At 35.9% G+C, this 223,981-nt stretch overlaps 16 protein-coding genes and 1 long non-coding RNA gene across 25 annotated transcripts; 9 read left to right on the forward strand and 8 right to left on the reverse strand.

Moving 5' to 3' along the window:
- Window positions 1–1,523: 1,523 nt before the first annotated feature.
- Window positions 1,524–6,917, reverse strand: LOC131541717 (diamine acetyltransferase 1-like). The gene is made up of 6 exons (XM_058777652.1): window positions 6,669–6,917; window positions 6,026–6,077; window positions 5,855–5,938; window positions 3,593–3,694; window positions 3,461–3,501; window positions 1,524–2,124 (listed from the first exon to the last, which is right to left on the reverse strand). The coding sequence occupies exons 1-6, from the start codon at window positions 6,732–6,734 to the stop codon at window positions 1,954–1,956; spliced, it is 516 nt and encodes a 171-aa protein (XP_058633635.1). The 5' UTR covers window positions 6,735–6,917; the 3' UTR covers window positions 1,524–1,953.
- A 3,954-nt stretch (window positions 6,918–10,871) lies between these two features.
- prdx4 (peroxiredoxin 4) lies at window positions 10,872–15,105 on the reverse strand. Its single transcript, XM_058775262.1, has 7 exons — window positions 14,846–15,105; window positions 14,111–14,228; window positions 13,117–13,233; window positions 12,887–13,009; window positions 12,540–12,670; window positions 11,084–11,118; window positions 10,872–10,995 (listed from the first exon to the last, which is right to left on the reverse strand). Exons 1-7 carry the CDS (start codon window positions 15,051–15,053, stop codon window positions 10,945–10,947), a joined length of 783 nt encoding a protein of 260 aa, XP_058631245.1. The 5' UTR covers window positions 15,054–15,105; the 3' UTR covers window positions 10,872–10,944.
- A 399-nt stretch (window positions 15,106–15,504) lies between these two features.
- srrt (serrate RNA effector molecule homolog (Arabidopsis)) lies at window positions 15,505–30,822 on the forward strand. Of its 4 annotated transcripts, XM_058775259.1 has the most exons (22): window positions 15,505–15,660; window positions 16,179–16,332; window positions 17,164–17,308; window positions 18,490–18,636; window positions 18,722–18,910; window positions 21,207–21,376; window positions 21,543–21,721; window positions 21,807–21,920; window positions 22,058–22,238; window positions 22,312–22,475; window positions 22,563–22,624; window positions 23,270–23,348; window positions 23,431–23,622; window positions 23,726–23,896; window positions 24,394–24,547; window positions 26,045–26,238; window positions 26,521–26,677; window positions 26,775–26,870; window positions 27,263–27,365; window positions 29,711–29,766; window positions 29,855–29,894; window positions 30,232–30,268. In XM_058775259.1, the coding sequence occupies exons 2-22, from the start codon at window positions 16,215–16,217 to the stop codon at window positions 30,251–30,253; spliced, it is 2,733 nt and encodes a 910-aa protein (XP_058631242.1). In that variant the 5' UTR covers window positions 15,505–15,660; window positions 16,179–16,214; the 3' UTR covers window positions 30,254–30,268. The 4 variants fall into 4 exon arrangements, with proteins under 4 accessions (XP_058631242.1, XP_058631243.1, XP_058631241.1 ...); XM_058775260.1 differs by lacking the exons at window positions 29,711–29,766; window positions 29,855–29,894; window positions 30,232–30,268 and adding an exon at window positions 30,514–30,822; XM_058775258.1 differs by lacking the exon at window positions 30,232–30,268 and having other exon boundaries at window positions 29,711–30,078.
- On the reverse strand, window positions 26,175–40,903 carry LOC131540450 (uncharacterized). Of its 2 annotated transcripts, XR_009271274.1 has the most exons (6): window positions 40,650–40,903; window positions 40,051–40,182; window positions 39,070–39,160; window positions 38,799–38,983; window positions 37,334–37,462; window positions 26,175–26,284 (listed from the first exon to the last, which is right to left on the reverse strand). It is a non-coding gene; the product is annotated as an uncharacterized LOC131540450 (long non-coding RNA). The 2 variants fall into 2 exon arrangements; XR_009271273.1 differs by lacking the exon at window positions 26,175–26,284 and having other exon boundaries at window positions 36,545–37,462.
- Window positions 40,904–41,847: 944 nt separating this feature from the next.
- LOC131540958 (asialoglycoprotein receptor 1-like) lies at window positions 41,848–50,514 on the forward strand. Its single transcript, XM_058776391.1, has 10 exons — window positions 41,848–42,035; window positions 43,098–43,184; window positions 43,300–43,395; window positions 43,470–43,556; window positions 46,651–46,746; window positions 46,859–47,002; window positions 47,162–47,254; window positions 49,043–49,203; window positions 49,299–49,408; window positions 49,882–50,514. The coding sequence occupies exons 1-10, from the start codon at window positions 41,963–41,965 to the stop codon at window positions 50,027–50,029; spliced, it is 1,095 nt and encodes a 364-aa protein (XP_058632374.1). The 5' UTR covers window positions 41,848–41,962; the 3' UTR covers window positions 50,030–50,514.
- A 3,590-nt stretch (window positions 50,515–54,104) lies between these two features.
- On the forward strand, window positions 54,105–64,963 carry LOC131541275 (asialoglycoprotein receptor 1-like). Its single transcript, XM_058776926.1, has 9 exons — window positions 54,105–54,231; window positions 54,656–54,742; window positions 59,906–60,004; window positions 60,291–60,371; window positions 60,480–60,629; window positions 60,771–60,863; window positions 61,376–61,536; window positions 61,648–61,757; window positions 64,531–64,963. Exons 1-9 carry the CDS (start codon window positions 54,159–54,161, stop codon window positions 64,685–64,687), a joined length of 1,011 nt encoding a protein of 336 aa, XP_058632909.1. The 5' UTR covers window positions 54,105–54,158; the 3' UTR covers window positions 64,688–64,963.
- Window positions 64,964–68,434: 3,471 nt separating this feature from the next.
- Window positions 68,435–74,229, forward strand: LOC131541288 (asialoglycoprotein receptor 1-like). 2 transcript variants are annotated; one of them, XM_058776945.1, is made up of 10 exons: window positions 68,435–68,540; window positions 68,823–68,909; window positions 69,874–69,969; window positions 70,041–70,139; window positions 70,374–70,478; window positions 70,599–70,751; window positions 71,995–72,087; window positions 72,429–72,589; window positions 72,680–72,789; window positions 73,621–74,229. In XM_058776945.1, exons 1-10 carry the CDS (start codon window positions 68,468–68,470, stop codon window positions 73,766–73,768), a joined length of 1,125 nt encoding a protein of 374 aa, XP_058632928.1. In that variant the 5' UTR covers window positions 68,435–68,467; the 3' UTR covers window positions 73,769–74,229. The 2 variants fall into 2 exon arrangements, with proteins under 2 accessions (XP_058632928.1, XP_058632929.1); XM_058776946.1 differs by lacking the exons at window positions 68,435–68,540; window positions 68,823–68,909 and adding an exon at window positions 69,429–69,736.
- A 1,856-nt stretch (window positions 74,230–76,085) lies between these two features.
- On the forward strand, window positions 76,086–84,221 carry LOC131540998 (C-type lectin domain family 4 member F-like). Of its 2 annotated transcripts, XM_058776461.1 has the most exons (17): window positions 76,086–76,219; window positions 76,479–76,556; window positions 76,770–76,865; window positions 77,503–77,601; window positions 77,681–77,773; window positions 77,864–77,971; window positions 78,761–78,853; window positions 78,936–79,025; window positions 79,102–79,200; window positions 79,376–79,465; window positions 81,002–81,082; window positions 81,172–81,270; window positions 81,644–81,736; window positions 82,027–82,086; window positions 82,394–82,548; window positions 82,626–82,735; window positions 83,845–84,221. In XM_058776461.1, the coding sequence occupies exons 1-17, from the start codon at window positions 76,135–76,137 to the stop codon at window positions 83,990–83,992; spliced, it is 1,677 nt and encodes a 558-aa protein (XP_058632444.1). In that variant the 5' UTR covers window positions 76,086–76,134; the 3' UTR covers window positions 83,993–84,221. The 2 variants fall into 2 exon arrangements, with proteins under 2 accessions (XP_058632444.1, XP_058632445.1); XM_058776462.1 differs by lacking the exon at window positions 83,845–84,221 and having other exon boundaries at window positions 82,394–82,544; window positions 82,626–82,655.
- Window positions 84,222–85,865: 1,644 nt separating this feature from the next.
- Window positions 85,866–99,355, forward strand: si:ch211-283g2.1 (sodium- and chloride-dependent GABA transporter ine). Its single transcript, XM_058776460.1, has 13 exons — window positions 85,866–86,003; window positions 89,907–90,041; window positions 90,227–90,431; window positions 91,265–91,397; window positions 91,884–92,018; window positions 92,371–92,474; window positions 92,784–92,908; window positions 93,009–93,121; window positions 93,891–94,031; window positions 95,348–95,447; window positions 95,559–95,659; window positions 95,757–95,924; window positions 98,925–99,355. The coding sequence occupies exons 1-13, from the start codon at window positions 85,877–85,879 to the stop codon at window positions 99,078–99,080; spliced, it is 1,743 nt and encodes a 580-aa protein (XP_058632443.1). The 5' UTR covers window positions 85,866–85,876; the 3' UTR covers window positions 99,081–99,355.
- Window positions 99,356–100,731: 1,376 nt separating this feature from the next.
- Window positions 100,732–127,242, reverse strand: dhrs11a (dehydrogenase/reductase 11a). The gene is made up of 7 exons (XM_058776463.1): window positions 126,831–127,242; window positions 106,554–106,763; window positions 104,698–104,792; window positions 104,478–104,607; window positions 103,199–103,291; window positions 103,054–103,119; window positions 100,732–101,584 (listed from the first exon to the last, which is right to left on the reverse strand). The coding sequence occupies exons 1-7, from the start codon at window positions 126,963–126,965 to the stop codon at window positions 101,543–101,545; spliced, it is 771 nt and encodes a 256-aa protein (XP_058632446.1). The 5' UTR covers window positions 126,966–127,242; the 3' UTR covers window positions 100,732–101,542.
- An 877-nt stretch (window positions 127,243–128,119) lies between these two features.
- On the reverse strand, window positions 128,120–145,451 carry ggnbp2 (gametogenetin binding protein 2). Its single transcript, XM_058776942.1, has 14 exons — window positions 145,293–145,451; window positions 143,683–143,793; window positions 143,306–143,386; window positions 142,288–142,541; window positions 141,642–141,740; window positions 140,109–140,222; window positions 139,786–139,995; window positions 139,466–139,640; window positions 137,633–137,815; window positions 136,860–137,007; window positions 136,635–136,760; window positions 133,196–133,350; window positions 132,621–132,863; window positions 128,120–128,922 (listed from the first exon to the last, which is right to left on the reverse strand). The coding sequence occupies exons 2-14, from the start codon at window positions 143,773–143,775 to the stop codon at window positions 128,746–128,748; spliced, it is 2,058 nt and encodes a 685-aa protein (XP_058632925.1). The 5' UTR covers window positions 143,776–143,793; window positions 145,293–145,451; the 3' UTR covers window positions 128,120–128,745.
- Window positions 145,452–147,041: 1,590 nt separating this feature from the next.
- On the reverse strand, window positions 147,042–150,245 carry pigw (phosphatidylinositol glycan anchor biosynthesis, class W). Its single transcript, XM_058776641.1, has 3 exons — window positions 150,142–150,245; window positions 149,924–150,004; window positions 147,042–148,897 (listed from the first exon to the last, which is right to left on the reverse strand). The coding sequence occupies exon 3, from the start codon at window positions 148,892–148,894 to the stop codon at window positions 147,410–147,412; it is 1,485 nt and encodes a 494-aa protein (XP_058632624.1). The 5' UTR covers window positions 148,895–148,897; window positions 149,924–150,004; window positions 150,142–150,245; the 3' UTR covers window positions 147,042–147,409.
- Window positions 150,246–150,274: 29 nt separating this feature from the next.
- Window positions 150,275–175,998, forward strand: LOC131541102 (unconventional myosin-XIX). Its single transcript, XM_058776640.1, has 23 exons — window positions 150,275–150,548; window positions 155,833–155,980; window positions 156,422–156,570; window positions 157,549–157,662; window positions 163,079–163,205; window positions 163,320–163,389; window positions 163,479–163,581; window positions 165,288–165,384; window positions 165,502–165,578; window positions 166,467–166,557; window positions 167,345–167,510; window positions 167,728–167,801; window positions 167,948–168,183; window positions 168,405–168,581; window positions 168,695–168,835; window positions 169,132–169,239; window positions 169,340–169,410; window positions 169,605–169,684; window positions 170,872–171,029; window positions 171,194–171,323; window positions 172,470–172,555; window positions 173,291–173,626; window positions 174,945–175,998. The coding sequence occupies exons 1-23, from the start codon at window positions 150,429–150,431 to the stop codon at window positions 175,056–175,058; spliced, it is 2,973 nt and encodes a 990-aa protein (XP_058632623.1). The 5' UTR covers window positions 150,275–150,428; the 3' UTR covers window positions 175,059–175,998.
- A 168-nt stretch (window positions 175,999–176,166) lies between these two features.
- Window positions 176,167–178,529, reverse strand: znhit3 (zinc finger, HIT-type containing 3). 2 transcript variants are annotated; one of them, XM_058777111.1, is made up of 5 exons: window positions 178,315–178,529; window positions 178,162–178,199; window positions 177,698–177,760; window positions 177,512–177,595; window positions 176,167–177,428 (listed from the first exon to the last, which is right to left on the reverse strand). In XM_058777111.1, the coding sequence occupies exons 1-5, from the start codon at window positions 178,380–178,382 to the stop codon at window positions 177,229–177,231; spliced, it is 453 nt and encodes a 150-aa protein (XP_058633094.1). In that variant the 5' UTR covers window positions 178,383–178,529; the 3' UTR covers window positions 176,167–177,228. The 2 variants fall into 2 exon arrangements, with proteins under 2 accessions (XP_058633094.1, XP_058633093.1); XM_058777110.1 differs by having other exon boundaries at window positions 177,512–177,601.
- Window positions 178,530–178,618: 89 nt separating this feature from the next.
- On the forward strand, window positions 178,619–184,115 carry c1qbp (complement component 1, q subcomponent binding protein). Of its 2 annotated transcripts, none has more exons than XM_058777106.1 (6): window positions 178,619–178,847; window positions 179,640–179,790; window positions 180,675–180,765; window positions 182,590–182,685; window positions 182,810–182,953; window positions 183,761–184,115. In XM_058777106.1, the coding sequence occupies exons 1-6, from the start codon at window positions 178,622–178,624 to the stop codon at window positions 183,908–183,910; spliced, it is 858 nt and encodes a 285-aa protein (XP_058633089.1). In that variant the 5' UTR covers window positions 178,619–178,621; the 3' UTR covers window positions 183,911–184,115. The 2 variants fall into 2 exon arrangements, with proteins under 2 accessions (XP_058633089.1, XP_058633090.1); XM_058777107.1 differs by having other exon boundaries at window positions 182,828–182,953.
- A 181-nt stretch (window positions 184,116–184,296) lies between these two features.
- On the reverse strand, window positions 184,297–189,078 carry rpain (RPA interacting protein). The gene is made up of 7 exons (XM_058777109.1): window positions 188,920–189,078; window positions 187,333–187,518; window positions 186,613–186,685; window positions 186,310–186,424; window positions 186,168–186,231; window positions 185,083–185,223; window positions 184,297–184,975 (listed from the first exon to the last, which is right to left on the reverse strand). Exons 1-7 carry the CDS (start codon window positions 188,989–188,991, stop codon window positions 184,946–184,948), a joined length of 681 nt encoding a protein of 226 aa, XP_058633092.1. The 5' UTR covers window positions 188,992–189,078; the 3' UTR covers window positions 184,297–184,945.
- A 712-nt stretch (window positions 189,079–189,790) lies between these two features.
- Window positions 189,791–222,368, forward strand: LOC131541519 (carbohydrate-responsive element-binding protein). Its single transcript, XM_058777296.1, has 17 exons — window positions 189,791–190,400; window positions 198,961–199,067; window positions 200,796–200,878; window positions 201,026–201,115; window positions 202,956–202,994; window positions 207,572–207,746; window positions 208,909–208,989; window positions 212,755–212,906; window positions 216,495–217,143; window positions 218,448–218,521; window positions 218,805–219,045; window positions 219,807–219,904; window positions 219,984–220,103; window positions 221,090–221,217; window positions 221,300–221,423; window positions 221,857–221,986; window positions 222,152–222,368. Exons 1-17 carry the CDS (start codon window positions 190,054–190,056, stop codon window positions 222,193–222,195), a joined length of 2,682 nt encoding a protein of 893 aa, XP_058633279.1. The 5' UTR covers window positions 189,791–190,053; the 3' UTR covers window positions 222,196–222,368.
- The last annotated feature ends 1,613 nt before the right edge of the window (window positions 222,369–223,981 follow it).

The following is a 223,981-nucleotide window of genomic DNA, read 5'->3' on the forward strand; positions in this document are numbered from 1 at the left end:
GGAAAATAATGTGTTTTTTGAACTTTAAACCGCATAAACACATTGCATTACACCAAATACACAAAATAATGTTCTTTTTAGCAACGTCATATGACCCCTTTAAAACTGCAGTTTACCAAAGAAGTTTACCTCAAATGTGACCCTGGACCACAAAACCAGTCTTAAGTGTCAATTTTTTAAAATTGAGATTTACACAACAGCTGAATAAATAAGCTTTCCATTGATGTATGGTTTGTTAGGATCGGACAATATTTGGCTGAGATACAACTATTTGAACATCTGGAATCTGAGGGTGCAAAAAAAATCGAAATATTGAGAAAATCGCCTTTAAAGTTGTCCAAATGAAGTTCTTAGCAATGCATTTTACTAATCAAAAATGAAGTTTTGATATATTTACGGTAAGAAATTTACAAAATATCTTTATGGAACATGATCTTTACTTTATATCGTAATGATTTTTGGCATAAAATAAAAATTTATAATTTTGACCCATACAATGTATTTTTGGCTATTGCTACAAATATACCCCAGCGACTTAAGACTGTTTTTTGTGGTCCAGGGTCACAAATATGCTTTTTGAAACTGCCCCTGTTTCCTATCATCCACTGGTAATAGGTTTCTATTTACAACGCTTTTTCAGCATTAAGAAATGTAACCAATCACAGACATATCTGTTGAACGCAATGTTCTTGAATGCAATGGCCAATCAGAGGTGTTTACGCTACAATCCACTCACCTCACAAAAGTTCAATGCTGAGTTCTGTTTGCTTGCAAATCCTCCCATTAACAAAACAAGGCTAGACACGATGTAAATAAGAGATTAATTGTGCAGTTTAGAGCTTCAACTTCATGAGATTGCGATGAGCTAAAATGAGTGACAGCTTTTTAGTGATCATAAGGAGCACTCTTTGTGTGCTTTTTAGGCTATAATCCATTCAGAATGTGAATAAATGTGTTACTTAGTTACTTTTTACGGAAAGTAATGCATTACGTTACTTTTGCGTTACATTTTCTCATCTGGACTGATTTTGCTGGTTGGTTTTTAAATGTAGAAGCCCTTTCACACCAAAAGAGAATTGAAGTTATTTTTTCTCATTAAATTGGATCATCGAATGGGATTAAATACAAATATTAAAATGGGATATTTGTGTTCTTTAACATATTTAATTTTTGCAGGTTTGCAGGTCTTTTATTTTCTTTTTTTTGGTCATTTGAGTTTGCTTTTTACTGTTTTTATTCATTTTGAGGAATACTGAATCTGTGTTTGTGCAGGTGAGATGAGTAAATGCATGTTGACATTTATTCTAGAACTACAGTAACATCATATTTGCACTTACTCCTGATTTCAGATATTTTCTTGTAAATTAAAAAGTAATGCATTACTATACTTGTTACTTGAAAAAAGTAATCTGCTTACGTAACGTGCATTACTTGTAATGCTTTTAACGGGTCCAAGTAAAAAATGGGGAAACATTAGATCTCATGTCAAAAATGAAAAAGATGAGGGAACAAAGAGTAAAAAATATGTTCAATTTAAACATTTTATTTGAATAGTATAATTTTAAGTATACAGAGAAGTAAATATGCCACGTCTATATAAAGATCAGTACATTGCGTTATAAGCAGAAAGTCTCTGATGCATGAATTATTAAACCACAAAGGATATCTTAATGTATATTTGTACTTCAAAACAAGAATATAATCTTTCAAAACTACATATTTTAAGGAAATTACACATCTGAAGATAGTAGTGGACTATCAATGACATATAAAGGGGGCTGTCGAATTATGGGTAAGAATTAAAGGTTTTGGATGTAACATCACACCTTGAAGGATTCAAAATGACTTTTTTTGTTGTTGTTGAAGATCTGTCCACTTCAGTGGACACCAGCACTAGAGGGTCGATCATAGATTGAATGATTTTCTGCAGTGGGTTTCCTCCTGACGTCCGGTTCACTCCTCATCGGTCATCTTGAGCAGGTTCTGCTTGTCGATCTTGAAGAGCCTCCACCCTTCCTCCAGCGAGAGATCAGACGCTCCGCGCCGCTTGTAGAAGTCGATGGAGGGTTTGTTCCACTCCGCCACGATGAAGTGCATGCTGCTGCACCGAGTCCTGACCGCCGTCTGCAGAAAACCAGTCAATGATTGGAGAAAACTGATTGAGTACAAGATATACTGCCAGGAGAAGATTAGAGGTGCTGTATAATGCTGGATCATTAACCTGGGATTAATTATTAACTAGTACAGTAAATGTTGAGCTTTGGTACACTACCCTCATGAAAAAGAAGTAGACTTCTACTTAGCATAAAAATAAACGTTGATGTAGAAACACTTTTAGCAAGTAAGTTATACAGATAATTGCAAAGAAACAGCAAGTAACGTTAAATTAGATGTGGAAATCTTTTAAGGAGAAAGACTGAAATAGTATTTTCTTGTCAAATGTACAACAAATCATACTTTTTTTTTTTTACAACTTTGAACTATATACTTAAAAATACATATTTAAGTGCAAATTAAATGTAATATTTTCGGACACTTAATTGCATGTTATTTGCAATTACATTCAAATGTATTTTAGTTATATTTATATCACATTAAATCCAAACTTAAGGGTTTTTGACCCACTTAAGTAGGACTTAAGTGCATCTTTACATTTACAGTTATATAAAATACACTTTAATGTGATTTCAATTGAAGCTTGTATGACATGTTTTTAAATATATTTCGCATAGTAGTGATGATGTTGAAATTTAGTAAATATAAAATATATTAACTTGCTATTAGTACATTAATAAATGTTATATTGAAAAACGCACTACAGTTAAAATTATAATAAAGTACTTTACATGTGCTTTTATGGAAGCCCGTTTCCGCGACTGAATAAAAAATAAAAAAGGTAATTGCGACTTTTTATTTTATTTAATTTTTTTTTTTCTCATAATTGTGTGATACAATCTTGCAATTCTGAGAAATAAAGTCAGAATTGTGAGATAATAACCTTTTTTAAATGTATTATTCAGTGGCGGAAACGGGCTTCCATAGCTTTAGTATGTTAATCAACACATTAAAACAAATTAATGTACTTCTTTAAAGCATGGAAAAAACTATTTAAATTTAACATTTTAAAGTGTACTTTAAAGTAAAACTTTTAATATGACATTATTTCAAAGTGCACTTTTTAAAAAAAAGTGTACCTAAGTGAAACACATGAAAGTGTCTCTCTTTAAGTAGGTAGCGGCTTTTATTTTTTTACTATTATATTATCTGCAAGTAGTTTTTTTTTTTTAAGTATACTTATAAGATGTGAAGTACACTACAAGTGCGCAATCAATACAATTAAGCACATTTCTTTTTCACAAGGGTAACTATGTGATCTGAGCAACATTAGGAACAGTTTCCTCATGAGCCAGATAGATGTTATTGATCTTTTTGATGTTGCCTGAAGAAAGTTTAAACGTACCTGACTCAGTTTCTTCAGGATTTCAGACCCAATTCCAAAACCTAATTTTAATAGGAGGAAAAGTGTGTTACATGACGGTGTCTCATAAATCTGACAATTTGATAACACAAATATATAAGGTCATATTCATACCCCGAAACTCCTTCATGACGTAGAAGTCCTCCAAGTAGAGCAGTTTCCCAATCCAGGGGTCATAGGTGAAATAATACATGGCAAAGCCAACGATCACATGACCTGCAAACACACTTCAGTCACTCTACTGTTTCCAGCAAGTCAAAGGCATTTTTAGCAACAAAATCGCTGTCGTTTTGCAATTTGCTTTGGTTCGCTGAAATTAATTTCATGTCGGATTACTGGCATCACAACCCTCGCATACACCACAGTCACGTCACTCCAGGAGCCACATTTGCAATTAATCCATCATTTCACTTTTATTATGTTGATTTGAACGTTTATACCACACTGCAAAAGTATTTTCTTACTTAGCAATCTTGTCTTGTTTTCCACTGCAAATATCCAATCAAGATACAATTACTTGAGAAAGTATATTACATAAAAGTTATTACAATATGTAATTACATATAAAATGATTTTATTTTTCTGGCAGATTTCCCCCTTGTTTTATGCAAAAACTCACTTGATTTTGATGCATTTTGCTTCTCAAGTAAACATATCTTGATTTAAGAATGTTTAGATATTTGTACTGGAAAACAAGACAAGAATCAAATGTAGTGCAGCAGAGTAGGGTTGGGAATCAAAACATACTAGGAAGACTTTGACAGAATGTGGCTATAAAATAAACGTTGCCGTTGTCATGGCAATTAGAACTGTTTTCCAAACAAAGTCCTCAAAATTCTAAAAGCTTGATTCATGGAATGTTCGTTCCCTGTGATTCCCATCCCTAGCTGTATGGTGCGTCTGGCAGACAGCTGTTAGTTTGGGGCGTATGGAAGTGTGGTGTAAGGTTGGGGCGTGCCAGCTGTTGTGGCCTTACCTCTGGTTTATTGTACATGTTACGCTATTGTAAGCGATCTTTCAGTTACCTCCCCGCCCATCCATGTACACGCCACGGGCAATGTACATGGCGAAGCAAGAGACTGTAGCCTGAAGACAATAAATTACAGAGCGGGATTGGATTGGCAAATGTCAAATGTTCAGACTCACAAAAAAAGACACTTCAGATTCCAGTGTTCATGTTACAGTGTTACTTCAATAAATAGTTCACCCAAACATGAATATCTGCCATTGTTTCCCAAAATTTGAATTCCCCAATAGTCATAACTTCTCTAAAGCTTCAAAGAGGAACTTAATCCAACGTTTTTGAAGTTGTACAGTAGGAATAGACCCAAATTTAAGTTATTGCACTGCTCAATAAAATGATCTTCTAACAGTTTTAATTCAAGACACATTTACTTGAGAAGCAAAATGATTTAAGACAACAAGACTTGTGTTCTGAAAAATGACTTTACTTTTAAAATAAGAAAAATGTCTGCTAATGAGGTCAGAAAAATAAACTAGTTGTTCCTCTAAATTAGGTTTAAATTAGGTAGGATTGAATTCTTCTGACCCCATTGGCAGATATTATTGAATTATATTATTTGTCATTTTTATTACTTTTATTGACTGATATTTGACAATTGTTCATGGAAAAAGTGTTTAAAAAAATACAAATATGCATTGACTTTCTAGGTTTTGACTGTCTTTTTATTACCTTTATTATTATTTACTTATAATTTGTATATGCTATTATTTTATATTTATATTATTTTATTATTTTTTTAATTATGTATTCATGTTATACTTTTATATTTACGTTATTTTATATGAATTATGTTATTTATAATTTAGTATACTATCATTGTTTTATTTTATGCAATTTTTATTTATTTATAATATTTATATTACTTTTATTGCTATTATTACTTATATTATTTAATCATTTTCTTATTTTATTTATCATTTTATTTCTTTTAGTGACTGTTATTTGACTATTTGTGATCAGATCATCCACTTGTTGATTAGCAAAAATGTCAGAAAACAAGCTTCTCAAGTAAAAGTATCTTGATTTAAGAAAAAAAAAAAGAAGAAAAAATCATACATGTATGCATAAATTTATATATAAATTTGTAAAACTATTCATTAAATCTCATTTTTGGGTGAACTAGCAGTAATGAACTACATGCACTTCATGTTTACAGATTGTGTAACATGCACGCTGCAATGCAAAGTGTTTCCAAACATCATTATGCACACAAAGACTCTTGGTAAATCAAGTGCGGGTGGGAATTTACACTCTCCTGATGCGCTCGCTTCAACCTGATACAGAAACAAAAGCAGAACAGCACGCCATACTGTGCACTGAATCACAGAGCTGCAGCACAGGTTTGGTCTTACCGTCGGCGCTCTGGTGCTGTTTGGACACTTCAGCCACGATACAGTGATAGAACGGATGATCTCCAAACCCGTCCTCCAGCAGATCTGCAGGAGCAAACGAGCCGTTAGAAGAGCGAAACACAAGCTACAAACTGTGAAAACGTCAATGCATTCCCCTCTAAATGTGCTTACCTTTCTCAGTAAGAATAACTTGATCTTCCATTTCCTCAAATTTTGCCAGTTCCTATGAAACATGCATATTCAGGTTTGAAAGTGATAAAACTGGGATTACTAACTAGTACTGTAACTGTTCAGATCTCAACATTTGAGGTAAAAAAAAATAATAATAAAACAATTCACTCAGAAATGGTAAATTTCACAATTATAAAGAAAAGGCAAGTAACACATTGAATTAAACATGACATTTTGAAGTAGAAAGACTGAGATTTTCTTGCAAAACATAATCAAACAATCTTTATTTACTTTATTCATTTGAAAAATATGTTTTACAGTGTAGCTACACAGCTTTAAACTGCCTGAACTCTTTTCCTTTATTACTTATTATAAATAATAATAGCAATAAAATTCATAATGTAAATATTATAAATAAATAATAGTATAAATTAAATAAATACATTATACTAAATTATAAATAACAGTGAAATAATATGCATATAAAATTAATAAATAATAATAATTCTAAAAATAAATACATTTGGAAAAAATATATATATATAAATAAAACTGCAAAGAAACTGCAAGTTACACATTTAATTAAAGTAGAAAACGGAAATACTCCTGCCTTAAATAGCATCAGTCAAACTGAATTTCATACCTTTATGAGTCGCAGTATGTCAGACACGTCCTTGGGCTCGGCTTTCCGTAATATAAAATTGGCCATTTTCTTCTTTTGCTCTTTTTTCCTTTGCTGACTAGTCCTCTGTATGTGAAACGTAGTAAGATTTGTTTCTTCATCCGCTTCTCAGAGGTTCACCCTCAGCTACAGGCCGGAGATCAGCTTTCTCCTGCTTGGAAAGGCATCCAGTGGCTGGTGTGATGAAGCATCTGCTGCGCTCAAAGCTGCGCCGTTTCCTCCTTTTATTGATGCTCAGGAGGGGCAGAAACCTTCAGGCCACTCCCAGGAAACCTGCTGTGCATCGGGTCCTTCCTGAAAAAAAGTGGCCTGTTTGTTCACTCAGAGCAGCATGGGTTAATGTTCATCATTCTGGAAGGATCGTCACGGTTTATGTACCTTTCACACTGCAGATCATGCAAAGGTCATGTCCTGTATACATAAGGATCCTGATGTACCAAATAAAGCAGACCTTTGAATTTGCTTATGCAAGCTAACAAATTGTGGGCAATGCAATTACAATTGCACAAACAGATTTAATATTTGACAATTATATTATTATGTAATGCATAGAAGCCTATATGCATATCTAGAAAGCAGATTGGCTGTTGGCTGACATGCCGATATATACATAATACACTTTAATGACAGAAAAATAAAAATGTGCACGAAAATAAACATCATTTTTACATATTTACTCAAAATTCACAAATAAATTGGAAAAAGAAATTCAGCAATAAATAACTGACAAGGCTGTCAGCAGATTTTACTAATGACACTCAACAAGTGGATTATTAAATCACAAAAACGTCAAACATCATTCAATTAATATCATAAATATTATATAATAAAATTAATAAATAATATAAATACAGAAATATAAGATGAATAATGAATTACAAATAAATATAGATAAATTCTGAATATTAGTAGTAAGTAATAAGTAATAGTAGGAAGGCCAAAACCTATTAAGTCAATGCATATTTGTATTTATTAAACAAGTGAATCTAATAAAAAATAAAAAATAAACACAAAATAGTCAAATGTCAGTCAATAAAAGAAACACAAATATTAAATACTATAAGTAATACAAATAAAAGTAACAATATAAACAATATAAATATTACAAAAAATAATAGTATAAATACAATAATGATAAATAATATTAATTTAAACTAATACAAATATAAAATGAATAAATCAAATAATAAAAAATACTAATATAAATGGACAGTATAAATAAATTATACATAATAGTAATAAAAGTCAATGCGTCACATTCCCAAAAATACTGAAACAAAGGTTTAAAAGTCATCATGCATCATGAATATGAATACATGTTTGATGATTGAGGGAAACCTGCCTGTGATTTTATACATAATCTTCCATGAATCAGGGCAAAAATGCATGAGGACGTTGACTATGGACTGTTTTGCCACGAGTTTGCCTCGTTGTATTTTGCCATGACATGCTTTTGTGTATCGTCAACACAACTCGACTTACAGTTTGTTTGATGAAAACTACAGTTATGGCAAAAGTCTAAATAAAGCACAGCATCCAGATATTTCTCTGAAATTTTCATTTGTGACATCAACTGGAAGTGTTTTTTTCTAATATGCTTCACACAAAAACATCTTAAAAATAACTATTAAACGGGTGCAGATGATGGAAAACTACACATGCACATGCAACTGTATGACATATTAACGTATTAGCTAATATTACAACAGAACATCCTGCCCTGAGTGACTTTAAATGCTGATTTGTCCACTTTTTCTTTTTTGACACATGACGAGTTTCCAGAGTTTTTGCACCACACCTTTGACCCGAACATGTGACTGACCTTTGCTGCACACACAAAAATACAGACTTTTACAGTAAAATCTGCTCTCTGGGGAGCAAACGTTTCCACTGCCTATGCAATACTAAAAAAACAGGTCCCTTTGTTCTGGCTATTTTGAGATTAATAACAGAACATTATAATCTATATTCATTTTCAGCAGTGCTGCAAAAACAAAAGACAAAAAAAATGACGAACTGCTGCAAACTCAGCAGTTTGTTTACATCTATTCCCAACTGGCCTTGTCCTAGAATGCAAAAGTATCTGAAATACCATTTAAACACTTCAAGAAATTGGATTTAGTCTTTTTTTCTACATTGTAAAAAGATTTGAAGTATTACAAGGTTCCTGTACCTCATGATCGATTAATTTTCCACTAAGTATGTGATTACTGGAGTGAGGATTTTAGCATTTTAAATATGCAATTTATAAAAGATTTTATGTAGAAAAATACAACTCCTACTCGATGAAAACAGAAAAATGTATATTCATTACAGAAACATCCAAAACTTTGTGTGATTTTGTTCATTTTAATAATTTTCAGATGTTATGACTGTGACCCTGATATGTGACCCTGGGCGACAAAACCAGTCTTAAGCATCAATTTTTCGAAATTGAGATTTATACATCGTCTGAAAGCTGAATAAATAAGCTTTCCATTGATGCATGGTTTGTTAGGATCTGACAATATTTGGCTGAGATACAATTATTTGAAAATCTGGAATCTGAGGGAGCAAAAAAATCAAAATATTCAGAAAATTGCCTTTAAAGTTGTCCAAATGAAGTTCTTAGCAATGCATATTACTGATCAAAAATTAAGTTTTGATACATTTACGGTAAGAAATTTGCAAAATATCTTCATGGAACATGATCTTTACTTAATATCCTAATGATTTTTGGCATAAAAGAAAAATCGACAATTTTGACCCATACAATGTATTTTTGGCTATTGCTACAAATATACCCCAGCGACTTAAGACTGGTTTTGTGCTCCAGGGTCACATATTACATAATTATATCTTGGAGTACATTTAGAAAAAGATAATTTGGAGCACTAGTTCAGTTCAACTCAAAGAGTTCATAATACTGAAATTGCAATAGTTAAAGAATCAATAGTTGCATATTCCCACATGCATAGCTTTATTGTCTGGCAGTTCATACGTTTGCACTTTGGCCTTAACATCTGTCTGGGACGGGGTAAAGAAACAGCCTTATCCAGTCTTTAGCAGCGTGACACTGTTATTGCAGCTGCGCATGTTTGCAGTAATACCGGCCTTTCCTTAAAAACAGTGCTGTGTTTCCTGCTCAGAGTCATTTCATGCTTGTAATTTAGTCTCAGTTTCAATGTACTGCAATCACAGCAGCTGCAAAGCATCACAATGTTGATTTTCCACACATTTCATTTTAGAAAAACACCTTTGTTTTGCTGGGGTTGTGCTACAAAAGCTGATTCTACATCGCCCTCTAGTGTCAGACTAATCGGTTCATATATGCATGTTTGTAGATTCAGGATTCTCACAGCTTTGACCAATGAATTTCCATTGCTAATGATTTAAAACTATAGACACAATTGGGATAGATTTCCATTTGTATTTCAGATGGCGATGTTACTGCAGAGTTAATAGATTTAAAACCATTTTACACATCAGATGTCTTAGTATAATTATGGAACTATTATAGTTTTTGTTAATAGTTTGAATTATTTAAAATTTTTGATTTTCCATTACTAATTTTGTTGTTTTGTCATTATTTAATATTTCTATGCTGTCTTTATTAGTTTTAATTCACTTTTAGTTTTTGTTATTTAAACTTAACTTAATTGTGTACATGAAAATGTGGCATTTCCTCAGCAAATAGCTAAAAAAAAAAAGTTATATATATATATTGAGAAAAAAAATTATTTCAGTTAACAAATATATTTTTTATGGTTTTAGCTTACTATAATAACCCTGATACTATCTCCAATAACACAAAATTGAAGGTCCCCCCTTTTCTTAAAATGTTTTTAATTTCCTTCCTTGGAAATTTCGTCTCATTTTCCAGTACAAATATCTAAACATCCTTAATGAAGATAACAGGAGATGCAAAATAATATCTTGTGTTTTGAAAAATGTATCACAATGATGCGAGTTCATGCTTAAAACAAACAAACAAAAAAAAAAACAGCCATGTGGTCAAGACTATATACATATATGTTTTTTAAATATTTGTACTGGAAAACAAGTCAAAAAAAATACTCAACAGAAATTTCTACTGCTTTTAACATTTCATTAATTTCTATGACATTTTATTTTACAGGCACAAACAATCAGACACACATTGCAGGGACGAAACAGGACTAAATGTTTATCAAAACTCTCCTTTTATTCTGCGCTTCAGAAACAGTCATCAGAACAAACATGTAGTGAAACATTACGCTCAGTTGAGTTTATCAAAGTACTTGAGTTTGCCTGAAGGGTCTGGGATAATCTGTGTGGAAACAGGAGAAATACAGAGAGATACTGTAACCTGTGATCATACACACACACACACACACACACACACACACAAATCTTACCGTATCACTGCCAGGCTTCCATCCAGCTGGACACACTGTCGTCAGAGAGACAACAGAGACAGTCAGTGACACTAAAAACGAACCCTTACATTTACATCATGCACATTTATAAACTTAAGTATGCGTGATATATGCTATTTATATTACACTGTTCTGGTGGGTAATGCATAATACAATTAGAGATTGACTGATATTGACTAACATATCACTGTCCAAACACTTCATTCCACATTTCAAGATTATAATTTTTTCCCTTTATTTAAACTGTCATGTATATTCAAAAAAAAAAAAAAAAAAGAGATCAAAAACATAAAACTTTTTCTGCTCTAGATGAATGAAAAAGATTTCTCTTGTTGTTAGTTGAACGCAAGCATTCGCTTTCATTCATTCTTAATCAAATCCCTCCATTTGCTGCCCATTTCAACATTGTTGCTACATTTCAAATTTTGGACTTTGATGATAAATGATATTTAATCATTTCTAAAATAATTCACTTAATCTGATTATGCTATGTTATTTTAGTATTACTTACAGACTGTAGTATTTATTAATATTTTTAGCTTTTATTTTTATATTTTCAGTTTTCATTTTCATGTTATTTTAAAATGTTAGTAATTTTATTATGTGCTTTTGTCCTTTTTTATGTTTTATATATATATATATATATATATATATATATATATATATATATATATAGCTTTAATAAATTTTTATTTCAGTTTTATCTTAAATTTACTTTGGTTAGTTGCCAAAGCAACATTTCTAATTTCCCTTTGAAGTTTTTCATCTAATATTAGTATTGTTTGTATGTATTCTATTTGTATTTATTTTATTTCCACTTTTTTCAGCAACCACGATCTATTTTTAATAGCCCTAGTTAACAATAACAACTCTGTTATTATAGCGATACGAAAACCCTGTCTTTAGTTAAAATGATTAATCTCAAACTCTGTATTTGCATCCAAATATTTCAAGTATTAAAATAGATTAAACATATAATTTCATAAATCAGTGTGTTAAAATCGGCAGCCCTAGAAAACACCATTATCTATTATTATTAAGTCTAAAAAAAAAAAGAGTCGAAAGTGTGTCATCAATGTAAGATGTGCAAAAAGGATGGCTAACCGCACACTGATCCACTCAAGACTGGAAAAGTCTACAAAAACATTTTTTTTTATTTTATAAATTGCATTTGAAGATAGCAATGTGCTGAAACGTTTGCTTGCTGGTGTCTAGCTGTTTTTAACTCACATGCACTTTGCACTTTTTGCACGATGCAATTTATAAAATAAAAAAATGTTTTTGTAGACTTTTTCCTTTTTGCTCATTCTCAAGTATACCATTGGTTCCACGCACCTGCAGTACAAGGACCTGCAGTACCAGGACTTTTTTCCTGTTTGGAGCGCTACAATTCTAGTATCAATGTAAGATGTGAAATGATTAATAGCTGCTGTACCTTCTCCGTGTTTATCGGTGTACTGGAAGGCCTGCACCAGCCTGAGGGTCTCGTCAACAGAGCGTCCCACCGGCAGGTCATTCATGGTGATCTGTCTGAGGACACCTTTATCATCGATGATGAAGAGACCTCTAAAAGACAGCAGAGGATAAAACCGCATAACTCCGCAGGCAAGTCAGTAATGTAACATTGAAACACAAGCTTTAAAATCAGGGTTCTGATTTTTCACTGAATGCCTGTCTTGTTTTTGATCACTGGAAATTAATTTTCAAACATACATTTGTAAAATCCATTTACAATATTAAGGTCCAACAGGGTCAGAAAATGAAAAGGCCTGGTTTCAGTACCGGAGCGTGTGTCCCTGATCCTCAAGAAAGACGCCGTAGTCTTTGGATATCTGATGAGTGAGGTCAGAAAGAAGAGGGATTTTCATTGGTCCGAGACCTCCTTGTTTCCTGGGTGTGTTGATCCTGATAAAAAGAAGCCAGCGGTGAGTCCATTCACAGTCCTCACTTATATAAGATATCACAGTTAATCATCTCAAAGTCCATGTTTAAATGTAGTAGCGTGTCCTCACCAGGCCAGGTGAGTAAACTGAGAGTCCACTGAGCAGGCGACCACCTCTGCGTTGATGGCCTGAAACTCATGCACACGATCGCTGAAGGCGATGATCTCAGTAGGACACACAAACGTGCTGTGGATCAACAACCAGTCAAACGTTCAGAATAATTAACTGTTTCTAGTGTCTCTTCTGCTCACCAAGGCTGCATTTATTTGATCAAAAATACAGTAAAAACAGTAACATTGTGAAATATAACTACAATTTTAAATAGCTGTTTTCTATGTAAATATGTATTGTAAAATGTAATTTATTCCTGTGATCAAAGCTGTATTTTCAGCATCATTACTCCACTCTTCAGCGTCACATGATCTTCAGAAATCATTCTAATATGCAGATTTGCTGCTCAAGAAACATTTCTGATTATGCTGAAAACAGTTCATGCTTCATATTTTATTTTTGTGGAAACCGTGATACACTATCATTCAAACAAGAAAAAGGAAAAGCATACTTTTATTCAAGGATGCATTAAATTGATTGAAAATGACAGCAAAGACATTTATAATGTCACAAAAGATTTCTACTTCAAATAAATGCTGTTCTTTTGAACAAAGAAACCTGAAAAATAAAATGTACCACAGTTTCCACAAAAATATAAAGCAGCGCCACTGTTTTCAATATTGATAATAATTAGAAGCATTATTAATAATTGAACAACTATAACTGACACTGAAGACTTGAGTAATGATGCTGAAAATTCAGCTTTGATCACAGAAATAAATTACACTGTAAAATATATACACATAGAAAACAGGTATTTTAAATTGTAATATTTCACAACATTTCTGCATTTATTGTATTGTTGATCAACTATGTGCAACCTCAGTGAACATAAGAGTTATTTTAAATGCATTAAAAATCTTAATGATTTTAAACGTCTGATAAGTGTTTTGTGCATTCAGTCATTTAATTTTAAGAGTAACTGAAGTTAATGTAGTCAAAGCATGCTCACAAGTCCAGAGGGTAGAAGAAGAAAACCAGGTATTTTCCTTTGTAATCTGACAGTTTCAGCTCCTTAAACTCGCCATTGATCACAGCTGTTCCTTCCCAGTGTGGTGCTGGTTTTGAGACTGAAAAGAAACATAACAGAGCATTTATTTATTTTAAAGAATCATATCCCAACGTCCATTATTAATATTTTAGTGCATATGCACGTATGTAATCTACTGTCTCTTTAAGAGATTCAATAGCATGCTGGAAAAAAAAACTGTCTTGGATCCAAGTCTTAAATCATGACGTGTCTTTAAAAGCAGTGCACTTTTATACACAACATAGACTAATAGCTATTAAAATGACCTGATTTGCACAAATAAACAGCACATATTAATATCTCAAACACTAATGTGAATTAATTATTCTGATAACGCATCAGATTACCTATCATGCTGACAAAATATTGCTGACAATCCTTCTGGAACAATTTATGCAGCATTCATTATCTCAAAAATAACTTTTAAAGCAATTACACAGACGTTAAATTCAATTCCATCCACACATTTTTCAAATAAGAGTCAATGCTAACAGGCTAATAGTAGTACGTGTTAACAGCCGTTAGAAACATATGCAAAATCACATTCCATTACAATGAATGGATATTTAAAAATATATATTTAAGACCAAATTTTCATTTTTATTAATGCATTGAACATTCATATGATTTGCATATGCATAAATGCGCGAAACGCACTTTTGGCTTTGCTCAGGTGTAAGGAATGATCAGAGACGGGGACGCGGAAAGCCTCTCCGGGATAAACGTGTCCACCGGCGTAATTATAACACTCCTGCTCCTTCTTCCAGTCTGCACCGTCACACAAAACCGACTCGGTGAGTAAAAGAAATGTGCAAACTACGCCGAGCCATTCTCTGGGCGTTTTAATGCAGCGACTGATATCCATTGCTGAGTCTTGCAGGAAGCACGTCTCTCTCTTAGTTTGATTATTATTCCTCCTTCTCCTGCCGCGCACAGACGTTATCGATCTTTATGGTGATCGGATCGGCTGCAACTGCATTCTATTGAGCGGGTCTGACGGCGATGTACATGATGTAGAGATCTTGGGTTTCCGCTCCAGCGCGCCATTACGAATCACTTATGTATTTATTTATTTATTTATTTTCCTCATTTAGAATTCATCAGTCACGCACGAATAATTCGTGAATTTTAATTTTAATTAATTAATTTTTTTTTTCACATTCCTTGATCAACAATGTAATAATATCTGTTGTTATTGTGCATATAGTGCATAATCTTCAACTTCAAGATTACTTGCCTGGCCAAAATATCGGTATGAAAACGCGGGTAAATTTACCATTTAAAAAGAGCAGAAAAGAAAAGAAAGCAGTTGTCTGTCTGTCAGTGCTCTATTTCGGTCATCCGGTCACACAGTGGCGCAGCAGTTCTGAACTTCTGTATATCATCGTCACTTCCGCCGCTGTTGATCAGGACGGTCGGTCGCGCGCGCTGGCGGGAGTTCGCCGGATTAAAGCTTTTAAACATAGTAATTGGTTAGTATTGGCCATAAGGTTATTATTTTATGGGTTACTACAATTTTTTAACATGTACTGAAAGTTATACGTCATAATAATCCAAGACCGTCTGAGCGCGTGGCTCTTTGTTGCGGTTAGCGACTTTTCTTAACGGAGCCCGCATGAGTACACGCCTTGTGTTCTTCATTGTTTTATGAATTTGAATTGCATTACACGTCCTTTTGAGATATAGAATGCTTGATTGTTTACATTAGACTGGTTTTGCTGGTCAATTTGTTGGTTTATCAGGAGATACGCATAGCATCTCGATGGCCTCTTCTGTTGTCTTCGATGTACTGCGTATTACTTCATTATAGTTTAGGCATGCGTATTAATGATTGTATCATTACATTTCTTCAACACAATACTCTCAATACTATTAACAAAAATAGGAGTCTAGTCAGTGTTACCGGCGAAATTTGTTTGTGCGTTGTTAAAGCGGGATGCAGTCTGCAATTAATAATAAACACATTTATGGCCACTCTCTTGTTTCACAGCAAAGCTTTTCTGATACGCGTCCTAATTAAAACACCATGGCCGACAGCGATGATGAGTACGACCGCAGGCGAAGAGACAAGTTCCGCAGGGAGAGGAGCGACTATGACCGATCCCGGGAGAGAGAGGACCGCCGCAGAGATGACTGGAATGACAGGTGAGAGAGAGGGAATTAAATTAATCAAGGAAGGAACCACATTTCAAACAAAGTATCATGTCTGCAGATAGTGGGAAAGTAAGTCTGAGAAATGGAGCAGAGGTTTCTTGTCCATTCGGGGTGTGAGATTTTTCAAGAGCAAGGTCGTAAATATGCAAATTAAATATTTGCATATTTTGAAACATGCACACATTCACTATCAAGTGCATGCTTATTAGGCTGAAAACATCACATTTGATTATGAATTACCTGAATGACATATCCAAAATAAAAAGGTGAGTGGTTTGCATGACCAGCTTTGTTTCCATCCACCTATTTTTATGCAAATTTTGGGATACAACCTAAAAAAAAAAACACTGATTGGAAGCAACCAAGATGTGCAAAATAATTCTAAAAATGTGTAAAAGTTTTGCATATGGATGACACTATTGTGGAAAGAACTAGAAATACTGTATTATGCATGTCTGGCCAGTAGTTGGCGATGGCGCACAGCAAAGAAACACTACACAAAAATTCTAAAGATTGAATATGTAATGCACATGTGGCACAGTTTTCAGGCCCCCAAAACACCATTGTTGCATTAATGAACGGCCAAAACACACAAAGTTTTAAATTTTTATTTGAAAAAGGTGTCATGTAAACACCCCTTAAGAAGACATGCATAAACTATGATGGAAACACTTTTACTGAATAAATTGCAGCTGTTTTTAATTTTATTAATGGTACTTTGGCGATATCTGATTATTATCCTCCTCATTGTTTATGATGCAGGTCAATAGACTTGTATATTTGCATATTTTTATATGTATTTCTTGTGGTTGTCGTTTACTGGCGGCCCTCGGCTAGAGAGTGGGACAGAGGCCGCGAGCGACGCAGCCGAGGGGAGTATCGTGACTACGAGAGGGGCAGACGAGAGAGATTTTCCCCTCCACGTCATGACATGAGCCCTCAGCAGAAGCGCATGAGGAGAGACTGGTAAGAACAACTGAGATTTTAGGGGAAGAGAACACTTTTAAAGGGGTTTTAGCGCTGCCACACACGCAGAGAGAGAGGCGGGATTCAGACTGCGCCATTCATGCAGATTGATTCCTCTTTCACTTCTCTTTGAACGGAAACATTCACACAAACTTATGTTTAAATACCCATTTTGGCTAGTATTTTGGTAAACACACAGTCTTAAGTGAACCGAAACAGCTGAGAAAGAAACCGGATGCGTGTCAGTATTTGGTAGGCTACGATCATTTGGTCTTTGAGACAGCAGCTTATAAATACCTGCAGTGAAGAGCACTATTGTGTTATTTTACAATTAATTATTACATTTCTGCACCTGAATACTAGTGTTACTTTGTTGCATTCATCCATGCTTGTAATATGTGTAATTGTTCTTGTTTTATTACTGACTTTATAAGTAATAAATGAAAAGCAAACTTTTTTAGTTTTTTGCTGATCTGAAAAATGATCCAATCCGTCACTCAAAATCCATAAAATGATCCGAACCGTGAGTTTTGTGATCTGTTGCACCACTACTCACAAGCGACCAAAATAAAATTAATTGCTACGTTTATTTGATTATATTTTAAAAGATCAATGAAATGGTTAATGCTTTGCCTTCAATTGATTACCACAATTTTTTTTATTAATTGAAAAATTTAAAGCAGATAAGACAGAATTTCTGAAAAAATAAAAGGGCCATAGGGCCAGGTTATTTCAAATATTATTATTAATTAAATTATTAATGTTTTGTGAATTAAATTAGACACGTTTTTTTGGATTACTGTTTCAAATCTTGAGAACAAAATCCTAAAATATGAAAATGGAAAACATGAAAAATTAAACAGAATTTGGGAAAATAAAAAGGGATTTCATAGGGCCCTAAAAAGTCTTGCTGAACTTAATAAATTCATTAGACATGCTTTATTAATTACACATGCTTTTTGGTGTCAACTTTATTTTGATCATTAAAATGGAATCTAGAAAAATTTAAAAAGTGAATTTGGGTTAAAATAAAATGGTTTACTGTATGCACAAAAATACAAAGCAAGCACAAACAGTAAGGAGTGTGTCTATGATGCCTTAAAATACTTCCTATGTAGGCAGTTCACTAGGTTTTGAAATGAAGCCAAAGAGATCGAACGCTTATATAAAACTCTTCTCAGGGATGACCACGGAGGTGACCCTTACCATGGTGGCTATGACCTGGGTTATGGAGGAGGTGGAGGACCCAGCTACGCCCCTCCTCAGCCGTGGGGTCACCCTGACATGCACCTGATGCAGCCTCATCATGGAATCCCCATCCAGGCCAGGTGAGCCAGAAGGAAACGAGCAGCTCTACAGTCCACCATTCCCTTGTATTTAACCTGTTAACACCACCTCTCTGGTCTTCCTCAGGCTGGGAAACATCCATGACATGGATCTCGGTCCTCCCCCTCCTGTGATGAAGACCTTTAAGGAGTTCCTGCTGTCCCTGGACGACTCTGTGGATGAGACTGAGTCGGTCAAACGCTACAATGAGTACAAGGTCGATTTTAGGCGTCAGCAGATGCAGGACTTCTTCCTGGCCCATAAAGATGAAGAGTGGTACGATAACAGTTACTTTTTTTGCTTTAGTGTTTTGTTTTGGTAGTGTTTGTGCATTAAGCTAATGATCGAGGAAAAGCAAGTCCCACATCTAAGCACAGAAATGGCCAAATTCTGCACCTATCAGCCTCTGAACATGCGACTGTATTCTGTTAATTAGTCATTTGGCCTGGAGTTAAGATGAATAATGTGGATTTGGCTGCACAATTTTATTTTGTACCTCTGAGTATGACTTTGAATATCCTTTAATGAGTAGTTTACTACAGTCAGTTTTGAGGGTGAAGTTACATAAAGTAGCCTTTTAAAGTTTAGTTCATCCAAAATTGGAAATTTTTATAATTTTCTTTTTTGCATGAACTATTCCTTTAAATCTTGAGTGCTTTATTTGCTCCTGATAGCATTATTTCTAAATAATGTCTAGTGTCTCATCAGTTTGTCTCCACAGCGACTGAATTGGTCTCGTCATTGACTTGTTTCCTGTGTTTTTAACATTCATTTCATTTCAGGTTTTTGCATATTGTTTATTGGTTTACAAATTAACACAAATCCTTCTTCCCTCCATCACCACAAGGTATTGGAAGATGAGAAAAGCTCTTGGACCCGTCGCAGGAGTCGCTGTTAGTTAGTCAGGGTTTGCACTGCGCACAATGCAGCTGCCATTAGAATCCAAGTACCAGGGCTTTTAGCTAGACAGTCGAAAACTCGCAATCCAAACCTACCGTCGCGTTCACGGAAAGAATTTTTTTTATTTTCTGTAGTGTGTGATGCCTTTCTTCCCCTTTTTCTTTTTCATTTTTGATATTTGGATCAATCAAACCCCCCCAAAAACGCAGAAATGGTGTGTATGTACACACTCCTCTGAGAAGACCGCTCTCAGTGTAAATGTGTTGTAATGCGGGGAGTACATCAGGTAAATTTAGTGCACACAATGGAAAATGTTTCACCCAACTGTTTTGACTCTCGTTTCTTGATAATGCATTAGTTTCTATTGTTGTTTTACTTCTTATTTTTTGTCTACTTCTTTGGTGGTGAGTCTACCTTACTGTATTAAACACACTTAAACACAAGTTTTGTTTATAGCATGTGTAGCAAGACTGACAGAAGTGCACTTAAAATAATTTAGCCTACAAATTAGTGTCATAAGCTCTTCAAAACCTAGTGTGCTGCCTTGCTAAATACTGCCTAAACATGTAGCTGCCTTCTAAGACAGCGTATTAACTGGAATGAAACGTCAGAAGTGAATGATTCGGAATGCTCTACATATGCAGCAGTTTTGTACTCACTTCACTCAGTTCATTTCATTGGAGTTTGACATTAACAATGTTGTTAATCTATTTCACACACACACACACACACACACACACACACACACACACACACATATGTGACCCTGGACCACAAAACCAGTCTTAAGTCGCTGGGGTATATTTGTAGCAATAGCCAAAAATACATTGTATGGGTCAAAATTGTCGATTTTTCTTTTATGCCAAAAATCATTAGGATATTAAGTAAAGATCATGTTCCATGAAGATATTTTGTAAATTTCTTACCGTAAATGTATCAAAACTTAATTTGATTAGTAATATGCATTGCTAGGAACTTCATTTGGACAACTTTAAAGGCGATTTTTCTCAATATTTAGATTTTTTTGCACCCTCAGATTCCAGATTTTCAAATGGTTATATCTCTGTCAAATACTGTCAGATCCTAACAAACCATACATCAATGGAAAGCTATTTATTCATCTTTCAGATGATTTATAAATCTCAATTTCGAAAAATTGACATTTAAGACTGGTTTTGTCGTCCAGGGTCACATATATGGATTTGTTGTCATTTCTGTTCGCCACTATAGAAGTTTACCAAACTATGGCGACTTCTGCTTCTAATAACTCTGAATATGTAAAAAGGGTATCATCTTGGAAGGATATATGCGATGCTGTCTTAGAATCTAGCTAAAAAAGGCATCTTGGAAGGCAACAAAATTGTTTTTCATTTTGGAACGTCCTTCACATTGGGAGCATGTTTATGCTGCCTGTCTAAGCAGCTCACTAGTTTTAGAATAGAGCCACAAAGTCATATGACAGAAAGTGGGTCAATTATGTGGGATAATGGAATTGCTGGTTTACATTAGATTTATCAAAGCACTTTTAGATATGTAGAAGACAGGATATAACTAGCAGGTCTTTTGGTGACTAGTTTGTGAGGTTGACCTCAAAAAATAGTTGCTAACATGCTGTTTTTTCTTCCCCAAACACCCCATTTGTCCCTCTTTCTCCTTTCTGTCTACCTGTCAGGTTTCGTTCGAAGTACCACCCGGATGAGGCTGGGAGGCGTAAAGCAGAAGCCCACAGTGCTCTACAGAACCGATTGAATGTCTACATGTTCCTGATGGACAATAACTGGTTTGAAACGATCTCTTTGGACATAGAGCATGCTCCACAAATCACCAAGATTTTAGATGCAGGTAAAGAGAAATGCTTTTCGTTTGCTAGCTTTAAATGTCTAAAAAATGTAAATTGTCATTTGCTGAACCTCATGTCATTCCAAACTGTCCATTGGCAATGAAGAACTATGGCGGTCAGTTGCACGTGCACTTTTCTCAAAGCATGTGCTTCATTTGTCTCTGTTAGCCGTAATAAAGATGGAAGGAGGAATGGAAAATGACCTGCGCATTCTGGAACAGCCCACCGAGGAAGAGGAGGAGCGAGAGAGACTGTCATCTGGTGGACCTGGTTCTGAAGCGCCCAAACGGGATGAGCCCAGGCCCGCAGATGTTGAGCGCAAACCCTCAACTGAAAAGGACAAGATGGTAAGTGAATGTTGCATAACGGAGCAAAATATCATGCAGTTCTTGGAGGCTCTTTGTAACATGATGGATAATATTGTGTCTATAGGCTGAGGGTGATGAGGGCACTGAGAAGGATGCAGCCGCTTCTGCAGGAGGAGGTGAAGGAGGGGAGAAGACTGAGAAAGAAGCACCTGCTGAACCAATCCCAGAACCTAAGAAGGTGAGTTAGCCAAGTTCTAACGCCTTGGGAAGTTGATGTACCGTCTGTTGTGTCAAACCGTTTTGTAACTTTAATAGATGTTAGTACATCTATTTGCATTGCAATCTGGTGTTTTGACATTCTCTTTCTCTCTTTAGTTAAGCAAGAAGAGAAAGAGGAAGCACAGTGGAGACAGTGAAGATGAAGCCAGTGCATCTGACAGTGAATCTGAATCTGACTCGGACTCAAACTCTCACTGCTCGGAGAAACCGTCAGAAAGAGAGAGAGAACCAGACGAGGGAGAGGATAAGGAGGAAGAGGAAGAAGAGGAGGGGGAAGGTCAGTGTCAAGGCTTGTGACAATGAATCATCCGTGTCATGGTTGTGACAACAGTGTTTCTGGTCTTTTAAAGCTGCTGATGTGAAGGAGCGAACGGAGGAGCAGAAGGAAAGGGAGAAGGAAAAGGAGAAGAAACCAAAGGACGATCAGCCTCCACGACCTCGACCTCTTCACAGGACATGCTCTCTCTTCATGAGGAGCATCGCTCCAACCATATCTAAAGCGGAGATCGTCGCTGTAAGCGTGCAACCAAAGCAATGCCTTTGCTGTTATTGTCCATGAAGTGTTATCTAAATGCTGCTACTTAATTTTTATTTTTTGCAGCTGTGTCGACGTTATCCAGGATTTATGCGTGTTTGTTTGTCAGAACCGCAGCCGGAGCGTAGGTAAGTTGAAGTTAGATTCACTTCAGTTTCAGCACTTTAGAGCGGGTGGTATAGCTGAAATTCTTCTTTTTAGCTTATTGAGAATAGGGCTGGGCGATATATCGAACACGATATTCATGCGCATCTCGTCAGTAAAGCTGGTTCCGTGATTAGCGCTAAATCTCCATCACCTGTTTTCAAATAGAGCGCCATTTAAAACACAGAGCCGTAGTTCACTGACAAGCTACGCAATATCGCATTCATTATCGCAGATGAATCGCCTTCGATAATGAACGCGATATTGCGTAGCTTGTCAGTCCCCTACAAAATATTAAATAAAAAAATTTAAAAACGTTGAACCCAAATATAGTATATTCATTTCATTGCAATAAAAAAAAAAATGCGGCCATTTTTGACTGCCACCTTAGGAGCACCAGACGGATGTCATAAATCCAGTTTTCTGTATTATGTGCAGGTCTTAAAAAAGGTCTAAACGTTTGAAAATTTGGTAATACAAATAAACATGAAAATTATATTTAAATCTTAGGTTAGTTAATGTTATCTGTATTTGCACCAATATAAAATATTTCGCTAAATCATTTCAATATATTAAAGGAGACATTGGGGACTCTATAAAAAGCTAAATTTTCCATTTCTGTGAGTCAGGTTTTTCAGGCGTTGTTGGGTGACCTTCGACAGAGGTGTGAACATCAAAGAGATCTGCTGGAACCTGCAGAACATCCGGGTGAGTTCATTAATCACTGGCTTGAGGAACCACAGTGTGTTGCAAACGTCTCGCTCAATGTCTCCTGTTCCTCTCTGAGCAGCTGCGGGACTGTGAGCTGGCTCCTGGGGTCAACCGAGATCTGGCACGTCGTGTGCGGAACGTAAACGGAATCACTCAGCACAAGCAGGTTCTGCGTAATGACATCAAGCTGGCTGCTAAACTGATCCATGCACTGGATGACAGGGAGAGGCTGTGGAACCACAAACTCAGAGAAGAGACACACACTCTGGAGGTATTCTCACCGCACAGCCTCAGACTGATACAATTTTAAATGGTTTTGACCGAGAGATTTTATCTATTATTGAGCTTTTTCAATTTTCTCTTATTTCCTGAAGCTCCCAGCTCAGAACCCCATTTTGAAGAACATCACTGATTACCTGATTGAGGAAGTGAGTGCAGAGGAGGAAGAGCTTCTGGGAAGTGCAGGTGGAGCCGACTCTGAGGAGGGATCCAAAGAGGGAAACCCCACTGAGATAACTGTGGAGAGAGATGAAAAACTTGTCAAGGTCAGGAAAATTGTCATTATTTGACCCCAAAATCAGGAGATGTAATACACAACACACCGCTCTACAACAACATATCTGTGGAATGAAATCCAGTCCTTCTTTCTGATTAATTTTGTGGTGCTGATTCCAACAATGGCACACTGTTTTCTTTGAGCACGTCTCACACTTACAAAATACATTTTGTAGCGTTTGTCCAATCACTGGACATGATTTATTTGATTTCTTTTGTTCACTCGGATTCATGATATTAGGTAATGTTAGGTCTTTTTTGCAAATGTGCTATTGTCGTCATATTGGGAATTATTGTGCCTAACTGTCATTACAATGCAACACAGTTTAAAAGGAAAAAAGATATACGCTAATTCAGAATCTGATGTAGTTTGTGTTCTTAGTGCTCTCAGTGAAATGGTTTGAGATCAATAAGTGTAAATGAGAATTTCAGTCTTATTTCAGTTTGGCGTTTAATTCTGGAGTGTAATGTGTTTGTCTCCTCCCAGGTGTTGGATCGTCTCCTGTTCTATCTGCGTATCGTACACTCTATTGATTATTATAACACCTGCGAGTACCCGAGTGAGGACGAGATGCCAAACCGCTGCGGCATTATCCATGTGCGAGGGCCCATTCCCCCCAACCGCATTACTCACAGAGAGGGTAAGCGCTGCCATTACTGCTAGCATCTGGTTGTGCTTCGTTTCTTGAAGTGAGATTTAATTTGTTGTTCTTTTTTGTATCCCAGTTTAATGTGTAGTTGGTTATATAAGAAAGTAGGGCTGGGTGATATGGCGTTTTCAGAACGTTTGACCAATTCTTTTTACGATTTTTAACTAGTCAACTTGAAAATGTGACTATAACATGATTCAAATAACTTATTCTTTATTAACCCTCTAGTTAAAGAAAATTCTATTCCAAGTGCAGCACACGAAGTTGTCAACATGATGTAAATTTTAAACAAATCACTTGTTAAATATCTTTGCAGAAAAGTTGCATGAACTAGCCTACAACTACGTCTTGTACAAACTTGTCTTATACATATATGTTCAGAAATAGGCTAATACGAGGAAAATGCCTTAAATCTCAAAAGTCGAGGTAATTCAAGTTCAGAATGACTGAAGGTATAACACCAGTAGAGTAGACTACTATAAATCTTCTGTAAAAACAACAGCATCACCATGATGCAAACATGAAATATCAGACATACAGTAGTAGGTACAGGTTTTTTATTTATTGTTTTTTTTTTCTATGTAAACATATATGCGTTTGACTGTTGCGCTCGTGTCTCTTGCAGCATCCCATGCATGAAACGGCAGTCTAAAAACGTGGCTCAAGTTAAGAGTTTCACTCCCATCATCTTGCATGTTTTTCCTATTCCACTGCCGCATCTTTGTCAACGCAAAAGCGCATTCTGTGTGATATGAGCATGTCACACGTGAGCGTTTAATCACGTGCGCCGACATGTGGTTGGATCGTTCTCTTCTCTTTAACGTCATCATTGGCATAGTGTCTAATTCTAACGTTTGCTAACATTTCTATTCAAAATCGCGATTCCTCGATTTCTAAAAAATGAAGTCAAGTCGAGCTTTATTGTCATTCTGCTACATGTGTGGACATATAGTGGAACGAAATGTCGTGTCCCGCTGGACCACGATGCTACATACTAGTTAAACATAAATATAAACATACAATAATAGTAGTATAAAAAACTATTTTAGACCTATACAACAGTTAACCATCTGACTATACATATACTATAAATAGTTGACAAACACAAACTGAGACTATACAAAAACTTTACGTAAATACTGTACATGAAATTGTGCAGAAGAGAGATTTTGGGGGAAGCAGCACATGGTGCAAAATGATTTGTTGTGCAAAACAATCGATAAAAATCGGAAAAATTGCCCAACCCTATAAGAAAGCCATTAGGTGGTTGACATCCTAAAGAGTGTAAATGTTGTCTCTATCTGAATATTTCTGTTTATTTGAGCGATCTAACAGGTCAGCTTCTGGCTCAACCGAGGGCCAAAATTTTAGGATGAGATTAGATGTTAGTTTGCTGCAACAAACTGCAAAGCAATTACACTTCACCATTAAACAATCCCATTTAACAGAGAAATGAGCTGAGCTTGTTGACTTTTGATCCTCTTGTAGTGGCTGACTGGCAGAAGATATTTGAAGAGAAGCTGGGAGCCTTGTTCAGTGTGAAGGAATCCCTGTCTGAAGATGAGGCAGGAAAGATGGGCCGCAAAGATCCAGAACAGGAAGTGGAAAAGTTTGTGCTGGCCAACACACAGGAACTGGGCAAAGACAAGTGGCTTTGTCCTCTAAGTGGCAAAAAGTTTAAGGTGTGTGATATAACATGCTGCTTGGTTCATCTGGTGTCCTTAGGCCCTGCAGGTCGAGTTAATAAAACAAAGATTATTGGAGTACAGTTTACAAGAATTCACTATTTCAGTCTTTTTGCTTCTAAATTTTGTTACTTGACATTTCTTTTTAACTATTTGTGAAATTTACTAGCCATATTTGAGTGAGAATTTTAATCAGTTAAATTTTAAACCAGTTTTTTCCTGTATAGGGAGGTTGTTAATTTTTGACGATCAATAAAAATATGAATCTCTCTCTACTAGGGCCCAGAGTTTGTTAGGAAGCACATTCTAAACAAACATGGCGACAAGATTGAGGAAGTAAAGAAAGAGGTCGTCTTTTTCAACAACTTCCTGATGGATGCAAAAAGACCCTCCATCCCAGAGATGAAACCTCCACCTCCTCCAGGCCCAGGACAGGGTAAAAAGCACACATCAATCTTGTTGACTTCTATATCGGAAGGAAAAAATCACATTATCATCTGACAAACATTTCTAATTTTTCTTTCTCTCATTAGGAGTGCTTTCCCCGGGAGGTCTTCCATTCCCGCCTCAGGGTCCTCAAGGTCTCATGGGTTTTGGCCAGCCCAGACCTCCAGTGATGGGTTATGGAGGTGTGTGTTTGTTGAAGTAATAGTCAGAGTGAATATTTTTGTTAACATGGGACAGCTTTGGCATTTTCTGGAAGTCACGATGTGATTGCAAGACCATTTTTAATGCATCTCAGTTTTTCAACATTGGTGCAACCATAAAACACTGATATATCTAGCCTTTTCCTTTTAAAAAAAAATTGTCTAAGCTTTGAAACTTGCTCAAGTTCTCTACAGAATTGGGCTCTCACAGTCAAATTTCAGGTATTTATATATTCTAGTTTTCAGCCCAAGTAAAGTAATTGAAAGGATTTTTTTTAAGTGCATTGATTGAATTTATGCAATGATAAACAATCAAATCATTGTGGTGCTTCAGTGAGACATATTTTTGAGGTGTTTCTTTGACACTTTAACAGGTGGTCCTCCTTACCCACCCAACCAGTATGGTGGAGGCGGCAGAGGCAACTACGACAACTTCCGTGGACAAGGCGGTTACCCTGGAAAACCTAGAAACAACCGGTGAGTCTGTCGTATTTCAGTTCTGTTTTAAATGTAGTTAGGGAACAGACGTGATATTTAGGGATGCACGATATTGGATTTTTGCTGATATTTTTCAACTAATTTTGGCTGATACCGATATATTTCCTCTTGTTTGGAAACGACACCAAGTCTCTCCTGTGCAGAAATTATAAGCAAAATATTTTTTAATTTTGGTTAGTTTTTAACAAGAACTTATTTATTAGAATTAAAAATAATGAAGGTTTTTTGACAGTACATTGAAGGTTTGAAAATAACTATAAATAAACTATATCAATCGCTGCATTTTCCCCCCAGAAAGATGCAGTGTTAACCATAACATTTTATTTTAAGATTTAACATTTTGTATATGGTCTAAAACAAAAGTTGTAAAAATTCTGAGAATCTTTTAGAGCTCATTTGTTTAAAAAATAAAACGCGTAACACATTAAAGTGCCCCTATTATGCCTTTTCGAGTATTACCTGTCATGCAGTGTGTCATGCAGCTGTATGTGAACACAAACTATCTGCAAAGTTGTGTAGCCGACAGTGCACGATACATTAAGTTATTGTCTATCAAAAAAAAAAAAAAAGTTGGCTCGCAATTGCCTAAACGAGTCGTCAGTAAAATTTCTATGTGGCTAACATCATGTCAAGAAGACGCTCTGAGAGTAAATTTGTTTTATCTCATCTTATAATTACCACAAACTTGACCCTTACCACTGAGAAACATCCTGCTCTTGTTTATCAGCCACAGACTCCGGCTCGAATTGGTAAATTACAATAGATACCATCTTTTCTAGGTATTGACAAGTCTCCAGTCATTCAGTTATGGCAATGGGTGTTTCATTCCAACACATGCTGTACGTGGTAGACCAATCACACAGGACTGTGCCATCTGACCAATCACAGCAGTGAGGGCTCACGGAAAGGACAAGCAAGCAATTTGCGAATGCAGTTTTGATTGTACAGAGTTATTCAAGGCTTTAATAAACATATAGTTGAATCCTGTCATTTATGGACAAGATTGTGTGGGTGATTGAATCTGTTCGCGATCTGGCTATTTAAATATCCAACAGTAGGCTAAACGACAGTAAACATACGACGCGACAATATATGGTTTATCTGTGTTCAAGCAATCTGAGGTATTTTCATCATAATAAAGTATATTTATAATCCAATGCTAATCGACATAGCCTTTATTACCGTATAGAATATATTATCTGCCTTGTTCTATGACAAAAACCGCACATCAGCTTACAAAATGAAGTTATTTCAAACACACGACTTGTGGAGTAAAATCATTATTAAATGTCCTCTTTTGTTGGACAACGCTTCTCTAAGTTGTTTGGGGTGTGTTGCTTTTTGATTGCACGTTAGTTACAGCGCTTGCAGAGATCGAGCAGCTTTTACTACTGCGATTTGTATACATTCAATGAAAAAAAAAAAAACTGCTTAATATTTTGAGCGCAAATTGTAATAAAAACACATTAATCTTCAGCTTGACGCGGGCCACAAAATTAATGCAGATGGGCCTGTTGAGTACCCCTGGTGTAGGCTATTTTACTTATTAATTACAGTTGTTCCTATACTAGTATCGGAAATTCCTCCAATACCACAAATTCTGGCATCGGTATCGGCGAGTACTTGAACCCATTTACCGATCCGATACCATTTTCTTAAACAAGACTTATTATGCCCTCTAACTTTACTTAACGCTGAAAATCGGAAATCAATTCTTCTTCGCTGCTCAGAATGCAAACACAGGAAGTTGTGCTGTGTTGCCACAAGCAACCACTATTTAGAGCAGCGAAGAAGAAATACAAACGTGCTAGCACATTGCCAGTAAGTTAAATCACTCGCATATGCGACTAAATCTTCACCCTGAGCGACTAAATGATGTCTAATATTAGCCTCTGGGTAATAAGTGCTCAGATTTTACTCGCCAGTGTGTGAGTTGGAGGCTATGTATAAGTTTAGCACAGATATATTGTCACTCTCCGAACACTCTGAATGAGTGCTTCAGAGTTTCACTCTCCGTCAAGCGATCTGTGCTATTTTTCACATCATCTGAATGGATGCGCGGCGCACCTGTATTTGACGTACCGTAAGCTCTAGTGTGAAGCGCACAACGCTTTGCTTTGTCTTGCATGTAGCTTGTCAATTCTGCATGGTATGTAAACTATATTCTTTGTTGTATTTTCCTGTCAAAATAATGGAGTTCCTTTTGGAATTCTTCAGCTTTTAAGAACTGCCAGTAGGCTCTCCAGTAGTGGGCGGAGCTAATGCGCAAATGACAATCTCATTGGCTGGTGCTTGCCTATTATCGTCCTTTGTTTTGATTTCAGCAAATCAGTTCGAGCCAATGCAGACGACGCGATTAATATTCATGAATCCAGCAGTAGTACGTTTTATATTGTTCTTAGTAGAATTCATAGTATGATTATTTTATCAGTGTTATTGATAGTTTTTTTCCCCCCCATTTTTTACAGAAACACTGAATGACCAAAAAAGCACCACCACCAGTCCTAAGTTCAGTTAAAATTACTAATATGCATTCGTACATAGTTACCAAGTTTTAATTCTAATTACTGAAGTTCTATCATTAAATAATATTTGATTATCATAATATATTTATAATGCTTGACTGACTGATGTTAAGAGTGTACTTTTAGATATTTAAAAAGATGTGCCATCTTCCAAACATATTTTTTTTTTTTTTTTTGTTTACTCTCCAAATTCTATCTATGATTTTTTTTTTTTTTTTTTTTTAAGTTTGGTGAGTAAACAGTTACTGTTTGCTATTACTGTTTACTCTATCGCACACTGAACACATCATTCTGTACGTGCTTTCACACATTAAATGCAGCAATCCAAAACGGTCAATCTAATCATCATTCAGACAAAACTTTGCTTCAAGAATGAGCCACACTGCTGACGTGATCTAATCACTAGTACACCCTGAGCACGTGAGTTAACCCATTCCTCTTATCGGCAAGACACATCGGCATAATTTTTCATACCGATATTTACATTTAAAGCCATTATCGGCCAATTCTGATAATATCGTGCATCCCTAGTGATAATGTTTTAGAAGCTCTTAGGATGATAATGGGCAAAATCTAATAAAATGTTGCTATGTCTTTTCCAGAATGATGCGTGGGGATCCTCGCAATATCATTGAATACCGTGACTTAGACGCTCCAGATGATGTGGACTTCTTTTAGAGCTCCAGTTTTATTCTCTCCATTTTAACATTTTTTTTCGTTTTTACCGTTGTCTCAGCATTTTCTTCTTTGCATTCATTCCAGAAGCTGCTCCTTACTGTCTTCTCCTGTTCGCTCATATGTATTGTAGTGAACGCATGTCCTTTATGTTGAACGTCAATGCATACTCAGTGTTATAGATATTGAGCTTGTGGCCTTTTTTTCTTCCAATAAAATTTTGATTTGGATCCTTTTTGTGTGCTGTATTGGTTTTTAAATATAATTAAATTAGATTTGCATTTCTTTTTTTCTTTTTTTTTAAATTCAGTTATAAATAAGTGATTTTCTCGTTTAAAAAAAAAAAAAAAAAAATCATGTTTACAGTAAAGCACTTGCAGTGGAAGTAAACTGTAAGCATTGCAGAGGGGCTAAAAAAAAAACGGGTGTCTTGTATTTTTGAACTTGGGTGAATTTAAAAAGCCAGTTTTATTTGATCCATATCTTTAAAGGTGCCATAGAATGGAAAACTGTATTTACCTTGGCATAGTTGAATAATAAGAGTTCTGTACATGGAAATGACATACCGTGAGCCTCAAACACCATTGTTTCCTCCTTATGTAAATCTCGTGAATAAAAAAGACCACTGAAAAATAGGCGAATCAGAACATAACACCGACTGTGACATAACAGTCGGGATCACTAATAGTTACGCCCCCAGTATTTGCATATACCCACCCATGTTCTAGGCCAGATGTCAGCCGAACCATCAGAAGTTCTGCAGGTATTGTGAAGAAACAAGTGGAGACAACAGCGAAAATGGCAGATCATGGAAATAAATGTTATGTTCTAGGCTGTGCAGGGGATGTGAAGTGCAGGGATGGGTTGGTGTCTGTATTCAGAAAGGCACGGAAAGCACACGTTCTATTAAAATAACGCGAGCCACTAAAGGGACATGGTTAGCTTACCACATAAACAAAGTGGAGAGATGACTGAGGATGATGGTGAATGATTTACAGATCCTGAGCACCACTGACAAGCATCTGATCTTGTAAAATGTGTGGAAAGTACTGCCGCTCCATAGTATAAACAGAGTTCGTGCAATCGCCAATCTCCAAAGTGAAACTAAAAGGCGATCGTGCATTTGAAAGCAGTTTCAATGCCCACCATATTAATAGCGGCTCCCTGATGCCCGCATTTTATTTACAGTATAATTACCCAACGATATAACTGCGAGAGAAAGTATGGAAATGTATATGTTCCCTGTGTTTCCTTCCTGTTAGCTACTGAAATGAGCTGCACTGTGAAACAGCCAATCAGAGCAGAGCTCAACATTGAGCTGCACTATGAAATAGCCAATCAGAGCAGAGCTCAACATTATTATTCATGACCCTTCCAAATAAGCCAATAACAGACCGTTTCATTCTAGGGAGAAATCCTAGGGTTGTAAATGGACATATAAAACTGTTTCTGGATCATTTTTGCCCTTACCTAAGCCACATACCTTCTATATAGATATATATGAGAACAATTTAAAATATTGTTTCGATGCATTCTATGGCACCTTTAAGCTAATTTGTCCTTCACTAGGTGGATGAGTTCCTGCGAATGGAGTTGTTCTGTGTAAATGGTTTCTTTCTGGTACACACATTAGTTATGTGCATTATGAATGTTTCTCCAGTGTTTTATGGTTGAGACAAAGTTGAAGGACTGGATATAAGTGGTTGGTAAATAAATTAAACTAGTCTTACGTTTTGAGTGTGTGTATATGAGTGTTTCTTGAATTGCCCTTTGTTATACTTCCATTTTAAGGACTTGACCCTTGTGCATCCTTGAGGAATTGTTTTTTTTTTGTATTTTAAATTTTTGTTTGATAATTCTTTCTGAGTTAATGAAAACGGCATATATTTGACCTTTTTTCATATTTCACCCGTATTTCCTTTCATCTATTTTACATTAGGTACAAAAAATAGACACTAATAAGGATAAAAATGTCCACATTGAAACCCAATATTTAATCCCAGGGCCATTTTAACATACATTCATTCTTTGTTAATAGGCTTTTATTCTGTTGGCAAGGTTTCATTATCTTAATGCGGTTTAAAAAAAATCATTTTTGTCCTCTAAGGACCTTTGTGTAACCTTTTTAATTTGATACACTAGGGTTAAGTTTTCTTTTACTTTTGGGAGTGAGGACAAATACTTTTCAGTAGTAATTGTCCATCATCCTACAAATGTGCTCAATAGAGTTAAACTTGTGTTTAACTTAGAATATTCTTTAAGCTTTGAATGTAATCATATATACTGTGTATATATAGCTCCAAATGTTAGATGCAATAGGTTGACAGCCATGTTTAAAAAGAGGTCTGATGGTTAATGTTTTAAGGGTAAGTATTAAAAAGCAAGATTCTGAATCATTCAGGGCAGACGTAATCAAATTTATAGATCAAGTTTAAGGCATGAATTGCTCTCACTTCCCGAGTTCAGTTTATTTTTACAAAGTGCAAGCTCAGCACAGCCGCAGTGGTTTGATTTCTCAGCTTAAGTCATGCAAGTAAAAAGGCCAAATAGCACGTCAATGCATAAGAAATAGGATATTTAAAGCAAACAAAATTACATGGAATCAAGCACATTTTGGAAACCTTCCTGTAACACTGGTAATCTTTAGATAAATCATAGCTAGTTTTACATGTTGACAAATCATCAAAATGCATGACACTGTAAAAAAAAAAAATGTATGGGTAATTTTCTGCCAGGTCATGATCCAGTAATTTCATGGACATTTCTGCAAACCCTAACAACGCAATGAAGTGCAAAATTCAAAATGATCAACATGTCAAACACCTGTGTGTGTGTACATACATATACAGGTGCTGGTCATATAATTAGAATATCATCAAAAAGTTGATTTATTTCACTAATTCCATTCAAAAAGTGAAACTTGTATATTATATTCATTCATTACACACAGACTGATATATTTCAAATGTTTATTTCTTTTAATTTTGATGATTAGAGCTTACAGCTCATGAAAGTCAAAAATCAGTATATCAAAATATTAGAATATTACTTAAGACCAATACAAAGAAAGGATTTTTAGAAATCTTGGCCAACTGAAAAGTATGAAAATGAAAAGTATGAGCATGTACAGCACTTAATACTTAGTTGGGGCTTCTTTTGCCTGAATTACTGCAGCAATGCGGCGTGGCATGGAGTCGATCAGTCTGTGGCACTGCTCAGGTGTTATGAGAGCCCAGGTTGCTCTGATAGTGGCCTTCAGCTCATCTGCATTGTTGGGTCTGGTGTCTCTCATCTTCCTCTTGGTTCAGGTCAGGTGAGTTTGCTGGCCAATCAAGCACAGTAACACTATGGTCATTGAACCAGCTTTTGGTACCTTTGGCAGTGTGGGCAGGTGCCAAGTCCTGCTGGAAAATGAAATCAGCATCTCCATAAAGCTTGTCAACAGAAGGAAGCATGAAGTGCTCTAAAATTTCCTGGTAGATGGCTGCGTTGACTGTGGACATCAGAAAACACAGTGGACCAACACCAGCAGATGACATGGCAGCCCAAATCATCACTGACTGTGGAAACTTCACACTGGACTTCAAGCAACATGGATTCTGTGCCTCTCCACTCTTCCTTCAGACTCTGGGACCTTGATTTCCAAATGAAATGTAAAATTTACTTTCATCTGAAAAGAGGACTTTGGACCACTGAGCAACAGTCCAGTTCTTTTCTCCACAGCCCAGTTAAGATGCTTCTGGCGTTGTCTCTGGTTCAGAAGTGGCTTGGTAGCCCTTTTCCTGAAGACGTCTGAGCGTGGTGACTCTTGATGCACTGACTCCAGCTTCAGTTCTCTCCTTGTGAAGCTCTCACAAGTGTTTGAATCGGCTTTGCTTGACTGTATTCTCAAGCTTGCGGTCATCCCTGTTGCTTGTGCACCTTTTCCTACCCAAATTCTTCCTTCCAGTCAACTTTGCATTTAATATGCTTTGATACAGCACTCTGTAAACAGCCACACCTTTCAGTAATGACCTTCTGTGACTTACCCTCTTTGTGGAGGGTGTCAATGTTCGTCTTCTGGATCATTGCCAAGTCAGCAGTCTTCCCCATTATTGTGGTTTCAAAGAACAAAAGATACCCAGAATTTATACTGTAGGGATGGTCATTTATTCAAACTCAAATGTAAATATTCAAATATTTTGAGATACTGATTTTTGACTTTCATGAGCTGTAAGCTCTAATCATCAAAATTAAAATAAATAAACATTTGAAATATATCAGTCTGTGTGTAATGAATGAATATAATATACAAGTTTCACTTTTTGAATGGAATTAGTGAAATAAATCAACTATTTGATGATATTCTAATTATATGACCAGCACCTGTACACACATGGTCAGAATTGTTGGTACCCTTGGTAAATCTGATCATAGAAGGCTGTGAAAATAAATCTGTATTTTGAATCCTTTTGATCTTCTATTTAAAAAATTCACAAAAATCTAACCTTTCATTGGATAATAAGAATTTAAAATGGGGGGAAATATCATTATGAAACAAATGTTTTTTCTCTTATACACGTTGGACACAATTAACGGCACCCTTTTATTCATTTTGAAACCTCCATTTGCCACTTTAACAGCTCTAAATGTTCTCCTATAATGCCTGATGAGGTCAGAGAACACCTGACAAGAGATCAGAGACCATTCCTTCATCCAGAATCACTCCAGACCCTTTAGATTCACAGCTCCATGTTGCTGCTGCTTCTCTTCAGGTCACTCATGTTCTACAGGGTTCAGGTCAGAGGACTGGAATGGCCAGCAGAAGCTTGGTTTTGTGCTCAGTGACCCATTTTTGTGTTGTTTTTGAGGTTTGTGTTTGGATTATTGTACGGTTGGAAGATCCAAACATGGCCCATTATAAGATTTCTAACAGAGTCAGTCACTTATTGATTTTTTATCTGTTGGTATTTGATAGAATCCACGATGCCATGTGTCTAAACAAGATGTCCAGGACCTCTGGCAGAAATATAGGCCCACAACATCAAAAATGCAGCAGTATATTTCATTGTACACATGGGGTACTTTTTATCCCTGTGTTCACCAAACCCATCTTGAGTGTTTGCTGCTAAAAAGCTCATTTTTTAGTTTCATCTGACCATAGAAGCCAGTCCCATTTGAAGTTCCAGTCGTGTCTGATAACTGAATCTGCTGGAGTTTGTTTTTGGATGAGAGCATTTTCTTTTCTTTTTTCATGAAAGCCTCGCAAACAACATATGATGTAGGTGCTGTTTGATTTTTTTCTTTTTTTTTTTTTTAAGGTTTTCTGACCCCGAGACTCAACTATTTTCTGCAATTCTCCAGCTGTGGTCCTTGGAGAGTCTTTAGCCACTCAAACTCTCCTTCTCACCGTGCATTAGGACGATATAGACACATCCTCTTCCAGGCAGATTCATAACATTTTCTGTTGATTGGAATTTCTTAATTATTGCCCTGATGGTGGAAATGGGAATTTTCACTGCTCTAGCTCTTTTCTTAAAGCCACTTCACTAATTTGTGAAGCTCAATTATCTTTTGCTACACATCAGAAATATATTATTTGGTTTTTCTCATTGTGATGGATGATTAAGGAAATTTGGCCTTTGTTTTCCTTCCTATTTATATTTCTGTGAAACAGGAAGCCATGGCTGGATAATTTCATGTTCATAATCACCCTGGTGTGCTCAAAATTGTGAATATGAATGGGAATATACTTCAAAGATATTTTACTCATAAGAATTTCTAGGGGTGCCAATAATTGTGTCCAATGTGTATTTGAGAAAAACATTTATTTCATAATGATATTTTCCCATATTTTCAATTGTTTTTGTTCAATGAAATGTTAAGATTTTTGTGATTTTTTAAATAAAAGATCAAAAGGATTTATAATGCAGTTTTATTTTCACAGCCTTCTTTGATCATATTTACCAAGGGTACCAACAATTCTGACCACGTGTGTATATATCATTTACAATTATACTGTTGTGGAAACAAACAATGGTCTTCTCAAATTTGTCAATAAAGCTCAAGAAGCAGAGTTCCAGATGTCAAAATAAGACTTTATTGACCACAGCAACAAAGCCGAGATGACAGCCGCCACATCTAATTCTCTGTCTGTCCGCGCATCCATTTTATATCTTTCTTTCTTACCATAATTGGTAGTTTTGGTTTTTAATTGGCTATGCCTATCTGGTTTGCCACAATTTCTTATCATCCCACCTGGCCACTTTTATTCCGCTGCCAATAATGTGGTCAACTTGTTTACCTGTCATACTCTGGAAATCACTCAAAGTTCATGAGGTTATTTAAGTTCACTGATACAATCCAATGGAAACCACCAGTACTGCCCAATGGATAGGCCCTCACACTTACATTCTACATTAGGACATCCAGTATTGGAATAACTCAACATATTAATCAGTATATTGATTACTTTCATGCAGGGGCGGACCTAGAAAATAATTTTTAGGGTGGCAAAGAGGTGGCATGGGGTCTATGAGGGGTGGCAACACCAAAGCAAGCATAGTTTTTGGGGATTTATTGTCTGACGTGCACAGTTGTATTCACAAATATTGCATTACCATTAAGTAATCATCTATACTGTTTAAAATGAAAAATAAATAACATTTCAATATCCATCATGGCACCAAGTCAATACACAATATAAAAAAGTTAAAAGTTAAAAGGTTGGTTCACCCAAAAATGAAAATTCTGTCATCAATAACTCACCCTCATGACGTTCCAAACCCGCAAGTCTTTTGTTCATCTTCAGAACAAGAATGAAGATCTTTATAATGAAATCTCAGAGCTTTCTGTTCCTAGTCCATGCAACTACCCCTTGCACAATAACATGCATTTCTGGGAAAAAGCATAGACACAATCATGTTTAAATACTGTACAGAGTCCTCCAAAATTATTTGCCCTCTTTATCATTTTGGTTTTTCGTTCAAAATTCTAACCTTAAATAAATTTTTAAAAATAAATAAATAAATAATAAAAAATTTACAAATATACAAGTATATAATTTAAATATATTATTAGAATACAGTATATAGAATGTGTGTTCCACAGTTATTGTGCCCCCTTCATTTAATACTGTGTGTAACCTATAACCCTCTACACACATACGGGCTAATCCATGGCTAGGTGTGCATTACATGATTTTAATGCATGAGGTGGAGGCAAAGAACTACCCGACATGAAACAGGTTGCCTCCACTTTAGTTGATTAAAATTGTGTAATACACACCTGTTACAGCTAGTTTAAAAAGTTAAGTTAAAGCTGCCTTTAAAGAGATAGCTAACCCAAAAATGAAAATTCTGTCATTAATTAGTCACCCTTGTGTGGTTTCACACCCGAAAGACCTTCATTCCTCTTTGGAACACAAACATATTTATTTTTAAAGAAATCAGAGAGCTTTCTGACCCTGCATAGACAGCAATGCAACTTACACATTCAAGTTCCAGAATGGTAGGAAAGACATCATAAAAGTAATTCATCAACTCCAGTTGTTTTAACTCAATTTTATGAAGCGACACGAGTGTTTGCGTCCAAAAAAAAAAAAAAACTACTTTACCACTTATTTACAAAAATATTGATCTGTAATGTGCATTCATGAGAGCATCACAACGCATGAGTGTTGTGTTCATGCGACAGAAGACAAAATTGAGGTTAAACCACTGGAGTCACATGGATTACTTTCACAATGTCTTTCCTATTGTTCTGGAACTTAAATGAGTAAGTTGCATTGCTGCCTATAGACAGGGGTCAGAAAGTTCTTGGATTTTATCAAAAATATCTTAATTTGTGTTTTGAAGATGAACAAAGGTATTACGGGTTTGGAACGACATGAGGGTGAGTAATTAATGACAGAATTTTCATTTTTGGGTGAACTAACCCTTTAATGTTTGTGGAGTACAATTTGACTGGAAGAGTAAAACTAAGTATATTTTCATGAGTTTGTTTGGTTACAGGTCATTAGATCTAGCGTTCTGACTGTATGTGTGTGCTACAGTACAAGCAGCGCATTGATTTAAAATAGTGATGGAACTGATTGTAATTATCTGCATTCATTGTTTTAATGCACACCTTCCAGTCAATCAGAGAGAATCAAAGAGTCCACAAAAAAAAAAAAAGTGTTGAGAGCTGATGTTAAGCATTGAGAATAATTGCTGTTATAACTAGATTGCATTACCTTTCCATTCCCTCAGCTCTCTCTCTGTTTTCATGCTGAATTGGCACTAATATTGTAAATCTTCTTTTAGCTCTTTGATTTCATTTAACTCCTCAATCTCTTCATGTCTGAAGATCTCTTCCATGGCTGAGGAGACAGAGGACGTATATACTTGATTTCTCCAGCACTCCCACTGGTCTTAGTTTCTGAAATACAATAGCAGTTATGTATTCTAAACTATAAAGATAATAGTTAATAAAAGATAAATTAAATAAAGTAGATTACTGCTCACCATTATTTGAGTGCTTGTTTCACCACAGCCATCATCCTCTGTTGAATTATATTTTTGGTCGTCTTTTTTTAGTCGTTACCAGTGCATTTTCCTGAAAATAGCAATCACACACTGATAAAATGTCCATTTACACACATTAATGTCACACTACTGCACAGAAATGCTTGTGTACAGTGCTGTGAAAAAAAATCCTGATTTATTCTATTTTTGAGTATATCCAGCACTAAATATTGTCAGATATTCCTAAAAAAAAATAACATAAAACAAAGGCAAATACAGTTATCATTAATAAACTGTATTTTGTGTTTATTCAGGTTGCCTGTTTCATGCACTTTTTTTTTGAAGATTTGAACCAATTTAAGTCAAGTCACCATTATTTATATAGCGCTTTATACAATACAGATTGTTTCAAAGCTGCTTTACAGTGATAAAGAAAAATAATGATGCAAACAGAATTCACATCTGCTGTGAAGCAGCTCTAAACAGTAAAACGTGTCATTGTTCAGTTGAAATCAGTGTTGACTCAGTTAATTTTGATTAACTGTATAAAAATCATCAAATATAAAATAATTGCAATGCATCTAGATAGCAGTGGTGTCATCATCTAGCTCAGTTCAGTCCTCATCCAATAGTGTCAGTGGAGTCAGATCAATAATATTGCTGAATATTATTAGTCCCCAAATAAGCACGCCAAAAGTCGACCGTGGCAAGGAACCCAAACTCTTTCTCATGGAGAAAAAAAACCCGTGGGAGACAGTATGTTTAGTTTAGGGATCGGTTTCCCTCTGGCCAACAAATGAACATGGTGTGATTATGATTCAGGCTGCATCACAATTTATTGTGAAATATACAGGACTGTAGGCCTACAAGTAGCTGGAGTTATTAATCTCATTTAAAGACTAAAATCTAAAATCAGGTTTACATTTGTGGCTGACTAGAATGTGAGTGACCTTTAAAGCATCTCCAGAAATAAAGTCTCACCAACATCTGTTGAGTGCCTTTTCACTTTCTCTCTTCTCCTCTTTCCTAATGCTTCCTCTGATGCAAAGAGGGGTACACACTGAACACTTTTTAATTATTTTTTCCTCATGTCAATTAGGGGTTGATGCTCTCCTAGAAACAAACAAATACACTGTATTCAGTACAATTTTGTTTATTCAATTATAAATGATGTACTGATGCTATTGAGAACTGAACTGGACAATGACATGACTCATTTCTACAGAACTGCTTATAACAAATTGCTGAGCCATAGCATAATTAAATACATACACAGGGTTGTCACTGGTTGGATTGAGATGTTGGTGTTTTATTAGATTAGATTTTATAATCTAATTATAATGTGTTTTATTATAGTAAAAGTGTAGTAAAAACAGCATTAAACCAGTTGTTTTGTCTTTCTATCATAAACTCCTCGCGCACAGACCCGCGTGCGCTACAGATCAGCACAGAAGCGCTGTTTCCTCTCATTTTCTTCTAATCTCAGCGTCAGCGGGTTGAATAAGATATCCGTCAAGTCATTTTACATCTTTCTAAAATTATAACTAAAGATATATGAGGATATTAGACATTATACTCACCGCTAAACTGGATGACTCGACTAGTCTCCAACTCGCCTGATGAACTTCTCTTCCGGAAAGCGTTTCTCTTTTGTAGCACTTGTGAAAGGTCTCGGGGTGTCTTTGTGCTTTAATTGTGATAGTTCACATATGAACGATGTTGTCAAACCAAAACGTGTTTTATACTTTTATATCCATCCTACAGTAGACACCGCGGACGCTGATTTACTGTCTGTTACAAGTAATCAGCTGCTCGCGAGACTCGTTGTCAGGACAACGACCTTTGGCGCGAAGGAAGATGTCACGTGCGGGTTATTAATCTATGCGGGTGAAATATTCCATAGGCAAATATTTTTTGTACAAAAATATTTTTGTACGAATATTTTATAGGAAGTCTACATTACAAAAAATAAAAATAAAAAAACACTTGCCAAGTCTACTGTAACCACAGCACTTGCTACTGCAGTACAGGGCCAATACAAGACGACTTTATTGGCAATGAAAAGAACCTCATTGCCATTAAAGTGCAATTACTGAACCTAATCATAGGAGCTTTATTTTTTTTTTAAATGCTCATAAAAAATAAATACAATTAAATAAATTTAATCAGACTTAGAAGTTTTTGCATCTGAAATCTTCACCTGCATTTCAGCGTATCACTGAACTGCAGTTATATTGTATCTGTACTTCATTATACAGCAAATCTACAGTTGCACTTCATTGCACTTCAGTTTTACTGCTCTTGAACTTTAATGAGTTATATACTTCATTATACTGCAATTGTCCAGATGTACTTCATTGTACTGCAGTTATACTACTTTGTACTGCAGTTGTACTTCAATGTACTGCAGTTATTTTTTGTAAGGGAATAGCATAATATAAAGTAAAATTACACAATAATACTTGTCATGAAGAGAATTCACATGGCAGAAAGTGTCTCAATAACAGAATACACAGAATCTTCCAAGAAAAGATTCTGTAGATGTCAGTTCCTCAGAATGTGAGATGGTCCTCACTGCAGAACACAAGATCCAGGGGGTGTGGTTGGGTCTAGATCCAACTCCTCCCACCTTACATTTACCTAAACCTACCCATCTCCACCCCCTGATCCCTAAACCCACCCATCCCCACCCCTAAACCTACCCGTCTCCACCCCCTGATCCCTAAACCCACCCATCCCCACCCCCTGGATCTTTTGTTCTGCAGTGAGGGGCTACTGCAGAATGTGAAAGTGAATGTATTTACAGAACACAACAACTATATAAAGGAGGTGTGTAGTCAATTTTTAAATACAAGCGACAGCTAATTTTGCTCCCTTTTTACTGCCTCAGATAATGGAAATGAATTGCACTGAAGAATACAGTAAAATGGAGATGGAATGGGAACCAAAGAAATCATTTCAAAGAGGTTTGTAATATTTATGTATTTGTTTTATGTATTTATATATATATATATATATAACATCGCAGATTTTTAACCAGTGAGCTTCAACTATTAATCACATTCACGTGCTAATTAAGGTTCAACATTTTCTGTGCTGATGCATGCATTATTGCTTACATGCTGCTTCATTAAATGGATTAAATCTAAATTAAATTAAAGCAACATTGCAAAATTAAATCTAAAATGATGTTTCTGTAGGTTTTATGAAGGTAAATGTAAAACCTTTTAAGCCCTTTTTAAGACCAAATAATGAAATGTAAGACAATACAATACATCTGTTGTTCTTCCTCATTACTTCGGTCTTGTTTCCCAGTGCGAATGAGAAGCAAAATGACATACAAGAAGTCTAGTTTTCTGAGAAACATGCAAATTAAGTGAATTTATAATTAAAACGAGAAAAAAATGACTGCAAATTGCCTTCATCAGAACAGATTTGGAGAAATGTAGCATTGCATCAGTGTCTCAGCAATGAATGCTCTGCAGTGAATGGGTGCCGTCAGAATGAGAGTCCAAACAGCTGATAAAAACAGCACAATAATCCACACCACTCCAGTCCATTGTCTTGAGAAGCCAATAGCTGTGTTTGTAAGAACAAATCCATCATTAAGATGTTTTAACTTTAAGCTTTTCAGTGGAGGAAGTGTTATTATTGATTATGGATTTGTATTTTAGCTGGAATTAATGGTTTGGAGTTAAAATTATCCTAATTATGGATTTGTTTCTTACTAACATGCAGCTTTTGTCTTCACAAGATGTTAACTGATGGACTGGAGTGGTGTGGATTATTGTCATGTTTTTATCAGCTGTTTGGAGTCATTCTGACGGCACCCATTCACTGAGCAAGTGATGGAATGCTACATCATAAATTCATCTACATCTTGGATGTGTCTAAATTGTCAGCTAGTTTTCATTTTTGGGTGAAGTATTGCTAAGGCCTTAATTTGTGTAAAGGTGTAACATTGTGTTGCATGCATGATAAAAGATAGGAGTATAAATGAATCAAGCGTATGTATTTGTTTTCTGCAGGTCGTCCCTGCAGCAGAAAAACTGGCATTCTTGTGCTTCTAGAAACAGCCTGCATGATTATTTTCATGGTTATGACTTTTGTCATCTGTGAGTAAATTAAACATTTTAACATAACATTTCATGTTATAAAATAGTCTAAACACTGCTCAATTAACTATCCAGTACTAACCAATAATTATAATATGTTTATTTTGGTTCAAAGATTCACATCAAGAACGAAAGTTCTCAATGCTGGAGAGCTGGATGAACAGCCATACTTCTGATCTAACCTCACTCAAATCTGATTTTCAGTTCACAGGTGAGAACTTCATCATCACAGATCAGTTTTACTATTGTACTTTTAGTTAACTATTATTTTTGTTTTTTACCTAGAAAAGAAGGTTGCTGAGCTGCAGAACTTAATGTCCAACTTGAGTTCATATTTGAACACGTCTGGAGCAAGTAACCCAATGACCAGGGGTTAGTGTCTTCTCTTTGCCTTAACCACGATGTTTTATTTTGTGAGAGACTGCAAGACCATTTAAATGAATTAATAAATTCTTTGCACTGAAGTATCAAGATGATTTATATGCAGTGGTGGCCAAAATGATGAGAAAACTAGTCTTTTAACCAGCTAAAAAATAGTTTTAAATCTGTTATTTCTATCTTTTGCTGTAGTGTGTCAGTAGGAAATATCAGTTTACATTTCCAAACATTCATTTTGGCATTAATTGCAATAATCCAGTGAGATTTTTGTTTGATAAAACACTCGGATCTTAGTTTGATTTATATATTTTTTTATATTCTGATTCAACAGGACGTGTCAAACCGGACTTGTAAATAAGATCTTCACTGATTGCGAAAACATGAAAACGCGTCATGCTAATTTTCTGCTCCAGTTTTTTTCCAATTTTGCAGAAGACACAATTGAAGGGTATATTGGACTACAACGAGCTACTTCCTGGGCGGAGCTGGGTATTAACTGATGACATGTAATCTGGATTACGTAATCAGATTCCAAAAATCAAGTACTTGTAATTAGAGTAAATTACATTTTAAAATACTCGTAATCAGACTACAGTTACTTTTTTATTAATTACATGATATTGATTCACACAATAGCAATAAATTATTCAGCATTTATTGATTCTCTCTAATTCCTCTTTTTTATTTTTAAAATTTTCCTTTCTAAAATAGTCTACCGCTTATATACACTCAGAAAGTCCAGTTTTGTAGACATTCACACATAGACTAGTCATTAGTCAGGTGGAGACACAGCATTTGACCACTGGATTTACAAAAATCATTTCAGGTTTAAGAAGTGTTGCATCAACTACTGATGAACACATTAATTTTTCTTTGAATTATCACTCAGTAGGTTATTTAACCATGTATTATTGAAAGTCTTTTGTCTTTCAAACTCATTAAAATGCACAAATTCTCATTATTTCTTATTTGCAGACATTCTCAAACTTTTTGTCATCTGAACCGCTTTCACCTAATATTTACTTTAAAGGGGTGTTTAATCAGCGATTCTGTAAAAGACAATATCTCCCTTTGCATTGAACTTTGAGCATTGTAACTTTGCAGATGTTGTTTATGCTCAAACAGCAACATTACACACTAACTATAGTTAAAAAAGTGAAATCATAATCAATGACCCCTTTAAGTACCCCTGAGATTTTAAAATAAATATTTTAATAATTAAGTATCACATTTGCATGTTCACGGCTCTCTGACATTGGTTAATGGTCATATGGCGTGCAGGTAAACATTAAATATTTCTTCTTTTTTAGTAAGTGAATTATTTTGATTGTTATTTTAAAATGATTTATTTCAACTTTCAATTAATTATGTTTATTGCCTTTCATTAAACTCACAAACCCCCTGCAGTTCCTTTACGAGTCCCAGTTTGGGAAACCTTGATGTAATATTATGTTTAATGCACTTCATATTGTTAATTACAATGAAAGGAATATATTTTCTCATTATGGTACAAGATTATCCTGTTTAAATCTATGTGATCAACAAGTTAGGTCAAAAGTAATCTGATTATATTACCTAAAATGTGTAATGTAATGGATTATGTTATGACTACAATTTTTGTGATGTAATTTGGAATCAGTAACGGATTACAATTTGTAAGTAATCTACCGAGCTCTGTTCCCGCATGGGTTAATGACATCACAAACCCTGAAATTTACATAAACCCTGCCTTCGGGAACACGCAACACAGGGGGTGAGGCCATGTTGGGCTTCTTTAGAGAAGAGTATAAAGTATAGCTTTCATGCTCGTTTAGCTACAGGCACGCTAAATGTGGTTCTGTGTTTGATTTGGCCACTGTAGTAAAGCAAAGGTTAGTCTTCTTAATGGGCAAGTAGTTCTGACGACAGATATTTGGCTACTCTCGTTCTTCAAAGACAAAACTAACAATGCTCTACAGTCAGTATTATCAATCACTGTGGACCCGTAGTCTGTCATCAAATAATCCCTTCGAGGACAGTAGTAAACTTTAGTACGGCTAAAACTGTATATCAAAAGACAACTTAAACAGCAGTCTCATTTACAAATACCAGTGTATCTTAAAAATATGAGACAACTACAAAAACAAAAAAAAGTCGTACTTGCACAGGTTCTGCTCAGTCCTCTTCAATAATATTATCTGGGTCTGACTCGGGCTCAAGTTGATAAGGCAATATTGATGCCATTATTTACAATACACCGGGAGCACTATGGTATGAGGCGTAACATTTCTGGACAGCGTGCACTAGGTGGTTAGCGAATCACAACACAATGGGCAAGCTAACCAATCGGAGCCCATTGTGAATTTCTCAGGGAGGAATCAGGAAGTCAACAGACCGTTTTTACGAGAATGGAAAATCGGTGTAGAATAAAGGTAAAATGTGAGAAAAATAATGCGGCTTAAAAAATAAATAAATAAATGAAGCATTAACACGTTACATGAACAAACATAATGAATAAACATTATCAAGAATTCATAAAAAGCTGGTAGAGCACCCCTTTAAATTAGCTTTAGGTGTGCATACAGTGGAAAAGCAGCTAAAGTTTCAAAACGAACACTTTTCGAATGTTCTCCATGAAAAATGCTACATCTAAAAAAATCTGTCTTGGTGTTTTTAAAAGGATAGTTCACCCATAAATGAAAATTAGCTGTTAATTTACTCACCCTCAGGACATCAAAGATGTAGGTGACTTTTTTTCCTCAGTAGAACAGTAAAGAAGATTCTTAAGTGAAACTGTTGTACTTGGTGACTCGTACACTGCACGTCTGTGGTTTGCCGTTTTTTTTCGAGTAAAAAAAAACCCGCATATGCAAGCAAGACCAAATTAATACCCATGGCTCCGAATGACATGAGGTCTTATGAAGTGAAATGATCGGTCCGTGCAAAAAAAAAAAAAAAAAAAAGAACCTTTACAAAATTATTACCTTTAATCCACAGCATGGACAAACTGTTCTCATTTGAATGCTTCAGGTTTTTGATTCTGGCAGCAGTCTCAACAGGACTATTTACTTATTACTATTATTTTTCTCTCTCAATCTCTATGCATAAGAAATGCAAGAAAAGAGGTTGTCTAATCTTGAGACCCTGATGAACTCCTCACTGAGTTCACTCGCATCCAAACAAGAAGAAAACCTACAAAAGCTGGGTGAGCACTGGACATATTTTTCAGCATTGAATCTTTAAATATAAAACAATGCAAGGATTGTTGCTGTTTCTTGTCTCAAACGATGAAACTTACACTCTTTTTTCTCCTGCAGAGCACCAGCAGGATGTGTCACACACGGAAGTCAAGAGTTTGATGGGCAGTTTGAGTTCTACAGTATCGGGTCTTAGGGATAAACTGGCAGAGGACAGTTCAAGGTCATCTATTTTGTCTATTCCACGCTCACAACGGATCTTGGGTAAGACGGCAACCTAAATTATAAACGCTAATCAATATTTCATTTTGAAAAAATCTTTAAAATATTTTTGAATCATTCTGTTCATAGAATCGTGCTTTCCTATACAGTATTAGAGGTAATAATGCAATTTTTTTTTTTTTTTTTTGTCTCCGACTAAAGTGGATATGTCAAGATCACTGACGGAACTGAAGCATTTAATGTGGGAAGTGAAATCATCAATTCAGTCTCTTACTTCCAAACTATCATTTACCAGTGAGTAAACTATAAATTCAGTTGTGCTCAAATATATGCAGCATTTTTACTTTTGTGTGGAAAAACTAGAGAAAATCAGCAGAGCTGGGGAACTGATTGCATGTAATCTGGATTACGTAATCAGACTCCAAAAATTAAGTACTTCTAATTATATTAAACTACATTTTAAAATACTTTGAATCAGACTACAGTTACATTTTTATTGATAAAATGATTACATATTATTCACACAGTAATTCATATTATTAATTCAATTATTCATAATTTATTGATTCTCCATAATTCTTCTTTTTCCTTTCTAAAATTGCCTAACCCTTAGCTATATACAATCAGAAAGTCTACCAGTTTTGTGGACATTCACACAAAGTCCAGTCACCAGTCAGGTGGCTATAATCACATAAATTTAGAGGCCACACAGCTTTTGACCACTGGATTTATAAAAAAAAATCACTTCAGTTTTTCAACGTTGCATCAACTACTGATGAAAACACACGTTTTTATTTGAATTATCACTCAGTGGGTTGTTTAACCATGTGTCACTTTGTCTTTGGAAGGCTTTTGTCTTTCAAACACATCAAAATGCACAATTTCCACATTGTTTCTTATTTACATGTAATGTATGGATTCCCAGACTTTTTCAGCCAAACCCCTTTTGCATAATATATTTACTTCAAGTACACCTGAGATTTTAAAATAAATATTTGAATAGTTAAGTATCGCATATGCATGTTCACAGTTGTCTGACATTGGCTAATGGCCAAATGACAGTATTAGCCGGGTTTCCATCCAAAGATGCGAGTTTAACTTATGTGCAAAATTGGAAAATCGCATAAAACATTTGCGAACAAGCAACGTTTCCCTCCAACGAGTCAAAGAGAACAAAATCGTCACTTCCTGGTAAACTGGCGCTAAATAGCCTATAGAAAACTAGGATAAGCTACTGAATATAATAATTTTCATACATGTGCTTCAAAATGTGCATTAAAACAGGGTGATGCAAACTGTTTAATGCACTTTATGTTGTCAATAACAACGAATGGAATATAATTTTTCTTTGCATTTTTATGTCAGTATGGTACAAGATTTTCCTATTTAAATCAATGTGATAAAATGTAAAAGGAATCTAAAAGTAATCAAAAAGTATCATTATTTTATCTAAAATATGTAATGTATGGATTACTTTACTAACTACAATTTGTGTCATGTAATTTGAAATCAGTAACAGACTACAATTTGTAAGTAATTTACCCAGCTCTGAAAATCAGTACACTCTTAAAAATAAAGGTTCTTTATTGGCACCAATGGTTCTATGAAGAATCTTGAATATCCATGCTTTCAAATGCAGAAAAGGTTCTTTATACTCAAAAAGGTTCTTTAGATTTTTAAAATGTTCTTCAAAATGGTTCTTCTAGGAACTTTAATTTTCTGTAAAGCTGCTTTGCATGGATTTGCATTGTGAAAAGCACTATACAAATAAACTAGAATTGAACTGAATAGGAACTGTTCACTGAAAGGTTCTTTTGGCAACCAAAAATAGTTCTTCTATGGCATCACTGCAAAAGCACCCTTTTGGAGTCTAGAGTGAAATAAGAATTTACAAAACCTTCTCGCAGAGAAAACTAATCCTGTCCAAATAAGGGAGGTTCACCAAAATGAAAAATTCGGTTGATTTCAATTAATTGTTCAGTTAGTCGTGTCTCCTTTTTATACACTGATGCTTTGATTAAATGTGTTGCAATAATGTATGTCTTTTGTGCTACACCATAATGCATTCGCTCTCTCTTACAGACTTACTTTCACCAGGCTGTACTGAATCTGGTTGGATCCTGTTCAGCAACAGCTGTTACCTGTTCTCTAGTGATACAATGAATTGGACCAAAGCAAAGGATTACTGCGAAGAGAAGGGTGCATTACTCCTAAAAATAGAAGATGCATCTGAGAGGGAGTGGGTGCGTAACACCCACCCACCCACACACACACACACTCACATTTCCTTAAAACCTTCAATTCAGACTTTCAGTGATTCTTTTATCTCCCTTCCTAGCAATTTGTCACCAATACAGCCAAACCGCAAGAACACTGGATTGGCCTCACGGACCAGAACACAGGGCAGTGGAGATGGGCGGATGACACTCCTTACACCATGAATAAAGCGTAAGTTGAATATAGAGAACTGGATATTTGGTTCCCTTTTTAAGTACAGTCTGATTAATGAGAACTCACATTCATGACCAAACAACTTATTAAGAAAAAGTCATGTTTTGTCCAGTAATTTATCTTTCCTAAAATTTCTTTAGGACTGGGTGATCATAGAGTGTCTGTCACACGAGAACAATTATGATTAACAGTTAGTGTAGGTGGAATATGTCATTAATGTTAATCAAACAACAAAAGATGTTAAATAAAATTATACATGTTAAATAAAACTATTGTATCTTAAAAACGAGTTAATTTAATTGTATCATTCTCTATCGTATTTCCAATTTGTACATATAAATTTCTCACCCGTCCCATATTCCACCATGAGAAATCTGGTCACCCTACCCAAGTCGAATTGGGTTGCATATACTAACATAATACATGAACTAAATGAACAGTGTAACAGATTTTCAATTTCAATTTTGCAGACAATGGAGCACTGGGCAGCCGGATGACTGGAGAGAACATGGTCTGGGAGAGGAAGGAGAGGACTGTGGGCACATTACAATATATGGGCTGTTAAATGACGCCCACTGCTCTTCCAAAATGAAGTACATATGTGAAATGAAAAAATAGGACTGAAAATATGTGCCATCAAGTGTGGTCAGCACTGAATGAATGAAATTCTAAAATCTAAGTAAGTTTTGGAATAGGAGTTTATTACATTTTTTGTGTGTGGTGGGGGAGAATTATGTCGAAATTGTGTAATCTTTGGGTGCAATTATTATTATTTTTTAAATCAGACTTTAAGAGTTTTTAAGAAATTAATACAGCATGCCGTTACAGAACAAACCCATACAATCACAAACCCATACAATCTTTTACTTAATTAATCAGGCTGTGGCTCATTGTACTGCAAACCGGGAACTGCACGCTTAAATACTCAAGACTGTTTTGTTCAATATTTGTTTACATATTATTATAATTGGTTTATACTCTCATATATTAATACATGCAAAGCAAAGCTGTTGATATTGGATTGTGCTGATACAATAATGTGTTTTTGAAGAAAAGCAATAAAAATGATTAAGTGCCGATACTAATAAAATCTATAAATTGAATGTTAAATCATGTTCTTAGTCTTTCTTTCCAGTGACCCAGAGAGAAGCCACACGAGTTTATGCTGATTTAAATGCCAGAGACTGTTTACTGTGTAACCCAAATACCAATGGCTAGGTGAAGAAAGCATTTTATGCACATTTTCATCATAAACGAGCATGAAATACACTGGGACTCTTATTTTGAAATGTCCGTGCTTTACTATTTCCAGCTGCTCTTTCAAAAATGTGAGACATAAAATATGCCCTCTTACAACATATTATTATATAAACCTTCTGTCACATGTCTGTTGTTTTCCCCAGTCTCTTTAATTAGTCATTCTGTTCACCTGGTGTCTTGTTAATTATCCCATTAGTTCCCTTTGTTTGGTCCCTGCTTATAAGCCCTTAGTTCTCCCTTTATCTTCGTCAATTCTACGTCTGTGTTCAGTTGGTTTACTTGCCTGTCTGCTGGATTTTCTAATTAAAATAACTCTTTGTTGATCTCCTTCGTCCTCGTGCGTTTGTACCTCACCAACCTGTGAAGTTTCATAGTCACATTTCTGTATTGCAATGACTGTTTTCTGTCTCATAATTTAAGATTTTCTGGTGTAGCTACTATAAGATATTTTATGGCCTTAAATTTGACAACCCAAATTTAAGACTTAAGGACCCACAGAAATCCTGTAATATGACAATTCGTATCTCACCCTACCAAATTAACCCTTCTCGCTCTGTTTTAAAAATTCAACACTCAACAAGAATAAACTACGGTAATAAAGTAACATACTGTCTTCCTATGAATAATTTAATCATGTGAAAACTTATAGGTTAGTCTTTTGGCTAAAGTGTGTATTTGAATGTTTATCGCATGTCTAAATTAGTTTTCAACTCAGGATGAGGTAAATTACTTTTGTTGTAATTGTCGTCATTTCAAAAATACTGTCAATAGAGCTCTACTTTTATTTATCTTGCAACATTCTTATAACTTTTAATGGCATCTCATATGCAGCTGCAAATATTATGCATTTGGTTGACATCAGCTTATCAGCATGTTTAAGCTATAAAAGACGTCTGGCCACTGGTCTTTTCATGCCGAAGTACTAAAAGAAAGATACAGGATTTTTCAGGGCAGACATCATATTTAAGTATAGCCAAAACGGTTAGATCATATGATCAAAACTCTCACTTCCTTTGTTCAATATATTTTGAAATGTTCAAAAAAAGTCCAAGATCAGCACAACTGCGGTATTTTGTTAATTCAGCAATTAGACTTTCACTAGAAGTGATATTTCAAATGGTAAAAAGGAAAGCACCCTACAATCGTCACAAATGTAAAAAAAAAGGAAGTGAACACACAGGACAGATATTTAAAAAATCTACGTTACATGACAAACTAGATCCATGGAATAGAGCACATTTTTGGGAGGTGAAATGTTTTTTGTAAGTAAGGAATAAAGTACATCCAGCTGGTTGTTACTGCAGAATAAACCCTCGATCAGCCTGTCAGAGTTTATTCTACGCTTATTACATGGCTACTTGCCACATTAGTAAATAATTAGATGTGAAATATTGATTTGCATTGAAATGTTTTTTTAATTTATTTTCAACCAGTTCTCACTCCCAACTCGTCACATATTGAAGCTTGGTCAGGACCAAGCTTCAATATGGGTACCTTGAGCATCGCTTTTTGACGCTCAAGGTACCCTTTAGCGTCATTTTTCGACTTGCAGGGTCCTCCATTGTTTTAAATAGGAAACCCTTAGCGTCAAATGCCGACGCCATACTGGGAATTTTATCGTCATAATTAAATTATATATTGGGTAATAATATTGCCATTATTGCATATATGTTGGGGTGTGATTTTTCAATGTAAACAGCCACAACAGTTTTATTTATATTACATTATTTACACATTTATGAGAACATAACCCAACCCCTGCCCCTAAACCTACCATTTGTCAATAAAACACAAGATATAACAGGCAGATACAACTACCGTCATAATTTACTTAAAAATATTAATATTCCAAGTCTTCCGAGGCAAAACGATTGATTTGTGAGAGTAATAGACGCGATCGCCGTCTCTATCCGCCATTAAACTCACCCAGCATGCTGCAGTCTGTGCGCGAATTCAAAAAATGCCGCCAGAAGAAGCTTTACGTCAGCCTTGGTTGTGAAATGCTATTGGCTCTTGTCTATCTCGTGACCGAGTGCGTTATGCTGTTCTGACAGGCTATTGGCTCTTGTGTGTCTCGTGAGCAATTGCGTCATGCTGCGGGACGGGACTATGCTTTTGAATGAGATGCGAGCACGTTAACAGAGCGGGATCATTTTCAGCGATTAAAACCTTATGTTTTGCTCTCTTCTTCTCATAAAGACTTCGTATGGCTTCAGAAGACTTGGAATGCAACACGACTTGTTTGCAATGCTTTTATACTGCTTGTCATTTTTGCAATAAATACCTGTGACTGCACTTATATTTTCTTACGTGTTTTATATTGTTCAGAAGTGGGTAGGTTTAGGGTAAGGGTGGGGTTAGGTGCTCCAATAAAGTGTAAATTTCTATAAAATTATTTCTATTTTTTTACAAATGCATGCAAACCATCAAACTAAGACAAACAACGGAGGAGAACGTGTTGTCATTATCCATAAGCGTCTTGACCTGACGCATAAGGCAAGCAATTCAAAGCAATGGAGCTCCTATTTTGTCTGACGCCTAGGGGCACTTTTGGCGTCACTCATGCTTCAGTTTTTGCCTTGGAAGTGAGAATGGGTTGTTATTTTTTATTATTAGCTCTTTAAACACAAAGCTTCCGCTTTTGTCTATAGCGTTCAGCCTAGTAGCCTAAACAGTCAATTTCTCAGTTAAAGTCAGTTCATCATTGATTCATTGATGCCATCGTCCAGCTCAGTTCTCATCCAACAGTGTCTGTGCAATCACGCCGATAATATTGCCAGAAATGAAGTGCCCCCAACTAAGCAAGCCAAAGGTCACAGTGACAATCCATGAGAGTGTACAACAATCATTCTGGCAACAAGACGAACATCTCAATAATATTACCGCTGGTCTACTATTAATTTTGATGTCCTCCAGTTTCATTTTACAGTAAATACAGTCGATAACTAAGATGCAAGATTATAGCAGTTGCGTTTGAATGAGACTAGGGAGAGTGTGGCAGTGAGATATGAGAGACTTTAAAGAGCTGGCTTTAAATACCCGGATCAGCAGTGTGTTATTCTGCGTTGCTAATTACGACGGCTGTTATCGGGGAATAACACACATTGGAATGCTGCGACTGACCAATCAGAATCAAGTATTCCAGAGTGCCGTGTAATAATTTAGGGATATTCTTTAGCTAATACATGATGTAAAGTAGACATCACACAACCATCATGATACCTCTCATGAAAAAAATTTACATTAGGCATTTTTTTTTTGGACATTTTCCTATCTGTGTCTCATTAACCGAATACCTAGAACCCATTCCATAAATATCAGTTCTTCAGAATGTGGAAGTGAATGTGCCTTTTTAATTTAAGGAACATGATTGGATAAAGGATTATAATATAAGGGAGGTGTTGTTTTGATTTTTCATTATGAGAATCAAGTTATTATTCGAGCTATTAATCAAGCTAATTTTACTTCCATTTTATGGTCTCAGAAAATGGGAATGGATTGCTCAGAAGAATACATTAGGATGGAGATGGAATGTGAACCAAAGAAATCATTTCAGAGAGGTTTGCAAGATTTACAAAATTAGATTCTATTTGATATAAAAAAGAAACAGTTTGGGAAATAAAGAAACTAACTTAAATCTTAAAGCATTGAACTAATTTGACTTTTACAGTTCAGGTGAAATGGAAAATGTTTCATTAAGTCCTGCAATTACATTTATTTAAATGTCTTGAAACTTTTTTTTTTTAAATTATCTCTACAAAATCATCTTTTATATTTGGAATTGAGAATGCCATTTAGCAAAAAAAAAAAAAGTAATGTTTTGTGCTGATACATGTATCAGTACTATTGCTTATACACAGTGCTTGTAATATTGCTGTATACTCTATAAAGTATATAAGTCTCAAGTATTAAACTTGGGTGGGGATGAAATAAACAATATAAATTAATCAAGCATATGGTTTTTCTTTTTCTTTTTTTCTGCAGGTCGTCCGTGTAGCAGACAAACTGGGATACTTGTGCTTCTAGGAACAGTCTGCATGATTATTTTCATGGTCATGACTTCTGTCATCTGTGAGTGGATTAAACAACACAATCTTTAGTGTACTGCAGCTAGACTGCTTTAATTTAGCTGAGGTATGGACTAGGGCTGCAACAAAAGATATATTGATAATTGATTAATCTAACAATTATTAAAGCGATTAATCAACTAATCGATGATTATTTCAAAGATTAATCATTAGACTTAGTCTGATTATTCAGCTTTTGCAATACATATTCAAACAAATAAATAAAAATGTAATCACTTATTTTAATATTACGTAATTACAATTTTTATACAATTATTTTTTACAATACAAATAAATATTTTTGACACAGAAAAGGTGATGACAACTCATTCACCATTTAATTAACTGTATGAAAATGTAATGGAATGACATCATTCTGCCTAACATTTCCTTATGTAAGTCATATGGATATGGAACAAAATAAAGGTAAGTGATAAGAAATTTTATTTTTTGAAAAATTATTTTATTCGCAACATAATCTCTCTTAAAATACCTTATAGGGCCAAAACCCATCAGAATGCAATCATAATAATGCTTTCTGCTTCTTACTCACCGCTGTCATTTTTGTTTTGTTTATTTTGTTATGTGTGCAGCATATATTAACATATTCATCTAAACGCTGCTCTCTATAGCATCTGGTTCGGCTGCGCCAAACATTTAGATTATAATGTATGAAATGTATAAAATAAACTTTTATATTTATATTTGGTGCAAGTTTTTTCCACCATTTTTCATAGTAGTCCTGTGTGTGTCACCAATTAATTTTTAAAATAATAAAAATTACTACATGTATTTTGTTATTATAAAACTGTTTAATTAATTATAAAAAAAAAAGAAAATTTTATTTTGTTCTCAGGTTACTCAACGTAGGGAATGAGACATTATGACTATTTAGTCACTTTGGGGAAAACTCCTTTTCAAAACTCTTTTCACTGAAATGTGGAAGACTTATCGAATCCTGCTATTGCACCTGCAACAGCCGACGGCGTTCGAACACCTGAGAAGTGGGCGATATAGCTTTGCACTGAATGCCATTTACCGAAGGTTGGATCCTTCGTTGAGTGGGTGCACACTACAGGCTGCACTACCACCTGTAGTGTTGTGCGGACATCTGCCCTGTGCACTTCAGCACGACTAAAAGAGTACTTCCTAAAAGAGCATTACACGTGTCTTTGTGCAGACAACACTGTGTCTTTTTAAAGATGTCATTCCACCCGTGCGTTTCTGGATGCGGTCGTTACCTGGCGCCAGGCAATGGTCACAATTGCTGCCTCACATGTCTGGGTATCAAGCATGCTGAGGTGGCCTTCGTGGATGAGTCATGTTCCATCTCGGAGTTGTGGACCAGACTCCATTACCTCCGAGGGGTGAAGTTCCAGTGCCTGTGCCTAGGTCTAGTAGGGCCTACTCTTCCTGGCAAAAGCCGGGGGAGGACTATTTCAGGCAATTGCCTGGGTGGTTTTAAGACCTATCCACACTGAGCGCGATGTGAAAAAGCGAGGCGAATCACAGACGAATGGTGCTTTCACACTGAGCGCGAAACGATTGTTTGCCTTCTGCTAATTCACACCTGCACGCTAGGTGGCGACGACCAACAATGCATTTTTCCTCAGATATGTATCTCGTATATGGATTTAACACATAAATTAAGATGAACAAAGTTTGGTTCTACACCATAAACACAAACTATCTATAATGCTTACAAGAATAGGCTACATCCTAAAACATAATTAGAACAGAAGTACAGCTACACTTGAAAATGTATGTATTTATTAATGTATTTACTTACCCATTTTCATCATCGAGTACTTGTAATAACTTCCGATTGTGATCTATAGTTGATTTTGATTCTATAATAAGCAGACACATGCACTCTTATATGTTTAATAACACTACACTGCTAATATTTGTCATAAACATCATTTATTGCTATAAAAAATACCATGAGCTGCATACTAAACACATACAGAAAATATATAGTCATAATATGTCTATTTGCTTTAATATTTCATGTGTAGAAAAATGTTTCACTCGATTTTTGATACGGAAGATCTAGACTAGAGAGTGAACGTGCTCTGACTCATAACCTTGTGCATGTCGAAGAAAACGAACAGTGCTCTGCAGATCACATGATTCAGTGGAGAATTATTAGAAATGTTATTCTGTATAAAGAACATGTGAGAATAAATCTGTTCTCAAATACCAACGATAACAAGAACTCAGCATCCACTCCCTTCTCTTATCCGGGACACTCTTCTTCTGTGTTTGTTCACACTGCTTTTTGAAACAGCGCCACCATTCTAGGCCTTTTGTGCAACAGCAGCTGCTCTGGTCACGTGATCCTAGCTCAAATCTTATTGGACGGCCCGTGTTTTCACTTTTGCGAAACTGAAAAGATTTGTCGGAGTGGTTGAAAAAAAACATTTGCATTTTCGGTGCGCGAATGTTCACGGTCTATGTGGAAGCATCCATAGAAATCTATTGTTTTATTCCAGCGCGTCATCGTGTCCGATAATTGTTTCGCTTTTTTGCGCTCAGTCTGGAAAGGCCTTTAGGGTGACAGTGAGGGCTTCCCCTCTGAGGAACTAACCTCCCAGGGACCCTCGCCCCACCTGCGCTCCGCAGCCAGTGGAGAAGCCCAAGGAACGTGCTAGACCTTCTCGAAGAGTACCAGCCGTATCCTTCAGGGCTCCCCCGCTGATTGGATGTCGATCGCTGCATCGGAGGGCGAGCCTGAGCTCTCTGGGGAAGAAGATTCGGCTGCACTGCCTCCTTCTGAGATGGTAGCAATGCCTGAATCGGACCCTGAAATGACGGCTATGCTTGTCTGGACGGCCGAGAAGGTCGGGCTCGAGTGAAGACCTCCAATTTGTCCCGAACCTTCGAGGCTGGACGATTGGTTTCTCGGGGTGGCTCGCGTTCGCCCCACCCAGGTGCCTTTCTTCCCGGAAGTGCATGAAGAGCTTACCAGCTTGTGGACAGCACCTTTTACTGCCCGAAACCAATCTGGTAGCTTTTCCTCCCTCACCACTCTTGATGGCGGGGCAGCCAGGAGGTACACGGAGGTCCAGTCGGTGGAGCGGTCAGTTGCAAATCAATTGTGTCCAAATACCACTTCCACCTTGTGCGGGAAAAGACTCAGTTTTTAAATTCCCCCATGTCCCAGACCGCCCTCTTCGAGAGCTTTGCCCAGCAGTCCTCAGCTGCACAGAAGCAGACAGAGGCAATCAGACACATCCTGGCCCGGCGAACAGCTGCTGCCACCTGACCGCCTGCCGCAATGTCTAGGTCTGCCCGTCCGGGCTCCCTCCAAACCTGGCAACAAAAGTAAAGGTAAGAGGAAAGAGAATGGGAGAATACAGACTCCATCCCCAGACGGTCCAGCTGATCTGGAGACGTTTCGGAGCCACTCAGGTAGACCTGTTTGCCTCTCCAAAAACCTCTCACTGCCAGCTGTTTTATTCCTTGACCGAGGGAACACTCGGGACAGATGCTCTGGCATACAGCTGGCCCCAGGGGCTGCACAAGTATGTGTTCCCCCCAGTGAGCCTCCTTGCACAGACTCTGTGCAAAGTTAGGGAGGACAAGACAGAGATGGGGCACCCTATGGCACCCGGGTCCAGACCCCTGGAAACTCCGTGTCTGGTCCCTGGATGGGACATGGAGGTTCTAGGTGACCTATCCCAACAGGTAGTGGACACCACCACTTCGGCACGAGCACCGAGACACGAGACAATTTTACGCCTTGAAGTGGAACCTGTTCATCGAGAGGTGTTCCTCTCACCGAGAGGACCTCCGGAGATGCTCGATCAGGGCTTTGCTTTCTTTTCTGCAGCAGGGGCTGGAGCGAAGGCTGCCTCCCTCCACCCTTAAAGTATACATTGCTGTGATATCTGCACACCATGACCCCATGGATGGTAAGACAGCAGGGAAGCACAACCTGGTCGTCAGGTTCCTTAGGGGGCGAGAAGGTTCCTTGAACTCCCTCCATACCTCTTGGGACCTGAGTCTGGTGCTTTGAGCACTTCAGCAGGTCCCATTTGAGCCCTTGCAATCAGTTGAGCTGAAGTTTTTGTCAGTGAAAACGTAGCTCCTGGTTGCTTTGGCTTCTATCAAGGGTTGGGAACCTGCAGGCATTTTTGGTCGATGAATCGTGCCTAGAGTTTGGGCCAGCTGACTCCCATGTAACTTTGAGACCTCAGTCCAACTACATGCACAAGGTTCCTATCACTCCCTTCAGGGATCAGGTGGTGAACCTGCAAGCTCTGCCCTCAGAGGAGGCAGACACAGCTTTGCTCTGTACCGTCTAGGGTTGTAACGATATACTGGTATGGTGGTCTATCGCAGTTTGAACGTGCACGGTTATCATACCGTAAACATTTGCATATCTACAGTTTAAAAAAAAAAATGAATGAAAAAAATGCATGCACCCATGCATATACAACTTATTTTCGCCTGGCTGCTTCACTCTGTCTGCATTCACTTGGCTGCTTACACGCCTGAACAGCGGAGAAAATGGCAGAGAGAGAGATTGTATCTAATCTCCAAAAAAAGTTTAAATCTGCAGTATGAGAATACTTCGGATATAAAAAACTCAAAGGTCCTCTACAACCCGTCAAAATAAAGGTTTGACTTAACTTGAAGTTATGACAGGAATATAATAGCATTGTACAATGTACTTAAAAGTCATAATAACAACAATAATAATATTCTTTATAATAATGAATTTATTTAAACATTATTTTTAAGGAATATCATATTTGTCCATGTTTTAACTTAGTATACCTCTGTTGTGCAGCACTTTGCCAAAAATAAAAGGAGTTGTTAAATTCTCATTTGATAACATTTTAAAACATTAATTAAAATGTTAAAGTGTGATATAGATATACATAAGGCTTATAGCTTTATTTTTAATTGTTTTTAAATGTATTTATTTTTTCAGAAGGGAGACTTCAATACTTTCATGTTTCAAGTTTGTTGCAATAAAGGATTTGTTCACTCAAATAACTTGTTCTTATACTTTTAAGAGTCATTGTTACTGATAAGAATTATTGTTTAATATAAACCGTGAAACCGTGATATTTTCTGAGACGATTATCATACCATGAAAATATCATACCCAGTTTTGGTAATGGACTTCTAATTAACCGTCAACTGTTTTTGGTAGGTGGTACCCTAGAAAATAAGGTTGCAGAGCTGCAGACCTTAGTTTTCAGCCTGAGTTCATATCTGAACACATCTGGAGCAAGTAACCCAACGACTAGGGGTTAGTGTTTTGTCTTTTTTATTTTTTGACAGATCACAACAAGATCATTTAACTGAACTAAAAAATTATTTGTACTTTTACAATCTTTTGATCATAAATTCATCATAAAGTTCAACATAACAATCTTCAAATGTCCTCCATGAGAAAAGCTGATCTCAACAGAACATGATGGTTAACTATTCTTTTCCTCTTTGACTTTTAACACTGAAAATAATCTAAGATATGATATGTGCATAAAAAGCACCGATCATTTAATAATTGGTCCCTCTCACTCTATATGCATAAGAACTGCAAGAAAAGAAGTTGTCTAATATCGAGACCTTGATGACTGATCTTGCATCCAAACAAGAAATCCTACAAAAGCTGGGTAAGCACTGGACGTACTTTTCAGTTTTGAATCCTCAACCTTAAATGAACAAATTAAGGGTTTGGACCTGTTTCAATGATGAAACTTTCTCTCGGTTTTGTCCTGCAGAGCGCCAGCAGAATGTGTCACACACTGAAGTGAAGAGTTTGATGAGCAGTTTGAGTTCTTCAGTATCGGCTCTTAGGGATAAACTGACAGAGGACAGTTCAAAATCATTTTTTTCTCTACAGTCTATTCAACACACACAACTTATTTTGAGTAAGACCTTGAATTATATTAATTAAAATAAACAGAAACATTACCTAAAATATAAATGTTAATAAATATTTCATTTAAAAATCTTTTATTAGAGGTAATTGTGTTGATATACTATATTTTTTGCCTTGTCTTCAACTAAAGTGGACATTTCAAGATCACTGATGGACCTGAGGCATTTCATGGGGGAAACGAGAACATCTATTCAATTACTTTCTTATAAACTGTCATTTACCAGTGAGTAAACTCTAAATTCAAAGTATAATATTGTGCTCAAATATAATGCAGCTTCTGTTTCAATGATGTTATGCAGCAGAATAACCACTGTTATTTTACCAAGAAAGTTCATAATGAAGTTGCACCAGGTACAACAGGAATTACAGCTTTAGTTACAGTATTTGAAGGTGGTCAAAGTAAATGAGGAGAAGCACTGTGTGGGAACAACAATAAATTACATTTTTAGACAAAAAGTTGTTCTGTAATCTTTTACTGAGGGTGTATAGAAAAAAAATTACTGAAAAACTTAAAATCATACAACATCAGTACAGTGAAATAAGAATTTACGAAACCACCTCAGCGAAAAGGGGAGGTTTACCAAAATTAAAATTCTGTTGATTTAAATGAATTGTTTAATAAGTTATGTCTCTTTTGATTTTGTTTTTACTGTGATGATTTGATTAAATGTGTTGCATGACTGAGTAAAAATAATGCACCATTTTGCACTCTCTTTCTTTCTCTCACTAACATAGACTTGCTTACATCAGGCTGTACTGAACCCGATTGGATCCCGTTCAGAAACAGCTGTTACCTGTTCTCGCAGGAAGCAATGAATTGGACCAAAGCAAAAGATTACTGCGAAGAGCAGGGTGCGTTACTCTTAAAAATAGAAGATGCCTCTGAGAAGGAGTGGGTACGTGGATAACAAACAGACACTCTCTCTCTCTCTCTCTCTCTCTCTGTCTCTCACACACACACACCAATCCAATCTGTCTTTCAGTTATTATTTTATCTCCCTTCCTAGCAATTTGTTACCAATATGGCTAAACCACATTCATACTGGATTGGTCTCACGGACCAGAACACAGGGCAATGGAGATGGGCGGATGACACTCCTTACACCATGAATAAAGCGTAAGTTGAATATAGAGAACTGGATATTTGGTTCCAGAGGTACAGGGTTTCCAGGGGCCCTTAAAAAGTCTTAAATTTAGTTGTATCAATTTAAAGACCCTAACATTTTTTTAAATACCTTAAATGGTATAAGAAAGTCTTAATTATAATTTCAAGATGTCTTACATTTATGGACGGAAAGACAAAAATCGTGATATGGATTAATGCTATGGATAAAACTTCAAAAGGCAATGATTTCATTGAACACATATGAGTGCTGCATGTTTCAAAATAAAAATATAACACCGGAGTTTTTGTATGAATGTATCACTGAAGGGAATCGACTGTCTTCAAAAAAGTTTTGATGGCATTTTCATTTCATCTTACCTGTAATGCCTGATAATGTAGTGTTTATAAGCAAAGCGTTCTTTGTGTAGTGTAGAGACCTGCGTGGGATGGATTTTTCAGTCCTACTCCCGCAGGATTCTGTCCCTTACCCATCCGCTCCCACAGAAATATATGTTCCAGCCCACAAAAGTTTATTTAAAAATTTACTAATGGCCGCACTCACTCTTATGGGAAAAATAAGGTGGCATCTGACATCTGACATCTCAGTTCATCGTAATCTCACAAAGCTCCGTTATGACATATGAATACATGCAGAATGAATCTTTCATAATGTCTACACTTTGTTTGTTATAATGAGAGGATTCGTGAGCACGCAAATTTCAGTACTGCACAAGAACTCATGCGTTTTGAGCAGCGAGTGGATTCTAACTTAAAGGGATAGTTCACCCAAAAATGAAAATGTGATGTTTATCTGCTTACCCCCAGGGCATCCAAGATGTAGGTGACTTTGTTTCTTCAGTAAAACACAAATGAAGATTTTTAACTCAAATCGTTGCAGTCTGTCAGTCCTATAATGCAAGTCAATGGGCACACAAACTTTGAGAGTAAAAAAAACATGCACAGACAAATCCAAATGAAACCCTGCGGCTCGTGACGATACATTGACGTCCTAAGACACGAAATGATCGGTTTGTGCGAGAAACTGAACAGTATTTTTATCATTTTTTACCTCTAATACACTACTATGTCCAACTGCCCCCAATATATATATAGAATATATATCTTAATTTATAACTTAAATTTAAAGGGGTGGTTGATTGTGATTTAACTTTTTTAACTTAGGTTAAACACCTTGGTTAGTGTGTAATGTAACGTTGCTGTTTGAGCATAAACAATATCTGCAAAGTTACAACTCTGAAAGTTCAATGCAAATGGAGATAGATCGTTTAAAATTATGGCAGTTTAATGCCTACAGTTACGGCTGGTAGGGACTACAATGAGCTAATTCCCGGCTTGGTGACATCACAAACCCTGACATTTACATAAACCCCGCCCACAGGAACATGCAACAAAGGGCATGAGGCCATGCTCGCGGTTGCCAATACTTGCTGCCAAACACTTCTTACTGTCACAAATTATACAATTACTTTACAAAAATGCTACAACACAATCATGTATTCTGCTGTATTATAGCTTTAATCAGGATAAAACTGTATATTAAAAGCTAACATAAGCAGTAGCATTTACAAATAACAGCGTATCTAAAAGTATGAGACAACAACGAACAAAAAACATACCATTCAGAAACGTCCTGTAAGAGCCGTGCTTGCACAAGTTCTGCGCAATCCTCTTCACTAATATTCTCTGGGTCTCAATCGGGCTCAAATTGATAAGCAATATTGATGATGCCATTGTTTACAGTACAACCGGAGCGCATTCTGAGGTGAGGGGTGTGACGTTTCTGAACTGCACTAGACGGTTTAGCCAATCACAACACACTGGGCCAGTTAACCAATCTGAACCCATTGCGTATTTCTGAGGGAGGGGCTTCATAAAACCATGAAATCATCAGAGCGTTCATCGGAGAAAGGACAGAGTGGTAAATTATGTGAAAAATAATGCTTTTTTTTTTTTTTTAAATGAAGCATTAACACATGTTAGACTGCACTCCATAAACACAATCAAGCCTAGAAAAAAAAAAAAAAAAAAACTGGCAACCAGCAAATGTGCACCTTTTTTTACAGTTTTTGTGACCTCTGAGCAAAAAATGAAACAAGCCTCTTTGGCTGAATCTGGACGAGTGCGGATCTCATTCATCTTTGTATTATTGTATTTTATTATTTGTTATTATTGTATTTTATTGTATTTTGGATCTACGCTCCTTATGTTATTTACCTACTTATTTTTTTGGACGAGTGTTTGGCGCTACAACCTTTTCTATTTGTGGACAGTTTAGTGTGTTACCACAGACACTGACCTATACCCCAACTCATGCAATAGTAGCCAAAAGTGATGTCCACCCTAGGAAAATTGCACTTTATTTAAACTTTTTTTTTTAAACATTTATTGAATATTTTGTATGCGTGATGTGAAGTAGGGCCTGGAGTGTAAAACTTATGTACTAGTTCTATGTTTGAATTGTTTCAATTGTCATGACGCAATGAAACATACCAAATTGTGCAGACATCATTTTTGATCATTTATCGTTTTCATACAAGCTTGCACTCTTTATTCCCAGCCTATAATTCAATAAATCACTGAATACTAGGTATTAGCTATATTACATGTTATTTTGTAGATTTTAATGGCCAGATGGAAGGAGATGTCCTCTGCAAATGATGAGGATATTTGTCAAAATGGCTAATTCTGGTCAATCAGTTTTGGATATTGCTTATGCTGAACTATAATTTAACAGTTTAACAAATTTTTAATTTCAATTTCACAGACAATGGAGCCCTGGGCAGCCGGATGACTGGACCAAACATGGTCTGGAAAAGGAAGGAGAGGAAGGAGAGGACTGTGGGCACATTACAATATATGGGCTGCTAAATGACGCCCACTGCTCTTACAAAATGAAGTGTATATGTGAAATGAAAAAATAGGGCTGAAAATATGTGCCGTAATGTGTGGTCAGCACTGAATGAATAAAAGCACTGTCCACGAACAAGTCCTGTCCACTGTCCACATTCTACTGCAAAACAGGGGAACTGCAAGTTTAAGTAGTCGAGACCAGTTCAATATTTACATTAGAATTGGTTTAAGTAGTCATGTATTAATACACACGAAGCAGAGTTCCATTGATATTGGATTTTGCTGATACAATGTGTTTTTGAAGAAAAGCAATAAAAATGATTGTGCCGATATTAATAAAATCTATATATTGAATGTGTTAAATCATGTTCTAAGTCTTTCTTTCCAGTGACCCAGAGAGAAGCCACATGAGTTTATGCTGATATAAATGCCTGATACTGTTTATTGTGTAAACCAAATACCAACAATGGCTAGGGGGGAAAAGCATTTTATGCATATTGAGATACTTATATCATAAACAAGCCTGAAATAACAATTAACAATTAACAAAATTAACAATTTGTCTAACTCTCGCATGCTCTTTAAAACATTTTCCTCGCTCCTTTGTCCTCCTCCTCCCCCTCCTTCATCAACTCTAACAGCTGACGACTTTGCCACATTCTTCATTAATAAAATTAAAAACCATCAGTGCACAATTTTCCACCCCACAATCTGTCAAGCACATCTTATCAGCAAACATACACTTGTTCACATCCTTCTCTTCACTCTCTGAGGCAGAAATCTCCAAACTCATCCATTCTAATCAACCTACTACTTGTCCGCTTGATCCTATTCCGTCTCATCTCCTTCAAGCCATTTCTCCTGCAGTTGTACCAGCACTCACTCACGTCATTAACACATCCCTTCACACTGGTGTTTTTCCCTCAGCATTTGGACACCCCACTACTTAAGAAACCCACCTTTAACCCATCTCTTTTAGAGAACTACAGACCGGTTTCCCTTCTTCTTTTCATTGCAAAAACACTTGAACGAGCTGTGTTCAACCAAGTCTCTGCCTTTCTCACACAGAACAACCTCCTCGACAGCAACCAGTCTGGTTTCAGAAGTGGACATTTAACCGAGACTGCCTTGCTCCCAGTTGTTGAAGCCCTAAGACTTGCAAGAGTGGATTCCAAATCTTCAATACTTATCTTGCTGGATCTCTCCGCTGCTTTTGACACAGTTAACCACCAGATCCTCATGTCAACCCTATCAGTAAAGGGCATCTCAGGAACCACACTCCAGTGGTTTGAGTCTTACCTCTCAGATAGGTCCTTCAAGGTAACTTGGAGAAGTGAGGTATCTAAGTCGCAACATCTAACTACTGGGGTGCCTCAGGGCTCAGTTCTTGGACCACTTCTCTTCTCTGTCTACATGGCATCACTAGGTTCTGTCATTCAGAAACATGGCTTTTCAATCATTGCTATGCTGATGACACTCAACTCTACCTCTCATTCCATCCTGATGATCCGACGATAGCTGCTCGCATCTCAGCTTGTCTAACAGACATTTCTTGCTGGATGAAGGAACATCACCTTCAACTCAACCTTGCCAAGACATAACTGCTTGTGGTTCCAGCAAACCAATCGTTTCATCACAACTTCACCATCCAGTTAGGCACATCAACCATAACTCCTTCAAAAACAGCCAGAAACCTTGGAGTTATGATTGATTATCAGCTGACTTTCTCAGACCACATTGCTAAAACTGCCCGGTCCTGCAGATTTGCCCAACTCAATCTGAGCAGCTGAGTCCTTAGCCATCTTCAAGAATCGGCTTAAAACACATCTCTTCCATCTTTATTTGACCCTCTAACTCTAGCACTCTCTATTCTAATTCTTTTCATAAAAAAAATACTAACACTAGCTTTTCTAATCTTTTTATACTCTATCTATTTGTTTTCTTTTTATTTATTATACAATTAATAAAAGCAAAAAAGGCCTCTAACACTAGCTTGCTCTATTCTTTTTCTATTCTATCTGTTTTCTTTTTATTTATTATATAATAATAAAAAAAAAACTTGCTACGTGTACTGCGTAAAGTTAACTGAGACTTGTTACAGCACTTGCATATCATTGCTCTTTTGTTGATTTTGATTGCTTCCATTGTCCTAATTTGTAAGTTGCTTTGGATAAAAGCAGCTGCTAAATGACTAAATGTAAATGTAAATACACTGGGACTCTTGTTTTGAAAAGCCAATGCTTTACTATTTCCAGCTGCTCATTCAAAAAGACCAGGACATAAAATATGCCCTCTTACCACCATTTACAACATATTGTTATATAAATCACATGCACTCACATTTATTTAAATCAGCCTTTTGAAGTTTAATATTCACATTTCTGTTTTGCAATGACTGTTTTCTGTCCCCAAATTTAAGACCTCTTAAAATAATTAAAACTTTTGGTGTACTATTAAGATAATGTATAGCCTTAAATTTGATCAAACCAAATTTAAGACTTTTTAAGAACCCACAGAAATCCTGTATGACTAAATTTATCTCTCATCCTACCAAATTAACCCTTCTCGCTCTGTCTTAAAAATGAAACAGTCAACAAATCAACAAGAATCACATTGATAAACTAATAAAATAACATACTTGTCTTCTTGTGAAAAATTTAATCATGTGAAAACTTAACAGTTAGTCTTTAGGCTAAACTGTGTTCTTGAATGTTTATTGCATGTATACTTTCATTTTAAGTAAATTAGTTTTGTTTTAACTCTGAGGATGTAATAAATTACTTTTGTGGTAATTGTCATCATGCCACAAATGCAGTCAATAGAGCTCTACTTGTATTTACCTTGCAACATTCTTATTCATGAAATCACATATGCAGCCACAAACATTAGATGCATTTGGTTGAGGGTGATTTATCAGCATGTTTAAGCTATAAATGAGGTCTGGCCACTGGTATTTTCATGCAGATTGTACTAAAAGAAAGATACAGGATTTTTTCACGGCAGACTTCAAGCTTCGTTTTCACGGTGACTCCATATTTAATTATGGCCAAAATGGTTAGAGGTCAAAATATAAATACAAAATATTTTCACTTCTCTAGTTCAGTTTTTGCATGTAAAAGTCCAAGATCACCACAACTGCAGTATTTTGTTAATTCAGCTGAATTATTTTAGTCTTTCACTAGCAGTGAATCTTCAAATGGTAAAAAGGAAAATCCCCAACAGCCGTCACAAACATAAAAAGTCAATGCATATTATATATGGGTAGTTGACGTATCAATGTGTCCTATGGTGTGATGGAAAAATGTAAAAAAACAAAAAACAAAAAAAAAACTTTAACATTGAAGATAAACCTCTCTCATGCTATTTGTAAGTCTAAGAATGAAGATACATTTTTCTCATGTTATTTGTATGTCAAGTTTTTTTTTTTCTACATTTTTGCTATGTCACACCATAGGACACAGTCCAATTTTTATTTGTCAACTACTCATATATATATATATATAGACATACATACACACACACACACACATATACATAAATCAAAATGACAAACCATGGACACATTTTGGGAAGAATTAACAGATAATCTTTAGCTAATGCATGATGTAAAGTAGACTTAACCATCATTATAATTACAATTTTATTTGACACTTTCCTATCAGTGTCTCAGTAACAGAATACCTAGAAACCTCCCAGTCCCTAAATATCAGAATGTGGAAGTGAATGTACCTTTTATTTAATTTTAAGGAACATGATTGCACAATGGATTATAATATAAAGGAGATGTTGTTTTGATTCACTATGAGAATCAAGTGACTGATAATTTTACCTCCATTTCATGGTCTCAAAAAATGGGAATGGATTGCTCAGAAGAATACATTAAAATGGAGATGGAATGTGAACCAAAGAAATCATTTCGGAGAGGTTTGAAAGATTTACAAAATTAAAATAATTTGACTTTTGTGGTTCAGGTGAAATGGAAAATGTTTCATTTAGTCCAGCAATTACATTTATTTAAATGTCTAGAATTTTTTCTAGTTAATTTTCACCATAAAAGCAAAAAGTATGGTTCCTTTTGTTTTGTGCTGTTACATGTATCATTAATACTTTTGCTTATACACAGTGGTTGTAATATTACGCTAAATTCTTTTAAAGTATTAAAGTCAACATAAATGAATCAAGCGTATGTTTTTTTTTTTTCTGCAGGTCGTCCGTGTAGCAGACAAACTGGCATTCTTGTGCTTCTAGGAACAGCCTGCATGATTATTTTCATGGTCATGACTTCTGTCATCTGTGAGTGAATTAAACAACACAGTTATAATAATATTATTATTATAATTATATTATTATAAGAAACTTTTATATTTTGTGCAAGTATTTTCTACAGTTTTCATTGTTGTCCTATAGTGTCACCAATTAATTTTTAAAATGTTAAAAATATTACATGTATTCTCTCTATTAATATGAAGTTATAAAGCAAACAAAAAAGATAGTCTTGTTTTAAAATAGTGTCACAATGTTCTAAAAACTGCTCAGTTAACTAACCAGTAACTGTAATATGAATCTTGGAGCCTGTCCTCCAACAAAAAGGACCCTATAGGTCGTTTGTGCAAGCCCTTATTACGACCTATATTTACGTTTTAAAGTTAAGCGCTCTCTAGCGCGCGTAAAAATAATGACAGTCTCGTGTTGCGTCTGTCATCATGAAATGACGTATGACTGTCATTACCAATCAAAATGCGTGTTTATTTAAATGCAATACGTGGACTTTTTACACCGATCTCACAGTATTTGTACATATTTTACTAGGTGGCTAATTCGTACGAATGACCACACCTAACCCTACCCCTAAACCTACCCCTTACAGGAATCATGCAAAATCATTATTTTTAGTGCACATTTTATGAGCGCGTGCGTTCTCTGGGATCACGTAATTACATATCGTCGTATAACGCAATGCTCTACCAACCAAGCTACACGAAACCCGAACTATGATGCAGATAAAAGAGTAAAAAACATTATGTCCTGTTGCCGATAGGGGCGCAATTGTAGCATACGCTCTGATGGGTCGTATTTCAGGGATTTGGACAAACGACCTATACGTATTGGTTGGAGGACAGGTTGGAATCTTGTTCTTATCTATGAACCGAGTTTACATAATCTATAATGAAAATCAGAGATTTGCATTACCACTTGGAGAGAAGCTGGAAAATGTGACCGTTTGTTTGCTTGTCTATCTGTTTATTTTGGTTTAAAGATTCACATCAAGAACGAAAGTTCTCAATGCTGGAGAGCTGGATGAACAGCCATACTTCTGATCTAACTTCAGTCAAATCTGATTTTCAGATCACAGGTGAGAACTTCATCATTGTCACAGATTCGTTTTGGTAATGGATTTTTGATTAATGCTTATATTTTTGGCAGGTGGTGATCTAGAAAAGAAGGTTGCTGAGCTGCAGACCTTAGTGTTCATCTTGAGTTCATATTTGAACACGTCTGGAGCAAGTAACCCAATGACCAGGGGTTAGTGTCTTGTCTTGTTTTATTTTGTGACAGTTCACAAGACCATTTAATAAAAAAAAAAAAAAAAAAAAAGTATCATATGATAATTCATGATTTTTTAATATACTGTATATATATATATATATATTGATCATAAATTCATCAAAGTTTTGACCCTGCAAATAGTCTAAGATATGATATGTGCATAAAAAGCATTGATTATTTATTTATTATTTGTCTCTCTATATGCATAAGAAATGCAAATAAAGAAGTTGTCTAATATTGAGACCCTGATGACTGATCTTGGCTCCTCGCTGAGTTCACTCACATCCAAACAAGAAGAAAACCTACAAAAGCTGGGTGAGCACTGGACGTATTTTTCAGTTTTGTATCCTCAACTTTAAAACGACATTTCAAGGGTTTGAAGCTGTTTATTAATTGGCTCAAATGATGAAACTTTCTCTCTTTTTTCTCCTGCAGAGCGCCAGAAGAATGTGTCACACACTGAAGTCAAGAGTTTGATGGACAGTTTGAGGTCTGCAGTATCGGCTCTTAGGGACGAGCTGACAGAGAACAGTTTGGTGACATCTATTGTTTCTCTACAGTCTATTCCACGCACACAACGGATCTTGAGTAAGACCTAAAATTATATTAATTAAAATGAACAGAAATATTCATTTAAATCCAAATGTTACTAAACATTTCATTTAAAGGGGTCATATAATGGTACATGCACTTTTACAAGTTGATTGTACTGAAATGTGTGTTAGCAGTGCCTGTACACAACCATCATAAAATGATAAAAATCCATCCAGTGTTTTTTTTTTAATCTCCTTATTTGTTTTACCCTGTCTCAAATCAAGCCGTTCGAACGTGTGACGTCACACGGTCGGACGCCCCTCCCACGATGGTTGATTGACAGCAGTGTTTCAACACAGACCCGCCCTTGCTCGTGAGCGAGCTGTCAATCATAGTCGCGTCATTGTTGATATACGCTGGAGCTGTCTATGAGCAGAATGGCGTCTAAGCGATTGTGGTGTTCTGTTCTCGGGTGCAATAATGAACGCAGCAGTCATTTTGATGTTCCTAAGTCTGAACCGCTGAAGACACAGTGGCTGAGTTTTGCTTTTGAAGGAATATTCCCCACGAGCAACGTCAATGTTTTCATGTTTGCGAATCATTTTTCACCAGACTGCTTTATAAATGAAGGTCAGTATAAAGCTGGTTTTGCTAAGAAGCTGCTCCTGAAAAAGAATCGGTACCAACTATTCGTGTTCCTGCTGAACCTCCAGAAGAAGTGAGTGTAACGTTTAATTAACCTTTATATTAATCTTTATATTAATCTTTGCAAATCGCTAGCACGCTTCACGATGTATGTGGCTAATGTTTACATTCAGGGTACATGCATGTTTTCTATTCTGACGTTCTCAATATAATGAATAATCCCACGTTTATAATGAACAAAAGCGTTACGGTTGCACAGTATCCTCAGAGACTCCGCTGCCATTCTTCAAAATATACCCTCAACTGTTGTCAAGGCAACACTCCACGTGTGTTGTGTCAAAAACGCCCCACAGAACAGAGGGCGGGCGAGCAAAGCTCATTAGCATTTAAAACACACGCACTAAAACGGTGTGCTGAACAGAGAGCTGTTTTGAGCAGGTAAAATGAGTGTTTTCTTACAATACTAATGAGAATTTTTAATTAAAGTATATTACAAACTTTCAATTTAGACCCTAAAGAATCATATTAGCTTGTACAAAAATGGCATTATATGACCCCTTTAAGAAATCTAAATATTCTACAGAATTAATTTTTCCTATATTAGAGGTGATAATGCTAAAATATTGTATTTTCTTTTCTTCTTCGACTAAAGTGGACATGGCAAGCTCACTGTCAGACCTGAAGCATTCAGTAGGAGGACTGAGATCATCTATTCAGACTCTTTCTTATAAACTGTCATTTACAAGTGAGTAAATTATAAACCCAAGGTGCAATGTTGCGCTCAAATATAATGCAGCTTCTGTTTCAGTGATTTTATGCAGCAGAATAACCACTGTTATTTGACCAAGAAAGTTCATAATGAAGGTACACCAGGCAGTGCAACAAGAAATAAGAATTTACGAAACCACCTCACAGGGAAAAGTAGGGTTTATAGGGGAGGTTCACCAAAATGAAAATTCTGTCGATTTCAGTAAATTGTTTAATTATTCATGTCCTCTTTTACTGCAGTGTTTTTATTAAACATATAATACTGTATGTCTTTCATGTTACACTTTTATGCACTCTTTCTTTCTCTCACTTACATAGACTTGCTTACGTCAGGCTGTACTGAACCCAATTGGATCCCGTTCAGAAACAGCTGTTACCTGTTCGCGCAGGATACAATGAACTGGACCAAAGCAAAAGATTACTGCGAAGAGAAGGGCGCGTTACTCCTAAAAATTGAAGATGGTTCTGAGAAGGAGTGGGTATGTAACAGACACACAAACAACTTTATTTCTTAATACCTTTCATTCTGTCTTTCAGAGATTCTTATTAACTTTTATCTCCCTTCCTAGCAATTTGTTACCAATTTTGCCAAACCACATGACTACTGGATTGGTCTCACAGACCAGAACACAGGGCAGTGGAGATGGGCGGATGACACTCCTTACATTATGAATAGAGAGTGAGTTGAATATATAGAGAACTGGATATTTCAGTCCTGGATAATTGATTATTGAGAACTCACATTCATGACCAAATACAAACAGATCTGACATAATCCATACTAACATATAAGTGTTTACTATTCATTATTTAGCCCGCCATAGTCTAATCTGTTCCACCACAGTTTCATAATGAACCAAAAAAAAAAATTTGAAAACTTATCCTAACATAAAAGTCTCTAACATTGTGTTTTGTTCCAAAATAAGAGCTCAAGAGTTGTCAGTTGTGGCCAGAAAATGAAAGCAATATTTTTGTCATAGTACCCTTTCAGCCACCTATTGGTGCAACAATGTAACTGCACTGACTAGTGCTGATAGGTACTGCTGAAATATTAGCATTTTATAGTAATTGGTGTAAAACGTTTTTAAAAATTACAATAATATTGTTTATCACAATTATTTCTAGGGCAATATATCACTCAACAAAAAGTAGTTATCGTGACAGGCCTATTGTAACTTATGAAATACTCTATTTTTTTTTTTTTTTTTACATTGCATATCATACATATTACTTGTCTAAGGACACACTTTATCACAACTAAAAAGAGGTTTAAATCCAGGTAAAAGTCAATGCAAAGACTTTTTACTCTGTTCAATTTTCACACTGAACATTTGTTTGGAGCTCTTTATTTATCACAAGATTGATGCGCTTCATTTTCAAATCTACAGAATTTTCTTGACCTCAGATCCCCTAGAGATCCTTCCATCATAGTCTTGCAGAATCCTATGGGAAACACTGCTAAACAAACTTAAAAAGATGATGTAACAGATTTTATATTTTATTTTTGCAGACACTGGCGTCCTGGGCAGCCAGATGACTGGACTGAACACGACCTGGGAGAAGGAGGAGAGGACTGTGGGCAAATTGCATATGATGGGATGCTTAATGATGCCCACTGCTCTGCCAAAATGAAGTATATATGTGAAATGCGAAACTGAATGAATTAAATTTTCACACCTTGCAAGCACAGTGTAAATAGGCTTTGTTTTGACCGTATTAAGTTTTTGTGTGTGTGAATTGTGTAAATTACAAGCCACATTAAAGATGTGTTTATCAGTGTTGTGGTGTAGTTACTAATATGACTAAATTAATATCTCTTTCTACCAAATTAACCTTTCTCGTTTGAATGGAAACAGTGTGCCAACTGTAAACAAATCAACAAGAATCAAACTGATGAACTAATAAAATACTCAGTCTTCCTGTCATGCAGTAGAAAGGGTCTGAATGACATCCTCAATATTGTGATTAAACAAATAATTATTTCAAATACTTCAAATTGTGTCATAATTTCAAATGATTATTGCATGATTTTTATTGTAAGACAAAGGCAGTGAGATGAGGTATCACTATTCTAAAGGGGCAGTTCAGGCATTCGACGCATTAAAAATGAGTTTTTTTTCATGTACAGTACTTATCAAAAGTTTTTAATGAAGTCTCTTCTGCTCAGCAAGGCTGCATTTATTTGATCAAAAATACTGTAAAAACAGAAATACTGCGAAATAGTATTACAATTTGAAATAATTACTTTAATAAACAGTTATTTCATTTAAGTATACTTTAAAATGTAATTTATTTCTGTGATGCAAAGCTGAAATGTCTGCACCATTACTCCAGTCTTCAGAGTCATGTGATCATCCTTCAGAAATCATTCTAATATACTGATGAAAATGTGCATGAAAAACATTGGGATAATTTTTTGAAACAAATTTTGCTTAGTAACATTTTTGTTGTTTTGCTTTTGCACTTGGCTGACCACCCAGGTGAAGTCTGCTTCACATATCCCACATCTCTGGCTTGTGTTCGGCGCTTCATCGTAACTGCAATTAGATTTAGTTTTTTTGTTTGTTTGTTTTTGTATATGCATTTAGGCAGATGCTTTTTTCCAATTTGAGTGACTTGCCTTCAGTGCATCAGTTAATAATGCATTGGATCAAATCCATGAAGTCTTTGGGCGTAGTTTGATAAAGCTATCCGCTTTAGTTAAAGTTTATGGCTCGCCCAACTTGAAAACTCAGGTATCAAAATGATCTCAGTTTCCCAGTTGTAAATACAACTAGAGAGGCCGTTCATGTCCAATTCCCAACTAGGAAACTTGTATTTACAATAAGTCTGATAGCACGTAAGGGCACCATTAATTTGTAGTCAAGTTTGTGGTCACCAGGGTCAATGGATAAACTTTAATTATTATTTTAATAATCCTGGCCTGTCCCTGCTCACTTGGCTGCATAGCAGGCTCATAATTGTATGGCCGTGGTCCGTCGTACGAGTATGAATAAACATTTACAATTTCCTCAGCATCTGGACTGTCATTGCGATCCATTGTTTTCCTGTTGTTTAATTTGACCGCACTCCCTCCCGTTACGTCACTTCCGGTTTCTTGGCATTTAAATAAAAAAATTATATAATATATATATTATATAATTATATTGAAATATATTTTGGTACGTGAAGGTTGAAACTAAATATATTTTCAACTTCAAAAATACATTTAATTAAGCTTTATTGCTTACAATATATATTCTGATGAAGAGCCTGCGTGCTTGAAACGTAACACACTATGCAAATTTTTTTAAATAAATTTCTTTGATACTTTTGGAGCTTTGGTGTTGCCGACTTTGCATTTCTAATATGCTTACAATATATATTTAAAATATATTTGGTCAGAAAAATATTTTTTGGCTGTATGGGAAAACTATGTTAAATGTTAAAAAGGTTAGTTGTGTGTTAGCTATTATGAAGTTGTGTCACTCAACCAAGTAAATTATTTCCAATCTTTTTTATTGGCATTTTATCATGACAGCATGAAATACACTTACATCAAATGGATCAAGATACAACAAAATGTCCTTATCGTATCAAACCCCAAACCTTAACCATCCCTACCCAGGGAGGAGAAACAAAACAAAAAACCTAACAGGGAAAAAAAAAAAAAAAACATACGGGTGTATAATATTTTTAACCAAGTAAATTATAACTGAGGTGCTCTAGTAAACTGGTAACTGGCAGGGTGAAGATTCAAGAAGCAAACCAACCATAGTGCCATTGATAAATATGCAACTGAAAACACTGAGCAAGCAGTTATTTAGCTGATGCGTTTGTCCAAAATGACTAACAGCACACTTGTTCCAGGTCCCACATCTGAGCTGAAGTGCCTTGAATGAGGTTTGCTGGGACATATTCCTCGTAATGAGGAACTGAAAGTGCTATTACACAAAAATAGCCTGTCATATGGTCGTTCAAGCGTTGTTTCGAATCCTCACTAGGAGTAAGTAAGTTGCAGTAAGTAACTGTAAGGGTTGTTCTCATGATGCTATATCAGAAATCTGATAGTTCTGAAGAAATCATGAATATGAACATGGAATATGAACAGAGGAAGACATTTCGCAAAGGTTTGCTTGATTTATGATACAAAACTGTATTTGGTACACAAAACATGAAACTATGTTATGAGAGAAAGAGTTTTAGTTGTACAATACCTTTACATTACATTTCTTCAGTATTTTTGTCTTGTTTTCCAGTACAAGAAGTGTTTCTTAAAGCATCATATTGCATATGAGTATATTACTTTAAAGGATGCAAATTGGTCACAAATGTGAAATTTTCTAGTGAAAGAATTGTACATTTCTCGTGGTGTGTTGTTTTTTGCAGATCGCTGTAGCAGACAAACTGGCATGAATGTGATTCTGGGAGTCTGCGTGATTGTTTTCATGATGACGTTCGTAATCTGTAAGTGGATTAAACAACATACAATCATTATGTGTTATGCTATACAAGCATTTTAGAAAGTGAGCTGTAATGCAAAAAAATAAAATAAGAAAGAAATGAAAAAGAAACTGGATACTGTAATGGCAAAAAGTTAGACATTATTTAAATTTCAGAGCAATGGTATACATACCTTTAAATTATGCTGATTAGAAAAAAAACTTTGCTTTCGGTCAGTTTTGCATCAACAAAGAAAGTTCTCGATGCTGGAGAGTTGGATGAACAGTCACAGTTCCAATCTAACTTCAGTCAAACCTGATCTTCAGAAAGCAGGTGAGAACAAAGCAATAGTTCACGCAAAAATAAAAATGAACTGAAAACATCCTCAGGCCATCCAATATGTAGATGAGTTTGTTTTTCATCAAAACAGATTTAGAGAAATGTGTCATTCAATCACTTGCTCCCCAATGGATGCTCTGCAGTGAATGGGTGCCGTCAGAATGAGAGTCCAAACAGCTGATAAAAACATCACAATAATCCACACCACTCCAGTCCATCAATAAATCTTGAGAAACCAAAACTGCAAACTGTTGCTTCCAACTAAAATGTTAGTCTTTTATTCAAAATAATGGATGATAATGTGATGTTTTTATCAGCTGTTTGGACTCTCATTCTGACGGCACCCATTCAATGCAGAGCATCCATTAATGAGCAAGTGATGGAATGCTATATTTCTCCAAATCTGTTCTGATGAAGAAACAAACTTGGCTACACCTTTCATTTTTGGATGAAGTATTCCTTAGATCCTTTTTTCCAAGCATTACACACTTACTCATATTTGAACTTGTAAATTTCCAGATCAAGCAATGACTAATGATTAGTGATTAGTGCCCGTTTTTCCACTTTAACTTCAGAAAAAAGTGTGACATTGATTTTTACAGTATGTCTCTATCACTTTATACAACATAAGAAGTGCAAGAAAAGTCCAAAGTTGAGACGTTGATGACCAATCTTGCCTCTTCACTGAGTTCAATCATGTCCAAACAAGAGGAGAGCCTACAAAAGCTGGGTGAGATTTCACATTTGTGTTATTATGCACATTTAAGAATATGAGTTGTCTAAATAAATCAAACCTTTTATCTTAACAGAGCGTCAGGATGCGTCACACACTGAAATGAAGAATTTGATGGTCGGTTTGAGTTCTGCAGTATCAGCGCTGACATCCAAACTGAATGAAGCAGGTCTGAAACTCTTTTCATTCTTTGAACATATCATTGTTCAAAGATGTTCATTGTTTAACAATCGAATATCTTTTTTTTTTCCCTTCACAGTTGGCAACCAGGACCAGAAACAGACTGAAACTAAAAAATTACTAGACAGTTTGAGCTCATCTGTTACTTCTCTACTGTCTGATCAACAAAACAAGCAGCACAACTTTGGTAAGACAGAAACATGAAAAATGAATGTGTTCTTACATATGTTTTTGTATTGAATATGTTTTAAAAATGATTATTTCTGCACCCAGGAAACTCAAGGAAAGTAACAGGTCATAAAAATATCTTGTGAACATATAATTCATCTGGATGCATTGCTCAGAAAGCAAAATCCTAAATTGGACCGCATTCAAATCTCAGCATTGTTTTCTGTCTTATTAGAAACATTTTTGAATATAATTCCAAGGAATTTCAATTGCAAGGAATAAAAAAAAAGTAGTAAATATTAACATTAAACTTTCAGTGAAGTAAGTGGAAAAAGTAAAAAGGGAATTCTGTAAGATTTTACAATAAGATTTTAATTTTTACATTAGCTACCTACATGAACTAACAGCAAACAATACTACGGCATTTATTAATATAAGATAATGTAAATCTCAACATTTACTAATGCATTTTTAAGATCAAAAGTTGCATCTGTTAATATTAGTGCATGCACTGTGAACTAACAATAACATGAACAGCTTAATAAATGCTGTAAATATATATTTACTCATTATTAGTTCATGTTGGTTAATGCAATAACTAACGTGAAAAAAAAGAGAGCTCACAGTAAAGTTTAAGGAACACAGTATGCAAAATTGTTATGAGGATGTTGATTATATATAATATAACTGGTTATATGTTTGAATTTTTAATTTTTAAAAATATTTTCTCATTTATCAAGTCTTTATTGCTCTGCACACAGTGATTTTATTAATATTCTGTACTTGTGGCTTTTGTTTCATGTTAAAGAGTCTCTGTCGAGCTCATTGAGGGATGTGAAGAGTTCAGTTTCAGATCTCACATCTTCTTTCTCATCTCTTTCTTCTCAACTATCAGTCACTAGTGAGTAGGTCTTACATTATATGTGAAATACAGAACTCGATTCAATAACAGTCCAGTCAACACACACACTTCTTGTTCACAGTGCAGAATGTTTCGCAAACTGACGTGAAGAGTTTAATGAACAGTTTGAGTTCTGCAGTGTCAGCGCTGACGGCACAACTGAATGATGCAGGTGTGCAAATCTTTTAATAACTTCACATAAATATTATTATCTGTGGATTTTTAAACTTTAAACTTTTTCCTCCCAGTTAAAAAGCAGGACCAGAAACAGAGTGAAACAGAAAGATCACTGGAAAGTTTGAAGTCGTCTCTACAGACTGATCAACAAAACAAACAACATAACTTCGGTAAAAACATTAAAACAGCTATTGAAATATAGATGCATGAATACATAAAAGTGTGCACAGAATAATAGAATTTCATATAATTGTATTATGCAAAAAAAGAAAAAGAAAATCACTAACAAATTACTGTAAACTCCCATGTGCACAGTAATCTCATGGCTTTTGTCTCATGTTAAAGAGTCTCTGTCGAGCTCACTGAGGGACCTGAAGAGTTCAGTTTCAGATCTAACTTCATCTGTCGCATCTCTTTCTTCTCAACTATCAGTCAGTGAGTAGACCTTACATAACATGTGCAATACCGCACTCGGTTAAAAAACACTACAATCAGGCTGTGAATTAAGAGTGAGGTGGTTTGAACCCCTCCATCAAAACAAAAGAACTAAGTCAATATATTTCATAATTTGTGTTTCATTAGTTCTGTTTAAATGAAACCAGCTTTAAAGGAATAGTTCACCTAAAAATGAAACTGAAAATTTACTCACCCTCAATGTAGATGAGTCAGATTTGGAGAAATGTAGCCTTACATCACTTGCTCAGCAATGGATCCTCTGTTGTGAATGGGTGCCGTCAGAATGAGAGTCCAAACATCTTATAAAAACATCACAATAATCCACAAGTAGGCTAATCCACATCAGTCCAGTCCATCAGTTAACATCTTGAGAAGCCAAAAGCTGCGTGTTTGTCAGAAACAAATCCATCAAGGCGTTTTTAACTTTAAAATGTCGCTTCAATCCAAAATAGTCCATAATCCAATTATGTTGAATTCTCCAGAGAAAAAAGTCCTCTCCTCTCATCAGGATCAGGAGAGAAATCACAGATCAAGCATCATTTACAAGCATAAACAGTTTAAGGGCCCTATCATACACTCGGTGCAATGCGGCGCCAGGCGTGACGCAAGTGTTTTTTGCTGGTTTCAGACCGACGCAGTTATCATTTTCACGTCCTGCGCCCCGTTGTTTAAACAGCTAATGCATTTGTGCCCATTTGTTGCTCTCATGGGCGTGCTGGTCTGAAAACCAGTGTGATCAGGTGCATCGTTGGCGCGTTGCTATTTTGAGGCAACTGAAATAGACTACGCCACTGACTAGCTAAAACCTAGTCTAAAGTCAATGGCGCAGAATTTTTTTGTTGTTTATAAGAGAGCGTTAGTAATGCGCCTAAAGCCGGGGCCACGACACACATACACTTAGCTTATTACACAAACAGGGATGCGTAGCAGCACACAAACATGCCAAATATTAAGAATTAAAATATTACAATGTAAAAGATTATGATTGTGTAGGCTACATGAATATAAAAATGCCTACATGTCATAATGGATAGTCATTCCTAGCAAATTCTGCCGTGAAAATAGCGAATCCGCCATGGCGCGAGATGAGAGATGAGACTCTGATTGGTTTATTGCACGTTATGCCCTGAGTGCACCTGCGCCATACTCGTATTTTATGCAGAAGCAACAGTTTGAAGTTAAAAACATTTTAAAGGTGGATTTTTAAAGGCACTAATTGATGGACTGGAGTGGTGTGGATTACTTGTGGTTATTATTGTGATGTTTTTATCAGCTGTTTGGACTCTCATTCTGACGGCACCCATTCACTGCAGAGCATCCATTGCTGAGCAAGTGATGTAAGGCAAGAAACAAACTCATCTAAATTTTAGATGACTTGAGGGTGAGTACATTTTCTGCAAATTTGAATAATTTGGGCAAACTATTCCTTTAAAATGGCTCATGGTAATAGCATTAAATGACCTGCTATATTCAATAACAAAATGCAACATCTGCCAACACACTTCTTTTCCACAGTGCTACAGCAGGATGTGAAAAGCTTGATGAACAGTTTGAATTTTACAGTATCAGCATTGACATCTACACTAAATGATGCAGGTGTGGAAATCTTTTAATCTGTTCACCTTATTCATATTATCTGTATATTGAAAGACATAATTTGTTCAACTGCATCCTTTTTCTCCCAGTTAAAAAGCAGGACCAGAAACAGACGGAAACAGAAAGATCTCTGGACACTTTGAAGTCGTCTGTACAGTCTGATCAACAAAACAAACAACGTGACTTGGGTGAGACACAAACATAAAATCACAAACATAGCAAAAGGTATACAATAAGGTCCTATTAATGTTAGTTAATGCATTGGTCATTACATTTGTTACAGTATTTATTAATCTTTGTTAACATTAGTTAATAAAAATATATTTGTTTGCTTGTTAGTTCATGTTAGCTCTGGTTCCTTAAATAATATTAAAAGATACAACTCTTGATATTAATAATGCATAAGATTAAGATTAACAAATGCTTTAGATGTATTTTGATGGTTTGTAGTATATGCTAAATAATGTAGTTAATTAATATTAGCAAATAACACCCTATAGGAAAATGTTACCTATAACTCAAGCCAGTCTCATAAATCATGGCTTTTGTCTCATGTTAAAGAATCTCTGAAGAGCTCAATAAGTGACCTGAAGAGTTCAGTGTCAGATCTCACTTCATCTGTCGCTTCTCTTTCCTCAAAACAGCAAACCTCTGGTGAGTTACACACTCACAATACAGTACAGTGCTCAATACTGCAATTAATGCAACGATATTGCAAAAAATATTGCAATGTTGTACTTAATATGACAATATTCCCATAATATATTGCAACTCAATCTATTGAATTTATGTCTTTGAAATTAATTCTTAGTTGAATACAAAAACATGATTTCAGGAATATAATCCTTGTCAGAGTATATTCTGAATTCTGAATATACTGAATTAGATTGAAATTAAAATCGTTTTAAAAAGGTCTGATGTGTTTCCTTTTTGTGTTCAATCAGAGGAAAGAGTCATGAACGCTCTGAAGGAGATGATAACTAATATGTGCACCAAAACAACAGGTATTTAGCACTAATTTCCGTGATCTTCCCCTTACTTTACCTTAAAAACTTAAAAACATTTGTGTATTTTAAGTATAATTTAATATTTTTCAGTTTATTTTAATAATATTAAACTGGCTTAAGAAATCAACTTGCATCTCCTATAACTTTTAAAAAATTAAGTTAAAGTTGTTTAACTTATTTTGATGAGTTAAAGTAATGGAAAAGCATATGTTGCCATGACTCATCAATCATTTTTCACAGTGTATATGCTCTCCTCTCTTTCGTACCTCTTATATTTGGTATTTTTTCTCTCTCTCTGACACAGACGTCTCTGTGGCCAAATGTAAACCTGGCTGGATCTTGTACAAAAGCAGCTGTTTCTTGTTCTCTAGTGATGAACTCAACTGGACTGAGGCACGAGATTACTGCAAAGCGCAGGATGCGTTACTCCTGAAAATACAAGAGGATGACAAGGAGTGGGTGTGTAATATTCACACACATAATATAATATTTCTTTTCCATATTTTTCTTCTTTCTTATTTCCTATTTACCCCCAGGCCTTTCTGAACAATCATACCATACCCACATCCTACTGGGTGGGTCTAACGGATCAGACCACTGGCCAGTGGAGATGGGTGGATGATACTCCTTACATCATGAATAAAGAGTGAGCTGATTTATTATTTATTATAACAACCTTACGCTTTCTTCCCAAATAAAGCAAGCGGGATTCACAACAACTCACATTTCTGAGCAAACATGCACTATGATAATTTATCTTTGAAAAGTCTCTCATGTTCACCGAGGCTGCATTTATTTAATCAAAAATACAGTAAAAACATTAATATTGTGACATATTATTATTACAATTAAAATGAACTGTTTTCTATTGTAACATATTGTAAAATGTAATTTATTTCTGTGATCAAAGCTGAACTTTCAGCATCATTACTCCAGTCTTCAGCGTCACATGATCCTTCAGAAATCATTCTAATATGCTGCTTTGCTGCTCAAGAAACATTTCTGATTATTATCAATGTTGAAAATGTTATTGTGGAAACCATTACCCCAAAATTTTGGGGTAGCTTAAAAACAGTTATATTTTGATTCAGCAAGGATGCATTAAATTGATCAAAACTGACAGCAAAGGTATTTATGTTACAAAAGATTCATATAAATGCTGTTTTTAACGTTTTATTAATCAAAGAACCCTGAAAAAAACTGCATATTAGAATGATTATTGAAGGATCACGTGACACTGAAGACTGGCGTAATGATGCAGAAAGTTCAGCTTTGATCACAGAAATAAATTACGCTTTACAAATTATTCAGACAGAAAGCAGTTATTTGAAATAATAATATTTCACAATGTTGCTCTTTTTTACTGTATTATTGATGGTGAGCAGAAGAGACTTCTTTTAGAAACAAAAAACCTCAATACTTGCAAACATTTGACCACCGGTGTATTTATTCCAACATGAGGTTATGTACAAATGTTGGCCTTAAGATGGCGCTACATTTACATATTTATATCCATAAGTATGCCCTAATATAATGGTCACATTGTTTTCCATGTCACAGGACGTTCTTTAATATTTGGCATCTATGGTTGTATTTGTTTTCTTGTTTTTGCATCTAAATATTTCAGGTGTTTAAATATTTGTTGGTGGTGATGCTGTTGGAATTTAATGCATAACATAAAACAAACTTTAGGCCAGAAAGGTGCTCTGTATGCAAGCAGATGTAACCGTGTAATATTTGCTGGCATTGTTTCAGACGCTGGAACCCTGGTCAGCCGGATGACTGGAAAGCACACGGTCTGGGAGAGGAAGGAGAGGACTGTGCACAGATAACCTACAGTGGGAAACTGAACGACAACCACTGCTCTGTCAAAATGAAATTTATTTGCAGAGTGCAGTTCTGAAACTCAAAATGTCTGTGATAAAGCGTGACAAGGAAGATTAAATATCTTTTAGTTTAGTACTTTGAAGAGTGGTTAGTTGTATTACACTGTGTAAGACCATTTAAAACCTCAAATACAAGTAATTGTCTGCTTTTATTTTTTTATGATTATTTTACTTCCTTTTATGTAAAGCACTTTGAATTACCATTGTGTATGAAATGTGCTATATAAATAAACTTGCCTTGCCTTACCTTTCTGTCTGTTCCTAGAGGGCCCAATCTCAGGAAACCTATTGTCCGTTGGAGAGATACTATGTGTCACGGTACGGTGTAGAATAAGTGCACAAAGAAAATGAGGGCAAACAGTCTTTTAATAAATCCACACAGAGGGTAAAGCCACAGAAGGCAGGCACACACATAATCCACAATAAACATCTACAATACCAGACAAGGGAACACAGGACAGACTAGAACTTAAATAGGGAGTCAAATGAGGATAATTAGTGAGACACAGTCAAGTCAAGTCACCTTTATTTATATAGCGCTTTTAACAATACAGATTGTGTCAAAGCAGCTTTAAAGTATCAAATAGGAAAATAGTGTCAGTAATGCAAAAGGACAATAGTAAACACGCGATTTTCAGTTAAAGGCAGTTCATCATTGAATTCAGTGATGTCATAATCCAGCTCAGTTCAATTCTAGTAGTATTTGTTCAAGCAAGTCAGCGATATCACTGGAAATGAAGTGTCCCCAACTGAACAAGCTCCATCGCATCATAGCACCATCGGTGATAGAAAGGAGAAAACAACCTTGGGAGAAAGCATGCTCAGACACAGGTGAATCAAATGATGAACTCAAAGGGGAGACAGAAGCTATAGGTCACACTGAACACATGAGGGATGAAAACAGTCCAAGGGTGTGACACTATGATGGCTCCCAGCATTTATATTAGAGGTCAAGAAATATGGGTTTTTACCACCGAAAACCTAAATATGCATTCATGTTGCGGGAACTATTCTTACTAATATCACCAGTTCCTGATAAATTCCTTGTGGGAAAATAAAAATATTTTAGTATCATTAATATAGTAATATATGTACATTTTAAAATTTATTTATTTATTTTTTTTAAAAACAATACATCAATTTTATTTTAGTTTTATTCCTTTTAGTACTTAAACTTGAATTTGAAATTCTGAGAAATGTTTACAGTTAACATTTGTTTTATTTCAGTTAATGTAATAGTTTTAGTTGGGAAAATGCATTATGTAAAACCCCAAAATGCAATAAACAATATCAACAGAAGCATATAGTAATTTATTCGTTACATTTACATAGCACTTTTTTGGGCACTCAAAGCGCTTTACATGGAAGGGGAGTCTCCTCATCCACCACCAGTGTGCAGCATTCACCTGGATGATGTGACGGCAGCCATATTGCGCCAGCACGCCCACCACACACCAGCTGATTGGTGGAGAGGAGATGTGATGAACTGAAGTGATGAATAAGGGGATAGTTAGGAGGCCATGATGGACAGAGGCCACGACACCGGGGTTACACCCCTACTCTTTTTCGAAGGACATCCTGGGATTTTTAAAGAGCACGGAGAGTCTTGCTTATAGTCTGGCTTATAGCAAGACATTATTGAGTGAATTAGATTTTATTTTTTAAATTTTTCATTATATAGTGAATTATTTTCAGATTTTCATTTTAGTTTTAATTCTGCTTTTACTCCCAAAAACACAGTAAACAGCATCAACAGATGCTTGTCTATTGCGCACATTCCCGTCCCACGCCTCCCAGCTAATCATTACAGCTCCTAAACAATCATTACACCACCAACACCACTTACTCTCGTAATCTCAGATTGCTTTCACACCACTGAATCTCTCTGAAGAAGCATAGCGATGGAAGAGGAGGCCGGCAGACCCACATGGAGCAGGCAGATTGAGTTCACTCTGGCTGGGATCGGTTGCGCTGTGGGTCTGGGGAACATCTGGAGGTTCCCATACCTGTGCTACAGGAGCGGTGGAGGTAAGACACAGACCTTTTCACTAATGTTCACTTACAGAAAGTACTATGGTATTACCATGTTTTTCCCCCCAAACATCTTAAACTAGTTTGCTGGTTTTGGTTAGTGACCAGCCAACTAGTGCCCAAAACCCTTCTAAGACCAACACAACTGACAGTATAACCGGCTTTGAATCTGTTTCGAAGATGTACGTGAGTTGAGGTTATGACAACTTTCATTGGACCTTTGGTGTGAAAACTGGCATTATGAAACCATGCATATGAATGTCCTAACAATGACAGAGTTTGTTATCTTCTGTTGTTATTTAACAATTCCAGCTTTATCTTTCAGACTGTAAAAGTTAGAAAGAGCGTATGTCCACACATGCAAATGGGAGAGTGCCAGTAGATGAATGTGTTTATCTGTAACTGTTACGGTGTGTAAGATCAACCATGATTCTGCAATCCATCTCAGATCACATATTGCTATAATGTTTACAGGTAATGTGTTATTCAAATCAAACAAGGGAGAGTAGAACAAGAGATGGTGACTGATTCAGAATTAAAATATAGTTTTTCACGTTTACATTTTTATATTCACAATAAATATTTATATATTTATAGTTATAATGTAACTATATATCCAGATTTGCATCTATATATTCAAATAACAATTTACATTTATATATTGAGAGTTATAATATATTCAGATTTATGTTTATGTTTTTAAGATTTACATTTATATATTCAGACTAGGGCTGTCAGTTTAACGCGTTAACTTAATTAATTAGTTAAAGCTGCAGTAACTTTTTTTGGTTAAAAATGATCCGAAATCAATATTTGAGCAAGTACATAACCAGCCAGTGTTCAAAACTATCTCTTTACTTTAGCCCGATTCACAACAGTTAGCTTACAATAATGTTTTGTAATTTGAGTGGTACGGGTAGGTTTTCGCGGGAAATTCGAGCATGGCACTGCGTCATTACGTCACGTCTATAAACATAAAGAAGTTGTCCTGGCTACTAGGCTATCTCATGTGAGGATCCTGCAGGTGACGGATCGTTTATAGCCTTTTCTCACAGCAGCTAGAATAATTAAATGTATCATTTTGATGGCGGATTGTAATCCAGAAAGGATTATATGTGTTTATGAAACACATGTGAATGAAATTAAAGTATATTCCAGTTGTAAATGTGCTACTGATAACAGATAGCCTGGGATTACACAAGATTTGTATTTAAAAGAAAACCAGTTCAAAGGGAGCATAATTTGCTTTTTGGGTTGGAAGAATTTCTTAATATGAAATTCGAATGGCATGACAATTAGATTAGATTGTACAGAAATTGAAATCTACACACTAATACACACTATACTCATAGTCAAGCAATGCTGATGTTGTTAACATTAATAATTTGAGAATAAAGTATAACAATAATAATAATTTGCACGATTTGATGTGACATGAGCTAAGCGATCTTTAGATTTAATCACCATTGGAAGCGAGATTTATGGTAATGCTTTTTTCCTCAGTTGGTCAGAACAAACGTGGCAGACTTGTTACTTACTTGTTCAGATGGCAATATTCGGTGAAAATTCTTATTTGGGTCATATAGCCCATGACATAGGCTAGAATCTGAGATTGCGAAGTACAGTAAATATCCACACCGGTGCGGTGACTGACTGCCACACATACTCTTCAGAACATTAGATTCATCTGCGCTGAAGCCATGCCGACTCACAACCCCACGCATTAAGATAATTCCGCACACGGCTGCAATTCCAGGTTTTCAAACAGAGATGGCGACAAAGAGGCAAAACTTACGGAACTGCATCTTTAAAATAAGGCAATTAAAAACGCATTGGCCCCGCCCCCAGACCTGTACTTCATCTTACATTTCATGCAGTTGACTGTTGGCAAATATGCTGCAGGGCAACAACTCCATAAATTCAGTTATGCCCTAAAATTCAAGATATTTGGGGCAAAAATGCACCTGTATGAGTTTTTGTCTCATATTTATATCATATGATAAGCAATATCGCACCAGCAGCTAGAGCAATAGCCTTGTCACGAAGAACACGAGTGCAAATCATAGACAAGGTGCAAATGTGATTTTATAGTAAATAAGAAATTAATACTGTGTTATATTTCAAACACAATATTGTGTGTTTTACTAAAATATTACGTATAAAGCCACCGCAGAACTGTTGGGCGTCTGTCAGAAACACAGCGGTGTTTAGTTTCTGAATGAATCCGCGTTTTGAACGAATCGTGTGAACCAATGATTCAAAGACCCTATTCATAGAGGGAGCCATTTCCGGAATTCCTGAATGAATCAGCAGTTTGAACTAATCGACTCATAAAGACATTTACTGCCACCTGCTGGTAGTTTTAGTTTCTTCTTTAGAGGATCATTGAAATTATAAAAATAATAAATAAATAAATAAAAACATTAAAGGGATAGTTCAGCAAAAATAAATAAATAATAATAATTAAAAAATATCTGACATCATTTACTCACCCTCATTTTGTTTCAAACCTGAATGACTTACTTTCTTTTGCACAACATAAAAGAGGGTATTTTGAAGGTTGGTAACTAAGCTGGTTTGGATACCAGTGACTTTCATTGCATGAACAGAAATACTGAGATCTCAAATCATCTTCTTTTATGTTCCATATTTTATGTTAGGCCATTGTAGCCTAAACATTTAACACAATAATAGCTTTAATTAGTTTTTTGAGGTTATTTTCACAGCCAAATTTGTTTGTGATTAATTAGATTAATTAATCGCAGCAAGCTGTAATTAATTAGATTAAAATTTTTAATCGACTGACAGCCCTAATTCAGATTTATAACTATATATTCTGATATACATTTGTATATTGAGATTCACTTTTATATATTTACAATTTACATATTCACAATTATAACTATATATTTAGGTTTACATTTAAATATTCAGAATAACTGTATATTGTGATTTACATTTATGTATTCTGATTTGCATCAGCATCTGCATTTGCAGAGTTAGAACTATATATTTGCATTACATTTATATATTCAGAGTTATAGTTACATATTCGGATTTACCTTTACATATTACATTTTAACTACAAATTTGGATTTACATTTATATATTTACAATTTATATTTAAAATATTCACAATTATAACTATACATTTAGAATAATGTTTATATTCAGAGTTATAACTTATATTCACAATTTACATTTATATATTAAGAATTCTAACTATATATTCTGTTTTACATTTATATTTAAACACAATTTACATTTATATATTCAGAATTATTGCTATATATATATATAGTGTATGTATATATTTACACTTTTGAATTCACAATTTAAATTTATGTAATCTAAGTTTTAACCTATATTCATTATTATATTCATTATTTGTTAAATATTTAGGATTTTGACATATATATTTACATTTCATTTGATTATTTCCTGTTTGTTCTATATGTGTGTGTGTGTGTGTGATGTGTGTGTACCTGTTTTTCTATTCAGGTGGGGACTTAAACCTGAATACACACAGACTCATGGGGACTCGTGTCACAGTGGGGACCTAAATTGAGATCCCCACGGGTAAACAAGCTAATAAATCACACAGAATGACGTTTTTTGAAAATCTAAAACTGCAGAAAGTTTCCTGTAAGGGGTAGGTTTAGGTGTAGGGTTGGTGTAGGACAATAGAATATACAGTCTGTACAGTAGAAAAACCATTACGCCGATGGAGAGTCCCCACAAGGATAGCAAACCAGACGTGTGTGTGTGTGTGTGTGTGAGGAATGTGCAGTAAATCATATATCAAGAGAATTGGAATGAACACATTTTATTTTTCAAACTGGATGCCAGGACGGTGTGCATCTCTCACTTAACTGTTGACATGTTTATTGACGTCGTCAGGTGCGTTCCTGGTGCCTTACCTGCTGATGCTGGTGGTGCTGGGGATCCCGCTGCTGCACATGGAGCTGACGCTGGGCCAGTATCTGAGGAGGGGCCCCGTGCTGGCCCTGACCAAAGCCTGTCCCCTGCTGAAAGGTTACAGTGCATAAATACATACATAATCATGGCATGAGATTAATTTCAAGTTCAATACTGTATACAGACTTTCAGATCCATATAGACAAAATACCATTGTCGCTGATAATGATAAGATTATATGAGAATATATTACTGACTGAAGGTCTGGCTAAAGGTCAGTAACCAGTAATAAATCTATCCAGGTGTTGGCATGGCAACGGTGGCCATCTCTTTCATCATGTGCACATACTATAATGTCATTATCACATGGGCACTGTACTACATGTTCAGCTCTTTTCGGAGCGAGCTGCTCTGGGAAAACTGCAACAACACATGGAACACGGCCAACTGCTCCGACCGTGTGACCAACAGCTCCTCGTCCTCCACCTCCAGCCAGCAGTTCTTCAAGTGTGTTCATACACTCTTCTTGTTAAAGCTACACTATGCAACTTTTTTTTGTTCAAACATGATTAAATGATGAGTGAGTACGTCATGCCAGTTAACAAAAATATGATCCAAGAACGTTTTGTTAATGTTCCCATTAAGTCCCTAAATACTAGAGTAAGCTTATAATACTAATATAGAGTTAGAGCTGTCAGTATGCATTACAAATGTCATTCATCGGTGTGTGTTTATGTGATATCCATAAATAAAGGAAAGAAGGGCAGGCTACCACTTACTTGGGTCATAGTAGCATGAAGTTACAACAAATGAATCTCGAACCCGAAAAGTGGAAGCGCAAGTAATAAAACACGAATCAACATAGTTAGCATATTGGATGCATGGACTATTTTCACAAAACAGTGTTACCAATCTCCAAACCAGTTTCTTGGTCTTTTTGCCTGTAAACAGCCTATCCAAGTTATAGGCTATCAGTTTTCACCATTTTACCATATCTGACACGAATAGCAATCATTATCTTTAAGTCAGCATTGCCAAACTTTTCTAACGTTATTTAAAAACAATTGTTTTTAACAAGTCAAATCAACAGCAGCATATAAGCTACTCATGAGATAAGACATTTTCAGATATTTGTCTTTATTTCGAGTTTTGATGTTGTTCAAGCCATAAGGTTCATCTACCCAGAGTAGTGGAGCCAAAGCACAACTCAATAACCAAAACAATGTTCCTCCGCAAGTAACTATTTTTTCCCTTCAACCTCAAGTTACATAGTGTAGCTTTAAGTTATTGATTTGTTAGTAAAGTTTGTGGTATTGACTGCAATGTGTCGGCTCTTTTAGTTATAAGGTGCTGGAGAGGACCAGTGGTGTGGAGGAGACGGGCACCTTGAGGTGGGAGCTCTTCCTCTTGCTGCTGCTGGCCTGGATCCTTGTCTACCTCTGCATCTTTAAAGGAGTCAAATCCACTGGGAAGGTAAGATGAGAACAGTTGGAGAATGCATCCATCAATATGCCGGACAGAGTCTGATTTCAGTATCATGCCGGTTTCTGCAGATGCATTCAATGCAGTTCATGAATCTTTTTTAACTCAAAGTTTTGAGCAGAAATAAATAAATAGCACATAACTACAAACTAGTCGTACATGTGAAATGTGCCTGAATCCCTTATTTGTTTTCTGTTAAAATAATCCTATAATGGCGCATATTAGACTGCACTGTGAAATTCTAATAATAATAATAATAATAACAAAAATTTAAAAATAAAATATTTTTCAAAGTTGTAAATAACTAAATATTAGAAAAGATTAGAAGAGTATGTTTTGCAAGAAAATACTATTCCAGTATTTCTACTTATATATATATATATATATATATATATATATATAATTTTTTTTTTTTTAAGATCTTTTCAGATTTTCCATATACATTTGTTGTAAGTCGATGTTTGTTGATGTTCACAGGTGGTTTACTTCACCGCTCTGTTTCCATACGTGATTCTTCTGGCTCTGCTGATCAATAACGTGCAGCTGCCGGGAGCCATAGACGGCATTCGGTTCTTCATCATACCCGAGTGGGACAAGCTGCTCAATGTGGAGGTGGGTACCAGAAGACTGAGACAAATAAGAAACAGACCTGCTAATATATTCAAATCATTTCTCATTGAAATACTAGGTTTTTTTTGTAGTTAATCTGATTAGTTTGATACTCAAAATTGCAGTGCATTTTAAAGAAAAGAAAACAAATACCTGCAAAATAATTCATGCTGTGACTCCTTCTGTTTAATAACTGTATTTAATTAACACCATAAGTGAACATGTCAAATGTGGTAGCCCTTGTGAAAACTGAAGTGACAGCAGACGGAGAGAGCAAACTGATTTCAGTGTGTAGTTCTTGTGCTGATTGTACAGTACATTGTTTGGCCTGTGTTTTATATTAATGTGTGTTTAGGTATGGATTAATGCAGCAGCTCAAATCTTTAACTCCATTGGGATTGGCTTCGGCTCGCTGATGGCGATGGCCAGCTACAACTCATACAACAACAATGTCCTCAAGTGAGAACCTTATACATAGTTTAAAGACTTCTTTAAAAATAAGATTAATCTTGTTGCATACCGTCCCTAATCTACTTTCATGCACAGGAAGTTAGATAAAATGTAGCAAATCAAGTTGTAAGCCTACTTGCATATCTCTGGAGCAAGGATCGCTGTGATAATGAATTTATAGCGCTAATGAATTTATATTGTCATGCATATAATGTGAATTTAATGTTATGTCATCAGTGTTTAATAAAAATAATTTACTAATGAAGATTTTCACTAACATTGATTCTTTTCATGTATTTGTAATTTTTATTTCTTTAGAGACACGCTGGCCATTTCCATCACAAATTCCCTGACTAGTATATTCGCAGGATTTGTCATTTTTTCGGCATTCGGCTACATGTCGCACCTTCAGAATGTGCCGGTCAGTGAAATCGCAGTGGACGGTGGGTCATTTTAATGTTTAGCCTTTCCTTTGTTGTTTGTATCAAAGAACTGAACTTTTATTGTTAAATCTGCTGTGTCTCATAATGATCCTCCATGCAGGTCCGGGTCTAGTGTTTGTGGTTTACCCACAAGCCTTTGCGACGATGCCCGTCGCTCCTCTGTGGGCCTTTCTCTTCTTTTTCATGCTACTCTGCCTCGGCCTGGACAGTCAGGTATGATGAGAACACTCACTTGTCATTTTAACAAACCCTCACCTGGTTAATGTGGCCAACACAACACTTACTGTATGAGTCACAGTCTGATCAACCCGTGTTATGTTAGGCTGATATGATGTTCAATAGAGCACCTAAAATGAATTATCATTGTATTCATAAACACTGAAAACTAGGTGAAGGTGTAAATACATAACATGAGATAAGTTATATCATATTAATTCTTTTTCTATGACGCTACTTTGCACTGTTAGCAAATAAATGATTAAACATTCCTTATGAAATCAAGCAAAATTATACTTTCCTTAAAGAAAATAATTAATCTTTGGACCTTTTTGTGTTATTTTCATAACAAATGGTAATAATATTAATATATATTTATTAAAGTAAAGTATGTGTATGTCATGACAATGTGTACTGCCTTCATCTAATAAAACCATCATTTAACATAATGGGAATTACAGAAAAACTAAAAGTTATTAAATGATAAACTTAACGTCCTTATAAGGCTTCATTTTTCTATATGCAAAATGCATGTTTTCATAAAGATTCTATGATGACTGCGGACAGATCACAGCTAAAACTGTTATATCGGTGATTTATAATTCATGAAATGTGAGCTGTTCATTCACTCTCATGAGAAAACATTAAACTACACATGCATGAATGTTTGCTGGAGTAATGCGGTTTGAATCATTTCACAGAAATCACAATTCACAACAACACATTGTTAAAGTTTAGCTTCTGTGGTTGTGTTTGTGTTCTGTAGTTTGCCATGGTTGAGGTGATGGTGACCAGTCTGTTGGACAGCTACAGTACACCCATACTCAAGTACCTCAAACGCAAGGAGTTTCTTGTGCTCATGGTCTGCGGTGCGGCATTCCTCCTGGGCATCCCTAATGTCATGCAGGTTACAAGATCACTTTTATTTGATTTGATTTGATTTGATTTTTATTTTGATATTATTTAACTGTAATTTTATTAGCTCACCAATGAAATAGCTTACAATTGAGCAAATATTTAGTATGTGATATTTTTTTGTTTCTTTATTATTATTGCTATTAATTGCTCTCTCTTTTATCAAATAAATGACATTTGCATTCTTTTTTGAATTTTTTGCATTTAGTCTAATGCAATGATATTAACTTTGACTTCAATGTCCAAATGTCTGCAAATGTATGTAAAAAAAAATAAATAAATAAATGAATAAATAAATAAATAATAGGCAATGGTCACTCAGGCTTTATTTTTTATATGCTAAATATTATTTATAGATTTTATTCTTTTTAATTTTGGATTTGGATTTAATTTCCTGATTAACAGTTCATGAAACATTCAAAAAAATATGAATACATGCAAAATAACAGTAAGAGCAAGCAACAGCACGCACATTGATCTCAAATGGGTGCTCGACTAAAAAACAAGTAGTAGAATATTAGAAATGCAAAGTCGGCAACACCAAAGCTCCAAAAGTATCAAAGAAATTTATTTTAAAAAATTTGCATAGTGTGTTACGTTCCGAGCACGCAGGCTCTTCATCAGACAAATGAACAACACTGATATGCCTCTCTTTATACCTCCAGGTGATCAAAGGTCACATGACCTAACACCATATTACCATAATAATAATAATAATAATACCCCAACAAATAAACCAAAACAATAACACATCAGTCAAGAAAAAAAGAAAGAAAAGAAAAGAAAAACAAATTTATATGTTCTGTTTTTCGTTTCTTTCTTTTTTTCTTGACTGATGTGTTATTGTTTTGGTTTATTTGTTGGGGTATTATTATTATTATTATGGTAATATGGTGTTAGGTCATGTGACCTTTGATCACCTGGAGGTATAAAGAGAGGCATATCAGTGTTGTTCATTTGTCTGATGAAGAGCCTGCGTGCTCGGAATGTAAAACACTATGTGAATTTTTTTTAATAAATTTCTTTGATACTTTTGGAGCTTTGGTGTTGCCGACTTTGCATTTCTAATATGCTTATACATGCAAAATATCAATCAAATGCTGCAATTGATCTTTTTTTCCTCTCGCTGTCTTTGGGCTTAATTGCTATATTTCTTTCAAATAGATGACATTTGCATTGATATTTTAAAACATCTTTTTCAATTATATTGATTAAAAAAAACATTATGGATTCAGTTGTGGCTGTAAAGCGAGGATGTATTATGAAAAAGTTCTGATAACATCTGTCAACGCTGATCTTTCGGCTCAGGTGGGGATCTATGTGTTCCAGCTGATGGATCATTATACGGCTATCGTGTCCATCATGTTCCTGGCCTTTTTTGAGGTGATTGGTGTTTGTTGGCTCTACGGTGAGAGACTAACATTTGATTAATAATATGTCTGTCTCTACAGACATAGTGCCACCTTTGAACTATTTCATCAAGCATGGAACAAAATTGCTAAATGTCTCATTTTAACAGGTGTAAAGCGTCTGTCCAGTAATCTACTGGAGATGACGGGAAAGAGACCCAACATTTTCTTCAGGGTCTGCTGGTGGGTCATTTGTCCTGTCTTGATAACCGTGAGTGCGCTCGTCACACTGTTTCTGACACAGTGGTTGGTCTGAAACCCCAGCCTGGATTGGTGTTAGAATTGAAATGCATTTCTGTGTCTCTCAGGTTATCCTGGTGTTCTCGGTGATTCAGTTTAAGCCAGCGCGTTATGAGGATTACGTTTACCCGCCGTGGGCTCAGGGTGTGGGATGGCTCATCGCTTTGGCGTCCATCATCTGGATTCCTCTAGCAGCCGTGCACACGCTCTGGGTTCTGCCCGGATCCTTCACTGAGGTACTTTACAGCCTCTCCGTTTATGCTTTGGGAGGGAAATGTCATGAGTTATTGGCTGGAACCATTGGTATAGACATCCGTTCAGAAGTTTGAGGTCTGTAAAATTTCTAAAGCTTAAAAAAAAAAAATCTCTTATTTTCACTTTATTTTTTCATTTTATTTGTTCAAAAATGCAGTAAAAATTTTGATATTGTTACAATTTAAAAGACATGATTTCTATTTTAATATATTGTAAAATGTAATTTATTCCTGTGATAAAAGCTGAATTTTCAGCATCTTCAGTGTCACGTGATCCTTCAGAAATCAATCTAATCTGCTGATTCGCTGCTCAAGAAACATTTTCTATTATTATCAGTGTTGAAAACAGTTCATATTTATATGGAAACATTAATACATTTTATTTGTCAGGATTCTTTGATGAATGGAAAGTTCAAAAGAACAGCATTTATTTGAAATATAAATCTTTTGTAATGTTATAAATGTCTTTACTGTCACTTTTGATCATTTTAATGCGTCCTTCACTGAAAAAAAAAAAAAAAGATTAATTGAATTTACTATTTTTTTTTAAGGTAAGTGGTTGCAATCAATTTATTTTGGCTACATTTAAATAAACAAATTTTGGTGAAAGTTAGTCAACTGAATTTGTTTATTTAAATGTAGCTAAAAAAATTGATTGCAACCACTTTCCTTAAAAAATTTAGTAAATTTAATGAATAATCAGGGACTAAATGCATATCAGTTTATGCATATTTTAAATGCATATCACTAAATGCATATTGCAAGCTGAATAAAAGTTGGATTTTGCATAATAATAATTATACAGGTGCATCTCAATAAATTAGAATGTTGTGGAAAAGTTCATTTATTTCAGTAATTCAACTTAAATTGTGAAACTTGTGTATTAAATAAATTCAATGCACACAGACTGAAGTAGTTTAAGTCTTTGGTTCTTTTAATTGTGATGATTTTGGCTCACATTTAACAAAACCCACCAATTCACTATCTCAACAAATTAGAATATGGTGACATGCCAATCAGCTAATCAACTCAAAACACCTGCAAAGGTTTCCTGAGCCTTCAAAATGGTCTCTCAGTTTGGTTCACTAGGCTACACAATCACGGGGAAGACTGCTGATCTGACAGTTGTCCAGAAGACAATCATTGACACCCTTCACAAGGAGGGTAAGCCACAAACATTCATTGCCAAAGAAGCTGGCTGTTCACAGAGTGCTGTATCCAAGCATGTTAACAGAAAGTTGAGTGGAAGGAAAAAGTGTGGAAGAAAAAGATGCACAACCAACCGAGAGAACCGCAGCCTTATGAGGATTGTCAAGCAAAATCGATTCAAGAATTTTTGTGAACTTCACAAGGAATGGACTGAGGCTGGGGTCGAGGCATCAAGAGCCACCACACACAGACGTGTCGAGGAAGTTGGCTACAGTTGTCGTATTCCTCTTGTTAAGCCACTCCTGAACCACAGACAACGTCAGAGGCGTCTTACCTGGGCTGAGGAGAAGAAGAACTGGACTGTTGCCCAGTGGTCCAAAGTCCTCTTTTCAGATGAGAGCAAGTTTTGTATTTCATTTGGAAACCAAGGTCCTAGAGTCTGGAGGAAGGGTGGAGAAGCTCAGAGCCCAAGTTGCTTGAAGTCCAGTGTTAAGTTTCCACAGTCTGTGATGATTTGGGGTGCAATGTCATCTGCTGGTGTTGGTCCATTGTGTTTTTTGAAAACTAAAGTCACTGCACCCGTTTACCAAGAAATTTTGGAGCACTTCATGCATCCTTCTGATGACCAGCTTTTTAAAGATGCTGATTTCACTTTCCAGCAGGACTTGGCACCTGCCCACACGCCAAAAGCACCAAAAGTTGGTTAAATGACCATGGTGTTGGTGTGCTTGACTGGCCAGCAAACTTGCCTGACCTGAACCCCAGAGAGAATCTATGATGTATTGTCAAGAGGAAAATGAGAAACAAGAGACCAAAAAATGCAGATGAGCTGAAGGCCACTGTCAAAGAAACCTGGGCTTCCATACCACCTCAGCAGTGCCACAAACTGATCACCTCCATGCCACGCCAAATTGAGGCAGTAATTAAAGCAAAAGGAGCCACTACCAAGTATTGAGTACATTTACAGTAAATTAATACTTTCCAGAAGGCCAACAATTCACTAAAAATGTTTTTTTTATTGGTCTTATGAAGTATTTTAATTTGTTGAGATAGTGAATTGGTGGGTTTTTGTTAAATGTGAGCCAAAATCATCACAATTAAAAGAACCAAAGACTTAAACTACTTCAGTCTGTGTGCATTGAATTTATTTAATACACAAGTTTCACAATTTGAGTTGAATTACTGAAATAAATGAACTTTTCCACGACATTATAATTTATTGAGATGCACCTGTACCCGTTTAGTTCCTGATATGCAGAATATATAAATATTTATATAATCAAAAACGATTAAATACGGAGACAGCAGCATTAGACTTAATATAATACTAAGCCCAACTTTAATATTTTTGCCCTTCCAACAATTGATTTTTAGTATTTCTAAACAAAATTGCAAGTGTAATTTACTCCGCAATCAAAACCAATTTTGCCAAGATAATTTTATAAAGACAAATACTGACATTTTTTTAAATTAAAATTAAATATTGAATATTATGAAATATGATTTACAATGTATTGATTGAATTTCTTCAGAAAAAAAAGTAAAAAACCTTACTGACCCCAAACTTTTGATGTACACTGTTAAAAAAGTATGTTTTACAAGAAAATACTATTTCAATTTTTGTATTTCAAAATTTCATGTGTAACTCAATGTATTACTTGCTATTTCTTTGTAAATTTACCAGAAATTTATGAGTGAAAATCTTACAAAGTTATTTTTCAGTATAGTGATTTTGAAGAACCAGCCAAATCAAAATATATATTAGCATTATTATTTAAAATATTAAATTATAATAAATATTTCTGTTTTTTGTGTTTCTATCTTTTGTTTCAGAGACTAAAAAAGTCCATCACGCCGTTTTCTCTGGACGATGACTCCGAGAGCCCGTATTACCAGCAGAAAGGAGCCATTATGGAGGTGATTCCCAACATCGCCATCATCAGCTCCATCGTACCTCTATCTGACAAACCACCAATCCAGACCAAATAATGAACTGCCACTGGATCACTGGACTAGAACAGGCCTAAACCAGACTGATCAAAACCAGCAACACCATCTGAGGATTATTTACTGGATCAGTGAAAATCTGAAATATTGGCCTAAATCTTAACTTTTTTTTCATCTCATAAGTGACAGAAATAACCTATTTAGGGTTTAAGACTTTTACAGTTTACTGTATGATGCATTGCAGAGCAGTGGCATAGGATTTCATGCTGATATCAGTCAAATTAAAGACTGTTTTACAGTCAAAGACACAAAAAAGAGCCCAAAATAGTCATTTTTTGTGCCCATAATGCTTTTATTCTCATTAGCAGGTGTTTGGTTTTACCTTTATGGGCGTGATGACTGAACAACAGTCCAACATGAGATAAACCCTCGCTCAGGCAGGGTCCATGCAGTGAACTTCACCCTCAATGCACTCAACGACTGGCCGCTTTGCTCTCCTTTACAGCAGGAGCTCCTTATTTTGGACATCTTCAGTTTCTTAAGCATTAAACCTGACATTCATGCGAATTCAGAATTAATTCATGCTAAAAATATACAAACCAATAATAGTTCATGTAGATTTATACATTATAACAGGTACATTTCAGAATACCTTCAGATTAAGACTTTGTTCTTTGTTCCCAACCTGCTGTAAATTTACGGCTAAGATCTCAATTCAAATGAGCGAATCTCAAGAAAACATGTACATGTACATTTCACCCTAAAAACTAAAGAAATAAGAAAATTATGCCTCTTTTTAGGAGCATAATGATTTTTCATTGTGACATTATTTTAATTACAATTAAGCACATTAAGTAATTGTTTTACTGCATTACATTAAAACATTACTGATTATTTTAATTTAAATCTGCATAAAGGCAGTGCAACAATATTAAATACTCTACATCTGAAATGTATTAATAATGTAGTAATTTGTTGCCATTTATTAGAAAAATAAACACAAAAACAAACAAGATATGCTTAAAAGCAAACAGGTAATATAATAATTTTATAAATACTCTATTTTAATAGAGTCTTTTTGGATTATGGTAATTAATTGTGGGAAAATAATGTCACCAAGCACACATATTTATCATTGTGATATTATTGTAATAACAATTAAAAATATTAAGTAATAGTTTTATTGTATTAAATAAACTTATAATTATTTTTAATTTAAATATACATAAAAGCAGTGAAACAAATACTACCAACAAAAATATGTCGTTTGTAATTACTGTTAAAAAAGAAAAAAAAAAAGTATATTTTTAAAAAACAAAATATGCAAACAGGCAAAATGACATTATTTTTAAATACCCAATTTTAATGATTATTATTATTATTATTATTATTAGAGAAATGAGAACTGTTTTCTAAATTGTCATGAAAATAATGTCACAACATATCTTAATTTTATTGTGAATGTGAACTGGACAAGTTCTAAACAGGTTTCAGGATATTCAAGTATTGAATTTGATTTATTTCATATGATTTAATTTAATTTAAGCTTCCACTGGTGAAATGAAGGGTAGTTTCCCAAATATTAACAATATGACAATTTTAATAGAAAAGAAACACAAAGAAATCAAGTTTTGGATTGTTTTGAGATGTAGAGGTGACATACAGCAAAAGGTAAAGGAATTTATCCATAATCAATAATCATAATCACCTTTAATCAGTAAGAATTAATTATATCAACTATTATTTCTTTTCAAGTCCTCACTACAGTGTTTCCGTACTTATTTTCCAATGAAAGAAGCCAGTGTCGTGCCTTTCATTCAGTGAAAGTTCAATGTAAAACCAACATTTCTCATCCGGTTTCTGATTCAGAGTGTGACTGCAGTCAAACGGGTTTCTTTCTCATGAAAATCCTGCACTGATTTCGTTTCACCGCTTCAAACGAACAGCAGCTGTCATAGGTATGAGAACCACATCTACATACAATTCAAGTTAGAATACTCATGAAAAAATTAATACAGTAATTAACATCACCTCAACCGGCACCGAGCGACTGTTTCTTATCGCCACACTCTTAAAACAGATATGTAATATGACCTAAAAAAAAATAAAAATAAAATAAAAGACCAAAAATGATGTGCAATTCATGGCGTACTGGTCTCGGTATAATCGGTCTCACGTGACCGTATCAGACAGTAACACACATTAAATCTTCGTTCTTTTGTTCCAGTTTCTGACGTCATGTGTTTTTAGAAAAGCCTGAAAGTTTCCCCTTATATTTGAGACGTTAGCAGACTGTGTACATCTGTGAATTTAAACCAAGGTAATCTCGCTCTCCGGCTCGCTGTCGAGCGTCTGAGCGCCGCATCAGCTCGAGCCACACAGCGCCGCCGTCTCCGATTTGATCCGATCTGCAAACCCAAACCAATTCCCTTCAATCAGTTCTTTAAAACAAGGTGTTATACATATTTGTGCCCAGCAGGTGTCGTCCCGTTCCCGATCCGTTCCTATGACACTTGCTCCACCGGCCGCATCTGCACGTCCCCGATCTACAGCGGCAGAGACAGAGAGAGAGAGCAATGCGTTCATTCAGTTAGACAAATTTAATACAGATCGATCAGCAGGTGATGAGTGTGATAGTGCTGTGATTTGATTTGTCTGTCTCCCTGCTGTCTGAAGATCAGCACATGGATCCTAGTCAACGATCGGACAGGATATTGGTCTACTCACATCATAACAGATCACCTATGACTACTTGAAAACTTAAAGTTAAGCCAAAAATGAATGTGTACTCACCCTCAGGCCATTCAAGATGGAGAAGAGTTTGTTTCTTCATCAGATTTGGAGAAATGTAGCATTGCATCAGTGTCTCAGCAATGGATGCTCTGCAGTGAATGGGTGCCGTCAGAATGAGAGTCCAAACAGCTGATAAAAACATCACAATAATCCACACCACTCCAGTCCATCAGTTAACATCTTGTAAAGTTAAAAGCTGCATGTTTGTAAAAAAAACCCCAAAACAAATCCAATATCAAGACATTTTTAACTTAAATTTCTGGCTAAAATACGAGTCCTCTATCCATAATATTGCTTCCTCCAGTAAACAGTGGTCTGAATCAGAGAGAAATCTGCACCATTTACAAGCCAAAACGGCTCTAAACAAATATGTGAGTGGATTTTGATGTGAGGAGATGGACTTTTTTCACTGGAGGAAGCGTTATTATGGATTATGGACTTATATTTTAGCCAGAAGTGATGGTTTGAAGTTAAGGCATCTTAATAATGGATTTGTTTCTTACTAACACGCAGCTTTTGTTTTCACAAGACGTTAACTGATGGACTGGAGTGATGTGGATTATTGCAATGTTTTTATCAACTGTTTTGACTCTCATTCTGACGGCACCCATTCACTGGTGAGCAGGTGATGTAACGCTACGTTTTTCCAAATCTGATGAAGAAACAAACTCATCTATATCTTGGATGGCCTGAGGGTGAGTACGTTTTCATTTCAAATTTTCATTTTTGGGTGAACTATTCCTTTAAATCTTTTGTTTTTCTGAAAACATTTTGCTCCTGAAATAAAGATCTGGTTTTAAAACTACACATGGTTTTGGTACAACATTATATTTGTTTGACATGTTTGCTATTTATCAAATAATTGATACTGACATTTTTTAGGTTTTGAAGAGAAAGTTGGAAAAACTTTCGACTTTGTAGTCAATAAATGAATTTGAACTTGATAATGTTATAAAATAAAAAAGGAATGGAAAGTGTCTGTCCCAGAAAACACCCAGAAAAAATCATTGATCCACAATTTTACAATTACTATGTAAAATAACTGTTGTATATTTCAACATATAGTAAAATGTAATTTATTTCTGTGATGTGCAGCTGTATTTTCAGCATCATTACTCCAGTCTTCAGTGTCACATGATCCTTCAGAAATCACTCTAATATGCTGATTTGCTGCTCAAGGAACATTTCTCACTGGTAGTGTATGTGTTTGTTGTGGACTCACCTGAACATGAGCAGGCGCGCTCAGGACGTACGTGACGGCACTGGCGATGTCTTCTGCTTTCAAACACTGTTGAAGACAAACAGCTGTGAAGCAGTTAAACAGCACACTCGTATAAAGAGACACGTCACGCACACAATCTGTTTACCTTTATACTTTCATAAACGGCTGCAGCTCTCTCCGGATCGCTGTTGTGATGCCGGAAGGCAAATTCAGTTTCCACTATTCCAGGTGATATACACTAGGAGAAAAGGAAAGCTGATAGGTTAATAAATATGACAATGCTGAACACATGGAACAGCCATTAGCCTTTTCAAATCTATTGTTTTTTGTTATTATTGCTGGAACTTTTATTACATGAACTGGCGTTAAATTACCATGTTAACTCATCTACAACAGCAATTTAAGCAGTAATTCAACAAATCTTTGACTATTGGTTGACATTAATTAATAGCCAACCAAAAAAACAAAAAACATAAAAATTAATGAAAAAATAATTAAGGAAAGAATATTAGACCTTTTCCTCAGCTGATGTGTAATGTTAAAACAACTAGTTATCTGGTGATGGAGTTCACAAACTATTTTGTCATTCGAAATCATTTGACCTAAAATATGTATATTAATTCAAAAAAACATTTTTTTTATTCTTACAGGTTTACAAACTATTTTGTCATCTAAAACCATTTGACCTAAATATCTACTTAATTATTTACTCATATATATATATATATATATATATATATATATATATATATATATATATATATATATATATATATATATATTTTTTTTTTACTTTAATCTTGGGGGTTTACAAATGTTTTTTTGTCATCTGAAACTATTCATTCATTCATTCAGTTATTCAATAATTTAACAACACATTTGCATATTCACAGTTCTCTGTTGCTGGTTATTGGTAAAAAGACATGCACGTAAACAGCTTTTTTTAAATAAGTGTTTTATTTTAAAATTAATTGTTTTGTAGTTTTTCCTTTTTATGTTTCAATTAATTATTAGCTTTTCAGCAACTCTTTGGAGTTTGGAAATTATTTTAGTTATTTTATAATCCTTAAGATACTATTGTAGTTTTTATTCATAATTTGAATTAGTTTTTAATGTTTATATTTTGTCTTTATTTTAATTTTAGTTAAAGCTTTAGACATTTTATTGTGCGTCTTTATGATCTTTATTAGTTTTTTAAATATCTGTACAAAGTTTTCATTATTTTTATTTCAGTTTTAGTTATTTTAGTACATCAAGTTTAGTACACGAGTAACATTAACTTGGCAACTAGCTGAAATAAAATAAGTTTTTTAAATATTTTATTTTAGTTAAGGTTTATTTTATTTCAAGTAACAACATGTGTTTTTATGGTTTTAGTTAACTATAATAAGCGTGCATGTGTGCGTGTGTGCATACAGGCTCACCGTGGCTCGGATGTGTGTTTTGGCCTCCCGTAGCTCTTGTCTCAGTCCCTCTGTCATAGCGGTCACAGCGTATTTAGTGGCACAGTAGAAGTGTTCGTCAGCGCTGGGCACCATCCTGTGACCCCCCATACTGCCGAGAGATCATCAACAACAGCCTCGGATGAGTGTGTGCAGCAGCACATTTCTGCTGTTAAACAACTCAAGCAGTAAAGCGCAGTACCTGTTGATGTTGATGATGTGTCCGTCATCCACGTGTCTCTCCTTCATGGACTGGTAGGCCTCACGCGTGCAGATGGCCAGAGCGAGTATGTTGACCTGCACAGGAAGACAGATGGTGTATGATTGGATTATAAAGATCCAGATCATGTCTAGAACATATTTTAGCACAAAATCTTTCTTGAAGCTGAAGCAGTGATGCATGGCGCTAGCAACGCCAAGGTCATGGGTTCAATTCCCAAGGAAAGCATGAACTGATGAAATGTATGCCTTGAATACAAGGCAAGTAAAAGCAATGCAGAGCAAAAACAGTTTAAAAAAAAGAAAATGAGAATTTTTATTTTGCATAAAGAAAAGGAAGCCTATTTTGACCAGTGTTGTTAACGTTTACTAAAATTAAAAATTTAAATAAGATAAAATTGGACTTTTTTCTCACAATTATGGAGGAAAAAGTCAGAATTGTGAGACTTAAAGTTTTTTGCTGTGGCAGAAACAAAACAACAACAACAACAACAACAAACAGACTTGCAAGATGTAAACTCGGAATTACAAGAAAATGGGAGATATAAATTCAGAAACGTGAGATGAAAAGTCAAAATTTAATTTAAGATTTTTTTATTATAAGGCATATTATAATAAAATAAAATACATTTTTTCGTTTTAGTAATTTTAGTGATTTAACTTATACTACATGAAAATATTGCCTCGGCATCTAACTGAAATATGTTTAAGTTGAAGTACTAAAAACTGAACTGAAACAAAACAAAAAAATAAAATTACACTAAATTAAAAATACTTTGGAAAATTCTAAATAAAATATCTAAATAAATAAAAATATTATTTTATAAATAAAATACAAATAAAAAACGAAAGCACATAACAAAATAAATGAAAATGAAACTAAATGCTAATTAAAAATATTAGTAAAAATCATAAAGTAAATAAATATACGACTGGACAGTATTCTGTTGAAGCTGTCCCTATCCTGCAAAGATTAAAAGCTTGTTTTGGTGCAGTGATCGTGTGTTATATAAGTGAGCGGTCCGTCAGTATCGTCCACCTACAAACATCAAGCTCACGTAAATATTACAAGAGATCAGAAATGCTGAGAAAGTGAAAATCCCAGAAGGGCCTGTACAAAGCACTTTACCTTAAATAAACCAATACTCTTTTAGTATTAATATGAAAATAATCAAATGAATAAAAAATACAGTGCATAGTATAGGAAAAAAGACAAATGGTAATGTGGCAATTAAGGGGTAAAATGGGTTAATGAGAAAGGAAAGGAAAGGAAAATGAAGGTTCCAGATGTCAATACATCAATCAAACTCACTCAGAACGCAATGCAATGAAACTGTTAGTTGTTGCATCTACATTCATGCATTTGGCAGACAAAGCGACTTACATTGCATTGAAGGTTTACACTTTATCATTTAATGCACTCCCAAGGAATCGAACCCATGACCTTGGCATTGCAGATGCACATTGCACGGGCAACAGCTTCTGTCGCTCAAGCCGCTGTTCAGTTAGGGAAAGTGGTTTTGAGTGAGAGCAGAACTGCGGTAAACAAATAAATGAAGTGCTGTTTGAGTGCCTACAGCAGTTCATTTAACCGCACTTGATGAAGTGCTTAAAAAAAGAGAGTTGAAGAGGTGAGCGCAAATTAAATATGCAAAAACGATGGATAAAAGTGTGACCTTTCCATAGCCGTTTTAAACCGTAGGCAGCATTTTAAGACACAACGACTGCTCGGAAAAGTGGGCAGCAACACTGCAAGTCTCCTCAAGTCACACAAATCAGTCGGTCGGGATGCTGTCTATATAGACAGCAAGAGTAATGATATGTGTGCTTCTAACTCACATCGATCATATTCCTCCAGCCGTCTGTCCTTCCGCTGAGCAGCGGTTCGTTGTGAGCCAGACCGGCGTTGTTGATGCACACGTCCACTCCCTGATGCAGCGTCTTGATGGCCGAGAACATGGACAGAATCTCTTCCTCGTTGCACAAATCACACTTATACGGGATCAGAGTGCCGCTGTATCCCGCGCTCTGACACTCGGCTGCCAACTTCTGCAAGGACAAGAACAGAAAACGTTTGAACAGTGACCTTTCAGTGTCTTCTGAGAAGGATGACGAGACTGACAGCTGTCTGAGATCATAAGGAGAAAGCTGTTTGATGCATTACTGTAGCTTTTAGGTCAAAAGTGACACTAAGGCTTTTCACTCAACAAAAAAAATTCAGTAAAACAGTAATATTGGGAAGTATTATTAGAATTTAAAAGAACCGTTTTCTATTTGAATTGCTGTGATCAAAGCTGAATTCTCAGCATCATCACTCCAGTCTTTCTTCAGAGTCACATGATCCTTCAGAAATCATTTTCATAACGGCATTTATTTGAAATAGAAATCTTTTGTAACCTCATAAATGCCTTTATTGTCACTTTTGATTGATTTAATTAATACTTGCCGAATTGAAGTATTAATTTTTTAAATAAAAGTTATTAAAGGAATGCTCCAGCCCAAAATGAAAATTTTGTCATTAATCACTTACCCCCATGTCGTTCCAAACCTGTAAAAGCTTCGTTCGTCTTCAGAACACAATTTAATATATTTTTGGATGAAAACCGGGAGGCTTGTGACTGTCCTATTGACTGCCAAACAATTAACACTGTCAAGGTCCAGAAAAGTATGAAAGACATCGCCAAAATAGTCCATCTGCCATCAGTAGTTCAACCGATACGTTATGAAGCGACGAGAATACTTTTTGTACGCAAAGAGAAAAAAAACGACTTTATTCAACAATTCGTTTCTTCAATTCGGCAGTCTGTGGGACAGTCACAAGCCACCAAAATATCTTAAATTGTGTTCCGAAGACAATCGAAGCTTTTACGGGTTTGGAACATAATTTCTTTAACATAATTAAATATTAGATTAAATATATTTATTCAATCTTAGTATTAAATCTTAGTAGATATTTATTAATATTTATATTAAATATACACATTTATAAATTATTATACATATTAATTAAATAATAAAATGTTATTTATTTAAGAAATAAACATATATGTGACTCTTGCTTTAGTTTTAGGGACTAATTAAATAAATGTCCCTAAAACTAATGACTTGAATCTTCTCTCCACTATAATTACAAGAATAATAATGTTGCTAAACTAGTAATTTGTGAGAAAACAACTAATTATTGTATTCCATTCCCGTACGGTGGATTGCAATTACAACAACCATTATCATGATTGCAGCATTTCCCTCATTTAACACAACCATCCTCACCGAGTCACCATGGCAACAGAAAAGCACGGCTAAAGGTGAAATGACTTCACCCGACATCACAACTGCATATGCATAATCAAAAATAATTAACAGTACTTTCTGATGGGCGGAAAGTCTAAATCACAAAATCTACACACATTGTCAACTATTTCTTTATGAAAAGAATGACTTTATTGCACATGTCAAACCTCAAGATGTGTGGGAGTTACACACACACACACACACACACACACACACACACAAGAAACTTCTCTCTTAATAATAAGAAGACTACTTCTCTCTTCTGCTCAGAGCAGTTTCCTCCATTTACTGGCTGCTGATTCCTACTTTTATCTGTTTTCTATTTTTAAACTCATTCAATCCATACTCTTTGCGTCTGAAATCATTAAGTGGGTAAAATGCAGACAGTGATGGATGATGGGACGTGTCCAATCTTTCTCACACACACGGGTCTATAAACGGGTAAAGCACTGACAGGCTTTCACTCACTTTTCATCATAGCGCTGACAAACAGCTCAAGTCCACTAATTAACACACACACACACACACACACACACACACACACACACACACATATGAGCTGCCTTACTAGTGCACTTAAAACTCTGCTTATAGAGGTTGTTCACTAGGTGTTGGAAGATATTGACAGTCCTGCATGCGCTTTTCAGTTCTCTGGTTTAATGTAGTCCACGCTCCAACAGTGTCCTGAAATATCATTACATGCCTTCGTGCTTCATCCCAGTTAATTGAAAGAAAATTAATTTTAAATAAAAGAAATGACAAAAATGAGCTTTTAGGAAAGCATCAGGATTCTCGCACTAATGTTTTGGCGCTGCTAAACCAATGAGAAAAATCAAAATCAATGTCATGATCAAAATATTATTTACATTTACAAAAATTAACATAAGAGCAAAAGCGATAATCATGTCTCCTTTGTGTCATTTATATATATAGCCTACACACACACACACACACACACATTTCAATCTATGTTAAATATATTTGCTACTATTAGGGACGCTGTGCTGCGCGTCGGGTGGTTCTTCGCCTCCACGTCGTGCATTCAAATCGTTTAATGCACAGCTAGCCGTTGATTATCCCTAACATATACATATATATATATACATATATATATATATATATATATACACACATACATACAATACACTGGGTACAGAAAGTATTCAGAGCCCCTTACATTTTTCACTCTTTGTTACATTGCAGCCATTTGCTAAAATCATTTAAGTTCATATTTTTTCCTCATTAATGTACACACAGCACCCCATATTGACAGAAAAACACAGAATTGTTGACATTTTTGCAGATTTATTAAAAAAGAAAAACTGAAATATCACATGGTCCTAAGTATTCAGACCCTTTGCTCAGTATTTAGTAGAAGCACTCTTTTGATCTCATACAGCCATGAGTCTTTTTGGGAAAGATGCAACAAGTTTTTCACACCTGGATTTGGGGATCCTCTGCCATTCCTCCTTGCAGATCCCCTCCAGGCTGACAGGTGATGAGCAGTGCCTGGTTTTCTCCACACATACCGCTTAGAATTAAGGCCAAAAAGTTCTATCTTGGTCTCATCAGACCAGAGAATCTTATTTCTCACCATCTTGGAGTCCTCCATGCGGGCTTTCACGTGTCTTGCACTGAGGAGAGGCTTCCGTCGGGCCACTCTGCCATAAAGCCTTTCTCCCATCTCCCGACTGCATCTCTGGAGCTCAGCCACAGTGATCTTTGGGTTCTTCTTTACCTCTCTCACCAAGGCTCTTCTCCCCCGATAGCTCAGTTTGGCCGGACGGCCAGCTCTAGGAAGGGTTCTGGTCGTCCCAAACGTCTTCCATTTAAGGATTATGGAGGCCACTGTGCTCTTAGGAACCTTAAGGGCAGCAGAATTTTTTTTGTAACCTTGGCCAGATCTGTGCCTTGCCACAATTCTGTCTCTGAGCTCTTCAGGCAGTTCCTTTGACCTCATGATTCTCATTTGCTCTGACATGCACTGTGAGCTGTAAGGTCTTATATAGACAGGTGTGTGGCTTTCCTAATCAAGTCCAATCAGTATAATCAAACACAGCTGGACTCAAATGAAGGTGTAGAACCATCTCAAGGATGATCAGAAGAAATGGACAGCACCTGAGTTAAATATATGAGTGTCACAGCAAAGGGTCTGAATACTTAGGACCATGTGATATTTCAGTTTTTCTTTTTTAATAAATCTGCAAAAATGTCAACAATTCTGTGTTTTTCTGTGAATATGGGGTGCTGTGTGTACATTAATGAGGGAAAAAAATGATTTTAGCAAATGGCTGCAATATAACAAAGAGTGAAAAATGTAAGGGGGTCTGAATACTTTCCGTACCCACTGTGTATATATATATATATACACACACACACACACACATACAGTATATTCTAAAATAGAAAATTAGAAAACAATTTTTTTAATGTTGAAATTAAATGAAATATCTGTATTTCTGAGTGCATTATTTTATATTTTTATAATTATATTTTCTATTTTATACCTATTTAAATATATACACACACACCCGTATACATACATACAATTACAGCATTACCGCTAGTCTGCCAAAGTATTTAGTCATTTGTCTGGAGTCATTCTTTCTCACCAGTGAGTCAACTGAGCTCGCGGCTGATTGGTTCTTTTTTGGGGAGACTTACTTAGCTTGTGATTGGCTCATGTCCATCCCCGAGGGGCAGATGGGCCATAAGAGAGAGACGGGGCCCAGGACAGGGGCCAGGTTTGGCTCTCAGTGAGTGTGTCTGTACTGGATGAACCCTTGATGCCAAATCAGAGTAATGAAGCGTCGCTGGTGCTACAGCCAAAAAATATCCTGACCCATCTGAACATCCACTTTAAGAGGCCACAACACCAAAGGACAACATTTTTATGCCAACACCCTTAACATTAATGAGAATCTGCACATTAATGACTGAATTAACTTATGTAATCGTAACAGATACTAGTAAATACATGTGCAGATAAAATAATTTTTTTTCATAATATTAAAAAAGGTCAAATAAATGAATAAATAAATGAAAATAAAAATTGGATTAAATTAAAATTAACTAAATTAAAATTAATTAATTAAAATTAATTAACATTAACTACTTCTAGATATGTATTTAAATATATTAACAATAAATATCAATTTAAAATATTATTATATAAATAAATAAATAATAATCCCATTACTGTTTGCTATGAAGTACAACATGTACATATCTGAAAACATAATTATTATTTTAAAAAAATAAAAATAAATAAATGTTAGTAAACAACAAACATAGTTCTGCTGGTCTAAAAAGTATATTATAATTTACCAATATTATTTAAGAATTTTAATTAAGATAGTAATAACTATACCAATGAACAGAAAGCAATATACTGTATATTATTAACACTCAAAATATCCACATTTAGTCTCTCAGCACTGGCTACAGGACACACAAGTGAAATCAATGCCACGCTCTCTGCATTACAGAACAAAAGCACTGAGATTTCATTTAGACACTGAGAGAGAATATAACAGGATGAGCAGCTCTCAAATTCACTTACTGTTCTTTTCTTACTACGGAAATACAGTAGGTACAAGAGCAGGAAAAACCTGGTGTGAAGGAGAGACGTTTGGGGAATTCTGAGCCATAAACACACACACACACACACACACACGCCTTTCCTTCCTGATCCGTGTCTCCTTTCACCTGCAGCGAAGAGCAATTTGGCCTGTCATTGTATATTCACATCTTCATTAGTAAAGCTGCAGATCTGAGCCGCCCAATGAAACAGGAAGTGAACAAAAGAGCCAGAAACAGCTCAGACTTACAATAGGCACAACTAATTCAATCAGACACTCCTAACAAGGGCTGTCAGACGCACCAGCACTGATGCCGTCAAAGCTCAATAAGTCCATACTGAAGTATACTTCTAACAGCTATTTTACATTGTAATATTTCACAATATTACAGTAATTCTGATTAAATAAATGCAGCCTTGGTGAGTATAAGTATAGAAGCTTGATTCCTTGGCATAAAAAAAAAATATTTTTTTTTATTTTATTTTTTTACTTTTTCTAAAAAAACAAAACAAACAAATCTCAGAATTATGAAGAAAATGTCAGAATTGTGAGAATTTTTTTAAAATTTAATTTTAATGAGAGAGAGAGAGAAAAAAAAACAGATTTGCAGGATTTAAACTTAGAATTGTGAGAAAAAAGCCTGAATTGTGAGATAAAAAGTTGCAATTACCCTTTTTATTTGTATTATTTGTCTATGGCAGAAATGGGCTTTAATACATAAAGGACATCTTATTGATCTTTATGTGTGTATATACGACCCGAATTCCAGAAAAGTTGGGACATTTTTTAAATTTGAATAAAATGAAAACAAAGAATTTCAAATCACATGAGCCAATATTTTATTCACAATAGAACATAAATAACATAAATGTTTAAACTGAGAAATTTTACAATTTTATGCACAAAATGAGCTCATTTCAAACTTGATGCCTGCTACAGGTCTCAAAATAGTTGTTTACCATGGTGTAGCATCTCCTCTTCTTTTTATTTCAGTTTGAAGAGGTCTGGGCATCGAGGTTATAAGTTTCTGGAGTTTTGGTGTTGGAATTTGGTCCCATTCTTGCCTGATATAGGTTTCCAGCTGCTGAAGAGGTCGTGGTCGTCTTTGATGTATTTTTCGTTTAATGATGCATCAAATGTTCTCTATAGGTGAAAGATCTGGACTGCAGGCAGGCCAATTCAGCACCGGACTCTTCTACTATGAAACCATGCTGTTGTAATAGCTGCAGTATGTGGTTTTGCATTGTCCTGCTGAAATACACATCATCTGGAGGGGAACATATGTTGGTCTAAAACCTTTATATACCTTTCAGCATTTATAGTGCTTTCCAAAACATGCAAGCTTGCCATACCGCATGCATTTATGAACCCCCATACCATCAGAGATGCTGGCTTTTGAACTGAACGCTGATAACACGCTGGAAGGTCTCCCTCGTCTTTAGCCCGTAGGACACGGCGCCCATGATTTTCAACAAGAATGTCAAATTTGGACTCGTCTGACCATAGAACACTTTTCCACTTTGAAACAGTCCATTTTAAATGAGCCTTGGCCCACAGAACATGACGGCGCTTCTGGACCATGTTCACATATGGCTTCCTTTTTGCATGATAGAGCTTTAGTTGGCATCTGCAGATGGCACGGCGGATTGTGTTTACCGACAGTAGTTTCTGGAAGTATTCCTGGGCCCATTTAGTAATGTCAATGACAGAATCATGCTGATGAGTAATGCAGTGTCGTCTGAGGGCCCAAAGACCACAGGCATCCAACAAAGGTCTTCATCCTTGTCCCTTACTCACAGAGCTTTCTCCAGTTTCATGTTGTGCACTGTAGATGATGAGATTTGCAAAGCCTTTGCAATTTTACGTTGAGGAACGTTGTGTTTAAAGTATTCCACAATCTTTTTACACACTCTTTCACAGATTGGAGAGCCTCTGCCCATCTTTACTTCTGAGAGACTCTGCCTCTCTAAGACATCCCTTTTATAGCTAATCATGTTACAGTTAACTAAATTAGTTGCTAGATGTTCTCCCAGCTGAATCTTTTCAAAATTTCTTGATTTTTCAGCCCTTTGTTGCCCCCGTGCCAACTTTTTTGAGACCTGTAGCAGGCATCAAATTTGAAATGAGCTCATTTAGTGGATAAAAGTGTAAAATTTCTCCGTTTAAACATTTGTTATGTTCTCTATGTTCTACAGTGAATAAAATATTGGCTCATGTGATTTGAAAGTCTTTTAGTTTCCATTTTATTCAAATTTAAAAAACGTCCCAACATTTACGGCATTCGGGTTGTATATGTGTGTGTGTGTATGTTTGTTTGTGCTTTCCTTTTACATTGCTTACTGATACTGTTGTTACTGTAAAACACTTCAAGTACAGTTGACTTTAATTGCATCCTTGTTCTGTGGTTTATTTAATTAGTTCTGTTGTGTGCAATTTATTTATTATAATTTTTGTTTAATATAATGAATATTAACTTAAAGAATTACTTGGAAAAATTGTCTTAAATTAAATTATACAGTAATAGCTGACTATTATAAAATTATTAATGTCAACTATACATTTCTTAATTAATTGTTTCTTAAATAATGTTTTTATATTTCTTATATGCACACATACAGAGGAGGTGTGTTTGATGAGTCGGTGAAAGAGCTCACACTGTAAATGGATCACTAAAGGTCACGCGGAGGCGCTGCTGATTAGTCACACACACACACACACACACACACACACACACACACACACACTTCCAACTGTGATAGATTACTGCTGTCCAAAGGTTGGGCTGAATCGTTAATCAAAGTCATTAAAATCGGACTTGTGAAAATGATTCAAACCCCGCAGACGCCGGCCGAATCATTAAGGATGGATCATTAGCGCTGATGACCACCACCGCTGACCGGAGAGCTGTTGATTTAGTTCTTCTGCACAGAGATCAGAGATCAGAGGACAAAGGACAGAGGACAGGAAGGGTGCGTCCATCAGGATCAGTGTTATGTAACACCTGAACCAACCTGTGAGGCCAGATTTCATCAACTGGCTCTGACTGACACACAGCTGCACAACACAGTCTACTATAAATACACACACACTACAGAGAACGGTGAAAATAGAAACTGCATCAGCTGCAACCACTAGACCCGCTGATATCCCATAATGCCACAGGAGAACTGAATGCTGATAGAAGTTAAATGAAAAAAGTGCTTAAATTGTACTTGGGTAATACCTGAGATTTATCAAATAGTTAAAAAGTGCTCAATTTACATCTAAATATATGCAATATTTCACACACACACACACACACACACACACACACACACACACACGCAATATAATTTATTCCTGAATTTTCAGCATCATTACTCCAGTCTTCAGCGTCATGTGATCCTTCAGAAATCATTCTAATATGCTGATTTGCTGCTCAAGAAACATTTCTGATTATTAATGTTGAAAACAGTTGTGCTGCCCAATATTTTTGTGAAAACTATTTTTCATGATCCTTTGATAAATAGAAAGTTCAAAAGAGCAGCATTTATTTGAAATAGAATTCTTTTATAACATTAGAAATGTGTCGCTTTTGATCAATTTATTGCCTCCTTGATGAAAAAAAAGCATTAATTTCTTGAGATATTGAGTATCTCAATATCTTACTGGCCTCAAACCATTGAACAGTAATATATAAATATAAGCAATATGTATATAATATGTAAATAGATACACAAATAGCAGGACAGCCACTACTATTCGATAAAACTCACTAAAAATCCATAATGAAAATGGACACATTTTCAATAAGGCAGTTTCATTATTGATTAATCAGGTCTTTGAGCAGAGAACCTTCATCTTTGACGTCACTTTGCTGCAGTAAAACTAATTATGTGAAACAAACACGTGACAGATGACAGGAGTTCAGCGTGAGCTGTAGTGAGCAGCAGATCAGCACTTCTGGAAAACACAAATACTTCAGAGCACATACATGCATGTCAATCACACTGAGAAAGCAAGGGCAGTCAATCGAATTCATTTTTGCAAGGAAAAAAGTAATGAAGGTTTCAAATGATTGATATATAATAGAAAACCTGTATGCAAGGCGAGTCATAAAATATTTCATTTTAGTTGTTCTCAAACGGACACAACTGAAAAAAAAATCTGCTAAATTATATAGAATTAAATTTGCACATTGATTGAAGGCGATCATCTTGCATTAAAATTGCATCATTGCATTATTTCTTCTTTTCATTTAATGAAATCTTTGATTCTTGCATTAAACATTTTAAATCAACTAGGCAAAAAACAACAACAACAAAAAAACAACAAATGACCCCTTTAAGCCATTAGAGAAAATGCATAAATACATATTAATATTCAACATAACAATAGCCCAGTAACAATTTAGGAACTGTCAGTGTATTATCTTATCAAAACTTTCTATCACTGAACCATATATCACTACAATCACTGAATATCGTGCTATGTACTTTGATAGAGACAGAGGCCACATAAAAAACAAAGACTAAAAGAAAACAGAAAGCAAAAGTAGGACAGTAGAAACTTATAAGATGTCTGGCAGATGATATAAGGTGTGTGTGTGTGTGTGTGTGTGTGTGTGTAAGGGAGTAAAGCCGCTGTAATCTTTAATCAGCTCAATGTTTAGTAACACGGGAATCAGCCGTTCACATCACTTACAGTAAAGACCCCAGAGTTTAATGAGACACAGACTGAACAGATGAAGCCTGACACTCCTGCCAGTGGAGGAGAAATCAATCACATGACCATGAAACTGCATTCATTTATATTTTAAAACTAACATTTCTGTCCAGATTACTATGGGATTGTTCGGACTGTTTTTTTCTTTGCATACAGTAAGTGTGACACACACAGAAAATGCATTAATATTTTGAACTTGACACAATGGCCTGAATTAATAATATGCACAAGTAAACCTTTAATGTAATTTAAGTTGCCTTGGGTAAAACGTCTGCCAAATGCTTGAATGTAAATCTTGCAAAAATGATCATTCCTGGAGGATCCGAAGGCACAGTTTTATTTCCTCATCAAAGCCAATCTCTGCTCACAGAGTGTTTGGCGAGTGTTGAGTTTCCTCTGTGTGTGTGTGTGTGAATGTTGAGCAGAGATGGAGAATGTGAGATTCTGTGTGTGGAAAGCAATCCAATTTAGTTTCAGCACCACGAGAAGCATCCGGCCGTGTGTGTATGTGTGTGTGTGTGTGTGTGTGACGGCAAGACCGAAAGCCGAGCGCTCTGCATTACTCTTCCTAAAAAAGGCCAAGAGCAGAGAGATGAGCAGATGATAATAGTTCATCTCCACCTCAAAAGACATTCAGTATATTTAATGACTGACATTTGATAAATCAGCACATCTGACGTAATGACAAAGGTTGCATTTGAAAACATTTGCTCTTCTCTTGAAAGCATTAATAACCAGCAGTCACCACTATTTTGCTCAAACATAAAACATCAGTCGAAAAATGAACAATGACATGCAGAATTATATATATATATATTTTATATATTTAGCATTTAAGGTAATGAAAGTGTAATTTTTTATGTTATTTTTTCTTTCTTTCTGTCTGTCTTTATTGCTTTCCTTCATTCATTTCCTTTCCTATTTCATCTTTCTTTCTTGTACTTTTTTCAGAATACAGTGCTGCTACTGTTAACTAAAACTATTATTTAACTGTAATAAAGCTGAAATAAAATATAGTTATTATGAAAAGCTATACAATGATAAAAACATCCACTTAAAAATAAGTTAAAGGAATAAAAATACTAAAACTAAAATAAATATAAATGATAGTTAAATACAATTATTATAATTATTAGATTATAAAACAAAACAGATAAAAGCACATAAAAATGATACAAAACAACTAAAATTATGAAAATATAAAAATAATTATATACTATAATATTATATAGTAAAAGATAACACCATAGTATTATAAATAATAATATAATATTAAATACTAAAAGAAGTATAGTATAAATAATACTAAAATAACACCAGCAGAATATCACTACAATAAAACAGGGATTCAGACTGATGCAACCTCTCCAAAAGCAATATAAAATGTCATAAATTCTACATTTATAAGAGACAAATATGAAAGTATTTAGCCAGAAAATGTGTATTTTAAGCAATGGCCCAGTTTCTCCTACAAAAGTGATTATTTCAACAGATCTCCTCCAGCAGATACAGAAGAAGATTGACTGAGCTGTCAAAGGATGTTTAGTATGCACACTTAGTACATAGAGCGCTTCTCAATCCTTTTGTTTAAAAGGCACATAAAAATCCCTAAATAATCTTATTTGGAGCGATATTTAATCTGACGTGTTTTGTTGGGAGAATGTTTCAATGCTGATTAAATGCAAAGCCTGAATGCACTGCATACTAGATGATCCGTACGCCATTAAACACGACATCGGTCTCCAGGGGCTGTTCAGAGAAAGATGCTGTTCAAACGCAGACAGTAATAGAAAGACAGCATGGTCGCGCAGCACGTCCTCAGACCGTCTGACCACCGACGGATGAATCCATCTCGCGGCACGAGGGGGTTTTATTATCATGCAACAGCTCAGTATAATCGCGGATTACTCCACACAAAGCCTTTCAGCATATTTCCTCGTGCAACTACACGACACGCTCACTGTGAGAATAAAACTACTCAATAAGAAATAAACAAAGCTTTGAGTCTTGTTATGAAATATAATTGCATTTGATTTATTGCAGGGCTGTTTCTCCCCTGCATCTCTCCCTCTCTCAGTCAGCGGGTCTCCATGCACTCAATGAACCCGTGCGCATCCACGTCTGCTCCAGGATTCTGATGTCATTTAGTGTAGAGACGGTGGCTTTCAGGAGACACGGGACGTCCCCGGAGGCCCTTCACATCTGCTTTCATATCTCAGGCCTCCTCTGTGCGGATATAAAGCTCATATTGCTCATTTCTACAAGAAATATTAGTTATGCTCCATCTTTGGGCGTGGATAAACACACACACACACACACACACACACTAGGGTAAAATGAGGAAAGATGCCACCCTTAAGAACAATGAGCATCTAAATTGTAATATATTTAGATATAAGCTTAGCATGTGCAGAATGGTGATGCATCAGCCAGTGTGTTATTAAAAGAAAGAAAGAAAAATATTTGCTAATTTAACTGTTATAGCACAAATGGTAAAACTAATCAAAGAGCTCATTTGCAAGTTGCTCTGGATAAATACATTTGCTAAATGTAAATATAATAATAGGAACACTTTGAATGCAAATTGATAGATTTTACTCAAACAGCTTATAGGTTTTAATAAAAAGCAGAGATGTCTGAAGTGTACGTCTAATTCATGGAAATACTGAATAATAACCAGAGTTATTTACAAACAAAATAAATCGCACTAGTGACATAAAATAACATAACGACATAAAATAAAGACGATAAAGTTTACTCTACAAATCTACAAACCACTGATGTGTCTACAAATTCCTCATTATCAGACACAGGAAACTTTGACATTCAACATATTACAACTTCACAGATCACTATTTTCCAGAGTAACCTCAAAACTGACTCAATTTCACAAATGTCGGTATTCAGATGTGAAGACAAAATTAAAAATAACATAGCCATTCATCAAAAGTGTTACGATGAGATATTGTGCCATCTTTGGTCTCTTTTTAATGTAGAGTAATTATTCACTAAGAATGAATTGTGTTCACTGAAAGTGTGCTTTATTTGCATGTGCTGCTCGTGTTGTTTTAGCACCTGACTGACTATAGGAATCATGTAAATCAGGTGATGGTGCAGAAACGCTTATGAAATCAGTGCTGCTCACAATTTGCATGAGTTCAGGAGAATGCAACAGATTTGGTTTGATCCATTACCTCACGACATCAATACACATCAGCATGTCATGATTCAGTACGATGCCACTGCCATGCATCACAGTATCAAAGCTTTTGGAATTTGAACTAGAAAGACGCTTTATTTTGGCCAAATGTCAGGAAGTTCAAGCTGAAAGAAATGTATATTATAAATATGCCTTTTCATTCCGGAGGGAAACACAGAGCTAGTGAAAATGGAGTGTTTGAAGTAATATTTGTGTGTGTAGACAATAGACATCAGGACTTTTATTAACCTGCTCAGTTGCACTTTCGAATGATTGTATGTAACAGCATGAGATGAGCTACATTTTTAATGCAGAGTTTGACATATGATGTTTGCACTAATAAAAAAGACTGTGTAAGCGTAAAGTCTCCAAGCACTTTGCACGCTGGTAACATGTCCATGTGTGACCTACATGCCTGGTTTGTGTGCAGCGTCGGAGCTGTTTTCCATGCTGGGTGTGGAGCTGACACATCACAACCTGCAGATGACATGACGACCCGTGTGCTGTGTCACATGCTTTCTTTAGCTTCTCTCTGTGAAATTCAATAGATCTGAGACTGCTGAACAGACTTATCTAGTCTCAATAATAGTTTCCAACCCACAGCCCAACTTGACGAGCAGGCTCTGCATTAGACATATATCAGTGTGTGCACTTTCAGCATTTTATGAGCTGATTTATGTGTGTTAATCACAGTAATGGAGTGATGCTGTACAGTCACAATTACACTACAGTTGAAATGTGCAGAGCCAGTAGGTAATTTTACTTTTATTTACCAGGGATGCATTAAATTGAGCAAAAGTGACAGTAAAGACATTTATAATTTTACAAAGGTTGTTCAATGTTGCTCTTTTGAACTTTCTATTCATTAAAGAACCCTGAAAAAATAAATTGCATCACAGTTTCCACAGAAATATGATAATAACTTGTTTCTTAAGCAGCAAATCAGCATATTAGAATGATTTCCGAAGACTGGAGTAATGATGCTGAAAATTCAGATTTGCCTCACAGAAATAAATGACATTTTACAATATATTCAAATAGAAAATAGTTATTTGAAATTGTAATAATATTTTTGATCAATTAAATGCAGCCTTGGTGAGCTTCTTTTAATACATTTTGAGGGGTAGGCAGCTTTGTGTCTGCAAGCTATAATGTCTTAGTGAGGCAGCTCACTAGATTTTGGAACAGAGCTAGAGAGCGAAAGCATGGCAAGTGTACATCAGCAAGTGTGAATGAAGCACAATGCATTTCAAAGCACAGTGGGGAAAAACCCTCTTTACTCAAACTGTGGCTGGCAAACAGCCCAGCGCTCACAACAGAAGCAAAACTAAAAGAGTCGGGTCCGTCTGATGGCACCGCAGTGACGCGCTTAAACAAATACAATGAGCCTCCTGCCAAGACGACAGAATTCATTAGCTGCAGCGCCTCGATGCTCGGCCACCGGAAGACGACTGAGAGTCTGTGAAGGCTATTTGAGGTCTGATTAAGTGCCTTTTACGAGAGCCGTGAAACTTGGCATCAAATCTGACGACTGGGGCAGCGCTTACTGCTTTTCACAGATCTAACAGAGCAGATTTCACACTGCATACAACTCACTGGCTTTACTTCTCTGTAGAAATCGACAATTCTCAGACTTGTGTCATCCCAAAACTTCTTTCGTTCATGCAACTCGACATGCAACTAAAATTTTTATTAATTCTTAATACTGCATTTGAAAGCAGATTTTTTTTCCTTTTCTTTTTTTTTTTAAGTGCCTTGACTTGCTCAACAAAGATCAATTTCATGCCGATAAAATATTTTAGAACTGAGATTTTCTTTTTTTTTTATGCATGACATTACATTTGATTTTTTGATTTTCTTTGAGGTCACAATTTTCACATTGGAAAATAGCAGAGTAAATGTTCAAAAATGTATCTTGTTTAACAGAAATAATAAATGCATATTAGTTTGAAACAACATGAGCATAAATAATGACCATTTTTATTTAAACTATATTATCGCTGAGCTCTAAGCTGTTAAACAAAACTGTAAGGCATGAAGATATGAAAATGGTAAATATTAACATCATTTTCTGTAAAGCTGCTTTAAAACAATGTGTACATTGAAAATCAATATATAACTATATTTGACTTGACTCATTGCCAAGTGAACTGTTCCTTTAAGAGCCAGATGAAAAGAGAGATGATTGATGGATGTTGATTCATGAATGGATGGACGGGTGGCTGATGTCATCGTCCAGTGTTTGCCCTTGTAATCTGACGCATTATAAAAGTGCCCACAACTGGTTTGGTTATGCATGCTTCAGTTGCAACAAAACATACACAAAGGCCATCCATTACTGTAACTGACAACAGGAATAATCAGTTCAGGGAACTGTGGTTTGAGAAAGCTGAGATTCCAGACAGGAATAACAACATTGCACAGTGACATTTCCCATTCACGCGTACCATCTGACACATGCATGTACTGTATGTGACATTTGACACTCACGTTGCTGTATTCCCAGCTAACAGGGAACTTTCTCAGAAGTTCTATAGAATTCTATAGAAACTGGACATTTTGAAAGTTTACAGAACGTTCAGAAATAACTTTTTCATAATGTTGGCAAAATGTTTTTTAGAACATATTTTGTTATCTGGGTACCTCAAATCACCCTTTTTCCAATAAAACAACACAGTTTGAGTAAGCATCACCGATGTAAGATGTAACCTTTTCCGGAAGGTCATGATTAAAGTGCTGTGGTCTAGTGGAGATCATACTGATCTTATCAAGCACCACTAGATGCTTATAGATCTTATTTATAGTTAAAGCATCGCAAAGATCTGTGCTGTTTCGATAATTTCCTCATTAAAAATGGCAATTTGCTGAAAAATCACTTACCCTCAGGCCATCCAAGGTGTAGTAGGCACAGTAAGTTTGTTTCTTCATCAGAACAGATTTGGACAAACTCAGCATTACATCACTGTCTTACCAATGGATGCTCTGCAGTGAATGGGTGCCGTCAAAATGAGAGTCCAAACAGCTGATAAAAACATCACAATAATCCATAAGTAATCCACACCACTCCAGTCCATCAGCTAACATATTGCAAAAACAAAAAGCTGTAATTAAGACATTTTTGTCTTGCTTCCTGCTAAACGAGTCCACTATATAAGATTTCTTTCTCCAGTGAAAAAGTCATCTGGTCTGAATCAGGAGAGAAATCTGCACAGATCAAGCACTGTTTACAAGCTAAAACAGCTCTAAACAAATATGTGGGTGGATTTTGATGTGAGAGAGAACAGGAGATGGATTTGTTACTGGAGACAACATTATTATGGATTATGGCCAGAAGAGACATTTTAAAGTTAAAACACCTTAATGATGTATTTGTTTCTAACAAACATGCAGCTTTTCACTTCCCAAGATGTTAACTGATGGACTGGAGTGGTGTGGATTACTTGTGGATTATTGTGACGTTTTTATCAGCTGTTTAGACTCTCATTCTGACGGCACCCATTCACTGCAGAGGATCCACTGCTGAGCAAGTGATGGAATGCTACATTTCACCAAATCTGTTCCCATTAAGAAAACTAATTTTCAGCAAACATCCAGTTTCTCCTATCTAATAGAACAAGTTTGATTCTTGCAGTTTTCTGCTAACAAGCTGATTTGAATCAGTTGTGTAAATAAGATGTGCAGTGCTGTGTTGAGTTGAGAAGCCACTGAAAGTTCATCCCAATCAGCCACGAGCAGCCCTGATCACATGAGCCCAACCAAACACTCAGTGCTGCCAAGGTCAGCGGAATATTCCAGTTTACTGATTCCATGCGTGATGTAAAGATCATGACACCAGCGGAGGGCCTGCATGCACTGTGTCACGCACCACTTGTTTTCTGGGAATCGATTGAGCTTGAAGGACAAGTGAACGACGACACACTCGCCAACACTGCAGATTCAGCCTAAATTAAGATCTTGAAAATTTGTTTGAAACGATATAATGTAACACCCAACTAAAAACTGCTGAAGGAAAGCGATTAAGATGTTGGAGCATCAAACATCTCACATTTAGCAAATAAGGTCAATCAAAGACACAGAGCCTCGTCCAGCGGTCAGTGCTACAACATGAGCGTGAGCTTTCACAGCAGTATGGGTGGAGGGAGTTGTAGTATTACTGGAACAGATTGTTGTCTGACTGGACTGGGCTGTAGTGCAACTACTGTACATACTGTACGCCAATCCATCCTCTGTAGTCCTGCAGCTTTGTATAGTGGTGTTAAAAATATGCATTAATCAGAGCTTGATGTTATTATGGCTACCGGTGTTGAGAGTAACAAATTTTGGGAGCAAGAAAAATGCATTACTCCAATTTTCCCAAAAAAAAAAAAGCATTTTTTTTTTCCAGTTATTGCCTGGAGAGCATCTACTAGAGTACTTTAAGCAGACATAATGAAAATAATGTAAATAATTTATATCTTAAACAAGCAGATTTTTTATATCCCTTCCTCGTTATTATGGCCAACAGTGTTAGAAATAACAAACGTTTTGTAATAAAACTGAAATTTAATATTTCTGCAATTACTCAATCAATATTTCAGATCAAAACAAACAAACAAATAAATTCATTCATGAATTATGGCCATGAGGCCATCCATTTGTTAAAAAATTATATTATATATAAATAATTTTATGCACTGTATGTAATATTACAGTAAAATACACTAAGCTGACAAATATATATTTGTCGGCTTACATACACTATATATAATAAAATAAAAGTATATAATAAACAATAAAATAAAATTAATTTGTTAATTTAATTAATTTGATCCAATAAACAATATGAAAATAAATAATAAACAATATAAAAAATATCATACACAATTATTATTATAAAATTCTAACTCCAGGTTGTCCAAAGGCCTTACACAGAAACCGAACAAAAGATGTAGTCATGTAGTTTGGTGTGTGTATGGATCAGTGATCCATCAGCTCAAAGGTTGCCGTGGGAAAAACTGATCCTGGAACAGAAGTGGGAATCTTCTGTAACGGATGCTGCCAATGAAGACCCGCTTCCCATTCCATCCCGTCTCCCATAGCGACCACATTATTACTCCCACAGTTTGTTCATCACTATCCTGTTCCCAAACCTTTCTAACTGATTTTCCCAGTCTCTCTGTTTGGTTGGAATACAAAAGCAGGGCTGCAAAGCTCAACTATCTTAATAGCGTTCAACAGGCAAATGCACTGGTGAGATTTCACTGGGATTGGTGTCAAATTTGACTATGGTGACAACACTAGTGCTTTACATCCACTCTGCTGTGTGAATGTTTATATTCTCGAGGGACAGTCCCAAACACACACACAGGCACAGCCTTTGACACAATTACAGTGGTGCCTTGTGATCAGACAGACACAAAGCTCGCCTTGTCTCTCGTTTCACTTTGCAGATACGGATCTCATAAAGTAACCACTTACTGTATCTCTATCTTTGTTGATGATAAACCTGCAAAGAGCCTCTTCAATGATGATTCACATGTACGCACACACACACAGACAGACTGTCAAAATGACACAAGAGAGAGAAAAAAGGCATTTCCAGGACAGAAACATATACTAATCGGGAAAATCAAAGCTTTAAAGTGCTGCAGTAAATCTGAGCAGCTTTTACCATGTCATAACTTTTAACCTTTGTCCATCATAACAATATTTTGTAAACACACGTTATGAATGGACTGCACTGTACAGACAGACGCACAAAGAGCTGAAACACTTGAATTCAATCTCTATGAATCAGCAATGGAAAAACGTATATAGTTAAAAAACAAACTAAATGTTTATTATGAGGAATCAAACTTGCTCTTGTCTTTAGAAATAAATCTTAATATAAAAACATACTGTTACTCATAACCTCCTTGCTTGTGAAAAAAGACAGTTCATTGAATCTAAGCTGCAATAACCGGTCATTATGAACTTCCACAATTATCTTTACAGTGGCACTTTTCAGCAGCTATTGTTTTATGAATCTGGCACAATGTAATAATAAACTGCACAACAGTAAACCTACAGCCCCCATGTACGCATTGTGAATCATTTCATATGTGAAAGAGGTGTTTAAATACATTTAAAAAAATGAATCCATCACTGGCACAAAAGGTAAACTTAAATATATACAATATATATATATATATATATATATATATATATATATATATATATATATATATATATATATATATATATTAAAAAATTATAATAAATAGTATATATATAATAATATAACATAATAAACAATGTAAAATATAATAAATATTATAAAAAATATATACATATGTTTTTATTTATTGTATTATTAATCTAAGACAGATAATTAATAATATAATAAATGCAATTTTTATATAATATTTGTATTTCATAAATATTTTTATAAAAAAATATACATAAAAATGTAAAAAAATTCAAATAATATTATAATACAACTATATATATATATAAATATAAAAGTTCAGTTTCTTCTATACACAACCTGTGAGCGTTTGGTGGAGTCTTTTGAGACCTGGAGGGCAGGGCTGAAAATCCCATCAATGATTGACAAGACATGATTGACTCTGGTTGACTGACGGGTCATGAGGAAGGGTTGAGGAATGCTGAAGGGAGAACCTCAGTGAACAATCCAATTCCTTCTGCTCTTTCTTAAAGGGACACTTGATTGTATTGCACCCAAAATATTAAAATATTGACATTTACTCTACTGCTGATCACGATGTTCTAAACCCATATGGCTTTCTTATGTGGAACACAAGAGGAGATTGTTTGAAGAATCTCAGTATATGAATCATACTACTCGTTTTCATAAGACTGACGCGTCTTCAGAATTCTCCTCCACTTGTGTTCGAGTTTAAAAAGACATGGAGGTGAGAAAACGTTGCCAAAATGCTCATTTTGGGGGTAACTATTCCTAAAACCAAATAACAGTACATTTAACATTATACAATATAACAAAAAGCAACCTTAAACTCGCCTAGGCTTATGAAATCATGTAAATATGTATTGAAAAATGCATGTACAGTAGTGTGATTTTGTATTGTAGTGTAAAGTGGGCGGGGCGAAACCTAGCAATACTTCACACGCGATCAATCACTGTAACAGGTCGATTGCAGCTGAGCTGTCATTTCTCCAAAATGAATACTCAACTTCTGAATAAAGCCTAAATTGCCTGCCTGTCCGTCTCCTGAGGGAAAGTCGCGCGTATAGGAGAAAGACTTGAGTGAGCTAACACAAGTAGCGCTAGGGCTAGAAGATCATCACTGAGGCCTCTGAGCGCTCACAATCTGTCAAAGAGCTCGTTTTAACGTCGCTTACCTCGATCTTGTCCACGTTCCGCGCGCAGCCGACCACCTTCATGCCGTGCTGGACGAGAGCGCGAGCCACAGCCGCTCCGATCCCGACGGACGTTCCGGTGACCAGCGCGACTCTCCCCTTCCAGCGCTCCATCATCTCAGACGCGGCACACACAGTATATCACGGTCAGCTCGGCGCAATGTCACAATGTAACAACGAGTTCTAATCCGCGCCGGACTGAAACAATGTATCACAGCTGCGCGCGGCTGTTACTTTGTGTCAGTGTCGCCAGTGAAGTAATATCCTCTGATTCAGAATGGTATCAGGGAACGTGTTTGAGGCGGGAACAAATCACTCCAGCCCTCCCCGATCTTCTGCCGTTAACACCCAGGAACAGCTCGACACACACGGATCCAATCCTCGCGGAACCCGCGATTAATTATTAACGGCGGCGGAGATAAGAAAGAAAGAAAAAAAAAAACAAGCTTTAGGTTGATGTCGTCGCCCGCACGTTTCCCTCCCCCCCACTCCACTCACTCATAAATTGATACTGTACACGAACGCTGTATTGAAAGTTTGTTTTGCATAAACCACTCAAAAAACAAACAAACAAAAAAACTACTATATAATAAAGCAAATAAATGTTGCCGGATGAGTTAAGTATAACAAGTAACAAACACAGCCAAGCATAAATATCAAATAAATACTTTGTAAAGTTACATTTTTTTAGTATCATTAAAATATTTTTTATAGTTTTTATTAATTGTTCGAATGTGTTTTTATTCATATATTTCCTGTTTTAATTGCAATTTTTGTTAAAGTTCTAAAAAAATTTTTTTTGGGGTCATTTTATTATTTAAATATGTCTATGAGTTTTAGTAATTTTTATTTCAGTTGTTTTAGCGAATAAAATTTAAATGAAAATGAGAAATGTTGCCTTGGCAACTACATGAAATAAAACAAGTTTTTAAATATATTTGTTTTAAATTTATTTCCAAAACATTTTTTATGGTTTTCGTTAACTATAATAATTCTGGATCAGCCTTCTTATTGTCACTGTAAACCCTTTTTTTTTTAAAGCTTTTAGCTCACTCTGATAATCTGTACGTTTATGGTATGAGGAAAAAGTAGAACAAAACACCATCTAGTGGCTGACTATAGTTTTAACATGGCTTATGATGATAATACAAGGTTAGAAGTGTAAAAAAGTAAAATTGTTTTAACAACCTTTATAAGAACTTAAGTCATTTTATGTTAACCAAATAAGATATTTGCAAACCTACACAATACAAACACTCAAAAGACACATGATTATTCATCTTTTTATGAAATCCAATTACACACAGAAAATACATTCAAATCTGATGCATATTAATAAATATTCTTTATTTTGTAAATTTTGCACATTGCTTTCAACATCACATCCAGTCATCTTTATAAATGGATGTTTTCATCTTCCTGTAAAATCTTTTTATTCAGATAATTATTTCTGTACACATTTATCGGTACAATTCTTGCCACTAAAACTGTCACAGTCAGTGAAAATTTGGGAGAAAAAGAAACAAAGAAATGTTTAACAAACAATACATTAAGACTACCAACACCTAACCCTACAGTCAAGGCCTGCAAGCTCCATGATCAATTTAACAACTGTGGTCCTAACGACCTTCTCCCTAATCAGCGTGTCAAGAGAGAAAGGAAAACAAAGCCAGCTGTGAGTGGTTGAGAAGGATTGAGAGTGAAAGAGGAGGGGCCTGAAGGGGTGAAGACGTGTATATAGATCCGAAAGACGTGTAACATTACCCAACAAACATGAACATCGTCAAATACAGCGCTGAAATTGATTCTCTTACCCATTTCATATTCCCAAACTCAATGCAGCAGTGATCATGAGTGTTTTGACGCTCTATAAAAATAAGTGTGAGTTAGTGTGCGTCTAATTGACGCTGGTGGCAGGCAGCCACTCTCCACGGCAGTATTTGGTGAAGCGATCTTTAAGGTGCTGTCTGTACTGGTCTCGTGTGCGATAGAACGATTTGTTGTTCTCTACGAATGACTGGATCTCGTCCTGCGTCAGACAGTTCTCTTCATCTGAGGTCACTTCAGATTCATTCTGTGCAGAAAGAAATGACAGCAAAGAGTCACTACTTTCAACTATTTCAATAAACAAACATCAGTGAGTAATAAACAATTTCACAATTAATTTTTAATGAACTGACACAAGTACATTATTAAACTGGAATACATCCTAGAGGTCTGTATTCAAATAAACTTTTTAATTTAATATAAAACTTGATATACTATTTACCATAAATTTTTGTTTAAAAAAAAAAAAATCACTGATCAGTCTAATCACTGTTCAACAGTCTACAGCAATATATTTTACTATTTTGTTCTATTAGTGCTACTGGATCCTAGCGCTGCGTTCGACACTATTGACCACATCATTCTTTTGAATAAAATAGAAAATAAAGCTTAAAATGAAAAAGCTAATAGAAAACTTTGTTGGCATTAGTGAAAGTGCATTAGCATGGTTCAAATCGTACTTATCTGACCACCATCAATTCGTAGCAGTGAATGAAGAGGCATCATATCGATCACAAGTGCAGTATGGAGTACCTCAAGGCTCAGTACTAGGGCCGTTACTTTTCACGCTTTACATGTTACCCTTGGGAGATATCATCAGGGATCACGGTGTAAACTTTGACTGTTATGCTGATGATAATCAGCTCTATATTTCTTCGCGGCCCGGCGAGACATACCAACTTGAAAAACTAACGGAATGCATAGTCGATATATAAAAATCTGGATGACGAGTAACTTCTTACTGCTAAATTCTGAAAAAACAGAGGTGTTAATCATCGGACCTAAAACCTCCACATGCAATAACCTAAAACACAGTGTAAAACTTGATGGCTGCTCTGTCAATTCTTTGTCATCAGTTAGGAACCTAGGTGTGCTATTTGATAGCAATCTCTCCTTCAAAAGCCACGTTTCTAGCATTTGTAAAACTTCATTTTTGAGATGGAAAAATGCATCTAAATTGCGACCTATGCTCTCAATGTCAAATGCAGACACGTTAATCTAACCTTGAGGTCATGACCGCATGAATTATTGTAATGCTTTATTGGGTGGTTGTTCTGAACGCTTAATAAACAAACTCCAGCTGGTTCAAAATGCAGCAGCTAGAGTTCTTACTAGAACCAGGAAGTATGACCATATTAGCCCGGTTCTGTCAAAACTGCACTGGCTCCCTCTTAAACATCGAATAGATTTTAAAATCTTGCTAATTACTTATAAAGCCCTGAATAGTTTAGCACCTCAGTACTTGAGTGAGCTCTTATCGCATTATAGTCCTCCACGTCCACCGTGTTCTCAAAACTCTGGCAATTTGATAATACCTAGAATATCAAAATCAACTGCGGGCAGCAGATACTTTTCCTATTTAGCGCCCAAACTCTGGAATAATCTACATAACACTGTTCGGGAGGCAGACACATTCTGTCAGTTTAAATCTAGATTAAAAACCCATCTCTTTAACCTGGCTTACACATAACACACTTCTATTATTAGGGGGCAGCCGTGGCCTAATGGATAGAGAGTCGGTCTTGTAACCCGAAGGTCGTGGGTTCGAGTTTCAGGTCTGGCAGGGATTGTTGGTGGAGGGAGTGAATAACTAGCGCTCTCTCCACACAACTGAGGTGAGACCCTTGAGCAAGGCACCGGACCCCCAACTGCTGCCAACTTTCTTATTCCGAGGTCACCGTAGCCACCAGATCAGATGGTGGATCAGCACCTAGAAATGACCTCTACAGCCTTGAATGTCAGCGGAGATCAGGACAACTAGATGAATCCCAGAGAAGACCTTGTCTCCTAAACGGCCATTGGGACAAGACCTCGGGAACCAGACGAGTACTCAGCACAAACTGCTGGTTCGTCTGGCCAGAAGAGAACTGGTCCCCTGACTGAGCCTGGTTTCTCACAAGGTTTTTTTTTCTCCATTCTGTCACCGATGGCGTATTGGCTCCTTGCCGCTGTTGCCTCTGGCTTGCTTAGTTGGGGACACTTAATTTCCAGCGATATCACCGACTTGATTGCACAGATACTATTTAAACTGAACTGAGCTGGATGATGACGACATCACTGAATTCAATGATGAACTGCCTTTAACTGAAAATTGAGTGTTTACTATTGTCCTTTTACATTGCGGACACATTATTTTTCTATTTGATACTGTAAAGCTGCTTTGACAATCTGTATTGTTAGAAGCGCTATATAAATAAAGGTGACTCGACTGTTGAGTGTGTCAATCTATTAGAGGTAGACTTAAGAGCCGGCTCAAACTTGTTGTTATTGTTGAATAAACTATTAAAAATCTTTTTCGGTGATTTAAATAAAGCTTAAATAAAATATTAATGTTAGATGAAAAACGTTATAAAATTTACAGATAATGTACTCACCCCCCTTGTCATCCAAGATGTTCATGCCTTTCTTTCTTCAGTCGTAAAGAAATTATGTTTTGAGGAAAACACTTCAGGAATTCTCTCCATATAATGGACTTCTATGGTGACCGCGAGTTTGAACTTCCAAAATGCAGTTTCAATGCAGCTTCAAAGGGCTCTAAATGATCCCAGCCAAGGAAGAAGGGTCTTATCTAGCGAAATGATCAGTTATTTTCTAAAAAAATAAAATAAAAATGTAGATACTTTTTAACCTCAAATGCTCGTCTTGTGTAGCTCTGCAATGCGTACTGTGCAGTCCCGTTCAAGACAGTTAGGGTATGTCAAAAAAAACTCCCATCTCATTTTCTCCTCCAACTTCAAAATTGTCCTACATTGCTGCAGAAGTACCGACCCAGTGTTTACAAAGTGAACATACCCTAACTGTCATGAACCGGAATGCACAGAGTTCACGCAGAGCTAGACAAGATGAGCGTTTGAGGTTAAAAAGTACATGAATTGTAATTTTTTTAAAGAAAATAACCCATCGTTTCGCTAGTTAAGACCCTTCTTCCTCAGCTGGGATAATTTAGAGCTGTTTGAAGCTGCATTTAAACTGCATTTTGGAAGTTCAAACTCGCGGTCACCATAGAAGTCCATTATATGGAGAGAATTCCTCACAAAATTTCTTTACGACTGAAGAAAGAAAGACATGAACATCTAGGATGACAAGGGGGTAAGTACATTATCTGTAAATCTTTGCTCTGGAAGTGAACTACTCCTTTAATTACTAAAATTGTTAACATTTGAAAAAATAAAGCTATATGGAAATTTAAGAAAAAACTAATGAAAATGACAAAAGCACATAAAACGACTAAAACTTAAACTAAAATTAACTGAAAAGCTAATTTAAAAGTAGGGATATACTGATACCTTTTTTTCATAATCTGATTCGATACCCAGAGTGATGATCACTCTTTTATGTGTTAAACACAATCCATGAAATTCACACTACTTTGTGTAATATATTACAAAGTAGGTTAACTGATCAATCAGCAGCAAAAGCAATTCTAGAAACAAATTTTGGGTACACATTTTCTAAAATCTAATCATCTGGTGAAAAACAAAACAATTTATTGCGAGAATAATAAGAGTGAACTTTAGGCAGTGCTAAATCCGGTAAAAGATTGCCCAAAGGGAAGAGTTTTGATGAGCTTTAATTTCACAACCTAAATATATGTCTGTCTTGAAATGGCAAAAAAACAATTCAGTATCGGAGCCCATAACGATTATATCGTTGTATAAATATAATTGTCAAATCTTTGTCAACCAGTGTTATTTTACTGTTTGTGGTATCAGCTATCAGACTCACCAGTAACTCCATGAGGCTCTTGGTGCAGCTGTTCTCCTGTGCGCAGGTGTCCGGTAAGACAGGCTGACTGTGGAAGTGTCTGCTGCTGCTCACATGATGGCTGAAGCTCTCATAGGATTCACAGCATGGAGTTTCTTTGCTTCTGCACAGGTGCGGTGAAGGGGAGGGAGACTCGTGAACGGCAGGAGATCCAGATTCTCTCCTACTGCCGTCAGACACGCAGCTCTCCTCCACTTTAGGACCCTACAAGAGAGAGGAAAAGATCACAACCAGTGCCTTGATGGCATGCATCACTAAAAACAACTAATATTTTAGTTAAATATTAAATTTTTTGATTGTTGTTGAATCATTTTCTACCTTATTTTTTGTTTGTCTTTTTAAATTCATTTATTATTTTTTCTCTTTATTATATATATATATATATATATATACACACACGTGTTATGTTATGTAACCAGTAACTGCTTAAGTAAATAAAAAGTTGTTCCACAAGATCAATTTACCGAGAAGCATCTAACTAAAGCAACCCATAAGAAAGCACTTGGCTACTTTGTCCAAAACAAGTGTGAACTCACATGCTCGCCCCTGCAAAGTGACGCCTTGTTTTTTCTTTTCTTCTTTTTATTTTTGCCCTTCGTGTTGTCTTCTGAGTTTGCCCAACACTCCACACAGCTGTCCACAGCATCCTCTTCCTTCTCCTCTAAGCAGCGGTGACTACATGAATATTCACCTGGAGATAACCACAAATAGGATCATTATCAAATGTCTATCAAAGCAATCTTCTATATATGATCCTGGCTGCACATAAAAATGGCAGGAGCGCTTGGCAAAACAGCAAGCTCAAATCTGATTGGCTGGCTGTACTCCGTTGTCTGAAATCAATATGACTTAATACATTTTTAGAATAGACCTGGAGATTAACAGATATTCATGAACAAAGAAATTCATACAGGTTTGGAACTACTTAAGGGTGAGTAAATGACAATATTATATATATATATATATAGGATGCAACGATTATAGATTTTGCTGGTACGATTATTGTCTGAGGAATAATCACGGTTTTATGATTATGAAGATTATGCATTTATTAATTTCCCAACATTACTAATGTATAAAATCACATGAACACTCTTTAGATGTTAAAGTGTTATTTATTGCTAGCTTTTGAAACAGAAATAACACAGTAACCAACAATACAGCACAAAATAATAATAAACAAAAGACAAACAAAAGTCCATCTCTCCCATTAGAATGAAAAAAGGTGACCGCTGTTCTGAAAACATCCATCAGGGGTGCAAACTTGTCAGGGGTGAAAAAGGTGACAAACTAAACACCTTTTTATATTACTAAAAGACGTTTGAGCGACAACTACGGTCTACAATCAACAAGGATTGTTGTTAAGATGTTACATGAACTTAGACAGCACAAATAAATTAATGTTCACCTTTTATTTGTATTTAGCCTTCATACAAACAAGAATTGTGAAATCACTGTCAAATAAACATCTCAGACTCACCTTATTAATATTAATACATTTAACTTCAAACTATAGGCTAATATACACTACCAGTGAAAGGTTTTTGAACAGTAAGATTTTAGTTTTTTTTAAAGAATTCTCTTCTGCTCACCAAGCCTGCATTTATTTGATCCAAAACACAGCAAAAACAGTAACATTTTGAAATATTTAACATTTAAAATAACTGTTTTCTATTTGAAAATATTTTAAAATGCTAGTTATTCCTGTGATTTCTAAGCTGAATTTTTAGCATCATTATTCCAGTCACATGATCCTTCAGAAATCATTTTAATATTCTGATTTGCTGCTCAAAAAAACATTTATTATTATGTCGAAAACAGCAGAGTAGAATCTGATTCTCTGCCAGTAGGAGGCGCTTTGAGAGCGGCAGAACTAGCGGTTTCCCCGGTAACGGCTGTAATCCAAGCAGCTCCGCTCATGAACGCTACTTTATCAGATAAAATGAAAATAACATCAAAACTATTCTGAAGACAGTATGTTCCCTTCAGAGATACATTCATATAAATCACCCGCTTTTTGAAACATGCAGTGCTCATGTTTATTCAACGAAGTCAAACGCCACAAATAAATCAATGTATGGGAAACACTGGTAATGTATATAGAAATATCGGTTTAAAAATCATATCACCGTTATTGAAAAAAAATTATATCGTGATACATATTGAATTATTGTCCAGCCCTAGCTTAGCGCTGCCTCCACTTGAGCTGAGTGATACTAATATTACTGTACATTAAACAGTATGCTTTACTTGTAGGTCGAACAGTTCTCAAATCGACTTCATGTCAGAGTAATAGCTGATATGCGAGACAAATGAGGAGCATTTTGCAAAGGGTAGCGAACTAATGCAGCGATAACGTAACTTACAATCTTCATAGCTATTGCAACAGCAGCCTCATGCAAAAAAACAAAAACAAACAAAAAAAACCCAGCAGCCTCACGCGGTAATCACCATTTATACTGGAACACCATAATTTACAGCAGATACAGATGCATTCCGTCCTGCTCTACAGTGAACTTAATTTAGCTAGCTACAAACAGGCTAAATCTAACCACCAACATAGCCCAATTACCTCAAAAATAAGTTGCTTGCCGTTAGCTTGTTCCTTCACATTTTACAGCCTCTGTAAATATGAACAGTTGCCTGCAGCGTCTAAAAGTTATGCTTCAGGAGTGAGATTGGTTGGTTGGTTGAGGAAAGAACATTAAGGTAAGCCAATCAGAGGCAGAGTAGTGCAGGGCCATTCCTTTGCCAACAGGGGGAAAAACGCTACAGGTTGACGTGTAATTTTTTTACCATCTTACCGCACTATTTCATCTCATTCTGATCTGAAGCGGGCAGAATGCTGAGCTAACGAGCCGTAGCTTCGGGTCAGGTAGTTCTTGCCTTCACGTTGTGCATTAAAATCGTTCAATGTACAGCTAGCCGTGCATGATCCCTTATCCATTATGATTTAGCAGTAGTTTTTTTACGGCAATATTTAAATGACACCCTGGTCATTCTTGGTGTACCGAAAATGGTCCCACACTATCGACAGGCATTTTGCTGGTGGAAATAAAGCTTCGCTGTTTAGTCCTTCTGTCACTAATCTAATGCGTGTAGTAGCCTCCGTGTCTCTGATAAGCACGTCATTTTAAGCTGGTGCACCGCTAGTGTAACTTTGTTTTCATTTTGCGCAATCTGCAACAGTTCCGTTCCGTGCAACAGAAACACTCAGTTTAGTGGAACCTTTACAATTAATTAACCGTGACGTTTTAAAGCGCGGTTAATCACTGCATCCCTAATATTATTTATATATATATATATATATATATATATATATATATATATATATATATATATATATATATATATATATATATATATATATATATATATATATATATATATATATATATATATATATATATATATATATATGAAGTTTATTTAATATGAAAGAAATGTGTTTTAAATAAATTACGGCACAGGGCTTTTTTTTTTTTTTTTTTTTACTAGGGAATCCATTCTAAAAATATTAAATACAATTTGTATGACAGAATTATTATTTAATTTTTATAACAGTTAGCAATTTTATTGAAAATACGGTAACATTGCTGTAGTGTTCACCTGGCCAGAACATTTGTTTTCTTAACAAGATATAAATGGATTATAATGGATAAGGTAATAAATAGGCAAGGTTTTAAAATGGTTTAATCTCAAATCAATATTTCATATCCTCAACATTTTTTATGCAGTAATAATGTGTAATAAGTGATACGACTGTACATCATCCCTTAAATGTCCATCTTGAACTTGTTTGTTCATCTTGGCTCAAGGCCATTTGCTAGGAACATTCTTTCTTTGTGGAAGCTTTGAGTTTACTGAGCTAATAAAAGATTTCACCTCAAATCAATATTTTGTGTCCAGGCCAACCCATCCTTATTAATAATAATAATGAAGACTCCTCTGCATTCACCACATTTATTTCCATACCCGTTTCTTCATGGTTGCACATGCCCTCGGTGCAGGCCACGTCTGAGCCCTCTCTGGATCCCGTCTCGCTGCCCTCCATACTGGAACAGTAGCCACAGTCACTGCCGTTACTGTGAGGCAAGAGTGCTAGAAGAACAAACAGACACAAACTCACCAGTCAGGTGCATTCCGGTCTAACTTCTATGCATAATTCCATTATTAAAGAAAATGAAAAGCTCTCTTTACCTTTCTTGGTTTTGGGGGAATGCAGGATGGAGGCAGCAGGGCAGGTGCAGGATGAACTCTCGCTGGTGATGATGACCTCCACACTGCCGACAGACTCCTCTCCACTGCCACACGATTTACAGCCGCCGTCCACAGACTCAGACGAACCCTTCACAAAGACAAAGAGGAAGTGAACGAGGGTGAAAGACAAACAGGAATTCAAGAAGAGTGTTGCGCAGCAAAAAACTACGTTTTTTAGCAGCTTGACAGAACAGTTTTCACAACAATGTTGTTTCTTTTTGTTGTATTTACTGTAAATATCTCTTACATACAATACTGTTAGTCTAACTGAAAGCCACATTATTTATGCTATTTAAATTAGTAAATTTAAGTGAATTTTAATTGAAATTAATACTTTTATTCAGCAAGTATGCATTAAATTAGTCAAAAGTGTCAGTAAATACATTTATTATATAACAAAAGACTTCTATTTCATATAAATGGTGTTCTTTTGAACTTCCTTTTGAAAGAACATACAAAAAAAATCTGAAGCAGTTTTCATCACTGATATTAATCAGAAATGTTTCTTGAGCAGCAAATCAGCATAATAGATTGATTTCTGTAGGATCATGTGACACTGAAGACTGGAGTAATGATGCTGAAAATTCAGCTAGAATAAGTTACATTTTAAAATATATTCAAATAGAAAACTTGTTTTAAATTGTACAAATTTCACAATATATTAGGTGAGCAGAAGAGACTCAGGAACAGAGAGACATTAAATGAGTCATTACCTCCTCAAGACTTTTGTCTTTTTCCCCCTCCGCCTCTTGTTCAAAGCCACACTTGTTTTTGCGTCTGTTCTTGCGTTTTTGCCTCTTTTTCTCCTGTTTGAGTTCTTTGGCTCGCTCCTCTTCTGAGAGCTCCTCACAGAGCTGCTCCAGCCGGCTGATGCCCTGAACCCTCTCCACTGCCATCTGCACATCATTTAACAAATCAAGTGTGCACATTGTAATACACGACACTTTCCAGAAGTACAAAATAGGAATTAAGGGCCAGGTTTACTAAACACGGCAAATTAGTGTGAGAGTGCAACTACATAAAAGCGCAGATGGGAGTGGAAAGTATTATGGATCTAGAGACAATGCTCAAATTAAAATACATATCCATAACGATCAATGCAATCAAATGCGTGCTTAATAAATGATGCAAATACCAGTAAATCACATTGCATGATTCATTTAAATACTCTGCCGCCATAAATCATGCATCTGAAAGGGAAACTTACAAATTCATATGCAGTAAGGTCAGCTGTAAAAATAACTATGCCTTTTCAACACAAATTTTTCACTGCGAGTCTTAGTAAATTCTGACAGTAGTTTTTGTAAAGAGGGTTTGCGCTGATGCAAGCTGATAGTAAATCTGGCCCTAAAACTCCTTCACTAAATGAAGTCGAACAACAAAAGGTCAATAAATGGAGAAGGCATACCGTCAGAAGGTAAAACTATTACTCAAACAATTTTATTTTGTATTGATAAATAACTTTGTGACCTATGTCAACAAAATATATACATACACCACTTAAAACCCTGTGATTCTGATATTTTCCAGCAATAAAATAAATACATTTAAAAAATGTAAATATACCGCATTACATGTGTATCACTTCTCCAAATGATTTCAGTTATTTCAAAAGGTCCTTACAGCCTAAAACAGCAAAAGAACCAAAATCCACAACGACACCGGCCAAACAAAAAAATTAGTAAACAACAGGATAAAAACGACAGATCATTTCCATGTTTTTGCCATAAAATGACGTTTTATTATGTACGGAAAGCACATACTCTCTCTCTCCCTCACAGACGCACAAACATACAGTTTGCACACACGTTAACATACCTCGCTCATGTTGTTAGCGCTACTCTGGCGATTTTATCAGTAACAGTTTAACAACTTAAAAACTACATGACTTCTCACAAGCGAAGTAACAACAACAGCGCTGTTCGTGAAGAAAGTTTCACTATAACTAGAGACATTGCTGCCGAACAGTTTTGAGAGACTCACAGAGGTAAACTCTCTCTCTAATAATTTATTAACTGCATTATTGTAACTGCAGTTATTAACTGCATTCGTCTGCTATCAACGGCTCAAACCTCCGTTACGAGGTCTATAATGACGTTTTGGAATTAGCAACGAAGGCATTGGATGAGATGCAGAAGAAATTAATCCTACTCACAAGAGTTTCAAGTACAAAAACCGGACAAATGCCTTGAAATATATTATCTGATCGAGGTCTTGAGGTGTGGTAACCGTAGTATAAGCGGAATAATTGACTTCGGCCTGTTGAATTATTAGAAAATAATGCACACCCGAGGCTTTGCATCGTGGCCGCGTCACCACCTCGGGTGTGCATTATTTTCTAAGAATTCCTTACATAACAGCTATTTGTGCATATTCCTATTTTATATTTACAAGTATTTTCCTACAATTAATTATCAATTCAGCAGATGGTGTTGAAAACATAATACTGTTTATAATGATTTTAACTGTTGGATTTATACCCTACTGATGGAAAGAAACATTTGGGAATTAGATGATGCTCAGCATGAATCCCACGAGATTGTTACCTCGAAGCTTTTGCGGAGTGCATCAATGCCAAGATAGAAGAGCATCTGCCACGTCTGCTCTTCTGCTCGCAGCTTCAGCCAGATTCTGTGCAGCCGCTCGTACAGGTGAATTCCTAGACACGTCAGCACCTCCTCCTGTGCGATATCTATGGTCTTCGCGTGTCTCTCTCGACGCCTGTAAATGATCCAAACACTCTTTATGAAGGTATATCTACAATAATAGAAAAGCTAATGCATCCAATTTCCAGTTGATGATATGGTGTGACTTTAATGCTCGTTACACAGCATCAAACAAACTCCATAAGGACTGGAACACTCACTCATAACCCCCGGCGAACTCTGGTTCTGCACGGCCCAGTAAGTGTGCGATGAAGTCAGTTTCACAGCAGACGTGGATGTGGCGCTCATGGGGGCAGCAGCGTAACCCCTCATACAGAGCTGCACAGTAGCCCTTCTCTTTACTGCAGTCCAGATCTCCTACCAGGATGTTATATGCTCTCAGAACCTTGTTCTTACAGTCCGTACAGAACCTGAGAATGATATTGCAGAAAGAGGCAACCAATAAAAATCAGTAAAAAATACATTTTTGTCACTGAGCCAATTAAGAGAAATATGTTGAGGTCACAAAATCACAATTTCTCACCGGTGTTTGCGCAGGTACGTCTCCAGAGTCTCCAGCAGAGAGGTGCTGTCAATCAAAACCACTTCATCACGACACTCCTGTGACATCAGCTCCCACACGTCCATCCAGCTGCCTCTGCGGAACCATAACCATGGTTACCAAACAACCTACTGATACGGTCACTTATATCTCTACCAGGATCAGAAATGTACTTTTCCATTAAGGGGCAATATTTTCCCAAGGACTAATTTCCAGCAGCATCTTTTTTTTGCCCTTTGTAAGAGCAATTTTTATAATTACCTCATTAAATGAATCCGTTTTGCTTTTGTGTCAAATAATTGTATTTATAAAATTAATTCCGTATAGGCGGTTACCAATGCATCTGACATGGTACGTTTATTCACACAGACTGCTTATGCATTCAACAACTGCATAATGTTACGTGATCAAGGTAAGTTACCTCATCTTACATAAAACTAGGGTTGTTCTGATTCCGATACTAGTATTGGAAATTCCACCGATACCACAAAAAATTCTGGCATCTGTATCGGTGAGTACTTGAACCCATGTACCGATCCGATACCATTTTCTTAAACAGGACCTAGTTATGCCCACTAGCTTTGGTCTTACATGTAGCATGTCAATTCTGCATGGTATGTAAATTATATTCTTTGCTGTATTGTCCTGCCAAGATAACGGAGTTGCTTTGGAATTAATCAGCTTTTAAGAACTGCCGGGTTCTCCGGTAGTAGGCAGAGCTAATGCGCAAACGACAAATTCATTGGCTGGCGGTCACCTATTATTGTCCCCGTTTTAATTTCAGCAAATCAGTTTGAGCCAATGCAGACAACGTGATTAATATTCATGAATCCAGCAGCTCGTTAATCCTTAGTGCATTTTATATTGTTCTTAGTAGAATTCATAGTACGATTATTTTATCAGTATTATTGATAGTCGTCAATAATATATATATAAAAATGGTGAAGCACACCATAAAATAATTGTATCAGTTCATACAGGTCTAGTAGTACATACAGCTGTATAACCAGATACACACCCAGGTATCGGATCAGTACTCAGTATTGGCCGATACCCTGAGCCTAGGTATCGGAATCGATATCGGGAAGGGAAAAAGGGTATCTGAACATCTCTACATAAAACGGGGAAAAAAAAAAAATCAGGAACTGTAATATGACAAAAATCATTGGTTATCGCCCTCTTGTAATGATTATTAATTTTTATTCAACAGTTGTAATCGATTTAGTTTTATTTCTGTAGGGGCATTTTTTGACCCTTTACGTTGAATTTGGGAGGCATTTTTTATTTTTCCATTTTGGTGGCATTTTTGCCCTAAGCACCCATTAATTTCTGACCCTGACCACTATCAGTATTACTAAAAATGTTCATATTTTCATTGATTTCTTAGTTCAAAAATGTACATAAGAACAACATTGGTCAAATTTGTTTGGTTATGTTGTCAAGGAAGCACAAAAGAAGAAACTCATCTCAAACACCAAATATCACATGATTAAAAACAAAGCGTTACTGACTCACCCTAAAGGCTTCGGTTTGTGAGTGTCTAAAGAGTGCAGCTGACAGCGTTTATTCTTTTTACTCTTGGGAATGGAATCAATTACGTTGTTTAACTTTGACCTACAACAAGAAAAAGCACACATAATTAAAGTGAAAAACAACAACCAAATCATACAGGCAAAAGAAAAACTAACAGGCAAAAAAGGGTTGAAGCTCAATTTCATTGGATCCTGGACGAGCCCCCACTTTGTTACAAACTCTCATTAAATGGCTCGAAAAAGCAAGATTATGTAACAAACTAGGATGAGTACGATGTAATTGTTCAAGACTATTTATTCACTCACTCAACATATATCAATTGCGACAAACTTATCAACCAAGTAACCGTTTGACATAACGGACAACTACTAACAAGAAAGGAAAAAAAAAAAAAAAAAAACATTGGCCATGATGATGATTAATAGTTAGTATTTTCCCTGCCCATCATTCCACCTTGAAAAAAAAAAAAATTACAAAAAGTTTTTCTTTGGAATAACTTGCACAGTGCAAAACACACAAAGACCAGAAACATTTAATAAAAAGTAAATTAGGTCAGTTTTGATTTTAATGTGGACTTCAGTTGGTCTGAGGCAAATTTTGGACACTAAACATTGTCTGTAGCACTTACCCATGAACATAAAAGAGCGTGTAGAGCTTCCTGGGGTCTGTGAGACACGCTCGTGTGACTGACAGCACTCCAGAGGATCCCACAGTGAGCGGTTCCAGTGCAAAATATCCAGAGTCCGTGAGCTGAGAGAACAGACGCTCCACGCTGCGCCGGCAGCCCACGCACGGCACCGACTGAGACAGAGCGCTGAACACCTCACGAGACATCACCATCAACGCCATGTTCAGGTCCTGCTGCTTTAGCATGCTGTGATGCTGGTGGACCAAAAACACAGGTGGGAAAGTGAAGCTGGAAGCCATAGAAGTCTGACACACTATAATTTTTTTCTTTTTGCATTCTGTGCCTCTGTCAAGCAGAGTACACACACATATTTTATATGTACATAAAAACTTTTATTTTGGATGCCATTAATCCTTACCCAGCAATAAAGTTAACAAATTAAAGGCAGTACAATAAATACTACCACTTAGGGCTGTGCGATATGCATGCGCATCTCATTAGTAAAGCCGGTTCCGTGATTAGTCGTAAATCTCCATCACCTGCTTTCAAATGGAGCGGCATTTAACAGAGCTGTAGTTCACTGACGAGCTACACAATATCGCGTTCATTATCGAAGGCAATTAATGAGTAAATTAATGAATGCGATATTGCGTAGCTTGTCAGTGATCTACAGCTCTGTGTATTAAATGCCGCTCCATTTGAAAGCAGGTGATGGAGATTTACTGCTAATCATGGAACCGGCTTTACTGACGAGATGCGCATGACCATCGCGTTCGATATATCGCCCAGCCCTACTACCACTATTAATGTAGAGTATGGAGAATGCTTTTTTTTTGTAATAAGAATTAGAGGGTATTCTAATTAATTGTTGTGAATTGTAATTTATGTTACAGATTTAAATACATCTGTAATATTAAATACATTTTCTAATTTCTTCCCGTTGGTTTCGGTGAAATAGGACTCTTAGGTTTCATGGATTCATTGCCAACAGTGAAAATGAGAAAATGTCATTGCTTACCTCAATAAACTGCTTCATTTGTGAACTGTTGATCTGATAGTTATCAAAGTCGAGAATACTGTCAGGAAACTCCATCACCATCTACAACATAATGTGTATATATCATCAAAACAACGCAGTGCTTCTTCGTATATAATACTGTTAAATCAGTTTGCTTTCAGCAATGCATGTGTAGAGGAACATACAACTGCTTAATACAAAAGTGCCAGCAAAGGCAAACTTCTAACCAGTATAATGGTATTGGCTGCTAAAATACCCAAATTGACAGATCAATCACACACAATAAGACCATATTTTTTAAGTGAATAGGTTTAATGTTAATTTCACATTGGCTTTAAAGAGGGTAAAATGCAAAGTGAAACCAAAAATGATCTTACCGTGAGTGAGTCATCGATGTACAAGGGAATCTGGCGTGCAAGAAACAGATAGTCCTCTTCCCCGTCTCTGCAGACAGCCACCAGACGTGCCATGTCTTTGCCCAGATCTGCCTGTTAGTGTGTGGACACAATCACAATATCACCTCCGCTACGAGTTTCAACACGGACCACTTTTCAATGTAATTTCCGTATTTATATGGACTTCCATATTTTCTGAAGTGAAAAGTATGACCCACATGAATTTTAGTTTTCGAACATTCAAAAGCAAAGGGCATCCCATAAATATCAATATTGTAATTTTACTTTGGTTCTGATGATAATGATAATAATAATAATGACAATAACAATAACTAAATACTTGTTTTCAGTACAATAGTATTATTGCAACAGTAATTTATTTGATTGATTTCCATAATTTAAATATAGTACCATTAAAATAACATTTATTATTATTAAATACTTGCTTTTTACAGTTCAGTAGTATTATTAAAACAGTAATATTGCTTTATTTAATTTTTATAATTTAAATAATCAAAGATTATTATTATTATTACTATTAAATCCTTCTCTTTTTTACAGTACAATAGCATTATTCCAATAGTAATATATTTCTAATAATTAAAATAATTCTACAATTAATATACTATTTAGATTATCAAATGCCTGCTTTTCTCACCCAGATTAATCGATGTGTGTCCATTTCTAAAACGCAAACACTGGTTTCCCAGCAGGCTTTGTAGCTTGGCTAAGGATTATTAGCTTACACATACACTCTTATCTGACTACAGAAGCTTAAACCCTTACTATCCCCAGCTCTACACCCCAATCTGAATGAAACACTCACGTACATGCATCGTATGTGCATATATATGTACAGAAGTGTCAAATAAATGCAGTAACTCCTTTGTCAGAGGTGCAAGTATGAAGAGGTCAAGCCACATAACGTGCTAACAATGAGCAGCTAAACAGCCACCAAACTAGCGTCTCAATGCTCTAAAATACCTAAATACACATTTCAGATCATATTCATATTAAATAATCTTGAGAGTCTGGTAGTCATGGCAACAGTTAAATGACCAGAGCTGTAATAATTACACTCGTGTTCCCTCCAATGACACATTTGCTAATTAGCCTGTTAGCCAGCGAAATGCTCACACCCATCTGTAGAGCAACTTAAACGAGTCATTTAGACACATCTAATGCTACAGGGATGGAATCTGAGATGATGTTACAAAAAAAAAGAGACAATTTTGTGTGTCGAAGTCAAGTTAGCGTACGGCTAATCTGTGAAACTTTTTATCAAGCTGATTAGCATGCTAACGTTAGTTCTGTCAGTAGCTTGCCTGAGGGAGCTGCACGGCAATTTTAAACCTAGCAAAGCATGTTTTATTGCATGCTAAACAGGGTCCAAATGTACTTTTAAAACAATACATGCTTTTTAAATTCAAAAGCGTCCTGTTAAAGATCTACTTTGACTTACGGACTGACACCCTCAGCATTAACTCGACCCATTCCGGGTTTATCTTTCCCGTGGCGTTACTTTTCTGCCGTTATCGCAATTAATTGAGCGATTAAATGCACAAATATCAAGCTGCAGCTGTCGTACTCACCTGTTTTCGAAGGTTGTTTCTTTTTTTTTTGGACAAAAACAAACAAGTGCGACAGAGGCGTATGTGGCAGGCGAATGTTCTATATGACCCTTGGCCCCCTAATACGTCAGAAAGTAGTTCCGGTCTCCGAGGGCTTGACGTGTGCAGTTTGATTGACACATGGGTGGAGATTTATTTGCACGATCGACGGAGAGAACAGAAGAAACATAATTTAAATATAGGTAGATCATATAATATGCTGACTTCATCTAAACGTTCATCGATTTTTATTATAGTATAGTTGCTGATATATTGATTAACTATTAATAAAAATATTACTTAAATATAAATTATTTTAAAATAGCTTGCAATAATGCATTTTTCTAAATCTTTGAAAATTATTTTTTCTTAGTTTTATGACTTAATATTAAATAAATGTCTAGTTAAACGTCTTTGTATTTTTAGCAAAAATCTGTCTTTTTAAATAATACTTTTATAATTGACCGATCGGTAAGCCCCTCCCCTCGAACGCAGACTAGCCAATGGCAGTCGAGCATCAGCTGCACAGGGAGCGGAACTGGAACACCTTTAGGTTTCAGCGCATAGAGAAACATAGGAAGATCCGAAGCTCGCATCGGTTTTATGGGGTTTATGCTTCAAAAATGGAAAAACGATGTGCCTGGGGTACTTGTAACACAGATTCCAGGTCTCCTGAGAGGATGGGCAATATAATTAATTTTATTACATTTCCTGAATCCAAACAAAACAGAGCAAAATGTCCCTAAGTATTCACCCCAATACAAATGAAGACAAAAACGTTCATTTTCTGGTTGTTACACACTCATTAAGTTACAGTTTTCATCTGCTCAAGCAGAACTTTAATGTTATCTTGTGCTTTAGCAAGGTATCTCTGGCTAAAACTAGCTAATGTTAAAGTTAGTGAGTCCATGCTAACGTACAAACCTAAATAGCGGACTGTTCTCGCGTCTTGTACAGTGTTGGTCAAAAACACATAAACGAAGGTCTACATTTCAGTGCCTCTCCATATTAAACTGATCAAATGTACATTAATTTAATTGTTCCCTGCGATACATGAACAGTGTTAATCCTGCATGTTGTCATCCGCGATCGTAAACCCTCGCTTCTAGTGAGGGAGCAACAGTAACTAAGGGGGGCGGGGCTTACCGATAGGCCAATTGTGCAGTTTTTATCACGTATTATTTGATTAAAAATGAAATATTTGTTTAAATGCATTTTTTCTAATTCTTTTATACTTATTTTCCATATAGTTTTATGACTTAATATTAAAGTCGAATTAAAAGACTTTGGAATAATAATAAAAATCAGCATTCTTTCATTCATTATAATTAGTATGCATGCTGTTTTTATGATCACGTTTTAGTTGAAATATTATTTAATTAAATGACTACATTAAATGTTTGCTTAAATTGCATTTTTCAAATTCTTTCACAATTATTTCACATTTCTTTATGATTTAAATAAAATTTGATTAATAATTTTTTACAATTCTTATAATTAGTATGCATGCATGCATTTTAAATTTTTTTTATGTTAGAGACTATATAAAGACTATATGAAATATTTGCTTAATTTTCTCATTCTTTTACAATTATTTTTCATATAGTTTTAATATTAATTCATTTTCATTTCAATTAATTAATTAATATTAGACTTAATATTAATTAAAAGGAATATTAGCAAACATTAGCATTTTCCAAATTCTTTTAGAATTATAATGCATGCACCTTTCATTATCAATTAAATAAATTACTACATGGAATGTTTTTAATCAATTCACCACACAGGCTATCTACATTGTGAACTGCAAAGGCACAAAGATGATTAAACTCATGGAAAAAGTTAAATGAATTGGTGGCCGATTGCAGCATATAAAAATACAAAAATCTTCTGTTCTTCTATTAACATGAAATAAATTATTTAGATTCATATCTCATATGCAATGCACAGTAGCAGTACATTTACAAATTACACATTTCATTTTACTTGCACTTTGCAAACAATATACAGTGTATTTCACAGCAGTTTCGCAAGAGCCATTCAAAAATAAAAAAAATAAAAAAAAATACAGTGTAATCTGAAACTAAATGAAAGGGTGTTTACCAGAACTTAATGGTTATGTTATTGATATGCAATATGAATATGACTAAGCTGTTCATAAACATATAAAAGAGCAAAACACTTACAGCTAAAACATCATTGCTGTTCAGAGTGTCGATTAACACATTGGTCAAACCAGTCATGATATTTGCAAGTAGGAAATATAACAACTGATTCCGGTTAACAGACTGTACGAGGCATAATGCATCCATATTTTTCCTCATTTTCTCATCCAGTGAAGACTTCTTGTTTTGATATGGACACCACGATGCAGACACAAATGAAAAATTAGAGATGGCTTTAGAAAAAAGTAGCAGTAAATCACCTATGCTTAAGCAGGAGAGAAAGAATAAAGACTGTGCTACAGTCCAAATACAGAAGGAAAGGTTGGCCATTCTGCGTGACACTGGCTCAGTGCATATCTGGCATATGTAAAGACTGAGGAACAACCCAAAACTGGTTAACAGAAGGTTACGGATCACTCTGATCCAGTCTTTAACCAAATTTCTGCTCTGCATGAGGTAACGGCCAACCTGAACCCCAGCCATATAGATGGCGATGTAACCCACAACTGAGAAGATGCCCTCTCTGTTCGCCTGCAGAAAGCCTGTGCGCTCTTTATTGTGAATGAGAAAGGACTTCAGACCTGTTGTCTCCAAAACAACCTGGTAGGTTCCACCAATGAGAAGAGCAAGAAGCCCTGAGGCATTCACAGGAAAAATAGCCAGAAGTGCAGACGCCACCACTCTGACGATGGCTAACGTGAAGAAGAAGTTCCAGTGAACTCCATACTCTGTCATATGTTCATGGTAGCCTGATGATTTGACGCTCGCAAGTCTCACAAACCCTAACAAGACCAACGGCCAGACGGAAATGAACTGTTTAAACACATGACTGATCTTCGACCCTTGAATGTCCTTTCCTCTTGCTTCGGGACACACCAATGCGTTGGCCATTACATACGCTCCGACGCCGAAATCCATCACCCCCGTTCCATACGTCTCTGTTTTCGCGTAACGTCTTGGGAAGACACTAAAATCAACAGCCAAAATGCTTATGGCGGTCTTCACGTTGACCAGAACTCGAAACACGGTCACAAACGGGACCAGGTTGGATTCTACTCTGCTTTGCACAAACCTGTCAATCGTACTGTATAGGGAACCTTGAAACGGATGCTTTCCGTTCTTGTAAACGAGGTATAGGACAACTAAGTCAACTACAGCGATGCCCATGATGACAAAGTGAAGGATGTCGCTCAGTGCGGTGCATGACAGGACCAAAGGCATTATTAGTGCAGTGAAGTCCAGCAGGAGATGGGCTCCCCAGGAGAACGGAAGAACCCCTTTTCCAAGATGGAAGACTATCAGGAAGAGTCCTCGGCTGAGAAAACACAGCGGGGCTAAGAAGGATCCCAGCGAAACCTCCGTAAGGGTCGTCCCATTGTGATTGCTGACAAATGCAACTTTTACTTCTGCCGATTCCATTGTCTGTAAAAAGAGACGTGAAAATAAGTAAAGTAGAAACATAGACTGCTAGTTGATACAGAACACACACATAGTGATACATATATCAGCCAAAAGTTTGCGCACACTTATTTTTTAAGATAGATAGATAGAGATTTTTATGACTTATTAGTTTAAATATTTTCTAGGCCTAACTAAAAGACTACATGCAATACTTGTTTGCATTTTTCTAATATATTAACATAACTTTTGAAAAAATATTTTAAAACTATTTTATCTAATAGTTTATGACTCCATATTAGTTAATTAATTATATAATCTTATAATAATTATATAAGGAATATTAGTAAAATTCAGCATTCTTTTTTTTAAATAATTTGTATGCATGCAGTTTTTATGATCATATTAGTTAATTATTATTTAATATTAATATTATTTAATTAAAAGACTACATGAAATATTTGCTTAAAACATTAATTGTTTGTAATTCTTTTACAATTGCTTTCATACCGTTTTAGGACTTACAATTTAATTAAAAGACTTTGTAATATTAATAAACCAGCATTTTAAATTCTTTTATAATTACTATGCATGCTGTCTATATGATCACATATTAGTTGGAACATAATTTAATTAAAAGACTACATGAAACATTTGTTTAAAATGCATTTTTAAAAATAATTGTATGCCCTACACCTAAACCTACCCCTTACAGGAAACGTTTTGCATTTTTAGATTTTCAGATAAACATCATTTACTATTTTTAATAATTTTTTTCCCTCGTGGGGACCGCAAATGTCAAAAATGTCAGGTTTTACTATCCTTGTGGGGACATTTGGTTCCTACAATGTAGCATAAACAAGTACACACACACATCTCAAAATGACAAAATTAAATCAATCACCTACAATTTACCATTAGGATGCAGTGGAAGTTTTTTGATCTCAAAGGTTTATGTTCAAATAATTCCAGAGAGTATTAAAGCAATTCAATCAAGACACATATTTATTAGATCTCTTTATAGTATGGATATTAGGAAATGTGACCTACCTCGTCCGGTGTGATGTATGGACATTAGATAAATCAGGTAAGGTTAGACTAAACTGCAGAGACCAATATTACAGCAGTGGCCTGTCAGGATAAACCGGTTTAGCACACTAAACATGGACTCCCATATATAGGTACTTACTGTACTTGTAACTCTTTATTAAATAGTAAAAATAAACATTCGTCTTATAAATCGTTAATTCTTCAGTAATAATCCTCACTTTATAACAATCTGTAGCCGCACATTGTGGTTGCGATGTTTCTTTCCGCATTGGGCGTGGCTTACAGCTAAACGTCACTGTATGGGGAGGAGCCTGTTCCTTGCGTCTCAAATGCGTGACGTCGCTGCGCGTGTCAGTTGCCGCCAGTGTGGTGGGAGTTTTGTCCTTCACTCACTGAGGAATTTTCCTGGCTGGAGAAACAAAACATAACTCGTAAAATATCAATCTAATGGCAGCGGTATAACACAGTAAATACAGCAAAACGTGTCTTCTTAAAGTTTACACTCATGGCGAATGTCAAACAGAAGCTTTTATTCCGAAATAAAGACGTTTCGACCGTTAACAGTTCTGACGGGACATTCAGGAGTTTGGAAAAAGTTGGAAGACCGAACCGCCAGACGGAAAAGGTACGTTACACTAATTTTATTATTTACTGCTCATTTAACACTTTTTACCTCACTTTTTCTGTATGCGTATCAACGTTTTAGATTTAAATTGTATTATCTACAAAAACAAGTTTAACTGACAAACAGGAAAATTAACGTTTATCTGAAACGTTACAAAAAATCCTGTATCATGGTGGTTTATGTTCCAACAGCATGCTAACATTTAATTTAGCAGTTACATGCCCCAAAACGTCATGTTTGTACGCATAAATATTCATAATTTTCTTATTTTCCCATCACCGTTAAACGTATATTAAGAAATACATATACTACACGTTCAGAATTATATTCTCCAATTGCTCCCTATTTATTACTGTAATAAATATTTTATTTTTAAGGGAAGTAACATAACATGCTTGATTAATGCCACCCTAAACCGGTATAGATGACTAGGGACTAATTTTCTATTGAGCAGAACAATAACTAAAGTGATTTACTGTAATTTATTTCTAATCACTCTTTTGAACTGGCTTGTTTTTCCGGAGTGCCCTCATTTGCATGTTCATTGAAGTGTTTCGTGTTGTCATTGTGGGATTAAGCAGCGGTGCAGTTAATCTGAGGAACATGCTCAGATTATTCCGCAGGTCAACATAATCTGAGCATGCGCAAAACCACTTGAACCCATTTCAGGCGCGCCTTTTTTTTTGGTGTAACAAAATTATGACGTCATTCCAAAGGTAGCCTGCAACTTGTTTTGAAGTAAATGAAGACGTGCTTTTTTGGCACTATATTTTATATTGTCTGTGTTCATATGTGTTGATATGTTCATTTAGTTGCAGCATCGAAGGTCACCCTCAGTTATTAAAGGGGTGGTCTAATGGATTATTTCGAAGGGTTGATTTTGTTATGGGATGCACAGCAACATGTTCATGCTTCGTTTTTAAAAAATCGCATTATTTTTCACACATTTTACCTGTAATTGTACACCGCTTTTCAGCTAGCATAAAAACGGCCGGTTGATTTCCTGTTTTTTGTGAAGGAAGGCCCTCCCTCAGAAATTCGCAATGGGCTCTGATTGGTTAGTTGGCCGAGTGTGTTGTGATTGGCTAAACCGCCTCTAGTGCGCTTCTAACGCCTGTTTCACGTGTGCATTATGTATGCGGTGCATTGTGCTTTCACACAGGACGCGTTTGCAGTCAGCTCCTGATCCGCGGCTGTTTCCCACAGACACAACATTTATCCATTATTATGTTTTTAGCATATATGCTTAAAGTGTTTTTTCAGCATTGTAGTGATCCTCTTTTATCACAGTGCAGTTACACAATCTTTCATAGACATATTTCACGTTTGAAGTCAATTAACATAAACGTAGCTATTAAATGCATTTGGCTATAGATTTGTATATTAAGTTGCACAAGCAAGTGGAAACACATTTAAACACAGCATATGGCCTAAGTTGTGTTAGGCTATCACAAATATTTAAAATTAAAACTTACCACTGACAGAAACAGTCGGCTCTCGTGCCTTTTACATTTAAATCTTATTTCAAACAGTCCGGGTCTTAAAGCAAAATCGCTAATTTTGATTTCAAATCCAAAGGTTGTTAGCCTAATACTGAGTGTTTTTCCAACATTGTGATCCTCTTTTATCACAGTAGTGTTACACAATCTTTCATAGACATATTCACATTTAAACTCAATTAAAAACGTATTCAATGCATTTGGATTCTATATCTGTATATTAAGTTGCTCAAGCAAGTGGAAACACATTTAAACACAGCATATAGCCTACTTTTCACAAATATTTTAAATTCAAACTTACCACTGACAGAAACAGTCGGCTCTCGTGCCTTTTACATTTAAATCTTTATTACAAACAGTCCCGCGGGTCTTAAAGAACTTTGTTTTTCTACCTCCACAAGACACAAGTGCATATGTTGCCTTGTTTATCTAAAAGTGCACTTTTCTTTGTTTTAAACCTAGCCAAAAAGCCTTTGAAACACAGTAGACTTTAGTTATATCTATTTTTTTGTGAAATTACTACATTTCCATGTCAATCCATGTTAATTTTTACCGTGAACAAAGCGCTGTCACTTTAATTCAGCGCGTGCAGCACAGCAAAAATAGACTCGGTGCGGAAACGATTTCTGCACTGCTGCAGACGCACCGCTCCTGGAATGCACTGCCGGACCGAAACCATGTGCAGTGTGAACGCTTTAATCCGTTAACATGGGTGCGGAAAAAAATACGCACCGCAAACGCACTGCAAACGGAATATGTGTGAAACAGGTGTAAGGCCGCATTTACACTGCATGGTTCAAGTGACCCAATTCTGATTTTTTCCCTCCCATGTGGCACAGATCGGATATGGCCCACGACCGTGTAAGCAGGAAAAAAATCGCATGGATTCCGATATGCTCTGATCGGTTTCAGGCTTCATTCATATGTGGAAATAAATCAGATATGAATCGGATACGTGCATTTGCGCCTGCCGTGTAAGCGGGCAGATCGGATATTCCCCTGTAAATGCGACTCCTACGTCATTGAAAAGTGACGGTACAGACATACCTGTAACAAATGAAACATCTCTAGTTGAGTAGCAGAGTATTAATTTCGTTCGTTTGTGTGAAATAAAAGACTAACTGACGCGAGTGAGTATTCCACTCGCAAGCGTTCAGTGGAGCTGAAGATCATCACTGTTCTGAAGAATTTGTACTAGGATATATAATTATTTTGATGTAGCCTATAGATGTAACTATTGCATTAAAAACATTTCTATATGAATTCCATGTCAATAAATTAAACTCAATGTACTATTCAAATTGATTTGTGATGTCATGCTATTTTTGGCTTGTTTCACCAAGTGCAGTGTAAAATGCACACATCGGATACGGGTCACTTTTAAAAGAATTATAAGCATGTCGTCCAAAAAATCGGATATAGTCACAAAATTGGAATTGGTCATCAAGACTTGCAGTGTAAATGCAGCCTAAATGTCCCGCCCCTCAGCTCAGCGGCATGTGCTCCAGTTGTATTGTAAACAATGGTGTTGTCTATGTTGCTTATCAGTTTGAGCCTGATTGAGACGCAGAAAATATTAGTGAAGAGGATCGCACAGAACCTGTGCAAGCACGGCTCGTAATGGTAGGCCTGTGTTTTTTTTGTTTGTTGTTGTCTCATACTTTTAGATACGCTGTTATTATGCTACTGCGTTTTTTAGCTTTTAATATGCGGTTTTATCATGATTAAAGCTTTAATACAGTACGGCAACCACATGGGCGTCCATGTTTAAGGCTCATCATAGCTATGTGAAAAGCTGAGCTGATCTGAATGAGAGAGGGAGAGATGCAGAGCAGGGCGACGCGAGGAACAGTATTAAGAACCGCTGCTTTAGAACACTGATTTTGAAACTTGTGAGTCCATTAGAATCGTTAGAAGACAGAATCGCGATTCATACAGTATACGAATAGATTTTTACGTGCACCCCTAGTTTTCTTCCTCTTCAATAAAGCAGCGCAGCATGGCCTCGCCCCCTTCATTGCATGTTCCCAGGGGCGGGGTTTATCTAGGTTTATGATGTCAGTAACCCGGAAGTATTTTGTTGTAGTCCCTTACCAGCCGTTCGCTGTAGGTGATGCTATGCTAATTCTGTAAAAGACAATTTCTCCCTTTGCATTGAACTTTGAGCTTTGTAACTTTGCAGATGTTGTTTATGCTCACACAGCTACATTACACACTAACAAAAGTTAAAAAGGTGAAATCGTATTATATGACCCCTTTAAATTAGTTTTACTGTTAAGTGTGAGTAGTGCAGTTGGTTTGTTGTGCCATGCAGTGTTTCTCATGCCTGCAGCCCTTGGCGCAGATTAAGTCGTCATCTAAGTCGTTTTTTTCTGGGCCATTATGATTCATGCATTGACTCCAGTGTTGGAACGGAAAGTTCCTGACAGATGAAATCGGATCAATACTATGGGAATCTGTAATCGTCTCATTACAAATGTTGCATGTGTTGAATGTCTGTGTGATCTATGTACTAACCAAAGTCTCTTACCATTATTTGTTTTTAAGATGCTCTCCAGTCAGTTCAGATTCCCAGTCTTGTTGTCGTTTACCTGTGTTTGTTATTGGATTAGGAGCAGGCCTGTCCAGCAGACAGTGTGTATTATTAGCTTGTCTTCAGCATGTCCTGACCCGACTCAACGCATGCTTTCATCAGAGCATATGGAGTCACATCAGCGTCAGAGGAAGGATGTGTAATTACACATCTCTGTTTATTCCTGACATTTTAAATTTTTGTGATGAAGTCCAGGCGTGTTATATTTGGAAAATGTTCTTACTCTGTTGTTGCTCAGCATTTGCTTTGTCTTTCAAATGAGGAATAGTACAAGCAATTAGTCAAATCTCAAGTTGTCAACCAAAGGTGTTGGAAATATGACCAACAAGTATACTGGCTTGATGAATGTAAAAAGCTCTTTCCTTTGATGTCATGCATAAACACATCTGACATAAAGCAAGCTTAATTATGGTATTGTGCATTATGTAATATACAGTTGCATGCATGGCTCTGAAAGGATGTTTTTTAAAGAAATAGTTCAGCCCAAGATGAAAATTTCCTGAAAATGTGCTCACCCTTAGGCCATCCAATTTGTAGATGAGTTTGTTTCTTCATCAGATTTGGAGAAATGTAGCATTACATCACTTGCTCACCAATGGATCCTCTGCAGTGAATGGGTGCCGTCAGAATGAGAGTCCAAACAGCTGATAAAAACATCACAATAATCCACACCACTCCAGTCTATTGGTTAACATCTTGTAAAGTAAAAAGCTAGGCCTACATGTCTGTAAGAAACAAATCCATTATTAAGATGTTTTTAACTTCAGACCATCACTTCTGGCCAAATAACAAATAATTAATAATAATAAATATTCCATAATTACGCATCCTCCAGTGGAAAAGTCCACCCCCTGTTGTTCTCTCAGATCTGTGCAAGTGTGCATGTTTCTCTCCAGATTCAGACAAGAATATTATAAATAGCGGACTCTTAAAGAAAATGAAAAATTGTTGACATTTTCTGAAGATCAAGTTTGCTATTGAAATTCATCATCAATGTGGATTTGCACAGCTTGTCAGTGAACAGTGGCTCTGTGTAGTAAATGCTGCTCCATGTGAAATCACGCACGTGATGGAAATTACCGCTGATTACAGAACCGGCTTTACTGAAAAGATGCGCATTAAATATCGCATGTGTTATATCGTGCAGCCCTAGATAACATGGTCTTTATTAATTGCATCATGCATCATGCAGGTGAATGGACTGAAAGACCGAACCCAGGACCTCAGGAAATCTCTCAATGATTCACTGGAAGGGGACATCAGAGACTTCCTCATCAATGAAGCTGAACTTCACACGTACGATGACCTCACTAAAGTCAACCCGGTTACGCCTTCTACAGGTACATTGTGCAAAAGCGCTTGGGATTTATGTCTGTAACTATTGGTCATTCATCATTGGCCTTATGATGTTTATTGCAAGTGAAGAATGTCAAGGTTTTTTCCTTCCCCAATTCAGATGATAGGATATTCTTCCACATTACAATATTTTGATGTCTGATTTTAGTTCTAGCATGTGAAATTCTAGATTGGAGCTTGAATTCTGATTCATAATATTGACCGTCATATCACATAAAAATGTAATTGCAACTTTTTATCTTACAGTTCTGACTTTTTTCACAATTGCGAGTTAACATCTTGCAATTCAGAATTGTTTACTCAGAATCGCTTGTTTATTAATATTATCTTTTCATTCTGTGGCAGAAACAAGCTTCCATACCAGTCCTAAATTTCCTATTGTGAATCAGTGTTGAATTACAGCTGTGGTGTTTTGTGTTTGGCAGTGCTGAAATGTCTGCAGGCCAGGTACAGCGCAAAGGTTTTCTACACGCATGCTGGCTGCACGCTGGTCGCCCTCAACCCCTTCCAGCCCATTCCTCACCTGTACTCTCTGGATGTGATGAGGGAATATCACTCCGCTCCTCAACCACAGGTAAACACGCTCAAGTCTATCAGTACATCTCTAACGTAAAAATATGGAAGTTACAAATACTTTAGTGTGGAAGCCATAAATACTATGAGTTTTTATGGTCATATTAGTGGTTTGATTCCTCATTCCGTGCGTTGGTAGAAATATGTCAACTGGTTTGGTTTTGCTATAAAATTTAGTCACCAAAAAGTAACTAAACCAACCTGAAATATTTTGTTTACTGGATTATCATCAAATGTATCAAAAAGAGGCATTATTGATTGACTATGTAAGTAATACATTTTTGGTTGAATGAAGCAAAAGTTTTCTGCCATCATGATATAAAATTAGTCAACCATGATATAAGGTTTTGGTCGTACCACCCACCCCTAGTTGCTTGGGTTTTAAGTTTTGTCTTTTGAAACGAGAGATCTATACCTCCCTTTCAAATGCTTTTAATGCGTAACAGAAGACAGGACGATGTTTAGTCAACCCATTTGTCTTTTATCATAGCAGAGGGCCATGTCAAAACAATGTTTGCACACCTGGTCTGTTCAGCTGCATGTTTAGTGGTATTAAATGTAAAGTTAATGAGTCAGTCTTTAACGTTATATTTAATACAGCACCAAACAATCTATGTGTTTTTTTTTTGTTGCATGTTGTTGTCACCTTATCATTAACTTGCACAATAATTAAATTAAGTAAAATGTAAGCTATTATTTAATTATTTATGAGGTTTAAGGCTTTTCTCATTGTGCCGTTGGCCAGTAACCTTGACCATACTTTGCTCTGCATGTTTATTTTGACATCAAAGAATGTTAATGAAAAAACTGCAAATCAGGAAGTTAGATAAAAATAAACTGTGGCCACTCTAGATATTGACTAACCTTTTAAGGACATTTTGTGAGACAGGTAAAGGCAGGTTATATTATATGAACTTAAGCAGTTGTCATCTCATCCTGATTTACAGAAAGCACTGTTAAAGCATCTTTTTGTACTTAGGAGTTTAAGCCACACATCTTCATCGTAGCAGAAGAGGCTTATAGGAATGTGCAGGGCCAGGTAGAGCCCATAAACCAATCTCTGGTCGTCTCAGGAGAAAGTGGAGCTGGGAAGGTAAGTGATGTTTGTTTGGTGTAATTTCATAATTCATGTTTTCCAATGCTTACGTTTTACAGCTACTGCATGACATTAAATGGGTCCAAAAACAGGCCTAGCTCTATGTAAACATCTCCGTGCTTTTCTCTGAGTTGCTCTGTTCTTAAATGCCAGTCACTTTGTAAATCTGCATCACATTGTGACAGATTCATAAAACATTCCCAGCTGAAATGTGCTGCTCAAACTGTTCAGATCAAATTACAGTTACCAAAACACACCTGTTCAAAATAAACCCACTGCTTGTTTTTAACTTTGAAAGTTTAGAAAGCCTTTTTTGCAGTATGTTTCAATAAGGTCTCTAAAAATAAAGGAAATTATGATTTCTCACTATTTACAGTCTTTAAAGTGCCCCTATTATGGATTTTTGAAAATGACCTTTCATGCAGTGTGTAACACAGCTCTAAGTGAATGAAAACATCCTGCAAAGTTTTAAATCTGAAAGTGCACCGTGAATAAAGTTATGCTTGTTTTTAACTTTGGAGGTTTAGAAAGCCTTTTTTGCAATATGTTACAATAAGGTCTCTAAAAATGAAGGAAATTATGATTTCTCATTATTTACAGTGGGGAGGCTCCGATCGATCGGCCGGAGATCGGTATCGGCCGATAATCACATTTTATGACTCGATCGGTACTCTCTACACTTGGCCGATCTCACAAACTGATTGCAATTTGATGACGTCAACGCGTGAGGACGTACATGTTGCGTGGGGACATAAATGATTTGGCGCCGCAGTCATGTCATCGCTGGTGTGGAAATGCTATGACGTTTCGAGAAACAATGAAAAATTCGCTATTTGTCGTGTATGTTTTGCATGATGATATGATGAATGAATGGTTAATTTTTAACAGCAGATTCAGTGACGTTAGAGCTGATGTGTGCATCAATGCTTGTTTATACCAGACACGCCGCGGCATGTTTCTGAAGCGGCTCTCCGCACTGCTTGGCTAAAAATAGTCTTTTGTAAGTTGGCACCGCGTGGAGGAGTAACGGTAACATAATACGCTGCTTTTAAATGAATATTTATTTATAAAACAGAATATCTTCTTTGGCCATATTAGCCTACTCAATAGCATTAACACAGGCTCCTTTCAAACTTCATCTGGAATGCCACTGTTTCTGTAACTGCAACTTCCCAATCAGGTGAACACACACACACACACAAATGAAATCGTCTGCCTGATGAAAAAAAATTTATTTAAATGTAGTTAATATTTGCATCATTTATGATTTATTTTATCCACCCGCGACCAGTGTTGGGTAAAAAAGTAGTTAATTACTAGTTACTAATTACATCTTCAACAGTGTAATTAGTAGGGTTGGGTACCGAAACCCGGTACCAATATGGCACCGGTACCTATGTAACCGGTATGTACTAGAACCGAATCAGAACGGAGATTTCGGTGCCATGCCTGAGCGATCGATTTAAATATTTGTCCTTTGTTTTTCCGAAACGAACGTAAGAAGCCGGCACCTCACGTGAAAAATAATTTCCCGACTGAGAAAATGCACGTGAACTAAAGTCGGAAAGCTCTAATAATACAAGTCCAACAAATCTTTGTAGTAACGCGAGCGTGCTGTTTTCACATTCCGACTTAAAAGCACAACTCGAGAAATGAGAGCATCCGAGGAGCGCGTGAATGCAGTAATTACACTTGCTCTGACAGCAGCAGGTAGCCCTCCATTAACTAGCCAAGCTAAACATTCTTAAATTTAAAATGCCTAAAGCTAAAATTATCTTGTATTCACGTTTTTAAACCTGTTGTCCAACAAAAGAGAACACTATAACCTTTTTAGTCCACAATACCCGTTAAATGCTTCCTTTTGTGATCTGATGTAGCTTCTTGTTACAGAATGATGCAGAAAATATGTTCCATAGGCTACTAATACATCGATTGGCAATGGATTATAAATATACTTAATTATTATGAAAATACCAGAGATGGCTTGAATAACACAGATAAACTATACACTGTCGTAGTCGAGTGTTTATTGTATTTGTTTTATCATTCAAAACGTTTATATCTTGTTTACTCCGTTACATCCATAGCACTGCATTTGTCCATATTGGGGATTTCCTGGAGCTTCATGAGTTCACTACTTCTGTGACTGGATATGTGGATTTTTTGTGTGAGGGCGCCCTCTGGCATCCAGTATGAATGAAAAAGACATGTGTTTAGTGCTAATTGCCAATTCAATTATTAATTGGTCATTTTTATTTATTTTTTATTATTTTTAAGTATCGGTTCAGGCACCGTTTAGGCACCGGTACCGTTTTAAAAGTATCGATTTGGCACCGGTATCGAATAAACCCCAAACGATACCCAACCCTGGTAATTAGACTACTGTACAAATTACTCTCTCCAAAAAGTATTTAATTACTTATTACTAATTACTTTCTAAATCCTTAACTACATAAATTATTCTGGTCACACTTTAGAGTAGGGTCCAATTCTCACTATTAACTAACTATTAAGTATGACTTTTGCCTCCGAATACTCCTAATTACTGCTTATTAATACTTAAAGTAGTTAAGTTTAAAAATTAGGTAGAATTAAGGATTTAGAATAAGGTCTTGCAGAATAAGACATTTAATATGTGCTTTTTAAGTAATAATAAACAGCCACTATCCCAGTAATATTCATGCTAATAACCAACAAGTTAATAGTGAGAATTGGACACTAAAGTGTTACCAATATTCTTATTTACTCAAAGTATTTAAAGTGAGAAGGGTACATAAAAAGCATGAATTTTAGGGTTAGACTTTAAATTTTGATGTTAAATCCACTATTGTATTGTGTATAAATGTTCTACAGTCTGTACAGTATTAAGTTCAATTACATAAGTAACTGTAATTAAATTACAGAAACAATAAGAGTAATCCCTTACTTTACTTTTTCAATGGAAAAGTAATTAAATTACAGTTACACCCAACACTTTACAAATTAATTAGTTACACCCAACACTGCCCGCGACCCACCCGCAAATAATCAGAATGCATTTTTTATTACCCGACCCGCGGATTATCAGCAGCGCCGTTATTTTTTTTTTCATTATTATTTTTTCCTCTTCATTCTTATATTGGTATTAAATAGAGGTTGACCGATAGTGGATTTTACCGATACCGATAGCTAGGTTGGACCACACTGGCCGATACAGATTAATCAACCGATAGTTTTCAAAATGGATACCGAAAGAAAGCTAGTGCTTTACTATTTAAAAAAAAAAAAGAAAAAGAAAAAAAAAGCAGTAACAGTACTGAACCATACATTGTAAATGAATAAAAATATTATTTACTATATTGATCATTAAAGTTATTTCATAGTTTGCTAATGTTAAAAGAAGAAACTTTTAAAATTGTAAAAATGTAGCGTATTAGTTGCTAATAGTGAATGTTGAATTGTACACACTCTAACAAGGAACAATACTTATACAGTTTTCATTAATGCTACGAATGGACTCTTATTGTTAAGTATTACCATTTAATTTCAACAGTCATGCTTAAAGATGGCCATCTTTAAATATCTATGGCCATAGCATTAAAATTACATACATATGGATATTGTATGTGTACTCACACACTTATGCTTCTATTTTTTAACACTTGATAATTGTCTAATAAAAAAAAAAAAATGTTAGTCACATACCGGGAAAAAAAAGCGCAGCGCTGCGTCTAGGAGAACTCACTCTCTCACACACACACACACACACACACACACACACACACACACACCAGACGCTTTGCGTTCAATTCAAGTGGCGGTCTAAAACAATTTATTTAATCCCCAAACGGACATAAGTTTGCTTCAAGAATGAACAATGCGTTTGAGGCAAAAATGAGTTTGAAGTTCGGTGTTTAAAAAAACAGAGCACGCGGAAAGAGAAATTGCGATCTATTACAACTCTCTATATGAAGCATACAGACTTTATTAGACCCACAGAAAGACAAACGTTTTGCTGAAAAATGCACAATACATAATTTATAGACTAGGGTGAAGTCATTATGTACATTCACAATGATTTGGGACTAATGTAATAGAAAACTATCTGAATGGCCTCAGTTCCGCGGCAGGATTTTCTGTCGGCTGTACTTAAATGCGAGTCTGGAGTTTCCCGCTCTGTGCAGCGTGCAGTGTCACGTGTCAAAATAAACAACACGTGCTGTCAGTGATTTCCGCCTCTAGACGCCGCTCTCGTACTGTATAATGCCAGCGGACCCTTCTCAGCCACTCCAGCAATGGTTGCAAACCGGAAAACTATCGGCATGGATTTTTGCCGATAACCGATAGTTGCGGCAATCAACTATCGGTGCCGATTAATCGGCAAAACTGATGAATCGGTCGACCTCTAGTATTAAACCTTATGAGTTACATCAGCCTTCTCAATTTTAGGAGATTAAATGTTTATTTTGTCCTTCACAGTTTACTATTGGATAATGTTTAAATAAACCTTGTGGGTTGCGTCAGACTGCTCCATTTTGTTTGTATTTATTTTTGTCTTATATTAAGTATCCTGATATAAATAATGTCATGCATAAACCCCATTTTAAAGGCATATTAAAATGTTCACTGTATAAGGAATAATTTTTGTGATTATTTATGTAACATTATTACATGTTATATAAAGCTTGAAGCATCAGAATCGGCATCGGTATCGGCCGATCACCATGACAAGAAATCGGTACTCGGTATCAGCTGCAAAAATCCTGATGGGAGCATCCCAAATTTACAGTCTTTAAAGTGCCCCTATTATGGAGTGAATGAAAACATCCTGCAAAGTTTTAAATCTGAAAGTGCAATAAAGTTATTGTCTCTCAAAAGAAAGAGTCGACTCTGAATCATTGAAACGAGTCGTTTTTAAAACATATTAAGCATATTGCCTGCCCACTTGTTGGTCTTTTTGAGCTGGTCTGAATGAAAATGCAAATTCATTCTTTGCCACTAGGTGCTGCTTTTGGAGCGGTAAAAATAGCGGTTTCTCCGGTAACGCTGTACACACAGCAGCACTGTGCTCACAAACACTGCTTTATCAGTCATTACAAACATGATGACATGAAAATGAGACCAATCGACCAATCACCGCAGATTAGTGTCACGCTAAGGAAGGGTTTGGGATTCGTTGAGCAAGTAAAGGTAAAAATAAACGCATATTATAAGACAATGAAAGTGTTTTTTGACCTTGCATGCATGTCAACCTGTTGTTGGAGACTCCTAAAACCAAAATATAAACCTTTCATTACCCATAATAAGGGCACTTTAAATGAACTGTCAAGCTTAATATTTCAAATACTTGCTGTACTAAGTTTAGGACTGATCTGAAAACGGTAAAATCTCAACATGATTTAGACCACATCTCCTATATTAAATATCTCTTCAGACATGGACGTCACGCTGTCTGATGAAGTATTATGCCACTGTAGCCGCCTCTTCTCAGAAGTGCCAGGACACCGTACAGAAGATAGAAAGACGAGTACTGGGCTCCAACCCAGTCATGGAGGCGTTTGGTGAGAAATACAAGGAGCAGTTGATGTTTCAGTCTCATTTCCTCTCTAAAGATCTGTGATATGTTCATTAATTGCTTTCTAAAAGCCTTTATTTTCCTTTTCCTTCTTCCCCAGGGAATGCCTGCACTTTACGCAATAGCAACAGCAGTCGCTTTGGAAAATACATTCAGCTTCAGCTCAACGGGTTAGTTTTGCTTTCTATTTGTTTCCCACATGGACATGAACCTGAAGAATCTTGTGATTGGTGTAAAGGTCTGTGATTTTATAATCCAGCTCTCAGCTGCTGGTTGGAGCATCAGTGCAGACATATCTTTTGGAGAAAACCAGAGTGGCTTTCCAAGCACCAAATGAGAGAAATTTTCACATATTCTACCAGGTAAATTAAGAGACTGCATTCACAGAATTAACCAGGAATATAATACTACCAAAGTATATATTTTCATAAGCCACTTTTCCACTGAAATTACCTGGAACAATTTATCCCAGGAACTTTTTTTGTTGCGGTCTGCATTTCCATCACGGCCTAAAGTACCGTGAAGATTAAGCAAATGTAGCCTGCAGTCTGTGAGGGTCCTAACGCCCCAGTATAGTGACGGGGACACTATACTGTAAAAAAAAAAGCACCGTCTTTCGGATGAGACGTTAAACCGAGGTCCTGACTCTCTGTGGTCATTAAAAATCCCATGACACTCATCGTAAAAAGAGTAGGGGTGTAACCCCGGTATCCTGGCCAAATTCCCTCCACTGGCCCTTATCAATCATGGCTTCCCAATAATCCCCATCAACTTCATAGGCTCTATGACACTCTCTTCTCTCCACCTGTAGCTGGTGTGTGGTGAGTGCACTGGCGCCGTTTGTCCTGTGGCTGCCGACGCATCATCCAGGTGGATGCTGCACACTGGTGGTGGTTGAGGAGAGACCCCCCCACATGATTGTAAAGCGCTTTGGGTGTATTGCAATACACAAAGCGCTATATAAATGCCTCATTCATTCATTCATTCATTCATTCAAATATTCTGGTGATGTAGGATTGCGCGCGACTGCTCCTCCCAGTCCAGGGCCGTTTCTCAATACCAAGTATGCAAATTTCAGACTTGTGTCTTTGGTAGTTTGGACTTCGCAAGTTCAACTCGGGAGTATGAACTCCCGGGGACGAGACGATTATATTGATAACTTGATAGCTCACCTTGACTACTGCAAATTTCCTTACTGTATTGATAATAAGATGAAATATGATATCAAACACCACTGCCTCTCTTCATTTTCATTTAAACGTGGGCTATTAATAGCTGCGGAAATGTAGTTCAGGGAACTTACATACAGTACATTACAATGAAACTAAATATTATATCAAACAGCATTGCCTCTTCATTTTAATAAAGATATAAATGTATATATTTATAAAAGTATATAAAGTTATGAAACATAACTTTGTGCTCAGCCAAAATGATATGACCTGGCACAAATAGATTCATGAGACCAATGATTACCTGTTAGATTTACCCAAAACTAATTATATCTCATGTTTAACCACTACAGAGACATCAGAGCCAGCGGAAAATGTCAGAAGTACTAGCCGAGCTAAGGCTGCTCTCTTCAGGATACATGAGCACTGAGCGCCCGGTGATCGCGTGGAGCTCACATCTCTGAAATCGGCGAAGCACATTTGCGAATAGGCACTGTCTTTATAAATAAGCCGCAGATTTGAGTTTTAAACAACTACATTCTTGCCAGAATACTCCTAAAACTACATTTCATGACTCAATAACAGTAATATTTTGAAAATTGTGCCAATAAATGGTGGTTGAAATACAATGTTGCGTAAACTCAACCAATCAGCATGCTCAGCGCCCAAGTCCCACCCCTGAAACTTCCTGACCTTTGAAAAAGTACTACCTCACGAGCAGGTTTTATTTAGATCCTGGTTTCTACGGTGGAAACACACTGAGTACCGGCCCAAAGTCCCTGGGGAAAGTTCCTGCGGTGGAAACGGGCTTACATATTTTATTCGATTATTTCCAGTAATACAGTAATTCTATGTTGGTTTGTATGTTGGTTGTTTATTATCCGTTTTATTTGAAGATGATGAAAGGAGCCACAGAGAAACAGAGACTGGAATGGATGCTGCCATTGGAGCAAGATTTTGCTTGGTTGCCACATGCTGAGAAAACCTTAGAAGGCAAGGATTGTACTACAAGAATTTGTATTTTAAAGCATGAAAGTCAATTTTATGAGGAATTTGAGGAGGCACTGTGATGTTTGACATCTTGCATTCTGTTTGTTTGTGTCTGAGCAGAAGACTGTTTGGAAGAGACGGTGGAAGCCATGATCAACCTTGGCATTGATGAGGGGAAACGGACACAGATTTTTAGGGTGAGTGATAATGGTAAAATTATATCAAAACCTAAATGATGATTGGAAATGAATGTTATCCATGTTGGTTGGTGTTTGATTGTTATGCTTTTAGATACTGATTACACTCAGTTGTTTCGACTAATTAATTGAACTTTTTAAATGACTTTGTTATAAAGACCGTATTTATAGAAATGGTGGGTGGAGACACTTAGTGGGTGGAGACACTAAATGACTTCACTCACTGAAAAAAATAAATAAACCTTTTGATTTATGAATGTGAATCATCATGTAGCTTTTTGATTCATGCACCAAAATAAGACACTACAGCAGACAAGAAAATTAAGTGTAAACTACTTTGTTAATGGGAGAATAAAAAAAAGTATATGTGTGTGTGTGTGTGTGTATATGTATATATGTGTATGTATGTATATATGTATGTATGTGTGTGTGTGACCCTTAAAACCAGTCTTAAGTGACAATTTTTCGAAATTGAGATGTATACATGATCTGAAAGCTGAATAAATGAGCTTTCCATTGATGTATGGTTTGTTAGGATCGGACAATATTTGGCCGAGATACAACTATTTGAAAATCTGGAATCTGAGGTGCAAAAAAATCTAAATATTGAGAAAATCGCCTTTAAAGTTGTCCAAATGAAGTTCTTAGCAATGCATATTACTAATCAAAAATTAAGTTTTGATACATTTACGTTAAGAAATTTACAAAATATTTTCATGGAACGTGATCTTTACTTCGATAATAAAAAATAGATCATTTTGACCCATACAGTGCATTTTTGGCTATTGCTACAAATATACCCCAGCAACTTAAGACTGGTTTTGTGGTCCAGGGTCACATATTATACTTTAGTTTGTAAAATGACATTTTTGTTGTCTTTTTGCAAAGATCCTTGCAGGTCTTCTGCAGCTGGGGAACGTGGACTTTAGTCCTGTGTCAGAAGAGGCTCAGCCATGTGATCTTGATGTACACTCAAAAGGTGTGGTGCGTTTCTGTTGTATTGTTTATATAAAAAGCTACGTTATGACAGTGAATTAGGCAAGATGCATATTCCAGACATGATGAGGCAAAGTATTTATGGATGATACAAGTTTATGTCTGGGCTGTGACGTGTCCCTATTACATTCCTCACCTCACCAATTCATTGTGACACTTTGCTATAAACACTATTGGTCAAAAGGTTGGGGTTTGGTAACAATTTTTAATGTTTTTGAAAGAAGTATCTTCTGCTCACCAAGGCTGCATTTATCTGATCAGTAAAAACAGTAAGATTGTGAAATATTATTACAATTTAACTTTGAAATGTGAATATATAGTAAAATGTTTTTTATTGCTGTGATCTAAGCTGAATTTTCAGCATCATTACTCCAGTCTTCAGTGTCACATGATGTTGATTTGCTGCTCAAGAAACATTTCTGATTATAATCAATGTTGAAAACAGTTGTGCTCTTTCATATTTTTGTGGAAACCATGATACATTTTATTTTTCAGGATTCTTTGATGAATAGAAAATTCAAAAGAGCAGCATTTGTTTGAAATAGAAATGTATTGTAACATTATAAATGTCTTTACTGTCACTTTTTCAATTTAATGCATCACTGCTGAATAAAAGTATTACTTTCTTTTAAAAATAAATGTATATCTCGGTATCTGTCGTATACAGAGGCCAAAGCAGTTAGTAAAGATTTTTCACCCCCTCCTAAGGACATGTTGACATTAGTAGCTTGTGTTGATCACTGCTCTCTCTCTGTCTGTGCTGTGTGCAGGTTTCCTGCAGAAGACCGCTGACCTGCTGCAGGTGTCGTTAGACGAGCTGCACTCGTGTCTGACCGTGAGAACTCTGCGTGCTGGCAAACAGAGCGTCCTCAAACCTTGCTCTCAGTCGGAGTGCGGCATCCGTAGAGACTGTCTGGCTAAAGTCATTTATGCACAGTGAGTCGTATGAACTAGGTTTGACATTTTATGAATTTTACAGCTACAGTAAAACAACAAATCTTACACACAAAAACACACTCTCCATGTTGCGTTTCATATATAATGAAACATAGAGTTTTGCATTATGTATAAAATTCAGTATACTTAAAGCAAGTGCTGAAGCAAATAGTTTTAATGAACACATTTCAAGTCTTTTTTTTTTTTTCATTTACAGGCTGTTTGACTGGTTAGTCACTTTCATAAACAGCAGTATGTTTGCAGACAATTCCATGTGGTGCAACTTCATTGGTACAAATTCTAATTATTCACTTATTTTATTGTAATATATTGCTAAATATATGACTTACTAATGTGTCAAATCATTTATCTTTTTTTCTGAATGGAATGAATATATTTCTAAAACACATTTAATCCTTGGCTGCTGTCTTCTACAGGCCTGCTGGATGTGTATGGTTTTGAATGCTTCCACCTGAACAATCTGGAGCAGTTGTGTATTAATTATGCTAACGAGAAGCTGCAGCAGCACTTTGTGGCTCATTACCTGAAGGCTCAGCAGGAGGAGTATGTGACCGAGGGGCTGCAGTGGTCCTTCATACTGTACCAAGACAACCAGGGCTGCCTGGACCTGATTGAAGGCAGTCCCTCCAGCATTTTCTCCCTGCTCAATGAGGTTAGCTTGCACTTCTTATCTCAGTGAGGGAAATCAGAAAAAGATGTGATGTATACTTGCATCACAAATGTAGCGAATGCCTTTATTTATAGCTTTATGATAATCTTGCATAGTGAAAGAGCTTTTTTGTAGCACTACTGAGTTTATTTTTTCTTTCTTTCTCTTCATTCTGTCTTTCTCTTTCTGTATTTCTAATTCTTTGGCTACTGTCTGCCGTCCAGGAGTGTCGTCTGAACCGAGCATCGGATGCGAAGCAGTTTCGTGTGCGTCTGCAGAAGGACCTGTCGGATAACGCCAGCATCAGCTGGGACAAACTCGGCAAAGAGCCCCATTTTACTGTGGCCCACTATGCAGGCAAAGTCAGTTACCAGATTGAGGGCATGATGGAGAAGAACAAGGTGCAAACTATATAAGTAGTTGCATACATAAACTATGTGGCTTATCTATGCTGAAATCTTCCTTTGGGCTTAATAAAGTTTATAATGTGCTCGAATGTCCATTTTTTCTGTAGGACCCAGTTCCCCCTGAGATCATCAGTCTCCTGCAGAAGTCCCAGGATTCATTGCTGCACAGTCTCTTTGCTGATGGTGACCGTGAGAGCGAGGGGTCTAGAGGACACAGTAAAGTGGTCACTGTCGTCTCCAAATTTAAGGTACAGATTTTTAAGAGGAATAATTAAGCTCTTGTTTTTTTTTTTTTTGTTTATTGAAAGATTTCTTTCTGTTGTTTAAATGATTGTGTTTTAGCTCTTAATCATTATGATTCACATTGTAAGATGATTAGACATAATTTTGTTGTCCCAGTACGTTTTTTTAATTCTTGATTGTACAAACAGGTCAAAGGTAAAGTTTTAAAGAAGACAGATACTGATACAGATAATGCATTGTTTTTAGACTGACCTGCATCTGTTTAATATAATAATTTGTTTGTCTTTCTGTGAACATGCAGAACTCTCTTGGAAGCCTGATGAAGATTTTGCACAGCACCACACCGCACTACACGCGTTGCATCAAACCCAACCCCGACTGCAGACCGCTCACCTTCAAAAAGGAAGAGGTATGAAAAACAGATGCATTTCTGTCTGTTCACTTGGGATTCCCTTGAGAGTTGCAGATTTATAGCCTGGTTAGTGAGTCTCGGTTTGGTTTGCGTTCAGGTAATCGCTCAGCTTGAGGCCTGTGGGATAGTAGAAACCATAAACATCAGTGCAGCAGGATTTCCCATCAGGTAACACTACACGCACATCTCAATCCCTACATTTAACACATAATACACTCAATTTTACAACAAATAATTTACTTCAAATTAAGCGTGACTACGCTCCAGAATTTGGTATATTTCATATCACCTCAAGTTTAGAGATGTTATTACAGAATTCCATTCAGAATCAAAACTAAATTATTTTTGTATTATTTGTACAGGATCCCATATGGCAGTTTCCTCCAAAGATACGGGCTGATTGCAAACACCAGACTAACTGCACAAATGAACCGAGCGAACAGTACGTAGAACATGATGTGCATACTGTACTGTCTGGGGTTTTTCTTTTTTCTGTTCTCCTGTTTAATAACTGAATCCTGTCTTTTCTTTCAGTATCCTCCTCTCATTTCTTTCTGTCTTTAATGAACACAGTGCTTAAAATAATGTGAATCTGAATTCCTCAGGTGAATTACTGCATGCTTATTTAATGAATATTTTGCATGCAGTGATGCATTTGCTTGCCTTTTCTTCTTTCTCTCTTCACTATTTCCCTCTTACTAATGTCTTTTGTAGAAATAAATAGATCTTTGTTCAAGTGGTTGAATTTTTGCATGTGCATTCATGTCACTGCTTGTGGGATTTGATACAGATAAGAATTTCTTAGGTGTGCACATTAGTTGGTTGAACACCAGTTTTAAATCTCAGATAAACCAAGGGAGCTCAATGCCGTTCCTGAAGATCTACCTTCCTGCAGAGATTAACTCTAATCAAACACACCTAAACCAACTAAGCTAGGTATTGAAAATTACAGGGGTGTGGTAGAGCAGGATTGGGAGTAAGATCTACAGGAAAGTGGATTCATTGGAACAGGACTGAACATGTCTGCCCTAATACCTCGACCCACCAAGAGTCAAAGCAAACTTTTAACTAAACACGATGCACCTATAAGATGACCCTAAAGTGCTTGATTTCAGTTGCATTAAGGCAAGACACCTCAGGTGAATAGGGTAACGTTTTCGACTAATAAATTATCATTATATTTCCCCAATTGATTATCACAGTACATTAACACAGTTGCTTGTACAAGTTTTCTTAAATGTTATATTTAATGTGCAAATGAGGCATTATCTAATTACGCATAAATTTGCACATATATATATATATATATATATAAAATTCTTTTAGCAATAAACTGTTATATAAATCAGGTAAATTATATATGACGACACCATACTGTAAAAACCTTAGCATTTAGATAGCAATAAAACTGTAAAGTTTTTTGTAAGTAAAATAAGGTACTTAAATGTGTATTTTGCGAGTTTTCTTTCCAGTAGTCTTAAAGAAGACATGTTATGGAAGTAAAATACCCCAAAATCTCTACATTGACCAGTGCATGAAAAGCAATGGTTTTACTTGCAGTGTCTTGCCTTAAAAACACAATAGAAGTATTATAAACATGTATTTCTAAAGCTCAGCTTTCACTCACAGGCCCTGAGATGAGCGATCAGGCTGTTCTGGGATCTGCTGTGGAGGATGTGCTCAATGTGGTCCTCAAGAGACGCGCCCCAAACTACACCCTCAGCCCTGATGACAACAACAACATGGTGCACTGTGGCAGGACCAAAGTCTTTCTCACACATTCCCTGGTAAAGCATGCACTCTGATTACTTATGATTGTAATGCAATTTGTAAAAGTTGAAAGTTCACTGAACTCTTTCAGCCTGTTTACCCTGTCTCAGCTGATGCAATCACAAGCTGTCAGATGTATTTTAACTTGATGTCTGTAGTTAATTTATCATGTGTTGTGCAGCTGGAAATGCTGGAGGAGCACAGGAACAGGGTGCGCTCACAGAAGGCGTTCTGTATCCAGTGCTGCTGGCGCAGGCACCAGACCCGTCAGCGTAACCTGAGGACACAGGCTGCCACCCGCTTACAAGCAGGTTAGGATTTAACATCTTTATTTTGCGATTACAGGTACTATGGCTGTATAACAAACAGGGCTGCACAATTTGGGGAAAAAATAATGTGATTTAAATAAATAAATAATCCAGCCAATTTTTGTGGTTTTATATCAATATGGCTATTTAATGAATGAATGCATGAATAAATAAATAAATTATTGTTATTTTTGTTATTATTATTATTATTATTATTATTATTACTACTACTAAATTAAAATATATAAGAAAATACTAAATAAAAGCAAAATAAATATTACTATTGTAATATTTCACTTTAAAATGAAAACAATTTTATTTATGCACTTCAACAGTAAAATTACAATACTAATATTGTCTTAATTTTGTCATTTTAACCATTGTTAAATTATTGAACTTTTATTTTGACAGAAAACTGCATAGAGAAGTCAAAGCTTCTCTTTTGTTGAAAAATGCTTCTCATTACAACTTTGCCTTTGCGATTTAATAATTGCATTAAGCTATATTGCAACTTCAGTTTTATTTTGATTAATCATGCAACCCTAATGACAGCTAACCTTGTTCTAGACAGTTGCTAAATATTAAAGCTGGGAATAAGCTGGTTGGGTTTGTAGACACTTTTAGACCGCTTAAAAGATAAAGTGCACAAGCGAGAAGACATTATTCTTTAGGAATAGACCCAGTGACTGTGCATTTCTCTCTGACCTCTGCCTGGCTGAAGGAGCAGACATCTGCTGTGCGTCTAGACGCTGACACCTGATCAACTTCCTCCTGATTATCCCTTAAACTCAGAACAGAACGGATGCAGCTCACCTGAGCCAAACACCTGCTTCACTGAGATCAGTAGAGCCAAAGGCCAAATCAGACCACACTAATTTTATAGTGCAGATCATACAGTATTGAAGATGTAGGGCTGCATGTGGTATCAAAATTAAACCAAAAGCACGGTGTTCATTTACACATGAGCAGCTCATTGTGTGCTGTGTTTTTAGTGTCTCAGAGCATCTCGGTTCACAGTGAATGCTGCTTATCACAAACTCCATATATGCATCTGTCGGAGTTTAAATCCTAAGACAAAACGGCTCTATATGCAGTATCTGTACAGTATTATATAGAGTTTTTAACTCTCTTTGTGTATCTTTATCACAGGTGTGAGATCTTGGCTGGTCAGAAGAGAGATGAAGAAATGGCACAAAGCTGCATCGATCATCCAAACCAAATGGAGGCGCTGGAGGGTAAGCATTGTGCTGATTTTTATTTTTATTAATAAAGATGTTGGACATGGCTTGATTTTTTTTGTCTGTTGGGAATTGATTGGATTGTGAAGACTGTTTCATACCAGGGATGAAGGCAGGTGTTTGGAAGGAAAAAAATAAAATGCAAACATAACAAACAGTGTTTTAAAATGTAATCAGATGAAAATGTAACCGTTCTTTTTAGTTTGACTAACAAAGTGCTGCACAACAGAGATTTCCTGTTTAAATTAAAACATGGATGAAAAATAGTGTGATATTCCTTAAAAAGTGTTTTAATAAATTATTATTATTATTACTTTAAGAAGTACATTAGAAATTACTATTATATAGTATAGTTTTTGGTGATTTGTAATGAAGAGCTTTGAGTGCCACACGGTTTAAAATGTTTTGTAATTTTGTAATATTCCTTAAAAAAAGGAATTATTATTGTCCTCACTGTACGATCTTAATATATTTCTGTGAACATTTCCTCAAACTGAACTTTTATTTTGCTGTTTTGTAGTGAAGACCTTTGGGTTTCTGTGTTTATTTGATAATCTTTATCAAATTAAATGGTGAAATGTTTGTGTTTTGTGTTTGTTTTAGTATATCCCTTTTCATTTAGAAATGCCACATAAAACGGGTTATAAACACCATTTCCTGCTGACTTTAAATGTAAATGGATTTAGCTTCAGTTCTACATGTTTTGTGCCGTTTTCTTATCTTTCTCGATAGGCGTGGATGGATGCGTTAGCTGAGGCAGAGCTGGATGATGCTGAGGATTTCATGGAGAAAGAAGCGTCGTCTGTGTTGCCGAAGCTGGACCCTCTGCTGAAGGAGAGAGGCTCCGTGCAGCTCTCCAGCATCCAGGAGCCTGTGATGGTCAGAGGTTGGCCCATCGGTCTGGCCATGGCCTCTGCTCCCAGCATCACCGTCTCTCTGACAGCCACGGGTTTACAGCGGATCATGTCCATGATGGCCTGTCTGAAGATCCCATTCAGACACGGCGAATACAAAGTAAACACCAACCAGTTTGACCAGGGTGTGGCGTCTATCAGAGCTCAGCCGCGGGTAAGAGACGCTTCAAACATACGGGTTATCTTGAGTGACCATGAATTATTCCAGGAGAAATACAGCTTACACGTCTATGACATGTTGTCAATTGTTTTAGTATTATTTATATACTCTTAAAGTATGTATTAATATTTGAATTTTTGCATTTATTTTTGTATTTTCAGTTTTCATTTGAATTTCATTTGAAGTTTTAGTCATTTTGTTATGCGCTTTTGTCATTTAGAATTGTCATTCTTTAATATAAAAAAATTCTATTTAGCATAAATTTTTCAATTTATATTTTACTTTTAGAAATTTTATTGCTTCAACTTCAACTTATTAATTTCATTTAGGGCCAAGGTAACATTTCTTAGTTTGTTTTTCATCTAATATTTATATTTATTTTTAGCTTTATTACCTAAAATATTTTAATAGATTTAGGTAACAATAATAAGACTTTGTAAATCATGTTTACTCTGAGGTAGGTCAAATTATTACATTTTAATATGAATTATTTTTTTCTTGGTGAATAAGTGCAATGAACATGTATTATGATATTTTGTAAAAAGTATTATATACTATTGTATTTTATTTTATTTGTAGTAATTTTATAATGTGCTTTTTGTATTTTTTAATATTTCTCTTATTTCTGTTTTAGTAATTTTAGTACTTCAACTTAACTTAGTTGCCACAGTAACATTTTCCAATTTTCATTTAAGTTTATGTAATATTTGTTTTATTTTGTTAGCTTTATTTTTTTAGATTTATTACTTTATAAATGGTTTTAAATAATAGTTTTAGTAGACAATAACACTGTAAATCAAGTTTACTCAGAACTGTGTTATTTTGGTGTTGATATACTCTTCTAGTTTTTAAAAACATATATTTTCAATTCAATTTTTTTTAAAATATTTTCTCTTTGCTTTCAGTTTAATTTTGGTTGAAGTTTTAGTCATTGTCTTGTATATTTTTGTTGTGTATTTATTAGTTTTTTAGAATTTTTAAATATGTCTGTAAAGTTTTTATTTATTCTTTTTAGTTATTTTAGTACTTCAAGTTAAGTATTTACTTAAGTATTTTATTTCTGCTAGTTTCCAAGGCAATAAAGTACAAAATAAAGAAATAATAAAATGTAAAATAAAGCACAAAAAGTGTAAAATAAAGATTAAAAAGTAACAAATGTTTATGGTTTTAGTTAACTATAATAACCCTGACACATTTTGATGTGAGATTATGACGACTTTATTCTTAAGTGAATCGTGCTTTTATGCTCAAATTAATCTGAGAACAACCTGAAATATTGCTTTAACTGCTCTGTAACTGTTTGTTTTGACAGGGCTCCATTAAGATGCATCTTCAGAGGTCTCCGCTGCTCTACGCTGACATGCACCCAGTGCACAAGACCGACGTGGTGACCGGATTCAACCAGATCCTGCTGGAGAGAACCTGAGATTTCATGCTGTTAAAAGCTTTCATGCAATCAGTGCACCTTTGAAATACACTACATTAAGTGATATTAAACATTTAGCCTTATTGCCTTATTGTTAGTGCAATGTAGTGTTTGGTTGTATTTACTCTCTCAGGATTCAGTATAAAGCACCAAGTGCCTTTTAATTCTGCTGTGTTCAATCAGTATTCTGTAAAGCGTTTTATAACTATTACTTTATACTAGCATGATCTGTCATAATTTAAATGTTTCTTGCACAGCTTGAAAGTGATAATTGTAGATAAGATTTCAGTTTTTATTCATAATGTGCTGCTAATATATACCAAAATCAGGTATTTTTTAAAACATCACATTTAATTTGTTAATGTCAGTTACAAACTTTGTAAGCTTTAAAACATTGTGATGTTATAAATGATATTAAGGTATAATGATAACTAAGGGAGATACTGGAGAATATAGTATTCATATTATTACATGTTTTGTATACTTTTCTTGTCATCTTTTTTTAAACTTTGTTCTTTGCACAAACACTACATGGTAAATACTGGGAAAAGCCACTGTTTCAGCATTGCTGTTGATGCTCTTACCAAAGCAAACTGAATTAATATACTTTTTGCATTTGTATCTGTAATTCCAAACTCATTTTGTCAGAAGTTTTTACTTTTTGCTGTTTTAGACTGAAATGTGTTTTCAAACACCAATGAATCACAGGCACAACACAGCATTCCTCCTTGGATCATGTGTTTTTTGGTTTTTAACATTTAATTGCATGTGCAAACTGCTTTTATGACCAACAATAATCAATATCTCTGTATATTTATTATCTAAGGGCATTAATCAGCAAAACGTGACTTGTAAACAGGTTTTCTAGTACAACGCAGTACTTATTTAACAAACCAATCAAACACCTTGTCAAACTTTGATAATGCCAATAAAGATTATTACAGGCTTTTTCTGTTTTTGGTGTCTTTTTTACACATTCTGTAGTGTGGAATATTAATTCTAAAATCCATGTAATTATTGACTGCTGTGTCTGTGATAACACAAAGGCTCAGTAATATGTTGCGAAAACATGCACTATCAACAAAAATAATTTGGAACACAATGCTAGAAAGCTTGAGAGCAATTTTATTGTAAAAGTTCATTTGTCAGGTATAAATATACATTTAATAGGGTCCATCTATGGCAAAACCAGTTTCTCAGTCTCTCTTTAAACGTGTGAATGCTGTCATTATTCTGAAGATTGTCTCTTAAAACAATAGTTCACCCGAAAATGAAAATATACTCACCCTCAGGCCATCCAAGCTGTAGACGAGTTTGTTTCTTCATCAGATTTGGAGAAATGTAGCATTCCATCACTTGCTCATCAATGGATGCTCTGCAGTGAATGGGTGCCGTCAGAATGAGAGTCCAAACAGCTGATAAAAACATCACAATAATCCACACCACTCCAGTCCATCAGTTAACATCTTGAGAAGACTAAAGCTGTGTGTTTGTAAGAAACAAATCCATCATTAAGACGTTTTTAACTTCAAACCGTCACTTCTGGCCAAAATATGAGTCCATAATCAATAATAATGCTTCCTCCAGTAAAAAAGTCCATCTCCTGTTGTCTCTCACATCAAAATCAATGCACATATTTGTTTAGAGCCGTTTCGGCTTGATCGGTGCAGATTTCTCTCCTGATTCAGACCACTTTTTATTGGAGAAAGCAATATTATGGATAGAGGACTCGTATTTTGGAAAGAAGCAACAGTCTGATGTTAAAACATCTTGATGGAATGATGGATTTGTTTCTTTCAAACACGCAGCTTCCAAAGACATTAACTGATGGACTGGAGTGGTGTGGATTATTGTGATGTTTTTATCAGCTGTTTGGACTCTCATTCTGACGGCACCCATTCACTGCAGAGCATCCATTGCTGAGACACTGATGCAATGCTACATTTCTCCAAATCTGATGAAGAAACAAACTCTTCTACATCTTGGATTGGCCTGAGGGTGAGTACACTGTCAGCAAATTTTCATTTTTGGGTAAACTATACCTTTGAGACATTTTTCGCATTCAAAAGACATTGGTGTAATACAAATTTTACATCATTATATCAACATTTTTGTAAAAATCTGACGCATTTGCGTTAGGAATCGGTCCAAATGTGACAGTTCAATCCGATCAGAATTCTTCATCATCATAGTCATTCTCCGTTTCTGTCGGTTCAATAATTTTTAAGCACTGATCAGCAAACTCCACGAACAGCGGCTCCTGCATGGCGTCTTTCATGGCTTTGGCTTTATCTTCAGCCGAGTCCACAGACATCACTAACCGCCGGAGATGAGGGTTCCTCAACAGTCCCTTCAACGCCTCTGAACCACCTGCGTGAATGAAAATCATCTGTTACTGCTCTCACAAAAACAGCATTACAGATCATGTGAATAGAGTGTTTATCATTTCATACCCAGCTGCTGAAGTTTCTGTAATGGCACTTTGTCAGTCTGACTGTCTTCATCAAGAAGATCCTCAACAGTCCACGGCTGTTCAGCTGAAACTAAACATTTATTTCACTTTTCATTTTGTGTTCAAAATCATCAAAAGGAGACAGAAAAGTTCTCTTGATCACCTATAAAGCATTAAATGTGCTCACCGCTGTTCACTGGTGTTGAGCTGCTGGAGGCTGAATCTGATTCTTTAACTGGATGACACGAATCTATGAGATGAAGGAAAAATAATGGCTTTAATAGCTTGTTTTTGACTGATTTCTGACTTGGTGCTCAGGACAGTCCGGTAGGTTAAGAACAAATAATAATAATAAAATAAATGCATACAATAATAATTATTATAATATTAAATTAGTAATAATCTATACAAAATAAACTAATATCAAAAACAACAACAATAATAATAATAGTGTTTTTTAAAGTGCAAACAGTAAAGCGTGGCGCAAGCAACGGCAAGGTCATGGGTTCGATTCTCAGGGAATGCATGAAGAGATAAAGTGTAAACACTGAATGCAACGTAAGTCGCTTTGGATAAAAGCCATTTGTAAATTTTAAATGTAATCTAAATTATTGTCAATATAATATTGTATACTTATAAGTAGATACTTACCATCATCTTTGTGTCTTTTAAAGCAACTCACCGAACAACTAGAAGGAAAAGAAACGTGTTATTTGATCAGTATTTGTCCCCAAAGCAAAAGTGAGCCGATAAATGTATTTATGGTATAAACTGGCAGTTACCGAACATGAATAAATCACTTACTATCTGATTCTGCAGGCTGGACATCTGTATTTAGGAACATGTTCGCTACAGACTCCACAAAGCTGCATAACTGATCTAGAAAATCAACAAGCAAACCAACAGAATATATGAAAATTTATATTAAGCAGCTTTTAGTTAAGGGAACCACGTGTTTATGTTGTTGACAGCGTGCAAGGACTTTTAACTCATTTCCGCTTCCGAGCGCTTCCGGTGTAGAGTGCTGAGGTCACGGTGTCCTTCCCCACGTGTGTGTCTGTAACATTCAGTGTGATCCGCGATCTGAACTCAAGCGAACACCGCCGCCGTCATGCTGAAGTCAGTTAGCCGCGCGGTGCAGCTCGTAGCCCGGCTCTCCAGCTCCGTGCCGTCCGCTCCCGCCGTCAGACCCGCGCTGCGCCTCAGCAGAGGCTTCACCAGATCCATCTGGAGCCTGAGCCACAGCGGAGCGGCGTCCGGATCCAGGCCGAGGCTGCTCACAGCGACGCGGGCTCTGCCCACAGTGTCGTGCGGCTGCGGGAGTCTGCACACCGAGGGTAAACGCTGCTTCACACTCACACGAACTAAAAGCTATGCTGGTAAAGGTATTTTTATGGTAAAAGTGTAAACCCTGACTAAAAAGAACCATGGTAAAGGTATTTTGTATGGTAACGGTATAGAAACTAATTAAAAAGTACCGTGGTAAAGGTATAGACACTAACTAAAAATACCATGGTAAAGATATAGACGTTAACTAAAATGTACCGTAGTAAAGGTATTTTGTATGGTAACGGTATAGAAACTAATTAAAAAGTACCGTGGTAAAGGTATAGACACTAACTAAAAATACCATGGTAAAGATATAACGTTAGACGTTAACTAAAATGTACCGTGGTAAAGGTATAGACACTAACTAAAAAGTAGTTTAAATTTTATATATATGTATATGTGTGTATAATTTAAGTTAGTGCTAAAATAACTGAAAATGATTAAAAATTAATGAATTAAATAAAAAAATTTGAAATAAAAATGATTTATGAAGCAAAAAACTAGTTAAAAAGACACAAAACACCAAACTAAATTTCTGACTAATTAGTTAGAATAAAAAAACTAATTGAAAGAATTAATGTTTCAATATTAATTAGAATATTTTGTAATATTACATATCCGGAATTATTTGCATTCAGTGTCATTGTGTTTTCAGTCAAACATGTGACCTTGAGACTGAATCAGGAGACGAACAGCATGTCATTTTAACTAAACCAGCGAGACTAGTTCACTAGTGTTGGTAACGGAGCATGCATGTATGTGGTCTTGAGTGTTTTATTAATTCTGTCTTTATTCTGCAGGTGATAAAGTGTTTGCAGAGTTTCTCACTGATGAAATCAAAGAAGAAAAGAAGATCCAGAAGAATAAGACTCTTCCTAAAATGTCCGGCGGCTGGGAGCTCGAGCTCAACGGCACAGAGGCCAAACTCATCCGCTCTCTGTCCGGAGAAAAGTAAGGATCGTGTGTTTCATCTGGACCGTCAGAATCCTGCTGTTAATAATGATACAAGCAACATGATGGCCAGGCTGATGCAATATAGCACACATACCTTATTGCTTTATAAAACAGTTCTGTTTAGATTTATGCATTTTCCAGATGTTTCTATTCAGTTGCATTGCATTCAAGGCATGCACAAGCAAATGCTTATTAACTCTTTCCCCGCCAGTGTTTTTGAAAAAAGTCGCCAGCCACCGCCAGCGTTTTTGCTGATTTTCACTAAAATTTCATGGCCCCCAGAATATTTTTTTGTATGAATATCTGAACATGCAATACATCAAAATAAAGATCAGACACTATACTTTCAAACAAAACATTTTATTCTAGCTTCAAGCATTTTTTTTTTTTTTTTTTTTTTTTTAATCAACACTTGAATGTAGGTTTCATTAAAAATAAATGTTAAAAAAAAGAAACATTTTGAGTAAAAAGCTGGGAAAAATCGCATTTTTATCAAATACTACATCTGGATCATTTTCAGTAATATTATCAAAGCAAAAATGTCCACCTACCACTTCCTGGATCGACATTTCACTCGGTAACATTAGGCAGCTTTCATTTATACATGGTTAGTGTTGATGATCGCATTATTTTTCTTATGCATATGCTTACATATGAGATCGCTCGTTTCTGCGTCTTACTCGCCTCTGTTTTTGATCGGCACTTTCTATACTCGTTCAGGAGATGCGTAATATAGTGTATAACAGTGAAAACACGGAAACCCAGAAAATTCCATGTTTGGTGGGGAAAGAGTTAATAAATGCATTGAGCAAATTCATGAAGTGCCATGATCATATTTATGCTCTGCTGTAATAAATCCTGTGGGATTTTGTGTTTGGCAGAGTCACCATCACATTCAACGTGAACAACAGCATCCCGCCGCAGCTGGAGGAAGATCCTGAGCACACGCAGCAGAAGAGTCAGGAGGAGGAGGTAGAGCTCAGCACACTTACAATGCATTCATACTGTAACAACAACACCAGCTTATTATATAATGGAATATGAAATCAGGATGACCTAATGTTGTTAAACTGTTCAAGCTGTTGCAGTTACAATTGTGAAACAGTGATTTGATCAACTTAAGGTTGCAACGTGAAATCACAAGTTCAACAAAGGTGTAAGCAGAGTCATAAATGCATTATTAAAATGGCATATTTTGTATAAAGCATGAAGGTAAACACTATATAAATTTACATCTGTGCATTTAGCAGACACAATAGAGGAACAAAAGCACTTAATGACAGAATTGAATTCTGGAGATTATAAGATTAAAAAAAAATAGTAATTATTATTAATTAAATATTTATATATAATCTATTAAATAATTGTAAATATTTATATAATAATGCTATTTTTAACTATTCCACAAAGTGGACCACAAAACCAGTCATAAGGGTCAGTTCTTTTTCGAAATTGAGATTTATACATCATCTGAACGCTGAATATATATATATAAGTTTTCCATTGATGTATGGTTTGTTAGGATCGGACAATATTTGGCTGAGATACAACTAGAATTTGAAAATCTGGAATCTGAAGGTGAAAAAAATCTAAATATTGAGAAAATCACCTTTAAAGTTGTCCAAATGAAGTTGCATATTACTAATCAAAAATTAGGTTTTGATATATTTACGGTAGGAAATTTACAAAATATCTTCATAGAACATGATCTTTACTTAATATCCTAATGATTTTTGGCATAAAAGAAAAATCAATTATTTTTGACCCATACAATGTATTTTTGGCTATTGCTATAAATATACCCCAGTGACTTAAGACTGGTGTTGTGGTCCAGGGTCATATATATATATATATATATATATATATATATATATATATTTATTAGGGTTGCCCTCGACTAGAGATTTTTCTGGTCGATTAGTAGTCGTTCATTTTAAGCATTCGTCGACTATTTGTCACACATTTATTAATAAACACATACTCATAAAAATGAGCCTTTAATTTCCTACATAGCCTAATAAGCGCTCAAGCTTGCCACAGCGCACCGGCAGATATAATAATTATGAATGTGTCAGGGGAAAAACAGCAAGTAGACTGCATTAACGTTTAAATAATTTATGGATAAACTAGTGCTTTCTTTGTTTTTGACTTAAGAGGCTCGTCATCTCCGCAGTAGTGATGTGCCTTTATGCATGTTTCATACAGATTACATAATATGAGAATATATATTTTCTATTTGAATAGTTTCATTTAGAAATAGACCTGTTCAAATAGAGTATTTTACCATTGCCTCCATCTGTCCTGCCGTGATTGCTGTTCAGCTCCACACTCCGCTCAGACACGTTTCTCTAGGTTAACATTATATTGAGCGGCCCTGAAAGTTGCTACTACATGCATCTTTCAGATGAAAAGCCATATTTGAGGTCAATGAATGATAGTCGAGCGTTTGGATGTCCTGCCTGATGTATTACCACAAAAACCAGCCATTAACGATCTGTCCGTAACAAACTGCAATTGATGAATAATTTCTGTAATTTTACTGTGTCTAGAAATCACACTTTTAAATCAGGCTTCCTTGTATATCAGTGTGAATCTTGCTTCTTCAAATTAAAAGCACAATTTTCGGGAGAGTGAATTAAAATGAGTTGTTTTAGCTGATTTTAATGCTTGTTTATTTCAAATAATTTTCAGTCATCTTGTAAGCCTGCTGAGGCCCTCTAGTGGGGGTTGAGAGCCACTGCTTTTACCTCATCATGTCTGCTTTTAACACATTTTTATTGTTTTGTTTTTTTTTAGCCTGAAGTTGTCTCCACACCCAACTTTGTGGTTGAAGTGACAAAACCAGGAGCAAAGAATTCACTAGTGTTTGACTGTCATTTCCCCGAAGATGAGGTGGGTTGTTGTTCTCTCGTTCTTGTATTTTTAGGTTAGTGTGACTGAAGGCCCAGATATCATAAAGAGCATGCAGAATGAAAAAGATGAGTGATTTCTCACTGACTGGATATCATATCCAAAGCTCTTTGTCTCTGAGCAGACCGGTCACGGTGAGGGTGAGGAGGAGAGTGACATCTTCGCCATCCGTGAGGTCAGTTTCCAGCTGGAGGGAGACGCCGAGTGGAAGGAAACCAGTTACACGCTCAACACAGACTCTCTGGACTGGGTAAGAGCTTTACTGAAGGACACAAGGACACAACAACGCCTGTGCTTGTGTTTGATCAGAGTCACTTCATGTGCGTTTCACCATTTCATTCAATAAAAACTATCACTGAAACTCAAAGGTCTTCACTGCAACGTCAAAATAAATGTTTGAATTAACTTGAAGAAATTCTGACAGAAATATATTGCAATTGCCCAGAAGACTGTACTTCTCTAACTCACTTAAACATCAAATTTTCATTTTTGGGTGAACTATCCCTTTAAAACTTTTTTATTTTTAGGAATATCACAATTTTCCTTTTTTTAATTTAACAGTAAACCTCAGTTGTGTTGGACTTTGTTTGCCAAAAAAGGAAATTATGCAATCTACAACTATAAATTCTTAATCTTTTATGCCTTCATTTGATAACCACCCTTATTTATGTACAGAATTTCAAAAAAAAAAAAAAAGAAACATTTCATAGACTTGCTTTTTGATTTTTAAAATGTAATTAAAATATTACATTTAATTTTTGTAAAACTTTTAACAAATGGATGTTAAATTGTATCTCTTTCAGTATTTCAAATAATTAGATTATTTTGATTACTAAAATTGAATGTAACCAGTAAATTGGAATCCAGAAAAATTAAAACAGGAAAAAATACAATGGATTTCATAGACCCGTATTATTATAAAAAATGTTTTACATTTTAACATTTTTATTTTATTTTGTTAAATTAATGAGGCATAAAAATTAAAATGGTGAAGAAGTAAAAGCATAGGGCTCTAACAAATGCACAGCAGTGACCTCTGACCTCTCTGATTCTCTAGGCCCTGTATGACCATCTGATGGACTTCCTGGCTGACCGCGGCGTTGACAACACGTTTGCGGATGAGCTGATGGAGTTGAGCACGGCCCTGGAGCATCAGGAGTACATCAAGTTCCTGGAAGATCTCAGCACTTTCGTCAAATGCAAATAATCTGTCTAGATTTATCGCAAACTTGATACGTCTGGCTCATGTGATGACAGAATGAAAATGAAGGCAGAAGAGTTTTGTATTTAATTTTATATCATGTTTTGAAGTTATGGGCACACGGTTATGTTTCAGATGTCATCGCTGGGGTTTACAGGAATCAAGAATGTGAACTAAACGTTCATGAGAAATAAAACTGAGGAAATATTGGGCCGATTGTCTTGATTTCAGTATGTGTTGCTAAAAGCCAAAAAAAAAAAAACCCAGGATTGTCCATTATGTAACTTATGCATTTCATTTTAATGAATCAATTTGACTTCTTGACAACATTATTTTTCAATGGTGCATAAATAACTTCAGTATAGACTGATCCATTAAAAAAATGTTTAAGCTTGTTATATTTAAAAAGCTTTTAATTCACCCAAACCAATCCAAAGAAAGACGCTTTATATTTTACAGAGAAAAACCATTAAGATGTTTTGCATTGTGCAACATTTATATACATTACTGGAATGCAAAAATGTAAATGAATACAAAGTCAGATTAATATAGTGGCTAGACAGATACTCAATGAATATTACTGCAATGTTTATTTTAATCAGCATAAATTCAAAATACAACTATAAAGTACAACAAATACCAACATGAGACAAACTCTTCATTTCACTTACAAAAAGTATTTAAACAAAAATGAGATTTTGAAGTGCTTGTCACTATACAAAAATCATGATTTTGCTAAAATACGCTTTATTTCTGATTTCGAGGTGAAATGACCAGAGCATGTTCTTGACCAGCTTCCTGAGATTCGGTCTAGAACAGCTTATGGATAAATAAATAGCTGCATGCGCATTTAAAACAAAATGCACTCAATAGCAGACTCAAGATCAGACAAATCAAGAGTTTGATCTGCAGTTCTGAACTTTTACATTATGACTCTCAAATAAGGGTAGTGAATCTAAAAATAATTCTTTATTTCACAGAAATAATATATTCACAACATTTAAAACATCCATCAGACTCTCTGCAGTGTGGATGAACGGCTCACAGGACGACAGACAGATAGTCACACACCTAGAAACAACAAAAACATGCATGAGCTTTCAAGTTGATTTAAAGAGTCATTTGTCAAGATACACAAACCCAACTCTATGCGACATGAATGTAAAGCATACGAGTACCTTGCAGCTGATCATGAGGTTTGGTGATCCGTCAGTGTTGAAGGCCATAGAGAAGGTGGGGTTGTGAAGACAATCCTCCATGTGCTCCGTCATGCGCTGCTCGAGTAGATTCTGTAATACCTCGGCTGTAACATTCCTACCCTGTGGAGACATGAGAGAAGAGGCTCATATTAAACTGCTTAAGAAAGTATGGTAAACCATAAACAAAAACACATTTTTGTTACGTGGGGAAAAAATAAAGAAAAAATTTCTTCATCTAGTTGCCAAAGCAACAATTCCCATTTTCATGTAGTTTAATGCAAGATGCTAAAATAGCTAAAAAAAATAAAAATGTATATCTAGAAGTTAAAAAAAAAATAAAAGTGACAAAAATGGCAAAAAAATAAAATACTAAACTTTAACTAATAATTGTTAAATTTGAAAACATTTTAAAAGATTAATCAAGTTGTTAATATTTTATGCCTTCATTTGATTACCACCGTTTTTGGTAATACATTTGTATTCAATTATAAATCCAGAATGATCAAAGCCCTATAACTGTAAAAATGTTAATAAATTGTTACAATTTCATGAATTCAATTTATTAGTCATGCTTTTTGATTATTCAAATGTAATTAAAATGAAATCCAGAAGAGCTTTATTGAACTTTTAATGAAAAGTATAGGTTTCATCATTTCAATTAATTAGACTGTTAAAAAAAAGAAATAAAAATCCATTAAATCTGAATTTTAAAAAAATGTGGGGTGAAAAAGGGACTCCAGAGAAATTTTATTAGGAAAAGATAAAACTGATTTCATAGGGCCCCTAATAAGTACACAGCAGTGACCGTCGACCCCTCTGACTTTCTAGGCAAGAGAGAAAAATAAAAACTAAATCATAATATTAATAAAGACAACAACAGTATCTCAACGATATTAAAATAACACTGGTTAGTATATACTCATCCAAGATTTCCCAGTCCATTCATCTACTGGTCACATGCAAAATTAAGATTAGTACTCCTCTATTTTATTATACTATATTCTAGAATATATATTTACTATATTCTACTTCATTCAGACCAGTCAAATGATGGAGCTACTTACAAGTGTGTTGACGTAAAGACCACACGGACACGATGTAAGATGACTGTTGACTGTCAGATTATTCCTGCAGATAGAGAAAAACATTATAAACATGATTAATAAAGATCGGTTTAGCAGGTGATCTCTTACGGCAAACACTTACGCGTGACACACGGGGCATATGATCTGTCCTGACGCCTCCATTCCCTCCAACACAGAGTTTAAATACTGCTCTTCATAACGCATGCTGCTGTTATATTCCTCCAGAATCAAGAGCTCTGAAGGAGGAGAGAAACAAAACAGAGACTAAATATCAAGTGTGAAACACCAGCATTTAACACAATCCCTACACTTTTACCATTTTCAACACAATTTGTAAATTTGCTCACATTTCCAGGTTACTCGCAACTTGATATGAGGGGGGTAAATAATTTTTTTTAAAATAAACTGTACATGCTGATGTAACCTTGTGCCATGAGCTCCTGCTGAATTTCCTCAAACGCTGAAAGTTGGTCATATTCCTGCTGTGCGGCGTACACCTGAGGAGTGAAAATCATCCACAAATCACAGTCGGTCTTCATTTACTCACCATCACGTCTCAAAGCTGCTCAAACTCAGCTTTAACGACATCAACGGATGCATTTTGACAAGCCAAGTTTGAATATTCAGAAGCACAAATCAGATTTGAGAGCAGAGGAAGAGGGAGATTTCAGTGAATGACTTCAATTTACAAACGGGTGATATGGACATTACATTAACTCTAACAATATATAATAAATATCATGAAAATGTCCCTGACACATGCATAAGATGCACAGTGTTTACAGGTATGCTATATCACCGTGTATGGGAGTGTGAAGAAGTTTTGAAAAGAGGTTGATAACTTTATTTTTATTCAGATTGTTACAATTTTTTGTCTGTGTGATAAAATACAAAATGCATTAATTAAAAAAAGAATATAGATGTTAAAACAAGTATATCCTGAGGAGATCAAGTTAAAAGAAAAGGTTTTATAATCATGTGTATCCTTCAAACAAAATGGCTTATTTCTTTATACTGGAGAAGTACTTGTGTGCCAAATATAAGACACTGGCTGAAAGTGTGTCAGTGGAAAAGATCACTTAAATTTTAACTCCTTACTGGAGTTTCTCATGTCAAAAGGTAGAAAGCAGTGCTTAATACACACATCTCTGATGCCGTTTCCGTTCCAGAGCGACGGAAGACTCTGATTGGACGACTGTAATGCGCTCCATTCCTCCTCCATCACCTCCTGCACGAGCAGCGAGCGCGTCGATCCTCCCGAATCCTCTCCCGTCTGTCTGAACTTCTCCAGTAACCTCGACCGGCTGTTCTTCAACCGCTCCACGCAGCGCTGGAGACACACAACACACCGTTATATCATCACTCTCTCAACCGCACACCGCTCATAGTTCATTTAAAAATACACTATAATGATGTGATAAAACAGTTCCTTGTTTCCAAAACTTGTTCTTTGCATGGAAAACACATTAATTTTAAAATAAATATATAAGTTGAAATAAATTTAGATCAACCATGCAAGATGATATTTACATTCCACATAATATTTCTCAAGTTCAGCGTGTTTATTTTATTATTTGTGAGCCTGGAGCACAAAAGCAGTCATAAGTAGCACGGGTACATTTGTAGCAATAGCCAACAATACACTGTATGGGTTATTTTCTTTTATGCCAAAAATCATTAGGATATTAAGTAAAGATCATGTTCTATGAAGATATTTTACTGTAAACATATCAAAACTAATTTTTGATTATTAATATGCATTGCTAAGAACTTCATTTGGACAACTTTAAAGGTGATTTTCTCAATATTTCGATTTTTTTTTTTGCACCCTCAGATTCCAGATTTTCAAATAGTTGTATCTCAGCCAAATATTGTCCTATCATAACAAACCAATGGAAAGCTTATTTGTTCAGCTTTCAGATGATGTATGAATATCTTAGTTTTGTGGTCCAGTGTCACATTTATTTTTAAAAGTTTTATTTTTAGTAATACACATGTATCAATATCAGTAATTCGTGGTCTAGGGAAGTGTTTTGGTTGGTTAGACAAGGTTTTGAGAGTTTTGCCATGTTCTGACTGGTAAATATATTCATTATGTATTGCCATAAGGAAGAAATAACTACTAATTCTCATTATTGTGATGGAATAAAGGAGCACACTACTAGGCACAGATAATATTTAAACTAAACTGAGCTAGACAATGACATCTCTGAATTCAATAATGAAATGCCTTTAACTGAAAATTGAGTGTTTAATCTTATCATTATACATTACTGACACTCTATCCTCTAATTTGATAATGTTAAGTGCTTTGACACAATCTGTATTGTTAAAAGCGCTATATAAATAAAGGTGACTTGACTAGGCCCGGTTTCACAAATGGGGCTTAGCTTAAGCCAGGACTAAGCCTTAGTTAAATTAAGATATTTAAGCAACTTTGACAAAAATGCCTTAGAAGAAAGCATTAAGGTGTGCATCTTGACAGGTATTTTAAGATATGTCAGAGCAAGATATTTTCAGTTGAGACAGCTCAAACATGCATTTTAGCCTGGGACTAGTTTAAGCCTCGTCTGTGAAAGCGGGGGATAATGTCTCAAAACAAAATCTAATCGTAATTGTCCTGTAATCAAAATACAATGATTTTCCTTCATTTATAACATGACCTGGACAGTTGTTGTGAGCTTTCGCAACATTCCTCAGCACAGAAGCGAGCAAACACGACATTATTTACCTTCCGGTATGTTTCTTTCCATGGTGGAGTCGTGCCTTTGTACAAGGATCTGTGTCTCTGTAGCGCGTCCATGATTTGACTAAACTACAAACACTTCGAGCAAATCACGAAAACAACACCAGCTGCTGGTCGCCAATCAGCGGCTTTTAACCTTCCGCTTACGTCCCACACAACCGGATGTTCCTGCAGCGCTCATGGGATTTGTAGTCCGTAATCTCTCCACGTTATTTATTATGTATATAAAATATTTATTTATTATTATATACTATAACATTATTATTATTATTATTATTTTATTGTATATTTTAGGTTCATTTAAATATATATATATATATATATATATATATATATATATATTTTAACTTAAATTCGTTTATTTTTTTAAATTAAGATTGTTACGATTTTTTTATACTTTTTTTATAGCTAGTTATTTTTGTCTTTGTGATAAACTATAGCCTATTCATCTTAAAATAAATATAGAAATGAAAATAAACATTTCAAATAATATGTCTTTTATTTTCATTTTATTACATATGATTTTATTTGACCTTTTGTCATACACACATTATTCCGTATCAGTACCTTATTTATAAAATGTTACCTTTTATTTGCGTGAAAAATACTTTTAATTATAAAAATAAAATAAATATAATAAAAATACAACATTTATACTAAGTATACACGATTTCTCATTTATTTTTATTAAATAAATATAACAACTGTTAAGATCCGTTTTACTAGATATGCACAAAAAGTGCATGTTTACTCGAAAATAAGGTCGGGATTTAAAGCCAAATCGCAAGTTGCTAGGACATATTTACTCATCAAATAGACTCTTACTAGTAATAGCAGCTAATAATAGCAATATGTCACAGCATATCAATAGCTGGGACGGAGATCAGCTCTTACATAATTGTGCTCGAGTTTAGACCGCCTCAGGCTGTCAGAGTTTGAAACTGCACGATGCAGCGTTTTAATCAGTGAGTTTTGTTCATTTTTATCATGCTTGATCTTTGACCTGCAGCTCAGCTTACTAAGTATGCAGTAAGAGTACAGCGTGAAGCGCGCCTCCTCAGATGGCGTTTTTCTCAGTGGGCTGCATTTGAGCAGCGTTACAGCACTAGATCAGCAGCGATGGCAAAGGCAGAGTACTCAGAAACCTCAGAGCCCAACCAGATCGGACCGGATTCAGAGTCCGATTCGGATCCGGATGACCACTTGCCCAGTGTGGACGCCGGAGCGGGATTCGGATCGGTCCGGCGGACTCAGGTGATCCACAGCGGGCACTTCATGGTGTCCTCGCCGCACAGCGACTCGGTCAGGAGGAGAAGCGCGGCTCTTTATAATGCTGATAGTTATGACTTTGACACCGTTAATAAACCGGACTGCCAGACCTACAGTTTCGGTCCGTTGAGCTCCAGACAGCTGAGCATTGACCCCACTCTCACGCGCCTGTTTGAATGCATGACACTGGCGTACAGGTAAAACAAACCTATCATTTAACTCTGATTTATCTTACTGCAATGTCTGCTTCATTATAAAGTACACATTCACCTCATGCTTATGTTTACATTATTATAAAAGAGTTAAATTACTCCAGCTAAACTTATACCTAACAGCAGTGTTTACATAACTGCGTGTAACGTATTTAAAAAAATAGATAAATAAATAAAATAATTCACCTCATGCTAATGTTTACATTATTATAAAAGAGTTAAATTACTCCAGCTAAACTTATACCTAACAGCAGTGTTTACATAACTGCGTGTAACTTATTTTAAAAAATATATATAAATAAATAAAATAATTCACCTCATGCTGATGTTTTCATTGTTATAACTACAGATTAATCACAATTTAACTGTAATTTTACCTCGCTGCAATGTATGCATTGCTAAAACATCTTCACAGATAAATTACTACAGCTAAACTTGCTCCTTACTGCAATGTTTACAACACTGCAAAATAGTTAAAGTATATATAATTAACCATTTAAGTCAAATTCACGTCATTGTAATGTTATATTACTATAAAACAGTTAAATTACTCTAAACATACTTCACAGCAGTGATTACATAACTAAGTCGTGTAACATATAAAAAAAATAAATAAAAAAAAAGAATTCACCTGACGGTAGTATGGCGGTGTTTACATTGTTATAAAAGAGTTACACTACAGATTCATTACAATTTAACTGTAATTTTACCTCGCTGCAATGTATGCATTGCTAAAAAATCTTTACAGATAAATTGCTACAGCTAAACCTGCTCCTTATGTTTACGACACTGTAAACAGTTAAAGTATATATAATTAACCATTTAAGTCAAATTCACCTCATTGTAATGTTTACATTACTATAAAACAGTAAAATGTACAGCTAAATGACTACAGTTGAATTTACACCTCATGGAAATGTTTACATTACTAAAAAATCATTACATTATTCCAGTTAAACTGTAGCTCACGGCAGTGTTTACATAACTGTGTGTATAAATGATAATAATGATGATAATAATAGTAATTCAACAGATAGTAGTATGGCAGTGTTTAAATTGTTATAATAGAGTTAAACTACAGATAAATTACAACTTAACTGTCATTTTACCTCACTGCAATGTAAATGCCTACCAAAAAATTGTTACAGAGATAAATTACTAGCTGAATATACACCTCACTGCAATGATTACATAACTCTAAAACCAAAGTATATAAGTCAAATTGTAATGTTTACGTATAAAGCAGTTGACTACACTTGAAAGCATGCCTTCAGTTGAATTTTCACCTCACAATTTACAGTGTAACTTTGAATTTACCTCACTGCAGTGTGTAAATTACAGTTAAACTATTAAAGATTAATAACAAAAGTTGAACTTATACCTCACTGAAATGTGTACATTACTGTATAAAGCAATTTAAGTATATATAACTTAGAATTCACCACATTACAGTGTTTATATTATTATAAAACCGTTAAACTACAGTTAATTTACTATTTAAATTCTATTTTACCTAACTTGTACATTTTACCTTAATTGTACGTTAATATATATCGTTAGAGAAAAAATACTGCAGTTGAACTTATACCTAAGTGAAATGTTTACATTACTATAATAACAGTTTTAGTGCCGATAACTTAATTATTTTACGTGAAATTTACCTCGTTAGAGTGTATTTTTATTAAATAATTAAACTACAGATAATTTACAACTCAACTCAAAATTTACCTCACTGCAGTGAGTGTATTACTACAAATCTTTTACAGAAAAAATACTACAGTTTAACGTATACCCCCTTCTGTATAAGTACATATAACTTATATTTTAATTGAAATTCACCTAATGACCGTGTGTATACTGATATACAGGTGCTGGTCATATAATTAGAATATCATCAAAAAGTTGATTTATTTCACTAATTCCATTCAAAAAGTGAAACTTATATACAGTGGGGCAAAAAAGTATTTAGTCAGCCACCAATTGTGCAAGTTCTCCCACTTAAAAAGATGAGAGAGGCCTGTAATTTTCATCATAGGTATACCTCAACTATGAGAGACAAAATGAGAAAAAAATCCAGAAAATCACATTGTAGGATTTTTAAAGAATTAATTGGTAAATTCCTCGGTAAAATAAGTATTTGGTCACCTACAAACAAGCAAGATTTCTGGCTCTCACAGACCTGTAACTTCTTCTTTAAGAGGCTCCTCTGTCCTCCACTCGTTACCTGTATTAATGGCATCTGTTTGAACTCGTTATCAGTATAAAAGACACCTGTCCACAACCTCAAACAGTCCAACTCCAAACTCCACCATGGCCAAGACCAAAGAGCTGTCAAAGGACACCAGAAACAAAATTGTAGACCTGCACCAGGCTGGGAAGACTGAATCTGCAATAGGTAAGCAGCTTGGTGTGAAGAAATCAACTGTGGGAGCAATTATTAGAAAATGGAAGACATACAAGACCACTGATAATCTCCCTCGATCTGGGGCTCCACGCAAGATCTCACCCCGTGGGGTCAAAATGATCACAAGAACTGTGAGCAAAATCCCAGAACCACACGGGGACCTAGTGAATGACCTGCAGAGAGCTGGGACCAAAGTAACAAAGGCTACCATCAGTAACACACTGCGCCGCCAGGGACTCAAATCCTGCAGTGCCTGACGTGTCCCCTGCTTAAGCCAGTACATGTCCGGCCTGTCTGAAGTTTGCTAGAGAGCATTTGGATGATCCAGAAGAGGATTGGGAGAATGTCATATGGTCAGATGAAACCAAAATAGAACTTTTTGGTAAAAACTCAAAGAATGCTGAGTTGCATCCAAAGAACACCATACCTACTGTGAAGCATGGGGGTGGAAACATCATGCTTTGGGGCTGTTTTTCTGCAAAGGGACCAGGACGACTGATCCATGTAAACGAAAGAATGAATGGGGCCATGTATCGTGAGATTTTGAGTGAAAACCTCCTTCCATCAGCAAGGGCATTGAAGATGAAACGTGGCTGGGTCTTTCAGCATGACAATGATCCCAAACACACCGCCCGGCAACGAAGGAGTGGCTTTGTAAGAAGCATTTCAAGGTCCTGGAGTGGCCTAGCCAGTCTCCAGATCTCAACCCCATCGAAAATCTTTGGAGGGAGTTGAAAGTCTGTGTTGCCCAGCGACAGCCCCAAAACATTACTGCTCTAGAGGAGATCTGCATGGAGGAATGGGCCAAAATACCAGCAACAGTGTGTGAAAACCTTGTGAAGACTTACAGAAAACGTTTGACCTCTGTCATTGCCAACAAAGGGTATATAACAAAGCATTGAGATGAAATTTTGTTATTGACCAAATACTTATTTTCCACCATAATTTGCAAATAAATTCTTTAAAAATCATACAATGTGAATTTCTGGATTTTTTTTCTCATTTTGTCTCTCATAGTTGAGGTATACCTATGATGAAAATTACAGGCCTCTCTCATCTTTTTAAGTGGGAGAACTTGCACAATTGGTGGCTGACTAAATACTTTTTTGCCCCACTGTATTATATTCATTCATTACAGACAGACTGATATATTTCAAATGTTTATTTCTTTTAATTTTGATGATTAGAGCTTACAGCTCATGAAAGTCAAAAATCAGTATCTCAAAATATTAGAATATTTACATTTGAGTTTGAATAAATGACCATCCCTACAGTATAAATTCTGGGTATCTCTTGTTCTTTGAAACCACAATAATGGGGAAGACTGCTGACTTGGCAATGATCCAGAAGACGAACATTGACACCCTCCACAAAGAGGGTAAGTCACAGAAGGTCATTACTGAAAGGTGTGGCTGTTTACAGAGTGCTGTATCAAAGCATATTAAATGGAAAGTTGACTGGAAGGAAGAATTTGGGTAGGAAAAGGTGCACAAGCAACAGGGATGACCGCAAGCTTGAGAATACAGTCAAGCAAAGCCGATTCAAACACTTGGGAGAGCTTCACAAGGAGAGAACTGAAGCTGGAGTCAGTGCATCAAGAGTCACCACGCTCAGACGCCTTCAGGAAAAGGGCTACCAAGCCACTTCTGAACCAGAGACAACGTCAGAAGCATCTTACCTGGGCTGTGGAGAAAAGAACTGGACTGTTGCTCAGTGGTCCAAAGTCCTCTTTTCAGATGAAAGTAAATTTTACATTTCATTTGGAAATCAAGGTCCCAGAGTCTGAAGGAAGAGTGGAGAGGCACAGAATCCATGTTGCTTGAAGTCCAGTGTGAAGTTTCCACAGTCAGTGATGATTTGGGCTGCCATGTCATCTGCTGGTGTTGGTCCACTGTGTTTTCTGAAGTCCACAGTCAACGCAGCCATCTACCAGGAAATTTTAGAGCACTTCATGCTTCCTTCTGTTGACAAGCTTTATGGAGATGCTGATTTAATTTTCCAGCAGGACTTGGCACCTGCCCACACTGCCAAAGGTACCAAAAGCTGGTTCAATGACCATAGTGTTACTGTGCTTGATTGGCCAGCAAACTCGCCTGACCTGAACCCCATAGAGAATCTGTGGGGTATTGTCAAGAGGAAGATGAGAGACACCAGACCCAACAATGCAGAAGAGCTGAAGGCCACTATCAGAGCAACCTGGGCTCTCATAACACCTGAGCAGTGCCACAGACTGATCGACTCCATGCCACCGCATTGCTGCAGTAATTCAGGCAAAAGGAGCCCCAACTAAGTATTGAGTGCTGTACATGCTCATACTTTTCATTTTCATACTTTTCAGTTGGCCAAGATTTCTAAAAATCCTTTCTTTGTATTGGTCTTAAGTAATATTCTAATATTTTGAGATGCTGATTTTTGACTTTCATGAGCTGTAAGCTCTAATCATCAAAATTAAAAGAAATAAACATTTGAAATATATCAGTCTGTGTGTAATGAATGAATATAATATACAAGTTTCACTTTTTGAATGGAATTAGTGAAATAAATCAACTTTTTGATGATATTCTAATTATATGACCAGCACCTGTAAAGTAGTTACAATTTAACTTCAGTTTACCTCGCTAAGTTACAGATAAATTACAACAGTATACTGTAATTTATGTTGTAAGTGAAACGTGCCTTATGGCAGTGATTTATTGTTATGTAAAAATTGTTATGTGCAAAAAAATGCTTATTTCTGAGTATTTAAATGTCACTTTTTTTTTCTTTTGTTCTTTTTTGTTTATTCTTTTGCATCATTCTGTTTCATTTCAGCAGACCTGTTGCATTTGGCTCTGTAAAAAGAATGATAAAATGCTATGAAAATGAGTGAATCAAAAAGGGTTTTTTGGCTCTGGTTCTTTTTATGTACTACTTATTTTATATATTATACAATTTTAACAATTATAATGCAAGTTAGTAAAATGTCACCGCAGTAAGAAGTGGGTGTGAGAGAGACTGAACTCTTCTATGTTCAGTCTTGCTTTCGAAACAGCTGTGAAATCCTTGACTGAGTTAAAAAAAAAAAAACTCATTCGGACTTTGATAGCAGTTGGAAGACAAACGAGGTGAGAGTTACAGAATAACTAGGGTAGAGGAACCCACACCACTTTCTCCAAAACATACACACATGTTATTAACCCACAATATTGCAACACGCACACAGAGGTTTCTTTCTTTTTTTTTTTGCTGTATCACTTCTGAGCAGTATATCTTGAATGTTTTATTTACTATATTGAGATATTTAGGTAATCCTGCTTCAAACCTTTATTGGTTTGTAAGTATATTGGGCCATTAAAAACTTTGAGTCCATGTGGAAAGTGTTTTTATTGTATGCTGGTGTTAAATGGCCTACATTAAAGTAATTTCTTAAAGTTTAAAACTTATCTTAAAGGATTTGCAGTGTTGCATTTACTTAAAGCATGCAATATTCTTTGCTGTTTTCATATGCTAATGATAACACCAGATGAACCTTGTCAAAAGACCTAGAGAGACTTCTGTGCACTAGCTGTTGGAGGTATATTGTGATGTAACCAGACTTTGGCCTTGAGTCAGCAGTAGTAATTTATGGCACACCAATCACCTGACGTCAACTGAGACGACTAATCATGTCAGCATAGAAAGGCAATCAAAAACATCTCCTCGTATCACCACATATGACAATAACATAATGACTGTTGTTATTGGGCTGTGAGATATCGTGCCATAAAAACACTGTTGAATGTTCTCTGGTATCATTAGTGGTAGTTGTTACAGAGAGCATCACTATATTGATTTATATTTGAGCAAACCTTTAACCCTAAATATTAAACCGTGTTTGCACGATCCGTGTATAATCAGGGTATCTTCCGTTCATTCGTTTTTTAATTTAATATTAAAAACAGAAAAATAAGAAAACGGTTCCTTTTTTTCGTTTTTCAATTTTTCAAAAAAACAAGAATTATGCTTGATTTTCCGTTTTTATGCTCCTGGTTAGAAAATTAATTAACGACTTGAATTTTCCATCTCTGCATGTGGGCGGGAATAAAACGCCCCTTTCTGATGATTGGTCAACCAAACATTAAACCGTGCCGTCATTAGTTCTTCCGCAGTTCTGCGCAGCAGAAAACAGTCCTGCTGCTACAGTTGTATCATTCTTAACCGTTTATTGCAACTATATTTAATTACTTTCTCACCAAAAAACCAGACTAACAAATGGCTAACGAATAGCCCGTACCGGGGCAGAGCCTATAGACGGCTTACTTCTGTATGGGCATAATTTCGGCAACCTGTGCGAGAAATAAGTTATTAAAAAAGTTATAAGTTATTATTTTCTCATAGCTTAATATTAATTTATTCACATCTGTACTCATAGCTACCCCGTAGCCTACGTCTTTGGCACATCGCCTGTTTTATTGAGCTGAGTTTTGGATGAAGTTGAAATGATATAGATATGTAAAGATATGACATTATTTCATATCAACGTAGTATATGGTCTATTATTCTATTTTTATTTTAATTGGTTTTCATTGTTATATTTTAGGGGTAATGTTAGCCGTTAACCATTTGTTCGTTTGGTTGTCTGATGAGAAAGTGATGAAAGTTGCAATAAACGGTTAAGAATGATACAACTGTAGCAGCAGGACCGTTTTATATTATAATCAAGTCATTAATTCATTTTCTAACCAGGAGCATAAAGACGGAAAATCAAGCATAATTCATGTTTTTTTTTTTTTAAATTTAAAAACGAAAAAAGGAACCGTTTTCTTATTTTTCTGTTTTTAATATTAAATTAAAAAATGAATGAACGGAAGATACCTTGGTATCGGAAGGTCCTTGCACATGCAACTTTTACATTTTCTTCAGAAATTGTAAAAAATCTAGTTGTTTTTTGTTGTTCTATTTGTTTTAAATTTTTAATTTTTACATTTTTTTTGTTTTAAAAATGTAAAATTAGTTTAGAAAAAAACAAACAAACAGATATTTTGTTTACCTGCATTTCATGTGACCATTAACTGGCATTGTAGACCCATGAACGTGAATATCTTGTTAAATTATTGAAATATAAATGTAAAATATGTTTTATGTAAAGCTTGGTTTCCCAAACTGGTTTAGGGATTTGTGAGGGAACAGCAGGAAGTTTAATTTGAATGATTAAATTGTAAAAATGTAAAATGAAAATTAATATTAATATTCAAAATCAAATTAAAACACTTACTGAAAGACATCAAATATTTTATTTGTTCATCTGCATTTCATGTTACCAGTATTCAGCAATATTCTAAATATTCTAAAATTCTAAATATTTTTAGGGGGTTTGTGAAGAAACTGTAGGGAGTTTAATTAAATTAATTAAACCATAAAAATGTAAAATCAAAATTCATAAAGAATTTTAAAATAAAACACTAACTAAAAAGATTTTCTTAAAAAAAGTTAATCTACATTTCATGTGACTATTAACCACCACCATAGAACTGTGAAAGTGTTATTACATTTTTGAAGTATTAACTTAAAATATGTTCGGCCGACAATAAAGCTTTGGAAGTAAATATTTTATCACTGCCATTCTTTTGTTGTTTTACTACACGCCTGCACTTATGTGTATCCTAGTAGTGGCGTATACAGGAAGGAGGAACAGACATTTTATTATTTTTATTTTTTTCCAGCCTGATGACGTTGTTTATTTTAAGGGTTTGTTGCCATATCCCACATTTTAGAAATCATTCTCACCGGACTCGTAGCAACAGAGTGAACACAGCACTCTCAGTTCACTTTTCTCTTGTTTTTAGAGGTTAAGTGCACTAGAGCCATCAGTAAATGGTGTAAAGTGTGGTCAGAATATGTGCTGATGGGCAGCTGTGTCGCTGCATTAGACTGATGAAATTATTCCGACTGCAAACACAGTTCAGAGTGCCTGCTGGATGGAGAAAAGCATGTTTATACAGAGCCAGCAGGGTGAAATGAGAAGATTTCGCCATCGTCCTGCAATATCATCAAGACCCATGTGTCTTAGTCTCAAACAAAGTAGTTTAATGCACATTTCAGTTCATTTATGTTGTTTATATTTACTTTGCAAATGAAATGACATGTAATGTTGATTGAAGTGGTGTTTGTGTTTCTCCTCAGTGGAAAGATTGTGTCTCCAAAGTGGAAGTCTTTCAAAGGCTTGAGGTTGTTGTGGAGGGATAAAATCCGGCTGAATAATGGCATTTGGAGGGCCTGGTTCATTCAGTGTGAGTCTCCTGATCTCATTTCTAGTCTGTTACACACAGGGTATTGCATTTCTCATGTAAAAGTGTTTCTCAGATCTGTTGTTTTAGTAAAATATTCCTCATGAATGACAAGTGTGTGTTCACTATATAGCAAATCTTGGTTGCATGATTATTTATATTATCGCAAAATGTAAACTGTACAGCTCTATACAGTGCATACAGTTGGATATATTGCATCCAACTTTATTCGCATGCATACAGTACACTCACATAAAGCGATATATACTATGTAGCAAATCTCAACTGATTGTTTTTTTTTTTTTTTAACAAACTGCAACTATGTATTATTGCACAGCTCTTCATATAAAGTTGGATTGATAAGTAAGTCCAACTTTATCTGCATTTATACCGTGGTCTTACTGAATACTTGATTCTGATTGGCTGGAAGGTGTATATTAAAACGGTTTAATACACAAGTACTTGCTTTAATTAAAGCACACACATCACTCGCACAGAGAGAGAGAGAGATCGAGATCACACTGCACACAGAGAAACATTCAGGAGCACAGACACTTGTCGATGCTGCCCTGTGACTTTTATTATTAAAATAGTTTTGATACTAAATTGCTACATTATATTTCTTTGCAACGGCCAAGTAAAATCACTGTTTTTGAAGTAACTAAACTCACAGCTTCAATGTTTGATGAGAGAGACATACATTCACACATGCAACTGTCATCTCTCTCTCTTGATCGATAGTTAATTCAAGGAACTGGTATACTTCATTAAAGGCATCATATGACGATGCTAAAAAGAACATTATTTTTTGTACTTGGTGTAATGCAATGTGTTTAAGGTTAAAAACAAACAAACATTGTTTTCCACATACCGTACATTATTGTTGCTCCTCTCTGCCCCACCTTTCTGAAACACGTCGATTTTTAAAATGCTCATCGTTCTGAAAAGCACGCTGTGCTCTGATTGGCCAGCTATCCAGTGTGTTGTGATTGGCCGAATACCTCAAGCGTGTGAGGGAAATGTTGGGGGCATGTTTGAATGAGGCATTTTACGAAGGCGTGGATGAGTCTTAACTTTTAGAAAGAATACCTCTTTGGCTTTGAGACTTTAATCTTTGCAACTTTATGGATCTTATATATGCACGAACAGCTTGTAACACTCCAAAGACAAAGGAAAACATGAAATCACGTCATATGACCCCTTTAATTCAAATAAATGTGGTCTTACCGCACTTATTCACCACTGTCTGATTTGAAGCGTGCAGAATGCTAGAGCTAATGAGCAAACATCATTAACAGCTCCAGACTAGCTGTGCATTGAACGATTTTAATGCACTCAGGTTCTTTGCCATCATGTCATGCATTAAAATCATTTAATGCACTGCTAGCCGTGCATTATCCCTTACATATACTCACATACGTTGATTTATTCTATATAGCAAATCTCAACTGCTTGATTGCTTGCATCATTGCAAAATGTAAACTATAGCTCTAATCTGCGAGATGCAGCTATATTATAAACATTAACATCATTTCTGTAAAGCTGCTTCAAAACAATGTCTATTAATGTGAAAAGGGCTAAAAAATTATTGTGTCTGTGTTGGTCCCACCCCTTACAAAAAACTACTGTGATGGTTCCTTGATACTTGTTGGTCTTTCCTACCACTGGACTAGTAATCACAAAAATGCTAAATGAACTTCAAAAATGAAATGTGATGTTATATCGCTTTAGATGTGGAGAAAAGGAAGAACCCCGTGTGTGGGTTTGTCACGCCGCTGGAGGGCTCGGAGGCGGATGCCCATGGCAAACCTGAGGTGAGTCCGATCTCAAAGACAGACCTGAATTAATCATACTGTTTGAATCAATAAATTCACTTCAATTTAAAAGAGAAGATTCTGATGTTTGGCGCATGTAAGGCATCACCTGCTGTGCCTAATGTGTTTATTTCATGGCGTTTACAGGCGATTGTTTTGGAGGGAAGCTACTGGAAGAGACGGATAGAGGTGGTGATTAAGGAATATCACAAATGGAGGATTTACTATAAGAAAAGAGTGAGTAACTGACCAAATATAATTCAATTATATATATTTATAAAATAAATATATATTTATTTTTTTAATGTTTTTGAAAGTAGTCTCTTCTGCTCACCAAGGCTGCATTTATTTGATTAAAATTTTCAGCATCATTACTCCAGTCTTCAGTGTCACGTGATCCTTCAGAAATCATTCTAATATGCTGATTTACTGCTCAGTTTTTATTATTATATTATCATTTTGTAATATTATTTATAAAAACTTACTGGTTCCAAACTTTTATTAACTGTAATGTATACGTAAGGAATAATTGACGACGGGCCGTTGGATTATTAGAAAAATAATGCACACCCGAGGTGGTGATGCGGTCACGACGCTAAGCGGAGTTACACCTCGGGTGTGCATTATTTTTCTAATAATCCAACGGACCGAAGTCAATTATTCCGCTTATACTACGGTTGCCACACCTCAAGACATCGATCAGATGATATATTTCAAGGCATTTGTCCGGTATTTCTACTTAAATCGCTATTGTGAGTAGGATTATTTCTTCCGCATCTCATCTAACGCCTCCGTTGCTAATTCCAAAACGTCATTTTAAACCTAGCAACGGAGCCTTGAGCCGTTGATAACAGACTAATGCAGTTAATACAGTTAATAACTAAGTTATGAGAGAGAGAGAGAGAGAGATTACCTCTGTGCGTCTCTCAATAGTGTTCGGCAGCAATGTCTCTAGTTATAGTGAAACAACTTAGTTCCTTTTGTTCACGAACAGCACCCTTGTTGTCAAAAATATGGACATGATCTGTCGTTTTTATCCTTTTATTTACTATATTTATTTGTTTGGCCAGTGTCGTTGTGGGTTTTGGTTATTTTGCTGTTGTAAGGCCTTTGGAATAACAGAAATCATTTGGCGAAGTGATATGGTCATGTAATGCGGTCAAGAGCTGCCTGGAACTACGTTCGCCGTGCGGTTCCCTGAAAATAATTGCACACCTCAGAACGTTCGTCAGCCAATCAGATTCAAGCATTCAACGGCCCCGTAGTATAATGTGTATTTCATCATTCATTCTCATTATTAAACACCCCGATGACAAATTTCTCACAATACACAGTAATGCAAAAGTCGACTAATACAGATTTTTCATTTGCACTCCTAATGTCTAGAAAGTGATAAATGACCAATATAATTCCACATTGATGAACATAAAATTGCAGAATAGTCATCGACACAATATGTCACAAAAGAAAGTGCTTCATCAAAGCTCTCAGTAGATTTGGTACAAACATTTCTGTTTCTGTGGCCAAGGGAATTGCGAAATATGGTTTGATTTATCATTCTGGATGATATATTGATTTATCACCACAATAATCCCTCCATAAAATGTGGATTCAAAGGACATCAAATCACTGTCATGATTATAGACATCTTTACTGGTTGGCACAACATGAAAAGGTTTAAATGATTTCTGAACTGCACCCATTACTTCCTGAAATGACCAAGAGCTTTGGGTTATAATGTGAAATTGAATGCGATCGTGTTCCTGAAAACACCAGACCTGAGCTAGTAAAATATGACACTACATTTTCCCAACTCTGTTGAGATACTGTTGCAATACTTCAGGAGCAACTTTGGGTCAAGAACCCAAAGTTCAGTATTCACAGAAAGGGCCAGTAAAACCTCTGACCCCAGTCAACCTCACGAAGCGAACAAAACCGTATCCTCCAAATTCTTAAGAACTGAAGCATTGCTAAGATCAGATAAGAGTTTTTAAGGTCAGTTCCTGTTTGTTTTGTAATATCCATTAGGTTTGTAAGGCACTGCTAAATCTGATGTATTTTGTTTTATTTTTTTTAGCTTCAGAAGAACAAAGACCTGCTGTCCATGCTACAGAAGGTAAGATCACAGAGAAATGCACCCTCTTAATGCAGTCAATGACAGTAAGTAGTCTGCTTATGCAATCGCTAAAGTTAGACATTTCACCTTTAAAGAGATATTTAAACCAAAAAAGACAATTCTGTCATCATTTACTTCCTCTATGACTTTCTTTTTTTTTGAAGCACAAAAAATATATATATTCTGAAGAATCTTGAGATCCAAACATTCATTTTTTGGGTGAACTATCCCTTTAAGAAAAGTAAGTCAAATTAATGTGCTTAAACCAAGTGCCAAATATTGTTTTAATGTTATGATCCCATGGTCATGTAAAACCTATGTTTTCTAAGTCATGGGATTTTCTAGAGTGAACATTTTTCTTTCTGATGAAATATTTAATCAGATATTGATTTTTGTGATTGTTTGTGTAGAGTAAAACCTGCCCACTAGTAAGCATGGATCATCATTAGAAACATTATTATTAGAAGTATTATATAGTTTTAATGCATTACTTATGCCTTGTAATGTACCTTATAATGCATTGTATGATCTCATGAATAATTGTATCCGCAATTATAATACTTATCTATTTATTCTTGCACCTTTAGAAAGTGTAATGCATTAAAACATATGGCAAAGCAAAAAAATTGCTTTGGTTACAATTATTAAAATATATAATGCATTATGAATCCTTTATAATGCATTATGCATAAATGTTATTTTTTTACTTATAAATATAAATTTAAAAATATTATCGAAATATTGGTATCTGGCGGTCCAGAAACCTCTAGAAAATCATTTCTAAACAGTCCTTATTCAGTAATCAAGAGCATTCTGTGGATCTGTAAGGATTTGAGTGACCTATAAATTGCTTTGGCTCAAAAAGTGTGGGAATCCTGTATAAAGAAATGTGAGGGGTAATTATGCCTGTTTTGGAAGGTTTAACCAAAATTTTAAAGTTAATATCATAATCCTGCTGGATTCTGCAGGCACACATGCTGTTTCACACAAATTTCTTCAGTTATTCAGACATTTTTGAAGGTCTCTTTCATATCTGTGGGCCATAACGCAGCTGTGATGATGGCCTGGTGTAAATCATTGATGAGTTGGCGTAGATCGTAGCATTTACTTTAGTAGGTTAGCGGCTCAGGTCATGTTTGCACAGCTCAAGTGCATTTCTATTAATAGTCGCCCCTGAGATTTGGCTTTCCTCAGCTGGTTGAAAAATGAAAAAGGTCCACCATGTACGAAAAACGTGAGTATACGCAAACACGCAAATTCATTTGCGTCATACGGATGAAAAACGGAGTCATTTGATTGCCTTCAGTGACTAAAGTGCTAATCTTCCCTTCTGTTCGGTGAGGCGGTCAGAGAAACGCACATTCAGGCTTTAACAGCGTTTAATCAAATCTGACCCACATACTGCAAGATGTGAATCGGCAGCACTTCTTTTAAATGCAGTTTATTCATGTGCTGCTTTGTGGATATGAATTAGTTTGATGATGTGAGTCAAATAAAAGTTCTGATGCTTTCGGATAATACTGTACCGTGGTACTTGGTGTTCAGTGACTACCATATTTATATACTGTACTATGGTATTTGCAACGTACACTACTACCATTCAAAAGTTTGGGGTCAGCCAGTCTTTCTAAAAGAAATGAATAGTTTTATTAGGATGCATTAAATTGATCAACAGTAACAGTAAAGACATTTATAATGTTATGAAAGATTTTTATTTCAAATAAATGCTGTTTCTTTGAACTTTCTGTTCATCAAAGAATCCTGAAAAATAAAATGTATCACAGTTTGCACAAACACATGCAGCACAACTGTTTTCAACATTGATACATTTTTGAATGGTATGGTATGAATGCTTATTTTATTTTTTTACGCGATATTGTAACATTTGGCAGCCCAATAAAATAATTAGTCACAAACAAGATGCATGACATTGGGGAAACATGTCAGATGCAATGGATACAGCATCTGTATTAATAGTAAATTTGTTCTAATTATTTTAGTTATTTTTTTTGTGAACAACTAAACTTTAAATTGCGAAAATATGAAGCAGCATTTTCAACACTGATAATAATCAGAAATGTTTCTTGAGCAGCAAATCGGCATATTAGTATGATTTCGGAAGGATCATGTGACTGGAGTAATGATGCTGAAAATTCGGCTTTGCATCACAAAAATAAATGACATTTTGCAATATATTCAAACAGAAAACAGCTATTTTAAATTGTAATAATATTTTATAATTTTACCGTTTTTACGGTCAGATAAATGCAGCCTTGGTGAGCAAAAGAGACTTCTCTCTAAAACATTAAAAAAATCTTACTGACCCTAAACTTCTGAATGGTAGTGTACGTCAAAGATAAAAGCAGCTTAAACCAGCCTAAGACCAAGCTTATGTTTAGATGTTTTGTTTTGCTGGTTTTGGACACTTGCGGTAGTGATTTGATCCAGACAGGTGTGCTGTTACTTTAAGTGATCAGATGCACTATTTTCACCTGTCGGATCACAAAATAGGTGAGAAAATCCCACAGATGCACTTTGAAGTCATATCTACAGATAGGACGGCTCGTCCCGGTTTGCCCTGGTGCTGAGCTGCAGTGTGTCAGCGTGCCAGCAGGAGGCAGTGAGTTTGCTCTCGTCCTCCACACGTGAGTGTGACAGCGGGAACTGGGTCAGGAACAAAAGAGATGATACGGAGAAACCTGGAAAAAAAAGACTGAGAAATGAAAACATAATGGGATCGGCCAGGGGGTTCCTGTCTTTTACACATTTGCGTTAAACTGCTGTCGTTAAGACCTCACACGTAAGCACCGAGGCCCACGTACACACATCACAAACACGCTCTAGCACCAATACTATAATTTGCCACCTTTGTGCGTAAGAAAAAAGAAAGTGGAAAACAGAACGTAGGTAGTTTTCAGGAAAGACGTAATCATTGCCGCTGCTGTCTTGATTGTGGGTATTCCTATAAATATGCGGCCCGTGCCGAGCATCAGTCCTCGCAGAGTAGGAAAATCAGCAAGACAGCAGCTCTCCCGGTAAAACAGATGCACTTGGGATTTTTCCAGTAAAAGCTGTGAGTAGAATGTCAGATCTGAGTGTTTGTGTGTGTAACTGTCAGTCAACATGAAATCAAAATCTACCACATTTGCTTTTTGGAAAGAAATCTTTCATCAAAATGTAAAACAGCTTCTCAAAAGAGAAAAATTGTAGGGCAGGACTTGATTTTGTCCATTGGAAATGGATTGGATCATTGCATCGTGGTCATTTGCTAATTGCTCATATCATCTGAGCGACAGGTTACTGGAGGGCAGTGTTATTTTAGTATTATTGATATACTGTTATAATCTCTTTTTAATACTTTGGATTAATATTATTTGTTTCCTGTTTTCATCTAAATTTCAGGAAAAGTTTTAGTAATTTTTTAGTAAGTTAATTTTTATTAGTTTTTCTTGTCTATATTGTCTAAATGTCTGTTTTTAATTAAGTTTTATTTTTTATTTTTAGTTTGTTTAGTTTTATTTGTTCCTAAACGGAAATGAGAATTGTTGCCTTGACAGCTATCTGAATTAAAATTAGTTTACTTTTCTTTCTTTTTTTCTTTTAATTAGTGTTTATTTTATTTCAAGTAATGAAAATATTTTGTTATGGTTTCAGTTTTAATAAACAAGCATTACTCTGCTGGAGGGGAGGGATTGTTTTTGGTAAAAGATTATGAGGGCACACGAATTTAAAAAAATGATATGCTAGTATAAATTATAATAAACACTGCAATATTCTGTATAAAAAGTTTTTTAAAAAAAAGAAGAATTGTTCATTTTAATTTCATGGTGACAAATTTGATTTCATGGTTTTATCTGAACACAGATATTTTTGGCTGCCTTGTACTATTTTAATTTACTTTTATATAATTTTATGTTGTTTTATTGTGCATTATTATTATTATTATTATTTTGTTTATTATTATACTGTTTTTTTTTTCTGCCAATTGTTTCGTCCGTCTGTGACAGTGTGTTTGCTTTGCTACAATCTCCCTGTAAACAATTTTTATTTTTGTTCTTTACAAAAATAACTAGCTGTTTAGTTAATTAATTCCCAATAGATTAAATCAAGTCCTGCCCTACCTTCAACAATGCATTTTTATGTTTAAAAATATATTCTCTGTATCTTGTTTTCCTTCTTATTTCTTACTTTGTGTGTGTAAACAGAAAACTATTTATTTTCTCAACAGGATTTTCAATACATTTCCTCAAGGCTTCAGACAGAAAATGACTTATTTTTATTTGACAGATAATTTTGTGCATGAATAAGCCTTTGCAGTATCTGCCGATTTTAAACTGCAATTGACATTCGATGTTACATAAATAGTTTGTGCTTGTGGTTGTAAACACGGTCTGCCTTGTGGTCATATGTAGATGTAGGAACCTTTATTAGTGGTGTTTGTTAATGAAAGCATCATGTTACTATTTCATATTACTATTCAGTGTTAGTGATGTGATCAAACCTCTTACATTAAGTATTAAATCTTTGTATGAGCGAACGATTCCTTTAATCATGTGTCTTTTTGCCGTTCTCCACAGTGTCCTATCAGCAGGACGGGGCTGGAGAAATGGACCAGTCAGATCTATCCAGAGCCTGAGGCGGCATCAGAGGAAGTGCACATGTTTGACTTAGATTGCTTCCTGTCTGACATCTCGGACACGCTGTTCACCATGACCCAGAAACCCAGTCCCTGGAGTGGAGACCGCCAAAACAGTGAGTCCATAGAGGGACAGTTCATCCAAAAATCATTTACTCACCTTCATATCATTCCAAACCCAGAAAATTAGTTTGTATTGGCCCTTCAATATGCGATGTACCAGGTTTAACATCACTGATGCCAATAGTTATTGGTGCATGGCTTGTAATCATTCACATTGTGCTAATTTTGAAATATGCACAGGCACGCATGTTTTATGGACTGATTTTCAGGATTTTTGTGGGTCTTAAAAATTGGAGCATCAAGTCTTACATTCATTCAGTCATGCCATTAAATGTTGCATGCACTGGAAAAAAAAAAATCAAGATATATTTATTGAGGTGCAAAATCAATTTATGCTTAAAACACAAAAAAATCTGTCAATAGGGTATGCAAACTTTTTTTTTTAATTAGGCTTTCTGAGCCCGTTGGCAGATATTTGTTGGTTTTAACCATAAACTCTCTTTATTTGGGTCAGTTTCTGAGAAAATAAGACTTCTTAAGTCATTTTGCTTTTCAGTGAAATTTCAAACTTTGAAGTGTTGCTAATACAACTCATTTTCTGTGTCCTAGACATTTACATTTAGATAACTTTATTTTCCTTAACTTTTCTAGTTGCTCTTAAAAAGGTCCTAATAAGTCTTAAATTTACCTTCATAAAACATGATGTTTTTGGAGCCTTATAGCACATGGACATTGTCTGCATTCTCATATGAAAAACATATAATCATATAAAAATACAATCTAATTTTATTTCCCACAGAAAAAAGTAAGCTTTGAAATGACGTGTAATTAAATTATGACAGAATTATTATTATTGAATGATCTTTTAAGCTCTAATGCAAGATCAGCTTTGTGAGTCTCTGTAACTTTAAAATTTCTAATAATTCTGTGGTCACTATATATTGATCTTGAAAAGATATTTGGCTGATTTAACAAAATTACAATATAAAATGCATCTTTCAGTGACATTTAATGCCTGCCCTGCCTTAAAGTATTTTAACTTAGGATTTCATAAATGAGAGATGATTTTAGAGATTGAAAATTTAGTCACATGAGTTTATAAAATATATTCAGGAAGGACACCACACCCTAAAACAAGGAACTTTAAAATAATAAATGTTCCAAACAGAGCAGTGTGAAACACACACATCCTTACAGTGTATTTTGTCATCTCAGCGTACACCAGTAATGCAGACATGATCCAGCCCGGCTTGACTCCATTACAGCCCAGCTTGGATGACCTGATGGACATACCGGGTGAGTTTAATGAACTCCTCATATCACTCTTTATTATACTGACATTGCTCAGCTTTATAACTCAAACTAAATTGTTTTATATGCTGTGCGCCGCTCTGCACTCTGGTCCTGGTGCCTTGGATGCACTTGATTATAAATACATTTACACCTTCCTGCTATCAGTGTTGGGAAGGTTATTTTGGAAATGTAATAGGTTACAGATTACAAGTTACCCTACTTAAAGCGTAATAAGTTGTCTTAACTGATTACCTTTTGATTACTTTTCTAAATTTCAGCTTACTTTTCAGCAATATGGCTGCCCACTGCTCTGGGTGTGTGTTCACAGAGTGTGTGTGTGTGTGCACTTGGATGGGTTAAATGCAGAGCACAAATTCCGAGTATGGGTCACCAGATCTGGCCACACGTCACTTCACTTTCACAAAATTCGTTTATGTCTGGCTGCGCAAATCATTTTACTCCAGACTGTTTTCTGAATTAGGGACAATTCAAGGCAGGTTTTGTTAAAAAGTTAAAACTCAAGGATGGATCGCCTTTGCTCTTCCACTGAAGAGAGGGGCGGGGTGAGCAGAGCTCATTAGCATGTAAAGAGATATGCACCGAAACGAGTCGCTGTGAACAGAGCTGTTTTTAACGAGGTAAAACGAGTGTTGTTTTTCACGACCACTGAGACCATTTCAAGAATACCCTAAAGAACCATACCAACTTGTGGAAGATGGGCATCCGATGTCCCCTTTGAAGCACAGCCACCACAAAATCAGACTTACTTTAAAATCATTCTGAGGTTAAATACAGATTTAAAATCATAACAATAAATAGTTTAATAGCTATGATACTGTTTTTGAAATCAAATCTTTGCATAGCTATGACAGGAAACACTGGAATCTAACAATGCCTTTAAAAAAACAGTTAATCTTAAAAAATAAAGCATTTACATAAACCCATGTAGGAAATACAAGAGTTATCAGATAAGCATGTTATAAATTTCTGAAACATTGGTGTTTCATATTTTAGAGCACTCACTGCAGTTTATGAAAGCAATCAATTAAATCTGCATGATGGGAGTGTGTGTGAAAAAATCAGATGTAAACCTCTCCTTCACATTTTCATAAGTAACTGTAATTTAATTACACATTTTTTCTTAGTAACTGTAACTAATTACAATTACTTTTATTTTGTAATTAAATTACGTAATTCCGTTATATGTAACTAGTTACTCCCCAACACTGCCTACTATAGTTGGAATGCTAATATGAAATGTAATTAAATTAAATAGTCATTAACGTAATGGAATGATATAAAAACGGTAAGTAATTTTTCAACACACATATGTTGATTTAATATTTATGAACAATGTTTTATCAGTAGTTTGAATGTTAATAAATATAAATTAAATATAATCATTAATGTAAGTATTATTCATTAATTTTCAATAATAATATATTGATCAATATTTTTGAAAAAATGTTTTATCTGTATTTGAAATTAGTTTGAATGTCAATAATAAATAGAATTCAAATAGAATTCAAATTAAATATAGTAATGGATATAATTTATATAAAAATGTTCAATATTTTTTCAATCAATATATTGATTTAATATTTATGAACAATGTTCTATCTGTAGTTTGAATGTTAATAAAAATATAATGTAAATATAATTTAAATATAGTCATTATATACATTATATTCATACACACACACATACACATACATACATATATATATATATATATATATATATATATATAAATTAATATATTGTTTAGTGTTTCTGAAAAATGTTTTAGCTGTCTTTATTAAGAATCTTAATAAATATAATTTAAATGTAAAATTAAGTATAGTCATTAATATAAAATATTCTTTCAATATTTCAGTATCAATATATGAATTAATATTTGTGAACAATACGTTTTATCTGTAGGTTGACATTTTAAGAAGTATAATTTAAATTGAATATAGCAATTAAATAGTTAGTATAACTAAATGTTATATAATATGATTATTTATTACATTTATTTTTCAATATTAATTTATTGATGGATATTTATTAACATACTGTATATATAATTATTGATTAATTATTAAGAATTAATATTATTTGGAAATGTAAAAAAACCTGGACAACCTTAAGAACGGTAAAAATACATAGGTGATGAATTTATGAATAGATATTTAGATGATAAGAAGTACTGGATAACTTTGAGGAGCTATAGGGAAGTTCAGAAGTTCATTTGCGCAAGCTTTAGTGAAGCCGGCGCAACAATCTGTTTGTGCTTCAATTTTGGGGTGTCTAGAGGGCAATGAATGAGTTTAACCCCTTTGTGGCATATCTGGGATTTCCTCTAAGGGCATTTCCTCATCTGCGGCAGGGTCATTTAAAGGGTATAAAGTCAATGACTGAGGAGTGGAAGTCAGACAGGATGTGGTCAGCCCTGAATAGTGAGTCATTTGTAGGGATGAGTTTACTTTAGGACAGCAGCACCGTTCACTCATTCAGTTCCCTCCATTTGTGTACTGATTTATCTTCTGTCAGAGTCAAGAATACGCAGGTGCATTTACATTCAAAAAGCTTCAGTGTTCAAAAACGTATATCAGAAGAGAATAAAATGATGTGCATTCTGATTTTAGAACATCTTTTGCGCACAGATGATTAAAGCGTCCTCCTGTCGCTCACAATCTACTCCATGCCTTCTGTCGTCTGATTGACTTTTTAATCCAGTCAAAGCTCTTTTAGTGGAATTGTACAAATGTCCACCTTCAGCTCATGCTAAATGTATCTTTTTGCTGTCAAATCTTGACTGATTTTTATCAAGTAAATGTCAGAATAACTAATAAATATTATGTAAACAAAGACTTTTATTTTGGAAGCGGTTAATCGTTTGACAGCACTAATATTTATATAATTTCTTGTAAGTATATGCTACAATGTTATAAAGATCTCATTGATTTGCCTTATAAGTGTTGGAATTTAATCACTTTTTGTCCATATAAATATCAGCATCTGCACCAAATTGCATATTTTTGCTCAGTTTGGGCATCTGAATAAAACTGAGCTGTTTTTCCTCCATATTCTCACTGTGTCATACTATATGAGCCTTAAAAAGCCTGATGTATCAAATATGATGCTCAACAATCATAATCAAAAATATGATCAGGGCCTCGCTAATGGACTCTAGTGCACCAGCATATGACTGTCATGTTCCTGGCAGTGTTTGCTGTGTTCAACTGGCAGGACTCGGTCACGAGGCTCTGGACTCATTCATTGTGGCAATGCCAGGTTTCTCACAGATATCAACACGGACTCCATGAGCTTCCACATCTGATCTGTAAATGTTCTTAGCTTCATATATTCTGCTCAGTAGCATCACAGTGGTAAGTGTTCTTATGATAATGTAAATTCACTCTATTGAAGCGTGCATGTGACTGTGTGAAACATTAAGGTCTGGTATTACATGGCCACATGAAGCACGTATCATCTGAGGTGGAAAATACCTTTCCCAGAAGGCAGTCTGATTGGCTGCATGTGGGTTTGGCAGGTCTAGAGGAATAGTTTAGATACTGTGAGAGACTAAACCATGCTGCATGGACGCTTGCTTGTAGTGGAGACTTTAGATTCGTCGATTCATGTTCGTATGGCAGTTGACGTTTCTTCTGAGCCATTAGAAGCCATTTTTAAGCCATTGCAATTTTCAGGAAACGTCTGAAGTAAATGTGAGTCACTCTCACCGACCCTTGAAGAATTAACTTCATGCTCTTTGCTTTCTAGACATTTTCATGAGTTTCCGCGGACAGCCGACGGAGCATGTGGGTTATTCAGACTGCAGCTTCTTTGAGAGTTTGTCTAGCGCGTCGTTTCCTTCAGCTGCTTCCTCTGCCGTCACCAGTCAGATGATACACACAGGAGCTCTGCTGACACAGGTACAGCACTCATTCATGGTTTAAAAAAAGTGTTTTGTTTATTAATATATTAAAATGTATTATATGTAAAATGTAATATATGTATGTATGTATGTATTTGTGTGTGTGTGTGTGTATATATATATATATATATATATATAGTGAGGAAAATAAGTATTTGAACACCCTGCTATTTTGCAAGTTCTCCCACTTAGAAATCATGGAGGGGTCTGAAATTGTCATCGTAGGTGCATGTCCACTGTGAGAGACATAATCTAAAAAAAAAATCCAGAAATCACAATGTATGATTTTTTAACTATTTATTTGTATGATACACCTGCAAATAAGTATTTGAACACCTGTCTATCAGCTAGAATTCTGACCCTCGAAGACCTGTTAGTCTGCCTTTAAAATGTCCACCTCCACTCCATTTATTATCCTAAATTAGATGCACCTGTTTGAGGTTGTTAGCTGCATAAAGACACCTGTCCACCCCATACAATCAGTAAGAATCCAACTACTAACATGGCCAAGACCAAAGAGCTGTCCAAAGACACTAGAGACAAAATTGTACACCTCCACAAGGCTGGAAAGGGCTACGGGAAATTGCCAAGCAGCTTGGTGAAAAAGGTCCACTGTTGGAGCAATCATTAGAAAATGGAAGAAGCTAAACATGACTGTCAATCTCCCTCGGACTGGGGCTCCATGCAAGATCTCACCTCGTGGGGTCTCAATGATCCTAAGAAAGGTGAGAAATCAGCCCAGAACTACACGGGAGGAGCTGGTCAATGACCTGAAAAGAGCTGGGACCACCGTTTCCAAGGTTACTGTTGGTAATACACTAAGGCGTCATGGTTTGAAATCATGCATGGCACGGAAGGTTCCCCTGCTTAAACCAGCACATGTCCAGGCCCGACTTAAGTTTGCCAATGACCATTTGGATGATCCAGAGGAGTCATGGGAGAAAGTCATGTGGTCAGATGAGACCAAAATAGAACTTTTGGTCATAATTCCACTAAACGTGTTTGGAGGAAGAAGAATGATGAGTACCATCCCAAGAACACCATCCCTACTGTGAAGCATGGGGTGGTAGCATCATCTTTGGGGGTGTTTTTCTGCACATGGGACAGGGCGACTGCACTGTATTAAGGAGAGGATGACCGGGGCCATGTATTGCGAGATTTTGGGGAACAACCTCCTTCCCTCAGTTAGAGCATTGAAGATGGGTCGAGGCTGGGTCTTCCAACATGACGATGACCCGAAGCACACAGCCAGGATAACCAAGGAGTGGCTCTGTAAGAAGCATATCAAGGTTCTGGCGTGGCCTAGCCAGTCTCCAGACCTAAACCCAATAGAGAATCTTTGGAAGGAGCTCAAACTCTGTGTTTCTCAGCGACAGGCCAGAAACCTGACTGATCTAGAGAAGATCTGTGTGGAGGAGTGGGCCAAAATCCCTCCTGCAGTGTGTGCAAACCTGGTGAAAAACTACAGGAAACGTTTGACCTCTGTAATTGCAAACAAAGGCTACTGTACCAAATATTAACATTGATTTTCTCAGGTGTTCAAATATATGTACTTATATCTCTCACAGTGGACATGCACCTACGATGACAATTTCAGACCCCTCCATGATTTCTAAGTGGGAGAACTTGCAAAATAGCAGGGTGTTCAAATACTTATTTTCCTCACTGTATATACAGTATCTCACAGAAGTGAATACACCCCTCACATTTTTGTAAATATTTTATTATATCTTTTCATGTGACAACACTGAAGTAATGACACTTTGCTACAATGTAAAGTAGTGAGTGTACAGCTTGTATAACAGTGTAAATTTGCCGTCCCCTCAAAATAACTCAACACACAGCCATTAATGTCTAAACCGCTGGCCACAAAAGTGAGTACACCCCTAATTAGCCCAATTAGCCATTTTCTCTCCCCGGTGTCATGTGACTCGTTAGTGTTACAAGGTCTCAGGTGTGAATGGGGAGCAGGTGTGTTAAATTTGGTGTTATCGCTCTCACTCTCTCATACTGGTCACTGGAAGTTCAACATGGCACCTCATGGCAAAGAACTCTCTGAGGATCTGAAAAAAAAGAATTGTTGCTCTACATAAAGATGCCGTAGGCTATAAGAAGATTGCCAAGACCCTGAAACTGAGCTGCAGCACGGTGGCCAAGACCATACAGTGGTTTAACAGGACAGGTTCCACTCAGAACAGGCCTCGCCATGGTCGACCAAAGAAGTTGAGTGCACATGCTCAGCGTCATATCCAGAGGTTGTGTTTGGGAAATAGACGTATGAGTGATGCCAGCATTGCTGCAGAGGTTGAAGGAGTGGGGGGTCAGCCTGTCAGTGCTCAGACCATACGCCGCACACTGCATCAAATTGGTCTGCATGGCTGTCATCCCAGAAGGAAGCCTCTTCTAAAGATGATGCACAAGAAAGCCCGCAAACAGTTTGCTGAAGACAAGCAGACTAAGGACATGGATTACTGGAACTATGTCCTGTGGTCTGATGAGACCAAGATAAACTTATTTGGTTCAGATGGTGTCAAGCGTGTGTGGCGGCAACCAGGTGAGGAGTACAAAGACAAGTGTGTCTTGCCTACAGTCAAGCATGTTGGTGGGAGTGTCATGGTCTGGGGCTGCATGAGTGCTGCTGGCACTGGGGAGCTACTGTTCATTGAGGGAACTATGAATGCTAACATGTACTGTGACATACTGAAGCAGAACATGATCCCCTCCCTTCGGAGACTGTATTCCAACATGATAACAACCACAAACACTTGCTAAAGAAGCTGAGGGTAAAGGTGATGGACTGGCCAAGCATGTCTCCAGACCTAAACCCTATTGAGCATCTGTGGGGCATCCTCAAATGGAAGGTGGAGGAGTGCAAGGTTTCTAACATCCACCAGCTCCGTGATGTTGTCATGGAGGAGTGGAAGAGGACTCCAGTGGCAACCTGTGAAGTTGAGTTATTTTGAGGGGAAAGCAAATTTACACTGTTATACTGCTGTACACTCACTACTTTACGTTGTAGCAAAGTGTCATTTCTTCAGTGTTGTTACATGAAAAGATATAATAAAATATTTCCAAAATTGTAATGTAGAAGTGCGTGCCATGCTTTTAACCATGATAATTATTATGTTAAATAATATTAAATTCTAATTATTTGCATGGTTATTATAAGCATAGCAAACATTCCAACAGTAAAATGCATAAATCAGATAAATAAAAATAATTATCTTATAATTATTGTTTGCATAATTATAGGCATAGTACACCTTCAACATAAAATGTTTCAAATAAAATAAATAAATAATATAATATTATATTATATTACTTTATAATTAATAGTATGGTTATAAGCATGGTTCACATTTCAACATCAAAATATTTAAAATAAAATAAATAAAAATCAAACTAATTTCACATGAAAATTAAATTAATTATATTTAATATTTAATAAAATCATTTGTTTCATTTAAAATGTGTGCCGTGTTTCAGACTATTTACTTCATGAGATTTCACATAAATTTATAGAATTTTTTCCAAATGTATGTCAAAAACTCAAATAATTTCACGTTTTTTCAATTTTAATTTTTAGCCTCCTCTCTCAGCTGAAAGTTTATCCCAGCCGTCCTCATCTGTAAACCTACCTGGTCCCAGTTATCCTCGCCAGACCATCGACCCCAACTTAACCTTCAACCCCAGTGGTGAAACGTCAGAGCCCAAGTTCAAAAGTCACTCAGAATACATCAGTGACTTCCATCACTCTCTGAACCTCTCGTCTGGCCTGGTCCCGTACGGTCCGCAGACGTCCTTCTGCGGTCATGCCACTGACATGCCGGGCGTCATGGCACAGCAAAGCCCTTACCCATCAGCCTGCCTCCGACACAGATATTCATCCAGCCAGTCACGGACCTGCGCTGCTGCCACGTCCACGGTCATCACCCACACAGGCTCTGCCATGAGCGCCCTGCCGCTGGACGCCCAGCACGGATACTCCAGCATGGCCGAGATGTTTCCTCCTGCCACCTGCATGTCTTTGAGCTACCAGCCCATGACGCTGACCCCGTCTCTGCCTTCGCCCGGCACCTCTCACTGCTTCTCTGTGCCGCAGCAGGTGGGCGGGGGGAAGCACAAACAAAAGACAGGAGGAGCCCAATTGGTTCCCAGGGTGATGACTTCATCTACAAGCCCGCCCACTCAGACGAGCTGCCTGGCCAACCTGCTCTCTTCCAGATCTCAAGAGCGTATGTAGATGTTAGATCAGGGGTCACCAGACTTGGTCCTGAAGGGCCACTGTCTTGCAGAGTTTAGCTCCAACTTGCCTCAACACACCTGCCTTGAAGTTCCAAGTATACCTAGCAAGACCTTGATTAGCTAGTTCAGGTGTGTTTGATTAGGGTTGGAGCTAAACTCTGCAGGACACCGGCCCTGCAGGAACAAGTTTGGTGACCCTTTGTTAGATCTTTTATCATTTTTCCTGCTTAGTTTCTTCAGTTTTTGCCAGTGAGCATCTGGACGGCTAAAGGAATGTCCCAGGTTCAAAACAAATTTGAGTAAACTGAAACTAAAACTATATTAAAAAAAAATTGTTAATTGAATTAAATCTAATATTAAATAAAATATAGATATTAAATAAACATTGTAAAAAAAACCGTTAAATGGAAATATATATAAAAAAACCTAATCAAAAAGACACAATCACAGCAAAATTACTAAAAATGTAACAAAAATTAAATTGAAAACTTAAAATAAAAAAAATAAAACAATTCTAATTTTATAAATTTAAATTCTGTATATTATTGTGTATATATAAATAATAGTAAAATAACACTCATGTTAACATGTATTATCATTATCATGTATTAATGTAAAAAAAAACTTTTGTTCATTGAATTAAAGCTGAAATAAAATAGTAAAGTAAAGTGAAAAAAAAAAAAAAAAAAATTAATTAAAAATGTTGGCAACTAACTGAAATAAAATAAGTTTAAAGCTGCAGTCCATAACTTTTTATGTGTTTAAAATGTACAAAATGTATATAATAAGCGAGTACATCATGAATACATTTTCCAAACCGTGTTTTTGGCTTATCCTGAATCACTATGGTACACCTATAATACGTTTTTATATTCACACTATTTTAGACTGGTTCTGATAGGAACTGCCGCAGCTTTAAGTTGAAGTACTAAAATTAATAAAATTAAAACTGAAATAAAAATGAATTAAAGCTAAGCAAAAAATAAAAAATAATAAAATATATATATAAAACTAACAAAAAAGTCAAAAGCATGTAACAAAATTCTAAAACTAACTAAAATTAAAATGAAAACTGAAAATATAAAAATAAAACCTAATTCTAATTACTAATAAAAACTATAATTTTATGTGTGTGTATATACACACACACACACATACATACATTCATATGCAAAAAATAGTAAAATAACACTGATGTTATCAAGGTTTATGCAACCGTTTGTTTTTATAAACTTTTTCTAAATAATCTGTGATTATTTAACAGCATTCCTTAACATTTTTAAAAACTTTCTAGGAAAACCATCATTGAGTTTTGACGCTCCTTCAGCAGGGTTAAAAGGCCACAGACCAACGTCACCCATCTCTCCGGTAAGCTCTCCTCATAGCGAAATAAAATATCTGCAGCACACACTGTAAAACAAGTGACAATTATATAATCACGCCGACAGACATTTATCGAGACTAGAGTAACGATGCTGAAAATTCAGCTTTGCCATCAAAGAAATAAATTACATTTTAAAATAGAAAACAACTATTTTAGACTGTAATAATTTCACAGTATTACTGTTTATTTTTGATCAAATAAATGCAGCTTTGGTGAGCAGAACTTCTTTCAAAAACATCAAAAAATCTTAATTATTCTCCATGACAGCCAAAGAGCAGCAGTCGAGGAGGATCGCAGATTTCCCGCAATCCCCCCTGGGCCTCCACTGCAGTCCCACCACTGTCACCGTTACACTGTCAGGCGCCCATGTCAACCCACAGCCACAGCGGCACCCCGCAGGGAAGCACCATTTCCTCTCTGCTCACGCAACAAACACCGCTTCTCATCCCCAAAACAGAAAAACTCTCCCCGGTACAAATGCACACAAGTGACAGGACCAGTTTAACAGGTGTGTTGATCTGTGTGGTTTTATAGGAATAGTTTACCCAAAAATGATAGTTTGCTAAAGATTTACTCACTCTCAGGCCATCTAAGATGTAGATGAGTTTGTTTCTTAATCAGATTTGGAGTAATTTAGCGTTACATCACTGTCTCACCAGTGGATGCTCTGCAGTGAATGGGTGCCGTCATAATGAGTCCAAACAGCTGATAAAAACATCACAGTAATCCACACCTCTCCAGTCCATCTTGTAAAGCCAAAAGATGCATGCTTGTAAAAGCACCGTTTACAAGCTAAAACAGTCCAGAACAGCTTAAAACAAATATGTGGGTGGATTTTGATGTGAGAGACGAGGAGATTTTCCCTGGAGGAAGCGTTATATTCTCATATAGACTCATATTTTGGCTAGAAGCAACGGTTTGAAGTTAAAGATGTTTTATTGATGGATTTGTTTGTTACAAACATGCAGCTTTTGTCTTCACATAATGTTAACTGATGGACTGGAGTGGTGTGGATTATTGTGATGTTTTTACCAGCTGTTTGGACTCTCATTTTGACGGCACCCATTCACTTGTGAGCAGGTGATGTAATGCTACATTTACAAACTCATCTACATGTTGGATGGCCTGAGGGTGAGTACATTGTTAGCAAATTATAGTTACAGTATATTTACATTTACAACTATATCATGTCACACGTAATAACTCAAGCACTGTGTTTAATTCCAATAGTAATGAAATGTCTTGTTTTGAAATGTTTTTTTTTTTTAGTCAGTTTTTCAGGAAACATGGGGCAGACGTCACCTACGAATCCAGCAGAGAAAAGCCCAGAGTCGTTACCTGGACATGCCAAGATGGATTCCACAAGAGTAAAAACACAAATCTGCACATGATTATTTCATAACCGCTCAGTGTGTGTTGTGTTTCTCATATTGTCTTGTCTTACAGACAGATACACGGCGGATCACACACATTTCAGCCGAGCAGAAGAGACGGTTCAACATCAAGCTTGGCTTTGACACGTTACACAGTCTGGTGACGACTCTCAGCTCACAGCCGAGTATAAAGGTAACACTCAGTGTTTCAGTGACTCTATCAGTCAGCATTTGAGAAAAAGAAGTGTGCTTCATTGTATTGAATGTGCACTTGTAGTGTACTTCAAATCTCAAAAGGATGTTTTTTTTTTTTTTTTAAACTGTATTTGCGGATAATATAATATTAATAAAATAAAAGGCCACTTAAGTGTGTTAAGAAATGTAGTCATGAAAGTGTCTCTCTTCAAGTACATTTTAAATAGTGCTGACAAACGATTAATTGCATCCAAAGTTTTTGTTTACATAATATGTGTGTACTGTGTATATTTATTATGTATATATAAAGACACACATACAGCATATATTTTGAAAATATTTACATGTACTTACATGTAAAGTTTATCATGATTTAATCGTTTGACAGCACTCATTTTAAATCATCTTCATGTTAAATCATAATCTTTTGTCATGCTTGTGTTGATTAACATACTAAAGCAGATGTAAAGCACTTGATTATAATTTCATCTGTAGTGTACTCTTGGATATTACTTCCATAGTTAATATGGTTGAAGTACTAAAATTCTAAAACTGAAATAAAAATAAATAAAAGCTTAATAGAAATATTAAAAAACGAATATAAATTACAAAAAATACTAACTTAAACTTCAAAAATAAAAGCTAATTTAAAATATTAATAAATACTGTAATGACAACTTTCAATAGAAATGACATTAAAGTGTGTTTTAATTTACCATAAATACTTTTCAGTACACCTGTCAGTACTACCGTATTTCAAAGACAGTAGGAGTAATTATGAAATTACATGTGAAGATGTAAAGCACTCTCTTAAGTTCAACTAATTGCATTTAATATAAATTTAAACTATCATACATTCATTCATTTATTTGTAAATAACATGCACGAGTACTACTTTTTCACAAGAGAATAACAGCTGTGGATTTTAGCTTCTAAGTTACTTCAGATGAAAGTGTCTGGGAGATTTCTCATCTGTACTCTCAGATCAGTAAGGCCACGACGCTGCAGAAGACGGCGGAGTACATCAGTAAGATGCAGCAGGAGAGAGCTCAGCTCCACGAGGAGGCCCAGAGACTCCGAGACGAGATCCTCATGCTCAACTCTGCCATCAAGTGAGTGTGTTTGAGCTGTTTTACCATGTTATGAGACACATCTACGTGAATGCGTGATTGTATCTGAACTGTGTGTATGTAGTGCGTGTCAGCAGCAGCTTCCGGCTACAGGCGTCCCAATAACACGACAGCGCTTCGACCACATGAGGGAGAAGTTCAGAGAGTACGTGAGAGCTCAGACGCTGCAGAACTGGAAGTTCTGGATCGTATCCTACGAAGCCGTTTCAAATCTTGTTGGTTAAGCAACCCGTGTGAACTAGGTACTAATGAAATGAACTAACAGATATCACCATACTTCCTACAGCTGATTAAAAAAGTTAAGTTTAAATATTCAAATGATGCATTATTGAATTAAATATGCACTAATTTGCATATATTTCCAGAAGAGAAATCTGAACATAGGATAGGTTCAAAATGCAAGTAGATGATGTGTCATAAAGTAAACACTTAAATGTGTATTTTGGATGTTTTCTTTCTACTAGTCTGAAAGCTGATATGTAATGGAAGTAAAATCAGTCTGTGAAAATGTTTTTGTGGATATCAGCATCCAAAACATCTGTGCTTGTCCTGGTAGCAGGTTTAATTCTGTTAAGATCCTCCACGTCTTCATATTTTCCTGAACTGCAGCCGTTCTCTTAGTTCAGCATCATCATCGAGCCGCTGTTCGAGTCGTTTAACGGGATGGTGTCCACAGCCAGTGTTGATGATCTGTGTCGCAGCACTCTGTCCTGGCTGGACCAGCACTGCTCTCTGCCCGCGCTCAGACCCAGTGAGTGACCAGCACCGCTCTAGAAAACACTGCTTCCTGTTTCACTTTCACACTTCCTTCCCTCAGACCTCACTTTTAGAACCACTTTTCCACATCCTGGCATATTTATCACTCCCTGTCTTCTTGTTTTGTGTGTGTGTGTGTGTGTGTGTGTGTGTGTGTTAGTATTTTTTTATTTTCTAGCCTTTTGCAAAAGCAGTAAGCCTTGAGAGGACAATTTCACCACAATTTCACCATGATTTTACCACAGTTAAGGGGTATTTTTAAGCAAGATGCAAAACGGAATCATGATCAACTTACTATATTATTGCATTAATTATACTTTAATATTATATAAATAAATATAATAATTAAATGGAATATAACATTTACAATATAAAATTATCATATATTTTTCAAATAAATTTGGTAAAGTTTTGATAAGATGTTAAAAGAAGACACTTTTGCTCATTGAGGCTGCATTTATTTGATCAAAACTACAGTAGAATAACCAGCGAAGTGGAATGCCAGAGATGCCCAGTGATGAGAGGGTGGACAGGAGTATCTGATGATTGACAGTGTCAAAAGCGGCAGATAGGTCCAGCAGAATGAGGACTGATGATTTGGAATGGGCTTTTGCAATTCGCAGGGCTTCAGTGACCGAGAGAAGCGCAGTCTCAGTTGAATGGCCCCTCCTGAAACCTGACTGTTTAGCATCCAGTTTGTCGTTCTGTGAAAGAAACAGTGAGACTTGGTTGAAGACAACTCGTTCAAGTGTTTTCGCTATGAACGGAAGGAGAGAGACAGGTCTGTAGTTTTCTATAAGAGAAGTGTTTAATGTAGGTTTTTTGAGCAGTGGGGTTACCCGAGCCTGCTTGAACGCAATGGGGAAGTTACCTGTGAGTAGGGATGTGTTGATGATGTGTGTGAGTGCAGGTAAGAGTGTGGGTGAGATTGCTTGGAGAAGGTGTGAGGGGATTGGGTCAAGAGGACATGTTGTAGGATGGTTGGAGAGGAGAAGCTTGGATACTTCAGCTTCAGTGAGTGGACAGAAAGAAAAGATGGGAGTTTTAGCAGTGGATGTGGTAGGGTGAGGGTCCTGTGTGCGTGGAGGTGAAAACTGACCACTGATTGATCTAGTTTTGTCTGTAAAGAAAGTGGCAAAGTCATCAGCTGTAATAGAGGTGGAGGGAGGAGGTGGAGGGGGACAGAGGAGGGAATTAAATGTTCTGAAGAGATTACGCATGTCTGGAGCGCTGTCGATCTTGTTGCGGAAATGTGAGGATTTGGCAGTGTGGACTTTAGCAGAGAAGGATGTGAGCATAGACTGGTACCTACTGAGGTCCGACAGATCGTTTGATTTGCGCCATTTTCTCTCTGCCGCTCTGAGTGTAGTCCGATGTTCACGAAGAACCTCGGATAACCAGGGGTTGGAAGGAGCAGCCCGTGCGGGCCTAGAGGAGAGAGGACAAATGTCGTCTAGACAAGAGGTTAAGGTAGAGCATAAAGTCTCAGTAGCTGCGTTTACATCCAGAGATGAGAAATGGGTGGGTGAAGGAAGAGAGGAGGATACCACAGAGGAAAGATGGGAAGGAGAAAGGGAGCGCAGGTTTCGTCTAAAAGTAACTGGTAGGGGGGTTGGTGGCACAGGAGAAGCAAAGTGTAATGTAAATGTAATGAAGAAATGGTCCGAAGTATGTAGCGGTTGTACCAGAATGTTATCTGCAGTACAATTGCGTGTGTAAATTAAGTCAAGTTGGTTGCCTGATTTGTGCGTGCTAGTAGTGGTAAGGCGTTTGAGATCAAGCGAAGCTAGGAGTGCATGGAAGTCTGTAGCATAAGGCTTGTCTAGGTGAATGTTGAAATCACCAAAGACTAGGAGTGGAGTGCCATCCTCCACGAAGAGGACAGCAGCCCGTCCAGCTCCTCTAGGAAGGTGGCTAGAATTTGGCTAGGGGGACGGTAAATGACCACGATCTGGAGTTTTATCGGAGCTGATACAGTAATGGCATGAGA

Source organism: Onychostoma macrolepis, chromosome 05 (genome assembly GCF_012432095.1).
Source record: "Onychostoma macrolepis isolate SWU-2019 chromosome 05, ASM1243209v1, whole genome shotgun sequence".
NCBI classification, from domain to species: Eukaryota; Metazoa; Chordata; class Actinopteri; order Cypriniformes; family Cyprinidae; genus Onychostoma; species Onychostoma macrolepis.

Coding starts and splice junctions, on each gene's coding strand:
- LOC131540998 (XM_058776461.1), top strand. CDS start 76,135: ATGATGCTATATCAGAAATCTGATAGTTCTGAAGAAATCATGAATATG. Junction 79,026..79,101: donor GGCACAACTGAATGATGCAG/GTGTGCAAATCT, acceptor TTTTCCTCCCAG/TTAAAAAGCAGGACCAGAAA. Junction 81,271..81,643: donor AAACAAACAACGTGACTTGG/GTGAGACACAAA, acceptor CTCATGTTAAAG/AATCTCTGAAGAGCTCAATA.
- LOC131541275 (XM_058776926.1), top strand. CDS start 54,159: ATGGGAATGGATTGCTCAGAAGAATACATTAGGATGGAGATGGAATGT. Junction 60,005..60,290: donor AAGTAACCCAACGACTAGGG/GTTAGTGTTTTG, acceptor TATATGCATAAG/AACTGCAAGAAAAGAAGTTG. Junction 60,372..60,479: donor AGAAATCCTACAAAAGCTGG/GTAAGCACTGGA, acceptor TTTGTCCTGCAG/AGCGCCAGCAGAATGTGTCA.
- pigw (XM_058776641.1), bottom strand. CDS start 148,894: ATGGAATCGGCAGAAGTAAAAGTTGCATTTGTCAGCAATCACAATGGG.
- LOC131541288 (XM_058776945.1), top strand. CDS start 68,468: ATGGGAATGGATTGCTCAGAAGAATACATTAAAATGGAGATGGAATGT. Junction 70,140..70,373: donor AAGTAACCCAATGACCAGGG/GTTAGTGTCTTG, acceptor TATATGCATAAG/AAATGCAAATAAAGAAGTTG. Junction 72,590..72,679: donor ATGGTTCTGAGAAGGAGTGG/GTATGTAACAGA, acceptor CTCCCTTCCTAG/CAATTTGTTACCAATTTTGC.
- prdx4 (XM_058775262.1), bottom strand. CDS start 15,053: ATGGATATCAGTCGCTGCATTAAAACGCCCAGAGAATGGCTCGGCGTA. Junction 13,010..13,116: donor CAGTTTACTCACCTGGCCTG/GTGAGGACACGC, acceptor TCTTTTTATCAG/GATCAACACACCCAGGAAAC. Junction 11,119..12,539: donor CACCGATAAACACGGAGAAG/GTACAGCAGCTA, acceptor CTCTGACGACAG/TGTGTCCAGCTGGATGGAAG.
- rpain (XM_058777109.1), bottom strand. CDS start 188,991: ATGGACGCGCTACAGAGACACAGATCCTTGTACAAAGGCACGACTCCA. Junction 186,686..187,332: donor ACGGAAACGGCATCAGAGAT/GTGTGTATTAAG, acceptor TTCACTCCTCAG/GTGTACGCCGCACAGCAGGA. Junction 186,425..186,612: donor GCAGGAGCTCATGGCACAAG/GTTACATCAGCA, acceptor CTCCTCCTTCAG/AGCTCTTGATTCTGGAGGAA.
- LOC131541717 (XM_058777652.1), bottom strand. CDS start 6,734: ATGGCCAATTTTATATTACGGAAAGCCGAGCCCAAGGACGTGTCTGAC. Junction 6,078..6,668: donor ACATACTGCGACTCATAAAG/GTATGAAATTCA, acceptor CATGTTTCATAG/GAACTGGCAAAATTTGAGGA. Junction 5,939..6,025: donor AGTTATTCTTACTGAGAAAG/GTAAGCACATTT, acceptor TTGCTCCTGCAG/ATCTGCTGGAGGACGGGTTT.
- srrt (XM_058775258.1), top strand. CDS start 16,215: ATGGCCGACAGCGATGATGAGTACGACCGCAGGCGAAGAGACAAGTTC. Junction 22,239..22,311: donor GGAAGAAGAGGAGGGGGAAG/GTCAGTGTCAAG, acceptor GGTCTTTTAAAG/CTGCTGATGTGAAGGAGCGA. Junction 26,239..26,520: donor TAAGTGGCAAAAAGTTTAAG/GTGTGTGATATA, acceptor TCTCTCTACTAG/GGCCCAGAGTTTGTTAGGAA.
- LOC131540958 (XM_058776391.1), top strand. CDS start 41,963: ATGGAAATGAATTGCACTGAAGAATACAGTAAAATGGAGATGGAATGG. Junction 43,396..43,469: donor ATCTGATTTTCAGTTCACAG/GTGAGAACTTCA, acceptor TTTTTTACCTAG/AAAAGAAGGTTGCTGAGCTG. Junction 47,003..47,161: donor ACGCTCACAACGGATCTTGG/GTAAGACGGCAA, acceptor CTCCGACTAAAG/TGGATATGTCAAGATCACTG.
- si:ch211-283g2.1 (XM_058776460.1), top strand. CDS start 85,877: ATGGAAGAGGAGGCCGGCAGACCCACATGGAGCAGGCAGATTGAGTTC. Junction 91,398..91,883: donor GAGTCAAATCCACTGGGAAG/GTAAGATGAGAA, acceptor TGATGTTCACAG/GTGGTTTACTTCACCGCTCT. Junction 92,019..92,370: donor ACAAGCTGCTCAATGTGGAG/GTGGGTACCAGA, acceptor ATGTGTGTTTAG/GTATGGATTAATGCAGCAGC.
- LOC131541519 (XM_058777296.1), top strand. CDS start 190,054: ATGGCAAAGGCAGAGTACTCAGAAACCTCAGAGCCCAACCAGATCGGA. Junction 199,068..200,795: donor GAGGGCCTGGTTCATTCAGT/GTGAGTCTCCTG, acceptor ATATCGCTTTAG/ATGTGGAGAAAAGGAAGAAC. Junction 219,046..219,806: donor TGACAGGACCAGTTTAACAG/GTGTGTTGATCT, acceptor TTTTTTTTTTAG/TCAGTTTTTCAGGAAACATG.
- c1qbp (XM_058777106.1), top strand. CDS start 178,622: ATGCTGAAGTCAGTTAGCCGCGCGGTGCAGCTCGTAGCCCGGCTCTCC. Junction 178,848..179,639: donor CGGGAGTCTGCACACCGAGG/GTAAACGCTGCT, acceptor TTTATTCTGCAG/GTGATAAAGTGTTTGCAGAG. Junction 180,766..182,589: donor AGAAGAGTCAGGAGGAGGAG/GTAGAGCTCAGC, acceptor GTTTTTTTTTAG/CCTGAAGTTGTCTCCACACC.
- dhrs11a (XM_058776463.1), bottom strand. CDS start 126,965: ATGATGGAGCGCTGGAAGGGGAGAGTCGCGCTGGTCACCGGAACGTCC. Junction 103,120..103,198: donor CCGTTTATGAAAGTATAAAG/GTAAACAGATTG, acceptor TGTCTTCAACAG/TGTTTGAAAGCAGAAGACAT. Junction 101,585..103,053: donor GCGCGCCTGCTCATGTTCAG/GTGAGTCCACAA, acceptor CTGCCGCTGTAG/ATCGGGGACGTGCAGATGCG.
- LOC131541102 (XM_058776640.1), top strand. CDS start 150,429: ATGGCGAATGTCAAACAGAAGCTTTTATTCCGAAATAAAGACGTTTCG. Junction 168,582..168,694: donor GCATGATGGAGAAGAACAAG/GTGCAAACTATA, acceptor TTTTTTCTGTAG/GACCCAGTTCCCCCTGAGAT. Junction 169,411..169,604: donor GCAGCAGGATTTCCCATCAG/GTAACACTACAC, acceptor TTATTTGTACAG/GATCCCATATGGCAGTTTCC.
- znhit3 (XM_058777110.1), bottom strand. CDS start 178,382: ATGCAGCTTTGTGGAGTCTGTAGCGAACATGTTCCTAAATACAGATGT. Junction 177,761..178,161: donor TAAAAGACACAAAGATGATG/GTAAGTATCTAC, acceptor TTCATCTCATAG/ATTCGTGTCATCCAGTTAAA. Junction 177,602..177,697: donor CTCAACACCAGTGAACAGCG/GTGAGCACATTT, acceptor ATAAATGTTTAG/TTTCAGCTGAACAGCCGTGG.
- ggnbp2 (XM_058776942.1), bottom strand. CDS start 143,775: ATGGCACGTCTGGTGGCTGTCTGCAGAGACGGGGAAGAGGACTATCTG. Junction 143,387..143,682: donor ACATCGATGACTCACTCACG/GTAAGATCATTT, acceptor ATTATGTTGTAG/ATGGTGATGGAGTTTCCTGA. Junction 139,996..140,108: donor ACGTACCTGCGCAAACACCG/GTGAGAAATTGT, acceptor TATCATTCTCAG/GTTCTGTACGGACTGTAAGA.